The sequence below is a fragment of the Amblyomma americanum genome, chromosome 10 (genome assembly GCF_052857255.1).
Source record: "Amblyomma americanum isolate KBUSLIRL-KWMA chromosome 10, ASM5285725v1, whole genome shotgun sequence".
Classification (NCBI taxonomy): domain Eukaryota; kingdom Metazoa; phylum Arthropoda; class Arachnida; order Ixodida; family Ixodidae; genus Amblyomma; species Amblyomma americanum.
Window position 1 is genome coordinate 4,444,944 of NC_135506.1, and position 226,569 is coordinate 4,671,512.

At 48.3% G+C, this 226,569-nt stretch overlaps 12 protein-coding genes across 23 annotated transcripts; 7 read left to right on the top strand and 5 right to left on the bottom strand.

Moving 5' to 3' along the window:
* The first annotated feature begins 1,350 nt into the window (after positions 1 to 1,350).
* LOC144107996 (uncharacterized) lies at positions 1,351 to 2,707 on the top strand. The gene is made up of 2 exons (XM_077641257.1): positions 1,351 to 1,756; positions 1,883 to 2,707. The coding sequence occupies exons 1-2, from the start codon at positions 1,537 to 1,539 to the stop codon at positions 2,563 to 2,565; spliced, it is 903 nt and encodes a 300-aa protein (XP_077497383.1). The 5' UTR covers positions 1,351 to 1,536; the 3' UTR covers positions 2,566 to 2,707.
* LOC144107997 (transmembrane reductase CYB561D2-like) lies at positions 2,697 to 13,509 on the top strand. The gene is made up of 4 exons (XM_077641258.1): positions 2,697 to 2,853; positions 11,032 to 11,069; positions 11,604 to 11,849; positions 13,210 to 13,509. The coding sequence occupies exons 1-4, from the start codon at positions 2,697 to 2,699 to the stop codon at positions 13,480 to 13,482; spliced, it is 714 nt and encodes a 237-aa protein (XP_077497384.1). The 3' UTR covers positions 13,483 to 13,509.
* A 4,955-nt stretch (positions 13,510 to 18,464) lies between these two features.
* Positions 18,465 to 47,459, bottom strand: LOC144106168 (cytosolic 10-formyltetrahydrofolate dehydrogenase). 2 transcript variants are annotated; one of them, XM_077638908.1, is made up of 10 exons: positions 47,346 to 47,459; positions 38,413 to 38,594; positions 33,160 to 33,320; positions 29,021 to 29,103; positions 27,790 to 27,955; positions 27,152 to 27,349; positions 25,719 to 25,988; positions 25,010 to 25,339; positions 20,882 to 21,255; positions 18,465 to 19,524 (listed from the first exon to the last, which is right to left on the bottom strand). In XM_077638908.1, exons 2-10 carry the CDS (start codon positions 38,537 to 38,539, stop codon positions 18,510 to 18,512), a joined length of 2,724 nt encoding a protein of 907 aa, XP_077495034.1. In that variant the 5' UTR covers positions 38,540 to 38,594; positions 47,346 to 47,459; the 3' UTR covers positions 18,465 to 18,509. The 2 variants fall into 2 exon arrangements, with proteins under 2 accessions (XP_077495034.1, XP_077495035.1); XM_077638909.1 differs by lacking the exon at positions 47,346 to 47,459 and adding an exon at positions 45,721 to 45,741.
* A 9,187-nt stretch (positions 47,460 to 56,646) lies between these two features.
* Positions 56,647 to 66,145, bottom strand: Yod1 (Yod1 deubiquitinase). Of its 2 annotated transcripts, none has more exons than XM_077641202.1 (4): positions 65,744 to 66,145; positions 62,143 to 62,414; positions 59,257 to 59,487; positions 56,647 to 57,470 (listed from the first exon to the last, which is right to left on the bottom strand). In XM_077641202.1, exons 2-4 carry the CDS (start codon positions 62,407 to 62,409, stop codon positions 56,970 to 56,972), a joined length of 999 nt encoding a protein of 332 aa, XP_077497328.1. In that variant the 5' UTR covers positions 62,410 to 62,414; positions 65,744 to 66,145; the 3' UTR covers positions 56,647 to 56,969. The 2 variants fall into 2 exon arrangements, with proteins under 2 accessions (XP_077497328.1, XP_077497329.1); XM_077641203.1 differs by lacking the exon at positions 65,744 to 66,145 and adding an exon at positions 64,577 to 64,777.
* Positions 66,146 to 77,194: 11,049 nt separating this feature from the next.
* On the top strand, positions 77,195 to 85,444 carry LOC144107741 (uncharacterized). The gene is made up of 7 exons (XM_077640894.1): positions 77,195 to 77,345; positions 77,550 to 77,700; positions 78,210 to 78,306; positions 78,932 to 79,316; positions 81,404 to 81,569; positions 82,590 to 83,032; positions 85,254 to 85,444. Exons 2-7 carry the CDS (start codon positions 77,629 to 77,631, stop codon positions 85,411 to 85,413), a joined length of 1,323 nt encoding a protein of 440 aa, XP_077497020.1. The 5' UTR covers positions 77,195 to 77,345; positions 77,550 to 77,628; the 3' UTR covers positions 85,414 to 85,444.
* Positions 85,426 to 115,163, bottom strand: LOC144107740 (SLIT-ROBO Rho GTPase-activating protein 3-like). 3 transcript variants are annotated; one of them, XM_077640892.1, is made up of 16 exons: positions 114,759 to 115,163; positions 106,097 to 106,488; positions 103,353 to 103,661; positions 101,697 to 101,921; positions 100,257 to 100,535; positions 98,576 to 98,803; positions 96,482 to 96,542; positions 96,315 to 96,392; positions 95,646 to 95,780; positions 91,456 to 91,561; positions 90,202 to 90,423; positions 89,117 to 89,178; positions 87,930 to 87,968; positions 87,669 to 87,849; positions 87,046 to 87,099; positions 85,426 to 85,727 (listed from the first exon to the last, which is right to left on the bottom strand). In XM_077640892.1, the coding sequence occupies exons 1-15, from the start codon at positions 114,826 to 114,828 to the stop codon at positions 87,087 to 87,089; spliced, it is 2,400 nt and encodes a 799-aa protein (XP_077497018.1). In that variant the 5' UTR covers positions 114,829 to 115,163; the 3' UTR covers positions 85,426 to 85,727; positions 87,046 to 87,086. The 3 variants fall into 3 exon arrangements, 2 of the variants coding, with proteins under 2 accessions (XP_077497018.1, XP_077497017.1); XR_013309370.1 differs by lacking the exon at positions 87,046 to 87,099 and having other exon boundaries at positions 87,930 to 88,019; positions 88,077 to 89,178; XM_077640891.1 differs by lacking the exon at positions 87,046 to 87,099.
* Positions 115,164 to 115,617: 454 nt separating this feature from the next.
* LOC144108749 (optic atrophy 3 protein homolog) lies at positions 115,618 to 118,820 on the top strand. The gene has a single exon (XM_077641914.1). It carries the CDS (start codon positions 115,755 to 115,757, stop codon positions 116,460 to 116,462), a length of 708 nt encoding a protein of 235 aa, XP_077498040.1. The 5' UTR covers positions 115,618 to 115,754; the 3' UTR covers positions 116,463 to 118,820.
* Positions 118,821 to 120,493: 1,673 nt separating this feature from the next.
* On the top strand, positions 120,494 to 140,448 carry Br140 (bromodomain-containing protein 140). Of its 7 annotated transcripts, none has more exons than XM_077640898.1 (12): positions 120,494 to 121,268; positions 122,902 to 123,870; positions 125,605 to 126,165; positions 127,868 to 128,056; positions 130,832 to 130,919; positions 131,963 to 132,046; positions 133,569 to 133,745; positions 134,956 to 135,210; positions 136,691 to 136,816; positions 137,652 to 137,753; positions 139,122 to 139,347; positions 139,873 to 140,448. In XM_077640898.1, the coding sequence occupies exons 1-12, from the start codon at positions 120,993 to 120,995 to the stop codon at positions 140,066 to 140,068; spliced, it is 3,249 nt and encodes a 1,082-aa protein (XP_077497024.1). In that variant the 5' UTR covers positions 120,494 to 120,992; the 3' UTR covers positions 140,069 to 140,448. The 7 variants fall into 7 exon arrangements, 6 of the variants coding, with proteins under 6 accessions (XP_077497024.1, XP_077497021.1, XP_077497022.1 ...); XR_013309371.1 differs by having other exon boundaries at positions 120,624 to 121,268; positions 134,956 to 135,677; positions 135,715 to 136,816; XM_077640895.1 differs by having other exon boundaries at positions 120,624 to 121,268; positions 133,569 to 133,814.
* A 2,465-nt stretch (positions 140,449 to 142,913) lies between these two features.
* LOC144107608 (aminomethyltransferase, mitochondrial) lies at positions 142,914 to 156,411 on the bottom strand. Of its 2 annotated transcripts, none has more exons than XM_077640708.1 (8): positions 156,227 to 156,411; positions 154,490 to 154,721; positions 153,780 to 153,925; positions 150,303 to 150,384; positions 149,429 to 149,574; positions 145,979 to 146,165; positions 145,091 to 145,213; positions 142,914 to 143,162 (listed from the first exon to the last, which is right to left on the bottom strand). In XM_077640708.1, exons 1-8 carry the CDS (start codon positions 156,320 to 156,322, stop codon positions 142,945 to 142,947), a joined length of 1,230 nt encoding a protein of 409 aa, XP_077496834.1. In that variant the 5' UTR covers positions 156,323 to 156,411; the 3' UTR covers positions 142,914 to 142,944. The 2 variants fall into 2 exon arrangements, with proteins under 2 accessions (XP_077496834.1, XP_077496833.1); XM_077640707.1 differs by having other exon boundaries at positions 154,490 to 154,724; positions 156,227 to 156,408.
* Positions 156,412 to 157,384: 973 nt separating this feature from the next.
* On the bottom strand, positions 157,385 to 163,498 carry eIF3i (eukaryotic translation initiation factor 3 subunit i). Its single transcript, XM_077640710.1, has 8 exons — positions 163,353 to 163,498; positions 162,686 to 162,866; positions 161,536 to 161,601; positions 160,094 to 160,243; positions 159,774 to 160,012; positions 159,570 to 159,659; positions 158,910 to 159,076; positions 157,385 to 157,497 (listed from the first exon to the last, which is right to left on the bottom strand). The coding sequence occupies exons 1-8, from the start codon at positions 163,353 to 163,355 to the stop codon at positions 157,416 to 157,418; spliced, it is 978 nt and encodes a 325-aa protein (XP_077496836.1). The 5' UTR covers positions 163,356 to 163,498; the 3' UTR covers positions 157,385 to 157,415.
* Positions 163,499 to 163,640: 142 nt separating this feature from the next.
* On the top strand, positions 163,641 to 182,010 carry MCPH1 (Microcephalin). Its single transcript, XM_077640709.1, has 9 exons — positions 163,641 to 163,819; positions 163,881 to 164,155; positions 165,192 to 165,285; positions 166,774 to 166,924; positions 173,406 to 173,635; positions 175,342 to 175,599; positions 176,592 to 176,804; positions 177,856 to 177,955; positions 181,465 to 182,010. Exons 1-9 carry the CDS (start codon positions 163,736 to 163,738, stop codon positions 181,536 to 181,538), a joined length of 1,479 nt encoding a protein of 492 aa, XP_077496835.1. The 5' UTR covers positions 163,641 to 163,735; the 3' UTR covers positions 181,539 to 182,010.
* Positions 182,011 to 195,555: 13,545 nt separating this feature from the next.
* On the top strand, positions 195,556 to 221,626 carry LOC144107357 (choline transporter-like protein 1). The gene is made up of 15 exons (XM_077640346.1): positions 195,556 to 195,588; positions 196,115 to 196,229; positions 201,372 to 201,567; positions 205,037 to 205,105; positions 205,180 to 205,267; positions 206,329 to 206,392; positions 207,557 to 207,665; positions 210,097 to 210,181; positions 211,514 to 211,561; positions 213,205 to 213,276; positions 214,597 to 214,835; positions 215,596 to 215,840; positions 218,042 to 218,208; positions 219,404 to 219,592; positions 220,935 to 221,626. The coding sequence occupies exons 1-15, from the start codon at positions 195,556 to 195,558 to the stop codon at positions 220,983 to 220,985; spliced, it is 1,770 nt and encodes a 589-aa protein (XP_077496472.1). The 3' UTR covers positions 220,986 to 221,626.
* Positions 221,627 to 226,569: the final 4,943 nt, after the last annotated feature.

Sequence of the window (226,569 nt, forward strand, 5' to 3'; positions counted from 1 at the left end):
TGCATTCTCGTCTATGATTTCGTAATTACCGTAGGCTTATATTTAATCCTGAAATTTAGATCAAGTGTTGCTGTAGGCTCGGGTTAACACATGGCTAAAGTTGAAGGCGCCCTATTTTATTAACCAAGAGGTGTGCCCGCCGCAATGGAACCGGAGAACACAGTGGACCGGGGACCACTTGTGCGGGTCTCATCTGGCTTCATGACTGACAGAGTCGGGTCGTTTTGATAACGTTCAACGCATCTTCATTAGGAGGTCTTTGAAAACTGTCGACAGCGAAGGAGACGTCCAAAGCCCCAGTCAAATACGGATCACGGGGCTATGGAGGCCCTCCTTGTGATAGTTTCCTCGGACCATCCATTGAAAGTGCACGGAAAGTATAATCGAAACGGGTGGGTTCTTTCGGTCTTAGTGAGGCTTGATTGCTCCTTCCCGGTAAGTCAACGTCCACCACTTGGTATGGGTCTGTTCAGCATTGAGACCGACGGCGATCCGGCACCCACAGGTCTCTTGGGACAGTGGAGCAGGAACCCCACCAGGCGCCTGTTCTGGGCTTCGTTATATCAGTGAAACTCTTGCCATTTATATGCCGTCTGGTTTAGTCCTGCGGCACAAAACACCGTTCAAAAGAGATCCGACTGCACCAGCCCTTTCAGAAAGATCGGTATGGGCCTACACGGGCTACATTCCAACGTCGACATCCGGAGCAAATGGGACAGCAGACGGTATTCTGATTCATAGCAGCCCCCATAACTAGGCAGATGTTTAGAGGAGTCATTCCGCGGCATACGCCACGGACCCGAGTGCACGCCGTCGTGATGCGGTTACCTAAGCCCCCCAAGCTGTCACACGACCGACGACGCTTGGGGACGAAAACGCCTGACGCGTGGCTTTTCTCGCAGCCAGGTGAATGCGTTATCGGCGATGGCGGCCCGATAGAGCGGCCTTGAAAGCTGTCCCTAAGATAGCAGCTACAGACGTGGCGCCACCAGCACCAGCGCTGCAGCACCGGCGGCGGGCGTCGTAGTGCCGGTCAACGTCCGGCCTTCCTTCCCGGCGGCCGTTGCACTCGTTTTCAATGCCAGGTGAACGTCCTCGGCGGCAAACACAAGGAGCCGTTCCGGATTTCTGGGCAATGGGGTCAGCCGCGTTTCTCCGGTGCCAGTGACCCAGTGCGCATCCTGGGCGGTCATCGCTCTCGCCGCCGGACGGGCCCCGGGCCCGCCTGCGTCCCTCCTCGCCCGTTCTCGGGCTTTCGAGGAGGGGGCGAGGAGGAGACCCGGGCCCGTTCTCCGCAGTGTGTCTGTGGGGCAGCAGCGGGAAAGCGTCGCGGCGTCGGCCCGGATGGAGCGGGTCAAGTTGGCGGGAAGGAAAGCGTACCGCGCGCCCTTTCTCCTGCCGGCGGCCCGTTGGCCCCGATGCCGTTAGTCGCGCTCTGTCCGCCGTGCAGGACGACCGCGCGCTGGGACCGCTCCCTGCACCTAACGGTCCTCCGGAGCAGCTCTGGCCAGGTTCAGGCATCTGCTGCAGCGCTCCATGGCGGCCGCCGGCCCCGGGCCCCAAGCCCAGCCGCCGGAGCCGCCCTCGGAGTCGCTGCCCGCCCAGCCGACAGCAGCCGCCCAAGAGGAGGATGACGAAGAGGGAGCGCCGCCGACCCCGGCGACGCCTCCGCCGTCGGAGCCCAAGCCCGCTCCCCCTCACCAGCCGCCCCCGCAGGCGCAGCACCACCCCCACCACCAGCAGCATCATCGCGCAGGTGAGCCCCGGCCGTCGGGGCCGACCGCGAGTGGCAATTGGCCGCTTCCTGAGCTGGGCCGTTTCCTGCTTGCGGGGCCGGCCGGCACCAACGAGCCGCTTCCTGCGGGCCGCTCTTGTCGCGCAGCCGCCGCCATGGAGAGTAACATCACGCTGTGGCAGTTCCTGCTCGAGCTGCTGCTGAGCCAGCGCTACAGCCACATGATCACCTGGACCAACGAGGACGGCGAGTTCAAGCTGGTCAACGCCGAGGAGGTGGCGCGCCTGTGGGGGCTGCGCAAGAACAAGCACAACATGAACTACGACAAGCTGAGCCGGGCGCTCCGCTACTACTACGACAAGAACATCATCAAGAAGGTGCTGGGGCAGAAGTTCGTCTACCGCTTCGTCTCGTTCCCGGAGATCGTCAAGACGGAGAACAAGATCCCCTTCCACGTCAAGATGGAGAGCATGGCGCAGGCGCCGCAGGACCTCAGCGTCAAGGGGCGCGAGCGCAAGCGCTCGCTCTCCGACGAGGACGAACCGGCAGCCGACGACGTCTCCTCGACCAGCAGCGGCGGCGGGAAGCGGGCCCGGCCCGAGTCCGACACCGACTCGTGCCCGTCCCCAGGAGCCGGGGGCCCGCCGTGCCTGTCTCCGTTCCTGGCTGCGCACCGCAAGCTCACTCTGCCCCTCTACCCGCCGTTCGCGACGCGCAACCCGTTCGCGCTGCCGCCGTTCCCGCCGCTCGGGCCGTTCGTGCCGTACGCGCCCTTCGAGCCACAGCTCGTCTTCTCGCCCGCCGCAAAGTCCATCCCAGTGCTGCAGTGACACCCGACCCGAGCGCTGGACGCCGGGCAGTGCCGAACACCGTGTACAGTTATATATGTGTGGCTTCCGCTCTGTAGTGCAGACGCCGCGAAATAATAAAAGCTCTAAAGGGGGCGCGCCCCCTGCCGGAGATGCTCCTCTTCCCGCGGCGCATTTTTGCTCGGCCAAGTGCAGCGACGGCAGCTATGGCGAACAGGGCCAGTGGATCAAGGTCCGCCGCGGCCGGTCTCGCCGCGTCTCTGCTGTTCGCCCCACTCGTCCTGTACGCCGTGGGGCCGGACTCCTCGCGTGAGTACCACGTGCGTGCTAGTTAGCGTCGCCCGAGGCGTCAACGTTCGGGGAGCCCGCGCCGCCGCCGTTTTTGTTTCCCTCGTGTAGATGGCGGGGTGATCGGTTTACGTTCACGGCGACCGCATGCGCTGGTGTTTGCCGTTGCCCGGCGTTCCCGCTCGCGGTGTGCTTGGTGTCGCAACGCATGCATACACGCCATCTGACTGACTGGGCGAGAGGACTTCACTCACTGGCACGGAGCGCGATGTCGCGTGAGCAGCTAAGGATAGCCTGCATTCATACGTTCGGTCTGTGAACGTAGCTTTCTTTATTCCTCTGTGACACGGTGATAGCCTTGCAGCTCGTATTCTTACGTCTGAGACATCCTGTAGTGGTATCCGCTTTCGCAGAGCACCAGCGCAGCTAGCAACTGGATGGAAACCTGAGATACGCAACGCTTGCCACGTGTATCGATGTAACGGGATAGACGGAATATGCCGCCGCGAGCGAGCAGGTGGCGAGGGCTGGCGGAGTCCACGTTTTCGTCGAAAGAGGGCGCATGTATACTGACAACTCGCTAATTGCAGCAGATACATGTTTTTAATTCTAATACAGCAGGGCAGGCCTGACTACTCGAATGCACTCTTTCGTGACTCGTTCAGTGGCCCCGGTGAATTCGTAATCGATCACCAGAGCTTATCGCTGATCGATTTTTGAATTAGGGATATGTATGTTACGATTACTCTAACGTAACTTACTGTTACCGTTACATTCACTGTGCCAGAGGTGTCGGTTGTGCACATTAGGTGTTTCTAGAAAATTTGTGCTGAATTTCATGCTTCTGGCAGCAGAAAAGCGCTGGAAACGAACCGCTGATGGCATTTTCTTCGTGCTGCGTTTTTTGCGGTTTGCGAACTGTAACGGTACTTGCGCCCTCTTTCGAGAAATACGCTACGCGGCGCGGGCAAGGGGGATTGCCTGGAAAGAGGGGTGCGTCCTCGCTCGTGTCAGTGCCCTCCTTGCCACGTTGGCCGTGATCTGGAAGCTTCGGCGCCCGTTGCTCTTGGCCAACCGACCTTGGGTCCGCTGCCGGCGGCGCCGATTGAAGACAGAACAGCGCCGTCAGTGCCCTACCGGTCCGCGCATCTGTCTGCGTTCAAAAAGCACGCTTCCGTTGACGACTAATGCGTTTTTGAAAGCCGCCGTTATGCCGTAAACACGAGGCGGAAGGAAAAACGTTCCCTCAATTAAGAACCGGTACCTTGGCCTTCGGTGTTTATTCCTTGTCCGTTAAGGGATGTGCGCTTTATTTTGTTTTTCTTTTATTTCCTTTCACCACTCTTCAGAAGATTTACTAGCGCGGAGCCTCACCCGGCGACGCCAAGCGGAACGTTTTTTTTTTTCGTTGTTGTGTTAGAATAAAGAAGAACATCAAATGCTCCAAGTATGATGACCAGTACCGCCAGTTGAGTGGCATGTCGAATTACCACGATCGTAAATGATTCAAAAGCTGCCAACTGCTTTAACGTCAGGAAATAGCGTAGTTACCTTATAAGTTATATATTAGCAGTGAGCCGCGGCGGTATTGAGCTATTTATAGCTGCACTTTGCCACATCCCTACGGGACACTTCGTTACTCGTACGAAACAAGGCATGTCACGGAGACGGCATTAAACGCAACGTACATGTTCTAAGGAGAAAAGGATTTAAAAAATATCCTTTCCTTTTTACAATTTCGCAAAGTCGGTAGAGTCCACTGCACTGCTTCGTTCCAGTTTGTCAGACTTGGCAACTCTCTGCATGAAAGCTTGGTGCGCGCAAATAGTACAAACCCCCGGACCATCGACTCGTTAGATTTGGGCTTGGAGGGACGACTCAGCCCGGTGGAATTGTCTTGCCCTGACGTGGCCTGCGTTAAGGAAATCGATGTCCGGAAATATCCACCCGGAAGAACTCCCGGCGCAAAGGCGGAACTTGATGACGGCATTCTTCGTCGTGCTGCCATTTTTTACCGGAAATTTCTCTGGTGTTTTTTTTCTCTTCCGGAAGTCCTTATATCGCCATGTGATAAAATTGTTTCCGATGTAAATAAATTCTTCTGTCGTTAAGGTTTAATGTGATGTCACGCTGCTGTGGCGAAAGCCTACACTGTGGACACGAAACCAGGAAGAAGGCGACAGCTAAAGGTAACGGTATCATGGCGCCCGCGGCACTGCATCATCAACGGTTAATAATAGTTAGTGCACTTTCCCTGCTTGAGCCGCGGAGATGGCAAGAGGCAAGCCGTGGCCGTAAGATTATACCGAGCGTTCCAAGAGAACACTTTTAAAAATTTCTATAAATGAGGTATTTGAAAGAGAAGCGAAAATCTTTTCAGCAACAAACTGTCAGCCTCTGAAACTTCAGTTAACTGAAAATTTAGTTATGAAATAGCACAGTCTTACTAATCAACTTTTAAATTAGCTGAGTATGGTGGATGACGCTAATGGCGAGATCGTAGCCACGGGCAAGACGGTGCCTTATCAGTTTTCGAAACGAAGAAAATATCGTTCTCTACAGTTTGTGGCGCTAGGAAATCCGACGCGCTTTTATAAGTACAAAATCGAAACTGAGCGCATGAGGCAGGTCCACTGCAAACCATAGTGGTGCAAACCGAAAACTATGCGAACGCAACGTCGGCTGGTGACTTGATGCAATGCCACCGACGCCCAATTCGAGCTTCCTGCACCAACGTGCACTTTATTTTGGTTCGTCGCTTGGCGCAAAGAAAAGGATCCAGTGCCAACTGCGTGGCCGTAATTTTTGAGACCGCACTATTTTTAGGAATTTCAAAAAATGTTCGCTGAAAGGCGCCACTAATTTCGACCGCCTGGGGTTCTTGGGTGCGCCGGAATCTCCGTGCAGCGCTGGCGCTTTTGCATTTAGCCACCATCGAAATGTGCCCGGGAATCGAACCTGCGACTTCGTGGTCATTATAGCACTGTGCCGTAGCAACTGAGACACCGCGGCGGGACTTGCTCGGTGTAGCGTCCGGGAACGTACCACAAAAGCGGAAACCTACGTCTGGCGACCAGAGTATGACTTAAGCCTTAGCTTCTTAATGGATAACAATTGCGTGGCACTCGAAAACAGCCGTCGCGTTAGAAAATTATCGTGCAGATTGGTTTAGTTTTTTTCTTTTTGCAATCGCACAGCTAATTCCGCTCCGCCTGTTATAGCTGCTGCAGTTGGGCGAACTTGTCAGGGCCACTTAAAATTATAGGGCGCAAAACTTACTGGCGGCGTCGACGTCTGTGGGGGTCTAGAACCGGCCACAGGAGACGATTCTCTAATCTTGAAAAGCGTTTCGAAACTGACGTAAGTATAGTGAAACTATAATCTTACGTTGCTGCCAAATTTACAAAGCCTTTGGCCTGCCGGAAGGTCGTGCGATGTGCAACTTGTCGCTGATCTGCTACCCCGAGAGGTTATACGGGGGCGCGTAACTGCCTCTACGCATGCGCAGTAAGCAGCCTATATATAGTGACTCGATATATGAGCTGACGCTAGTACGTCTTCGCTATACAGGGCGTTTCACCGAAGACCGTTCTGAAATTTTTTGAAATAGGCTTTTTGAGTCAGAAGAGCGCTTTTTCCGGCATAGCATGTCAGACAAGACGTAATTGCACGAATGCAAACTGGCGCGAAAAGGACAGGTGTGTTCGTCCTCGTGTCTTTGCGCCAGCTTCGCATTTGTGTAGTGATGTCTCGTTACAACCAACTAGCTCAGACTAAAGTATTGCGAGCGACCGTAGTATTGCTATCAGAATAGAGCTAGGACGGGCTAACTAGCAGACTGGTTAACTAATATAGATTAGTTAACTATTACTTCCAGGCTCCTTAATTACTGAGAGGCGTGTAGTCCACCGTAAGTAATATCCATATCAGTTTTCAGACTTTTGGAAACGTGGTTGCCCTCGGCGCTGTGGCCCAACAGATTTTGGCTATTTCGACGAGTTAAGCGCACTGGGAGGTTGCTTTGCCAGCGAGATTCTCGAAAGCGCATGTATTTTGGTGCGATGTGGCCAAAATTTGTTGGGCCACAGCGCCGAGGGTGGACTACGCGTATTTCAGTAATTAAGGATCCTAACAGTAATAGTTAAAAAGTTGCCTACTCAATATTAGTTAACCAACCTGCTAAATGGCACTTCTTAGCTGCACTCTGATGTACCACGATGTACTACGTTCTTTCAACTCAAAAATCGTGTTTAAAAATTGCGAAAGTTTTAGGTGAAACAACCTGTATACTAAAGCTATTCAAGCGAGCTAATGATGAGTCCCCCGTTACAGTATAATGGTCTAGTCGGCGTTTGACAACGCACTACCTCACGCATAGTGATACACGTTTTATTATACGTACAGTCATACCCTATTTTCCGGTAGTGTGTGATGTCAGTGCACGTTCAAAAACCACATGTGGTTGAAATTATTCCGGAGTTCTTCAGTATGCCGCATGCTGTTGTCCTTGTCTTGCATACCTGGATTAAGCTAACGTTTCTGTTCTCTTGGAGTCGGGGAAGGGGAAGAGGTCGACGGCCTATAAACAGGGCGACGGTGTTCCTCCTCCGAATGCAGCCAAGTGCCGCGCAGGTTTTGGAAACCGGCGCCAGATGGCGTAGGTCGCAAACAGCTGAGCTGCTTACACGGGCGAGCGCGAGGACACTGATAGGGAGGGAGGGAGAGGCGGTCTTTCCTCTTTCAGATGCGTACGACAGGAGCCGACACTCTCCAGATAATTTGGCTGAGCGGGCTCCGCGTAACCTACTCACGGGGTCTGAATCATGCAACACATGTCATACTTGAAAAGGTCGGTGCACTGCCATGGAGACACTTGAAACAGTATTGCCATATACGGGCGTATCTTGTCCTTTGGCGCCAGAAACGAGTGAAGCACTGTGGTTGGATCAGGACTTTATATATGTTCTTAGTGGGTGTTCTTGTTTGCAGTTCATATGCAGCAGTATACATCAAATCGCTGTGACCAAGTACAAACAGAGGATCCATTCTTGTTGAACTAAACTCCAGGCCGCTTACATTTGCTCTTTCATTTAGCTACGACGTCTTGATCGCTTTTAGCGTTTTTAAGTTTAAAGTTCTCCTGGAAATGGCGACGCTTTATTTTTATTTTATTTGTACATACTACAGCCCCTGCAGGGGCTATCGCAAGAGTAGACATATACGAAACACCGTAGATACAGAACTATAAGACATGGCAGCATGAATTAAACACCAAAGTTGAAAACATAAGGAACACTTCATATATTTGGTGCATGAGAAACAGTAAGTAAAGAAATAAAGAGAATATCAATTAGTTCTGGCATGAAAGAGTAGTTTATAATTGGCAGCGAGGTGCTGGAAGTGGTAAGGGAATACGTCTACATAGGGCAGGTAGTGACCGGAAATACCAGAGCGAAATTACTCGAAGAATAAGAATGGGGTACGGGGCTCATTTGGATTTGGGGCGCAGACTGGATTTGAAGGGAGGGAAGGCGTAGCATCCATGGGGCGGCAGAACGTTAGGTGGGCAAGAGGGTGGGTAGGTGGGTGGGTGGGTGGGTGGGAGTTTGCGGGGACATGGTAGCCGCAGCTGGCACAGCCTCACAGGACATGGTTAACTGGAGTGGTATGGGAGAGGCCTTTGCCCTGCAGTGGGTGTAGCCAGGCTGACGATGACGACGCATAAATCTGTCTTTTGGGAGGTAACGCACTGATCCGGGCTGCAGTGTATTCCAATGCTCAGTGGCACGCGGAAAGAAACTGTATCTAAACGCATCAGTGCGAGCAAAGTAAGGCGATATATTGTGATAACTTCTTGCTGACGATAATATATGGCACTGAGGACCCCACCAGCGCCAACAGGCGACTGCATCTTTTTTTTTTATGAAACTTTATTCTATCTCTCTCTCTGCACCTATGTGTACCAGCAGTTCATACTGCGTAAAAAGGTAGAAAACTATCTAATACCGTGTCTTTTATAGAAGACCTGCGATTTCTGCAACTCTCACTGCAACTACAACTGTTTTACCACCCTCATGCACCCGGACGTCGATGCCAGCTTATCTACAGAACAAAAGAAAAATATATGGACTTATTCAAACCAATACGACTAATGTCCTTTTGCACTTTCAAATGTGAGAGGCTTGTCTCGATCGGCTTAATTTTTGCAGCATATGGCTTCTCTGCAAAGCATTCGCTGATCGCATGGAGTCTTGTTTTGTAGCGACAGCTACTTTACGGTAGCATTTCGAGCCTTCAGCGTGGCTGGTCACGTGATGCGGAGCAGCTGCCGGCGGCGCGGCGCCGGGACTGATCACGTGGTTGGTCACGTGGTTGGTCACGTGACCAAGTTCCACTCGGCCAGCTGTAGCTATCGCGCCACTCCAGGTTTAACCAGAGCTAAACCACCGCCATTTTTTTTACTTTGGTCGAGTGCACAAAGGAAAAAAATATTAAGGAGAGACAGGTTTTGCCTGCGCTTCGCCGTGCAGCAACCCGTCAGACCTTTCTGGTATTATTATTATTATTATTATTATTATTATTATTATTATTATTATTATTATTATTATTATTATTATTATTATTATTATTATTATTATTATTATTATTATTATTATTGCTACAGCATTAGATTTGCCATCACACCAAAACGCCCCTGATGTCCGAAACAAAATTCGCTGATTGGTCGAGAGAGGCCACAAGACCTTGTGATGTCATCACAGCCTGCCTGCCGCCTTGTGAGCTACATAGTATCTAGACAGCAACCTGCCACTGCATCTAGTAGTACGAATATGGCAGCTGATAAGCACACACTGAAGTTGCAACAGAGGCTGCGACAAATGTGAAATCTAATCTCAAGCGTAGGTATAGTTCTTTTTCGCACTAGAGGGCATGCCTTCGAGGAGCACATATCTTCCTTCTGTCCTTGCTGAGACCCGCTCAGATCTTGAATTTGATAACACATATGCTTGTCGATAGCGAAACCTTCTTCAAGTCTGCTTTTGCAGGGATGTTTGAAAGGCTGGATGCTTCAAGAACACCTCTTATCCGCATCGCATATCAGCTAAGTGAAAGCCCGTGTGCCAGAAATTAGAACAAAATTTTACATGACACCATTAATGCCGAACAGAAAAAACGCACACGGGCGCCTTAGCGTTTTTCCTCCATAAAAACGCAGCCGCCGCGGTCGAGTTCCCGGGTTCGAACCCGAACGCGGCGGCTGCGTTTTTATGGAGGAAAAACGCTAAGGCGCCCGTGTGCTGTGCGATGTCAGTGCACGTTAAAGATCCCCAGGTGGTCGAAATTATTCCGGAGCCCTCCACTACGGACCTATTTGTCCCGCTCTTCTTTCACTCCCTCCTATATCCCTTCCCTTACGGCGCGGTTCAGGTGTCCAACGATATATGAGACAGATACTGCGCCATTTCCTTTCCACCAAAAACCAATTATTATTATTATTAAAAACGCACATGAGCCGCTTTCGCAGCATGCATCAAATATAAGGTCGTCAGAGGACAGAGTCGTTTTTTTTTGTCCGTCGCTTCTTGTTGCACATTCTTTCCCGTTCTTCCATCGGAGACCGCGCGTGAAATGAGCGGAGTGAAATGTTCCTTTGTTCTCCGCCCGCCGCGGTGGCTGAGTGGTTATGGCGCTCGGATGCTGACCCGAAAGACGCGGGTCCGAACCCGGCCGCTTCGGTCGAATTTCGATGGAGGCGAAATTCTAGAGACCCGCGTACTGTGCGATGTCAGTGCACGTCAAAGAACCCCAGGTGTTGGAAATTTCCGGAGCCCTTCACTACGGCGTCTCTCATAGCCTGAGTCGCTTTGGGACGTTAAACTATAAAACAAAAAAAGAACTTTCTTCTGCGAGGGACTTTGGACGGCGGCAATGCACAGCGAGCCATACCAGCACAGACCAGGCCCCCTGAACTGTTGTCAATGTCTGTACATGTAAACGCTCGAAAGCATTCGAGCGGCACCCCAAGTGCCATCTTTGATCTGAACGCACCTTTTGAGCAACAGAATTAATCTCCCATAACGCCGCGCTGCAGACATGTCCTAGGCCGCGTGCTCTGCGCCGCGGTGCATTCCGTGGGCACTGTAAGCACACGCGGTGTCCCGGCTTCAGTGTGCAGTTGTTCACTTGTATTCCTTGCAGGCCTGTTCTCGTGGCACCCGACGCTGCTGGCTGTGGCGGTGAGTGGCATTCGATTTCTTTTTCCTAGCTTATGTATCCCAAGCGGCATTCGCTCTTGGTCGTCACGGAGCAAGGAAAATAGATTTAGCGTAGCGGATACTTATACCGGATTACCGGACGCCTCCTGCGCTCGCGCAGTCACTGCGCGTGCGCAGGAGGCGTCCGGTAATCCAATATAAGTATCCGCTAAAGCGTCGCCATTATGCTAGAACTCGATACTAACTCACAGGACGGATAACCGTTGCGTAACACAAGATTCAGCGACAGCTGTTCGCCATGGCAGTGAATAGACAGTATTGTTTGCTCATCACTGTTTCTGCATGCTCTTCACTGTGTTCCGATCATTCAACGTGGCCCGTTAATGTGACGTCATGCTTGACGTCACTGCATGCTGACCAATAAACGTGGCGCGGTACACTTGCTGCGCTCTCCTTCCCCCTTCCGTTTCCTCCTTTGCACTTTGTGTTACGCCAACGCCGCCGCAGAACTGGAACACATGTCCTCAACAGCTGTCGCTGCGAAAACACTCGCAGTTCGGCCTGGTGACGCAGCCCGCGATTCTGCTCGCGCGCATCGGCCGCATCCGTCTGCACTGGGCGCTGCAGGCGACTTCCACCACTTGCGCCCTGCTGGGCATCTGCGCCGCCTACGCGCACAAGAGCTCCCTTGGGAAGCCGCACTTCGCCACGTGGCACGCCCAGACGGGACTCGCCGCGCTGGTCGCCACGCTGCTGGACGCGTCTGGCGGGGCCACACTCCTGCTGATGCGCACGTACGGGGTGAGTACACTCGACTCTGCTGATGCAGAGGACACGACTGCGTTGATGCAAGGGCAGTGTTTTGCGAGTTTCCATGCAGGCAACTGGGACTTGTGAGCCGAGCGCGATGACAAATCGCCGATTTTTGCGTGCTCACAACCCAACGTTGATCCAAAAACTACACTGTTGGGCCCCCTGGGTATGCCTGTCATACTCCCACTGAGGACCCTAAAACTGTATTAGTGGGCCCATTTGGTATCGACCACTGCTGGTGTTCGAGCCCTAAGGTCTCAGTACACGCTGGCGCTGTTGCATTTCGCGTTTACCGAAAAGCAACTTGAAGATTCCGGAGTTCCCGGGTTCGAACCCGACCGCGGCGACTGCGTTTTTATGGAGGAAAAACGCTAAGGCGCCCGTGTACTGTGCGATGTCAGTGCACGTTAAAGATCCCCAGGTGGTCGAAATTATTCCGGAGCCCTCCACTACGGCACCTCTCTCTTCCTTTCTTCTTTCATTCCCTCCTTTATCCCTTCTCTTACGGCGCGGTTCAGGTTTACGCCGATATGCGAGACAGGTACTGCGTCATTTCCTTTCCCTAAAAACCAATTTTAAGAAATACTGGAGGGCGCTGCTTCTGAACGTCGCCTCGTGGTTTAGCGCACCCACAACCTGTGCTAGTTGTGCGCGGCATGATCGAACAACTCTCAATTATGTTAAGTTGCTGTTGTCACCAACCCGATACAAAGGGGAGGCTGATAATTATATCTGTCCAGTTGAGCCTATATAATATGCAACACAAATGCACTTGAAGGTAGCACGTTGGCCAGCCGCTGCTGCTGCAGATCAGTTGGTATATATCACACCGTACACACGACGTGCGGAGGTCGCGGTTTCGGATCCCACCGACTGCATGCTGTTGCATTGTTTTAACGTTCCGTTCAATTGTCCTCTATCGAAAGAATGATTAGGATAATAATAACTGGTTTTGGGGGAAACGATATGGCGCAGTATCTGTCTCACATATATCGGTGGACATCCCAACTGCGCCGTAAGGGAAGGGATAAAGGAGGGACTGAAAGAAGAAAGGAAGAAAGAGGTGCCGTAGTGGAGAGCTCCGGAATAAGTTCGAACACCTGGGGATCTGCACCGACATCGCACAGCACACGGGCGCCTTTGCATTTCGCCTCCATCGAGACGCGGCCACCGCGGTCGGGTTCGAACCCGGGTGCTCCAGTTCAGTAGACGAGCGCCCTGACCGCTGAGCCACCGCGGCGGGTACATTCCCATATGCTTTCTTAGATTTCAGCGCCGACTTCTTTCCATGTGTGGCGCTGGTGTGACAAATGAACTGAGCGATATCTGTTCCCCTCGGATGGCGCAGCTGGGGAAGCGGTGGCTGAAGCCCGGCCTGCTGCGGAGCGGCCACCGACTGGCAGGCGTGGTGACGCACGCGATCGCCACAGCTGCCCTCGTGCTGGGACTGCGGTCGCACTATGGCCGCGAGGCGTTGGAGAGGGCGCTGCCGGCCGGGGACACCGTCCTGGTCCAGCTGGCCGTGCAGGTGCTGGCGGTGGTGCCCTTCACCGCGGTCGCGCACCAGGTCTTGTGGCCGCGGTACGACGCCGGCAAGAAGAAGAAGAACAGCCGGGAATAAAAGAGTCGGCACTCTGTTGCGCCTTCCTTTTAAGAGCTCTTATTCATCGCGTTTCTCGGGGTCTGCTACTACCTCCCTTCGGCGCGAAATTTCCCAAGTCCAAGGAATTCAAGATGGCGGCCCCCATAGTGAATCGCTGTAGCAGCCCAATTGGTGATTGATTGGTGACGTCACTGATACATGCAATTGACGATTGATCGGTGAGGTCACTGATTTTTTGAAGTCTTATTTAACTAGTTACGTGACTATGTTTAATCGCTTATAACTCAGAAATTGATGAGGTCATCATAAAACGAATTAGATATTTGAAATACTCTATAGGAGCAGAAGTTAAATGTTAGGCTTAAATTTAATTGCTTATAACTAACCGATGACGTCATTATCTAACTAATGGCATATTCGTAACGGGCTCGATGAGTAGAACATGTTAGACACCAATATCGCCTAGTTATGGCTGGGCTTCATATGGCGGCTGTGACGTCAGCACTCGGCAGCTTACAAGGCGGTATGCGCCCGCTCGCCGTGAGGTATGGAAAATAGCCTAATCACGTGGCAATACATCGCATGGACGATAGATTGCGCCACCAAACAGCTAACGCTCGCTACTTCAAGGTCTTCCAGACGGTTTTTTTTTTTGCATAAGGCTCCGCCCCCATAGTGGAGATAACGGTTCCAAAATCCCTCCAATGTAGGGGCCGGAGCCCTACATTGCTCCCATTACTATCCCTAACGAAGCAACCTAAATTCGCCGACGCGCAATTGACATTCCGTTTTTAGAAAGTGATTTAGCCTTATGGAAAGCGAAACTATATAGATCAACAGACAAGAAACGCCGACATCCCACACGAGGGGCCCTAAAAAGAAAGAAAATGAAACTGGAGAGCATGTCAGCCTGTCTTTCACGCATCACAACACAAAGTAGTGTACCAAGCTTTTTGAAAAAGCCTGAAAGATCAAAATGCGTTAGCGGATTGGAGAAACCGACGCTGCGCCGTAATTATACTGTCCAGCGGTTCGTTGTTAACCGATGCTTGAAGAAGAGGCGAAAATGCTGCTTTCCGCAAAATATCTTGGTTCAGTTAAATGAACTTGTGCTTCAAGATGGTGTGGATGTGAGCACCTTGCCCAAATAAACTCTGCGTCGAGGCGAACGCACTTGTCACTTGGTGTGCACATTTGGCGCCATGTGGCAGTGGCGTAAACCCCGGGTAGGTTCCCGACCCCCCCCCTTCGCTTAGGGTGCGAGGGACACAGCATGCGAGCGTCCCCCTGAGATTTGTCGTGGGACTACTCAGTCAGCATCAAATGATATGAGCAGTGCATGCAACACGGGGAAGCACAGGGAGCGAGGAGGCCTCTTCCCTTCCAAAGAATGGCTCAAATTTACGTGGATTTACGCCAGTGACGATGGGTTTGCTTCAAAGTTGCGTGGTGGGGTTCGTGCAGCATCCATAGACGTCCTAACATTCGGAGGCGAGAGCACCACGGTTTCTCTAACCTCGAAGATATTTGGAACGCTGGCAAAGGCATAACGAGCCATACCAGAAAACGGGCACCTTTAACTCTATACATTTTATAAAGGCCGCGCGCTTGTTTCCAACCATATTGCAATGCAGCGGACGAATTATTGCGCAGTCGCTATATTATGACAATAAACCTTATTTTGATTCTGATCTCGCTACTTGTGAAAAGGGCAAATTTCCGACCTTTACCTACATCGCGTGCGTGGGCCTCGTGGGCACATCACGTTCATTTTTGCCATGGAGGTGATGTACTGAAATGCACTAGGTGCAGTCCTTACAAAAATTTTAGACAGCCTATAGACTGTCCATAGGCTTCTGTCCATAACGTCTATAGACTGTCTAAAACAAGTTTTCTGTCTATAAAGTCTATAGACGTCTATGGAATTTGTATTGCCTATGGCTGTTCTCTAGGGTTTTTCCATAGACTCTCTATAGACAAACCCTAGAGAACAGTCTATAGGCAGTCAAATCCCATAGACAGTCTAAAGACAATCTGCAGCCTTAGAAAAATTGTACAGTGTATAGGCTGTCCATAGACTTCTGTCCACAAAGTCTATATACTTTCTATAGACAAAGCCTAGAAAACAGCCTATAGGCAATACAAATCCCATAGACAGTCTATAGACAATCTGTAGATTTATGGCCATAGACTTTTAGTAGACTTTTTTATAGACCCTACGCCCACTGACGGAAACTTTAAGCCCCAACTCGATGGACGCATCCTACGCGTACCGGCTGAGCGCCTACGCGCACGGGCGTACGCTGGATCCTGTCTGCGCATGCGCAAAGCGAGACGCGCGCGCAGGCGCGCGCGTTGCTGGATATCTGTTCATGCCAGATATTTTCGGCCCTGGCGGCGCGCTGGCGCACGCGCCGGAAGTGGCTCGCTGGTTTGTGGCCAATGAGAGGGCACAGTTCCCGCTATATCAGGAATGAGCCTCCGTGGCACGCCGACTGATTTTTGTTTTTGTCAACGAGCTGCGACAGCCCCCTGCGCAAACATGTCGTACCTAATAAGCAATGAAAAATTAATCGCTGCTGTTGAGAGGCGCCGCTCGCTGTGGCTTGCCAGCCACAAACACCACAAAAATAAGCTCGATGATGCTGTTGGTTCAAATAAAGACCTGAGAAAACTGCACTGAAATACGTGCCAGTTTGAATGAAAAGCTACTATTAAGACTGCAGTTCAGTTTATATATTACATAACTTGCCTTGCTACTTTCAAAATCTAAAGATTTCAAGTGGCAGTCTAACTGTTTTGGCCAGTTCCAATCTATGAGGTCTAGCAACAACGTGCTAGTGCGCGCACGAGCGCGAGTCAGCGACAGGCTATGGAGGTGCACACCACTTGCGACGCCCGTCGCGACGCGGCGCTGGGCGCACAGGCGCTCTGCGCGTACGCGTAGGATGTGCCCATCGAGTTGGGGCTGAAGATTCTCGGCCACTGGCCGCGGCGGTCGTCGGCGGTGAAGGCCTCCAAGGCACTGCTCCGCTTTTTGAGGACTTCAGATTCAGATTTATTTCAACAACACTTGGTTGCCGAGGAGGCGAACAAAAAGGCAATCAAAAGTTGCCTGACGAAGCGTCCGCCCCCTTTACACTCTACCACTGAGCAGTGGGCAGGTTTAACCAAAGAAAAACAGATCATAACACCAAAGAGACATTGCATATAACATTATACACGAAAACATCAAAAAAGAAAAAAAAACAAGAAAAAAACAGCACATATTCATTTAAGGTACACAATTAAGAAATGCTGTAAAAAGTATATTCGCGAGTCAACATTGTTGCACAGAATTGCACATAAAATAGAAATATCGGTGTGACTGAACATAACAAAAGGCAAGAAGAGCTTAACTAGGCCGGCCAAAGTAAGGTTTTCTTTTCTAATAAAAACATGGATTTTTCTTTTTTTTTTAATATAGGGCAGATATGTGCAGAAAAAGTAAGCCATTGCTATGTCACAAAAAGAAATGGGTTAACTTTTTGCTAAATGCTTTCGTGGAACGACTGTTGTGAATGGTTTCTATAATACCCGGGTACTTATTTAGAAGATCAGCGATTCGATATTTTAGCGTTTGTGTACCGTAGTTCGTACGCACTAGTTCTTTTCTACAGGTCATATGCCGAAGGTTATGGTCGTGGTCTCTAAAGAAGAAAGTTTGCGAGAACCCAGCCGGGTCCATTTTTATTTGATCATATATTTTCAAAGCTACTCTTTTGTTCATGATATTCGTGATAGTTAATATCTGATGTTTTTCGAAAATTGGGGCTGAAGGGGCTCTATATGGAGAGTTTTCTATTAATCGTATGACTCGTTTTTGTAGTATAAGCAGGTTTTCCATGTTTGCTTTTGTCGTAGTTCCCCATACAAGAATACAATATTGCAAACGAGAAAAAACTAGACTATAATACAACTGCTTTTTTAACCACATTGGTAGTAAGTTCTTTACTTTGAAGATAATTCCGATTGATCTGGAAATATCTTTTCGTATTTTTTCTATGTGCAGAGACCAGCTCAAATTTTCTTGAAAAATAACCCCCAGAAATTTGTGAGAGTTTACTCGTTCTAGGTGTTCCCCACGAAATTGTATAATAGGTTCTCTATTGATGGCTTTATTTCTGGGACGGAAAATAACGTACTTTGTTTTATTAGTGTTCAAGGCTAATTGATTAATGTTAAGCCATTGTGATAGGTTGCTTAGCCAGCTGTCTGTTTGCCTTTCAAGCATTTCTAAGTCTGTTCCAGAAAAAAATACATTAGTATCTGGCCTGCACAATATATGCTGTGACTTTACTGAATGCTGTGACTTTGCATAGTAACTTTAATTTCCTGCAACTGTCTTTTCTCCTTCATCTTTTTCTCCCCTCACCCCTTCCCCCTTCAGGGTAGCAAACCGGCTATTCTTCTGGTTAACCTCCCTGCCTTTCCTCCTCCTCCTCCTCCTCCTTTTATAGACAGTCTATAGACTACGAGTAGAGAAAAAGAAATATTTATGGGAAAGAAATATAGTTTATAAGAAGTCTATATCCTGTCTATAAACCTTTCTGAAAGGGAGTGTACTACGGAACCCGCATACAACTAATATTCGGATACAGTGAATTGTGCACATAGGAATATGAGACTTCGGGCAGTTCAGGAGGCTCGTGCGATGCGAGACCTTATGCTTTCAGCAGCCATATCTAGGCAGTCTGCACCTGTAAGTGCTAGCGTAGTGCGCGACCGATTAAAACTGTTGATACATGTGCAGATTCTCTCGCATGCCGCTACCGCGCTGGCAGCAGACGTGTACCTACCTTCAAGCTGCTCAAAGACACTATTCATGGTGCGCACAGACATTGAGGCCGACGAATTGAGGTTGGCCTGTATCGACGGATTACCGCGCTCGAATGGCAAACTTGCTACTTTCACGTAAAACGGAGCTCTCGTGTAAGCTCTAAAAAGCCAAACAAATGAAGCGCAGTTTTGACAACGGCTGTACTTTTCTTCCCCGCCGTACACGCTCAGTACTCGACGGTGACGCACTTGAGCTGCAGGTAGTCCTTCAGGGCCTCGTGTCCCAAGTCCTTGCCGAAGCCCGACTGCTTGAAGCCTCCGAAGGGCGCCGCCACGTCCGTCTTGTTGTAGCAGTTGATGAAGCAAGTGCCGGCCTGGACCCCGTCGGCCACGCGCAGCGCCTTGGCAATGTCCCGCGTGAAGACGCCCGACGCCAGCCCGTACTCGGTGGCGTTGGCGCGCCGCAGCACGCCTTCCACGTCGCCGTCGGCGAAGCGCGACACGAGCATGATGGGCCCGAACGACTCCTCCTTGGCGGCCGCCATGTGGTCCTCCACGTCCACGATGACCGTGGGTTCTAGGAAGAGTCCAGGCCTCGGAAGCCTTCGGCCCCCGTGGACCAGCTTGGCGCCTTCGGCGACGGCCTTCTCCACGTACTCCAGGAGCTTGTCCAGGTGCTGCTTGTGGTTCTGCGGACCGTGCCAGGTGCTCCGGTCCAGCGGATCTCCGGTCACGATCTTCTTGGCTTCGGCCACGACGCGTTCCACGAAGCGGTCGTACAGGGACTCCTCGACGAACAGACGGCCGGCGGCGATGCAGTTCTCGCCCTTGTTGAAGAAGACGCTGTTCAGACCCTGACGCACGGCCAGGTCCAGGTCGCAGTCGGCGAATATGAAGAGGGGCGACTTGCCCCCGAGCTCTAGCGAGACGCGCTTGAGGTGCGGCGCCGCGCAGTTGGCCATGATGGTGCGGCCCACCTCGGTGGAGCCCGTGAAGGCCACCTTGCGCACCAGCGGGTGCCTGCACATGGCGTTGCCCACCACGGTGCCCGACCCGGTGACCACGTTGAAGACGCCCGCGGGGATGCCCGCTCGCACCGTCAGCTCGGCCAGCTTGAGAGCCGTGAGCGGGCAGACCTGCGCGGGCTTGAGCACCAGCGTGTTGCCGGCGGCCAGGCAAGCGGCGCTCTTCCAGGCCACCATCATGAGCGGGTAGTTCCACGGGGTGATGATGCCGCACACGCTGCGAAAACCCCCGGCACAAACTTTGTCATTGGATGCTTCATACTTGTACAGCGACAGCTGTTAAGGACACGTTTCCTGGCTCTGTGCTGATTGGTCGATCATGTAGTGGCGCACGCATGACGTCACTACAAGGCGTCAGAATGATTTTACTGAACGTAATTGTTGTTATCTTCCCCTTTCGGCTGGCCTAACAAATAGTGAGTGTTTCACCTAAGATTTTACACTGTTTTAAAAATATGCTTTTTGAGTTAGAAGAGGGATTTTTCCGGTATAGCATTGTCAGCTGTGAAGTACATCAGAATACAGTTAAGATGTGCTAATTAGCAGACTGGTTAACTGATATTGATTAGTTAACTTTTTAAGTATTGCTGTTAGGCTCCTTAATTGCTTATAGAGGTGTAGCCCATAGTAATTAACATTCAAATCAGTTTTTAGAAATTCGAAAACGGGGTTACCCTCGGCGCTGTGGGCCAACAAACTGGCTATTTCGATCGACGAATTAGGTACACTGGAGAGGTTGCTTTGCCTGCAAGCTTCTGGAAAGCGCATGCATTTTGGAGCGAGGTAGGCAATTTTTGCTGGGCCACAGCGCCGAGGACAACCGCGTTTTCGAAATTTCGTTTTTTCGCGTTTTCGAATATTATTTACGGGTCTACAGGCTTCTCAAAATCTGAGGGGCCTAACAGTAATAGTTAAAAGTAAACTATTCAGTTTAAGTTAACAACCCTGCTAGTTATAGGATGTATTGGCTGTATTGTGATTTACTTCACCGCTGACAATGCTATGCCGAAAAAAGCGCTCTTTTAAATAGAAAAGCTTATTTTTAAAAATTGTGTAAAATCTTAGGTGAAATACCCTGTAAATCTATATTGTTTTCGTTGTAATTGATTTCATGCTTCCTTTGCCCTGTTTTTTTTTTTTACGTTAGTGCCTATGAATAATCCACCTACGATAACGCCCAATGTGGGCTTTAAGTATCCGTGAGAAACACATAAGTAATTAATTAGAAATAGATTAGTAGGTACCAGCCGAACCTGCCTAGTGCAGCGAAACATGCTTTGCAGCGTAAGGGGCATGTAAAAAAGTCTGCGATTTGTGATTTGTGATTTTGCTGCTTATGATGCAACGAAAACACTCCACCAACTCCTGTTCGGAGTGCGTTTGGTGGGATCCTCACCGTCGGCGACATGGTCGGCAACTTGACGGTGACGCTGTGGTCACATTAAGCCAAGGCCGACGCAACAAGTGAGCCACTATATAGCATCTTGGCTGTAAAGTATCGCGAGCTGCGAGAGCAGTGGCTGTACTTGACGGTAAACGCGCGTCACGAGTAGGAAGAGGGGGGGTTCTCTCACCCGATGGGCTCCCAGCGGGTGAAGGTGAGGTTCTTCCGGGGCCGGGCGTGGCTGACGGGCACCGTGCTGCCCTGCACCTTGTCGCACCAGCCGGCGAAGTAGCGGAACACGTCGACGGACATGCCCACGTGCGTCTTGAGGGCCAGCGTGTAGACGGCGCCCGAGTCGAGCGCCTCGAGGGTGGCCAGCTCCTCGCGCTGCTGCTCCATGAGGTCGGCCAGCCGCAGCAGCAGGCGGCCCCGGTCGCGGGCGCTCATGCGGCCCCACTCGCCCCGCTCGAAGGCCGCCTGCGCCGCCGCCACGGCGCGGTCCACGTCCTCGGGAGAGGCGCTCTCGACGCGGCACAGCACGCTCTCGTCGCTCGGGTTCACCACCTGCGGAGAACGTCACGGAGCGGAGTGAATCCGTGGAAAGATGCCGCCACCGTCTGGAAGACGTTCAAGTAACGAGCGTTAGCTGTTTGGTTCACTAGAATTGATACGAATGAGATTAGAGTGAGGTACACCAATGGAAATACGAATTTGACATCTTCGATCTATAAGTGACGTAACCAATCAATCACCAATTGGATATATCAGTGACGTCACCAATCAATCATCAATTCGATATACTAAATTAGTCACCAATTGGGTTGCTACATCGATTTACTTGGGGGCGCCATCTTGAATTCCTCGGACTTAAAAAATTTCACGCCAAAGGGAGGCGGTGGCAGACCACAAGAAATCGAGAAACGCGATGAGTAAGAAATAACGCTCTTAAAAATTCAACGTATTTCTATAGAGTGTGCTATAGTGCCCATCCAGATGTCTACACAGGCGCGGTCACTCTGCCTGAGGCCCCAGCGGTTTAGACACAACAAAGGTAATGTGAATGAATCTGCGGTAGATGTTAGCAAGAGGCGATTGGAGGGCTGTTGCCTCCAAAGAAGGGCAGTGTCGTAAGAGAACAACTGCAGAATTCAAGATTCTTCAAGCTTGAATGTCAGTATAATTTGTTTTTACATAAAATTGGAGCATTTAGATAATACCTTTAAAGGGAAGGTGAAATGTTTTTTTTTAGAACTTGAGGTTCTTCAAGAAATCGAATCTATATATGACGCCTAAAGGTAAAGCATGCCAAGTAGTTTTGCGCTAACGTTTAAAATATTGACGTAATCACCGATTAAAACCGCAACAATAATCAGGCTTCTCCTCACGGCTTTAGAGAAGTGCGGAGAAACTTGTGGTGACGTCATTGTTGCCGTGAGTTTTCCAACACCGCCAAACAATGCTTCGTGGGCTTAACCTTCAGCGGCGTTGGTGTACTTCCTTGAAACAACCGTTTATTAGCTGGAAACGCAGCGCCGACCTACGTTACGTCATCATTGAGGTCTTTGCCCGTCGCTGCGCACTGCAGGGAAGCCTGAGCACCGATGTGGCTTTATTCTGCGATTACATCACCATACAAATCCTAGCACAAAAGTACTTCGCGTGCTTTACCTCCAAGTTTCACACATTTGACCCCTTTAAACTCGTCGAATTCTATAACCTCCTCACTTGCCCTTTAAGTCTGACCCAACTAGGTGTGTTTTAACTGATTGAATTATTTCTTACTGGCGTTGTTCGTTCGGGGCAAGCACATTTATAAAAGAGGAATGGGCTAGTGCGCTTTTCAGTTATATGAAATATTCGGTGGATGAATGCGGATTAATGTGTTCCGTTTCATGTTGGGAGATACACATGTACGGCAACCGTCTTGGAAGTATATTCGTTCAATATGGTAGCGCATGAGCACAGTCACGTGATTTTTTTTATATTTTGCGGACTTTAAGAGCCTGAACAAATGACCACGTAGGAGGCGTTGCTACAAAAACTAGATTGGGTCTTTCTTAACCACCAGTACAGCTTGTCGGAAAGCACGTCACACTGATGTGCATATTTGAAATTTCGCATCATAAACTCTATAGCTAACTAAATTATTAACCGGAACTAAAAAAGTGCTGTGCGGAGCCCCGCATGACGGGAAACAGTAGGTTGTTGCTTTCCGGTAGCTCCGGAACGCCACTTTTTGAAAAAACCTTGGTTAAAGTTACGTTATATGTCAGAGGATTAGAGGCAAGCAATGGCCCATTTTGTCCAGCCTGCTAAAATGTCGCTGCCAATCATGGGGAAAGATTGCACAACGAGGGCTATTGTTGACTGTGTAACGCAGTGGCAGTGCTAATATGGGTGACACAGTGGACAACTAGAGCCATTATGAGAAATGTAACTGAGTGGCACTGTCAATGCGGGGGAAATAGGGGTCAACCAGGGCCATTGTTGGCAGTGTGAAGCAACGGCACAGCCAATATTGGGTGGACAGAGGTGAAGTACGGCCATTATTCGTACCATCAGATAGTGGCCGTGCCCACCCTCTAAGCAGACAGGAGTAGAAAGGGAGTAAGCGCACACCCTTTTATGCACTCTAGCGCACACCCTTTTAAGTTTAAGGGTGTGCGTTAGGGGGCAGCTTACTCCCTCCTTTACTTCCATATAGGTGTATCCGCGTTCAGAGTGTATGTTGGGGACACATATGACAGGTAGGGTGGCCATCATTGGACTTGTAAGACAGTGGCACTGCCGATATTGTTAGCACAGTGGCAACTCTGGCTCTTTGTAGGACCGACCTTTGCCAATAGGTTTCTAATATCGGACCGATGCCCTGTGCCGCCTGGGTAGCAAGCGCAAACAGAAATGACAGTGACACAGCAGCTACACGCACAAGCATTGAAGTTCGAAATATAAAAGAACTATTATTATCATCATCGCCGTCGTCACCAGCCTAAGCACGTCATCTGCAGACCAGATGCCTCTCCCATATACCTCTAGTTAACCTTGTCACGCGCCAGGTTCGGCCACCATATCCCCACAAACCTCCTAATCTCATCCTCCCATCTAACTATCTGCAGTCCCCTGCTAAGCTTGCCCTGTCTTCGAATTCACTTAATTACCTTCAGGGACCATCGGTCATCTTGCCTTCGCATTACATGCCTGACCATGCCCATTTCTTTCTCTTGATTTCGACTAGGCTGTCATCGACCCGCGTTTGTTCCCTGACTCACTCTTCCCTCTTCCGGTCTCTTAACGTTACACCTATCATTTTTTACGTACCACGATAAGCCTGAACAAAAGCACAGTAAGGACCCGCACCGCTCCTTGCAAAGTGAGCCCAGTGAGGCAGCAGGAAAAAGTGCAAAGACTCAAGTTCTCTGAAAGTACTCCAGAAGATCTGGAGCTGGAAACAGCAGCGCAAACAAACAAGGCTAAACAGAGGGTAAGGACACTGGGCGCGCAGTTGCAGATTAGCGTCGTTTGTGTCCCTACTTTGTCTCGATCCTACGTGCATGCCCCTCTGTTTCCATGTGCAGCTGTTGTGTGAATAGTTTCTTTCGCTTTTTTTTCCACGGTGTTTTCCGCTTATCACCAGCGCGTTGAGCGTTGAACGCCCGTGAGCTTCGTTCCGTTGCCGGGCGATAGCGATAACGATTAGCCCAGTGCTGCAGCTTCCCATTTCACTATAATCACTTGGAGCTTGTGGCCGCGTCACTCCACAATATATATGTATTCCCGGCACACCATAAAAAGCTGGCTTACGAAATATATAAAAAAATATACCACACGTTGGAGCTCTAGGTCTTCTGGTAAAAATTCAGGCACGTGACCACTGTGATTTTTAGAGCCATGAGATGTCTATCCTTAGCGCCTGGTGAGGTCGTCGACTGCGTCCATTGCATCTTCAATAATAAGGATAACCGTGGTTGTAGGCTGCATATTCGTGAATCCTGGCAGCATTATCAACAGTACGTCACTGATTGTTTCTGTGCATTGCAAGTTGTCAACTGACTTACGCTCCTCTCCTACAGGGGTTTACAGCACAGACAAACACAGGAAGAAACGAAGTAGTCACTTCGTTTCTTCCGGTGTTTGTCTGTCTGCGCTGTAATCCCCTGCCAGTATATAGCATGCCATCATTTTCCTTAGTGACTTGCCTGCAGCCCTATCAGCTGCCCGTTTGAAGGCGGCCGCTAATCCCGGTCACAGCACAAATGGCAAGCAAAACGCAAATCAAGAATGCAGTACAACGGTACAGAGTTGTTGGCGGCGCTCTTACCTCCGAGCTGCGTCCCCAGGAGCTGTTGACGAACTTTCCGTCGATGAAGAGCTGGTGCGCCACGCGTATCTCGCGTCCGTTGGCGCGGAGCTCGACGGCGTCGTACGTGACCTCGTTGCCGCCGGAGCCCTGGCCGCGGGAGCGCAGCACGGCGGCCCGGCTGAAGTCCGCGAACCGCGACGCCAGGTAGACGTCCTCGGCGGCCAGCTCCAGTGCGCATGCGTCGCGCGCCTCTTCCACGAGCCGCGTCACGTCCATGGAACCGGCGCCGCACTCGAAGAGGTCCGTATCGTCGTCAACGTCGCGGCGCAGGATGCCCTTCCAGATGCCCTGTGCGTAAAAAGCAGTCAGTGATTGACCGACCGACAGAATTCCACTTGATATCTCTTGAGGGCGACATGAATTGGCTGTCTGCGCTTGTGCCACTCTTCATACCGACAATGAGGCAGACGTTGCAGCATGCCCTTAATTCCTACAGCTGCTGAGCCGTTCACTGACGGTTTGCGCAAAGACGCTCTGACCCACCAGGAGGTGTGCCATTTTAACACAGCTGCTTGTTTGTCCCGCCTGGAACACGCCATCGCAGAAGGCACATCCTCGCAAGCACCGGTTCGGTCTCGTTGGCCATCAGGCGAGATCGACGGCAACTCACACGCAGAGACAGCATGCGCTGCTGTCGCTGTGGCCATAGATGGGTCGGAGTACTCACCCTGATCTTCTCTACCAGGGCCTGCTCCTCGTCGCTGAGCTCGAGCGCCTCTCCGTCGGTGCTCTCCTGGCCGAAGCGGGAGGCGAGGCTGACGCGGCCGGTCTCCTCGGAGGCGAGCTGGCGCACGTTGACCCAGACGCCGTCGCAGCCGCACAGCAGCAGCCCCCCGTCGTGCACCAGGCCCGGACGGGACATGCCCTCCACGGACACCGGCCGGCCACCTTCCACGGGACCCGAGGGCCACAGGCTCGAGCCGTACACGCGGGTGGCCTGCGTTCGCATATCAGTGGGCTCACTGCTACTTTTTGTTTGTTGCAGCCGAAGGAACTTCAGAACGGGAGAGACGGAAAGGCACACAAACACAGACACAGCCATGAAAATTAAAATTGGTTTTTGCGGAAAGGAAATGGCGTGGTATCTGTCTCACATCTTTTCGGACACCTGAACCGCGCCGTAAGGGAAGGGATAAAGGAGGGACTGAGAGAAGACAGGATGAAAGAGGTGCCGTAGTGGAGGGCTCCGGAATGACTTCGGCCGCCTGGGGATCTTTAACGTGCACTGACATCGCACAGCACACTGGCACCTTTGCGTTTCGCCCCCATCGAAACGCGGCCGCCGCGGTTGGTTTCGAACCCGGGTACTCCGCATCAGTAGCCGAGCGCCCTAACTACTGAACCACCGCGGCGGGTAGACACTCGGAGGCATGTCAGACTACTTTCGTCACGCATGAATTGACGCGTGTGTGCATAAATAAGCGGGCCCTAAAGTGAAGTTTTTAACGGAGGTTCCGCTTGTGAAGAAATTTCAAGCCGTAGCGACCAGCAAGCATGCACTTGTTGGCTGGCTGAGTGTCGACAGCAGACGTTCGGTCTTCGCATCACATCGCAACCGTTTCTTTTTCACTCCTAAGCAAGGTACGTTCTCTTAATAGGTTATTCGACCTTCCGATTCGGTCCACTTAGTACTGTTATGTTCGATCTGTCAAGACAGGATGGAATGGTGTTCTGTATATATCTAGAATTCTAAACCCTCACTGGATATTCTTCCATAAAGAAGCCGAAGATTCCTACCACCTCTTCACGGTACTTCGCGGCTGCATGGCTGGTCCTCTTGTAACGCGGGGAGTATGCCGTGGTGTGGGAGTCTACAGATTGAGGAGACCGCCATATCTCTATACATTCCCCGGCCTTATGAGTTGTGTTTAACGTCTCGAAGTGGCATGGCTATGACGGACGCCATAGTGGAGGGATCAGATTAATTTCGACCACCTGGGGTTCTTTAACTTTCACCGACATCGCACAGTACTCGGGCGCCTTGCGCATCACTTCCATCGAAACACAGCCACCGCGTCCGGGTTCGAGCCCACGTCCTCGGGCGTGGTGGGGCTGACTATAGTAGTGGCCTGCAGTAAGGTGAAAATCAAAAGGCCTCACCTGTCCCTCGAGCGTGATCCAGGCTCCGGGCACCTTGTCCATGCCCCGGATGAAGTTGTGCAGCGCTCGGCCGCTCAGCTTGGCGAAGTCGACGCGCCGCAGCTCGCGCTTGTTCAGCATCGGGTCGTAGGTGGCGCCCTCGGCGGGCTGCACGATGCGCGGGGCCTTGCCGGAGGCGATCAGCTCCACAGCCTCGCCCTGCGCACCGGTTATCAGGAGAATCGCGCGTCGTCATCGGACAAAGGCCAGCATTCCTCTGACCTCTAGTGGCCTTTAATTCAAGTTTTTTCGGCTCGTCACTCCGTTCGACTCTCGGTCGCCCTCTGTCACGCCTATCTTCTCGTGGCACCCACGGCGGAAGACAACGATAAACGATTGTGAGAGAAAATTACGATGGCTTAAGACCAAGAGTGAAAGTAGAAATGAAGCACCAACTAGATACATTCGCCCCGTGACAGTGCATTCGCACGAAGCAGGCGCCGCCTTCTTCGACTCTCCTCACTGTATAAGTGAGAACCATGCAGGACCGCTCCTTGTACCCCGTTGAAGTATCTCCGCCGCGACAGTCAGTGGGCGCGGAGACCAGGATCGAACTCCAGACGCGGCACACTAATCCTGAGAGAGTGTTAGGCCCTCACCATGGCCCTGACGCCCTCTGGGAAAAGGAATCGGGCGTACAGAGTGTCCACGGTGTCGTCGGGAAGCACCTCGCACTCTCGCTGAAGCAGCAGGGGCCCCGTGTCCAGGCCGTCGTCGGCCCAAAACACGCTGAAGCCGCCCCGCTGGTCGCCCTCGATCAGGGTCCTGCGTGTGAGCCCCGCTAGATGGCAGCACTACACTTTCCGGAACGCGTGGTGGTGATTTATATATTGCCGAAGATTTGTTTCAAAGTCATAGCAGGTAACTTTCTCGCAAACGAAAAAAAAAGATACAGACGCAGAGCAAGTACAGTATCACGGCAGTATACTTGATAACATTAAGTTAAGGCGCTCTTCGAATAAAGACAACGGTTTAATTCTGCGTCGCATCATCAACGAGGTTGTTCCAGTCGGTAATTACCCTTGGAAAATAAGAGTTTACAATGAAGGAATGAACCCGCAGATTTACTGGTGTGATTGTTGTGGCGCGTTCCATAACGGCGTAATGCAACCGGCAATCTGAGGCCGCTTTCCGAATCGCGGTGGAGCAAGATAACCGTCGCGGTCCAATCAAAATTCAGGATATGAATCCCAATCGCCCACTGAAGCACGCTCCCCGGCTTCACGGAGCAAGAACTTGCTCCGGATCGATCGCCCGATTGGAATACGACATTGCCGTCCTGGTTAGCTAAGTTGGTAGAGCGACTACTCCGGTAAAGCGATGGTCGCGGGTTCGAACCCCGACCAGGACGAATTTTTATTTAACTACGAAGTGTCTAAGAAAGCTGTATAGCTTTCCTTTGTAGCCGTATGGCTGAGCTTGGGTGGATTCCAATGAGTAATATTACTCAGAAGTACTTGTATTTGGGCGTGTTGGTTCATATCTTTTCAGGTGGACACAGGGGCGCAACAAAAACACACGGACATAGAAGTAGACAGGGACGAGCGCTCGTCCCTGTCTACTTCTATGTCCGTGTGTTTTTGTTGCGCCCCTGTGTCCACCTGAAAAGTAATATTACTTCCTTATTACAAATCTACTCCACCTTGGAGATTCCCCTTAACATATGACCAAGAGAAAAGAGGTTTGCATAGACCTAAAGGTAAAATGTGCTTGGTATAATCTATATAATCAAACGGGCTGCATAAGTTTTCAGTGCTGGTGTATACACGTGACACGAGCACCCCCCCCCCCCCCCCCCCCCCCCCGTTGACGTGGCATGTGGCTGCTCACCAGTTGACGGACGAGGCGCCCCTGTGGCGTGGCAGCAGCGATGGGTGGTATACGATGGACTGGTGCTTGGGCCACGTGATCACCTGCATGGCCAAGCCGATATAAATTCCCACAAACTGGCGCAGGGGTCAAAGGGAAGACAGGGCAGCTGTTGCCATTTCCTGTGGGAGATTTTCTTGTTTTTTGCTTTACGCGGCGCGTTTCCTAAGATGTGACCTCTACAAATAACTGAATCATATTTGCTTTCGAAAAGCGAGTTAATGCACTTCAAAGCATTGGGCCTCACGACTGTACCGTGGACTATGCTTTTTCTCCTTTTGAGTGGTGGTCACCGTGTCAGCGTTTTTGTTTGTTTTCGATTGCCTGATTTTCTTACCTTTTCTGCTCCTCTCGTTTTTTATTTTCGTGTACAAATAAGTCACCTATAAAAAAATGGGGGTAGAAGAAAATACGTACTAGCTGAACGACTGCGCTTTGGCGTCCCGTGTCAAGTTTGTTTTCTTTTGTTTTCACCCTGTCTGTCCCTGAACGTAGAAAAATTAAAACCAACTTGTCCCCTCAGAAGCATCTCCTCGGTGCACTGCTCTGTTTTCCCAGGGGAGTCATCCTTATCCCGTGCAAACAGACACGGACACGCGTCAGCAGAGCGTGCCGTTACGTTCATTGAGAGCAGTGCATACTACAGTGCTTTGGGCGAGAGAGAAAGAGGGCGCGCGCGCAGTCTCGACAGAGAGAGAGAGACGTGCACCTCTCAAGGGCGCATTGCACCTTGCGTCCACGCGTGCGACAGGAGCGTGTCCCGTGCACAGGGTGCAAGAGCCAGCCCTATCGAGGCGCCCCGTTTCCGTACGACGAAATCTCGCTTTCGCCACCACTCGAGTGGACACACGCGCCGGCCAAGGGCGTCTTTCTGCGCCTTATCGCAGCCACGGGCCGTGTACGCTCGCCTGAATCATAAACGCACACTCCACAACCGTAAAGCAACTGCGTCGTTCCATTCTGAGATTCCGGGTTCGAGGTTCGAGTGCGAGCGAATTTGCGTGTTCGTTTTATGCGTATTTAACGTCCCAAAGCGACTCAGGCTATGAGGGACGCCGTAGTGAAGGGCTCCGGAAATTTCGACCACCTGGGCATCTTTAACGTGCACTGACATCGCACAGTGCACGGGCCTAGAGAATTTCATCTCCATCGAAATTCGACTGCAGCGGCCGAAAGCGAGCCCGCGTCTTTCGGGTCAGCAGGCGAGCGCCATAAGCACTGTGCCACCGCGGCGGCATGTCCCTGCGTATATACGAGGATATTCGAAATTGGAATGAAAAACAATTGCGAAGTCATCTACGCCGCCGTATGCGCAGTCGTGGATAAGATTCCCGAATGAGGGTTCACGAGAAAAATAATTGGAGAGGCCAATTAAGCTCCGCGTTAGGGGTATGGCGTGATAGAGTAGTGGGTTAGGCTTTCCATTCAGAGCACTTTGACTCTTTTGTACGCATTCTTCATTTTTTCAGTTGTTTCAGTTGATTCATCAATTACACACTCTAAATTTTCTTTATCAGCTTCATCAAGCATTGGTTCTTCATTCTGAGCATTTTGAGAACTTTAAACGCCCATTTTTTTCCTATTTTTATTTTCTTTAGTTAATGAATTAATTGAAATTACTTCATTAACTCGTCATCGCCTATCACACACTGATAAATCAGTAGAACCACAAATTACCATAGGAGCTTTCTTTTTTTTTTACGCAGCCGCCGATTATTTCCGACACGCGGTGCCGAGTACTACGCCGACGGTTTTTCGACCGAACGAGCTGTATACGCTATCGCGTAAAATTATTTCTGCGCTGTGCCACGTGTTGCTATGCTGGTTTCCGTTGCAGAGGATGGAGCATGCGCTTCCCGGATGCTTCCAGGCCTCTCAGTGCATGCCCTGCGTTGAGTGCCGAGAAACAGTCTCTGTGCCACATTAAATGATGTGCTGTCCAGATTTCAACCCCCCCCCCCCCCCCCCCAAAGGTTTGTTTTACTCGCTTCCCTCAAGAAGGCAGGAGTGTCACACACGTCATTTCAAGCTGATGTTTTCAAGCTGATGTCATTTCAAGCTTTCATTTCAAGTTGTCATTTCAAGTTCAAGCTGATGTCATTTCAAGCTGATGTCACACACGTCATTTCAAGCTGATGTTTTCAAGCTGATGTCATTTCAAGCTTTCATTTCAAGCTGTCATTTCAAGTTCAAGCTGATGTCATTTCAAGCTGATGTCACACACGTCATTTCAAGCTGATGTTTTCAAGCTGATGTCATTTCAAGCTTTCATTTCAAGTTGTCATTTCAAGTTCAAGCTGATGTCATTTCAAGCTGATGTCACACACGTCATTTCAAGCTGATGTTTTCAAGCTGATGTCATTTCAAGCTTTCATTTCAAGCTGTCATTTCAAGTTCAAGCTGATGTCATTTCAAGCTGATGTCACACACGTCATTTCAAGCTGATGTTTTCAAGCTGATGTCATTTCAAGCTTTCATTTCAAGTTGTCATTTCAAGTTCAAGCTGATGTCATTTCAAGCTGATGTCACACACTTCATTTCAAGCTGATGTTTTCAAGCTGATGTCATTTCAAGCTTTCATTTCAAGCTGTCATTTCAAGTTCAAGCTGATGTCATTTCAAGCTGATGTCACACACGTCATTTCAAGCTGATGTTTACCCGCGCGCACAGCACTCATACGGAAAGGAGGCTTAGCGCCTTTTTCTAAGATTTATTCGAGACAGTGTGGCCTGGACTCCAGATGGTGGCAGCTGCAGTTGATGGCCATTCTGGGGACTGTGCGCATGCCAACGTAGATCTGCCGATTTAATTGCCGATCTTGATTAACGTGTAAGTGTCGTTACGGTGGAGCAATTGCCGGCAGAAGAATTGCGAGGCTAATCCCTCCAGTACCTAACAACAACCTCGACATCCCCGCCCGTGGCCATCGGCTCTGAAGGTCTTCTCCCATGCACTGATGAGTTTCGTGGGGGTGTCGTGCGTGAGCGATATAGCTAAGTCTCTACCTGCCTATTTCACACTCTTCATTTTAAACCCAGCTTGTTTTTATATACCGCCTCTCCCTTTCCCACGTAGCTTTTGCTTTCTTTTTCTCCTACTTTTTTCCCTTTCTTCAGGGAAGTGGTGCGCCTGAGACCGCAGAAAGGATTTCATTTTCTTCTGCGACCCCAATTCTTTTGCTCCTGTCTGTGAACAACTCTAGCTTGAGCCGAAAGACATACTTTCGTCGGAAATGTTGGGCCGCGTCAATGCAGGAAAGAAAAAACTAATTGCAGCAACTTTCCGCGGTGCTGTATTAACCCTGTATTGCTCAGGTGATAGAAATGCGTGGTACACAAGTTCGGATAATAAACTGTACATCTCCAACCAAAAACTTTAATTTTATCCCAACGTTTCGAATCCGACTCGGCTCCTTCATCAGGGGTGACTGAGGGCAGTACCTAGCGTCTTTAAGCATGGAGGGGAGGAGGGGGTGGGTGGAGGGGGTTCTGAAAGTCCAAAATTTCATTGTTTCTGGCCCCATACATTGTAGCAACTTATGTAAAAATAAGCACAGAAAAATATTTTTTACCAAGCAAACTATGGTGTGGGGCACATAGATAAAGCGAACTCCAAACTTGAGAACTATTCCATCGCTCGCTGATGTCACAGTTCGCCCAATCAAATTCTGGGAACTTTTTTAGGGAGGAATATATCCTTGCGGGTGAGTCGTCGCACTGTATTAATTTAGGCCTTCTGGTGCTCCCTAGTGTGCACTGGCATCGACAAGCGTCCACACAGGTGTTTTTCCTTCCTCTTTTTTGCATTCGGCCTCAGTGCAAGAAAGATTATTTATAATATAATAACGGCTCGATAGACGCGGGCATCGAAATGCGACCGCTGTTAGCGTCCCAAAGCGACTCAGATTATTAGGTACACCGTAGTGAAGGGCTCCGGAAATTTCGACCACCGAAATTTCCGGAGCCCTTCACTACGGCGTCCCTCATAGCCCGAGTCGCTTTGGGACGCTAAAACCCGTAAAGCCAATAATATAATAACAAATAAATAACCGGGGCTGTGCGACGTCCTTTCCCCTTCCCTTGACTCAAACAAACAGTCACCTCCATGGGTATGAACTGGCTGCAGAATGGCAGCACGTTGAGCTCGGCCTGCGCCTCCTCGTAGGCGCACATCACCTCGGGCAGCACGCCGCCGCCGCCCCTGGCGCGCCACCGGGCCAGCTTCAGCACGCGCGGCACGCCGCACGCTGTCGCCGTGGTGGCTGCGGAGAACGAACGGAATGACTGGCAAATTAACGATCGCTGGTAGAAAACACGAGAGAGTCGAGATCAATCAGTCAATCCATAAATCCATAAAGTCGATTGATTAATCAAAAAACAAATACAGATGGACGTGTCAGAGGCTGGGGGCGGGCCTCCCATTAATAACAAGTAATAAAATGGTTAGCGTAATTATAGTGGCCATTTTTCTGTCTGTTCCTAAGCCACAGAGCCGCAGGCATTAATTACTCTTGCAGCTCACGTAGTGATTGCGCCCAGACAGTTTAAAACTCGGAGCGCCTCATTTCGCGTCACATGGTGCACTTGGGATCTCAGTCAGCGCCGCTTTGCAAGGTGGCGCAATTAATGTACGCTTGCACATCTCTGCTCCTTGATATAGGTATACACGAAAAGCTCTGTCGAACCTAAGCCTGCTTGAAAACCATTCCATCTGAGAGAATTAGTGCGTCTGTTCACATCCGGCTAATATTGGCGCTGCCACTACCATGCAAACGCGCTCATTTTCCTCTCTTAGAGAACCCACTTGCATCTTTGTTGCAGTTATGTTGCAACTCAGCCACTTAGTGTGTCTTTCCTCAGCCATCTTTGCCCTTATTCTCCGGCCATGTTCGAAGGAAAGATGTTGCTTCGTCGAGGTGAAAGGTAAGACAAGGGGTCCATGCGATACGAAAAATAAAAATGCTTCTTCGTGTCAGCTGCGGAATCGGCTAGCAAAGCGCAGCCATCAGGGCGGTATACATCATCATCATCAGCCTGACCACGTCCACTGCAAGACACTCTCATGTCTCTCCCATCAACCCTGTCCTTTGCCAGCCGCGCCCACCCTATGCGTGCAAACTTCTTAATGTCATCTGCCCACCTAACCTTCCACCGCCACCTGCTACGCTTGCCTTCCCTTGGAATCCACTCTGTCTGTTACCCTTAAAGGCCAGTGGTTATCTTGTCTTCGCATTATTTGCCCTCCCCCCTCCCCCTCTCCTAAAAAAAGATAGGAAGCTGACGAAATGTTTCGTTAACTCAAAATGCGCTTTGCCAGGCCGGTGAGAGTTTCTGGACGCACGCTTTCGAAACCAGCAGTTGTCTCTCACGCACACACGATCGTATACAACGGTCCGTGACAGAAGCATATTATTCGGAGTAACATGTATTGCGACCCTTGTTACTCTATCTGTCTACCGATGCAAAGGGGTGCAAGCTCTGCGATAAGGTGCTAACAAATACTCCCTCCCGGGACAAAGCGTACAGAGACCACGGTTGCATCACAAGGCACCGCCAACGCTTTGTAACATGCGCCGAAGGCGTGCTACATCCCATCCCCGCGCTACCGTGTGGCAAGTTGCATCAATGTGAAGCTCAGATAACACTGCTACAATCTAATCGAGACTGATAGCGGGGCACACGCTGTTGCTCCCCAAATTTCGACTACGCAACAATAGTGGAATGATGCCAGGGTAACCTGCCGCGCGAAACAGAAGCCGCCAGATTTGCTGGGCTCAAAGGCCAGTGTTTCAGCGCGTCTGTTGCTTCGCTTTTAGTTATCTATAGCTGACATGTGCCCCGCTCCTATTGGTCTTTACTGGTGGTCCGATTTTTGAAGCGAAAAGCTTCACTACGCCAGCTTTTCGAGGCGTCGGCATCCCTGCGGTTTTCACCTTGAAGAGCTTTGAAGGTCAAACCTGGAAAAGCAGTCACGTAGGCCACTGATCACATGGGTTACCAATGGGTATATGGTCCCTAGCCAGGGCGGACCATCACCCAAGGTCAAGGTCAAGGTCAAGAAACCGGTTTAAACAGCGTGACTTTCTCCAGTTTAGCTTTTCGCGTTCTTTCAGGTTTAACCGAAGCTAAACCACCGCTAATTTATTTGTGATCGACCAGGCGTAACGTCTTCATCCTATCGCTTAGCCCTCCGGTTTAGCGTGTCCAGCTTTATCGGGCAAAAATTTTGAAAATTGGAAAATTGTGCGGCACTGCTATGGAGATATTGAAGGTAATGGTCCATTATTCTGATATATAGCAAAGTCGTTCTTTTAAACTGTCTCCTGCGATAGCATCGAACAGTTAAGGCTGCCATAGAAAACCAATGGGGAACACTTTTCACGAAAGCAAAAACGTGAATAGAAAAAAATACAAAACTGCCGCCGGGTGATCTGCGGGTATATTGATTGTTATAGTGAAATCTTACATTATATGAAACAAATGCGTTCATACATGGTTTCCTTTTCAAAAATGCTTTTGCCCAGAATTGCTGGGTATGGATTTCTAAGGTTTCGGCTTTCTGAGTTTTTATATAACCTCAGTCTTACTCCATATATATTTGGCTTTGTAGAAAAGCCTTATTTTTTACCTTGCTGCAGCATTGATTGCTGCCATTTTATAAGCGTCCTGTTCTGGCGTTATTAGTTTTATTTTTAGCTCGTAAGGCAATTCAGTTCAAATTGTATATATATGCAGTGGGATAACACTAAAAAAAAATGAAGAGCAGTTGGAAACAATGGGTCATATGGTCCGCGGCGTCCTGTATTATTCCGCCGACCAATCATAGCAGTAAAGGAAATCAGCTTTTTAATGTTTGACTGTATCAAACAACTTAAAGACATAAAAATTATTGAGCTTATGATTTACTCTCGTGGTTAGCTTCTTGTCTAGGCAGCAAGAAAAACTTTAACAACAAAGAACCTTTTTGTCGCGGAGGAATTCTGTGTGCCAGTCCTAAATGTGCTTCACTGCATGGTTCCGTCATATCCGACCATAGTTATGTTCTTTTACGACACTTCGTGGACGTGGCTCCAACTATGCGTTTGTCAGCAATTGTATATTGTTTAACTCAGTTCATAAAAAGGAAAAGCACGAGGGAGCGCAACACCGGTGAATTCTTCCTCATGAACAGAAAAGGGATGAGAGTTTTGATTTCAAAATTATAAGAATAATAATAAAGAGAGGGATTAAATAATAATGATTAAGTCAAAATGTAATAATTGATACAAAAGAAAACTTTGGAACACTAGTATGTTTTCCGACGCCTATTCGCTGCTTTAATTTCTTCCTCTTCAACTGTCACTAGAAGTGGCACGTGGAATCAGACCCTGCACTCCTGTCGCCTTTATTTGCTGTCTGCTTCTTGTTTCCTCTTGTCACGTGTCGCGTTGTTTCTCGCCTCATCTTCCACTCTGTCACCTCTGTAGGTGAACGGTTTCTTCCGCTCATAAAAACGTGTCGTGAATCGCAGTCTCAAAAGCTAATTGAACGTTTTTCGCCACCGTGAGTCCTTCCTCTCTTGATCACTTTCGCTTCGGGCTGTTACGCGAGTAATAGCTGGAACTGAATAAAAATACAACTTGGTCTGCTGAGAAAAAAAAAGACTGTTTTTTCTACAAGTACGAAATAAAGCGAGTTGCACTGCTTGTTAGTTTAATGGCACGCGCTATCCCCTCGCTCGCCCCCATCCAACATTAGCACCCTCGAAATTGACTGTGTCAACAGATTACGGCGTTCAAATCACAAAGACGCTAATCCAAGCTAAAACGGTGCTTTTGTAACGGAGCAAAGGTAAAAAAAAAAATGAAATACAGGTGGCACTACAGTCAGGTGTTTTCGGGAGCAAACTGTTGCAGTGCCAGGTCAGTTTTTTGTGCACGAATCCCTGAGGCTAGGCTACACGTCCATTCTCTTCCAAACGGTAATAAAATCATTTTTGATCTTTCTCAGCAATGAATACATGCGTACTTTGCTGCCTGATAAGCATCATCATTGCCAGAAAAAGGCTTAGAAACAATTTTTTATCAAGAAGAAAGCTTGAAGTAGTTCTCATGTGTCCCATTGCCTTTGCTTGTCCACAAGGGCGCCCTTGCGGCCGACGCATGTGGCTCAGAAACCATCGGAATATGGGGCAGGAATGCCGACCACGCATGTACCTGTGACAGAATTGTTTTGCGGTGCTCTAAACTCTCCCTTTTAGGTGAGTGACAGGGAGGCATTTACCGCGCTCGGCTTGATTTATTTTCGCTTTCTCTTTTACTTCAACGCTAGTGCGCAGCAACGGAGAATCGAGTGGCTCCGAAAAGCGGTCGCGCCGCCTGTCCCACGACGACCTCGGCGGGCATTTTTTCCCCGCCGTCCTTGGCGGGATTTTCTTCCTTTTTTCGTCGTCTGCTGGCTGGTATATAACTAGGACTGGCACACTGCCGGGACAGGTTACAAAATACTGCCGCTCCCAGCTTGGTTTCTACCCGCGCCCTGTGAGCCGAGAGTTCACAGATTGAACATTATTCTTCACAGATGTGGTGTTAATTTGAAGCTACAAACTGAACAATTCGCACCCATAAGGGCGCAAATCAGCTAGTCCCCAGACGGACACCCATTTCCACTTATTGGGTGCTAAAAAATGGTGCGCAGTAGGAAAGGGTGCACTTCATGATACTTTCCAGGGTGTAATGGTTTCACCCTCATTAAAGGATACTATATAACACCTCTACGAATGTATGTTGGAAGGGTGCTCCACGTTGATTCGGCTATGAAGCAAAAGCCTTGGATTAACGCACGCCCTCTAAACTTTCATGCGATGCACCCTTCCTGAAGGGTGCTGATCTCTGCGCTCTTTCACAGCACCCACTATAGTGATAATGGGTGTTCGTCTGGGGACAAGCTGATCTGCGCCCTTATGAGCGCGAAATTGTTTACTGTGTAGGAAGTATTCGACTCCTACATGCAGTCTGCTTTTGCGTGAAGCGCCTAGAACCGGCTTGCAGCAAATGTGAAAACTAAGTGTGTGGCAGTTGTTATCCGCATGCCATCTAAGTGTGTGGCAGTTGTTATCCGCATGCCATGCGCAGCGCACATGCCGCACGTCATTCGCGCGCCAGTCACGGTCGTTGCAGTCAGCGCATCACGCATAGACAGCTGATGGCAGAGCTCATATAGGCGACACTTTCGTCTGCTTTTTTTTCGTCTCAGCCTCCAGAAACCGGCTGCAGAAGGCGCTCAGATTTTACCCAATGTTTCGCCAACTGGTAGCATTATGCACATATCGGTATGCAAGCTCGCAGGAATCAGTAAATAAAAGCGGAAACTTACCCAATGCGTCCTCACGGCCGTCCTTGTCCGGCACGGTGAAGACTCCGACGATCTCGTGGCCATTCTGCTGCAGCAGCTTAAGCACCTCGCTGGCGAACGCACTCTGGCCGATGATGGCGATGCGCATGGCGATGGACTTCTATGGGCGGCTGTTGTACTCTGTGTTACTGCCTTGAGCTGAGCTGCACCAGTAAGAGCAGGCAGTCAGGACGTCTGCTGCACGCAGGACGCGATTTATACCGTCTGCTGCTAAACGTTGCTCTTTGATGCCAAGTTCTGATAGCTCCTCCACTTACAAAATCCTCACCTTCATTCAATAGATTGCCTACAGGAAGTTCACTTAAAGCCACACAAAAAATGGGCGGCAGAATTGATCTGGAGGGTACATACTGACGGTCGCCCAGCTAAAAATGTTGGCTCTGCCCTCCACGCAAATTCCGAAACAATGCCCCCTCTCCCTTTAAAACAAGGGTTCGTTATTGCAGTGATGTGATCGATGTAACCGACGCAACAGTGTAGTCGGGGTGTCTAAACAGAGTCCGGTAAATGTGAGCAAGCTCTGCGCAATGTTTGTCAAGATTATTGTGCGGGGTTTCGGTTGCCAATGTTTCCGGTGTAGGCAGCCATATGTCAATTTCGCCCCATCGGCTTTTCAACTTGTCCTTTTCGACGATTCCGCATCCGGGAGTTGGGAAGCTTTGGCCGCTGCAGGCACGCGGCGGGAGTAATATGGCTGTCGGATTTCTCTCACGGAGCTGTGCTTAACCCTTTCAGGCACCGCGGTTTGTTTTCATCTAAAACGAATAATCTCCAGCCTAAATTCAGGCCTCAAGAAAGGCAATTTGTTAGCATTCCAGCGCCAAGGACAAGCTCTTAAGCTTTTACAAGGATGTGCCGAGTTCCGTGCTAAGTTGGGTAGAGCGTCGAAGCCTGGATTTGTCAAGTAAACACCCTATAGGGATCGTGGAATCACTTTGTGTTTCCGATATGGTCATTGCGTTTGAAACTGAGCATAAAAAAAACAATCTTATTACTAGCCGAAAAATCTGTCTGCATAAAAATGGCGGACAACGTGCACGCCACCCGAGCCATACCCAGCGATTGTGGACAAAAGCATTTTTGAACGAGAAAAACTTTATGAATTTAATTTTTTCATACATAATAAGATTTCATCATAACAAGCAATATATTGGCTCATCTCCCGTAGACAGGCTTACATTTTTTTTGCTATTAACGTTCTTGCTATTATCAAAAGCGCCCCCATTGGGTTTCTAGGGCAGTCTTAACCGCTTGGTGCGAGCGATGGAAAACATTTAAAAGAAAGATTTTGCGACACATCACAAGAATGGGCCATGATCTTCAATATTTCTCTAACAATAACTCACAATTTTTCAATATTCAAATGTTTTTTTTCATGAATGTTGGACATGTCACTGTTTTGTGAAATGTTATCAAATGCGTTCGCTATATGGCACAAAAAAATAAACACCAACTTAATTGTGACACGAAAGATGCTAAATTCGACGGAACCAATTAAATCACTTCCAGGTGCAGCACACGTTCAGAAAAAAACTGCGAGTTTGCTGTGTACACGATTGTGTACAAAGCGCCTGGAATGGTTGAATGAATACCCTAAACACAAATTACCTCATATGGGAGTAAGAAGGGAGTAAGCTACCATCTAGCGCACCCCCTTTTATTATAGGGTGTGCGATAGAGGACATATCTCACTCCCTTTTCACTCCTTTCGTGGTTAGAGAGTGGAAGTTGGTTTGTATCGATAGCGTACGGAGTTCTAATCGCAAAGAGAGCACTTTCTCCGAACACGCAGCTTTTATAAGCCAGAAGAGACCAAAAACTGAAACGCAGGTGTCGCCACCACCACGACGTCGCAACCCAAAGGAACGCTGAATCGAGGTTTCGCTACGCAGTCGCAGCGCTTCTGGCGTTGCGGCGCCCCTTTCGACGGCGAACGTCTGCGTCCACGCAGCAAAACAATCCGCGGAACAGCGCGGGGGAAGTTTCGCCCTGACTCGCCGTCCCGAGCATCCGCCCGCAGCACTTTTCACGAGAACCCGATTGCGCTGACGTTCTCGATACACCGAAGGCATGCAGTTAGCTGCACGCGCGCTTGCAATTGAAAGCGCTGGCAGCCACGGGCAATGCGCCCGTGAACATAAAACAACGAAGAAAAAAGATGCACCGCAGAGGCATGCACTGAAGCATACCCATGCTGTCAAAGAGGCGGAAAATAAGTAACGCAAATAAGGCGAATGTGACGAATGAAAGAGTAAGGCGGAAAGGGAAACATGGAAAACTAAAAATATAGTAGAAATATGGCATATATAGATGGTAAATGAGGTAAATAGGGCAACAGGTTGCGAGGTCGAAATGACTGTTTAATTAATTAATTAATTCTCAATATTGCAGAACAGTATTCTGGCCGTAGCAGGAGATGCATAACGCAACTTATCGTTGAGCACGAATTGAGCGCACACAAGAGACGAACACAGGAAAGACAATGAAGGCGGAAAGAGCGCAAATTCGATCATCTGGCCGGTTCAATACAGCTTGTATAGGGAAAGGGGAGGGGAGAGGCACGTGTGTACAATGCCTATATAAGTTGTACTGAACCGAATAAACTCGGTTGATAGTTTGGGCTCTCTTCACCTTCATTGTCTTTCCTGTGTTCGTATTTTTAACAGTAGCCATGTAGCAACTCCCCCAGTAAGAAATTCTTCTAAACTCAGTATACATAAGTATATCATACATTCAAGAGACTGAAAATGAAACAACCCACCAGCAGAACTAACAAAGGCAACATGATGGCATATGAATTCAATATAATCCATGATTTTAGTAGAATTCTGGAGAATTTTGTTCCTTGTGAGGCTAGCTCTGCTCTCGGCATGGCTAGCCTGGGGGAAGATGCGCGTGGTAAGGCTGAAGCACGTGCAGCACGTGTTGTCTGTTTTCTTTCACAGCGACGGACGTGTGTGCGTGCTTCCCCGGGAAAAATGGCGTTGCAGTCGCATGTCACAAGCCTTGGGCGCCCGCGTTCGCCTACTGCTTGTCGAGGACAAAAGCTGTGGGCGAAAATTCAGCCTGGGAGGTTTCCGTATTATTTTTCGACGACGCGCCCGCGAGCGTTCATTCCTCGCCTGTTCGTTGGCGGCATTGAGTGTAGTGACGTCACAAAATCCATCTTGACGTAACATAGGCCACGAAAGATGACAGTGGGTGAAAAGAAGCGCAAGAGCCGACAAGAGTGCTTTGGAGAGCCTTTGAGGCTTTTCTTACACTCATTTCCTGCTAGATGTTTCGTTGCTTGATGCATGTGATCAAGGCGCGCTCTTCAGTTACGGACAGAGGCCGCCTACGGACTGAGCCACCGCAGGTGCCGATAGGGCACCACTCTCTAATTACAAAGAGACAGCTTTCGCCGAAAACGGAGCTGATATGGGCAGAGGAAGACCAAGACACGAAGTACAGGTGTCGCCACTACCGGCCGATTTCGCAACTAAACTAACTGCAGGCGTCGACGTCGATTTTTTTTCGCGGATCGTTGAGGCCACACCTCACTGCAATTCACTTCAAAACGGTGATACCGGGGTCCTTTTCGGTAAGCATGGCAGGAGTTTGATTAGGCTGGTGGGAACATCTTTAAATCCAATTTTCTCCGCGATAAACGCGTCTTTTGCTGCAGGAAAAGCGCCGATGGGAAATCAATTTTTACTGAGGAGAGGCTAGAATGAAGCGTCTACAGACCTGCCTGTCCAGAGCACTGGATCCGGTGCAGCGCGTGTGGATACGGCGACTGCGGAGATCGCGCCTCCGTGCCTGTGAGACTTCGTATACTTCCGCGCGATGCATGCGTCGCGGAAATCGAGCAGCTACCGTCACATGTGGCTTCCTTCGTTGCGTGGCGGATACAAGCGAACTCTGTACACACTTGCCCAGCCTTTTCTCTTTCTTCGTATTGCGTGTGTCGCTTCCATCTATCTACACAGACATGTGCCAGGTACGTTAGTGCACCCTGAAAGTTCACGGACCGGTGCACACAGCCCTTCGACCCTTCAGCCTAACAGCATGTGGCAGAGCTCTCGCATTAAAACATTGTCATCCCGCAGTAGCCGGATTGCGCTTCGAAACTTGGCTATCGGGGGCTAGCAAAGCGAGGAAACACAGCGCCGATGAGCCCATTGGAGATCCCGCCATATGGCCTGGAATCAGGTTTTGTCTTGTACCGTACGTATACAACATGTGTATTCTTTCTGGGTAGGGCGTAAGTGTCTACATATAGCGTAGCATTAGGGAAAAAACTGTAATTTAGCTAACTCTAATGCCATTTCGTCGCTCTTCAAGAACGACTGTAAAGTTGGCTTCATTATTTCTGGACAGCGATATGACTCGCAATGTAGACTACACTGCTTTCATATTCGATAAGTTTAACAGCGAACGAGTAAGTTTGAGTAAATTATTTGGCTCATTTTGAATAATTGTACTTTGTATGAAATCATATGCTGTTTGTATTTTGCATTGTCCAAAGGCTGTCACAGTATGTGCGGTGTATTAACATTTCAATTTGTTGTGCTTTTTTTTCCCTTCTTTTTTTCGCAATTTGCAAACAGTGTTGTCGCTGGTTTGCCCGGCTTCGCTCGCAAGCTCATCTGTTTAAGAAATCTAGAATGACTAATTTTGTACAAAATGAGATGAATAAATTAATGTTATCATCATCGTCATCATCATCATCATATCGTCAAGTGACTGAAAAGCATTGCCTTGTGAGTACGTCCACGATTTCTGCCGACGCGTTATGCAAGATCTAGCACGCGGGCGCTCTTTGGGGAAGACGGTGACTCTCGAGAGAGGAAGAGAGTAGATTTGAAGAAACGGCTTTGATGTTCCGTTCGGGGAATTTCTCACTTTTTAGAAAATTTGAGGGGTACGATTTGGCAAATAGGGAATTTTTACGGAGTTTCAGGGAGCTTTAAGTACCGAAGGTGACTCACTTTCCAAAATTGACAGATTTTTCGAGAATTTTCGGTTATGGCATAGAATATCACCGAGAAACACCCCCACAACCCTTACAAAAATTTCTTTAGACAGTCTATAAGCCGTCCATAAACTTCTGTCTATAAAGTCTATAGACTCTCTATAGACAAACCCAAGAGAACAGTCTATAGACAATACAAATCGTATAGACAGTCTATAGACAATCTATAGATATATGGCCATACATTTTAGTGGACTTTTGTCTGTCGACAGTCAATAGACTATGAATAGACAAAAAGATATATCTGTAGGAAGGCAATAGAGTCTATAAGAAGTATATAGACTGTCTTTAGACCATTTTTGTAAGGGAACGGCGACGCTCTTCAAGTGGCAATGGGGTGACTCGGCAGGTGTGCACCGACCACTCGCTGACGCATACGCTGACCGCCAGATGGACATCAATCGTACAATCTGCGCGCTGCCCGTCCCTGAAACGCTTTTCTTGTCGCCACATTCCCGCGGGCTCCTTTCAAGGACTCGCCATCAGTGAGTTGCGTCGAGGTGGATTAAGGTTGCGTCATTTAAAATGAAACGCCCCATTGCGCACGCGAGAGCATAGAACATTTTCACGCGTGTTTGTCTTTGAAGAAGAGGATGAAAGGCCGCAGTGCATTGTGGTATCACCTGCCGACGATTCCATGCATCGCTCGTTTAGCGCAGGCACTGTCTCTGTAGCTCGGAGCAGCGCGCTCTCGTTCCTACGAGGTGGGAAAAAAAACTGCACCTTGAAGGAAGCGGTATTCCGAGTCCCCTAAACAACTGTAGGGCAAACTGAAATGTCCCTGTATCAAAAGATTGCCGTATTGTAACTACAAAAAAAAAGAGAGACCACTCTCACCGAAAACGGAGCTTTTGTAAGCTAGAAAAGAGCAAAAAACAAAATACAGGTGTCGCCATCTCGGGCCGATTCCGAAAGTAAAATGTATGCGTCGGCATCGATTTATGTCCTTCTTTCACTCCCTCCCTTGCCCCTTCCCTTACGGCGCGGTTCAGGTGTCCAACGATATATGAGACAGATACTGCGCCATTTCCTTTCCCCCAAAAAACAATTATTATTATTATTATTATTATGTCGCGAATCCTAGAGGCTACGCTACACCGCCATTCACGTCAGAACGGTGGCAACCCGTCCTTTTCGGTAAGGACGTCACGAGTTTTGAATCGACTGGCGGGAGACCGTGCTGGCTAGCTCTGACCCCAGAACGCAAGTTTTGGCGGTGGAGTGGGCTGACAAAGTCGTCGAGGGCTATGTACTCTCGACCACTTAACGCGACCTCTTGCCAAGCTCTTCCCGGCGAATAAAATGTTTTACAATCAATACATTTAATTTTCGCATCCGGTAATGCGTATTTTGCTGCCGGACTAACATGAACATAACCATAAAGAGCCCCAGAGTAGATTTTTACGAAGAACAATAATTGCACGCATGTAGTTGCCCTCATGTGGCCCCCTTGATGCCTTCAAGGTCCAGCTTCAGCTGAAGTTCATATTCATAAATCATGGACGTCGTCGTAAAGGCTGTTTGATGGACAGTATAGCGCAGTTTTCTTCAGGTAGTCTAAAGACGAACGCCTGCCAAACATGCAAGCTCATGCATCCATAGACTGCAAGCCTCCGCGGTGGCTCAGTGGTTCTGGTGCTCGGCTGCTGACCCGAAAGATACGGGTTCGATCCCGGACGCGGCGTTCGCAGTTTCATAAAGGCGGTCCGCGTACTGCGCGATGTCAGTGCGCGTTAAAAAACCCCAGGTGGTCGAAATTATCCGGAGCCCTCCACTAACGCGTTACTCATAGCCCGAGTCGCTTTGGGACGTTAAGCCCCACAAAACCCACATCATAGAATGCCTACAGGCATGTCTAAAGGAGTTTTCTATAGACAATCTAAATACTTTACAGGCAAGTGTCTCTGGACTGCCTGAAGGAATGTTTTTTTTGGAGGGGGGGGGGGGAGCTTCGGTTTTCCTATTCAGAGACGGGGAAAAAGCACGAACCCAGCTTGTCGATTACGGAGTCGCTCCGCTGAACTGGATGGAAGGCCACTCTTAAAAAAGAAAAATTACATGCAAGAGGCTGATGGGAGCACATCCCGAGCTTGGTCCTCACTATTTTACTAAAAAAAAACAACCAGGAAATAATTGAATTCGAAACTATGCGTTTTATTTTTAAACCTTCTTTATTTTACCCGAAGAAAATACCTGAACGGTCAGCACATTTTTCATCAACTACGGTGATTTAAGAATGCTGTGGAACTTACTTCCAGTTGCTGTATGGCTGCGGTCGCCTTGAATTTCTGTCTACTCCACTTCGGGGGATTCCCCTATGCGATTTTCACGGACTGTTTTGAGACAGGAGAAATTGCCAAGATTAGTCCCACCACCTCTGTACTTATATTTAACCTCGACGCAGAGCGTATAGGTTTAACATGGCAGTGAATTGATCTGAGCTTTCCTTCCTTCTTCTCTTTCGTTCCCCCATTCCACTCCCCCACGTAACCGAGCGGACATTGTGTGCATGGTTATCCTCCTTGCGTTTCCTTCTTTCTTCTGTCTCTCTCACACAGACGTGTTTTGTGGTAAAATATATTCCAATTCCCGCTTTGCGCAGCCATGTTGTCTAAATCGGATAAGGACTTTGCGCGGACGTCCTGAACAGGGCACCATTCACTTGGGGACCACGCAGCAGACTCGGTGGCGTGGCCATCGACCGCGCTGGATAAACTTGATTTGTAGGTCACCTCGTCCAACGTCGCGTTAGCAGGACCGGCTTAGCGGTTTCGTTCCGGACTCGAAATAGAACGAAGAGCAAACGGTCCACTCGAGGGACGCCGCGATACGGGCGAGTGTTCGGCGGTCCGATGTTATTAGGAACGCTTTCACTTATTTCGTACAGGAGCTAATTAACGCAGCCGTTCGTCGATGCACAGGGCGGAAGAAAGGTTCCCAAAGAAAACGAAGCTGAGTTGTTTGCTGCAGTGTGAAAAACCCGAAACTCGTGCATGAATAGCTGCTACTTCGTTCAAAGGCATTTACCTTCACTGCAAAGGCAGGCGTGGATAGTTCCGTGGTACTACGCCCCAATCGCCGCCGTTGAATATTCATAGCTGCTCGCATTTCTTTTTTACGACATCGTTTACGTGCAGACAAGCTCCCGAACACGCGGAGGACGATATCTACCAGAACACTGAGCGCATAGTTCAACGCGTTTTATTTAAAGCATTATTTGCTGCAGCTTACAATGTCTACCATGCATAGCGTGGACTTGAATTTCAGTGTCAGTAAAGGCGCGAGATATGTGAGCACAAATAGAAATATATTCAAAGATGAAGTGATATGCATAGGCGTAGGGATATAGTATAGGAACTGCAGCGGTGGCCTAGTGGTTTGAGCATCAGCCTCGCATGCGGGAGGTGAGGGGTTCGATCTCCAGTGACGCCGGCCACCCAGGGGTAGTACAGTGGGTACAAGCGCTCCCCTGGCCTCGGTCTAGGCTTATCTGCGGTGATGTGCTTCGGAAACGGGCATCTGACCCCACCTTGGATAGACGAAAATACTTTGTGCCATGGCGCTCCTTGGCCAAAGCTGCCGTTGCGACGAAAAAAGCTCATCGAAATGAATATATTGAAATACAAGTTGAAATTTACTAGCAAGGTTTCCACAAGCGTATTGCCCTTGTAGGGAATGATTCCCTGCGAGCTAGCTTAATTTCAGAGAAAAATAGCGGCTTTGAAAGCGAGAGAATAGTATAGAGGCATATACAGGAAAGGAAGCTATTGAAATATATATTGCAGAAATTTATTAGCAAGGTCTCAACAAGGGCACATTTTCTCTGCAGGGGTATGCGCGCGCGATCTTGTCATATAGAGAGGAAAAGGGCGCTCACCTGTGCGCAGGCTGTTGTGAGAATGCCGGCAAGCGCGCACCGTGAAAAGTTCAGCCCGACTGGCGGCCGGGTCAGGCAAAGCGGACCGGACCGGTCCCCGTGCCTCCTTCCCCTCTGCTAGGAATACTTCCGCCTCAGGCGGCACTCCGGAGATGAAAAAGAGCAAGGAAAGGCGCCGCCGATTATGAGGTGTAGCGGTTCAGCCCGCGCTGCTCTTGTACGACTATGCTGACGCGTCCTACTTAACTCCCTCGTGAGGCAAGACCCCGTGCAGGGGGCGGGCCCCAAATGGAGCGACGGCGACGTTTCGGGGAGGCCGGCGTGCGTTTCTTCGCATGCAGTGATGAATGGTCGGATCGGTGTTCAGGCGCCGACTGGTGCAGACTGCGGTCAGACTGGTGCAATGGCGACTGTTCGGTCTGGTGCAGTGTGAACTAGTCAGACTGGTGCAGTGTCAACTAGTCGCAGTCGTTCAGTGGCGACCACTGATGCAGCGTCTACTGTGGCCAGACTGGTGCAATGGCGACTGTTCCGTCTGGTGCAGTGAGAACTAGTCATACTGGTGCAGTGTCTACTGTTCGGACTGGTGCTGGGTTGATGACTGGAGCAGTGTCAACTAATCGCAGTGGCTCAGTGGTGACCACTGACGCAGTGACAACAGGTCGGACTGGAGAGGTGACGACGCGTGCAACCGGTGCTGAAGCCCTCGATGGCCGGAAAAAGAATAAATTCGAGCCGACTAAAACCACTATGTCGGCTGTGCCATTGCACCGAGCTTGGAATACATTTACTTCGCTTTATGCTTGTTTGCTTTCATCAATTTCTCATTCATTCATCCGTTAGCGCGTCCATGGCATTGTCAAGTATTATGGCAGGAATGAAACCGGTATCGTAACGCACAAGGCCCGAACGTGTAAACGGCAGCAGCTCTCACCCAAGGCTCAACTGCAGTATTTTTTGTGGCCTTTAACTTGGAAATGAACATAAATTGTGTCCTACTGCAAAATGTGCGTGCGTGTGCGTTAGTACGTGCGTTTATGTGTGTGCGTGCGCGTATGCGCATATTCTTGCGTGCATGTGCGCGTGCTTGCATGCGTGTGTGGGGTTGTGCATATGTGTGCACGCGCATGTGTGCGTGTGGTGATTCCCTTCGATGCGGCCGCCACCATACCCCGCCGCGGTGGCTGTGGTTAGCGCGCTCGGCTACTGATCCGGAGTACCTGGATGCGAACCCGACCGCGGCGGCCACGTTTCGATGATAATGATAATAATAATTGGTTTTGGGGAAAGTAAATGGCGCAGTATCTGTCTCATATATCGTTGGACACCGGAACCGCGCCGCAAGGGAAGGGATAAAGGAGGGAGTGAAAGAAGAAAGGAAGAAGAGGTGCCGTAGTGGAGGGCTCCGGAATAATTTCGACCACCTGGGGATCTTTAACGTGCACTGACATCGCACAGCACACGGGCGCCTTAGCGTTTTTCCTCCATAAAAACGCAGCCGCCGCGGTCGGGTTCGAACCCGGGAACTCCGGATCAGTAGCCGAGCGCCTTAACCACTGAGCCACCGCGGCGGGTGGTAACCATTTGATGATATGAAAACCAGCAGCCCCCTCGCTGCCGAGGATGGCCGCCGCCTCCTTGGAAATCGAGCCGGAGGCGAACGCTCGGGCTGCAGACCTGGAGTCTGTAAAGATATTGGGTCCTTCAGTGCTAGAGCTATAACAACCTGCTCGGCTACTGTTGCAGAAACCTTCCGCGCGGATGCTGAGTTAATGAGAGTGCCATTGCAGTCAACTGAAACTACGGCATAGTGATCAGAGCGCCCGTACTGGGCGACATCAACGAAACATGCAAGATTCGGGGTGGACGCAGCCATTTTTAACAGGGAACGAGCCCGGGCTACCCGGCGCCCTACATTGTATTGAGGGTGGACGTTACGTGGCATGGGATCTACATGGAACGTATCTCGGACCATGGGTGATAGGGTCGCATTGCGCTCCATGATTTCCTGGTGACCACATCCAACGGGTTCGAGGATGCGTCTCCTGGCTCGCGAAGCTGAGAGTCGTGTTATTTGGGCCACTCGTTGGGCCTCGATCACCTCCGACAGGGTGTTGAGCATGCCTAGTTGCATGAGACGCGCGGTGCTGGTAGTGAGGGGTAAACCCAGCACGCGCTTGATGCTTTTGCGCATGAAGTCGTCGATTTTGGCCTCATCCCGTTTAGACCAGCGCAACGGGGAAGCTACATAGTTAACGTGGCTCATAAGAAACGCGTGGTAGAGTCTGAGGAGATTGCTCTCACTTAACCCCCCCCCCCCCCCCTGCTGTTCGAGACCCGGAGGATAAGCCGAAGCATAATCTCCGTCTTGGAGGTAATGCGGGCTACAGTCTGTGAGTTTCCTCCGCGAGATTCTAGCTAGAGTCCGAGGACCCTGATGGTATCCACTCTGTGGGTTTGTTGTCCGTCCCTCGTATAGAGGGCTATGGGAATTTGATCCAAGGGTGTGGAATACCGAACCCCCCGTCGGGTGGGCCTATACAATAGTAGTTCGGACTTGGTTGGTGACAGACTCAGGCCCGTGTCTAGCAGGAAGTGTAGTGTGACGTCGAGCGCCTCTTGGAGAGCACTCTCAACTGCAGCGTCAGACCCTCCCATGCACCACACGGTAATATAATCCGCGTAGAGGGCGTGACCCGTTCCTCTTACTGTGGCCAGTCTGTCCGAGAGGTCCTTCATGGCGATGTGAAACAGTAGGGGAGAGAGGACCGCCCCTTGCGGGGTGCCTCTCACTCCCAATGTAAATTCCTGGGATTTGACTGCGTATTTTGACAGTGGCCTTGCGATCCCTGAGAAAGGAGCTAACGTTCGCATGGAATCGTGGACCAAGGCCCAGGTCCGAGATGGCGTCTAGCACGAACCGGTGCGAGATGTTGTCAAACGCCTTGGCCAAGTATAGGGCGAGGATGCCCCGAGTATCCTTAGTATCGTCATCGATTATCTATCTCTTTATAGCATGACGTCCTGCGTGGAGAATGCTGGCCGAAAGCCAACCATGTTGTGAGGGAATAGCTCATTGGTTTCTATGTGCCTAGATATACGGTTGTGAATGGCATGTTCGGCCACCTTGCCCACGCAGGACGTAAGCGAGATGGGCCACATGTTTCTGTGCCTGCCCGGCATACGTGGTCTGGGCAATCCTCCTGGGAGGCTTAACATCCGCAGCAATCTCCGGTGCAAGAGGATTGGCTGGCTTCGGGATGTGCACCACTGAGGCTGTCTTCCAGGAGTCGGGGACGAGGCCCGTTTCTCAGATTTTATTGAATTCCTCGGTGAGCAGCGCAACTGAATGTGCGTCCAAGTTGCGGAGGAGCTTATTGGAGATGCCATCCGGGCCCGGAGCAGAGCGACCGTTGAGCGTCTGGAGCACCTCCCAGATTTCGGATTCCGTGAAGGGGGCGTCGAGCTCCCCCACCGCTCCCCCCCCCCCCCCCCGGTAACGAGGATAATTCCCGTCACCGGAGGGGCCCAGCGGGAGATACTTTTCGGCCAACTCTTGCAGGAGGACGTGTTCAGATACGCCCGCCACCTTTTGATTATGAACTATGCGATCAATGGCTAGTCTCTGATTGCTTTTGCTTTGCGAATCGTCGAGTAAGTGTTTGAGCAGGTTCTATTTGCCCCCGCTCTCATCTGCCCATTAACCGAGGAACACACTTCGTTCCATTGCTGTTTGGACAGTTCAATGGAATGAGTTTCTATTGCACGATTGAGCTCCGCAATTTTCTTTCGGAGTCGACGGTGGAGTCTGTGCGTTCGACAGCGGCACAAGATGGGGTTTTTGGCTTCTATGAGGTGCGCCAGGCGCGCGTCCATTCGATCTACTTTTAGGTCGGTTTTGGCCACCTTGGTCACAGCTTGTACGTCCTGCTGTAGTCTTGTGAACAGACTATCGAGATTATCGTAGTCGGTCTGGTCCGCCTTCCGCATTTCCCGGAAGGCATCCCAGCCCGTCACTTTAAATTCCCTGGCAGGGGCTGTGCTAATTGTTAGGGTAATCTCCACAAAGAAGTGGTCGCTACCCGGGTTCTCTTGCAAATTTCGCCATCCTGTTCCGGGGGCGTTCTTGACGAACGCCAGGTCCGGAGTGGTGTCTCGGACTACCGACGTGCCGGTTCGCGTGGGGTATTGAGGATCCGTAATCAACTCCAGTGAGCAGTCAGAAACTGCCTGGAGAAGGAGATTGCCCTTGGTGGATTGGCGGGGGTATCCCCAGGCGTCGTGGGGTGCATTGAAGCCACCCGCTATGACTATGGGGGCCCCCTTGGTCAGGGCCACCGCCTTTGTCATGATCGTGGCGAATGCCTGCCGTTGATCCGACGACAAGCGCATACTAACACTTTTGAATTTTCTTTTTTTCCACAAACGATTGACGAATGGAACGCCCTGCCTCTACAGGTGATATCGGCTGTTGATTTTGACAAGGCACTCTGTGAGCTATTTTAAATATATGTATTACATTGCACAATTTTATTGTTCTGTGTTTTATGATGTAACTGTTTTTGTGTTGAGTGAATGTATTTTTCTGCCCTCCCTGCCTGGACTCAAATGAGGGTCTGCAGTATTGTGGAAATAAAATAAATAAATATGTTTAAAAGGAAGACGCTGCTCTTAAGCTAACTGTTAGGGATAATTTCTACCATAACTATCTCCGCCCTGGTTTTACCAAGTGGTAATTTGTGTACTTGAAAGGAGCACTTCCGTGCGACCAAGGTTGCTAAACCCCGCTTTCCCTCCTCCCGTATCAATACGAACCGGTATCCCGGGAAGGTGGGCGCGTCATCGAGAGTTTCTTGCAACAAAATTTCGTTCGGTTTGACCGCCTGTGCCGAAACGAATTGCTGCAGCGGAGCTTTGCGCCGTTGGAAACTGGCACAGTTCCACTGCCAAACAACCAACTTATTGGGATTGACCGCCATGGGGATTGCCTTGGATTGGCCATTCGACCGTCGTGTTGGCGGGGATGGCGCTTGAAGGTAAAGGTGCCCGACGGGGCTCCTGCGAAATCTGTCTAGCCGTAGCTAACTCGGCCTGTGCACTTTCCAGGGACGCCATTCTTTTAAGGAGGGCAGTCACGCTTTCAGCGAGTTGCTGAATTGCCTGCTGCATGTTTTCTAAGTCTTTGTTATTGGACTCTGTCTCCATAGAGTAGGCGTCCACCTCTGGGAGCGCGGCCCTACGTTTACCTGAGCGCGCCGGTGGTTCCCCTGATGGAGGCACCTGTTGCTTCTCGGCTTGCGAAGGGTAAGACTTACGGAGCGACTCAAAGTCAGCCCTCATCTGCTGCGTTTCTGCTTTAAGTCGAGCGTTCTCTTGCATGAGCTGAACGACTATGGGATCTACTTTATGCCCTGGCAATGCTACCTGCGTTACCTTTGAAGCCGGCGTCGTCTGCTTCGTTTTGGCACGATCGGCCCAGGTTGGCGTTTCCTGGATCCGAACCCGGGAGGTAGAGCGCCCTCTGGATAGGCTGCGTTGCTGACCTCTGGAGAGGCTGCGTTTTTTGTCGACCAGCTGGCGTGACGGAACGCTCCCTCCTGGGGGCTCGATCCCGCCGCGCTGGAGTCACCGGCCCGGTTCTCCTTGGCCAGCTGTTGCTGCTGGTGCTTGTTCTTGGCGCGCTTACAACGCCGTCGGCGTCTGCGTACGAAGTATGGGACTTGAAAGTGCTGCTTACACGTTTTGTCCGCCGCAGAATGCGCACTTCGGCGAACACTGGTGGTCATCAGGTGGTGAGGTTAGTCCGCAGCCCCTGCAATCCTTATTCGGGGGGTTGGGGCAGACGTCCGCACGATGGCCCAAACCGCCACACGCGTAGCACACCTCAGTTTGGCGTTTGTAGAGCGTGCAGCGCAGCATGCTGACGCCACACAAGACAAGCATCATCATGCTGTCGAAGAGGACCACTGTGGTGGTGTTCTCAATTCGTTTGGTTTCCAGAGCCATCGGGTTACGATGTTTGACGATCATGCGATGGAGTTGGGCCTTGCTGATGTCTGCGTCGACCCCTCGTATGACCCCTTCGCAGGTGTTGTCTGGGGCCGCGATGTATGCGGCCACCTTGCGCAGTCCTTCGCTTATGCGGATTTTCTGGATCCCGGCGTAAGCCGAGGCGTTCTTCTTCCCCGGGGTGGAGACGACGAGAACGTTTTGAGTGAAATTAGGGCACTATGTCGCCCTCAGTTTCTGTGGGGGCTAGTGCAGCCGCCATGGCCAAGGCTTGAGCCTGCAGCCTGATTTGGCTTATCTTCCTGACATCCAACCCGCCCCTTGGGCGGACGATAATTCGTATGTGCTCCCTCGGTAGTCTGGGCAGCCTCGATGAGGCTGCGAGACGTTGCAGCACGCCTTGCGAGGTAGCCGTGCGGCAGCCACCCTTCGAGCCCCCGTGGGATTTCTTGCTCGTTGAAACTGGCGTTTCTTGCCGAGCTGTCTTGTTCTTGCCTAACGCTGTCGTCCAGTCTGGGCTGTTGGCTTCTTCTTCGTAGATTTCCTCTCCTGCCACCACTTCTACTTCGGGCATAATGCCCCCTTTCGTCGGGTTAGGCCTAAGCCTACTCGCGCCTAGCGTTGCCGCGGCGTGCTCGACACAAAAAGTCCCACAATTTGCGCACAAGGGCCACTCACCGAAGGAAGTGCTCAGAAGAAACCGTGTCGAATGGCGTGCATTTCAGCGATAGGTGACACAAAAATCAGACCGAAAAAAATTACGAAGGCGGGAGCCGATCTGTCCGCGTCCACACTCGCTCGCTGCCACCCGCGGTTCCTGAGAGACAAAACGATAAGTGCAAACACTGTTGGGCGAGAGGGACCCTCGACCACGTAATGTGAGAATGCGCTAGCTCCCCAGGGGCTAAAGCAAATATAAATTGTAGAGAAACCTGGGAAGCCCTGCCGCGGAGCGAGGTCCCTGCTGCACAGCAACAAGCCATACACATGGCGGAAGAAGCCGCAAGGAGTCAAGACCTCTTTGCCTGCTCCTAATCGCGGAGTTCCTGGCCCCCGTCACCCAGGCCTGCGTGCCGGGAAGTAGGGGGCCTCCTTATGTGGTGGAAAATAGAGTTGGTATCATCATCATCCGGCCACTGCCGGAAGCTCCGCCCCCCGAACTGCCGTGTGCGTCGGCAGCCGGCGGAGGAGCAGAGTGGGTGGAGCCGGCGGGGGAGCGCCGACATTTCAGTGTGCAAAAGTGACGAGAGGAGAGAGAAAAGCGCGATAACACGGCAGCTTCCACAAAACGCATTAACAAAATTCTTGCTGGAGGATATTTGTGAAGTGGCGTCCTTTAAAATCCTATGCACATCGCAACATTATTGAGAGCCCCTTTAAGTGTAGAACGAGATAGCAGAGATAGCGTTATCGGGTCATAGCCGTTTATCGGCAGCCGCGCGCAGGGAGGAGTGCCGGTTCCCGGCGTTGACAGAGCAGCTGGGCAAGGTCTCCGCCGCTGGTACTCTTGGGATTTTCCAGGCACGAACGACGTGGCGGAGCCGCAGTAGACTGTGGCGACACAGACTTTTCCGCCTCACGAGCTCCTTAACGCTTTCGCGTTGAAAAGTGCTGAAGTAGAATGACGAAACGCGGACGCTCGTGCAATAGGACACGCATGGGCAAGTAATTATAACCTCGTCCCTCGAGAAACCGTTGCGCTACAACTCCTTCCGCCGCTACCTGCAGGCTGTCAGTGTACGGAAGCTTTCAACGCCGCAGTGCTTGGACCAGATTGCAGGTCTACCGCGGTCACCAATCCCAAAGAGGTGCAAAAGGCAAGCGGTTATAAGACATCAGGGAGGAAACATTACGACGCTTCCACGGTCGCTCCTTACGTGCTTCTTGATTAGGGGTAGAATGCTTATTTCATCTAGAGGTTAGCGCCGTGCTAATTGCATGATCATGTTCTATTCTGCCTTAAAGGGTCACAGGAAGGGGTGTTTGAGCTTGGCTTTAAAATGTTTGCACTATGTAGAGTACAGGCCACCGAGCGTTCATGCCGCGTAGGAGTCCTCAAAAGCGAGCGGGAAATTCACAATTTTTAAAAATTCCCGCTTTCGCACCTCGCGGCGACGCGCAGTGCCGGGCTTTTGCACGAAAACCTGGCAGACGACGTCACGTCTTGCAAATGACGTCAGCAGCTGGGGGGTAATCATTGGTTCCCAGCGCCAAATTCTTTCTGAAGTCACGCGCTACCGCGGCCGAGGCCACTCCGCGCGCGCCGCAGCCGGCGTAGGTAGGGGAGGGCCCGAGTGGCTGGAGGCGGCGGAGAGCCGCCGTTTTGGCGTGCGAGAGGAGAGGGAAAGGCGCGAAGACGCGGAAGTTCAAATTTTGTCTCTGTATAACTCAGCTTCCACAAAACGCATTAAAATAATTCTTGCTGGGGGATAATTATGGACCGTCGTCTTTTAACATCCCAGACATATCACACATTTATTAAGACCCCCTTTCTGGGCCCCTTTAAGAGTTGGCAGTGCTAAAACAGGGGGCAGTTGGTTCTGCATCGCACTACTACACAACGCTACCGACGATGGCACAGAGTGAAGAAACAGACAAGTACAAACGACGCGCGAATTGCATGGAATTTCGCGCGTTTGTATTTGTCAGTAGTGTTGTGTAATAGCGAGCAGTAAACAGACTTGGAGTTTGCTTGGGTAACGGCTTACAATACTATTTTTAGTTTGACTTGTTAGCGTCGGTTCATGTATATAAAAAATTTGAATAGCTCGCATAGAAGTTTAAATCGATGATGTGTGTTTTGTGTTGCTTCTGAATGACCGTCTGGTGCCTCTGCTGCCGGTTTAAGGACAGTCCAGGTGCCCCAAGTCCTCCGTAAAATGTACATTTATGCAAATAAAGGCCAAAGATGACATGAATGCGTCTTGACTGCGCCAGTGGTTGTACTCCTTCCCCAAATACGACGGAAGCAGCCTTGAAATTCAGGGAATATTTTGATAAAGTCAAAACCGCAATATGCGCCGAACGAGGACATGGTCATTTGCTGCCGTCCCGCTTCCCAAAGCAAACTGCAAGTAGGCGCGACGCTGGTTATTGCCTTCGGTCATAAAACAGCCACTGGTGGTCTGGTCTCACAGGCTGTCGCCCTTGCGGCCCCAGGTGCTGACACCATCGCTACCACGACCCAGTCAAGCCGCCGTATCCGCTCACTTCCCAAGAACGGATACGTGGAACCTAAAAGGGACATGCCCAAACAGGACACGTGCCATCCAAGACAAAAACACACGCGGGGTCGTCAAGAAAACATCGCTTTATTCTCGCAGAAGCGCCCACCGTCGCCGCCGCCGTCGCCACCGCAGACCCGCACCGGGATTTCGCGGCTTCCTCTGCGAGCGCCGTGAAACCGACCATGACGAGCCATGGCTTCAGGTCCCGGAGGAACGCTCGCGGAACTGGGTCCACGCTGGCTGCGGCGACAACGTCTAAACGGTGTGCGGCAGCGAATTTTTTTTTTCCTAAGAATTGTGTGCGTGCGAGCGAATGCGCGTGTGGCATCATCACCGGCGGCGTAATAGTATAGTAATATTAGTAATAATAATAGCGGTCGAGGACCTCCTACTGGGGCACCTCCCCGTATCCGAGGTGCCCCGTCTCGGCGGCGTGTCGGCGCGCTGCTTCCTGGCCCACGAGTCCGATGTCGCAGGCGAGGCAGCGCAGAGTGAAGTTGGCTACGTCGGTGAACTGTCGGCTGGCGCGGGCCTCCTGGGCCAGCTCCAGGGCCAGCGCCAGTAGCGCGTCCTCGCGGGCCGAGAAGAGTGTGCGCACGGGCCGCCCCGGTTCCAGGGGCTCCAGAACCAGGGGGTCATAGTGGATGCCGTCGTAGAGCAGCAGCAGCCGCTGGTCGCAGCCGGCGTCGGCACCGAACCGGTGCAGGCGGCCGCTCTGCGCGTCCACGGCCACCATCTCGACACCGTAGTGGCGGCTCAGCACCGACAGCTCGATGGCGCCGCCCCAGTGCTCCTCGTTCAGGATCCAGGTGCAGTATTCGCGGTTGGGGCGGCCCAGGAACGCCTCGGTGTACGTCTCCCGGTCGGCCGCCACGCAGTCGGCGATCACCTGCGCCCCCACAACAATGTTTCGTTTCTGCTGCCCGCTCAGTTTGGGAAACTTGTCATCACTGGCCTAAACTATGCCCACTGCAGTCCTCTCCCATATTCCTCCAATTACCCGTGCCCTGAGTCATCTGCAGCCACCTTATCTCAGCAAACTACCTAATCTCGTCTGCCCACCTGACTTTGTGCTGCACCTTGCTACGCTTGCCTTCGCTTGGAATTCACTCCGTTACCCTAAGGACCCATCGGTTATCTCACCTTCACATTACATGCTCTGCCCATGCCCATTTGTTCTCGATTTCAGCTAGGATATCATAAACTCGTGTGTGTCCCCTGACCCACTCGGCTATGTTCCCACCTCTTAGCATGTCATAGCTTGCTGTGCCGTCTATTCTAAGAAACAATGAAATAAGTCCAACTTCACACTCTGTTGGTTCGGTAGGTTTGTTTAAGCTGCACAGAATTTCTACCAAGACACATGCCGACCCACAGCTCAGTCAGTTTTCTTGACACTGGAAAGCTGTACCATCCTTGATTAATGCAACAGACTGGGAAATAAACGAGAAAGCAAAAACAGCGATTCTGATCAGTGTCTACTAAAGAACGAAGAGTGGTTGCTCTTCACTTAGATATTGCTCATTAAAATTAACCGAGCTATCTATTACCTTCCAAGAAGCCCAGTCCCACATTTTCTTTCCTTCTATACCACTTAGTTCCACAACCAAAAATTCCCAACTCCCAACTCAAAGTCTCTGGCTACACATGTCCATCCTTGGTACAATGTAAGCCGCTAACCCTCTTACACACATTCTCAGCTGCAATTCAATCAACGAACAGCGGAACCGAATGGCAGTTGAGAGGTGTTACATGGCAGCCCCTACCAAAACTGAGAACTCAAAAGTATTTCAGTTCAAATGAGGTTGCAGGTCTCAGTTTATGAGTCAACTTAATAGAATGGCAGTTGATGACTGGTTTATCAGCAGAATCAGTCAAATGTATTCCTGCCAGATGGAAATCATTAGCAAAACTTAAAACAGTTGAGGGTGCTACATATAAGTTGCCATCTAACCTAAGCAGTAAAAGGCTACTGGTCCCCTGTCCTCTTGTGTTCTCGTGCCTCTCTCGTCCTTGTTCCTTTCGCGCTGTCCTGACATCATCTACTGCTACGAACCAACTAGCACAAACCAAAGTAGTCCTTGGCAGCCAAACAACAGCCACTGGATTATGCCAGTGTGCTGTTGTTGCAGCAAATACATATATTAAACTCAGTGGATCCTGCTCAAACAACCTGAATAAATAAACAGCTTATCTTGGTTCCCTGCCTTCTGATGGAACTATGTAAATTTAGCCAGCCTCTAGTTGTCCAAAAGAAATGTAGCCAAAGTTGTGCTACCCTACACCGAGCATCAGATAGACACTGACCATTCTGCAAGACTTCATTATCCTAACTACTATACTCCATATAACAATACAGAACATATGTGATCTTAACAGGCAATCTTACTTCATTTAACCAACACCCACATACTTTTTAATACACATCAGCAAGCTGGTCGAATAACAAGTGAACTTATGACTTGAAATGATGATGGAGAAAAAGCTGCCGTTCCTTCGACATCCATTGATGTGGCTATGGATGCGCCCAATCGCTTCACAAGGCGACTGTTTAGCAGAAGTACTGTAAAGAGGTGGCTCAGTAAGTGACCGAAGCATGCTCTCTCCCCTGCTGCCGCTGCTTATGCATCCTGCCCCCAAACAAAACAGAAGAAAAGACCAGTTGCACTGTTTACCTGGCGGAGGGCGGCACCGGCGCCCGCATCATATTCACCCCCCGAGAGGGCCAGGTAGACGCTGGTGAAGAGGCACGAGTTGTCCGCCGGCACAGGGCGCTTCACCAGCACACCCGGCAGCGGCTCTTCCTCCTGCTCCTCCCGCTTCTGGTCCAGTCGGTGCTTCTGCGACTTGTCATGCTCCTTGCGCTCCTTGTGGTGCTCCTTCGTCTTCTTGGGAGCCGCAGCTGCCTGCACAGCAGCACAACCACCACCAGGTCCAGCCAATGTTGAGGAAAGCAAGAATGCGCTGTGTTCTTGTACCACGCTTTCCATTCCAAAAAGCAGGCATTTCTTGGAGTTGCTCTTGGGGTTCCCCAAGGACCTATATCCATTGTAGTAGGCTGTTTCAACACTGCAACCAGTCATCATTAATTGACTTTAAGCAGCGTGCATCTGAATGCGTTTTTTTTTTTCATTCTTGTTGGGCAGGCAGGGATAGAAGCCAAGGTATGTGGGGTTCCTCTCAACCTTTTGAAAGCTGTTTCCCAAGGCTAAAAAGATAGAGAACCTTTGTCACACAAGGTAATTATTGCAGCAAAGAAATCCACAAACCCACACTAAACGTCAGCATCCAATTGAGACGTTTACTCAACATGTGCTTTGCATCATAACTTTTACACATATATATGACATGCAAATTGCACAAGTACTCTATAAGCACAACACAAGCACAAATTAGCCAGAACAATCATAATCGAGCACATGCCGTTTCCCAGCTGTAATTCCTGATGGACTCGTGAAACAAGCACTGAATAGAAACATTGCACAAGGACACTGGAGACAAACATCCAATTTTGTTTTAGTAGTAACAATTAAATCTATGGCTATTTGTGGCTATGCTGATGTTCGACTGGCAGCAAAAGATGCATTTATAGGTGAGAAAATTGCATTTAAAAGTTTTCCTGCCACTTGGCTCAAAATTGTGAAGTCAATACCAAAAGGTACACCACCTGGGGGGTGGATGGCGGTGCAGTGTGGCCTCTGGGATCCATGTGCAAAACATGGTCAGCTTCTCTACAGTTTACTTGCGAAAACAGCCGATGGTGGCATTTTTTTTTCTAGCTTACGGAAGCTCCATCTTTAAGAGCAAATAGCCTCTTTGTGATTAGAGCATGGTAATCTGTCAAAAGAGATTAACTGCAATTTGTCCTCAGTATCCCTCAGTGAAACTGATAAAGCATTCCTAACAGTGCCTACTATTAGGATTGCCAGGTATAGAGAGCAGTGCACACACAGAACTGTTGTGAAATAAAAGCAATTTTACCATGAACAGCCAGCATTGTGGCAATGATGAGAGCCATATTTGTTTTCCTATGACGAAGAGTATTCACCTAATGGCACGAACTCAAAGCAGAATCCAGTGCAAACATGCTCATAGCTTTATCATCATCATCATCATCAGCCTGACTACGTCCACTGCAGGGCAAAGGACTCTCCTATGCCTCTCAAATTAGCCCTGTCCTGTGCCAGCTGCGGCCCCCGTATCCCCACAAACTTCTTAATCTCATCCGCCCATGTAACTTTCTGCCGCCTCCTGCTATGCTTGCCTTCTCTTGGAATCCGCTCCGTTACCCTTAAGGACCAGCGGTTATCTTGCCCTCGCATTACATGCCCTGCCCAGGTCAATTTTTTCCTCCTGATCTCAACTAGAATGTCATAAACCCGCATTTGTTCCCTTACTCACTCTGCCCGCTTCCGGCCTCTTACAGTTACACCTACAAGTTTTCTTTCCGTAGCTCGCTGCGCTGTCCTCAATTACAAAGCATTCAGAAGACAGGCAAGCAAACCGAGGTGTAAGCAAGGGCTAAGAGGTGGTGATATAAGATGCGGATCCACAGCAACATGCAGCCTAATTCAGCAAATCATCTACATGACTGCCACTGCACGCAATGCTATGCGTAACAATGAATAGCAGTACAACAACTGCATCATCTTTGCATGCAATAGCTACAGAGAGCAGTTGCAAAATCCTGCCTTGCTCAACAGTTGCCACTTCTTTGGACCCATGTCATAAAAAGTCCCTTAGACCTCTCTTCCCTGACCTGCCAATCCCGTTCCCATAAACTTCCCCCCCATTTTGGTACTAGTATTGCCAGTCTGCTGGAATGCAGACAGGCAAGCCCAGGTGAGGACTTCATGCACTCCCATAAACGATACATCACCGTGCAGTGCCTTTCTTTTCATTCGATTTTCAATGGAGCATGGGCAGCTTGGCCAAAAAGCACCATGGCCAATGCATCGGAGTGATTGTTTTTGCAATAGCCAGAAGGCCACGACTGCACAGAAAGAAAACTCATGGCTGTAGTCATTTTCTGCACAGCTGTGCCCTCCTGGCTGCCGCAAAAACCACAACTCGGTAACGACAAGCTCAGTTCCAGACCGCTCCGAATGAGTTTGGTCTGCAGAAGGTGAGGCTAAAGACATAAGCACTCCAACCTGAAGAAAAGCCGGGGAATCTTGCACCCATCCAAAAACCGGTGTTTACCTAGTTGCACACAGCTCTTAGATCCTACTAGTTGTGAAGCTCCGCTTGAAAAAGCGGCTAGTCCCATGGGCCAGTTTGTGGGAGCCCAGCGCCACCTGGAAGCAGCTAATAAAAGCAGTATCTATTATCTTCTGAAGAAGCAGCTTTTTTTGCTTATTTTCCACCTTAATTTATCTATCAGCCTGTCATACTATGGGTTCTTGGTTATGCACCTGTTTCACTGATTTTGTTTCCAAGTGATGGTGTGCTTATCAACAATATCAGCGTTTGTAATTTGAACACATATTACATAATTTACCACAGGTGTCGCAACAAACCGCAAACCTCCCGAGTTTTGCCCCAATCAGTACAACACATACCGCGGCGCTCTGGTCACGGCGTGCCTCGACGATGAGAGTGTCGCCGGAGCGGAGGGGCAGGGCATCGAGGCGGCGCAGCGGGTCGGCCGTGTCCAGGGGCCGGGGGGGGACATCAGACAGCAGCAGGCGCGTGGAGGCCGGCGGCACACCAGTCAGGCTAAACAGGCAGCCCAGCAGTTCCTCCACTGTGCTGTCCGCGCACAGCGTGTCCAGCCGGAACTGGCCCTGGGCACTTTTTACCCGCAGCACCAGGGGGGAGGACGCCATATCTCCTGCACAACAAGGGTTTGGGCAAGTTTGGGTAGGCATGCTAGGGATGAAAAAGCACTTAAAAAGACAAGGACACAGAATACAAATCTCTTTTTGTAGCGATAGCTACAGTAGCTACGGTAGCATTTCGAGCCTTCAGCGTGGTGCGGAGCAGCTGCCGGCGGCGCAGTGCCATGGCTGATCACGTGGTTGGTCATGTGACCAAGTTAAACTCTGCAAGCTGTCGCTATCGCATCACTCCGGGTTTAACCAGAGGTAAACCACCGCAAATTTTTTCTGTGCCCTTGTATTCTGTGCCTTACGACCAGAAATATACTGGACAACCCTATAGATGTATTAATACCAGACTCCAAGAACATGCCAGCATGTGTGAACAGCCCACCCGCCCCAGCAATCTGGCTTCCCACTGTCATGGTCGTGGAAAATGCAATTTTCGCTTTGCCCACACCACACCATTGTAGCTCGCACAAAGCCTCAAACACAAAGAGAGCTTATCAATGTGTACATGGCCGGAACAGAGAACTGTGTCAAAACTGCATACAGTTTTTTCAGATAGAGAATTTGAATGGCTGGTAACACCTTACTGATGAAATGAGGAAGGGTTCTCCTTTGTTCTATTAGTAGTTTTTTTTTATGTAACCTCACATCTTGCTATCGCACCTATGTTTCTGTATAAAAACAGCCCTTTCCTGTCTAATGAAGTCAGTTCAGATTATGCGCTTTACCTGGTTGTTCGTTTGTGTCTGTCTCCCTTTCCTTGTAACAAATCTGGCACAGTATCCTGCACAATTCTTCTCTATGGTGAGGAGAAGACGACGACAGAACAGCGATTTTCAACAAATAAATTTTTTTTCTGTTGCCATTAAGGAGTGGAATTTACTGCCTGACCACAGTGCCATTGAATGCAATCTATCTAAATTTCAGCAACCGCTACTAGCTTACTTGGAAAACTGGCATGGTTTGCTTTATTGTTGCTTTCTGTCGTTTTTTTTGCAACAGATTTGACACAAGTGTGTGTGTTCCTTTTCAGCTGTTGCCTGCGACACTTTAAGTGTACTTCTGCTATCACCTTTCTGACGTTAACTTGATATTCAGACCCTCCCTTATGTAACACCCCACTAGAAATCCCAAGGGACAATAAATGATGCACAAAAGGCACCTACTAGTAAAACTAATAATTTGTGGCCATGTTCCCCACCTGCCGTGTCCACACAACATGGCCCACAACACGGTGGCTAAAACGCACTTCAATAACATTTCTGGCAAATCTCTCAGATAACTGAAATATTGAGCAGAAAAAAGGCAATGCCAAACAAGGTTCCCTCTTGCACTGGCTGTTTTTAAGTAACATTTCAGTTGAATCTATAAGGTGTGACAAAATCTTGCCTGGTTGGCTAGTAGGTTCACCTCAAAAGAAGAAAGGCAACACAAAACAATGGTAGGTGTTGCCATTCTTCTGTTGAAATGCACTTACTACCCGACCAGACAAGACTTCGTCAAACCGTATATTTCAACTGAAATATTACTTCAAGGCAGCCACGGAAAGAAGAAACCAAAACAATGACAACATGAAAGGACACATTCACTGCTGGACAAAACAGACATGAAGAGAGAGGAGAACGACACGAGTAACTTGCCATAAGCTCTTCAAAGCAGAGATCAATGCAGCGCAATCTACACATTTATTTCTCTGCCTGCATACATGCACGCACGCATGCGCACTGACTCATCTGTGCTCCAATAGATTAAAGACATTGCCTTTTGCTGCCGCCTGCCTTCCGCTTTTGCGGTAATATGCCGTCCATTGAATACTAACTCTGACCAAGTTTTTGACTAACACAAGTTTGATCAGACTGTGTGCCTGTACAATTATTCACTGCTATTTGATCGCACAGAGCGGCTTTCAATCCCATACATACCGGCTGTTGCAAACTGCATACCTTCAAACAATGTCCAGGTGAATGCAACAGCTGAAGACAACCAACCAATTTGATCATACTCACAACATTCCTATAACACAGAACATGGCATATTTTGAAGGATTACACTAAGAAGACCAGCATGATTGCTATTGGTCTGCTGAAATGGCACATACATGAAAGCACCCCTTCTCTACTGCCCCGTCTCCTCGTATGTTATCAAAATTCAAAAGACTGCACCTCACTTTTTACTAGCCACCAGACTCCTGATGTTTCATGTGTTGCTTGTGCTCAAGAATCGCAGAGAAACTTCACTGGCTACACAAGCAGAAAAGATATTCACTGCAAGACGTATTTTACGTGGACTCATTGCAGACTGGCTCACGATTTTGACGTCTTGCCTTCAGCCATTCAAGGCGACGATTTCACGACCGCCAGCCGTTTAACTGAAAACAAATTTTTGCCCCCAATTATTTCCTGCATTGAGCAACACTTCATACAAAATTAGTACCCAGCTGGCTACAGTCTTCTCCAACTTTCTAGTCACTGCAGCACCAGTTTTAGGACAACTCCACCATGCAAAGTTGTGCAATGAAACCCAGTTGCAAGAAAATGATAAGAAGTCGCCCAGTGAAAACAATGCCTCTGCACTTGCTACAGTTGGCAGTCATTAAGAGTGGCGCTGCAGAGGGATGCGGAGCTGTTTGTACTATACCAGACTGCACCGAAAGATAAAATTAATCTTTCACGCATCTGATTCCGATCGCACTTGTTACAACAATGACTGGAGATAAAACGCACGCGTCAGACCAGTACGAGAAACCAGTGCAGTTCAGCTCTTCGCGATGTCGTTATTTCCAGGGTAAAATCCAAACATCAGTTCCGTTTCAGTTAAATTCGATGACATGAGCACGGCGACTCCGTAAAAAAACGTACTTACATCGTTGGGTATTAAATCATGTCGAGTGTACAAAGGCTGACTAGACTGCGGACAGCCGCTACAAGTTGACCAAATTGTCGGAGTGTCGTCGCAAAGAACCCGCAAAGAGCTCAGCCTTAAAGAGACAGCTTTTTGTAACTTTTTATTTAGCGATCCGTACTTTCCCAACCTCACTGTGCTATCTAGACGCTGCTCAGCGAGGCGCCGAATGCGAGGTGATCGAGCTTTTAACCGTCTTTCGGACAGCCTGGCGCCGCTCCGAGGCAGCCCGCATTCAAGTTAGCAGCGAGGCACATTGCGCTTCCTGCATATGGGAAAGAAAGCACTGCTCATCCGCCACTTTCCATAATGCACACATAAACTGCCGAAACCCTCAGCGGTCGCGGGAAATCTGCACAGCGCGGGCATCGCCCCGTCAGTCACGTATTGATGGGCGCAGCAGGGCGAACGCACGGCGCACGAGTTCCCTCACCTTGCAAATTTTGAGGTGAGTCCTTCAGAGAGTCGCAGGATTGAAGAAAACGAGGAAATTTATGCCACTGAGACGTGGCCCGACATAGTCTAATTGCTTCCACATCGCGGCTAGCTGCTCAGCTGTGAAGCCGAGCGCCATGTTTGCCGCAACGTTGCGAGGGCGCTGGTGTCGCTCTTGTTACGAGCGCCGAACAAAAACTTGTGTGACGAGGCCAGTGGACGAGGACAACAAAAGGCAGAAACCTCATTACATCAGCGTGACTCACAAAGTGCAATTCATGCTCATATCGTGTTTCACTGCGATGTTACGAGTTTAAAGTAAGTTGTAACTACCAGGAAACGCAAAATACTGTTGCCAGTGCTGGGGTGACCGCTCGACTGCGATCGCTGTTTCCAAAACGCCGCACTGTCCATACATATCGCGCGGTGGCGCCACCCTCGACGATCGTCGTCTGCTAGCGCGAAGGGTGTAGGGGTACGTAGGTGTGGGCAAACCATTAACGATATTTTGGCGTGCTCACACATAAACTTCATGCCAGTTCTTTCCACACTTGCTCATCCCACTAGTAAATACATTGCCAACAACTTCATTTTTGCGCTCTGTTCTTGTCGTATGTGTTACTTTGTTGTGTCCTGTGTTCTTTGCGCAAGTACATTAATTCTTTGTTAGAAACTTTATTTTGAAGGCTAACATTATCCTGGGGCCCACAACGCCATGCAAAGTCGTACCACAAAGGCGTCTTTTAGAAAGGGGTACGCTAAGACCAGTGTTCCTGGAAATCATTGGGTCGGTCACCGTCAAGCTCCCTGCAACCTACAAGCGCCATAAATAACAGCCACGCAACGCAAGTACGCTAGCACAGCACAGTTGCGTACAGTAACTTGACATGAGCACGTGTCACTCGGCCGAAGCACAAATGTAGTATCTTGTACTACATAGGTGTGCGCGTCGCCCTTCGCACTATAGCCCGTTATCTCGCCGGCGCTGCGAAAGATTCCGTAGCAGTGCAAGTCTGCGATACGGAAGACCTGTACCATTGTTTGTTTGTTTTTCAAGTCGCGGCAGCGGTTGAAGCTAGATCGAGCACCGGGTGTCAGTCAAACTGCATAGTCCGATCTACGAACGTACAGACGTACGCGAAAGCATTATATATGACTTGTCAGTCAGAAAACCCGACGTTGACCGACAGCGCAAGTTTGGTTTTACTTGAAATTAACTAATTAATGCTAATCAATCCGGGCCATTCATTAGTCAAGATAACTGCCTAATTAACCAATGGTCCAAACGCATGATTATCACGTGACATATATTATGCTTAGACAAAAAGCTATAGATAGCGAGTCCCGCTTTGGCCTTGGCTGATCTTGAAGGTCAAAGTATCGGCATGAGGCGTTTTCCGAAGTTCCACCGCGGTGAATAGAGCTACGTTTTAAAATAATTGGCGCGAAAACAGACGGCGCCAGGCAGCGGTGTTGTGTCGTCTTCCACTGCGTAGCTTTGGCGCTGCCACGTCAGCCTACCAATCCGGGATTTTTTACTCACCGATCTTTCGCCCGCAGCCAACGCCGACGACAACGCTTTCTCTGCGACACGGGACCCTTAAAGGGGAAGAAAACAACTGAAGATACTGAGAAAGCACTACGTTTTCATTCGCAAGATACGATTACCGAAGCATACAGTCATCATTCCAGTTATTTTTGATCGGATGGCTGTATTTTTATTGTTTCGTGAGCGGCCGCCGAGTCGCACTCAGCGCGTCCTGGCTAAGAGCTAGCGGACATGACGTCAAGCCTATGCTCAGCAACGCCGTAGGCAAGCTGGCTGGGAGTGCGCAATTAAGGATCCCCCGCCTCGTCCCGTGCTTGCATGAACGTGCGCGATGGCACCTAACAATCAAACACTGCTTCAGGTGCGGCATCATACGTGGAAGTCAGATACAAATGCGGTTTCAGAGGTTCAGGCGGAGGATCTCACCAAAGTGAATATTTCGCAAGTTGGACCATTTGAAGTGGTTTATTGGACAGGGACCACTTGGGAAGTGGGACACTTTTGAAGTGAGACCACTTGTAAAGTGAGGCCATTTCGAACTTAATTATCGCCTTAAAAACCAATGCAAACTGAAATTGGAACCAATTGGGTTCTGAAGCCGGTTCCAATCGTGCCTTTAATCAACGTACATATTGGAAAGGTGGAAAGAGAAAACTGAGTTGTGAGGACTGCAGAGCGACATGATATATGTTCTCCTAACCACAGATATGCAGCAGTTTTATCGAACTGTTACGCTGTGCCCAAGAAGAGTAATAAAATTACTTTGAGTATCCTCCCGCCACCATGGCTCAGTATAGTTAGGGCGCTCGGCTATTGAGCCGGGGAGTACCTGGGTTCGAACCCGATCGCGGCGGCCGCGTTTCGACTGAGGCGAAGCACAAAAGGCGCCTGTGTGCTGTGCGATGTCAGTGCAAATTAAAGATCCAGGTGGTCGAAATTTATAGCAGAGAACTCCACTACGGCACCTCTTCCTTCCTTTCTTCTTTCCCTCCCTCCTTTATCCCTTCCAATGCGGCGCGGTTCGAGTGTCAGCCGATATGTGAGACAGATACTGCGCCATTTCCACCACCACCACCACCACTGGCCATCCCAGTGCGAACGCAAAGTCCATGCGTATTTTCATTTCCGTGGGGTTAATTTGCCGCCGTGTTGTCTGCGAGTGAAACTATTTGTTCACGGAAACCCAAAAACCAAAATAAAAGCGAAAACGAACTTTTCAGAAACCTCTTTAGTGCACCTTCAACTTTGAAAGCAATATTTCGCCGGTCATTGGAAGGTTAGACCATTCCGATCCATATGCACGTAACAGTTTCTTACAACATTCCGTGGTTGCCTCACAATTAAAAGTGACGTCAAAGAAAGATGGACTTGCATACTTTCCGCGAAAGGCGTATTTTCGGGGCGGCATAGAAATAAACCCTGAACGCGGTCGCTTTGAGAACAAGCATTTATCGCGGATCCTGCAACGGATAGCTTATATACGCGCAAAGCAAACAACGGATAGTCTATTTATCACATCCTGACGCTCTGATTAGAGCGTAAGATTATGCACCAAGATAGGGAAAGTGTTATCGAGGGCAGCCGAGAGCGAGATGAAGAGATGGGCCCAGCTAGAAACTTGCTGGAAGAGCGTGGAAACGGTCGGCGCAAATTAAGAGCAGTTGGAGGTCATTGTGCCGCAGTGAGGCTTGTCACGACTCGTCCGGTGATGATAATCATGGTGATCATGATGATGGTGGCGATGATAATGGCTCCTTACTCTTTTCTTACCACGAGAGTCAAACTTCTAATCTTATTTCTGGAAGGATCGCTTGGTTTCTAATAAAGGGTAGGCTTAACGATTTAACCGAAGGCCTTGCTTCGAATGTGAGGCTGTACGCAGACGATTGCGTTGTATATCACTCTGTGTCATGTGCAGAAGATATGAGCGTGTAGCAGTTTGATATGGAAAAAAAAATATATGCTTGGTGCGTTAAATGGAAAATGGACCTGAATATAGAAAAATGCTATCATGTGCAGTTCATGAACACAAGGAAAAAGTTCTCTAGCTCATACTTCTTAAATAATGCCCTAGTACAATGTCTCGACGAAGTCGTATATCTGGGCGTCACATTAACGGCGAAATTGGACTGGACAAATCATATTAAAGCTACATGCGCTAAAGCATGCCGCCTTTTACACTTTTTTCAAAGAAATTTCAAGAGTGCGCCAAAAGCCCGAAGGAAACATTGTACCTCTCAAGTATCAGGCCGGTGTTATAGAATACACGTGCGCAGCTTGGGACCCTTTCAGGGAAACCCTTCAATATAAGCTAGAGCGTGTTCAAAAAAGGGGCTGCGAGATTCGTCACGGGCATCTACGACTTCAGAATTAGAGGTTCTAAAATCAGGGGAAGTCTAGGTTGCAAACTGCTCTCCGCACGCAGGAAAATCTTCCGGTTAAAGCTTCTAAACAACATTAACAACGGTAATACAGGAATAGATAAGAACACATGTATATTTAAAACAACCTCATTACCAGTCTCAGAGACGGGACAATTTCAAAAAAAAAAAAAATCAGGCCATATCAAAGTCGCATAAATGCATTCAAGTTTTAATTCTTTCCGCACTCAATTTCAGATTGGAATTTACTCCCAGATGAGGTACAGTATCTGCACATAATTTTTCACCTGCCATCCAGAACATTATTTTAACCTGTTTTACCTTACATGCAGTGTACTTCATAGTGAAACTGAGTAACAATTTTTTTTTGTTCGGTATGTCTTTTACACATTTAATTGAATGTGTTTCCGTCCTGTTTGTTAAAATGACCGTTTGAATTATTATTTTCTTTTTTTTTGCTTTAGAAGTGATTGTATGCTTTCGCTTCCGCTTTTCTGTTTACAATTTCTGTTTTGCAATCTTTATGTTTGCAATTCGCCCCCTACGATAATGCCCAATGGGCGCTGTAGGTAATTGCAATAAATAAATAAATAAATAAATAAACATCTCGCCAACAACATACGGTTTCATTTCGCTTCAGCATGGCAGATTATTTTCCAACTATTTTTTTCTGAGCCGCCACTTCATTCGACCAACGGTGGGATAAAAAAAGAAAGAAGAAACGTCGTGGCTATTCGACACAGCGAAAAAAAAATTCCACTTTATGTTGGTACAGATATGTGATCACAACGTGCACGACACTTTCATAACTTTGCCAGCAGGGGACACATTTTTGCGAAAAGCGCTCTCTCTGAGTCGTCATTTTGCTCACTGAACGACAGTTCGCACACGGGCCAATCATATATGAGACCGAGGCAGTGTGTTGTGCATGCACTCGAAGGCAACCGTATATAAATTCAGCGCGCCTTTTGACTTCTCCTCTAAGGTGTACAAACATTGTCAGGGTGAGGAATGTAAAATGTCTCCCTTGTGTAAAATGTCTCCCACGTGACTCCCTTTAAGAGGAGTCATTTAAGGCAGTTGATGATACGCGCTCCCGGCATTCACAACGTTTTAAATTTCGAACGACTACACTTACTGAGGCACGCGGCACAAGTGCTGTTGAAAGAAATGCGATGACCGCCGCTAGCCAGAACCGCCGTGTTGTTTGGCTACATTTTCGCTCCCTGCAATTAAGAACTCTGCGGGCGTATAGGGTGGCCGCAGCTGGCGATGGACAGGGTTAATTGGAGAGACACGGGAGATGACTCTGTCCAGTGGACGTGGTCAGGCTGATGATGTTTTTAATCATTGGCCTGCAGTATTTTGAAATAAAGACTAAAAGAAAACAGGACGGGCGGTGAGCTCATATACAACTCATTTCAATGGCATCTCGTAAACGGAATGGAAAGAGGCACGACTGTCGGGCTTAGTGACATAAAAAAATACACCACCAAGCGTTCGGGCCAGCATAAGCGAAAAAAAAAAAAACTTAACGTATCTTTACGTCCAGTCCTGACCTATATGTGTGGGGCTGCAAGGAACAGCTGCGGGTGAGTTAAACCGCGCGGGTGCTTTGAATGTCACCGGCCACCGTCCAAATGGCTTTCGCGTGACAAGCCCATCGAATACATTGTGTGCGTAAACAGTGCAGAAGGTATTCGTAAATACTGAGTGATAGACAGGGATTTCCGATGTCTCCCGTGGAATAACTTTTGCTATTTTTATTAAATAGCGTTAACACCGTAAACGCTAATATATTAATACCGTTTTTAGCACTTTTAAACTTCGAAGAAGCTTTACGTTTGGCAAGCCGAGCTAGAAACTGCCGCGACAGTGTGCAAGCGACATCAAAAGTGAAACTGCTTTGCACTGTCTTGACGTCCATCGCACATTGGTTCTCCCCAATTTGCGCTGAAATGTCAGTCGCCGGAGCACTCTGGCCTGAGGCTGCACGCAACGCCAGTGAAGGTTCCAAAACCTCCCGGAACCATATGTAGTTTTAATATCGCTACAGCAGCGCTTCTTAGGGTGGGTTATCCGGCATCTTCTCGTATATTTTAAAGAATATATCTTGCCTAATGTACTGTATTATCGAACTTTGAAATGGACTTGAATGTGCTAAATCAGCGCATTTCGGAAGAGAAGAGTTAGGGGGTTGCGGAGAGATTTGGAGCTTCAGCGGTCGGCCTTCTAGAATCCGATTGGCCTCCGCCGCCATCTTGGGCCTCGATCGTCACCAGCGTCAGCTGTGTGCTCGGGTCGCAGCCTATTTTTATTATTCCTGCACGCGTGTTTCCTCGCAGTTTTCTTAGTGCAGCCGCGGTGCAGGTGTCCGAAGCCATACGAACGATCAGTGCAAGCAGTTGTCGGTGTCGATGACACGGCGCGGTCAGTTCCATGCGCGCGCTCGCCCACGCACCTGGCGGTTGCAGCCCGAGACGGGATCCAGCACACCGCAAGCGATCGCCGTACCCCGCAGCTATCATCACACGTTCGCGCAGGCCGCGTTCTCATGCGCTGCAGGGCTCTGCGGCTCAGATGTGCGGAAACCTGAGCGCAGCATACGGCGGACGTGGCGCTGGGCGTTGTAGTGCGCATCACGCAAGCCATCACGTGCAGGGGCAGGAATGCGGAGTTCAATTAAGCCGCCCCGATGCTGCGTCTATAGCTGGGCTACGAGGGACGCCTTTGGGGCTCCGGATTATGATTTCGACACGCTCCGGGGCACTTTCTTGCACAGCACGGTTTTACGTTTTTACGAAATTTTACCCGCCGCGGTGGCTCAGTGGTTAGTGCGCTCGGCTACTAATCCGGAGTACCCGGGTTCGAACTCGACCCCGGCGGCCGCGTTTCGATGGAGACAAAACGCTAAGGCCCGTTTCACATGCTGCGACTGGACCGAAAATATCCGGTGTAGTCGGTGAGGCCGCAGTGCGATTTTCGGTCACTGCTTTCACATGCGACACCGACACAACGAATTCGGTCAGAGGAACAGGCAAGGTTCCTTGATGTTTGCATAGACAACCCATTATGAAACGCGACAGAAACATCACACAGAATGTGTTTATGATTTTATGACCAGCGTATTTTTAGATGCAAGGCATTATTCCGTATGTTTTGATTAGAATAAACACTTTTGCTTCCACCGCAGTAACAGTACCCATGTGACAGCACGTCGCACACCGTCTCGGCGCTCCCCAATGGTCAGTCGCAGAGCGAACACACCGACGCTGCGACTGAATTCCAACCGGACGGAACTCGATCGCGAGCTGTCTGCGACTAGACCGATGGCCCTCCCCAGTCGCAGACCGACAGAATTCGCAGTGTCGCAGGCGAAAATCGCATGCATGTGAAACGGGCCTAAGGCGCCCGTGCGCTGTGCGATGTCAGTGCGTGTTAAAGATCCCCAGGTGGTTGAAATTATTCCGGAGCAGTCCACTACGGCACCTCTTTCTTCCTTTATACACTTTTATCATCCCTTCCATTACGGTGCTGTTAAGGTGTCCGCCAAGATGCGAGACAGATACTGCGCCATTTCCTTTCCCCAACAACCAATTAATTAATTCCAAAATTTTCGAAATTCGGTCAACGCGATAAAACCAAACCCGCGACATTGGGATCGCCACCCCAACACCGTGGAGGGCTAGGCGGAACGAATACAGTTTATTAGGAATATCAGACGCGCAGGAGAATAACATCAGGCATGCCACAACGCAAAATGTTTACACATGTAACGCACAGCCGCCATATGAGTGTCCCTTTGCGCGTCCGGCCATCTGAGTCCTGTCAGGTAATTTCTATGTTGTTTGAAAATATGAAGACAAACTCATGGGGTGTTTTAGTAGGGCGTCCCACATGCGCTGGGAGCTATGGGCCCTACGCCGAAGCCAACTGCGCATGCGCCGCGGGTTTCCGCGGTCAGGCGGCACGAGCGCATTTGATGCGAGGCGGAAGTAGAACGCGGGCGCTGATCGCAGACCGCGCTGGCTGAAGCTCTCTAATAGAGACTGGTCTAAATGAGGAGAAAAAACTGAAAATGTGCAAAGCCTGCGTAAAGCGCAGTAATTAAACAGTTTACGCTCAATTAAGCGAATGGCGATGCGGAAAAAAAACAGCGACGGTATGACGTCATAACCGCCTGTCTGAACCACACCTCAAGGAACGACAAAGCCCCTCGAGCTGCAAATGGGTGCGCTGACACACAGTTTTTCATAACTCATCTCGGATTGAAACTGTGTTTGGGAACAAACTGAACCGATAGAATGTCTACAGAGTTGTTGTGTTCGGTAAAAGTTTGAACTGGAATGCGCATGTCAATAACCTCGATTAAAAACTATCATCGTCGTGTGTTTCGCCGTCGAGAAGCAGAACACACTTTGATAAGTCCGTTTTTAACAACTCCACGCTTCGTTCTCGTTTGAAGTGCTGTTGTGATTCCTGGGCTTCTACCTGCCTGCCTGCCTAGATGTTTGAACCAATCGTCCGTTGCCGAAAAATTGCTTCTCGCATGCATTAGGGTGTGCCAGCATCCCACCTTAGCATCCCACCTTAAGAATAATAATAATAATAATAATAATAATAATAATAATAATAATAATAATAATAATAATAATATTAATAATAATAATAATAATAATAATAATAATAATAATAATAATAATAATAATAATAATAATAATAATAATAATAATAATAATAACAATAAGAAGAAGAAGAAGAAGAAGAAGAAGAAGAAGAAGAATAGCATTATTCCGTTTAGTGCGAAATATACGTACAGATGAGAAAAAGGGCACAGCGGAAACACAGGACGAAGTTAGCCAAGAAGATTAGACAAAAATCAGAAGCCAGATAAAGCACAGATTACCATTTTTGAATCCACGCGTGACCTCGGTCTACGAGATGCCGCTATCATGTGGAGCGTCTTACGCTGGACATACAGGAAGATGTATCAACTGGAACATTCAAACTGGCACAGGCAGCGATTTGCCTGTATACACTGTAATATATGTATACGCCTGCCAGTCTTCGACAGGACGAACGCGTTAAGACGACATCCCGAAAAACGCACATCATGCAGCATGCTTGATTGGAAACAAAGGCGCCACGTGTGTCAGCAGCAGTCCGTCCATTGATCATACTAACTAAAAAGACAGACTACGTTCAGAAAAGAAGCAATCTTGCCTCCCTTTGAATACATTTTTCGCCTGTAAACTAATCTTTTAGACAATTCCTTCGTTTCCGGTTTTCACTCTGCCCACAGCCTCAAACCAAACCATCGTTCTTTGTTGAAAATTTTATCCCTTTTATAAATGTTATCATTTTATCGCCATGACTCAGCAAACAGATGCTGGACAATGCACACTCAGGCGTATCTAATATGAATAAGCGTTGTAGCTTATTTCCGCCGTGACTTGTCTCCGCCGTCATACATGTAATGCCCCGTTAAATAATTAAATAACAGGCTTGGTTAGTTTGAATTATGGTGGTTTAACGTCCCAAGGCGACTCAGGCTATGAGGGACGCCGCAGTGAAGGGCTTCAAAAATTTCGGCCACCTGGGGTTCTTTAACGTGCACAGACATTGCACAGTACACGGGCCTCTAGAACTTAACCTCCATCGAAATTCGACCGCCGCGGCCGGGATCTATTCCGCGTCAGCAGCCGAGTGCCATAACCAATGAGCCACCGCGGGTAGACTATGCAACTATATGTCAATACTGCTTGGAACCCCAGACATTGCTTGCCCCTCTGACTGCGCACTTTTTCGTCAGCTTCTTATCAATTATTTCTCTTGTGACGGCTTGGTTTTAGTGGTTATTAAAAAGTTATCTGTCTTTTCGTGAATTGTTTAGCCTTTCTTGTGCATTTCAGTTGTCTAAATTCTGTTTTTCATTTTTCTGTGTGTAGTTATTTTCATGCATTGTCCACTTTTGATTCTTTGTTTAACCCACAATCCTCTTTAAAGCGACGGCGCTTCTGGGTACAATAAATAAATAAATGAATAAATAAATACGTCGATAAATAAAGAAATAGCACAAAAGCCAAGCGCTTTGGCATTTATTCCGAGTGTTATTTGCAACATTCTATTGCTGCTCCAACGACAAGCGCGTATTCGTTTGTTGACCGTCTCTCGCGTCATCGATATCATCAGTAATGGATGATGTTCTGTCTCTTGGCGCTTCTATGCTTGGCCATACCAATGGGAATGTTTGCTCTGCCGTTCAAAATTATCTCCTAGAATCAAAACGTCTACCATCATGAGCTTTCGTCCTGCCCATCCTATTATCAGCTTCTGTATTTCGGTTTTTACAACCACTTATAGTAATCCCTACCCCTTCTTTGCCTAAATTTTAGTTTGTATGACCCCCCTAACCTCCTGCAACCACCTCGGCTACGGAAACTGTGCGATCCAAATTTTGGTAGGTCATCCCATGCTTGCCACATGCAACTGGTCATTTAAATAGTCACCGCCTGGTTATGGCCAATCCCCCTTGTGGGTATGTGCCATTGTGTGAGGTCAACAGCAACAACAATCGCTGGTCTGGTATTCTCAGACAGTCCCAGAATGCAACGCATTTGCATAATGAAATTTATGCAAGCATCAAGCACGGCGACGAGCACTTGCTGCACATTATGAGGTACCTAACCTAGTGTAGTAGCTTTGAAAATTGCGATTATGCAATCACGCAGAAGGGTCTCATATAACCATTGACTGCGCCATGTCCTTGCCTAATATTGCGACTGTTCTTTCTTTAATTATTGCCAGAGGGGAGGCTATGCCTGCCACCTCTGTTGGCTCGGACAGGATGCAGTCAAGGAATACATTAATTGCCCGTGGACTCTCTTCTAACCCGCGCAATATACGCTGGATTGCAGGCTAGTTCCGCCACGCGCCGTCCCGTCGACTTTGCCCGCCTTTTGTTGGAGGAGGTGCTCTTCCGCAAGTCATCGTTGCACCGAGGGCCGTTATCGCTTCACGACCCTGGTCATGATCGCTTGTTTAAACGCGAGACTATATAGGTGCGCACTCAGGCGTCTGAATATCTGCGCGGCAAAAGTCCATTCGGCCACTATGCACAGCCACCGGCCAGCACGTGCTTGCGTGGCAGACAACACGACAGTGCGTAAAAACGCGGGGCGAAGGACGCCAGCAGGCATCAGCGTTTAGTACAGAGCGGGTGCGCGGTTGTACCCGCCGTCGCAATAGTCCGCTTCCGCTTGGACCGGCCACGGCCTCGACGACCAGCCGCCGCGGACAGCCGGCGCGCGCCGGCTTCTAGTGAATCAGCAGCCCAGCGTTGCTTATCGCGGCTGGTGGCTGACGCGCACGTGCACGCTCTTCTAATCGATAAGCCACAAGCGCGCGCACGCAAGCAGCGCACTCAAAAAGACGCGCGGCTCCGAGACGCCGCTCCATTGGCTGCTTCGGACAGCGAGCAGCGTCACGTGACTCAGCCTCCTCCTCGCTCCAGCCCTATAAAAGCGAGCGCTTCGCCATTGCACCGTCCCTACCAACTGTCTCCCTGCCGCCCTGTGGTTCCGTGCTCAAGCTATTTCTTCGTTGTTGCCACCCCAAATCCAACCATTCCGTCCCAAACCATCTCCGGCGGTTGGGACGCTTCTCCCAAGGTAGGAACGGCGCGTGCGGAGGTCGGCGTGAGGTTTGATGCCTCCGATCGGCGATTTCACCCGCCCTGGGTCGAACCTTACGCCGGCCCTCCCGCAAAAAAAAAAATCTGCCGGGGTTGAGAGTTCGGAGTGGGGGTCGTTGATAAGACAGCCATCACTATCGACCGAACGTGGACATGTTTGTGCCTGTTGCTGCTGCTGCAGGGGGACCTGACCTCTCGGGTCCTCCAGCCCAAGATCCGCGTGAGCGGGAGCGGACCGCCTTGGGACGAGAGCTGAGACCATGAGGAATTGCGAGGTTGTGGACCCCATGGTCGGGGACGTCGGCATGGTTCGTTCCATCACATCCAACCCGGTAAGCCCAACGTAAACGTCTGGCTCGACACAAAGGCAGGAGCGGGCACGCAATGGCTGTATGGGGGAAAAAAAAAGATCTGCGCATCGCTTCGTATGGGGAAACACAGCCGGCTGAGCGAGCGCAGGCTCCGAGCTTAGACATGAAAGGGCAGCTGCTCAAGCTGCGGTCTGGGTGTTTCTCGCCGAAAAGAAAAGGGTTCGTTCATACAGCCTCCGAGTGAGTGTCGAGAGATCACGTGCTGCCGCCCTCCAAGCTGCACTTCGCGCGGAGAGACAATCGAACAGCCGCGGAGATAATGACGTACGCACAGTCACACATGCAATGCTGGGGCATTGGCAAGCTGCCACGCTCGCTGCCGCAGCCACTTGAACAGGGAGGCGACCCACTTGGGAAACGGGCGTTGTACAGTCGAAACAGCCCGCGCGTTGCTGCTGGTGTTGCCGGCGTGAAGCGAAAGGCTGTTGCGTGCTCGGCAACTAATGTCTGGAAATGGTGTGTGCTTGCAGGACAATGACCAACCCTTCTTCGTCGTTGACGTGGGTGACATTGTGTACAAGGTGAAGCTCTGGAGGCTGAAAATTCCACGTGTGGAGCCCTTCTATGGTAAGAAAGTTATCCATGCTGTGGCATTTGAGGCTCAATCACTGTCCACATAATTGCCTAATTAACTCGTTGCATGCAGTGTCACATTTTGAGAGTAAACGCTGGCATATCATCAGGCTAGGTTTCATTTTCTTGATCTGGTAACTACAAGTGACATGGCCTCTTGGATATCATACCATGCTGCCAGAGATTCTCCGTTTTGCTTTCTTGGCTCGCTACCTTTTGTATCAGCATATGGCTACCAACTAAACTAGGCTTGCATGGTGTCTGCGCGAAGAACATTATTATGTCTCGTGCATTGCTTAACCACAGCTTGAAAAACGCCCAGCAGAGTACTCTTCGAAGCAGCTTGCTTCCAAGAACTATATTTTAAAATATGCTTCAAACACAATTGTGCCAATTTGTATTGCATGTTCGGAGTAGTTGAGTGGTTTTATACAAAAATGCAGTTCAGAGAGCTCGCAGGAACAGTGAAACAAGTGGCTAATGTGCCTGCTGTATGATGACTTCATGCATAGATTTCCCTCTCAGGATTCTCTTTTCATGCCCTGCCTTTAGGCACTTGCTTGTTGGGAACCTTTGCCAAAGTACGCAATGACCCAAATGAATGAACCATCCCGTGCAGCTGTCAAGTGCAATGGGGAGCCGGCCGTGCTTGAGCTTCTGGCTGGCCTGGGCTTGGGCTTTGACTGTGCCAGCAAGGCAGAGATCGACACCATGCGAGCCATAGGCGTGGCCAGCAGCCGCATCATCTACGCCAATCCGTGCAAGACCCGCTCGTACATCAAGCATGCCGCTGCCGTCGGCGTTGATCTCATGACCTTTGACAACGAGCTGGAGCTGTACAAGGTATGCGAGCTGTACCCGACAGCTCGGCTGGTGTTGCGCCTTCGCGTCGATGACTCGGGCTCAGTCTGCCGTCTGGGGCTCAAGTTTGGCTGCGAACTGTCTGACACACAGCACCTGCTCTCCGTGGCTCGTTCCCTGGGACTCAATGTCGTGGGTGTCAGGTGAGCCGCTTGCATGATCAGTTTGCATAGTCGAGAGCTCGACAGAAATCAGTCTGGTTAGGCATGGTGATCCGATGAAATGAATAAGCAGTCACTGCCCGTAGTTAAAAATGAAGACTTTTTTGTAACCACTACGGATTTCTTGTTCATCATTTTGGTTTTGGGTTCTGAATGATGTGTGCAGTTACTAATGACTGTGGTTGTGTATAACTTGTAAAAGCACCTGGGCAGTGGCATCTGTTTGCTCTTTCAAGCAGAATGTCACTCCACTTACCATCATAATAACCAGATTTCAGGTGTCCTGTGCCTACACAAGATCTGCTGCCGGTCCTAGTTGACTGAAGCATGGCCAGATTGCTGAACATTAACGGGTTTCATGCCATATGATAGCACGTAGCTTGATGGGACTGAATCGGTGGTATCCCGGTAGTATCCCGGGACTGGTATAAGCTAGCAAAAGATTTGTACAGCACCTGAGTGATCACCTTTTAACGGACTATAGACATCAAATTTTTGCTTCCGTGCTTTCTTCTTTCAAGCTGCGAGGTAGACGTTGGTGCACACAGAGCACCCTGTGGCATTCGCCTACGACCGCTAAATAATTTTTAATTGAATTTCTTGTGGACGCAGTTTCGGTTTTATCACCCGAAGGATGGCTGTGTCATGTAGTTTTGGGTCACGTGACGCATGAAAAAAACGGCAATATAAATGCTGATACTTAGCTTTAACTCATGACAGCTCTTAAACCAGCGTGCTTCAATAGTTAAAATTACAACAAACGACTTCATATCGTTTGTTACCTCACATGACCGAAACATCAACTACACATCACAGGCATGGGTCGGTTGGTGAAACCGAAACAGCATGAGAGATGAAATTCAATTATATTATTTAGCGGTTGTAGGCGAGGGCCACATGGTGATCGATGAATTCTAATGTCTAACGCATCATTTGAAAGGAGAAAACGTGCAGTAAAATTAGGTGTCTACAGTCCTTTAAGTACCACATTCCTTTAATAATGTGCGTTCTTGGGAGAGCTGGTGACTGAACATTATGAAGGAAAAGAGCTAAAGGAACTGGCCAGAGAACAGACATACACGAATGCTCGTGTGTGCCTGTTATGCTCTGTCCCATTCCGTTACTGCTGTTTTCCTTGATAACATTTCTGTTGACCTAGGTGTCACAACAGCCTCTGCTCTATCATACAGAATGTCACTCAACTTGCCCAGCTGTCACATGGCCAGAAATGTATGTCCTTGACATAGCAAAATTCCTGAAGCTATGGTAGACAAACAACTGTCTGTAGTCTCTTTAAAAACCTTTGTTCTTGTTTATCTTTCTGGATTTCAAGGAGAACCACTAAAAGTCATTTGACCTTTTGTAGTTTGCAATTTGTAATCACAAACCTGCATTGTTTAGGTGTACAAATGTGAAGAGAAAGACAATAATGTAAATAATAAAGTAAATTCGCAATTCCAAAATTTTGCACTGGTTATTGACATGAGTGACAGGCAGGGTCTGATATGGGTGAAAATGCTGTGCGGCAGTGCTTGTATGATCCTTGTGGGGAAAAGTGATAAGGCATTGGTATGTTTTGGATAGTTGGCTAAAAATGTGCTACACATAACTGTATCTGAATTGCTGCATTTGCTTGAGTACTATTCTTGCCAATATATTTACCTATGCATGCTGCCACAGTAGTTACCTGTGTGTGTCATTTCTTATCAATGCTCTTTGCACTGTATCTGCAGAGATTTTTTTTTTTGTACTAGTAGTTCCGAAGAACAGTGTTTCTCCCAGCTGTTCAGTTGTTTTGAAATTGGTGCTGAGAAAGTAAATGACATGCGCAGTTACCGACGGCAGTGTTTGTGTGTAACTTGTAAAAGCACCTGGGCAGCAGTATTTGGATCCATTTGATGGCATCTGTTTGCTTAGAAGTAATATGAGTGAGGTCGTTACTCCAATTGTCTTATCTTGCTAATTGCATAATACAATTGAAGGTTAAAAAAATAATTATTGCTTGGAGCCTAGTTGCATTTCCCAGACAGCTGTGTGCTTATTCCAACTGCCTGTTTATCTTGGGGCAGCTTCCACGTGGGTAGCAACAGCAGTAATCCACAGTCGTTTGCCCGTGCCATTGAGGGTGCACGCCAAGTTTTTGACCAAGGCCTAGCCATGGGCTTTCCCATGACTCTGCTGGACATCGGTGGTGGCTACCCGGGTGACCGCGGCTTCCAGAAGCTTTTCGATCAGGTACGTTACTTTTCCCTCCTTAGCATATTGATACTACCACTGGTGTGTCGCTCCACTGTGTCCATTCTTTCGGTTCAGAATGGCAGTGTCCTTTGTAATGCAATTTGGTGGGTGCAGTGGTTGCTGTGCCAGAATGAGTGCAACTTGGAGTAGGATATAATTCAAGCCTGGCTTTGACACGCAGCTGTTCCTTAGTTTATCTACATCTGGCAGAACTGTGCTTACTGTGGCATGGTTATTTTACTTCGCACTGTGTCATGAATGCGTACCATGCCGTCTGAAACTTCCTTGCATCCATGCAGCTACCACTATATTATCAGAGTGCAGAAATACTTTTCTTCTGGAACTTCAGTCTGAATCTTCAGCCTTGACATTGACTGAATTTTTTCTCAGAATAGTCAGCGATTTTATCTGCAAGTACTGGTGACCCAACTGATAACCATGTCTGCTGTGTGCTTCAAAGGTAGGCCATGAAAGGCAGGCCGCATATCGGTTACAGGTGATATCAATGTGAATGCTAGCTCTGTGAATCTGCAGCAGGTGAAAGAATTTTTTGAAGCTCATAATTTTCTTCAAATCATTTTGAAGCAAATATTTCGAATACTTCTGGCACACAAAAAAGTGTAATTATTTTCTGCCATTTGTTGCGAGCTTCACTTTGGACAAGTCCTGGAATTCGCGCTGTGCGGAAAACATTCACTGGAAGCACTTTCGAAGCAAAATGTTTTTTTTAACCTGCAGTGTTAACTCGGTGGCCATGGCATTTAGCTGACGAGCTCAAGGTCGCGGGATTCAATCTCAGTGGCAGCTCCGGGAATGCAAAAGACACCCATATACTGTGCAATGCTGGTGCACATTAAAGAACCCCAAGTGGTCTAGATTGTTCTGGGGCCCTTCACCGCAGCAGCATCGAGGTTTGGGATATTCAATCCCATATACCAACCCCGCTTTTGGGTGCTGATGGTGGTGCTCTGCTCACCTCCACACCAACTTTACTCTGTGTCCCCCTGTCGCATGCAGATTGCGCACACCATCAACAGCAGCCTGGCAGAACACTTCCCAGAGGAGTGTGGGGTGCGCATCATCGCAGAGCCCGGCCGCTTCTTCGTGTCATCAGCCTTCACACTGTACACCACTGTGATCGCCAAGCGTGAGGCCGGCGGCCGGCTCATGTACTACCTCAACGATGGAGTGTACGGGTCCTTCAACTGCACAGTCTTCGACCATGCCCAGCCCGTGCCCTTCGCCCTGCACAGTGGCAACGGTCCCCTGCACCTGTGCTCCCTCTGGGGTCCTACCTGCGACTCAATGGACATGGTGCTGGAGGACGCGCTGCTGCCCAAACTGGACCCGGGCGACTGGATCGTCTTCGAGAACATGGGGGCCTACACGATCTGCGCCGCATCCACCTTCAACGGCTTTCAAACACCAGAGGTCAAGTACATGCTCACCTACTCCGCAATGTGAGTATTTTCAAAAAATTTCTTTACATACTGTCAACCCTTATTTCAGGGTTGTTACAGGGAAGGAAAAGGGACCGCATGGTGTACACCACTGCTTATGCCTGAATTTCATTGGGACATTATGCTGCCACAATCCACACTTCCACTGAGAAATTTGTGCTTGCTAGCACACTGCTAATGTTACTGAGGACAGCTGGTCAAGAGTTGAGATTAGGTAAACTGCATAATTTGGCAGAGAGGCATGGTCATCTCGCTTTATGCCGTTAAGTTGTTTGCAATGCTGTGAGGGCTGCCAATCAGAAAGGCTTGCACTGTAAAACGTGTTCCTCTGTGACCCTCATCCCAAGACTTATGGCTCCATACATGGGAAGGAAAGATCACCAGTGTCCAGCTGCTGTGCGCAGGAGACTCCGTGTGGACTGTATCATAATTAACCAGTGAACGAACCTCCCGCTGTACTTTCAACACCCTATCCTGAACTACCTTTTCAATTGCTGCAATGATTGCTTGAAAAATAACGCATCAACACTGCTCTAATATTTGAGGGGAAGTTTTTCTTCCTTGGCCCCGATTTGACGAGAGCTCCACCTTTCATAGTGCTCCAAACAACTTGCGAGATGGAGTATAGGCTACTACAACACTGCTTCATTGGGCACGAAATGCTCCGTCGCTTCATAGCATGGTTTAACGCTTTAAAATCTGCTATACGAAATTGTGCAGTGCACTGCTGTCTTCGAGAGCTTAGCTTATTGTATGAAATTTGTGCGAAAAAAAAACCCACCAGAAGGCATTTCCATTATGCCAAGCTTGTGCCATAAGACAGGGTTACAATTTAGGTAGTTAATGCGCTTGTTACAGGATAGCGCTTTTTCATATAAGTGATAACATGGAACAAGAAAATCATTGCATGAATATATGGAGCTAGAGAAAACAATCGGGAAAAAAAACTGTTTAATAAAAAGAATGTGCCTGTCCGAGGCTAGATCAGGTTGCCTTAGAAACGGGCAATATAGAAGCAAGTATGAACGAGATATTTATTGCATGTGGGAGCAGTGTAGAAAACGTTAAACTTGTTCCGGTAGAATGTAAACCTATACATCCAGATATCAAAGAGGAGATGGCGAGACTACCAGTAGCTTTAGGTTTTAAGCATTGTGAAAGCAAAATGGTAGGTCTATAAATTAGCACGTGGAACACTAAAGTAATGTTCAACAGTCTTATAAGGGAACAGCAGTTTATACAATAGGCAGCAGGGCGTTGGAAGTGGTCAGGGGATGCATCTCCTTAGGGCAGGCAGTGACCGCAAATCTGGGCCACAAGAGTGAAGAACCTTAACAATGGGGTTGAGCGCATTTAGCAGGTGCTCTGGGATCATGGATGGCAGTTTTCCAATATCCCTCAAGAGAAAAGTATATAAGAGCTGTATACAACCGGTACTCACCCATGGGGCAGAAATGTGGAGGCTAACAAAAAAGGTTCAACTTGAGAACAGCGCAGCGAGCTATGGAAAGAAAAATGATAGGTGCAACGTTACGAGGAGGGCAGAGTGGGTCATGGAACAAACACAGGCTAATGACATCCTAGTTGAAATAAAGAGGAAAAAATAGGCTTGGGCAGGGCATGCAATGCGAAGGCTGCTGGCCCTTAAGGGTAACTGAGTGGGTTCCTAGAGAAGGCAAGCATAGCAGGGGCAGGCAGAAAGTTAGGTGGGCGGATGAGATTAGAAAGTTCATGGGGATAGGGTGGCTGCGGCTAGCACAACACAGGGTTAAGAGATATGGGAGAGGCCTTCGCCTTGCAGTGGGCTTAGTCAGGTTGATGCTGATGTGTTACTTTTCCTGTCATTAAGACTGAGTACTGGTGGTTTAACAGCAGAATGGATAAATTGCAGGAACCATCAAAGCTATAAAAATTGATGTAACTTGATATGAAAACAAAAAGATAAGGTTTCAGTTTCAAAAAAAGAGGGCGATACAAAAAATAAGACAGCCAATAAAACAGCATACTGGTAGGCAAGGTGGCACTGCCACCACCGTGATTCAAAGGTTGTGCAATAATCTATCTAATCGTAGATTGGGGGGGGGGGGACATTGCATATAAAACTTGCTGTATATATATAAAAAAAAAGACCGGTGCTCTTCTGTTAGCAGCGCCAATGTGGGCTGCTTTGGTTACACATCAGTTGAGGTTTGGTTTTTGAGCACCGCTGTTTCCCTTGCAGTGCCTACCTGCGAGAGCTGCCCTTTTGGGACAACCTGGCGCGCCATCTAGGCGGAGCCCTCCAGCAGCCTCAGCAGCCTCAGCCGGACACGTGCGGAACCGCAGGGCAGGGCGCGGGGGCGGCAGAAGTGCCGCCCCCGCTGGCTGAAGCGCGCGGCTGAATCTAGGCCCAATAAAAAGGAGGCATTTTTATTCTCGCAAGGCACTGCTAGTGGCCGCCGCGGAGGGGCCCTTCTTGAGCGTGCACTGGTTGGACAGGGCAAATCGCTCCGCGGCTGTCATGTCGTCGGGCAGGTCTTGCACCAAGTCCGGCGCGTGGCTGCGCTCTATGTTGTCGATGGACACGTGCACCCGGGCCAGGGCATTGTCCAGGTCTCGTGCCAGCTCCTGATTGGATGTCTCCCGGCTGATGTCGTACGCATCCAGGTTGGGCGCCGCTCCCATGGCAGTGGCTGCCACCACAGGGTCCTCATCTCTGTGCCACACGAAAAGAAGAGGAACATAACATATTTCACACATGTGCCTGAACCAACATGAAAGGGAACACAGCATTATTCACCCAATGATTACAAGTATGAGTGACTTGGCAAATTCTTTAGTGTGCTAGCACTAAGGCTTCCAATCTCTAAAGCCCTGTTGTCTGTCTGTCTGAAGCCAGCTAGACCTGCAGAAATGAAGTAAATATGGCTGCAACTGTGCCACGCCTAGGTTTCGAACCCGCGGCGTGCACGAGAGCACTATGCCACTGCCGCAATCTATCACCCCTCATGACGTGCCATCTTACTTCCGTGTAATGGATCCAGAATGCACCCTTATCGCTGTGCTCTCTCAAGGTGCTGATCCCAAGATTTGATAGTGGCCTACCACTAAGGCGCCCCAATCTTTACTTGAAGCCTCACCCAAAAGCGATATGAAAAAGTAACATGCTAGCGCACATACATTTTTTTTTATTTTTTTTTTTTCTCCAAGCACTTCTGTAGACACAACCACAGGACATTTTCAACTTTTGTGCAGAAATAGCAAAACTCATTCTTGTATGAAAACAGACTGTTGCCATTCATGCTGGAGCCATGTGTACGCATTCCACTGTTCACTTGACACCTGTCTGAAAAGAAAATGCGCATCACCCTCGGCTCTCGTTCTGTCAAGTTCAACTTCACTATATTCCATCTCCAGTCTTGCAGTGCTACGAAGGCTGCAGCAATATGAGCCAATTGGAACCATGTTTCTCTGCTCCCCTCAACCCCATGACTGGTGGCTCCATCCCTAGAATGGAATGGGCAGGAGACTCTGCAGATGCCACATTTATGAATGCCTGCGCACCACTTCGCAGCTAGCCCTGGTAGTGCTATGTCCAATCGGACTTTCTCTGCTAATTCAACGAGTGAATGAAACCGCTGTATTTTCAGAACACCATCCTGAACTGAAGTGCCTTTAATTACTGCAATAATTGTTTGAAAAGTAGTCTCAACAGTGCCCATATACCATTCTAGGGACTATTTCTTGTCTTCCTTGGCCCTTACTGGATGTGAGGGCTTCACCTTTCACAGTGCTGCAAACAACTTGCGAGATGAAGTATAGGCTGGAGGAGGAGGATTTGCATGCACCGCAAGCCTCAAAGAGAGTGCACTTTGAAACTATATGCGAGTGCCTCACTTTATGCCTACAAGCATGCTCCAGCACCTGTGTACCCTGCGACTGAAAGGAGTAGCCAGACCACCTGACTGAGGGACTACAACCAGTTATCCCAGAGCCTCTGCTATGGCCAGAGCAATTACGGGGGGACTACTGACCAAGGAAGCCCCTAGCTGTCCAGCACGTGGGGGATGCTCCCTCAGCCAGTCGCCCTGTGCAGAAAGAACGGCGCTTCTATGAGGTGCACTCCAATCCTAAGCTGCAGGGCCACTACGGCGATATGCATATTCTGCTACAATCCAATGGTAGTCTGCACTGGCAAAGAGCCTAACATCCATGTGCCGGCACCCTGCACAACTTATTGTTATTGCAAAGCCAGATGCACAAAGCATCTTTCTAAGCTTTGCTCGCATTTGAAAGGGAAGCTAGCGAGCTTCTACAATGGAAAATCTCTCCCTTGGGAGGAAAGGGAGATCATTCCACTTAAATCCACCCAAGTTGCCGGAAGGTTCCCTGCAGCAAAATTCTCAAAAGCTTGCAACCAAGAGTTGGCATAACTTGAGTGCACAAGGATTTTTTACATGAAATTAAATGGCACATTTGAGAACAGTAGACAAAAATGCATGTTCCCTAAAAGATTTCAGTGTCTAACCATCTCCCCATTTCCTTTGCTTTGGCTACCACAATAAGCTGGAAGCTATTGCCAGTGTGCCATCTAGTATAAGCAGACAGTTTGACAAAGCTTGGGCACCTACATGACGAGGCCAGGCAGCAGACGTACCTGATACTGAGCAGGATGTACTTGTCCGGCACCAAGCCATCCCTGCCGTCAAAGTGCCCCTTCCACCAGTCGGCTGATACCTGGCTGTAGAGCATCAGCCTGTCACCTCGCCGGAAGGACAGCTCCCGCTCTGACCGGGCCACAAAATCGTACTGGGCCGTTGCTTCCAGCACATCCGACCCTGCACAGTTTGCAAGAGGACCGTGAATTCAGTCAAATCTCGAATCTCGACTTTACAGGCAGATGTAATGTTATACTCACTTCCAAACAGGGAGATGTCAGGCTCGCTCGACAGGGCATCTGTATTGAAGAGACGAACTTTCAGAGTGAACCCTCACCTTTCAAGGCAAGCTGGCAGTTGCACATGGCAATGCCTGGTCAGTACACCTATTTTTTTGGGGGGGGGGCCAAATGTAATTAAGCTGTTCAGTCATATTTAATTTCTTGTGCAGATTTCAAATTAAACATTTACAAACCTTTGCACAGACAATAGACAAAAACCATCAGAAAGGTCTTAATAACATTTGGCTATATAATATATTGTCACACAGTGTCGCGGCAGTCAGAAAGACGGTGAAAACAGCTTCTAAAAAACTGTTTATTGGGCAGACCTGTGCCCACTGAATGACTCGGCAGTGGTGCAGCAACAAGCATGCTCGCAGAGTGCCTTTCATTCTCAGCAGTGCTCAATTTAAAGCTGACAACTTTCAAGACGAGGTTCCATGGCGCACAACGAGGTGCTCGTTGTGCGCTACTGAACCTCATGTCGATTACCCAATAGCCCGAACCCTAATCCTCCTAATAAGAATTTCGAGATATGGCGAGCAAAGTAACCACAATAGTCTGGACGAAACGTAGAGTCGGCTTGCCTGGATGCGATCAACTGAGATAAATCTGGTCACGTCTTGCATCACAAACCAAGCGGTAAAGCCATGTGCCAGCAGCTTTGAAGAATGAACAAACAATCAATAAAAAGCTTTGTGCCATATAAAATACAAGGAATGTAATGTTACAATTACTCTTCAGCTTAAGCCGATATCTATTATTTTGCAGCACGTTTAACCTCGCTGTTGGTAGGGCTGGTTAACCAGCACTCTAAGTTGAGAAATCTGCTCCCAACTGATGGAAACAACAGAGCTGAGGTATAAATTGGAATTATAAATTGAAATTACACCTAATATCTGGACAAACAAATAGATGGAAAATGTTGTAAAGAGGAAGAATATGGGCTGCAGATTTCAAAAATGCTGTTTCCAAAAAGTTGACTTTGCCCGCGATTTTCAGGCCCCTGAGTGGCCCCTTAAAGTTTGTGTCAGCAATGGAGCACAACTACAAGCAGGCCATGCAGCACATTAGCTGGACACAAGTGAAACAGCATTCACTACTCTGTCTCGCCATCTGCCGCAATTACAACTGCCCCCATCAAATGGGCTCCCCTGGAAACTTGCCTTCGTCGGAACTCTGGGCAGCCCCTGCAGGTTCGGCAACTGGTTCCACGGGCAGCTCATCCCTGCACAGACTCCCATCACGTTAGCCCGAGCAAGAGCAGGCAATAGTGACCACATCAGGGTGAAAGCAGCACGAACAAAACAAGCGACGGGACAGCACCCGTCCGCTATGCACAACCAACAAGCCAAAACCAAAATTCTCATCTATGAGATCTTGCCCACTTTGCACACCCAAGGGCACAAGCCATCTATGAGTGGCATTGTAGTTTCAAATTCACTGACAGCCATTATGGTGTGTGGAAAACAAAAAAAAATAATTACAGCAAACCCCGAGAAGTGCAGAAAACCGTTGTCAGCTACACCTTTTTCAGCAATTAGTGCAATTAGGCAGAAAGTGTAAGCAAACGACTGAAAAATGCAACCTTCAATGTGTCACAAAGTGTGTCCACACAAGACAGTGGAAGCCAACAACGTATACTCGTCTCACAAGTCATTCGCAGTACTGTAAAAAGTACCTCTCTCTCGTCTAATAAGCGCCAAGGAAGATAACAAATAGTCCCTCAAATATTTGAGCAGTGTTGTGACTATTTTTAAATCAATCACTGCAGTGAAAAGATGGTTCAGGATTTCACTTTGAATGTACAAAAAGTATGGTGGAGCTGCCATAAAAAAAAAAAAAACACGTAAACCAATAACTTTGAATGTACAGTGAGCATTTCATTCACTGATTAAATTAACAAAGAAAGTTCATGCACACATAGCACAGCGGAGGCCTGTTGCACAGTGGTGCACCGCCATGCATAAACACGGCGTCCGCCGAGTTGGCCAATTCTGCGCACAGCAGCTGGACACTTTCCTTCCCAGTGATGGAGCCACCAGTCCTGGGGTGAGCGGAGCGGGGGAATATGTTTTCCAGTGCATGCCATTTTCATTGGTTCAGATCGCTGCAGCATTAATAGCACTGCAAACGACTTGTGAGATGGGAGTATAACAGTCAATTTTGAGGACTGCAGTACACAGTTGGCTCTGCTGTATCCAAAAATGAAAGGCCACTGGCCCACCCATCTGATGACTGTCACACTCACGTGTCTTCAGGGGCCTCAGCGCTGATGTACTTCTCATAGACGAGCCCCCCGTCGTCAGGAAAGATGTGCTCCTGGTGTACAATGAGGCCCTTGACGAGTTCGTTGACCAGGTTCTGGTACTGGACCTGGTCCTTGTCCTCGGGGATGGGCACCAGGGTCGGCCCAAAGCAGATGGCCAGGTTGTAGGGGTCCATCATGTTCTCATCACTGAACTCTGACAAGCTGCGACAAAAGGATTTCCAAGGGTGAGCTCTCTCCAAGGGCAGCACTCTCCAGGGGGTCAGCTTAATTAAACTTGTTAGGAGCATGTGGCAGTGAAGCATTCTGCCACAAGACGGCACTAGTGTACATTGTAGTAGCGAAAATAAACGCAGGAAGGTGCTAGGTACATAATGGTGTGGGGAAGGGCAGAACGGCAAACGGATGAAGGTTGTCAACATGGGAGCCACGAATGTTAAAGTTGCGTGTTGCATTACTGCCAAAGCATGACAAAGTGAAGTGAGCAAACTCTCTTTTTGAAGCCTTCAAGGCCCCATCAAGTGAATCTTGATGCGGCGTTATGAAACAAGCATCTTCCAGAGTACAAGCCTCACGCATTGAAGGTTGACCCATGGAGGAGTGGAGAGCTAAAATCTTTATCAGTGGCACAGCATAGATAAGCTTATTTCCATAATACAAACCTACCCACAGCAAAGTATTCATGTTCACATCCAGCAGTCTCTGCAGCAACACAAACAGCCATTTCTGCTCCGGGAGACAAATCTGTAAGACCTTGCACTGGTTTACTTTGAAAGTGGAATTAGGGAACAAGATGTGTGACCACAGCTTGCCAATTTTACCTGCTAGAATAGATAATACAGTGTCACTTGTAAGTACAGTTCTCACCTCTAGTAAATACTGTCACAATTAATGATTACATGCTCAGGTTTTAAGTTCTGAGCTGATAGTGAGCCAATAACACTATGACAGACACACAGATGCCAAATCATGAAAAGCGTACAACACATGACTGGCAATGTAAGAGAAATATCAACAAGGACACAAAATACTAGCACCTGTGCTGCCTGTCCCTATGGAAGTGTGTCTATATTAGCAAGTGTTACGTCTCCGACAAACTGGAAACAATTCAAGTGCTGTTTTACAAAGCCACATGTAAAAAGCGGTAATAGGAACAGACCACTTGTATTATCATTTCTTTGAAGTAGAACTTCAATAGTCACCCAGCATCTCTGGTGTGTGAAAAATGCAACTTACTGGTTAAGAAAGGCAAACAGGTATCGAAGCACCACAAACACAGGTCGCGGGAAGCTCTGGACAACGTCACGTACTTTGGCTACAAACTCCTCCTTTGACTCGAGCTCTGCAACAGACCAAGCACATGACGCAGAGAAGCATGAAGTTCAGTGGCCGCTAGCAAGCACTCTTATAATGGGAAGCATGCACAACCTACACCTCGCCTTCAGCAACACCCACACATTGAATAATCTCCTTACTGAAGTGAGAGCTTCACCAACAGGCTTGGTTTAAGTGTCAATGAGCAAATATAATTTGAGGTAGCTCAATCTCCACATGCAATCTTTCAGAAAAGGAATATTTCAGCAAGAGCACCTAATTTCAGCCTGTGACATATTGACGCCCACAACTTTCCCTCATAAAGAATGGGCCTTTTATTAGCCAAATGACGAAAGCATGATGAAGAGGAGAAATGAATGAAACACATCCAAAGCACCCGTGTTTTAGGACAAGGTCAAAAGAGAATGCTGGACACAAAGACAGCAATGCGAAAGATGTTGGCCACTGTGAGCTTATGGAGAAGGCGGGGATAGACGAACTTTTTTATTCTTTTGGCACAGAGCAATGAAATTTGGCAGCCTTTTTGAGAAGTGCACTAAATGATTAAATACAAAATTCCACTGATATATCTTCAGTAGCTTTGAGATTATAAATATTTATGTGCTTCACTGCTGTACCAAAGTTACAGAAAGCTGATGTAACAACACAACATGGTACGAGCCTGCAGTGACATTCTCCAAATAATTTTATCATTGCCATCACGTGCCATTGCCATCATGTGCCTTGAAACATCTCTAAAAAAATCGTGCTGTCATAAAGTACAGGAAAGCTTTGATATACAGATACAAAAGCTTAGACAGGCAGGCTTTCCTTCCCTGGTGATTAGTTCTGTCACGGAAGCATTACTGAAAAAAGTAAAAAAAGAAAGAGAAAGAAAGAGCGAAGACGGTGAAGTATCTGAAAAGAAAATCAAACCGGTGGTGATTCCATACTCCCACAAAGTGGCTCATAATCTTAAGCGTGTTGCTGCAAAATACAAAGTACCAGTGGTCTTCTCTGCACCCAGAAAACTTGCATCGCTGTGTCGAAAGATTGGAAATGACGATGCCAAATCAACAGAATGTGAAATTAAGCATGTAAACCCGTTTCTGAAATGCCCTGTGGGGGTGGTTTATAGCATCCCGCTGACCTGTGGAAAGGTGTACATCGGCCAGACAGGCCAATGTATTAATGCACGTTTAACCGAGCACAAACGATCACTAAGAGTTGGTACCGGGTCACATTTGCCGCATCGCTGCAAGGACTGCGGCAAAGAAGAGAAGAAGAATTGTCAACCAAAGCTCCAGGAAACTCAAATCCTTTGCAGAAGTAAAGATAAGACTGCCCGAGAACTGCTAGAAGCCCATCGGATTAAAAAAGGCGGGAGTTCCTGCATCAGCACCCCATCGCTAGTCATACATAAGAATGACAGTATATTTTTAGATAAGTTTAGAAAGATTTGAGTCACTTTTGTTCCCTACAATGCAGTATCCATACCATCGCCAGTATCTTTTACCCTTTGCTTGTAAGCCGCCGCGGTGGCTGAGTGGTTACGGCGCTCGGCTGCCGGCCCGAAAGACGCGGGTTCGATCCCGGCCGCGGCGGTCGAATTTCGATGGAGGCGAAATTCTAGAGGCCCGTGTACTGTGCGATGTCAGTGCACGTTAAAGAACCCCAGGTGGTCGAAATTTCCGGAGCCCTTCACTACGGCGTCTCTCATAGCCTGAGTCGCTTTGGGACGTTAAACCCACATAAACCAAACCAAACCCTTTGCTTGTGTTTTTTTCCATCACCCCTACCTCTTGGCTATAAATAAGCCGTGCGTGTATCCAATAAACAGTTGCAAGTAGCGCCTGTGTCGTGTCCGTCTTTGCCTATGTGCCGTGTCTTTTGTACGCTTCATCCACTCAAGCTATGAACCAACTTGCCAACACGTATTTTGTACTTAGGAAGCAACACTACAAACAACTTTTTGGCACAGCCATGGGTGCTTCCGTCTCCGTCGTGTGCGCAAACATTGTTCTTGAACGCATTGAAGCAGAGGCACTTGGTTCATTTCATCCAGCCCCTAAACTGTTTCTCCGGTACGTCGATGACTGGTTTTGTGTGATTCGCCGACAGGATGCAAGCCATTTCCTTGAGCACCTGAACTCCTTTCAGCCGACAATTCAATTCACCAAAGAAGAACAACGGAATGGAGCCATTCCCTTCCTGGATGTGCTTGTGCAAAGAACAAGCACTGGGCTTGCAACGAGCGTGTACCGCAAGCCCACTCACACTGGTCGGTACCTCAGTTTTCATTCGGCACACCCTGTCGCACATAAACGCTCTGTTGCATCTGCACTTTTCGGCCGCGCTTTCCGCCTTTGTTCAAGCCCGAGGACACTCAGATCCGAACTAAAAATTGTGAGGAAGGATCTTGCCAACAACGGGTACCCAAAAAATATGATAATCACTGCAGAACGCCGCTGTTCAGGTCGAAACGCGGAAACAACGGCCACCAAGAAAAGCAAGCGAGCAAACATCCCCTACGCTCCAGGAATGAGCGAGGCCTTAGCCAGGGTCTTCAAGGACTACAATGTCCATATCACCCACCTGCCACCAAGTAAGCTGAAGCAAAAACTTGTCAGAGTTAAAGACCGGGTTGAAAGAAACAGATTCCCCGGAGTGGTGTACAAGATCCCCTGCAAGGACTGCAAAGCTGCATACATCGGCGAATCAGGCAATTTTATCAGGCGCTTAAAACAACATCAAAATGACGTCGCCAAAGGCCGCACGAAAGAAAATGCCTTGGCTGAACACTATCAAGTTGCATCCCATGCCATCGATTGGAACAACGCCTCAGTCATCGCGACGGAGAAGTATTTATCGTCCCGTTTACTTCTAGAATCACTTCACATCCAAACGACACCACATGTATTAAACCGAACGAGGGGTAATCTTCCTGAGATCTATGCATGCTCATTACGTCACCTGCACCGTACATAAGTAACCACCTTCGCCCATCCGCTGCCATTGTGAACAAGGGACCCGTACGGGCCCCAAAACGTCTTTGTTTTTCCTTTTTTCTTTTTTTGGCGAGTGCTCCTCTTTTTCTGCTATTATGCATAGTTACGCCAAATGCGAATTAGGTGAGCTAGTACTTCAGCTGTCACTTCAGTTCCAGTGTTCAGATCCACTGTTCAACAAAGGCAGCTGTCCGGATAGCGATAATGGGTCAATGCCTGTGTCTGTGGAATTGGTCATTCTCAACATTACAATCATAGCTCCCTGAAAGTCCTCATATCACTCCTGGTGCAGTGGTGCACTGGTGCGATGTGTCACTGCCCTGCTATGGGAGGTGCAGTCATCAGTGGGACTTGGGTTGAGCTGAGACCCAGGTTGCTCTTACCGAGCAACCTCTCGTGATTAATTGAACTGCCAAGGTGGGCGGGGTGCTAGGTGTGTACGTAGGTACACACACATATACACCTGGGCAGGCTGCCCACAACCCAGTGAGTAGGTGGCAGGTTGCCCCAACGCCCTGCCAACAGGTGAGCAGTGTGCCACAAAGCAGACTTCAGACAGACAGACTGAAACACAACAGCTAAATGCGGAGAATGCCCCCTATAAGTGGCAGTAGAAAAGATGGAAAATTGGAGGGGACACTTAAGCTTCACCTTAAGCGTATGATGCGATAGCGGATTGGGTTAATTCCCTTATACGCAGAAGGTCATTTCCTACTTTCATTCATAGATCCCTGGGATTCCTCATACCCCTCCTGGCGCAGTGGTTAAGATGATGCGCCACTGCCTTCAGGCGCTCCCAGCAGTGGGCCTGGTGCTCTCCAGGTTGCTCTTCTCGAGTGACCAATCACTAATTTAACTGCCACCTGCCACGCTGGGCAGTTTTCTCACTATCCAGTGGCCAGGTTGTAATGACGCTGCAAGGTCACGTGACCTAGGTGGCACACCTGGCTCCTAGGTTGCTCTCTGAGGACCATCTGCCAGATCTATGCTCGTGATTTTTTGCTCACAATGCCGAAGCCAACAACGCCGACACCAGATTTTCTGGACAACGGGGCCTTTAACGCTGTCGTGTTAAAATAAGATCAATACAACTTGGCATCTCACGGCTAATCTCCATGAGCTGGTCAAAATAGAAGATGGGGAACAGGGGCTCGCGGAGCTCCCGCAGGTACAGCTTGAGCACCCCGGCCACTGAGTTGATGTCGCTTGCGTCCGAGACATCCGCCAGGGGGTCCTCCCCTGTGCCACCACACAAACACAGGGACCAAACAGGGGTTTTACCATTCACATGCACTGCTGCCAACACTGCATATCCTAGTACATCGACAATGCTCCCGTCACATTTCTGTAGTACATAAAGCACAACTTTACCTTGCCTTGTCCATCTTAGCACAATGTTGCGCTAAGAGGGACATAGCAGGGTTTTACCTAACGTCACTGATATGCTGCTGTTGGAGTAATTAACCCCCATGGTTCGGGTGAATGATGCATAAAGTTTGTAGTACACAGGCCCATGTTCGAACAGCATGTGAAAAACAGTACCTGACCCCTTATCATGCAGTTCGCAGACAGCGCAGTTATGCTTCCGGCACCTGTCCATTTCACTATTTCAGTAACGGCCTAAACCTACTCATGCAGCACAGTTGTTCCTGCTGCAATGAAATCCTCCCCAGTGGTCTATACGGGAACCTCACTTTAAGCATTCACGGCACAAAAAAATGCATGCACGCAGGCTTGAGACACATATTACCGACAGCAAGGAAAGCACCATACCCCGTTCAAAGCAGTCTCGGAAGTGGTTGATCTCAACCTGAGATCCAGACACCCGGAACACACCCTGGTGGTGCAGCCCTGCAAAAGGTGCATGTGCAAGTGAGTGAGTAAATGGCAGCCCTCCTCCACCACTGTGCCATGCACAATACCAGGTTAGTGCCACCCACCGTACAGGTTGATCACCCGCACACAGCTCCGGATCACCAGCGGAACCTCCTGGTTTGTCGCCTGCGCATTCCGAAGGCTCTTTATCAACCAATTTTAATCCTTTAATCGTCAAATGAATTCCCCAAAAAATGCACCAAAATCGCCAAACTGTTTTGGCATATTTTGGTTAACAATGACCTTTGTTAGACTAAAAAGAAGCGTTAAAGGCACAAGAGACAACTATCATCCTCTAGTGTTGAAAACTGCAACAACACTATTGCTGACCGTAACTGTCTTTGGTGGTGGGTGCAGTGCAACATCAAGCCTGACGAGTGTGACTCATCATAGGCAATACTGCTACACTCTCCTATGACGAGTACAGCTCGGGGTTGGTGGTTAAAGGCTTAGATCACACAGCCCTGACTGCCTCACAGGCATGTCTGTTGTGCAATTACTAAGTCATTAACAACACTATCGAATAATTCTTAGCAAAAACTGATTCTCTGCCTTTTTTTGGGTATGTTTACATTTTTTCAGCAGCCAATGGTGCATTTACGGCTGAGAAACCTGAATTTTAAACGTCTAGCTACACCGTTGAATGATATCTATGCTATAATGCTGCTGAGTTTTCTCTTTCCCTCATGCACACTAAGCACTGGCACTAAACAGTTTACTCCTGTGTTGTTTATCCTTAAACCACCTGCATCTCATGCTGGTAGGTGCCCTTTGTCTTTTTGCCAGCTGGCAATTGCTTCAATACACTTTCATTGTACTATTTCTTCAGTACAAGGCACACTTATTATACTGCACTATCCCCAAGTCACAACGCTTGCAAAAGTCTTTCACACCATCCTCGAGAACACTACGTGATCCGGAATGAATGACAGTGTGCATAAGCAGAAGACAGCAATAAGCCTAATTCATTCCATTTCTTAATAGCTGACAAGTGCTCATCAGTTATGGCCCAGCTGGGCATTGTTCCTTCCTGACAGGGGACATGAATCACTTGTAGACAGTTAAAGCCAAAGTGCCTCTCTTCATCGTCAGCTAGCATCAGACATCTCCATGGAGAAACTTGCTCACTTTCAACTTCTCTGTTCCTGAACTACACAGACCTTTCCACAACTATACGCGTGTCGTAGAAGGCTCCTCACAGATAAACCAGTGAATTGTTCGAGCTCAAATTTCGAACAGAAATATAATTTGGTCGGCAGAATTCTTTTATACCACATTTCTTTGGAGTACTTGCCTGAATCAATAAGAAAAAGAGCCACCGTGGTGGCTCAGTGGTTACGGCACTCGGCTACAGACCCGAAAGACGCGGGTTTGATCCTGGCCGCAATGGTCGAATTTCGATGAAGGTGAAATTTTAGACGCCAGTGTACTGTGCGATGTCAGTGCACGTTAAGAACCCCAGGTGGTCGAAATTTCCGGAGCCCTTCACTACAGCGTCCCTCATAGCCTCAGTTGCTTGGGGATGTTAAACCCCCATAAACAGGCCGCACTATCAGCGATTGCACCGGCATCATCTCGTTGGTCGACCGTGGAAATTAGGCAAAGGACGAGGGTCTTATTCGGGAGGTTTGAAGACTCTTCAGCAACTGCTTTATCAATGATCACAAAAAGCTTAGTCTGGCCAAAACTGCACTAAGTTTGAAGACTTTCGTGGTATAGGATCGTCAAGCCTCCCACAAAACACTCCCCCACTTCCTTTGTCGAATCTTCACGGTGGACAAAGGAGATGGCGCCACCAGTGGAATCGATGAGGAAGTGGCCTGATTCGTTTCGTCTTCGCCGCAGACAATGCGAATATCCGGCTTTTTCTTATTGATTCAGGCAAGTACCCCAAACAACAAATGTGGTATAGAACAATTCTGCTGACCAAATGCCGTTTCTGTGCAGAATTTGAGCTGGAACAATTCACCAGTTTAGCAATGAGGTGCATTCTATGGCGCGCATTTAATTGTGGAACATGCTGTACATGTACAGGGTCGTTTGTCCACTCATAGGTAACACCAAGTGGCGGTGAAGGTTACAAGGATGAAGGAGTCAACTGTACCACACACGCACCACTGGCCTGTTATAAACTTCCCCGCAACAGTACACAAACCCACCTCCAGGTATTCCTCGAGGCTTCCTTCGAACAGCCGTGGCTGCCCACCATGCCTGGCAGCCAAGGCAGCCTGGCGACCGATGCGTTTCTTGCGTGCCACGGGTCGTGAGTGCGGGTGGGCCTGCGTCTTCACCTCGTCTCCCTCCCGTTGCAGAGCCGCTCGGAGCAGTTCTGCCTTGGCCTCCAGACGTGCCGCCACACTGCAGCCCAGGCTGTATGCCCGAAACTTCTGCACGGCCAAAACAACCAAGAGAGAGGGACACAGAATGCTCACCACCACGCCTGTGGAACTCAACATTCAGCAACAGCTGGCTGCAGTGGTGAATGCACCATTTGCCATGCAATGCAGTGGTTCTCGCTGCTGCTCAGAGGTGCCTAAGGTGCAAGCACTGTACTCCGCAAGCAGCCCGCAGCAGTGTGGAACCTACTGCTCTGTCATCACACCAGGGCTGCAAGAACACAACAACTAGTCCCTCGAATATCTAAAAAGTATAGAACTATTTTTGAACAATTAATACAGTGATTGACTGGGCAGTTCGGGCTGGTGCTCTTCAACTACAGCGAGCTTTTCAGTAAGTGGCTAAATCAACACAGAAAGGCCGCATGGATCAGCTCTGCAGAGGCCTGCTGCAAAGTGGTTTGCCACCATTCACAAACATGGTGTCATGCCTCCTGTGCGCCGTCCATCGAAAGCGCACTGCTTACCCAAACAAGCAAAGCAGTTCATATTGAAAGGCCTCAAATCACTTTTAATCAAATCATTTCCAATTGAAAAAAAAAAAAGAAAAAGCTTGGGAGATACCAAGCACCGCTTGCTGAGAAGATAGAGCAGCTGACTACTGGTACTCCTTGCTCCCCAGAGATGGAGCTACCAGTCGGAAAATACGGACACGGAGAAGCACGTTTATAAAGCACGCACCATCCTGATTGGCACAGGTCGCTGTAGTATCTACAGTGGTGCAAACTACTTCTCAGCTGAAGTATAATTCTTACCGCTGTGCAGAGGTCGCAACAAATCCATAGCGTGACAAAATGCCGCCATTCCCCTTTGCAATTTGTTTCTCCTCCGTTGTCCGTGTTACGCCAATGACGACTAAGAAGCAGGAACGTGCCATTAACAACAGTCACTGTAAAAGCAGTTTACCTACAGCTATAGCGCAACTGAGATCTGGGGTACTTAATCTCAGGTTCATGCTTTGTAGGAACAGCAAAGAACAAGAAAGGAGGAGCCGCAACAGAACTGTGAGCATTCCTCACCCTGACTAACAAATGAACGCACTGCCAACAGCTCAGTAACATGTTCTGAAAACTATGTTAAAGCATGTCTACTGTCACCTAGGCAAATTTGTGTCTGATAATTTGGCCGGATATTCTGGTTCTGTCATGGTCGGATGTATGAAAGTCGCCGCGGTATTTGATCACTGCCGAATATTCGAAAATTTTCAAATAATCGAAAAATTTTGAATATTCCAAAATTCTCGAATATCAATTCCTTGAATATGAACATGAACTGAGTGACAAACGCATTCGTATTGTGTTCAAAATTCCGAATATTCGCACACACCCCTCCTTTTTCTTAATTTGGTAAGACAAGCTCCTGTCAAGCGCTCAGTTGAGCTGTGTTGGTCAAGCTCAAAACGACGAACGAATATAGTTTGGCAGCAGTAGCAGAAGGCCCTGACCTCGAGGTAGAAGTCCTCTGTCTCCTGCTTGTCGGCCCGCAGCTTGAGGGCCAGCGTCTCTGGCTGGGGCGGAGGCCGTGCAGCAGGGCTCTCCTCAAACATGGGTCGGCAGTCCACCTCACGGGCCGCCATCATGTCCAGCAGCGAGCTCTCTGCTGTCTCCAGCGTCTTCCATACCTCGTCGTTCTCGGTGCAGAGCGAAGTGAGCCGCTTGTTGAGCTGGCTCAGCCGCTGCTCCAGCTCCTCCTCCATCGGGTGCTCCACGCTCACCTGCTGAGGCTGCGAGGGTGATCAAAGAGAGGTCAAGCATAGCCTGAACGTGTATCTCATCTCTCTTGCGTGCATGTCAGCAGCACATCGAGGAAGAGGCAGAGAACACCAGCCAAAGAGACAGAGTGGACAGACAACAACGGTTAACTGAAGTGAGCTATGTGTAGCTGGTGTCTAAAGGTCTGTTCGATTTGGCTGCACCAGTTTCAGAAAGTTCCATGCCGATTCCGTGAGCATGCAGCAGTTCAGGCAGTTTAAGTGCAGCCTGTCACTGGCTGCTTCAAAAATGAATGGTCGAGTGCATGCCTAGTCATCTGCTTGTGCTCGCATCACCATAAAATTGCAGCTAGCTGTATGCCGCCCCCGTCAGCGGCTGCTAACATCACAAACCGCATGAAAAACTTTCAAAAAGCAAACTGCGATGAAGTGCTGCCGTGAACCAGCCCCAGGAAATCGCTGTTTCCTTGAAAAACGTCGCTGCATGTATTACCCCAACAATTTATGAATATGCACTGAAAAGCTGCCCGCAGAGCTAGATTGGCCGCTCAGGTTTACAAAAGGGTTTCAGGGTCAAGTTTACAACCCTGATGCCACGGACAGCTACCTACCTCTTCCTTCCAAGAAAAAACTGCCACCATTTTCTTAGGACTGCAGTCATGTCTTCTCAGACCTACACTTGGGCGCCACCATCTTGCTGCACTCCATCTGCAGTTCCACTTAGGCGAGTGCAAGCTAGAACTCATGCTGCTCTAGGCGGCCATCTTTTGCAAGACGAATACAGAAGTGCTGCACACTTTGAACTGGTGCAGCAAGTGCAGCCAAATCGAACAGTTCTTAAGCAAAAGCCCATGTGTACATAACAATTGACATTGCCTGCCATCGCATGCAAAGATAGTGTCCTATGCGCCAGCACACTGATGTGATGTGAAGGTAGAGACACACTCCCGTTCTTTCCATCATTTCTATCTGGCACCAGCGACAACCGAGCTGGTATGCAGGCGCCACTAAACAGAGCACTGAGTGGTTGAAAGCTTAAGCACCCTGCGGCACTTTGACTTGCACTCATTTTCTGCCCGCTCCACCAGGTAAAGGCCACAGACAGTACCTGCGCCTAAAGGTGAAAACTTTCTCCAATGTCACCGCAACAGCCTGCGGAGGAGACACCCATACCTCTGCATCGGCCCGGTGTGGCTGGAAAGTGAACCGGCGGGGCACCATGAAGGCATTGTGGTGCCCCTCAAGGAAGCGCTGCTTGTCAGCGCGAGAGTCCAGATCGGAGACGCGCTGTGCCAGTGCCTGGCAACCCTGCTGCAGTGACCGTTGCAGGCACTCCTCGGCATTGCAGCTTGTGCGTAGCGCCCGTGATAGGCACATGTGGAAGCCGAAGTCCATGCACTGCACACAAGCGTTAACACACACACACACACATTCATTCATTCCTTCATTTTAGTGCGAAAGCACTTCTAGCCGCACTCCCTGGGTTTTAGTGTTGCGTGTCTGTGTAAAGCCTCTGAGTAGCATGTGGAACTGGTTCGCTGGGTCAGTGGACACCTCAATCACACTGTGAGTAGGCGGTGGCACCCACCTACCAACTGAGGCAGTTTTGCGCCTCTCTGTTTCTCAAATTACATTAAAACTGCAATTTGGGTGAGTTGGTAATGATTCATTGTGAAAAAATAGTGCGGGAAGACAGCATGTGCTGCGTCTTTGTTTTTGTGTGTCCCATCTTCCTATGCTGTTTTTTCTTCACAACGAACTTTTCTCAAAACTTTTCTCGCACAACACTACTGTCATGCGTTGCTTCTCGTAGTTAGCCAAACACACTTTCACCTCCTTGGCATCTTTCTCATTCAAGATGCATGCCACTGGCATATCAAACGATAAGAGCATTTGATCAGCGTTTCCGATTAGCCCTAGGGCGTAGCCGAGCTCCACCCTCTTCTTCATAACAAATCGATGAAATGTAATCAGCTTTTCCTCGAAGTCGCTCGGCAGTTTTTGACAACCAGACCTGCGGCATTGGTGGATGAAGCCAAAGCGCTTCATAAAGTTCTGCAACCAGCCCCAGCTTGCTTTGAACTGGCCCTGTGGAATGCCGTGCTCTGACTTGTAGCAATTCAGGGGTCACTCAATTTTTAGAACAGCCAGAGGCTTGCAATCGGCCCACATAGCAACACGTGCTAGCATGTTCCTGTTCATATTGCTCCTATCTGTGCATAATTCTTTTCCTGGAAAATTTTTGTCATATGACAGATTATGGTTGTGTCATACTTCTTTGCCACGTACTAGCCGTTGTGCACTGAAATCACAGCTTCTCAAATTTCCTTGGAGGGAAAAGGGGTGCCACTGTCAGTGCGAGCTTCTTGGAGCACTTCATCTATTGCGATTATGCCAGGAAAATTTGGCTAGGCTACTGTTGGGCCGAGAACGTAGATTCTGCCTTGGAATCGGCAGCTGTGCCACAATGGTCTCCCCTGTGCGAATATTGAATTACTTTATCCTTCACTTGTACAAAAAATTTATTGTGAGTGAAATTTTGTATTAGGCTGGTATGGAAACTCTCACAGCATTTCTTGGAAGTTTGCCTCAAGTATAGTCATGATGTTACAACTGGTTCCACGTTTTCTGCCCAACAATAGCCCAGCCAAATAAGAAACCATGTTTTCCCAGCATTCCTGCACCCCTCCATGGTGGATGAACTACGGCAGTGCCACTTTTACCTCCGGCTAATTCTGAGAAGCTCTATGAATGAAACTACACATCTATGCTTTTATTGCCTGAGGCAATCCAGTAGAATGAAACGAGCTGTGCCTGAAGTCCACTCACGTCGACCAGGTCGGAGAGGTCCTCGGCAAAGTACTTGTGGACGGCTGCGTTGGCGGCGCTCAGGGCAAGCAGGTACTCGTTGCGGGCCTTGAGGCACTGCAGGCGCGTCTCCCGGTGCTTGGCGGCCCGCTTGGCCAGCTCCTTGGCCAGCACCCGGAAGCGCTTGCTGCGCTCCAGCTTCTCGCGCGCCACTGCCGCCTCCAGCCGCCGCTTCTGGCCGGCCACCAGCTCTAATTTGGCGTGTGCCTGCTCCTCCGAGGCGCAGTACACGTGGTACGTTTTCATAGCGGCCTGCAGCTCGTGCAAGACCTGCTCAAAGCAAAAGAAAAAATGGGGACACCATGCTTTATTACTGCCATGAATTTGTGATATGTGCCCACATTCTTAGCTTGAAGCCGCTGGCACACAGACTTCTCACTTAAGAAGGGGAAGAGAGCTTTCGAAAAAAAATTTCTATCAAGGAAGTCACATTTATGAAATCTTCGGGGAACATGTTTTTTGCGTGCTGATTCCACTATGCCATTTAGTTTTATATAAAACAAGTCCTCACAAACATGTATTATGTCAAACTTTTTGCCTGCAGCTTTCAAGAAATTTTGCTGCAGGGAACTTGCTAGAACACATGCCATTGGTTTCTTATGATATCAAGCTGTGCAATAAGGGTAAAATTATTATCCTGCCTACCATAGAAGTCGCGTTACAGGGGTTTGAAGCAGAAGCAGCCACTTCACCAGAAATGATACAAATGGCACAAATAACATCGGTAACACCAATACCCTTTCAGAACAGCTGCTGAGTCTAGCAAAGTGGGCCCGAATAAGAAACAAAGCAAGGCACTGCCACCAGTGTACTGGGCTGGTTCTTTGGGTCTTCTTCACCCACTAAACTAAAGTCGGCAGAGTCGCTGCTGCCTACATAGTCAACAAAATCAACCGCGGATGCAGCTGAATCACGAGATCTGCCACGCTTCAGCACGCATGCTATGCTGGCAGAGGTGGCCATTCTTGACTTTAATGTTCCACTGTGTTCACAACGTTTTCACTATTTTCGTTAGTAGGCTAACGCTGGTCAGTAGGTGCTGCATGGAAAGAGTTAAAGGAGTAGAGACAAAATTTTAGTTGCGTTTTTCTCTCTTCAGAATGATGCATAGCACATTAGAAAACATAGTCACATGGACTGTGCCAACAAGGAGTAAATAATTTATACAGTCGATGACCGATTTGGATCCCTGAGTTTTCGGACATGCTTGATTATTCAGTTTTTCACGGAAAAGCGACATGGTCTACAGAGCCATTGTATAAGTGCAACTGAAATTTCGGACGCACCGCAACTGACTGCTCAATTTTTTCAGACCTCATTCAAACTCGCCATCAATACCCAAGCCGCCATATAATGTGTATAGTAAAACCATGTTAATTCTGACTGCAAGAGGGATCGAAAACTTGATCGAACAAAACGAAATTGAAGCTTAAAAGGAGCCCCTTAAATTGTAGGGCTGAAATTCTCCGCAAGTCAGCACAACGCGACCGCGAGGTTTTGAATTTGTACTGTTCTTGGATGTCGTTTACCCCACAAACTTGAACAGTAGTCGCAGTTCAGGGAACTTATCTATGCTGCGTCTTTTGTCCTGAATACGGGAAGAAGTAGCAGCGGAGCACGCTGGAGGTTTACGGCTTTATAGAGACAGTGGGTGGAGAAAAAATGGTGGTGCATTTCAAAGCAAGGTCAGTGTACCCATAGCAAAATGCACTGCAACCCTGACATTTCTATCGGTAAACCATTGACAACTGGCATTCAATGACAGGCAAGATGCATATGCAAGACACAGCAGAGTGCATACCGCCGGTTACAATGAGAATTCTGGCTCAGTGGCTAGGCCTAATTACGACGTCCAACACCGACGAAGCGCTTGCGTCACCCTTTTGTTGGCTCTTGTAGTTTCACCATCTTCACCTTCTTGCACTGGGCCCTTTAGATAACACCTTCGAATGAGTCCCATCCCCGTGCAAGCAGCAGTTTTTCCAAGAAAGGCTACATATAAGTCATCTTGATGTATAAAGCGCCTCTGGTCACTTGCCAAGGCTGTAAAAACATGCTGAAGATTCTTTGTCAGAAAGCGCGCCGAAAATAAATTCTTGCCGCAGCTGCCGTGTGCATACGATCCTTGAGCTCTCGTCAGCATGCCTTTTTCCCACGGTCTGCCCTTTTTTGTTGGCTTCATCGACCAGAGCGCTCTTGAGGCTTTCGCCCCAGTCCCGGATAATTTTTTCGCACAATTTGAACTGTTTCCCTGCAGCCAAATTTCCATTTGCAACGTCACAAAATTTCAATTTTTTGCTATAGTTTTGCCTCGCGGGCAGTGTCATGAGCAATAACAACACACGACGCACACAAAGCCAATCGGATGTGACGCCAAAACTGAAAGCGGCGGAAAGTGGCGTGCAAAACATGCGCCACTGCCGCATCAAGCCCGATTGTGATGAGGTTATGTGGTGCAACCCATTAGACACCATTTTAAAGATAACGACTTTCATCCTCTTTTACACATCAAGTTTCTTTTCAAACATAGTTACTGGGCATGGCGAAGATGGCGTGTGGTGGCATATCATTTTTCACCATATACACTGTTATAGACGCACCAACGAAAAATTGAGAAAAGAAACACAACTTATACACTGGGAAAAATGCTAGATAATAAGAGTTGCAACCATATATGTTTGCCAGCCAGCCTAATAGGCCATCACCTTGAGCAGTTCCTCGTGCTGTTGTATGCCGATACCACGGCACTTGCGGTAGATGCGCTGAACATCCTCGAGCAGGTGTGCCAGCTGTGCCACCATGGTGGCGCCGTACACCTCTGCCAGGGCAGCATGGTCACGGCTTTGGCGGCGTGCGTTGGCTACCAGCTGCTCCCAGCAGCCGTGTGATGAGAACAGTGGCCACAGTTCACGCCGGGGCCGCTCAGCACGGTGGCGTGTGGCGATGGCGCGTGCCATTTTGTCCAGTGTGCGCGAGTACTCCAGCTCCACCTCAGCCCTTCGACGGAAATAGTCCTGCATCTCGGACACCAGTGCCAGCTGCGTCTCCAGCCGCACGTCCAGGCATTTGAGCTGCTCCCCGAGCTGCTGCCGGATGTCTGCACAGAAACACAAAGGCACATCAGTGTGCTCCAAGGGCTAAAACCACCTGTTGCCAGTGCCTACCAAAGTCTCATACAAGTGGATGACTGAAACGAACTCTTAGAAGTGTGTGGCAGCAAAGGCGTATGCTACAACCACGGAGCAAACTCTACATCCGTTGATCCAACAGACCTAGCTGTGGGCACTGCCTCTGGAGGGCACTAGTGTACCTTGCAGTTACGAGAATAAACACAGGAGGGTACTGGGTGGGGGAGAGCATTAGAGTTACAGCATCGGGAAGGTCAGACAGAACAAAACGGCAGGGGAAAAAGGTTGTTGACAGGGGTGCCGTAAGTGTTGTGGAGTTTAGTGTTGTGTCACTGCCAAAGCTTGGCAGAACTATAAAAACTCGAAACCTCAGAGTCTTATTTCAAAAGTGGAGAGATACTGTAGCCGTTTCCTATGATTTCCTGATCTGTTAAAAGAGGAAAGCTGTTTCCAGAGCCAAGAATCTTGAAATTGACCAGCCAAATTCACTCTCTGTGACAAAGTGGGCAAACTCTTACACACCCAGACTGGGTTGTTCGCAAATGACAACACCACTGCGGCCTTGTTCTCTTTCCTGCGTTTTTAATGCCATTTGTGCTTCACAATCTGCTATTCAAATACCACTGCTTCAATGGTTCTCGCGTTTTACGCCAAGCTTATGCAGTGCCACAATCACTACTATCAATTTTGTGAAAATAAAAAAATATTTGTACAAATCTGAACTCAATGCTGAAATGCACTTTTTTGGAGTCAAAGGAGGTTTTTGGTTATTACTTAGGCCAGTTTGCATTGTCTTGAAAAACACTGCCTTTTGTACAATTTACTGAAACAGTTTTGTAATGTTCTGGCAACACTGACAACGTTGGCATTTCCGTCTTTGCCAATGGAGTATAATGCTTATGTGCTTTAAACCAGACCAAAACAATTTTAATTACTGTACAGATCATTATTTTACTGCTTGCATTTGAAGTTTAGAAGGATAATGTCTACGCATGTTTGTGTACCGTAAACGCATCGTGCACGAAGAAACACTACCAACATTGGGCAATGCTCGAAGGCCCTCAAAATCTCGACAGTTCCTTACTGCTCCGTTGACTCGATTATCGACTACTGACTCGATGGCGGTCGTAACCGGCCATATAGCAGCGCTCAATTGCCTTTGAGTCGATAGACTATCGGTTCGAGGGCCTTCTAAATGCCCGTGTGACAGGGGTATAATACGAGAGGCTGTTCCAAATGATCAGCAGTGACAAAAACTCACACGATGGTTGTCACTGTCATAACACAAGATTCAGCGACAGCGGTTTGTGGCGTTGACTATTGTTTATTATTATGCCTTCTCAGGCAGAGTGCAAGTGAGATCACTCGTGATGCCAGTATGTTTGGACCACTTACGCAACGCGTTCCAGGACATCATGCGTGACGTAACTGTATGCTGACCAATCAGCGCAGTGCGGTGTTTCGACAACGCCGCAGAACCGGGAAATATGCCCTTAAAGGAGTATAAACACCTAACTTTTTGGTGCGTGTTTTTTTCTTTGTAATGATGCGTAAGGCATTATTATACATGGATTACTACTTGGTATTCTCCTAAAACCACAAAATAATTTATAATCGCATTTCTTTCTCGCACTGTTTAGGTTTCGGTTTCAACAGCGGAATGAGGACTGTGACGTCAACGTGTGCTTACAGGTAATGTGAGGCATGAAAAAACTGCAATATAATCGCTGCTTCCAGATTCGTTGTCATTCCGGCTCTTGAAGGAGGCTGGCTTCAGCGCTGCAGTAAATTATAATGATGAAGCAGTGATTATATGGCTGTTTCTCCATGCCTCATGTCACACAAAAGTACTCTGACGTCACAGCCATCATTTGGCTGCTGAACCCGAAACAGCAACAGCATGACAGAAAAACTTCAATTATAATTTATTAAACGGTTGTAGGCGAATATCACACGGTGATTCATGCGTAGTGTTTCAGCACCATTGCAAACAAAAAACATGCCACCAAAATTAGATGTCGATACTCCTGTCGCTGTAAAAAAAAAAAAAAAACGTCGTGGACGGCTCCCATCCTAGTGGAGAGGGCATTCTCTTAAGGAAGAAGGTGAATGCACGAGTTTTCCGCTCCCCTCGTTACGGCAATCGCGGGCAAAAGGAGGAGGAGGCGGCGTCGAGCTCGGTGTCCGTCGACCTTCCTTCCTTCGCCCTCCCCCGCCTCCGCTGGGCACGCGCGCCGCACCCGAACATCGCGGCTCATATCTGGACGATATGGCAGCGCGGCGCGCTCTCCGGACACACAGCGCACGACGCCGCGTGCCCGCCGCTCACATCCGCTCCGGGCGAACGCACCCCGACGCCGCCGAGAGCGCCCACGGGGAGGGAGAGGGGTCGCGGCCCCATATAACGGGCACACCCCGCCGTCGTGGGGCTTGCCGCCGACGCGCCGCAAGCCCGCAAGGAAACTCGCGACGGGGCAGCCGCAGAGGCAACCCGCAGGGGAGGCTGGGGGGAAGGCAGCCCGCCGCAAACTTTCGCACGCATCGCTGCGCCCGCCATCATTGTCCGGCGCCGCCGCCGCCCCGTCAGCTGACGGGCATTTCGACAGCTCCGCGCGTCAAACAGATCCGCGTCAAACCGCGTTCGCTCCAAAGCGCCGCCTTTTTTTTTTTTCTTTCGTCTGTTTGTTTCTTTCCGAGTAGTAGTAGTAGCAACAGCAGGAAACGCGCCGCTCCGCTCGGTCGAGTTGGACAGGCAGCGAACCTGCTGCCATTCGCACTAGTTGCGAAAGTCCCAATTATCCACGCGCTTCGGAGAAAACGGCGCGCCGACTGATCCAAAATTTGTTGCGCACAAACTGTCGCGCCGCCTCGAGGTGGCCAGTTTAACTATCAATACGATCTCACGAGGGAAGGGGGCGAGAACAGTTCATTCCACGCCTTACGGGCATTGCAGGCGCCTGCTAAATTATCGGCTTTCGAAGAGTGGTGGCGAAAGTGCTACTATTTAAGAACGCCGCTTTCGGCAGCTCCTCACCTACCACTCAACGCGTCAAGGTACACTGCGCAGAAGGCGCCGCGCTTTTCGAAGTCTGCCTTCGGTTATTGTAACCTTTTGCACTAACGTCAACAACGAGCGCGCTTTTCGCGCCCGAGAATAAAGCACCTCAGTCAGTCGGCTGGATAACATAGGCCGCAGCTGAAGCTAATAATAGACGGGGCGCTTTATTTTGCATGCGCGGCATGCAAATAAATACGGCGTGCTTTCCAAGCTCTTTGACGTAAACCGTTGTGAAATGTATGGCCAAAGCTGTTTACTCGCACTCAATGTACGACAAAAAGAACGCCATTTTTCACCGGGCAGGACTGCGGCCATAAAATATGGTTGCGTACAACAGCAGTAAAATTTGTGGAAAGCCCAAGGAAACTGCTATTAATATCTTCAAAGTAAAGAGGCGTTCAGCCCATGGTGAGGGCAACAGTTGATATCTCCGTGGCAGCAGATGAATTAGCATGAAGCTGTAAGAAACTGCAAATGTTATAACTGTCACTACTATTTATGCGGTATATTTTGAAACAATACCCCTTGACTGGAACAGCCATAACTCCAGGTGGCATTTTGTAATTAACCTTTCCCACTGCAAGCACAGGACTGGTGTTTGTGACACAGCCATTTCAAAGGAGTACAGACACCAAAATTTTCGTTGCGTGTTTTCTACTCTACAATGATGTGTACGACATTAGTATACATGGGTCACCATGTAATACTTGCCTATGACTGTTAAATAATGTAAAATCTAATTTCTTTCATGGCATTTCGGTTTTACTTTCAACATCCGAACACTAGCTGTAATGTAAAGCTCAGTACAGGTGACTTGAGGCATTAAAAATCTGCTAAATAATCACTGCTTCGCCATTTTAATTAGCTGGGACACTGAAGCCAGTCTGTCCCAACAGCCAGAATGACAAAGAATGAAGCAGCAGTGAACATATCGAAGTGTTTTACTAAAATTCGATGTTACAGCCATCAAACAAAAACAGCATGAAAGAAGAAATACAATTAAAGTTACTTAGCAGTTATGGCAAATGCCACATGGTGTTCAAAGTATACATATCTCTTATGCATGGTTACGAAGAAGAAAACAACCAAAATTTGGTGTCTATAAGCCTTCGAACACAAAAAGGCAAAAAGAAAAGACGAGGATCCAGTTACAAGCATTCTTCCAATATCGAAACTCTCACTGAAATACACACAATCCAACAAATGTAATTTTTTTTTTTCAAGTTTAGACGGGTTTTTTGCTAGTAATAATAATAGTTACTAGAATTTGAATGAGAAAACTCCCACAGGGACACCAACACGGAGAAGGAAACACTAGAAGCAACTAACCTGTTCTTTTATTACCAGATACATACTTAGTGTACTGCATGTAGGACAGTGATTTTTTTTGCATATTAACTCTAAAAATTTATTGTGAAAAAGCTTGCACCCGCTAGCATAGCTTCTAGAGGGTCCAAACCTTTCACGTGTAAGGGAACTGTGTTGTGTGCCTTCAGTTTTGTGCGTCGTATGCATTCGTAAAGATCCGCCAGTATTCTCTGGACGCCGTTTTTTAAATTTGACCCTTTCGACTACGTTGTGGTTCCGCAAGAAAGACAAATAATTTTTGTGCATTGTCATAAGAAAGCCACCGAGCATGATGAGAAATGTAAAGTCAATGTCAAAAGTTTGACGCTTTACAGCATGTAATAAGGGAGTAACTACTCACTGGCATCCACCCAAGCATAGCAATACTACTGCAAAGGAAAGCTATACAGCCTCCTCAAAAAGTTATTAGTTAACAAAAAATTCACCCTGGTCCGGGGTTCGAACTAGGGATCACCACTTCACCGGGGCAGTAGCTCTACCAACTGTACTAACCGGGACAGGGCGAGAGCGAATTGATCAATCAGTCAAAGCGAGTTGATCAATCAGTCAAAGTGCGAAGAGTGTTGGTCAAATGTTTAGGGGAAACAACCTGTTACAGCACGTAACAGATAGCGAATATGCATGGTATCCTACATTGTAGAAGTGCTCAAAAGTCGGTGCTGAGAAAAATATTTGCATCAATAAAAGGATGACTGTGAATTGTGAAGTGAAATAAACATTTTAATCTAAAAATGTTAACATTTTTTTTCAAATTTAAATGTTTCAGCATCTATCGATTAATGAATGACAAAAATTTAAGACCTCCCAACAAAACACTGCAGCCAAGAGACTGAGTAAACCTCCAACTGGTGCTAGGGAATGTTGACTGAGCATGTTTTAATTTCAAAATACTTTTCAGAATAATTAACAAATACTGAATACACGAGGCAATACAGACAAGGTGCAACACAAGGGCACAGTAAGGGCTTGGTCAGTGCCACATCACACGGATAATATTGTGAAACTGAGGACACCGGAACACACCAATGAAATGCTTTCAAACAAGGATTTGGTATCTGTAACCCAGCAAAAATAGATATGAGATGTTTTCTTTTGCTGCTGCTTCCAGAGTTACAGTGCATGTTCTTTCTTGGGACATATCTTTCAGTGGGCCCATGACGTCAGACATGCTTAAACACAGTTTGTGTATGCCCAGAATAACCTTGGCATTGGGTCGTGGCCTTGAGTGCGGTTAAGTGAAACAGCAACCTAATTAAACGGGTTGGTGCAGCCTGTCACAAGCAATTTCAAGAGATGACACACTATGACATACCAAGTGAAAAATGCACACCCTGTCATCATTCCTCCTTTGCTCCTAGCAAAATTGTTCATGCTTTTCTGGCGTCTGAGATAGTTCACTATCTGATGCAGAGGGTGGTATACGCTTTCATGCATTCCTTGTCTAATGCCAAGCAATCATTTAATTTTATTTACTCTTCCTTCCATGGCCTTCTTCCGTGCTCTGCTAGAAATATGTTGTACGAATGATACGATGCAAAAAAAAAGGAACTAGGTTTTTAATGGTTTGCCCTAGAAGTTAACAAAAAGTGATTCAACTGGGTTAGCTTAGATGTACAAGTGACAGCCCACTAAATGGTCTCACATGCAAAAGTGCAGACGCTCTTTAAACGTTTCCCTGCCTTCTTGTCAGTTCAAACAAAAGAACTTAACATCACACACTCCACAGGAAAAAAGGTGAATATTTCAGAGGTTGAGATACTAAATTTTTCTGAATGTATTTCTGCATTAGAATTATGCATAAGACATAAGTAAACATGGATCCCCGTGTGCAATTCACCTATGCTCAGTAAATAGTATGTAATTTTAATTTTTTCTCTCATACAACTTCCGTTTCAGTAGCCAAACAAAGGTTGCGCCGTCACAAGTGAGTATGCAATCACATAAAGCGAAGTGCACCTTTATATCACACCCCTGCTTCCATCAAGCCACCTGCACAACCCTCAACCACATACTATGTGGTTTACTTTTTAAGTTTTGTTACAATAGAAGCAGGATCACAGTAGTATGGATAAAATCACAGCACAGAATGAACACAGCATTCCTGAAATGGCATTCCTATGTTATGCTTGGTAAACATCAATTCCCTATAGCAGCTGCAACTAGCCACAAATACTCATTTGTAATGCTCGCTAGGACACCTTAAAGTGACAGCTTTAAAGAAAATGTTTCATATATCCTCATAACCATGCTAGTGTGAATTAAAATTCAAACATATAGCAAGCTCACAGTTTGCAATGCACAGGATGCGCCTTGAATGCTGAGCTCAGGAAAAAAAAAATGTCAAAGCTCCCACACAGATTTTACCAAAAAGCTTGCGCTCTCACACAATTAGAGTGGAAGTATTCATGCCCACATTAAGTTTTCCTTTTGCCATTTGTAGCAATAAGGTGTGGTTCAAAGAGCACAAAACTATGAACTTATATAAGCCAAGCTTGTTGAAGTATTCATAATCTATATCATTCACTTCTTTGTTTCATTAAGGGTTTAAAAATTTGCCCTTATAAAACAGCAAAAACAAATACGACGGTGCCAGAGATAACAGAAACAAACCTTGAACCTGATAATGGGGACATTGAACTGCAACAGCAGGAGACCCGACGGAATGAGAAATTGGCTATCCTGTACTGGCACACGTCGTACAGCGTACAATGAGTACAGGTACTCTCCATGGAAAGAACTCCAAATAACACGAGTTTGGGACAGGCCTTGTTCGTCGGCATGTCAACACATAGACCGACAGGTTTCGCATGAACAGCTGTCATCGCAACAACAGCTGTAGCCTGGAGGCCTTTCCAGTCATTGTTATATGTGACTGATTTCCGCCTAGGCACCCAGGCGACACCAACTGTACTACACTGAATTCCTGAGATAAGCATGCTGTCTGCTCTAACAGGTTGAAACATGGTTGCGGTGACCTATTCCACCTGGTGACATAAAATAAGTGATTCTCTTGAATACTGACTTCAAGCTCAAGCATCATCATCTGCATCTGGAAAAAACAATATACACTACTTTGTAGACACAGCTCCGTGTTTTACGTAAAACATGGCTGGGTTTGTTATACATCACATGAAAACTAATATATGGCAAGAACTAAAAATTATTCCGTTCCCGCTGTATTTTTCTCGCAGCGAACAAATGCCAGCAGCGTTTTATTTTTCAGTGCTTATGTTTCGAGCTGATTTTTGAAAGTGTCAAGTACATCCCAGTAGCATCCTTTACCAGTCTTTCACAGCATCATCCGCACTTCGACAGAGCAACGACGGTTTTTGCTTTTGTTTGCGAACAGAGTGGCACCCTCGCACAACGCGAGATGCTACGACGCATCCCCAGCTCGCGTCGCGTGTTGAGAGATTTTTGACCCACGCGAAGTAAAGCCAACACATCAGAAAATGACGCCGTCTACAAATAGCGCGCGCGCGGGCGCGCGACAAAGCGGCGGGCCGCGGTGACTAAAAGGCGTTGCTGCTTGATTTGTCAAGATGTGCGCCTTGCACACTTTTATTTCTTTCAATCGCGCACAAGATGATCACGCTGCCGTTGCTCGGAAAAAACAACAAAAGCTTTTCTTCAGTGCCGATCGCATGGGCGCGTACTCGACTTATTGCGAGTGCAGTGCGTTCCGCAACGTCTCAGCATCGACGCTGGTCGCTGCCAGGCGTGGGGTGTCGAGGGGGGGGGGGGGGGGGGGGGTATCGCGGACAAAGAGGTGTTCACGCCACGGGTCGGGACCCGCGCTGGTGACGCACCCACCTTTGACCTGCTGTTCGAAGAGGCCAAGCAGCTCGCGTTTGCCGGCCGACTTCTTGTAGTCGGCCGTCATGACGGGGTCAGGATCGCGGGCGTGTCGGGCAGGAAATGGGCCGCAGGAGCCGCCGTCGCATCCGCCGCAGGAAATGGGAAGCCCTCAGCTACGCTTGGCGTCCTTCGTCGACTGCGTGAGCACGGGAACGCGCGGTCGTGACCACGACGACATGCTTCCCTCACTCGACTGTGCACCGGACTCGCGCTGTAGCCGCCGCAACTCGTTGACTTGCTCGGGATGATCTGCTCACGACGCGGGCGACCGCGGGAACATCAAGAGCGGCAGCGGCGTCACTTTCTCGGGGCCTGACAACTTTGCAGGCGGCAGCCATTGTCCGTGCGAGCAGTCGCGGCGCCACCGGAAATTTCGTCACGCGAACACTTTCACGTGACCCGGACAGTCGCATGATTCTACGTCCGGATACCTGGATTTGAAAGAGCGCGGACCGTGCGGGTAAATCACCGGACACAAAGCACACACAAAAATGCGAGAGGCTGCAGTCATAGAGTTTCTTACTATTTAGAAACTATGGATTACAATGGACACATCACCGTAATACATCTATTCCTTCTTGCCCCATTACCATGACGTACGTCGCTTAACTTTTTTTTCAGTGACAAACGAACTCGTACAACTGTATCTCCAGAGGTCACAGACCGCGAGACAGCACTTCGTCTTGCGTTTCCGATTCTTGTCCGTCATTTCTCCCGCATGGTGTGACAGGTTTCTCAACCGATCTTCATTACGATCTCGTGTTAGCAACGTTTATCATCATCATCATTGACATCCCTGATGCGACCAATCCGATCCAATCCAAATCTTGTGACCTCGTCCCGCCTGCGGAGGTGAGACGAGGCAAGCAGCGGCGTGTTCGTAGATAGAACCACCGCAAGAAGGGAGTCACGCCGATTTGTTCGTGTTTGTGGCATGACTGGTGGTTCACCATGGTCGTGGCCGCGTTCCCGATCGCCAAGCTGGCCGCTCTGGCCTTTCGGCAGCTGAGCAAGCCGCTGGCCAACCGGATCAAGCAGCGGGCCAAGACCAGTCACTTCTTCCGCACATACGTGTGCATGCCGCCGGCGCAGATCTACCATTGGGTCGAGGTGAACGTCAAGATGCGCATCCTTAACCTAGGCAAGCCCACCGAAGTACCCAAGCTCAACGAGGCCATGGCTATTGAGCTAGGCGCCGAACTGCTGGGCGAGATGATCATCTTCGGGTCGGCCGCCGCCACGCTGATCGCCGAGTACCTTCGCCAGGCGCGCAACGAGCGTCAGCGCGAGAACGCCAAGGAGGAGAAGCAGCTCTGCCTCGAATGCGAAGTAAAGGACCTGCGGCTGCGCGTCGAACAGCAGGAGGCACAGATAAAGCACCTGACCAGGCTAGCCGGAACCCACCTCGTCCCGCCTCCACCTCCGCGGCCCCCGCCACCACCGGCACCTCCGGCGTCGGAAGCCGCGACGGGGAGCGACGTCAAAGCCCCCGAATCGAAGGACCACGACCATAAGAACCTTGAACCGAAGAACGTCGCAGTGGATCGCACCGATCATAAGGCGACTGCGGCGGCGGGCAGCGTAGAATCCAAAACGCATGTTGTAGGTCGCGCCTTGGACGATGCCACGGCGAGCCTGCTAGGGAAGACTCTCTCGTAGCTGTCGTCAGGCGTGACGGACGCTTCCGTATCATCTTGTGCCTCCTCGTATCCCGCAGCGCGAACCGCTGGAGTATCGCACGAAACAGTGTCGAGCAACCTGCCTCAGTTGCCCCCTTGAGTGACGTCGCGCGTGTGTATACAGAGGGTCGGACCTACGTTGTCCACGCTTAGTTACGCACCCACGGTTATGCGATCTCTTTCTTCCGTGCTTTCTTGTGGCGACGACGGCTTTCGGTGCAGTCCGCGAAGGCGCCAAAGCATGCGCTATCGAGCCTGGACAAGTCTTTCATTTGTAGGTAAACGCTGGGACAGATGTGTAACTGATAAGTTCCTGTGAACATGATTTTTTTCTCCGATACAATTATGCGACGTTAGAATGATGCTAGACATACGGTACAGATGGTGTAAGCTCGGCTTCCTTTGCACGTTTCACCTGCAGAATGTTATGGTAGTGTACTGCAGTGAAGAAGTGTCACACATAATAGTGTAAAGACGAATGGTCTTGTGCTGATTTGGGAAATCTAAATAAACGTTTTCATTTGCTGACAAAGTATGAGGCGTGAACTAGCGCTGTGTGTGGTACCATGATGCATTTCATCAGGTGTTTGTTAATTGCTGTCTGGTCAGTTCTGTAAGTCCATTGAATTTGCCCGCTTCAGTCTCTCTTTGATGGTCCAATAACCCTTTGCATTAGCCGAGAGAGATGTAAGAACACCTCCTTTCTGACCTACTGCTTCCAATATGCAGCACAAGGTGCACACAACAGTCCGGTGCCCAAGGAGCCCTTATTGCAAAGGTTCATAGACTGCGGTTAAAGAGAAGAAATATCATGCATCATGTTGGACAACTTGGTTGGCTGCTATTAGCGATCTTGGATTCAGAGGGAATGAGCATTTCAGACAGATAAGGACAAAAGTAGCCACCTTTCATCTTAAAGCAGAAATTTGGGCTGGTTGGAAATCATTCACAATCATATTTGCTAGCGCTTGTTTCGACACAAGGACAGAGTAACACATATGCACAGGACAGGCGCTAGTCTACAACGGCCGTTTATTGAACAGAGACATGGCTTATGAATCTTCTCAGGGTGTAGAAAATTGCACACCACCGGTAGTAGTACCACACTTCAGGAACAATATATCTTTTTCGGAGAGGCAGACAGAAGGAGTGCTAACACAATTTGTTCCTGCGATATCAATACATAATGCTTCAAAAATTTCCCGCTCTGATTGCGAATTTATCTTGGATAGAAGATAGGAGTGCGAGGTATAGGGTCAGGGTCTCCAGGATATCATTCAGTGATCAGCGAGATTCCCCCCAGCTGACAAGCGGTGCTCCCTAAGCCAATCATTTAGGCATCAACCAGACTGCCCAATGTATGACTTGCCACAAGTGAGCAGGATTCTATACACGACACCGACTGGACGAACTGCGTTTGGTGGTTCGTAGTGCAACTTGGCTGCCTTGCCACGCCGTTCATGAGTGGGCACAGGCGCACAAGCTTTTTTGGGGCAGTCAATACAAGATCGACGTCACACTTCTTTAGACGATGCGACACATTGTGCACATACGGCATGGCCACAAGTCGAGTTCGTCACGTGGATCTTCGCGGTTTTGTCGCTGCCCAGTTCTCACTTCTTTCAGTAGCTTTTCTGCCACAGATGTTATGGTTTCCTCTGGAAACCCGGCACCCTCTAGACGCAGTTTTTGCAAAGCCACGCTTTTGGTGATGCAATGCTGGCATGACTGGAACTTTTCATCTGCTTGTCCCGGCTACATGTGAAACTGGACGTGCTAGTTGCGTCTTTGCAGCAATGTTAGTAGTGTATAGAAGTTGGCCTTAATTCTTTTTCACAGTTTTGCTACAGTTCACCACCAGCAGACATCTCATCTGCAGTCAACATTTCATGTCTAAACACATTAGTCCAGTGTGTTTCACCACACTGCTGTAATTTGCTCCCATCGCCACAAAACTCAAAAAGCCCCTTGGTGAAGGGATCAGAATCAACCATTATTGCTCGTAAACAAGACAGGAAAAATGAAGCATCATGCAGAGAGTCAGCAACTAGAAAGGTCTCATCCTATCAATACAAGTGATACACAAAAATCCTAAACTAAATTTAGCAAGAGCTGATCATAATCCCAAAAGAGATTATGTATGTACATATGAATAGAGAATGGAACAAAATGAGTGAAGCGTGGTAGAAGTGTAGATTAACAAACATACAAAATTTCAAATGTGATAGAGATCAGTGTTGCAAAATTTTACATGACGGAAAGGAACAGTGCAGACACAGGACGATGAACGTGGACGACAGAGGTGCTGTCCTGTGTCTGTGCTGTTCCTTTCTGTCATGTCTAACCAACTAGCCCGTAGCGTACCTTTGTGAAAATTGAGAGATTTCAACCGATTCAATAGGACAAGCCTTTACTTTAGTTGGCTCCGAGTTCAATTCTAGTACTAATGTGAAATTAGGACTGAAAATTTGCTGTTATTAATTTTAGGCTTAGGTAGTGACAGACTGTTCAGTGTTTCAAAATGAATGCAGGCAACATGAGGAAATTTGCTATTGTTTAATAGAGGTGTGTGAGGCTTATTATTATTGTCTTTATGTATGAGAATAGCAAGAGTTTAGCAGTTTAGTCTTTGAATGCAAAGTATATTATGGATGTGCACTTGAGAACTCATCCTCTGTAATGATTCGCAGTGCCTGGTTCTGATTGTGCTGAAGTGGAGAAGAGTGCTTTGAAGAACAGGTTTTGCCCCAAGATGAAAAACTGCAAATGGGATGACTGTGAATGAATGATAATAAAGGACTAAGGGTTATCCCTAAAATGAGCTGTTTACCCACTTGTGCAATGTGCCAGCAGCATAAATACAATGTGATCACATTTTTTGGTTTGCAGACTTCTACTGCAGACAGTAAACTGGTACTGCACGTACTGTAGACAGTAAGTGGATCGCAGGTGAGTGCAGGGTTCTTGTAGCACCCCATTACAAATGTGCGCAAACGTGTGCAAAGATGTTTTAGCCATCACTAGGCACTTTTTAAGGACTTTACAGCTCATTTCCAGAGGCTTTCCGTTTTGTATGACGACAAATAAATTTGCGAAAGTGGGAAATTTTACAGTGATAAAGCATAGGGAGCATTTCCTTGAGCAAAAGGTATAGCTGTCACCGTAGTACGTTGTAAGCAAAGACCTCCCGATTCATTTGTTGGCCATGCCACGTGGACACCACCTAGAAGAGGGAGAAAGCTCCTGCTTTCCTTCTCGGGAGCCTACATCACAGCTATATGAGATGGTATTGCAGCCTGCAAGTGCCGCCGTGAAAGAAGGTCGTGCGAAGTTCCACCTCGTTTGCATGACGTCACTCCGGCGTGCGGAGGCACTGCAACTTTGTTGGTTTGGCCCAGTATGGGCATTGTAATAGGATTTATTGTGGTCTGGGGGCGCAGCACACCTTTCGATGTCACCTCTTTGCGCGCACGGAGAGGTGAGGATTGTGACAGTAGAACGACTGCATAGCGCAGTGCTCTGCTGTCCGCTTAATGGTTTATGAGTGTCACGCGTCAAAGTAGCACTAAGGTGGCTTAGCAGCACTGCAGCGGGCAGTGGAGGTCTCCCCGGTTGATTTCGACCACCTGGTGATCTTTTAATGCGCCCCGAAATTTCAGTACCTCGCCCTATTTTACTTTTTTCTTCCTGTTTCACCTCCATAAAAATGCTTCCACGGCCTCTTGCTCTAGCTCTGTCTGTTCATTAAAGTGTCTCTATTCGGTGCTCGTCAAAAGAACAAAGCAGGTTGAATTGGTACAACATGAACTGGTGGGTGAGTTGGTCAGACATGGTTCTTGTAAACCAGCGCTGTGTTTTGTCCCTTTCTGTTTGGCTTCGAGCCGTTGCTGCCGTTGCGCTGGTTTACAAGAAGCAAGGTTGAATTGGGTTGAATGGATCTTCAGCACTGATGTCGACTTTGAAAAATGCGCCTGAACTTACGAGCCGAGCCGAGAGGGTGCGATAGCCACCGTAATCTGCGCTAGTATGGCTACTACTTCAGCAAAAAGATTTGTAGCGAGGAAAGTTGGTGATTACTGAAAAACTTAATCGCCAATAGCTGATGATGATAAGAGCGACTGTCAACTCTGAACTCTTCCCTAGTGGACGTTGCGGGAAGCTTGGAAAGCGGCGAGCGGTGTCAGTCGATCAACAGGGTCAACAGAGATTGTGTATTGGTTTTTTTCTTCTCCCGTTTCGCTGGCGTTGACGGTGTTTCCGACTGCCCGGAAGAACGACTCGCCCCGTAGCAGCCGCAGATCGAGGAGCTCGACGAAGCCCTGTGCGCGGCGTGTACCGAGAAGCGGCGGGAATGCGCCGCCGCGATCGGCGCAGGAGCGCGGTGGCGGCGGGCGGCTGTGCCTGCTGCCGCAACTTGGCGATCGCCTCCCTGTGACTTCGTACCCCTCCTCGAGGTTGGTGCCGGCGGACAAGCGGCCTTCGGGTCGCTTGTGGACCCGAGGCGCGCGCCATGTTGGCCAATAGTTTCGACGTGCGCGCTTTCTGTCAGAACCTGCGCGCGACCAAGCCTCCGTACGAGTGCCCACTGCCCAACTGCGGCCGCATCTACAAGACCTACTCGGGCATCCAGTTCCACCTGTACAACTTCGAGCACGACGGAGGCAGCGCGCCCAGCAAGAAGGGAAAGCGCGGCCGATGGCACCATCGGCAGAACCGGCGCTCGCCAACACCGCCGCCGGGCCTCATACCGGCGGCTCGCGAGGCTCTCACGTATGCAGAAGCGCAGGTGAGTAAGCGCAAACGGCGGCTCGACGGGCGCGCATCGGCTCTTTCCTCTGCCTTGTATGCCGGTGTCGGTTTACGTTTGCGATACCTCTAGGCGTGCCTCCGTCCGAGAGCTGTGGACGATGTGTGTTCGATTGCGCCTGACTTGCACGATGCAAAGCGGTTGACAGCAGCTGTTCGCTGCAGTCCAAAGCACTCGGCGCTCTAATTGTCGATGCCACGTTTCGACGGAGCCGTTAAATGACTGCCAAATGCGCTGGTACATTCACAAGGCACTGCAGGCGTTGTCTGGGCACGGAAATGAGCTCTTAATAGTGCTGACGTAGTGCTGCTATCCACGAGAACAGCTGGTGGCTGTGTGCTGATCCGCTTGATGGCTTCGAGAGGGCTTGCTAGCCTTACACGTTTCCTTGCATTCGTTTTGTAATCGCTTGGAGAGCTCCTAGAGACTTTTCTCTTCGCTAGAAGCAGTCCTGTCCTGTCTCTGCTCTATGTATGGCCGGGTTGGACCAGTTGCGTGGCTTTGCAACCATCGTGACAGTGTGTTCCCACTTGTTCTGCATGCAACTACGCAGATGTGTTTGTGGTGGGGCTTACTAAGTATGCAGCTCCACGGATGTGTTTGCTCGGGGAATGCAGGCAAGGAATATGCCCTGGAAAAACAATACTCGCATAGCATTTTCTCTGGATGTTCCATCTACTTGAGATATGTGTTGTTGGCCAAGATCGTGTAGCGTGGTGTATGAGTCATGGATGCTGATAGCCTTCCCACCGACTCTAACTCAATCAACCAGAACATACAGCACTACTGAGAGCTTTTACAACCAGTAGAAATATATTGGAAAAAAGATTCAACAACAACAAAATGGGCAGCTTGTGCAGCTGTCTGTCGCCCATGTGGTTAACCTGTGTGTATAATGTGGTAAAAGAACTTTACTGGCACTTGCTTGTATTGATCATTGACCTTATTCTTGTTTTTTCTTTTTCATCCTGATAGTAGGGTACTGAATGCTGTGTAGTCTTTTGTTCAGCGTCATTTCTTCAGTTCTTTGCTTGCTGCTTCCATGTTCTTTTTTGTCATCCCTTGTGCTGTGAAACATATGTGCATGATTCATTAACATAGCTAAGTGATTTGCATGTATCCTGAACAAATAGAAACCACACAGTGTTGAAAGAATGCATTTTTTTTGCTGCTATGTCCATTCCTGCTTGGGCCAAGCAGTGGCCTCCAGTATTCTGAAATAAATAAATAAATAAAATCATCATCAGACTGACTATGCCCACTGCAGGGAAAAGACCTCTCCCATGTATGTCTCTCCAATTAGCTCTGCCCTTTGCAAGCTGCGGCCACTGTATCCCCAAAATGGAGAGCCACTAATTCCAGTTGGAAAAGCCCTTTTCATGAAATGATGTTTTCTAGCTGGAAATGGAAGTTTTATAGCCGGAAGCAAAAGATGTTCCAGCTGTAGTTAGCTGGAAATGGCATTTTCCTGTTGGAAGCAGAAGGCAAAGCAACTGGGATTGAATAGAAATCTTTTCTCCATCTAGGTATATAGTCCCTGGTTTGCTTCTCTGTACTGTCATCACTCTCATAACTTCAGCTAACAACCTGGATTTATTGCGGGGCCTTGCAGAAGATCGTGGAAGTGGACCTCGATGGCTGCCTGCACCGCATCAACATCTGCGAGCCACTGGACTTGGTGGCGGCCGAACCGGAGGCTGGTGCAGCCAGCGAACCGGAGCCTGCTGCTGGAGCAGTTGGCAGCGGTGGAAGCAAGCCCGCCAAGCTGCCTGAGGCATCCTTCCGGCTGGTGGCGGACTATGACCCCCCGGATGCTCCGCCACGGCCAGCCTCCTACTACCGCTTCATGGAGAAATCAGCTGAGGAGCTGGATGAGGCAGTGGAGTATGACATGGATGAGGAAGACTGTGCCTGGCTTCAGCTGATGAACAACCGGCGGCGTGCCGAGGGCCTCGGAGAGGTCAGCTGCGACACTTTCGAGCTGCTCATGGACCGGCTTGAGAAGGAGTCCTACTTTCAGAGCCAGAGTAGTGGTCGCGATCTTGGACCGCCCATTGATGAAGATGCTGTGTGTGCCATCTGCAGCGACGGCGAGTGCCAAAACTCCAACGCCATCCTCTTCTGCGACATGTGCAATCTGGCGGTGCACCAGGAGTGCTATGGTGTGCCCTACATTCCCGAAGGCCAGTGGCTGTGCCGTCGGTGCCTGCAGTCGCCATCACGTGCTGTGGACTGCGTTCTCTGCCCCAACAAGGGTGGGGCCTTCAAACAGACAGATGATGGCCGCTGGGCGCACGTGGTGTGTGCGCTGTGGGTGCCCGAGGTGTGCTTTGCTAATACCGTCTTCCTTGAGCCCATTGACAGCCTGAGCAACATCCCGGCCGCACGCTGGAAGCTCACCTGCTACATCTGCAAGCAGCGTGGTGTCGGTGCCTGCATTCAGTGCCACCGTGCGAACTGCTACACTGCCTTTCACGTGACCTGCGCTCAGCAGGCAGGCCTCTACATGCGCCTCGAGGAAGCTGCGGGGCTGCACGTGCGCAAGGCGGCCTACTGCGATGTGCACGCCCCTGCTGCGCCCGTGAGTAGCTCCCCCCCGCCGTCACCAGCTGCCGCTGCCACCCCCCCCGCCTCACCTGCCAGCCAGCCCCCATTACCCGGTAACCCTGCCCTCATGCCTGCTTTCGCTTCTCCCACCCTGCTTGCTTGCTGCTGCACCCCCGTAGATATTGCTCACCTGTGCTCTCAGCCCCAAACTTAAATCCATGGCGATGAAGTGTGAAAAAGACTGGCACGAAAAATGTCCCCTCTGCTTCCTTTCTCCTCCTCGCCCTTCTTCGTGTTACACCTACAGTGACTATGCCATACAGCATGGAAACATACCCTTAACAGCTCTTGCTGCAAAAAGACTAAACACTAAAATGGGACCTATATTCTGGAAGTGTCCACCAAGTGGACATGTCTGTAAAGGCTTGGCGTAATCTTAGTGAATTTGCTTGCTCCAAAAAGGCTAAATTGCTGTTGGCGTCTCGGAGTGTATTAGTTAAATATAGTAGCTTGCATCGCCTCTAAATCAATCACAAATGTCTATTTCTTCTTTAGAATGCTTTAACATAAATTTTTGGTGCGTATAAAACCTTTTTTGCAATATTCACTTTTGCATGGCAATCATTAATGCTATGATAAGTGCAACTTAAGCTGCGATGACATGTCAGGAAATATGAGTCGTCGCAGGGTTGCTATCGCTTCCACATTCAGGGCTTTAACCAGCCGGCGTGGATTAAAATGGACATGTCCTTTTCGTGCAAGGCAAGACAAGCACTACACTTTCAAGTGAATTTTTCAGAAAAATTCCAACGCATAAATGCATACAGTGTTTGTGGCATAGAAGCTAATCGCATTTCTCCAAAAACGCCATTTGATTAACTTCTATGCCACAGGCAGAGTGTGTATTTAAGAATTGGCTTTCTCAATAAAATTATTTGGAAGTACAGCACCCGTCCCGGCTTGTATATTCGTGCTTCTTTCTTGTTCAACTTTTTTGCCCCGCGATTGCTCAATTTCACAAATTCAAACCAACTGGTCCCAACAACCGTGCTCTTCCAAATTCGACGTTGGTGCTGGTAAAACTGGCAGTAAGTGCATGCTGCATGCTTGAGGATGATTCACACAGTGTAGAAGAAACAAGGAAAGGGGAGCACACACACACAACATTGAACTTGCGACTAACTTTACTCTGAGTAAGGCTAAAAATGGAAGTAGCTGCATGTTCAGTTTGTTTGTACAGCACTAAACACAGCACCGGCTAGCCCAGCAAGCAACCTAGAATGTGGCACGTGCTTATCCATAAAATTAAACTGCAAAGCTTTGATATAGTACGCTAAAAAAAAATATCTTCAGTCAGGTCTTGGACATGTTAATCGGAAGCAAGCACAACTGCATATGAACCTTGTCTTCCAAAAGTCCGGCAGCTTATATTTATTTAAGGCTGTTGACCAGCATACTTGCGGACATCATTTTGTAGATCTTGCTTTTTGCACTTTGTAGTACTATTTTCAGTAGTATGGTACATGGAGTTTAAAGTCCCAAAACCCCGTGAGCTACGAGAGAACATGTGCAAAGCCCTGGATTAATTTCGACCATCTCAGATTCAAAAGAACAAGCTTTTTTGCCACAGTGACAGAAGTTAACTTTCAGGAAGTTGTCTGCAAAATAATCATTTTAATTTTGGGGCATTTGGAGGACATAAGTGAGCAATAATCGTTGGCTCATCACCCTGTTCTATACCGAAACGTGCACGGTGCCAACACCACAGGGTTCTGAGAACGGGGGCAAGGTGGACGTGGTGCGCAAGGCCCAAGCCAAGGCGCAGTCACGGGAGAAGATGCGCAAGGCACGCAAGATCCTCGCCGAGAAACGGTCAGCTGTGCCCGTGGTGTCCATCCCGACGCTGCCAAGCGACCGGCTGGCCAAGATTGCCACGCTCACAAACCTGGCACGGAAGCAGGCATTCCTCGAGCGACTGCTGGGCTACTGGACACTCAAGCGGCAGTCACGCAATGGCGTGCCCCTCCTGCGGCGTCTGCAGATGGCGCACCCTGGTGGCCGCCGAGGGGAACTGCGGGATGCCGAGGCCGGTGGAATGCGCGAGCAGCTCAAGTTCTGGCAGCGGCTGCGCCAAGACCTGGAGCGCGCACGCCTGCTCGTCGAGCTGATGCGCAAGCGCGAGAAGCTCAAGCGTGAGCAGCTGCGCCTCCATCAGCTGGCCACCGAGTTGCAGCTGTGCCCGCGTGATGTGCTGCTGCGGCGCTTGCTTGCTCAGCTCCGCGAACTCGACCCCACGGGCATCTTCGCGCAGCCTGTGAACCTCAGTGAGGTGAGTGATTTTCTCAGGGAATATATCATCTCTCACCAGTTTAGCCTGTATGTTTTATTTCATCTTAAGTGCAAAGCAAGTTACCTAATAGTGCCCAACAGGTTCTCTCTATGACCAAACAGTGTGCTGTAGGGTCCTAAGTGCCCAGCAGTTCTTTTCATGCCCAAATTGCTTGGTATAAGATCTTGAGGTCCATCAAGTTCTCTTCATGACTTAATAGTGTGCTTTAGGGTCTTAAATGCCCAGCAGGTTCTTTCCGTGACCAAATTGCTCGATTTAACCCACCACGCTAGCTCAGCCCCTGTGCTATGAGATGTCAGTGCACTTTAAAGATCCCCAGGTTGTCGAACTTATTCTGGAGACCTCCGCTAGGGCACCTCTTCCTTCCTTTCTTCTTTCACTCCCTCCTTTATTCCTTCCCTTACAGCACCCTTCCAAGGGCGTCCATGGAGATACAAGAGAGAGTTACTGCGTCATTTCCTTTCCTCAAAACCAGCTCTTCATTTTTAGGATCTGGATATCCAGCAAGTTCTCTTCACAACCTAATAGTGTGCTGCAGGATATTAAAGTCATCCAACTACTGTGACACCTCTCTACAAGTTCAAGTTCTTAGCCACCCCTACTCTGCTGACTGATGTAGAGTAGGAAATCTGAGCGAGCCTTCACACTGGACACACCTTGGTGATGTGTTTCACCACATCACCAGGGTGTGTCTTCTGCGGTGATGTGGTTCACCACATCACCGCAGAGGTGGCCTAGTGGTTTGGTCGTCCGTCTCAGCTGCGGGAGGTGGCAGGTTCGAAACCCACCGACGGATACCCATCGGATGGGTACAGGCACGCCCCGACCTGGCGACCGGTTTGTTCTTGGGGTGCAGTCCTGGGGGAGGCTCCGTAGATCCCGCAATGTCCTTCTGGGACGTAATCTGTTTCGAACAACCAGCAGACTGAAAAGGTGGTTCAGTATGTGTTTCTATGCTGTCTTCGTGTTTGTTTTTGTGCCGCTTATATGTTATATGTTTACCCCTGCCAGGGGAGATTCTCCGGCCGTCAATGGCGGCCGAAGGGAAGGGTCCCATGTGAATTCATGGATTCCGGGATAGGGTACCGCAGGGTGCAGTCCTGACCTGTTTTCTTTATGTTACTTTTTCTGGTGCATTGGTGTGTATGAGTTGAGAGGTGAGAGGAGGAGCATCATTTTTAATCACAGGCATCTTTGGTGCAATGAAGCTAGGTTAAAAATTTTTGCAGCGTGGTGACAAGTGATGGAATACGGATCACTCATGAACTTTTCCTAACCTCAGGAAGCATCATTTCATGGTCCCTTTTAATACCGAGCAGGTGCCAGTAGAGGGGACTAGTTTGAGGAGGACAGTGCTTAAAGTGTTGTACAGTAAGCATTAAAGATGTTATAGCAAAAGTTCGGCTTCTTTTTGCACACACCTCGTATTTGCAAAATTCACAAAGTAATTTTTTTAACAGTGCAGAGCTTTGAGTGAGTTTGGGATTGTTGAGCATGATGTTCTAGTGCAACAGAAGGAAAGGGTTAATTCCTAGTGTCCATATTCCTTGCTCGTCCCTTGTCTTGTCTTTTTGCTGGAGCGTCACACTCCAAGTACATTTTCAGTAGAGTTTAACATGTCAGACAGCTTCTGCCTTCTTTCATTGTTTTGCCCGAGATGGACTTAAGCCTTTGTTTCCAGGTTCCAGACTACTTGAACTACATTTCGAAGCCCATGGACTTTTCGACGATGGAGCAAAAGCTGAAGCGGCACGAGTACTGTGGCTTGGACGAGTTCGAGGCTGACTTCCACCTGGTGGTTGACAACTGCACCACGTACAACTCGCGCGACACAATGTACTACCGGGCAGCAGTTAAGATGCGCGAACAGGTGAGGACCACAGCCCAAATAGCCCAGGCAGGCAAGGAGTGCCGACTGCGCCCACTTTCAGAGTCTTCCTTAATTAAGGAATTTTAGAAAACACCATATTTGTTTCTATAAGATATTTTTAATCGCATCCTGAAAATAAAAAAAAGCGCAGGAAACAGCTAAGAAGTGACTTAATAAAATTTTTATGATCTTGAGTAGCAAAGAACTGACTGAAATCTCCATGAAAATGCCAGTTTTCTCAAAAGTATTTTTTGACCTGACTGCCTTGCTTGCAGAAAGCATAGCACAACAATGGTGTTCCTTGATAAACTCTTTTTATGCTGTGACATTCCTATATTTTTGAATTACTTTATAATTTTTATTCCATCACTAATTTTCATAACCATAATGAGTGCATTATGCAAGCGTGCGTATAACATTCTGTGTAGAAAAAATAGGCTGCTAAAAGTATTTGGAGAATGTCACAGTATCAACCCTTCCTTTGGGAAAAACTTAAAGAGTGACTGTACACTCCTACCATGTACTGAAAGGCGAGTGTGAACGACGTCCAAAAAATCGAGCAGTCAGTTGCAGTGCATCCGAAATTTCAGCGGCTCTTAATACAATGGCTCTATGGGCCATGTCGCGGTGCTGCGAAAAAAATCCATGTAATCAAGCATGTGCAAAAAATTGGGTTCGAATTTTCGATCGTCGACTGCATTTGCTCTTTACGAACTGCACGCAACGCCTGACAGAGATGACATGAGACAGAGGAACAGGATAAGTACTTCCTCTGTCTTGCGTCATCTCTGTTGGGCACTGCACGTATTCCTAAGAAGAAATTGGGATATAACACTGGTTACAAGCCACAGTGTTTGCACCTTTTTTTTTTTTTTTTAACTTTCGTGGGAACTGCTGAGTGAGCCTTAATGTTTAGTTGCGCAGCCATTATAATATGGAGCACGCTTCAGTGATCAAACTCCTCTGTCATGCCTTACTAAGAAAAAATTATCAGGAATTCAGTGCACTAATGCCACTGATGCGTTCGCATATCACCCAGGAAACCTTCATATTTTCTATACGGAGCACATGAAAGAAGTTCATGCATATTTTGGGCACTCTTGCACACTTATGCATAGGCCACTAGCTGTACCCGTTCATATTCCATATTCAGCAGATATACTTGCCAGCTGCACTGCCTCTAAAGAGTTTTTTGGAGAGTGTGGGATGACTTTCAAATTCATCCTACTATTGTTCCATGAGTTGGAATTAGTACTGCCACCTGACATTACCCGTGGTACAGCAGTGGAACGGGGAGTCCACCTCTTTGGACTCATCTACTATCTGCCACCTGACATTGTACTCATAAAACAGTGGTGGGTTGCACGCAGGCATTTCGTGTGTGATGTAAAAATAAAGTGTGGTGATGCTAGCTTCAGCTTATATAGACAGAAATGTAGCAAGCCTTCAAGTCAGAATTAACTTGGTACTGGTTCCTTGTGGGCCTGTGATGCTTGTGCCGTAGATAATCAAATCTTCTGCCATTTGATGGACAATATTGGTGGCTGTTTCTGATGTTATCAAGCTTTTAGCAGCCCTGGCCCTTTAGTCCGGCTCAACATTTGGTCATTGGTGGCTGTTTTAGGTTAAAGCGAGGGTTCTCAATCCTTTTATCCTCATAGCAACAACCACAGCTCAAGGATATGACATCAAATTCTTCTAGGTGCCAGGTCATGTCGAGAAAGCAGATGTGTGCACTGCTAAAGCTCGCAGAAAGCAACTCAAGAAAGTGAATATGCCCTTGAAAGATTGCACGAAGTTATAGTGCAATTTAAACTGAAGAAAAAAATGGCAGTCTACATGGAACAGTGATGTAAATAACAGACTACACTTGGTAAAGCATGCGTTAGAAGAATGGAAATCATGTGCACACCAGGAATGTTTCAAGGAAGTGGTTTTATGCTGCCTTCGCATAGGACACATGCACATCTTACGCGCAACTTCATCCTGACAAAACAAGACTCTGCAGAGGTGTGGCGACCACATACCACATTTTGTTTGTTTTATGTTTTAGCTCGAGTGACTAAGACCAAAGCATTTCCCACAATTTTATGATGAACATATCCTGTTATACTCTCGGTTACTCCTGGAAGAAAAAGCATTGGTTGAAATTTCCAGCGTTCTTGTGCTTAAAGGAAGCAAAGCTTCTAAACAAATTGTAAGATGTTAAACCATTTTAGTTTCTTCCCACAATGCAAACATACTAATCTTGTGTTTAGCGCGTGATGGCCTTATTTGCCTAAGTGCCATTGGACCTAATACACTCTTTTTAGCCTTAGGGAGCCTCTGTGGCTTAGTAGGGTATTGGCGTTATGTTATCGTTATATTTAGGCAACAAATCTCACTTGATGTCTGTGCAGCATACTCGTGGAAATGGCTGGTGTTAGTGATACCTGCCTTCGTTTTGGACTCGTCAGTTAATAAAAGCTGTGCTGCTTTCAGTTAAAGGAGCCTGTTTGCCATTAAAATGTGGAAATCCATCGTTCTTCTAGGCTAACATCAATTTGTCTTCAGTGTCACTTTGTTCAATGTTTACTGCAGTCACAGTATGTGAAATGAAATGTGCCCTGACATGTGGTGTTGCATCCCTTATGCTGTAGCAAAATGGTGGTTTGAGCTAGTTGGTACATATTCACAATTTCTTGTCTTCCCTTGTCCTTGTCTTCCTTCTCTGTTCTTGTTCCTAGTCGCAGCGCTGGTGAAATTGTGAATCCCTTATGCTTTGCCTGCCTGCAGGGAAACTCCGTGATCAGCCAGGCCAGAGCCAAGGCGGAACGCATCGGCTACGATCCGATCACTGGCATGCACCTTCTTGATCGAGCATGTATGTGATTTCTGCCTGGGCTGTTTTGGGACAGGATTTGTCAGTATCTGTCTCAGGGTAATGTCTGGCTACAGAAACCAAGCTCATGGAACTTGTGGCAAGAAATTTCGAAGTTAAGAAAATTTCTACCAGCAAAACTTAAAGGATTGAAGACTTCTGTCAATTTATAGAACAGTCAGGCTGCTAGTATCCCTGAATGATGCTTGTAATTTTGTAAGTATTGTGTGTAGAATGCTTCTTGCCTATGCCAAAATGCCTTAGTTGTACATATTATTCAGATGAATACATCTGCCAGGGCTAGTTTCCACAATGCCCATTGAACATAATGCAACCAGGTGGAATTGGCATTGCGTTGCTGTCTGGCTGATGCAAGTGACAGCCAGTGCTACTTGAAAGTTCTCCCACTTGAAGGTTCTCCCACTTGAACGCTGTTGTGCAAAGGTAGAATTGTATGGTAAACTAAACTTTATGAGAAGAAAATGTGTAACCTAAGAACTAGAAAATAATGCCTGCGTTAGCGGAGTTAGGCTTCAGCCAGACTTATTTACAAAAGTGTGGTGGTAGTATCGGGTCACTGTTATTTCAGGAAGAAAGCTCATTGAGAAATCAAACTGTTTTGCATATGTGTAGATAATACAAACAAAAAAAGGTGTCTGAGACTCACTTTCATATCATGCAATTCACACAGCTTTGGAGAGCTATGGTTCCTTTGACTGTCTGTTTCACATGTTTTCCCCGGTAAAAGTAACATGCTTTGCCCAGCAGTCATTTCCTGCTCTGCAGAACTCATGTGTCCGCAACTGCTGTGTCAAGGAGGTGTGTGTGGCACACTGCTGAGTTGTGGAGGGATGATGCTTTGTTGTCATGGCGAGCAGCCAACCATAAAGGGAACAATGAGCATTTCAAGGGGGAGGGAAATGTGATCTGGTAGCTGAGAAGTGGGGGGGGGGCAGGCAAGAAGGTTGACACTGGAACAGTGGGCCTGGTGTTTAGCATTTGCCACTGCGACGCCGGTTGTAACACAAACTGTTTTCCCGTTGCAGTGACGGCACCGAGAGTAGTTGTGAAGGGCAGGCGTGGAAGGCCACCCAAGCGTCCTGCACCCTGCCAGCCCCCTCGACCAGCAGGTAAGCTAGCTTGAGTTTTCTGTCTCTTTTCCTTGGACATAGACCTGGGGCCGCCATCTGCCCTGTCGAGGGTGACGGGCAGTAGAACTCCTTACCCAGTCTATATCTGTTGTATTTTATATTGTTGCTGCTGGTTGGTGAATTGTCACTGGCACTAGCTGTGGTTTGAGTGCCTTCATTGACAGCCGTTAGGAGCATGTTTGTTAGCTGCATGCGCCTACGCATTGGCATGGAAGAGAGTCTTCCATGTGAGAAGGGGTGCAGAGGTTCATCAGGTGTGCATTGCTGTGACCTCCTCTGCTTGGGGGAAGGAGCAGGGATTGACAGAGATGGTAGATGTGCAGTCATGGGAAAAAGTTAGCGAGATGCGGGTCTGAGCAAAAACCAACGAGCTCTGGATCCATTGCGCACGGAAGGAAGTGGATGACGATGGTGTAGTGGTCTAATATACTACAGTCGCCAACCAATCTTTTGGACTCGTAGGGACCCAGAAAATGGTCTGAATAATTGAACAGTCTGAAAAATTCGTGAACTTCAGAAAGATAATTTTTCTGCAAAAGAAAACTGCTTTAAATTCATCAAATCTTCGCACCTGCTGATGTAGTTGCCACGGCACGGCACTCCGCACTCGGTCGGAGCGGGAAGATCCTTCCTTCGCTGCCACTTGTTGTCGAATTGGCTTCTCCTATTGTAAGTGGTGGAGATGACCCTCACAAGGTGGGCTAAGGCTATGTCAATGCTTTGCAGAACTTCTTTAGATGCTCAAAATCTATTTACGATTACATTTTTGGTTCCCTTGTATTCTCGCAATTTAAAGTGTCAGGCATTAATGGCTCGTTACCCGGAGACTGCATCCTTTGCACAACATGACATCATCACCACATCACCCATTAAACCTTTTACACATGTCCATGATCTCTTCGCAGCATGGCAGTCCCCTTAATAGGTAAAGTTTTTTAAAAATTAGCGCAGTTTAGCATGGCTAAGTGCGGAATATCACTCAGTAGCACTAGTTACGGTGGGCACTTGAGGTCCCTACATGGTAAAGGCATTTGACCTAAAAGCCTTTACCCGGGCGCCATTTACCATGAAAGCCTCCATTCAAGTGTACCTTTCACCCAAGTCAAGGCCTGCTATGTGTATACATACGATGCCCGAAATCAGTAATGTACCCGAAATCGGTAATTGTGCCTGGTAGTGCTGCCGCACTAAAAATTTATTCCTGTGTGGTCTGGCTGAGCAGCTCAGTGAGAAGCACCGAAGGACGAGGGGACATGCATGCTCCATCCTCTGGAAGAATGCCAGCTGATCGACTAGCGACGCAAACACAGAAATATTTTTTTTTTTTCTGTGAATCCACATTCTATAAGGCAGAATATGCTGGTGCTTCGTAAAATTCTGCAGTTCCATAGTTTGGTTGCATGAAATGCAGTGGTGACAAATGATCTGAGCAATGATTTCTTGTTCTATGAACAGTATGTTCCCAGCAGTAGGCTCACAGAAACTTGCTTTTACACTGAAGCCCCTGCAGAAGCAGCACCTGCGGGATCCCTGCCACCAGCATCGCCGCCACACGCAACAGCAGCGCCAAATGTGCGGGAAGGAGGCTTCCGAAGCCGGGGCACAAGCAGCGGTCACCGGCGTGGTCGCCGGCCACTCGGATCTGGGCTGGCACGTCGGGGCCGGCCCCCTAGCCACGGTACGCAGGCGTTCAGAGCGCTGGCATGCTCACCCGGAATGCGCCTGGGGGGACACTTTTCCGCAGAAGGCAAGTGTTTGTGTGTGCATGTGCGGTGTGTCGTCTCTGGCCCTAGCTCAGTACATCACCGACCAGTGTTCATGGGAGGAAGGAAGCGATTGGCAAAAAAAATGCTGAAATCATTATGTGTTTAGCTAGTGCAACTGTTGAATGCTTTTGCAATTTGTAGGCCTGTGCAAATATTCAATTATTTCGAATATTCGATATTCAGTTCCAACCGAATGTTTGGTATTTGAAGTCTCGAAGTATTCGTCCCAAGCCAATAATGTTTCTGGAACTGTTGCTTCGTGCTCCTGGATCGCAACGCTGCACATGCGCAACCAAAGCCCATACTTCCCACCACGTGCCTTGACGTCACAGTGCGGAGGTCACGTGGGTGGCAGGGAGGGCTCTGTGCCAGATGGCTCCATTCTCATTGATGTCGCGGCGTAGGGTCGCGTGATGAGCAGTGCCCCAGCGCTGGTTATCACGTGATCCACTGCACTGCTAGGTTGACGCTGACATGCAATGGGAATGATCTGATAACGTCTGTGCTGTAAAAATGTACACTGTCCAAAAGATGCATAAAAGAAAGCCATTGATGCTTCGGTGGCCTCACAGGTACTACCTTGTTCACAACAAAGTGAAGGCAGAAGCTGGTGCTTTATATGGGGACTGTTTTTCTTAAGGAACCCGTGTGTACATCTTTGGGGGAATGCCTCATGTCGAGTCTATCATATAAGGTGTTGGTCAAATGTGCAAGGACTCAATGAGCAGCTTTCCTGACATTGACCCAGACAAGCCATGTCTCGGTCGATGCATGGCTACTGAGGGAAGTGTACTTAGGAAGACAGAAGCAGCACTTCCCGTTTGACTTTTTTGGTCTTGTTTACCTTGTATCTAAAGTAGTGCGATTTTTATTTCAAAATACCAGAATAAACAAGAGTGAAACAAAGCATCACTGTCAATGCTTGTTTCTTGTCTTTTACTTTTGTCTTTGCTACACTGTAGAAGACGGTTATCACTCCATGATGATGATGATGAGGGAAAGAGTATAGCAAAACGTAGCGCCGTCTATTGAAGTGTACAATAATCACATGAATACAGTAGTTATGGTGGTTCAGTTTTGCATCTCACCATTCAGATGATGTAAACGCTGACCTCCTTGCAGCCGTCCAGTCTACCATTCCATCTGGTGTGAACCGGCGCACGAGCGTGCTCTTCCGAAAAAAACGATGCTCGGTTGGGCGGGGCCCGGCAGGCCGTGGAGCACGTCTCGGTCGCACCTTGTCCTCCAGCACGTCTGATGGCCAGGCTTCGAGCCAAGACTCTGCTCCCACCACCAATGCTGCCACCGCTGTTCCTGCTGCCACCACCACCACCACCACTACTACTACTACTACTGCTGCTGTCACTCAGAGCCCAGGTGAGCTGTTCCACACAGCTTCGCAAACAAGAAAAAAAGCAGTGAAGCATTGATGCTAATGTGCCGGGTGTAGATATTTGTGTACAGGTTCCTCCAGTATGAAAGGGAACAACCAGCTTGTGCAAAAATACAAACTTTTTGGTTATTTACTACAAAAGTTTAAAATCACTTTGGATATTACACTCTAAACACGAATTAGCCTATATGGGACTAAAAAAGGAGTAAGCTGTTCTGTAGCACACACTGTTTTAGGGACAGGGCATGCTGCCCAAGTACCAGGGTATAGTATAAAGCATAGTAACTTGCGGTAAGGCAGGCAGTAGAGGCGATCAAAACCTCGGTTAAAATCTTTGTAACTACTAGAACTTCGCGTGTTTTGAAGAGGGAATTTGTTTCCGTTCCCAGCTGTAAGTATTAACGCGATAGTTTTAAAGGCCCTGTTAACTAGAAAATCCGGTGTCGGCATTGTGAGCGGAAAATCACGGGCATATATGGCTCTGGCAGGTGGCCCTCAGATAAACAACCTAGGAGGCAGGTGGGCCACCTAAGTCATGTGACCTTGCTGCATCATCACAACCTGCCCGATGGACAGTGAGCAAACTTCCTCCCACCGTGGCAGGTGGCAGTTAAATTAATGATTGGTCGTTCAGGAACAGCAACCTGGGCTCCACAAGGCCCACCACTGGGAGCACCTGCCATCGCAGGGTACTGGCGCATCGCTTAACCGCTGCACCACTGCGCCAGGAGGGGTATGAGGACTCCCAGGTATCTATAGACGTAAAGTAGAGAATGACCTTCTGCATATATGGGAATTAACCCACTACGCCAATGCATCATACCCTTAGGTTGAGCTTAAGTGTTGTCCCTTCCAGTTTTTTTCTTTTTTCAGTGATGGAAATCTACCCCACGGCTCGGGTAGAATACCGTGCCCCAAAAAGGGAGTGCGCTAGAAGACAGCTTACTCACTTTTTACTCCGATATAGGGTAATTTGTTTTAGAGTGCAGAATCAAACCGCTGTATAATGACCACGGATATTATGAATGTTTGGCTATACTGAACTGTTCCGAAATATTTCTAACAACACATACAATTCTTACTTCATATATCGAACACAGTTTGCTGCAAAATGGATGTATCGAACTGCCAGCTGCCAAGCAGTGTCCTATGCCAGGCTCTCCCTCACTACACGAGTGACTAATGGTGGTACGGCAAGCGTCCGCGCCATGGTTTTCATGTTTTATCTTGCACTTTCCATTAGTCACATGGAAGGTATAGCGTAGTAAACTGCTCTTTCAACTTTTTTCATTATTAAAGAAAAATCCCATATCTTTCTGTGAAAACCGCATTCTGCTTCTCTGCTTACATTTCAGACAGTTGAATTTTTACTTCTTCTGTTACTTTTGGATCAGTCTGCTAGTTCAAAGTGAGCGCTCTCATTCTGTATTATGATGTTTGTTTATGGTGCGCGAACACTGGCAGCAGCATGCCACGCGTCTCGGCGTGCAGGACCCCGGAAGCGCGGACGGTCGGCGAGCCAGGGCAGCTCCCCGGGTCCGCTCGGCTGTTTCCCACCACAGACGGACAGCTTCAAGGTGTACCGGTCCTGTGAGTAGCTGCAATCTATGTCCCTGTCAAACATGAGATAATCCAGTGGGCAGGTACAGTTAAAATTCTCAGTTTTTCTAAGGAGCAAGCAAAGATTTCACAGAAAAATTCCCATCCTTGCAGATGATTAATTATGCAATTTCTCTTGTGACCTCATATCTCCACATTGTGAATCAACACTGATTTCAGGGTCTCAGTAAGTATTATTTTTATATACTCCTGTCATTATAAATCATTATGTAAACAAATCACCGCATTTTAGGCATTTGAAAGTGCTCATGCTTGCACGTCAAGCGAAAGGAAATGTGCACTGACCAGAGCCACACCAGAGCTTCCGTAAAACGCAGAGACATGTATCTTTAAATCAGTTTTGTGTTCATGCATGCCTAGCTTGAAATGGTTCTGCAGAAGGTTGTACACATTTCATAGACTTTATATGGTGTCCACATTTGTGGATATTGTGCCTCGTGCAGTAAAACCTTGCTAATATAAAAAAATACAAAGAAGTGCTATTATCAGGAAAAATTTTTGATCCAAACCACTCAATTTTCAAAAATGTGTGTATAGTGATTATTATTGGAGGGGGTGGGAGTGGTTGGGGGGATGATGAAGAGAGCGGTGCACAGCACTGTAACCGTCTCCATTGGAGGGATCACCACAGCGGTGCTCTGCGTAGGAATGGGATTAAAAGGACAGAGGAGGGGGGGGTAAATGAACACATTTACAGTGTTCATGTAACTTGTATAAATGTGGATGCTGGCGATATCAAATTGCTTCACTTCTCGCTGTTGTGGCTGAGCTGTGTGTTATTGCTTGCGTGTGTTTGTGCGCACAGATGAGCAAGGCAGTGACTCGGATCGGGAGTCGTCGAGCGAGTCTTCCGAGTCGGCATCGAGCAGTTCTTCGGACGAAGCCACCGAACCTGACGAGGCACCTGGTCAGTGTTGCTACGCTCTTGAAGAATTTTCAGACAGACACGCGAAATGCCTGGTGCAGCCACTGCAAACATTTCTGCCCCTGCACATACTCTATTGAGATTCTTGTGTTTGTTGTCTACCACTTCCCTTTCTTACAAGCTCACCTGGGTGATATGGATCACCTGTGCAGCCAATAATAATCTACGTCATCTAGATCAGCTTTGCACCCATGACACGAAATTGAGTCCTCGAAAATATGGCGTGCAAGCTGTACAGCGCATTTCTGGATTAAAAATGTTATTCTATGCCTAAGCTGCATCCGGGCTTTGAGTCATGTCATTGTGGAGGGCTCTGGATCATGGGATCATGTTTGACCATTCTTCACTGTGAACTGGGATATCAGGCTTTTTTGCATTTCATCGCCATTGAGGTGTAGCAACAATAGCCGATAATTTTGAGCCCACGCACTTGCACGGTACTCACCTATGGGACAGAAATATGTAGGCTAATGAAAAGCATTCAAAATTGAGGACAATGCAGCAAGCTGTGGAGAAGAAAATGACAGGTGTAATGTTAAGAGGCAGGAAGGGAGCAGAGTGGGTCAGGGAGCAAGGATTAATGACATGCTAGTCAAAATCAAGAGGAAGAAATGGGCTTGGGCAGGGCAGGGTGTGTAATGCGAAGGCAAGATAATCTATGGTCTTTAAGGGTAACGGGCTGGATTCCAAGAGAAGGCAAGAGTAGCAGGGGGGGCAGAAAGTGAGATGGGTGAATTTAAGTTTGCAGGGATAAGGTGGCTATAGCTGGCACAGGACAGGGTTAATTGGAGAGATATGGGAGAGGCCTTTGTCCTGCCGTGGGCGCAGTGAGGCTGATGATAATGACTTGCTCGGTGATAAGAATGCCATACCCACTGAGGCATCACAGCAAGTCTCTGGCTGACAGGCACCCACTATGCCAAGCTACCAGCAGCTGTGCATGCCTTTGCCTGGTCATAGCTGCAGCTGGTATTGCAATTTGTCCACATTTGTTGCAAAATTGCAAGCAGGTGCACAGCTGTGATTTGAAGAGCAACACTTGCATGTTCCTAACTGGGAGTGCCGCTCCTCTAATATGAGCATAGGGCATTGTCATTTTTCTCAGCTCGGGACTCATCTGGCTCTGGCACAGATAGCACTCGCTGCCTTGGGAATCTTGCACGATTTCTTGGGAGCGTAGCATTTCAATCAGCTCGTTCCTCATTGAAGTAAAATGGCACTAAAAGAAGCCAAGACTCAAAAGGGAGGAATGGACGCAATGGGTCAGCTCGCGAGATAGTACATGCTAATATAAAAGACCTGAGCACACACGGGCACTGGATGCGAAAAGTGGTGCGAACGGTACTGCAGGGCCTGCGCGGCCGGAGATTCCGCTGGAGCCCCTGGACCTGGTGTGGGCCAAGTGCCGTGGCTACCCGTGGTACCCCGCGCTCATCATCAACCCCGAGATGCCGCGCGGCGGCTTCACGCAGAACGGCGTGCCCATCCCCGTGCCCCCCGAAGAGGTGCTGGGCCTGCGCGCCAACCACCCGGAGCCCGTCTATCTCGTGCTGTTCTTCGACACCAAGCGGACATGGTGAGGCTTTCCTCCCAAACTCTGCTGTGAAACTGGGGGTGACCCTGGTCAGCATGGTTGCCAGAGCAGCAGGGGTAGGAGGATATTGACCTCCGAGAGTTTGGAAAAATTTGTCTTCAAATATTTTCAGAAAGCCATATACCAGGTGATCCAAAAGTGACAGTAGTGGTAAAAATCACGACACGGTTTTCACTAATGTGCGTAGAAAGGCATGGCGTGTTTTTTTTCATGGTAAAAAATATTATTGCCAGAACAGTTAAACTCGCCACCAGCTGGTGGCTTTGGGACTGCTACAGTGCTATATGGCAGTTGCATATGAAACATTCTGTTAATAAAATTTTCCATTAAAAAAAATCCTGTCTTTCCGCATATTTCAATGAAAACTGCATGTGCTATGGCCTACACATTTCAGGTTATATTGAATTTGAACTTTTCTTATTTTTAGATCACCTGGTAGGTTCCCTTTTCAGTTCCATACCTGTAGTTGGGCTCATGATTTTCCTGAACTGCTGCACGCATGCGCAGGCAGTGGCTGCCGAGAAACAAGCTCGAGCCGCTGGGTGTCGACACAGCCAGAGACAAGGCGAAGCTGGTGGAGTCCAAAAAGCCTGCCGAGCGCAAGGCCGTCAAGAAGGCCTTCGAGAATGCCATTTTGCACCGCTGCCGCGTCACGGGACAGTCGACAGGCCTGTCAGGCGATTCGAGCGGCGACGACCAATAAACCATGCACTTTTCTTCCTCCTGCACTGCGTGCCGGAGGCTTCCTCTTGGGCCTCGTTCTCGTATTTTGTCCAAGCCCAATGAACATGCATGCCCCGACCGCTGCAGCCACAAGACACACACGAGCGGGGGCAGCTTTACAGAAGAAATAGGCAGTTTGTGAGATGAGATTGTACTCTGCAACCTTTATTTATTAAGCCTGCGATAGCTTAAGGCTAAAATTGTGATCTAATAGTTGTCTGGATTACGATAGCCTGTCTCGTGCGGTCGGTACTCTGTCTCTGCATGTCCCTAACACAGCCGGTGAATACCTGCCTCGGAATGCACAGAGGCTTGAAAAAAAAAGTTTTTATCAGTCGGTCATAGAAAGCATTACTATTACACCACGGCATTAAAGGTGTCCCTTCTATTTCACTTCCTCTCGTGAGTTCGTGCAAGTGTTGAGCTGTCTGGCTCACTCTACGAATTAAACATTCATTCTCTTCTCGGCACAAGTCACCACAGGCACACAACTAATGTTTCTTCCACTGTGGTCACCAAGAGGGGCAAGCCGTGAAATGCCACGTTACTCGCATGCATTATGAGGAGTTTGGTAACATTTACCTTGGCTCCAATGTTAAACTGGTCTTGGGACATCACGAATAAACTACTTTTCTGTATACTGTGCAAAAAATAAGTGGTTTAAGGAGGGCAGCGCGATGTGGTGCTCCAAAATTTGCAGAAATTAACTGCCCAAATTTTGGAGTTTTGAATTTGTAATGAATTTGTTGTTTCCACATTTTTTGAGGCATTATCAAACTGCTCCTCAAGGTCAGTTTGTTACGAGTGGTGTAAACGCAAGCATTGGCTGGCTGGCTGAGAAATTTCCGGGGCTAATTACCAGAGGTTGCAAGGTTGATTGAAGTCAGATCTGAAACGGTGTCCATTTTGCAGGTTTCTGAAGTGGTGTTAAGAGTCATTGGCACATCCGAACACACCCTCCCAATTTCTTCATGTTCAGATGAAATGCTGTTTTCATGTTGGTACCTGTTTTGTTACGAGAAAATTTCACTTACATGAACTTTCTGGCAATGAATTAGCTTGTAAAAAAACTTTGCATCTAGCAGTGAGTGACGTTTTTGCATCTTAAACATTTGATATTACATATCACATGCTGGCCATGCATTTTTCGAATGTCTCTTTGCAATGTTCATGTACTAGTAGTGTTGTTCTCAAGTCTGTAAGAAAATGTTTAGCAGTATTAAAGAATTTTTAGAAAGACTGAAGAGTCGAGTCTGAGCGTGAGGTCTTTCAGAATAAGACCTCGTTGTTGGACCTAGCAATGGCTATGCCTATTTTTTGTTGCATGGTCAAGTTTACTTTATTCGAGCGTTACCTGTTTTTAAAGAAAATGTGGAATTTTGCTCCTGACTAAGTCTAAGCACACAACTCAAGCTGCACACACATCGCTGTACCGCAATGAGCACGAAGGGAGTCTGTTTCGTTTTGGGCAAAACCATTCTTCATGTGTGAGTAACTAATTTTCTGTAACAGAGAAACCAACCAGCTAGCTGAGCTCATGCATTTCTTGAAACAAAGTGCGCGAAACAGCACACAGGGCAAAAGAAACAGACGACATGGTGCCAGGTCAGTTTCTTCCATCCTATGTGCTGTTTCGTGTGCTTTGTTTAAAAAAAGTCATGAATCAACTTGCCCACCAGTCGATGCTTCTGAACTTGTGCATTTTTCTCAGCCTTATTGCAAAAATCTATTGCCTTAGAGCTTTTTAATCCAGCTAGGTTAAAGGATCAAGGTCACCTAGTTTACTTGCATGTTCTTGCTTTGAAATGATAGGCAAGCCATCGGCAAACATGAATCGCCACGTGTAATATATCTACAGCTGGTAAAGAATTAATTTTTTTTCTAATGTGTCAGTTTCAGCACCCAAAAAGTAGCTGTGATGTACTAGAAGATTTGAGGTCACATGAAGTGTACAGAAGCTGCAGTACAATCGCTGCTTTGTCACTTTAAAGCATTTCAACTCTTACGTAAGCCTGACCCTGGAGCTAGGATGACAACTAATAGACGAGCAGTATACTGCAGTTTTTGTATGCCTCACATGACCTCAATCTGTTTTGTACATCACAACCATTGTTTGGGTGTTGCAACTGAAACATGAGAAGAAAAAAATAAAAATTATTTACCGGCTTTCGGAAATCCTGCATGGTAATCCATGTGTACTAATGTCTTACTCTTTCTAGACAACTTCTGTTGGCCTAGCTCTGTTAGGCCAGGATATATGTATCGAAACCGCGACGGCTTCTGGATCGGAAGAGTTAATATATGAAACCAGTGCATTCACTAGATGCGCCTTTATTCATGATGAAACCCTGAGCCATCATGGCGGAGTGGTAGCATCTCTGCCTTGAATGGCTGGTTCGATTCCCTGGTTCGATTCCCAGCCTCGACACAGGTTTTTTTTTTATTCAGTAAGTGTGCGGGGGTTTCAGTGGCTCCCATAGATGGCGCCACTGAATACGTTGGTTGGCGGTTAAGCGTGTAAGGGAAAGGGTGGCGCGGTGTGACGTCATGCCAGATGGTGCGGCGTCCGCCAGCTGCAGCCATTGCTAGGCAACGACCCTGTGCCTCTTCCTCAGGAGTGCCACAGCGAAATCGCAAGTTCGTGGCCAATGTAGCTTTCGCTACAGAAAAGCAAAAATGGAGGGGACACTTAAGCCACCCTATTTTTCGCTCATAACGCCGATGCCGGATTTTGGGTGATGGGGGCCTTTATCGCGATCACCTTAAAAAATGCTATTCCTTTAAGCCTGTGAAGTGTCTTCTTTCTTCAGCCAAATGGTACCTTATTCGAGTAGCCGTTAAATTTCACAACTTTATTTATCCCGTGTAGTAATGGCTGGGCACAAATGGCATGCGTGTCACAGTGGCTTCGATGCGGCGACCACGCACCTCAAGTTGCACGTTGGTGCCGGCAGCACTGTGCTCACGTGGCACGTATGCCATGGCGATGTTTGAGCCCAAGCTCGGTGAGGGAATACCACTAGTCACCTGGCCCAGTTTCTGCGAGCCTGTTGAGTCGTAAACCACAGCACCACCTGCATGTGGGCAACAATCGCACAGTAAGCGTTTGTTTGGCAGCGACAGCTCGCTATAGTTGAGGCTGCTTCCCAGTTCAGCGGTGTCAGCATAACAACATGAAGAAATAAGAAGCACACTGGAGTGGCATTGCTTGCCACACTATGGATTTGTAGCTTCCTCTGTGTGCAGCAGCGTTCACTTGTGCTTGCGTCGTTCTCACCTCTGCACATAGAGGGCGCCACTCAATGGCACAGCAATGAAATGAAAATGGCCCTTACAGGAAGGGTCCTGCACAGAGGAGGAGCACAACATTCTGATTAAAAACACATTAAATATGCTAAACATTAATAAACTCTGGCTCCTGCTACCCTAGCCATAATAGAAAAGCTGACTAATCATCAGCTCAGACATGCTGCAAAGGACACCAATTCGAGAGAACGCTGTACAGTACACCGAGGAAGAAGCAGGTATCCAAGATTCTCCTCCAATACCAGAACTAACAATGAACCTGCCAGTCTAATCGAGGCATGAGTAGAGTTCAAATTGGCATCAGGTAAGAGAACAGGATGTTGCAGCACATGATTCAACTGTTCTGCAAGCGACTGTTAGACACATGTAAGTGCTTCTTTAACTAGCTACAACAACGAGGGGGTTTCAGTAGGCAAAAACTATTGCCTTCCAAAGAAGAGTGGCCATCCCAATCTAAACTACGAGCGTAGCAAAAGCTCCTACGCAGCAGAGATGCAGTGACTGCTGACTATCGCCAGTCTAAGATCACAACGAATAATTTCCCACGATTGCTGAGCACTCGCCCTGGACACCAGCAACGGCATGGTGTCCTGGGAACTTTTGCAAGAGAGGGTACAGCTGACTGCAATATGGAAAGCAGAGGCAGCACCAGGAAATTCATAGTGGGGTGGTGCGAGAAAGAAAATGTGTGTGTGTGTGTGGGGGGGGGGGGGGGGGGGGGGGTGCAAATTAAATCTTACAAAATAAATGAAATAACAAATAAACAAAATGGAACGGCAGGATCACACACTTGTTTAGCAGCAAAGGGGCCTTTATGTGCAACATTATCAGGAAACGTCTCTCTTCAGGGCCTGAGAAGCTCAGCAATTTTCACTGTGACCTGGTGAATTTTCGAGGTGGCAACCACCACCCCTGACCTGGTGCAGCCAAAGATGAAAGGGAACGCTTTGCTCACACTCTAGACCAGGTTTACAGGTTTTTCCCTTCAGCACAGACCCTGGAAAAGGGCCACGTGGTCATTCCTCTAACAGCAGACTATCTACTGTACACATTCCTTGCAACAAACGGCTACCCTCTAGAATTGCATCCTGTCCAGCACAACATGAATTGCCACCAAATCCAGGGATTCAATTAAAGTTCGTCACACTGAGTTTAATGGGACACCGAGGAAAAACTAAAGTTGGCCTGTATCGATACATAACCATGTTCTTATGACAAAGACGCTATTTTCACTGAAAACTGAGCTTGTATAAGTTATGAAAAGGCCAAAGAACGACATGCAGGCGTCGTCACCACCGGCCGTTTTCACTAGCAAACTGTTGTGCTAGCAAACGTTTTCACTAGCAAACATTTTTCTAGGCTACACCACTATTCACTTCCTAACAGTGATCACCAAGCTGTTTTCGATGTTGACGCCATGAGTTTGAGCTGAGTGGCAGCAAAATTTTCAAACACAATTTTCTCGACAATAATAAATGCGTATTCTGCTTTCAGATAAACATCAACATAACCAAGACGGCCACAGAATGATTTTTACTAAGAACAAAAATTAGATGGAGTCGTCCTTGGTGTGACTGGTGCCGTGCTCTAAGTGTAACACAACAACACAAACACAGTGACATTGGTCAAAGAACTGAGGCCAAGGAAACGTGTTGCACAGACCGAGTACAGGCTCAGCCTAGAGCTAGGCACTTACAGCGCGCGGGTGGTCCTGCGGTTGTGGCCATAAGGCCCACACGCCGTCTACTGGGCTTCTGCTTCAACTGGTCCAGGATTACAGGCGCCCCAGGAAAGTCTGCCAGCTGCCGCCTGCGCTTGCCTGCACAAGCCGTCGTGTTTGGCCTAGTGAATTTATGGTAATGGTGTGCCTACCGCATCAAATGCATATAACTAGCCAGTTCACTAGTACAACAGCTCGACATGTTTCCCACACACATGCAAGCATGGCACCTACACTATATTTCACAAACTGTTTGCAGTGCTGTGAAGACTGCAGTGAAGGCTGTGGTGCCATAAATGACTACGATGAGGCAGGCCAGGCAGAAATGTGTTTATGCAAGGTCAGCAAATGAATTACGTTAAGGATTTCCATATTTAAAGACCAGTGTTGCATAGTAGCCACCCAGCATGGGAATGGCAGATAAAAATTAATTGATGCAACATCTCTTGCACTGTTCTTCTGCATATAACGATTAAACAAGTTGCAATGGTGGCCACAAACAAATCACACTGATGGCTACAATTATTCTGTGTCTGGTACGTCTTTGTCTCTAGATTTCCTCCAGGACCTCTCACAGGATCACTTCCTGTAACTGATAATTCCTTTAAGCAGGCTGCAAAATCTTTATTTACTACCCTTTTTCCTTGCAGCAATCTTAAAAAAAAAATTGGTTCTTAAAATTCTATGCAATTCAATGAATATAACCTTTCTGCTAAATTTTACTCCTGAAATTCCCTAAGAAAGAGATAATTCCCAAAAATAAGCATGAGTGCACCACAGTCACAGCAGGGGACTGCCGGCTTACAAGGTTTTTCTGCCATGCACAAAGCAGAGTGCAGCACCAACATGTCCCTTAATGCTCACCAATGGTAAAGGCGAGGCCTGCCTCAACGGGGGTGGTCTCCTCGTCGATGTCCTGACCATAGAGGCAGAGGCCCGCCTCAATGCGGAGGGAATCGCGAGCGCCAAGCCCCGCCAGCTGCAGCCGTCCACTCGATCTCGACAGCAGCTCTTCGGCCAGTGAGGTGACGTCGGTGCTTGGCACCGACAACTGCAGCACAAGACATCACCTGTCGTGAACTCATAGCCAGGGATGCCATTAAAAGAACCTGTCCAAGCTGTCAAATATGAACCTGTTCAAGCTGTCAAATATGAACCTGTTCAACCTGTCGCAATGAACCTGTTCAAACTGTCACAATTGAACCTGTTCTACTGTCACAATCAACTTTAGAAAACTACAAGTACAGAAACAATCTATTCAGATCAGTTCTACCACGGCATAAGTTTTTGCCTAGTTTGTGCCTAAGCCCATCTACACAGAGCTTAAAGGGACACTGAGGAGAAATTGAAGTTGGCTCGTATCGATAGAATACCAGCTCCTGATCACAAAAACGCCGCTCTTACTGAAAACAAAGCTCTTGTAAGGTAGAAAATAGCAAGAACCAAAATACAGGTATCGCCACCACAGGCCAATCTCGCAAGTACAAGCGTGGTGATGCCATAGGACAAGAGACGCCACCTTGGAGGAATTTTCCATCCTACTTGGTGGCGCGAATCTCTGAGGCTGACAAAGGTAGGTTGCGCATATCAATATTTAAGTAAGTTTTGTTTTAAAAGCAATAGCACACTTTTATCATACAAGGAAGGCAGGCAAAAGACAACCTGAATGTTGGAAGCAAAGAAAACGGATGCTTGGCGGCGCCACAGGCGGCCAGGAGAGTTTCGACTTTTTATGGCGCTTCGCATCTATGAGCTTTGCGTGCCCCGTGGTTTTGTTGTTGACGCGCTTCGATTTACAAGCGCCGAACAACAGAGGAACTCCAAGTGCCGCTTCAAGTGCTAGTTAACTTTTGAAGGAGCCTGTTAAGGCTTGTCAGATGATCGCCACGGTCGATGAAAAGCTATGATGGCACGATGGTCGGTGATCGTACAAGACAGCACTTGTGTATTCGCACGCTTGCCCGGCGAAACATTCCCGGATGTGCCAGTCAACTTCAAACTACTTAACGGAAATCGTTTACTAGGGACGGGAGAGAAGGTACAAGGCAGTTCAGAAAAATTGCTGATGGCCTAGCTCTGTTAGGCCAGGATATACCTAGCGAAAGCGCGGAGATTTCTGCATCAGAAGAGCGCATTCACTAGATGCGCCTTTACTGACAGCTGTAACTTGAGCCGTCGTGGCGGAACGGTAGCGTTTCCGCCTCAAACGCCGAAGGCCCTGGTTCGATTCCGAATCTAGGCACCGGACTTCTTTTATTCAGTGAGTGGGCACCGGACTTCTTTTCTTTTATTCAGTGAGTCGGCGGGGGGTTTCAGTGGCTCCCATGGATGCCGCCGCTGAATACGTTGGTTAGCGGTTAAGTGCAGGCTCTGTTAAGGCGCGTTTGTGCTGCGGCGAGGCGCGCGTGCTGCACGGCGGTCACATCGGTCAAAGCGAGACCCTCTATACTCAAACTGCGCTTGACCGTCGACGCGTTCGGCAGCTTCGGTGCACTCTTACCGCACTGGCGGGAAGATTGGAGCATGTACCTATTTCGCGTCGAGTGCGCCAGCCGCCGCCGGCCCGGCCAGACTGATTTGGCTCCGCGGCGAGGTGCGCGTTATATTCAATAGCTGCGGCAGTTGGGCGGAACTGTTCTTTTCGAGCTCGGCTATTTTAATCCATTCACAGTACATATCTGAAGGTACATGCAAGTTGGCGAGAGAGCCAGATCCAGTGGACCCGTTGGATCTAGCGGAAGCCGTTGAAGCGTCGTGCGCCGGCTTTGGTTTCAAGCCGCCGACTTTAAACGCGACCGCCCTCCAGCACCCATTTGTTTTTTGTGGCAAAAAAATATATAAATAACTTGGCCCTTGTAACCGTGGGAGACCTCGACGCCGCCTGCTGCGCCGTGCAACCGCGCCGTTCAAGGAATCACAATCCATTCGCCCCAAAGCCCCGGCCAGCCTCCGATGGGCGCAAGGCGCCGACCTTGTCCTGGCCCCTTGCGACTCCCCCGCACTGGGGTTATGATATTTAGTTTGCAACGGCTGCTCTCTGAGGAAGGGGGAAACCACCCGCCGGCGCCTAACCTAACCGTGCTCCCTCAAAAGCATCGCACGCTCTGTGGGGCTGAGGTCGCTGAAATGCAGGCCAGAGTTTTTGCGAGAACTACGTCGTCGGGTTCGGGAACGGGATCCATCGTAACGCTGGCAAGGCGCCGGTGCAAATGTAAACGAAGTAACAGTGGCGACACCCGATAGATGCCTTTAACGTGCGGCGGCGGTAGCTTTCATTTCGGCAGTTGCTAGACCGCACCGCTAGCAGCCAGAAATCACGGAGTCTCCGTTTATGCCACGTTTCACGTCACTCCGTTCTGTGTCGTCATAAGAGTTCTCCATGTTGTCATAAGAGTTCTCGAGTTTGAATCGGAGAGGCGGGAAAAAATTTTTCAACTTCGAATCCAAATTTCTTTGAAATAATTGCATCTTTCGCTCCCGGACAAGCGTCAACAAAGCCATGAAATGCGGAACTATCAGATATTGCTAACAAAAAAAATTTGATAGGGTGCTCCTCAGTGTCCCTTTAAAGGCATCAAGAAGTACGTAAAAAGGAAGAGCCTTGATTTACCACAAGCCTATCAGTTTTCAGTTACTGTATGAAAATAACCAACAGGTGCACTAGCTACACAGGTACAAAAGCATCACAGTGTATGCTCAACTATGCCATCTGGGCTTATGTGAAGAAGAGAAAGAGGCTGTTCTAACGCAATGCGGCTACCACAGCAAGAGCTGCTATATGCGACACCCCTCGAGATGTGGGTGTCAACCGTCCACGAGTGAGGAAAAGCTGGGAGTGGAAGGCACAGCGCAAGCACGCTTGGCTCTCCTAGCAGGGAATGGGTGAGAGAAAACACAATGGAAGCTGTGAGGGCAATAAGGCTGTGTTTCTGGCAGAGGTGTTTGCAAACGCCACATGAAGCCACAGAAAGCTACACAGCATGCACATGCAGCACAGCTCTCACCAAGTTCAATACTCGACACGACATAGCGCAAATGTTGCATACTTTTATACCTGAAAGCATAAAAACAAAAGATTTATCAGACGTGCAACACAGCCTCAGAATACAGTTTTTAAAAGAATTTTTAAAGAAATTTTTTATATTGCAGAGCTTAGGCATGAAGCCCTGTGGCACAGCCATAGTGCGTGGTGTGCGTTACGATTTAAAGGCCAGAACATAGCACAAAAGCCAAATGAATGCACAAAATGGCAAATTAAAATCAAGAACGAGCTTAGATAAAAACAGCAGCCGTGGCTGCCACCATCTGGTGTACCTCAAAGCCATCCTCGCCCGTATATCCGCAGCGAGTGATCCGGCAGCCCGAAATGCCGCCCAGGGTCACTGTGGCCCCTCGCATGAAGTGCAGGGATGCTAGAGTGCAGTCGACAAGCGGCTGCAGCAGTTCAGCTGCTGCAGGCCCTGCAGGATGGATGATGTGTGCAGTGTACAGTCAGATGCCACGACATTCATTCATTCAACAGTCAACCCTCTTATGAAGGTCCTTACAGAGAGGGTGATGAAGAAATTCGAAGCTCAAGAAAACATTTTCAAACACTGAATACAGAATCTATATATACAGCCATGGTACAGTCATAGAAGTAAGCATCCAGAATGTTTGAATTCACATATATATCACTCTGTTCCACAATGTACACTGGCAGTGTATTCCACAATCATAAAAACATGTTTGCAAGTGTGACCACATGAGTCTATGTGCCCTCTGTCATGGTATCTCAGCTAACTTTTGCGTGCATGTCAAGGATACCAATTTTTTCAGTTAAAACAGAATTGTGAAAATTGAATTTGGTGTACTTTTATCTCTTTTTATTTCAGTTTAAACCGAACAGTCCAACCCCTACTGACAACATATCATCATCAGTATCGCCATCACAATACTTTTGTTCTGCATTAGTTGTGCTTCAGATCTACAATATCTGTTTCATGTCCTCCTGGAAATCAAAAGAAATGTGCGCAGGTGCATGTATAGTGCGCCAAAACTTCCTTTCCTTGTTGATGCCAACAAGGCGTCTGCGAAGCACAGAGCATTCTTTGAGACGTGCCTCTTTCTGCTATCATGCATTCATTCCTGATAACCAGGAACGAAGAGAAGATCACTCTGGATTTGAGCAAAGGGGGGTTAGGCGCACCCTGGATGGCCAGCAGAGACCAGGAGTCCATGAGCTCCAGGGTGGCCTGGCCTCCTGAAGACTGGAAAGCTGCCAGCTTGGTCTGCATGGTACAATCAGCATCCCTACTGTGAAGTGCAATCTTAATTTTTTTTTCGGCTGAGGACAACCGTCACGCAAGGTGTCAAGTTGCAGCCCCAGTATAAAAAGAAGACACAAAAACAAGACCAGATGAGGACAACGCATGTGAAACAATTGCATGCACTTGCCTTTGATCCTCTTGGCTTGGCGTTACGTATGCGTTAAATTCTCGCACCAAAAGCTAAAAAGCTTGAATACAGTTTTTTCTCATTACTGTTGAAGAACTGCAGACATATTTTTCTAGCTTGACAGAGTTGTTGGCGAGATAATAGTTTTTGCCCCTTTATATGGATTCTGTAATAATCAATGCTCATAACTACTAATATGGACAGATTAGTAATCAAAATAAACTTCATGACTGTGCTGAGCCACGAAGCTTCAGCACTGTTTGCACGAGTTCCTTCCTCAAGCTCCCAGGTGACCTAGTATCTTGCACAGAAAAAAACGCAAGCAATGACCAGTGCCACTGAGACAAGTGGCCCAGCTATCGTGGCCGTAGCACTGCTGACAGGGCAGAGATGAGGGATTCATTTCTGCAGGCTGCTCCGAATAACAGTAGCACTTATCATTTCCTTCAGCTCGTACTGACATCACTGGGACCCTGTTCAGCCATACAGCAGGTAAGCGCAGCAATACTACATGCACAAGTATGTTGAATGCCAATGCTTTCAATGTTCACATTTTTGCAAGGTTGTTACGAGATGGTGTACAGGGTGTAAAACAGGATGCAAAATAAGGTGTAAACAGGGTGCTGATGGTGTAAGTGTGCAAACAGGGTACAGGGGGTAAATCAGGTGTAAAAGATGCTTTGTGATCACTGCACCTCACGGAATGCATCTTCAGTACAGCTAAGTGCACCTTAAGATGTTAGCAGCAATATGCTACAAAGTTGGCTTTTTCTAACTAAGTACAGTCTCCGTCAAAAGTTTATTACAACAACCTTAACTCTTCAGCTCAACTCAAAAGTTTATGAATTTCTTTGCATCCAAGATATATTGCTTGAGATTTAATGTTGCATTGTGTAATTTGCACAGTCATAATTAGGCTGCATGTATCTGCCCCAAAATGGATAGGAAGACAGCAATGAAATCAAATTTTTTCACTAATATTGCCTTCCATAAACTTCTTATTGCAGAAGTACATGTAGCAGCACCCTTTTTCATTTAGCAAGCTGCTTGTCTGAAGCTGCGGCTAAGTGGTTAGCAAGTCATAAATGACGGAATTTTCTAGATCACATTATAGATATCAAAGATTTTACACTGGCTTTTACACAGGTTTTAAAGGCATATAATTAATAGATTTGAAAAAAAATGAAAGATTTAAGAGACAGTGAAGCTGATTTATGCAATGCTTTTAGCTGTTTTAATATCCGAGCAATTTCGAAGTGCAGGCACAACATTCAATGGTATGCAATTTACTAAATTCTTCTCGGCTCACTAGAAACCACATATACAGCAACTTAAATCTCCCATGGAATAATAATGTTCATGGCAAACGATTGATACAATCTGCAGCAACTAAGACATAAGAATAATTTGCCACCAGAGATAAATCAGTTTTAATTCACCGAAGGGATACTTAATGAACTTCGCTTGACCAATGCGGCTCTTTTTCCACTTTTGTATTTCTTGTCCTGTATTGGTTTGATTTAATTTTACTGACTTGTCTGTACTATATGATGCGCATACTTTTTTCCTGTGTTGTATTTTGGCCCTCTTTGTATTAACGTATTTTCATTTCACACAAGTGGGGCGTCATTGCCTAGATATATCTCGTTTTTGGACCCAACACCAGCTTCCGGCCATGGGTCCGAACAAAATTTAGTCATATAAAGCCAAAACAATGAAATACCAGTAGACTTGAACCTATAGCCATTACTTTTGACATGTTCCATCTAGAGAATGCCACAATCAGTCGACTGCAAGGCAGTCATAAGTGGATAAGCTCCTGCCAATTTTATTTCCACATTGTTTTTGCAACATAGAAACGAAATTAAACTTTTCTGCAGCAGGATAAGCAAGCGGTTTTTTGTTGCCATATACAGCTTCTCAATATGATGAATGAGCTGCAGTTTATAAGGGCCCCTGATGAAAGACAGCTGCACTACTTTCACCACTGCACATTACATTAAAAAATGCATGCGCGTGGTAATGAATGTGTGGCCCATACAACATTACATATCTGTTTTCGAGTGAATTGCAACAGGACCTCCAAATACCTTTCTTTTACAACATATTTAACCCTTTGTAGGGCAGCGGGACATATGTGCCTTACGTGCTTCAAGTGCCGGCAAATGGGGCACCTATATATATATACCATATTTTTGCACGCTGAATACTGCCAAACTATCACACAAACAATTCAGTGCATTTTTATCTTTCACAGTTAGGCCTCCTTGAAGCTCTGTGCATTTTTACAAGCGAGGGCTTGCAGTTCAATGAGACCCATCTTGGTGAGCAAAAAAAAATCGAAAAATTCTTGCGCTTTTGAGCCTTTTCTACCGGTCATCATGCCTCATAATCCTTGAAGCAATTTTCAGTTCTAATGCAAGTCACTGTATGCGTCCAAAAGACTGTGACATGGATATGTGCCTCATTTTGGGTATTAATACAAAGTCATTGGTACTACTGTGTACCCTTTTTTCTGCAAAACTAGTGGTCGAAACGGCTTGAAAGTCATATGTCACTCAATCCCTAGAGACACTCCTAGGAATTCAATCCCTAAAGACAGCAATCATACCATTTGTATGTTAGACATGCACAGAGGTAGTGCCTTATAAAAAATTCATTAAAAGAAGATTAAGCAAGTTGCTTTTAGACAGGGCTATAGATACAAGTGTGTGACTAAGCAGCACAGTGGAAGAGAGTCAGTTGGAGTGATGCAATGAATAGGGATGTTGGGGAGAAATTGAAGTTGGGCTCTATTCATCAGTTATCACATCATAATGACAAAAACACTACTTTCTCTGAACACGAAGCTTTTATGAGAGGAAGGGTCAAGAAATGAATGAAAAGCAGGCATTGTCATTACGTACCAACTGATTTCACAAGCAAACTGCGGTGTGTCAAAACAGTTTTTTGTGCCTGGATCCCCAAGACTAGGCCGCACCACCATTATAACGTCAAAACAGTGACCATGAAGTCCTTTTCAATCTTGACAACACAAGTTTGAATCGTGAGGCAGGAAAGTTTTTAAGTTGAATTTTCTCAGCGATAAACAGGCCTCCCGCAGCACCAGCATCAACAAAGTCAATAAGAGTCATCAAATCTACCGAAAACAAAAATTGGGCAGAGTTGTCCCTTTAAAGGTTGGTGCTACCATCTTACCATCTCCCACACCAAGGGCAAGAGCATGTACCTTGACATGGGCCAGGTCCTTGTCTCTGCAGCCAGCATTGGAAACAACGTAAAGGAAATCCCGTGTCTTGTTCACTATGAGGTCATCAATGATGCCACCTTTCTCATTGGTGTACACTGTCAGCGTGCCCGAATCGTCTGCCAAGCCTGTAAAGTCAATGAAGTTGCCAGTCACAAAAATTTTCCTTTATCTATCAGCAATTCCGTGAGATGTACTCACCCTGGCTAATCTGCTCATTTATTCAAGCTGACATTTGATATTCTGCACAAAGGTGGCACATATAGTAATGATTCGCTTGTCGAATACAGTGTATCCAATCACAAAACTTGCAAGTTTGCTCAAAAATAAAAATATGCTGCTGTCTGAAACGGAAGGAACCTTGGTTATAGGGCCGTTTCAAACCATGTATTATGTTCACAATGTGAAATGATAATAACAAAAGGCCAATTACAAGGCAAAACAAAAATTCCCAGCTGTGCCTTTTGACATAGCCTATTGTTTTGCATAATGGTTTTGCCTTCGATGGCCTTAACTGCACTGTAAACGACATTTCCCTACCCCTTATGTTGGTGATGTCCTCCTTTTCTTTATCTTCAATGACCAACTACCGCCATGCCATTTGGCAGAAGGAAAAGTTATAGCATCACCATTGCTGTAAAAGAAATCTGCGCCACTTAAAAAAAACAACATAGAAAAGAAAAGGTGGGCACCTTCAATGTCGGAGACCACGAGGGACTCGACGAAACGCACCCTGTCTGGGCCGTGCACCTTGCTCTGGAGCATGTGTGAGACGTCGAAGAGGCTGGCATGGCGCCGTGTGTGCAGGTGTGAAGCACCGAGACCTAGGCTGCTGTACTGCACGGGCATGGCATAGCCCGCAAACGGAACCATCTTGCCTCCATGCTTCACGTGGAAGTCGTACAATGCTGTCCGTTGGAGGGACTGCTGTGCGTTGTACAATAAGTGTGGTCACTACAAGATCTATTATACCTACAGATTGAAGTGCTACATCCTCCTCAGCCCTGGTGCTGTCTCTAATTTTGTACAATATATGATTGTTTAGGCCCACATCATCACCGAAATATCTTTAGCTGCATTTCAAACTTCTGGCTGTGTGCTGGGAGAAGCAAACCATGGCACTTCTTATGCACGGGGGAAATGTAGAGTAGAGTCTTTTCTCCAATGCGTGCTTTTATGTGTTGCTTACATTGTTAAAAGTAAGTGCTTAAGTCGCTTTTATGCCTGTTGGAATACACAAAAATCCACTTGATTTTTTCTTGACCCCCACCATGAAATGTGCTTGCATTGACCTTTTTGAGGGCTCCCGAGAAGGTAAGAAACACTACGACTTCAAGCACAGACCTAGCACACGTCTAAAAAAAAGCAGTTTTTTAGAGCACCAAACTTCCTTTTATGGCTGCCTCGCTCATGATTCTACCATCCAAAATGTTGTATGTGCCAAATCTCTATTAATCAGGGGTGGCTTATATTAGTGCACAGTAGTTACATCTCACACTCTTAATTGCTCACAAGTTTTTTTTTTTTTTAGTATATGCATGCACATAACCTCAGAACAGAAAATGGAAGAACAGAAAAAAAAAACTATATCCAAAACAACAAACAATAGGCCACGACCTACATTTAGCTTTGGGCCACTATTTCATGCAGCTATAGGTCACGTCAGATATGAAAATTGAAAACTGGTTTTTGGGGAAAGAAAATGGCGCAGTAACTCTCGCATCTCGGTGGACACCCGAACTGCGCCCTGAGGGAAGGGATAAAGGAGGGAGTGAAAAAAGAAATGAAAGAAGAGATTCCGCGGTGGAGGTCTCCGCAAATTTTCGACATCCTGGGTGCCGTAGTGGACGGCTCAGGAATTGCGTTTCGCCTCCATCGAAACGCGGCTGCAGCGGCCAGGTTTGAAACCGGGAACTCCGGCTCAGTAGCCGAACGGGCTAACCATGCAATGAGCCACCGCGGCAGGTCATACCAGATAATTCTGCGCATTTCCCCCTAAGATGAGGGCACATGCAGCACACACGCGCTGTCACCAGCGCGCTTCGGAATAGCAACGTTCAGCTTTCGGACGAATGTTCGCGTGGCAGTGCATTCAGGGCGCGCTCTTCGAAACGCAGTCTGGCGCGCCTCTGCCCTCTGCCCAAGCGTCCGCAACCACGCTCCCTCGTTCAAGACCTTGCCACCTAGCCATGTAACGCGCAGACGCAGCGGAATGTTCTCACGCTCCTGCTGCCTCAAACATTGTCTCAACTCGCTAGTTTGGCGCCATCCGGGGAGTTTACGCGCTGGTTAACCGCGCGCACTGGTTTCGCGGCGCTCGTGCCGAGAGCCAAGGTCGAGGCTGCGTTCGCGAGCACCCCGCGGGTCATCGGTCGAGTTCTGCTGTACCGCAACACCGTAGGTATGTACGCCAGAGATGTGTTGCTTACCTGGTCACTGCTGGCACGACGTAGCTGCAGCGGCGCAAGCTGGAACAGCGAGCGCGGGCCGCGACGCAGGATGACTCGGCAGCCGGGGACTCGCATGTTAACAGCAGCACGCGTCTGAAGACGACCACCGTGCTTGTCTGTGCGGCCTCCTAAGCGTCTTATCGACGGAGCGTCGCGCGACAACAGGCCGAGGCGATGGTGATAACGGCCGCGAGATGATGCGCCGAGTTGAAGGCGGGACCAGCGCAACGCATCGAGGCCGTTCGCCGAGTGACAGTCAGATTGCTTGGAAGCCGTTTTAACTTCCGTATTAAACTCGCAACTGCTGCCTGTGTGCTCCTGAACCACCTTTATGAATTCTGTCGCCTTGACCGCCGCCGTAAAAAGAGCAAAAAATATCGCACAGATAATGGGCATATGACCAGCGAAAACGAATAGTGTACTTTATTCGGTTCTGTTTCAAAAGAGCTGCAGCGTCGCCCCGAGCCAATGGAAACTTGTTGCAGCAAACCGAAAAGCACGGTCTAGGTGCAACTTCTGTAATTCTTTCCTACAGCTAACAGTACAGCAGACATCATTTCAGGTATAGCAAAGAACCAGACTGCACCTATTTAACTCAAAAAGCTTGTTGCATGCCTTAAGTTATCACTCGCACAAAGGGAACAGCAGGCCAATTATTTGTGTCAAGTGACAATTACAGATCCTCTTCATTTCCGAGGTGTTGGTTCCCAAGTCATAGCATTCCATAAATGGTTCTATTTTCTCCAAGCAGACAAAATCTGAAAAGTTGCAAATTACAGACAGAGGTGCTTAGATTTGTCCAAGGTTAACAGTAATGAGAGCTCCTTGGAGCCAAAGAATCTTAGAACACATTGAAACTTGGGCCTTTATTAAGGTGCACTTCAGAAGCTACCATGGCAGTGGGTAGCAAAAGATGAAAGCATAGTCCCCAAATTTAAGCATGTTGTCTATACCAGTGAGACAGAATACTATCTCTGAATGTTTTCACAAATCACTTCATACATTGATCGCTCACTTAAAAATTGATTGTGACCTATGCCCTGTAAGCAGTAACATTGCAACTTGCTGGTGTGTGGGACCTATTTTATGAGTTGAAAAGTGTTACCTAGAGGGCACATCAAGACAAACAGCATGGTATTTGGACACACACTTTTTATTTTATTTTACCTTACACCTCCACCTGGAAATCAAAGTAAGACGGATCGAAGTAGTGCACTCGGACGTAACCATCTTCACCACCACTGCTGTAGCTGTAACGGAAAACACAACCCCATCATATCGTTGCGTTGCAACCCACAAAGGTGATCACTACACCATCTCACTGTATTAAAGAGACAAAAGAGTTTAGCTATTTTTTGATGTTTACATATACCAGTAAAATTTCTTAACTCTTTCCATACTATGCCCATTGACCATTGTTAGCTTGCCAACGATAGATGTGAATGCCAATTTCAAACGCTTCCGCTCCGTTCTTGAACATGCTATATGATCTACCTTGAAGCTAGAAAACTGTACTTTAATTTCTCTTCAGGTTGTCTTCTATTCTGCGTGGTGGCAATTCTTGAACTGATGTGTGAAAACAGCAGAGCGTTAAAGTTAAGAATGTTCGCCTGTTCCAGCGTGGCATGCACTCTGAAATGTGGTAAATTTCATGATTCAGCTGCCTTTACGATTAATTTTGTTGAGAATCTAGGGAGTAGTGACTGAGGATGCTGCCTCATCATCCAACTTTAATTCAGAGGGTGAAGATGACCCGAGGAACTGCCCCAAAACATCAGTGGCAGCGGCTCGCTCAGTTCCGTATTTGGGCCTGTTTTGCTGGACTCAAGTCGCCATTTTGAAAAAGGTATTGACATCCACATGCTGTGTGAAAGGTTCGCCCAACTGTAGAAGAATGGCAGATTGGGCGAGTTGGAAATGCTGCATAATATTAAAACAGCGCTAAGCAACAAGGATGAAGAACGAAGGGAACAGATCGGCGCCTTTGTGTGTGTTCCCTTCGTTCTTCGTCCTTGTTGCTCAGCGCTGTTTTAATATGTTCGCCCAACTGTTTTTCCTAATCGCGTCCCTAGCTATAGGACAGATTATTTTCTAGACGCAAAACTGTACTATCTAGAACTTTGTTTTTAGAGGTATTTGCTATTGGATAGGTGGATATTTTGTATATAAGAATAAAGTTTATTCTATATCTTTTTCTTTTTAATACAAGCATATCTTTGCAAGTTTTATTCAAATTTCAAGACATGAAACACTTTAACAAAGCTCACATTACTGAAGTGTATTTAATTAGCTTCATCTTGATGTACTGCATTAAATTGTAAACCTCATACTTCTATGACAGAAAAAATTTCAACGAAGACCCACAAAACATGGCCATTTTCCCACAGTAGCAAGAAAGCTGACATCCGTTGAATGCTGTTCGCCTCTGTGCAAAATAGCGCAAGTGGAGCATGTAATTTTCCAATGACATTTCAAGTTCAGCTCTCAACTTGCACCACAAACTTGACGCTTTCCTACATGCAAACTTGGTTATGCTTTCATATCGTGATACACGGCATCAATGTGGATCCAAGCAATGTACCCTGCTTTCTGCCACTTGTAACCTTTGCAATCCACACCAGACCACAATCGCTACCCACGTCTTCAAAGAAAGCAACGTTACCTCTTGCCATCAGGGTGGAATGCAACACTGTTGATAGGACCGAAGTGGTCCTTGACCTTGCCAAACTCTTCCTCAAAGATGAGGTGGAAGAAACGGGCATCAAACTTGCCAGCCTTCACCGACGATGTTGTCACATCCATGGCCTCCTGACCACCACCCAGCACCACCTGTGAGCATGTGGGAAGGAAACAGAAAGCCTGAAAAATAGCTGCGTAAAACTTTACACCACATTTTCACTACGTCCGTGCCAGTGGCCAACTGCCCCGTCCAGACTGTGTCAGCACCTCACAATGAATGCAAGAAACTGCTGTAACTCGTGCCAGATCAGGCCACAGACAGCTGGACTGGCAGGGAAGGCCTATGGATTGTTTTCCTTCCCTTTGTTCGTTCATCTGTCTCATTGCCTTACTGTGCACTGATTGGTGTACCACCTCTACAGTTATGGCTGAGTACAGTCTGATTCTATATCCACTACTCGCTCATTACCACAACACCCCTCTATGACGTTGGGAGAGATAGGTTTCAGCATATTGTGGTGCACAATATGCTAGCACGAGCAAAAGGCAACGGGTGAAGATGTGTATCCCGCATGCATCAGAGCGGTTATTGCTCTACTCCAATGAAGGTTGGGATGTGTGGCACAGCGGTGAGAGGACTCACATGCTCCCTGATGGGGGAGATGGCAGCAGAGTTGACTGGTCGCTCAGTCTTGTATGTCTTGAGGTGCTCCAGGGTGTCTGCATCAAACAGCTGCACACAGCAGAGACATGCACAATCTCACACCACTGCCTTGAAAAGGGTAAAACAACAAACGCGTTCAAAAGTCCCGTACTGCTGCCCAGTAGTAGAAAGAGTGCCCCTTGCCTTGGAGGTGGTGTCCTTGGATGCAGTAATGAAGAAGCTCTGGTCCTTGGAGTACTGCAGATCGTTGATGGTCAGGTTATGGCCCTTGATCTGGTTGAGCTGCATGCCCGACTTGACATCCCACGTGGCCAGGGTGCCGTCCTCGTGCGCCGACAGGATGCCATCATCGTAGTGCCACCAAAGGGCGCTTGTAACTTTGCTCTGGTTCACAGGGATCACCATTGCCGAGTCCTGCCCCTCTTCAAATACACATACACACCAGACAAGCTCAGCCTCAGCACAACAGGCCAAGAAGAGCAAGTGAAAACTTTATCTCTCACCCATCTGTCGCCGGTCAGCCGTGTCGACAATGTGTATCTCGCAAAAGCGCCCCATGGCCTTGTCTGTGCTGTACATGAACATGCGGCCGCTGAACGAGTACATGCACGTCCTCACCGCAGTCGCCGTGTTGATTGTGTTTATGTTCACCCCTGCAGAGAATGAAAAACAAGAGGCCACGTCAGCACTGCCACTGCTTCGAGACAAAAGTGAATGCTGTTTGCTTCCTAGTCAATAATAGCAAGAAAAAAACTAATCTTCGGTGGATCGTTAGCATTTTCTGTTGCTGCTGATTCTACTGTAGCTCCACTTCAAGGGTATGATGTGATAGTGTTAATGGGTTGTTGCCCATTTAAGCAGAATAGGTCATCCTCTACTTTACACTCATACCACTCCAAGCGCAGTGGTTAAGCGCTGTGCCCGGGCAGGTGGCTGTTTCAAACACAGCCACTGGTGAGGATTGAGAGATCCAGGTTGCTCTTCCCGAGCACACTCTCGTGACCAATCATTAATTTACTGCCACCTGCCATAGTGGGCAGTGTGCTCACAATTCGGTGGGCAGATTGTGATGACATCACAGGGTTTGCGCCGTGTCAAAGCATTCGCCATTTCTAGAAGCCTGCACAGACCTTTCTAATGCGAAACCATTAATAATAATAATCCAGCTATGTCTGCACACAATGCAACTAAGTACTTCGCATTAACATACGAAAACTACCAAGTTATGCAGAGAATGACCACACACAGCAGACCACGTTCAACAAACCCCAGCACCAACACAGTCTTGTCTCACACCGGCGCAATAATCACATTGCACTTACCTTTAGCTGGCAGGAGACAATACCCAATGTTTACATACCACAAGAAGAAGATAGCTGCTCAGGGAAGTTGTAAGAAAAAAAAAGCGCTTTGGTTTGAACATACTGCTTCACCCAACAAATCATAAGATGACAGCCTTAAACCTGACTTTACTGAATTAAAAACAACGCAAGAACAGACACTGCAGCACCACCTTCCAGCCATTCCTCAAGAGCTGCAAAAGCCAAGCAAAAATTTTTAAAAAAAGGAAAAACAAACAAAGAAAGCTACAAGGTCAGCGCAAGCAGGATGTTCTAAAAATTATTTATACACTGTTTTTCATCACCGGGAGGAAAACAAACTGTCTGCTGTTGCAGCCTGGTGCAAAGAAACAATGTTTTTGGTCATTATGACTTGACTGTGGTTAAAAACTTTGATGAAGCCTGTACATACTACACTCTAAATTGCTGTGCTAGAGCTCTAGCCTTGGCACTCTTGTTGACAGGGAAAAGGCATAGACAGGCAGAAAAAAGCATCACACCGAGGGTAAAATATGTTAAATTTTGGACTGCTGGTGGCTCTTCACAAAGCATTCCAAAAAAACTAAAAGGCAGGGCAGATTAACAGTGGGACTGGGGACGTTTACCTCGTTCCAAGTCCCAGACACGGCAGGTATTGTCACCAGCACCGGAGATGACCCTTGTCGAGTCCCCTGGTGGAAGCAGCTGAGGAAACACTCCGCAGAGACAAGCACAACCGTGTGACCCATGTAGCCATGGCTTCAGGTTGTTAAAAAAAATACTGAGTGACATGCACAACCACAATGTGCCAGCCTTGAACTAAACTCGTTCAATTTCATCAAACTTTATCTAAACAATGGCTATCCCAAAAAGAAAGGAATTAAAATAGCTCCGCTACCTAAGTGTGCCCATGCTGGTGCTCAATATGGTTATGAGAATTCATGAGAATTCGTACCCACAGAGGAACCTCTATAGGCAAGGATTGTGCGAGGTTTGTTGCTGCACACATTGAGGTGAAATGGCCACAGTCTGACAACTTGCTCCTGACATTTTAGATTACTGCCTTGTGCCTCTATGGCTAAGAAACACTTTTGGCTCACTGCTGTAATTGCTGACAGGAGTGAAATGGCCACAGCTGCGTAGCGGCGTTTCAAGATATTACATCGTCAGATATATATAATGTGATATGTATGTTCACATGTTTCCTTTGGCTAGGTTTCTTTGCAGAATACTACAGCCTTTATTTGGCTGCTCAGTTCGCGGAATTGTTTTCATGTGCCTTTACAGAGGCGAGCAGACTCGTCCATGGCGCTGGAGGGGTGTGCTGCCGGACAAATAACGTGAAGTATTACCACAGCTGCTTTGTTGCAGACACTGCGCCTGTGCTTTTATCATTCGTGTACCTATGCAGCAGCACTTAGGCCCAATAATTATCTGTGAAAATCAATGCCCGTTTAGAGTTTCGCATCTATTGCTCCGCCGACCACAGCTCGAGCGCTTTAGACAAGTCTGCTCACACCTGTGCAGTCCACTAAGCAGTGCGTTGCAGGCAGTAAAAAACGCATTTAAACAGCAATTACCGGTTTTTACGTAACGTGCTCAAACTGTCTCGCGGGTCTACGTAGCTCTCCTTTCGTGCAATATTTGCCTTTACAACCGATCAGCTGCGGCAAAGATGTCGTTTTAATTGCAAGCCAGTGCACCGATTTCGCGCTCTGTGCAACTTTTAGGCCGAGTTGGTAGCCGGGCTGGCTTGTGGCACTCGCATAAGGATACAGTTGACGTCGATGCACCAGACGGCACCGGCGTGTCCGATGAAGTTGCCCAAGCGTTCGCCATTTAGAGAGTAGTACACGTTCGGCGAGTGGTCCTTGGCGCACGAGAAGAGCAGGTCGCCCTCGCGGTTGTACTTGATCTGCGTGATGGCCCTCTCGTGGCCGTGCAGCATAAGGGGCCTCTGCAACCGAAAACAACGCGAGGCGTCATCACCGAAGCGCTGTGCGCCGACAACCGACCGCAGCTCCCCTCATCAAGAATATGACCTAAATGAAAGAAGACCGTTCTTCGGTCATCTTTAAAACGCACTCTTGTTCGTGGCTCATCAAGGAAACAGAAGAACCGCCCTACGGTAGCACTGTAGCCACGGCCGCCTGCTTTTCGACACAAGACCAGTGACATGCGAATCACGATACGAAGACACACAAATATGCGACGTAAAACTAGGGCAGCAGTGCGCGCTGTTCCGCTGGTTGAATTTCATCCGCATGAACTAGTCACTAGGCACAGCCCTTTTTTGACAGGCCCTGCGAGCGCGAAGTGCGCCTTAGAAGTCGGACAGACTAAGTACACAAAGCTAGTTCGCGCAATTGCGTGTACAGCCCCAAGGGCTCTGAGCTCGAGTTTCGAAAGCATTAAAAACGCAGAAACAGACTAAAGAACTTGCCATATTGGTGAAATCACGACGAACACCACGTTATGCGGCGACGACAAAACTCGTTGGCTGCAGATTGAATTGGATCAGAGAGCCGCAGGCCGCAGTGGATTGAACCAAGGCGTCACGGCCACCTAATAGAGATGAGTGGTCACAGCTTGCAACTGCTAGCTTAAGTAAAGTTTGGTATCTTATAGAAATAAAATTTTAACCTTAATGATTGAATAGCTTTATTTCTATAGTGCGAATAAAAGCCGATGAGGCTAGACGAGGCCGACTGGTGCGTGCCCTTACGGGCATACCTAGAACGAACAGGAGCGCGAACTGGCGCGGGTCTTTCGCTTGTGGCTTGTCAGTGCAAGTTGGCGATCGAATAGACCGAGTGCACAGCGCAAATGGCTAGCGACGAAAGCCCTCCGTCGAAGAAGGTCCGCTTTGCAGCTGCACCCAGCACTCCCACTACACCGAGAACTGGCCTGGTAAGAAAAAAAAAAACGGGGCATAATTTCGTGAGATTCACGACGCGAACGTTTTGCCCAGGGTGTACCGGAGTCCGTGTATCGGGCGTTCTTGGCCCAGCCAGCGCACAATCCCGATGGGCCACTTCGCGAAGTGTGCGCCTTCGTGGAGGTGCGCGTGAACACAGAGGACGTTTCGTACGTCTTCGAGAGTTTCCTGACGCGGCTGGGAGCCAAAGTGCGCCGCTGCCTGGGCCCAACCGTCACGCATGTGGTGTTCCGCGAAGGCCGTGTGTCCACACGCAACCGGGCCCGCCAGCTGGGCATCCCCGTCGTGGGACCGCTCTGGATTGAAGAGTAAGTTGCTACCCCCATTCGCTTGCACAGCGGGTGAACTCGTCGATCTACCGATCCGAAAGGGAAGACCGCAAACTCTTCATGATTCTACGCGAAGCCTCCGGAAGACTCGGCCACGGCTTCGTTGCCGGGTCCTACCGGACTGGTTTCTCTCGGCAGATAGTGAAACTTGACTCATAAAAGCCCGGGGCTTGGCGGCACGCATGGAGGAGATTAATTCCTAGTTTATGAGGATAAAATATGATCCTAGACGTGCATCAGCGCATGTTTGTCGTGCACTGGTAGTACTGCATCGATGCTAGTGATAGCGCTTGCTCGGTGGTGTTTCAGTCGCTACAAAAAGCGGCGGATGAAAGTGGTGTGCAGCTGACGGGCTTCAACTGCTTAAGCCCCTTTTAAGCCGTCATGTTTATTTACGAAGCCCTAGAACTCTTTAAGGCTTACTCGTAGCTTGCAAGAAGGCAAATGGCTGTGGCGAGATGTTTTGTTTCGATAACTTTTTTTTGGCCTGCATGTAATGAAATGTTATACATTGGATAGGTTTGGTAGCTTTTTAGTGGAGCACATTCCAGACTAGTTGCAAAAGGCAGGGAGCTTGTGTTCGCATTATCTTGGAATGATTGCATTTTTTTTTAGAAAAGCAATGAAGGCCAGTTATCTCTCTGTTTAAAAGTTATGCCTTGATGCTCTTGTTTCATTTGCTTCTGCCTTGCCTCTGTTTAATTTCTCTCCGCCCAAGGCTCTTTTTGTGAACATGCACCTTATGGGTAGAAAGTGCAAGCAGAAATTTAATTTTCAAATTCATGTTTGGGGCATGTTGAGATGACCAAACATGAACTTACTGCAAATGTCATCATAGTATCTGACACTGCCACACATGTGAAATTGATGGAAGTCTGATTACCCTGTGGGCTCCTTATCATGATGTGGTATGTATTTGAACTTTTGGAATAGATCTGTTCTTTTCCAACGTGTGAACATGCGAGCTGGGATCTAGGCAGTGCTTTGCATAATGCTGACAATGTGGTTCACACAGATGCCGTGCCCACTGGAGGATGGCATCTCCCGAACGGTTCCCAGCGAATGTGTCTGCAGCCTACGACTGTCCCATCCTCAGTCGCAAGATAAGGGTGAGCAGTCCGTCTTGATGACATGGACCTTTGCTGCCTTTCTAGAGGAGCCTTGAACAACCATCTTGTCGACCACAGGTCGTGGGTGCTGTAGAGCACTTTGTTGGCAATTTGGTCTTGGATTTCATCAAATGCAGAGCAGGAGCACAGAATATAAACGTACAGTATGCGTCGCCTTTGTGTAAAGTGCTCGAGCAGTGCGCACCACATAATAAAAAGAAATTAAAAAGCAGCCCATGACTTCTGGGCATAGTGCTCGAGACTCTCTTGCTTGAAGGTCTACATGGCTCTATTTTCACACAAGTGTTGCATCTAAAAGTTAGAAGTTGCTACGAGGTGTTGCTATTTACGCAGGAAAGTGCACCGCTCACTCTACACAAGGGTCACACTAACTGTGCAGTGTTTAGTTTATGCTCTTTGCATCGCAGGTTGTGCATCACAGGATACATATGGGGGTAGACCATCCTATTGCAAGCTGCGGTATTAGTTCAAAAAGGAGCTGTAGAAAAGAAAGGATGCCTTACTTCTGTGCTTTGTTTGCAATTTCTGCGTGCTTTGTAGTACAATGCAACTGGAGTACGCATGGCAGTGCAGTCATTGTGCTGCACGCTATAACTTGTCGCAGTACGAAGTTGGAAGGGTGGGGTTCAGGGACCCTTCAATGGAGTAGACACCAGATTTTTGGATGCATATTTTTTTCTTCCAAGTGATATGCTGGACAGTGGTGTACATGAGTCATGACAAGGAATTGATTTACGCCAGCTTTATAATTTATAACTGAAATTTTGTTTCTTGTGTCAGTTCTATTTCAAAAGCTGAACAGCAGCTGCGACATGCAAGACGCATTCAGGTCACATGGGCGAAGCAGCATCAGAGAAAAAAAATTCGGTTGTAAATTATTTACTGCTTGTTGACTCAATCCACGTGGCTGTCTGTTTTCTATTGTGCGATGCATCACTCTATATAGAGAAAGCACAGCTCAAATTTGGTCTCTATTCCTTTAAGCAGTGCTAACCAAGTTAAGCAAGCTAGACTCGTTCATGTTTTGATAACTAGTGACAAATTTTATTTGAGTGACTGCACCATTTCTGCCTTATCAGGCAGGAGCTTATGTTACTTTTGCACTTGCTATTTTCTGATGGGCTGTTACATGTGGTGTAATATCTACCGATTTCCGACTGCATGCTTTCTGCATTAACATTGTTACATGTCTGGGACATCTCATCCCAGGTGCTCATAAGAGTGCCATCAAATACTGCGTTTGTAAATGCTTTGAAGCATTTTGCATGGTGTGCTCGCGAGAAATAATCTGCTTATGTATTCCTGAATTTGTCATGATTTTTGCTACATTTTTGCAAATTATAACCACTTCCACTAGTGCATACAACTTGGTGAGAAATTCCTACTTGTGTTCATCTGGAGTGCCTTGCATACTAATCAAATGATAGCAACGGTTATCATCCAACCTTTCTGTGCTTCCTTTTGCAGAAGCCTCGTTCATTGCGAACCAAGCCAGACTCGCCATCCCCAATCAAGCGTCCGAAGAGGCCAAGACTCTTGGACTTGAAACATGAAGCATTGCTGGAGAGCCCATTGTTGTCACCTGGCACCAAGTGTCTACAGGAGATTGTCACAAGAGGTACCAACAGCAACACCCAATTCCTCTTGTGGCTGATAGATTTTGGCTAAAAACTGCACCAAACTAAAGTGAATTTATGTCCATTTCTTGGAAAAGGTGCCAAACGAGTCAGGGTTTGTACGTGTCATGGACAAGCCAGCTAATGGTGTAGTTTTTGCCACTGTTGTGTGGCCCAGCTTTCTGGCAGTCGATTGGTGCAACTCTCATTCATGGGCAGGCCAGCTACAGAAACGTGATGAAAATTGCTTATGTACTCTATTTACGGCAGCATAGTACAAGAGTTTGGCTCGGGGGCTTTTAGAAAAATTGATTGCAGTTTTGATGTAGCTTATAATAATTTTGAGGGCTGGTTTGATGGAGATGATGGCTAGCGAGATGGCTGCAATTTTGGTGTAACTGATAATAATTTTGAAGGTTGGTTTGAAGGAGATGATGGCTAGCGAGATGGCTGCCTCCTCGGCGATATTAAGGGAGGCAGTCATGACGAAGGCAGAGAAAATAGGGCAGCCGGTATGGTCCGTAACCACGAGCCCAAAGGCATTTTAGTGGTGATACTCAGCAGCATCCACATATGTCACCTCCTCGTTATTGCTGCAGCATTTTAGTAGTCTCCACCTCTTTCTGCCCCTCCACCCCTTTCCTTTTCCCCTTGCCTTTCCACCGCTTCCGACGGTACAGATAAGAGGTAGAGATGGATCTGCACTCAACGAGAGTGGTGCATGTTCGACGTCACTGCAGTATGGCGAGCCCAATGCCCGTGTGTTCTAAGTGCTTATGGTAATAGCAACGACACCCAACTACGAAGCACGTACAGTTGATTGTAGTTACTTGTTTCTCAAACATGCAGCGCATACATGCTGCATGTGCTTTGAAGCCCCGGCACGTCAAGCCACTGTTGAATACTTGTCCGTCGTATAGCCCAGCAACGGAGCGACGGTTACACATACCCGCATGTCATGCCGTTGATAGCACTTGAATGTCTTACCTGTAGGTTAAGACGTCAACGCAGACTCTGTACCTTTCGGCGCAGTTCCTCAAGAGTTGACAAAACGGTCTGATGCTCGATGAAATTATATCCTGTGGCACCACCGTAACCCGGTCAGTTACCGACACCCGAGCAGACTGAACAAAAGAGGATGAATGGAAAAATGTCACCTTCTAAGCTGAATTTAGGGATCCAGCACTGAAGTGCTTATTTTGAAAGCACTGCAATATGGCACTGGAGCTAAACATATGTAAGAGCATTAATGTCCAACACTTTGCAAAGCAGCTACAGCATTTGTGTTCATTTGATTGCCATACTAGCAGTAAGACACAATATCGAAGAAAAAAAAAACAGGTTATTAGGCATACCTATTAAAATGCTGTTTTAGATTGTAACCTTTCAAACTCCTAATTACAGCACTACAGGTAATATTGTTGGCGTAATGTAAAAAACTAGCAGCTGCACCGAGTGGCTGATTTTTGCCTGATGCATGTCAGCAGTTGTGATTTGGGAGTGCTAGTCTATATGGTCCGAAATTTGGTCAGTGTGTAGGCTGGGTTTTATAAGTCCAAATTCTTCCCATTAGCAAAATGTTAGCTGGAGATCTTGCTCTTTTTCGTTGTACACTTAGGGAGTAACATTGTTTCTGAGGGGGCTAACAAATCTGCAAAAATTTCCCGCCTTGGTGGCTTGGCGGCTCACCGACATCACCACATTAAACAGAAAGGACGACAAAACAAAGCCCTGCAGGACGCCCAATTCAACCAGACGAGGCGCGGAGAGAGCCCCCGAAGCACTAACACATATTGGGCTCAAAAAGCCCAGGACATAACGCAACTAACACCCGCTCACCTGTGGCTACTGAGCCCATAGTCGTGAAATCAAATCCTGACTGCAGCGACCTCATTTCGACTGAAGCGGAACGAAAAAGCATTTCCTCAGTGTGCAATGTCAGTGTATGTTAGAAGAACCTTGGATGATTGAATTTAATCCGGATCCCTCTGCTACGTATCTTTTACAGCCCCTGTGCGGTTTCAGGATGCTACACCTCGCATGTATATTTACATCACTCCTCTTTCACTAAAGATATTAAAAAATGAACAGGAACGAAACAAACAAAACAATATCACTATCTCTTGAAGGTATTGTTAGTCTTCTGCAACCAAAAGTATCGCAAGTAGATAGGTACATAATGAAGATTCATGCTTCAGTTAATTTACCTTTTGAGCTGTGGAGCAGCGTCAGGTATCATTCACAGAATTGTGCGCAGGTGTCTTAGTGAAGTCTATATTAGTGAAACGGAAAGGACATCCTCATGTTCTAAAGAGAGAGTAGCCGTTTGGTAGAGTGCGCAGGAATGAGCCAGGAGCACTACATGCCATGCCACAGTACATGACAGAAGTAAAGGGCAGCATAAAACGCAGACATCCCATTTCACCCATAGCAAACAATGAAGCTTGCTATACCAGTACTGTGCAGTTAGGAGTCTTGCACAGCATTTAACCACGTAACATAAAGTTCATGCATAACAGAAAACAGGCAGGGATAGACAGAAATTGATCACATCCCCAGAACAGTTTCTTTTTTTACGATATTTATCCTGGGGTCTATTGTGATTCACATCGTAAACAAAACAGCACGCCTGAAATCCACAGGAAAGAAAACTGATTTCCAAGGCTGAACCCTATTATCACTTGATTCCGTAAAGCCTGCATAGGACGACACATGCAATCAGGTAGAGTTTCTGTAGAGATGCGCAAGCAAAGGGCCAGCGAACAGCAGCAACAAGTCGGTGGGAGCAGCCCTGTCGCTGCTTCACAAGAGACGACAGGCAGCGCAGCTGGCGATCGGCTCATGGCGTATGGGGCGATGTGATTGGTTGCGCTGCACTGGTGAGCATGGCGCCTGGCTTCAACAGGTGGCACGCTGAAGGAAGCTTTGTTGTGAAGCTCCTGGCACAACACCATGCTGGCGATGTTGCAAACTGGGATATGCTAATGTATATGCTTTTACTCTGGCCTTCTGTCACCTGTAGCTAAATTCTTTAACCTTGCTTTTAAACCATTGACTGTAGGATTCACTTCTTGAAAGCAATTTTTAGGACTGAAACTGGTTACCATATTTACACGATTGTAAGTCGACCCTTTTTTTTGAAATTTAAAATTCCGAAGTAGAGGGGGGGGGTCGACTTACAATCGAAACGAAACCTTAAACTGCCAATAAAAGCAAGAAAAAAAATTTATCGGGGACGCTACCGTGATGTTATAAGTTTTTGTTTGCTCTACGGCTCCAAGCGTAGCATTCAGGTATTCTGCGGGCTTTTTGGCCAGGATTTTTCATTTTTTATTTTTACTTCGCACACCGTTACCCACCGCGATGGTTCAGTGCTACTGAACAGGATACCCGGGTTAGAACACGACCGCGGCGGCAGCGTTTCGATGGAAGCGAAATGCAAAGGTGCCCGTGTGCTGTGCGATGTCAGTACAACAGGTTAAAGATCCCCAGGTGGTCGAAATTTTTTGGGAGCCCTTCACTACGGCACCTCGTTCTTCCTTTCTTCTTTCAATCCCTCTTTTATCTCTTCCCTTACAACTGGGTTTCCGCCGATATTTGAGACAAATACTGCTCCACTTCCTTTCCCCCAAAACCAATTTCATTTCATTTTACTGGCGGGAAGGGCCCCTGTTCCAATCGCAGAGTCTGCGCCAGCGCCCGGGAGTGTCGCTAGCTGATGGAAGAGCCGCTATTTCAGTTGGTTGCGCAATAAGTAACAGCAGCGCTTCTGGGGAGTGCCGATGTTTGCTGGAAGAGCCGACGCCCCGACACCGATCACTCTTTTGGTGACTTCCAATCGCAGAGTTGGAGCACTTCTGGAGCAACGTTTTCTGCTCTTTTCGGAGCAACTGTATTCCAAACGCAGATCTGAGGCACGGATTGAGTCTTCCAATCGTAGACAGGGAGCGGTTGCCGAGCCGAGATTGCTCCGTGGAGCAGTCGGGACTGCTCCGCCGAAATCGGCGGATCCGAACGGAAGTTTGCGTGACGTTCTTATTCAGCGGCGATAGCGGCGCCCTACATGCTCTGGCCAGAGCAAGTGTACTCCAATCGCAATTTCAGGTCGCGCGCTCTGCGCCGGATTCAGGCGCTCTGTCACAGAACGTGCAGACCACTCCGGGCCTGCGATTGGAATTCACCATTTGTTTGGTGGTGCTTGGAGTTGGTGCTTTTGACTCGACTGCCGGCCGCGTGCTTCGCCATGAGCTCTCCAGGTTTGAAAAGCTTTCGGGGCTAGTTCACTGCAGCGTTCAAGAGGGAGGCCATCATTTACACCGAAGAAACCAACAACTGCGCGGCGGGCCGCAAGTTCGACCTTTCTGAACGTTTGGTGTGGGAGTGGCGGAAGCAGCGAGACAAAATTTTCGATTGCGACTCCAAGCGAAGAGGTTTCCGCGGGCCGAAGTCGGGACGCTTTCTGGAGCTGGAGGTCAAGCTTGCAGCGTATGTCACCGAAATATGTGATCGGTCCCTTCCAGTGACATACGAAATGATCACGCAACAAGCCCGGGTCTTTGCTGCGGAAGCTGGAATACTCTGAACAGACTTCAAAGCCAGCAAGGCTTGGGCTTCGAAATTTGAAGAGGGCTGGCTTCTCTCTTCGTCGGCGTACTAGTGTATGCCAGAAGCTGCCTGCTGCTTACGAGGAGAAAGTTCTCGCCTTCCATAGGCACTACCTCAAGCTCCGCGACTCGCGCGATACCTGCTCGGCCAAATCGGCAATGCGGACGAGACTCACGTCTACTTCGACATGACGAGCAACACAACAGTGAGCGTGAGGGGAGCTCGCGAGGTTAAGCTTCTCACGACAGGAAACGAGAAACTTCGGTTCACTCTTATGCTATCAGGCTTGGCAGATGGCACAAAGCTCCGACCGTACATCGAAAAGAAAAACTATGCCAAAGGAAATGTTCCCGAAAGGTGTGATTGTGCGAGTGAACGAAAAGGGCTTTATGACGGACGACTTAGTTATTGATTGGTACCGTCGGGTGTGGCTTTTGAGGCCAGGGGCATCCCTCAAAAATCGCAATCCGAACCTCCTCGTGCTGGACTCATTTCGTGGCCACCTTACCGCGAAAGTGAAGGCAGAGCTCCGAAAAGAAGATACAGATATGCTGGTGATTCCCGGCGGTCTGACGGGGCAACTGCAGCCGCTAGACGTTGGCTTTAACAAGCCATTCAAGGACTTGCTCCGGCGTGAATATGACGAGTGGCTGGCGGCAGAAGGGCGGGAACTTACGCCAACGGGGCGCGTGAAGAGAGCCTCCCTGGCGGCAGAAGGGCGGGTGGGTGGGTGATTTTTGCTTTGGCGGCCGTTCCACGCGATGTCGTGGTGCGGTCATTTAGGAAGTGCGGGCTTTCCATGGAGGACGATGTGCTGTGGGATCGCAGCGGCGACGATGACGACAGCAGTACCACTGAAGATGACTCAAGTGAGGATGAATAGCCCACCTATGCAATAAATTTCGTTTTTGAAGCGCTCCACCAGTGTTTTTTTTTTTTTTCGGACATGCGATTTGGGGGGCTGACTTACATTCGCGTCAACTTTTTTTTTTTCCGGACATGCGATTTGGGGGGGTCGACTTACAGTCGTGTAAATACAGTACTTTAGATGCTGCAGGAGTGTCTTAAGGGGGGTGAGGATCTTAAGAACTTTTTAGTTTGTGAACACAGCTTGATGAAACTTGGCCTGCAGGTGTATCATAGAATGCTAATTTCAAATATCTCACATGGAAAGAAATATATGGCAAAATAACATCCCATATTAGGCCATTTTTTACGGGCCTTTATGATAATTGCTCAGTTAGAAAGCTTTCTTTAGAATATGTACACATTTTCAAAGGTCCACCGTACATCCTAAAGTTTTCCTTTTTTTTTAAACATGATAGATTAGCAATTAAGTGAACTGTTGGCTAATTACTGCCACGTTTTTTCTTTCCAACTTTGTTATTTATTTCTGATTAACAAAATGCCTCTATATGCATTTGTTAGCTTTAGGGTGTGTTGGACCTTTGCAAATGTCTGCATATTCTTAGAGAAGCTTTTTTTTTTAACTGAGAAATTTCCATAAAGGCCTGTAAGAAATGACCTAATCAGGATAGGTTATTTTGCCGTATATTTCCTTCCAGGTGAGGTATTTGAAATCTAAATGCATATTCAAAATCATCATTCTATGATATACCGGCATGCTAAGTTTCAACAAGATGACTCGAAAAATAAATTTTAAAACCTTCGAACCCCCTTAAGGCAGGCTAAATCATATGTGCTTATAAGATGGGGGCTACACCAGTTACGACAGAGTAAAGGAATGTGAAAACGTCATTCATCAGCGTGCGGGGCACTTTGATGGAGTGCCCCCAAGCATTTCTTTGGCCTAACATGTTGCAACTTGCTGCTTTTCAAACAAGAAATCCTTGCAATCATTTCTGTGGTGCATTGCAGTGAAGGAGCAAGAGTCTCGTATGCTGCTGAACGACATTGCCTGCACACCACTGAAAGAGGTGCCTGGCGCACCAGTGAATGACTTGTATGGTACACCGCTGAGTGATGTACCACGCGAACCACTGAGGGAGGTAACCACCCCACCGAGAAAGTGCTCTCCTTCAGTACCGCCTTCCAGCCCACACCACCGCACCAGTCGGCGCAGCCTGGAGGACTTTGAGGCAAAAGTGGTGAGTGGCCCTCATTTCTGATGGCTTCATTTGGAAGTTGTCCAGTAGTTATGAGAGTTTGTTACAGCACTGTTGGGATGGACCCTTACTACCTAGTTTTTTGCAACATGAAAGAAGGATGTGAAGGTTGGGAACAGCTTTACATGCTACTTGTGTCAGTCAGGAGTGTAAAATATTTGTGAAACACTTGAAATATTTTGCATGAAGTAACGTTTAGTGTTGCTTGGTTTAATGATGCTTAGTTTAATTTTATACGACGCCATTGGTCTTGCCCAGTTGAAGCTCTTCCATCCATGCTTCTGTGGCCCAGATGCTGGGAAGTGTAGAAACATGAAATTCATTGTCTGCACTTTGCTATAACTTTATTTTACCCATTGGACAGGCTTTTGATTTTGCCGAGAAATTCGCTCTAGTTTAGTCATTTTCAGCTTCCAGATGTATGAAGCACCTCTTTCACTCATTTCCTGCTTTCAGTAAAAGCCTTAAGAAATGGCAGCTCAAGCCCTTTTTATTGAGCCAAAGAAAGGCCTTTTGTAGTTTGCACTAGCTGCATTTTTAATGCTAGTGTTTCTGACTTGGACTCTGACGACAAAACAAAGTTAGCCTGGATTTATGACTTGCTTCTTCCTAATGATGGCAGCAGCTGGTCAGGCAGCTGGTGGAGCTGTTATAAGCTGCAGATATGAAAAAAAAAATTGGCAGACAGTCATATGAACTGATGTAGTAGCAGAGGACTTTTGCCTTCCACTTTACATTGGTTGCCTTCCCATTGCATCTTTGAATTTTATTTCAGTGTCACTTTTTTGTTTCACTGCTGCACGTGCTTCTGGAGGGTGAGCACAGGTGGTGAGTGGCGGTGAGTATGTGGTGGGTGGAGGTGGGGTAGGGAAGCGGGTTGATAAGAATGGGCTGCCTCAAGTTCACTCACCAAAGGACCGGTTGCTATCATTTGCTTGCCTTGCTATTGACTCTCCATCCTTTGTTGCTGTTGCCTTGACAGGGTGGTGACAGGTGAAGGGTGTGTGGGTGGCATGGGCTGAAGGGTGGCGCATTTGGAGGGTTACTTCGCTCATTCGCCGTCACACGCCCTACTATTGCCATCGTAGTAAAAGGAAAGACGGATATCACTACCTCTGGTCATTTCCATAAGTATTCTGTGGCGGTGTTGCTGAGAATTTTTATTGAAAAGGATGAAAGATGAAAGACTGCACACCTGAATATTGAGGAAACTTTTGTATCGCTGCCGCTGGCACTTTTACTACTCGTGAATAATGAAAACAAAGGTCAAGCTCAAGGTCGTCACGAGCTTGAATTCAGGTGGTGGGAAAAATTATTTCAACTTAACTACAAATTTGCCGGCAAGGAAAGCGTCTTTTACTACCAAACAAACATCAACACATTCGTCAAAGGCCCAGCTGTCGGTTATTTTTGAGAACGAAAACCTCACAATTCTGGACAAAGGGATAGAACAAAGCCCTGCAGTGAAATATATATTGGGTAAACCAGGCTATGCTTAAACAGATGCTTGAGAAAGCACCACACAAAGCTGGAATGATTTGCAACCTTAATCTTGTTGGGTCTATCTAGGGGCTAAGGTGCCAGCTCTTTTGTGCACAACGCAGTGAATTCCAGTGTCGCTAATGGTACTCCATATATTGTTCAAATGAGCGAGTGAAGACATTTTGCTGTAAACTCATTTTTTCCAGAGTCGAGCCCGTGCGCGTGCCCTTGGCCAGGCCTCGTGGCTTGAGGGTCCGAACCTGGTCGTGACAGGACTGGAACCAGCCAACCGCGATGCTGTCATTGCTGTGGTCACGGCTCTGGGTGGCTTCACAGTCGGAATGGAGGTCACTGAGCACACCACGCACGTTGTCTGCGGTACGGTGGATGAAAAGCCACGAAGAACCCTCAGTGTGCTGTTTGCCTTGGCCAGGGGCAACTGCTGGCTTCTGCCCGACCAGTGGGTGAGTACCGTTGCTGGCAAGGTTTGCCTGCAGAACCTCACTATGTCATCATCAGCCTAACTGCGTCCACTGCAGGACAAAGGCCTCAGATTAACACTCTGTGACATTTTTTTGGAAATGAGGAGAAAGCTGCAGGGATGGAGCACCTGTAACGGTGTCGCTCCACCAAATGCAGTAAAACCTCATTGAAAAAGCATCTGCATGTGCATTGTTTGGCAGTGAAGTCAGATGTTGGAGAGTCAAGCAATTAGTCCAGTATTGCATTTTGAGACTACCTGGTTTTTTCTGTAGTTTTTACATGCGCTAGTTGTACACATGAAGGGCCTCGTGTTTGGTGAGTGCTGTCTTTCCCACTGCCGCACACTGCAGGAGTAAGCTGCATGAACTTGACAAGGCGGGCTATTTTTTAACCAAATACTGAGTGCAAGATGTACTAACACAAATTCAGAGATCTGGACGGTACTAATGTCAACCGGTGCAGTCAGTGCTGGTACTCAGTGGTTTCTCACTGTTCCATGCACCATTTCAGTTTCTTGCACTTGTTTTGTGTAGATGACTTTACCTCTCAGTTTACAATGCTGTTGTGCTGCACCTGTAAGTTTTCTGTCCCATACCAGGCATGTAGAACTAATAAAAACAGTAAAAAGTATAAACACTGGAATGATGCTGTTTTCATATAGACATTGGATTTTTTAAAAGTAATTGAGGTTATTATTGAAAGACCAACAGGTAGCGCTGCTGTTGATGTAGCAGTCCCAAAGTGCCACCTTTTGGTGGCACTTGTAACTACGTATTCTGGCAATAAAAGGTTTCATTATTAAGAGAAATACCATGTCTTTCTGTGCAATTCTGCAAAAAACATTGTATCGCCATCTGTACTTTTCAATTGATTTGAATGTTTACGTTCGTTACTTTTGGATCACCTAGTGTTTTCACGCTTAATAAACATTGCTGAAATCTCACTGACTGCGCTGGTGTTGCATCTGCCACAGGCGTACCGGTCCCTCGAGAGCGGCTGCTGGCTGGATGAGGAGCCCTTTGCATTCAGCCGGCCCCGGTGTGTGGTGAAGCGGAAGCGGAAAAGGACCACGTGTGTGGTTGCACCCTCTCAGCTGCTCGCAGGCATGGGCCCCTTCTATGTTGGACCAGTGACAGCACCCCCACCCCAACGCATCCGCGAGCTGCTGCAGCTATTGGGTGCAGAGGTAATGACTTGCAGAGGGAAGGGCATGGCCTCCGCAGGCTTTGACATTTTATTGATTATTGATTTCTTCATTTTATAATTGACTTAATGCTGGACTACATGTAAAGGAGTACACTTACTTGCAATGATGTGTTGGTAGTTGTCTATGACCGGTAAATAACTTTAGAATTGAATTTCTTCTCCAATGATATTTCAGTTCGGTACCATTTGCAAAAAATTAGTTTAGGGGGTACAGATGCACCATTTTTGCATGTTGATGTTTTTCCCTTGAACAGGCACAGCAATCATGAAAATGGATTGAGAGCACAGTGTGATCATGAGCCAGTTTTTTATTGTCTCAGATATCTGGCACAAGATCACTAGCTCATATCTTCATCACGCGCTGGAAAGCAGCCTTTCAGGCTTTTTCCTTTTGCTTAGACCGTGGGTCACTGTTTCAGTTTCAGTGTGAATGCAAATGTGGAACTGTTTGTGAGACCCAAGTTGCTCTTCCTGTGTAACCTCTCGCAAATAATCATTAATTGAACTGCCACCTGCCACGGTGGGCAGTTTGCTCACAATCTGGTGGGTAGGTTGTGATGACGCCTCGAGGTCACGTGACCTAGGTGGCACACCTGCCACCTAGGGGGCCCACTAGGGCAGGTTGCTCACGACCAGGTGGGCACACAGAGGAACCGTACACACAGTGGCTGAGTGGAAGCTCTACTGCTAACGCACTAAAAAAGAACAATTCCGTTCTGTACTGTTTGCCATGGAAGTTATGTGCTATATGTGGTACTTGTTTGGCTAAGGCCTAACGAGTGCCACGAGTGCCTTATAGCTTTGCCTTAGTGCAACCATCGAGGGTAAAGCTTCCCAAGTGGAATATTTGCATTGAAGGCTACCTGTGTTCGTGATGAAAATGTGACTGTAGTGAAGAAATTTTGGTGAGCCTTCTATTTTTTCAGTGTGGTGCATGGTGTAAGTGCACCGTGCTGAACCTTGTTATTATAGGCCAGGTTGACACTGCACCACTGGCCAACAGAATGAAATGCATGTCACCATCCTTGCAGGTGTCCTCGTCGTACCTTCGCTGCAACGTGGTGTTGGGGGATCCCCAGCGGCGCCACTGGCTGTCCCAGGTCACGCACGTCTCCGAGAATTGGCTACTCGGTATGTCTCCTGTAATGTGCGAGATTAGAAGGGTCAGTGCAAACGGAAATGGCGACCACAGTCTGTCAGTAGCCAGTAGCAGCCTGCCCACTGGGCTACGAACGAACTTAGCTTGGTAGATTCCCATTAAGACGAAATATTGGATATGACGAACAGTGTGAGACCTTTTGGTTGGTTCCCAATAGGATTCAGTGTAAAAAGAACCCCTGTTTCGCACATGATTTGGTTAAGACGAACTTTCGCAGCAACTGAACACCGGCAGTCCTGTGCAGTGGCACTCACAGGGCTCCTGCATGGCACTGTTAAGCACAGGAAAAATGCGTAGCGCTTCCACACGAAAAAGCGCGCCCTGACACGATAGCTTCCGCTTAGCTCCGTTCCATCATGCGGAGAATCTTTCTTGCAAATGCGGAAAAGGCAAGCCACATTCAGTCCTGCCTGTGCAAGGTGCAGAAATGTCAAATCTCTGCATTAGCTGCCATGGTGGCTCAATAGTTATGGTGCTCTGCTGCTGACCCAAAAGATGCGGTTTCGATCCAAGCTGCAGCGGTCTCATTTCGTTGGAGGCGAAATGCTAGAGGCCTGTGTACTGTGCAATTGCCGCGGCTGGCAACATTCTTTTCCTTCCCCTTTTTTTTAAATTCATTTTTGAATAAACTACTACGACTACTACTACTACGACTACTACTGTGCAATGTCAGTGCACTTTAAAGAAACCCAGGTGGTCGAAATTGGTGTCCCTCATAGCCTAAGTTGGTTTAGGACGTTAAAACCCTGTACACCATACTCCATAAAATTTCGCCATTGTGCACGCGTCACGTGCCACACATTGCCACTGGCGGATTAAAGGCACGTAGGCATGGAGCAGACCCTCTCGCTGACTTCATTCTTAAACAGTTGGGAATGATTGCAACGAGGAAGCTGCTCCAAAATTCTCTACCTTATAACGTTGCCCCAAAATGCTCTTCCGTAAGCTGTATAACAAATTTTCAAGCGTTAAACTCAAATATAACCAATGTTTGGCTGCTAATGCTTTCAAACCATCTACCGAGGATCGCCAAAGTTTTTTTCCTTTGGTCCTGAATTCATTTTTTGCATAACCTGCAGTAACGTCTCTTTTAATAGAAAATACTGAGATCAAATTTAGGTTGGCCTTTATCAGTAGATTACCGCATCCTAATGAGAAAGTACTTGCACTAAAAACGGCTTTTTTGAGCTAGAAAAGGTAAAAAACTGACTGCCAGTAATCACACCTGTGTTATGCGAGATTTGGTGGCAGATGTTTGTGGTAATGAATTCACGATTTGTTGCAATCATTAGCTCGCACAACTGCACACTGAGGGTGCCATTCCACCTCGTTTATCACTCACCCGATGTTCAGAGATAGCAAAGGTAACGTGAATGAACTTGCGGTAGATCTTGGCAAAAAGATATTGGAAGATGTTTCAAAAGCAGGGTGGTGACTTATGGAGAGAAGTTCAGGATTAAAAATTTAAGTAACATCAATACGATTTATATGTGAAGAAAAATGGGGAATTTATAGGTAATATCGTTATATTCGACATATTACGTAGTTAGAGAAGTATAAATAAAATATCAACCTACCGGTGCTCTTAACATCTATCCATTCGTCCACTTCCTTTGCGTTACGCCAGCGACATGGGGTTTTTCGCACATTTTGAGTTGATAGTCTCTTCATATTCCTTAGTCCTCTCTCTCTGCTACAACAAACTGTTTTTTCAAACTAACGAGTGGAACCATTTTCGAAACAGTAAAAACAGCAGACCAAAACTCTGTCCGTGGCAGGGGCCATGCTTTGCCTGATGCAGCAATGATGTCGCAAGCACTAATAAAAAAAACACTCACACTAGCGTCGAATGGCTGAAGTGGAGACTGAAAACAATGAGTTTTTCCATAAGATGCCCGAGACAACCTATTACAAGCCTCAAAGTTTTGTGAGTGAAGCGGGGAGTGAATATTAATGAGCGGGGAATGTTTGTAATGCCAAAAATTCAGTGTTGCCTGTTGTAGAAATTGTCTGAACTGAGACTATTCATCAGGATATTAATCAGGCATAACTGCTAATTTTCATGGAATTGTCCCTCCTCCTTGAAACATAGTGAGCCTCCTTTAAGTGGACGGTTTTATTGATTATGGTTTTACTGTTGTAGATATCACGCAGAAACTTTAATCTGAATACTTTTCCTCGCTGGGGTAAGTTTCCACCCCAGTGGTTCTCGAAGTTCGGAGCTCTAAACATGGAAATTGCATTTCCTAGTTACAAATCTCATGGCACACTTCTGTACTCGCACAAATTTGTCTTTTAAAATGTTCGTAAACTGATCCCAAGCCATGCATTCATATTCAAGAATTGGCCTAACATTCATGACGTGCAATGTTCCTTTTAGGGATGAAGAAGTATGCTTGAATTTCTTTGAAAGAGGCAGAGATGGGCTTCGGCAGTTATAGTGTCAACATGTGCAGTCCAACGCATTGTTACTGTAAACATGAGATAGAGATACTTGACGCTGTGCTTTGTCTGGAGGAAAGACTGATTCAAAATATAGTTGCACAGACCTTGTTTTTTTTTTTGTTTATAAAGTGCATGTGATAACATTTTGCTGTTTGAGTCATTTTCTATTTTTTACGCCATACGCTTACCTTATCTAGATCGGACTGCAGTTTCAAAAAATTCTAGGGGCATGTTTAGTAATTTCAAAGCTGTGACTCCCGGTAACAGCTCTCACTGTAAAAAATGAAATGTGGCTATCACCACTACTGGCCGTCTTAGCAGGCAAACGGTATGCCAAGACCGTTTCTTTTGTGTGGATCCCTGAGGGAGAGTTTTCCGCCATTCATTTCTGAAATGGTGATAGTTTTTGCTCTTGATATCAGAAATTTCTACCAATTTTGTCCTTCTGGAAATCAGTATTTTGACCATAATATTAAAGTTTAATCACCGTGCAGGCTTATTTTCATCAGTAGAGCTTCATCAGTATCATTCCTGACCAGACAAACTTTCGTCGAGCCCTGGACTATACTAAAGTTGTTCTAATAACCATGCAGTTACTAAACTTGTGTTTGTAGTGAAATTCATTAGAGTCGATTCACAAGTAGTACAAGTGCCCCTGTGCACCTCTTATAACACATCTTGTAAAGTGTTTTCTCAAAAAAAGCCTGCACTGAAACTCCTTCTTAATGTCCTGTTCACAGGAGAGCTGCATACTGGAATGTGTTTGAGCTTTAGAAAACATGGCTTCGTAACGCAGCAAAAGTGTTTGTGAATTTCATTTCTATTAAAATAATTGTGACATAACTGCCCTTGTAAGAATACCTCATATCGTTTGCCACTGCAGGAGGCATTCGTTTCACTTTCTTAGTTCACATGCATACACTAGTTTCATTCAGCAAGAAATTCAGCATTAAAGCTTGCTTGCGATTTTATGATCTTGCTTTCTTTTGCTTGTAATGAGTTTTTATATAAAAGACCGTTTTGTTTTCTTTTGCAGACTGTGTTTCCAAGCATCACGTTCTGCCGTTTGACAACTATCGGCTACAGAAGCCAGCTGACGGCAGCAACTGACCAGCATCTAGTCACGCGAGCAATTTTTATCTTGGACGAAATTCTCGAATGTAATGGATTTTAGTTCTTAGCTTTATATTTTCAGATTATGCTCTTAACAAATTTGACAAGACTCAGTGGGTCTTTAAGCTTGCTGATGTCGCCACCTTTATATATTAGCCACAATCATGCAACTTCACCTCAGTGTTTTCTGGGAAGTCTCATCAATTCTGTGCTTTTGCAGTTTTGGTCACTATGTATAATTCTAGACTTCTCTCAGGCCTCATTCCCTGGCTAGCCCCGCGCAAGATTTCACTGGTTTTGCTGTGGGGATAACAAGTGCAGTATGTTGAAAATGTCTTGTGATCTTGTGCATTAAACACGCAAAGATGCTTCCCCAGGCACATGCTTCCACATCATCTTCCTGCATGCAAGCAATGTATAATGGAACTGGAAAGCATCAAAGATGAAACACCCTTGATGAATTGTGTGTAAAAAAAAAAAAAAAAAAACCTTTGGTGAATGATGTTTCACAAGGCATTTTTGGAGCGTTTTTTTTTTTTTTTTGAGGATCGTAGCAGCCGTTTGTTTAATGAGGCTCGCATGTATAGTTTTGCTTTGAAGAAATGCCTGAAACCTTTGTGGCAAAAGCACTCTAATGTTGCCATATGTGAATATTTTGCATGAAAGTGAACGAGAAAAATGTCACTGCTAAATTTGTTGTAGTTGCTTAGTGGCTATGGCGTACAGCTGCTGATTCCAAGGTTGCAGGATCAAATCCCAGCCATGACAGCTGGATTTCAGTGGGGCCTTGATGCAAATATGCCCAAGGCAGTCAATAGGAGCAAAGAAATTAATGGCACAATATTTAACCCTTGCCGTTTGGGTTATGTTAAGTTAGGTCTGTATGATGATTCCCTGCCTTTCCTCTTCTTCCTCCTCCTAGGTCTGGAGAAAGGAAAGGCATGGTAACTGTCTCGTGCTGGGTGGGTAACTGAGCATATACCCGTGTGCTGTGCGATGTCAGTGCACATTAAAGAACCCCCCACCCACCTGGTCGAAATTTCCGGAGCTCTTCACTACGGCGTCTCTCATAGCCTGAGTCGCTTTGGGACGTTAAACCCCCAGAAAACTTTCCGAAACCTGAGCATACCGTGATGGAAAGATGAAGGGGGGGTAATAAAGCATAGGCACAGTAAGGGACAGAAGTCTGTAGGACACAGGAGCAGCAGCTGAAGGTAATAGCTGTGCTGCTAGCTGGTAGCTCAAGACCGTGCATTTCAGGGAGGTGTTCATTTAACTACTTGGCAGCTGTGTGCCTAGATTACTTTTGCGTGTCCTGGAGCCTTTTTGTTACCAATAGTACGTGCTAAGCGCTGTCTGCTGGACGTCCAACCACATGTATGTCATGTACACAAAAGACCGCATCATATTTCACCTCCTTGCACTGCAGCTCGACGTGTATGCACCTTTGATTGCAACGCAGAGACTCGGCACAAGCTCTTGGAGCATTGTTCTTTTTCGTACTTGGCACCAATAGTAGCAGGCGACTGTATTTACTTTTATCAGTTTTTTCCTCTTTCTTTTTTATTATGCAATCAGATTGCGTGTTTATGTAACCTGGCACCGCCTTGATGTACACGTCACGCCTAAGTCACAATTTGAACAAAATGGCGAATTGTTGAGAATATAGGGCCCCATGTGTTTGTACCACATGCTAAAGGGAAGCCCGTCGCTAATATTTGAGAATAGTTTTTTTAGTTTAAGGGAAGCTTTTTGCGGTATAATAATACCAGTGTTGGCAAACGTCAAAAACGGTTGAATCTTGTTAACTAGTCAAGTGATTAAACAACGTGACATTCTCTTCCCCACCCGCGCTGGCGCAGCGAAGTAGCAAGGAGCTGGGAGCACCGTAGCATGGATGGGGTTGAGCTTAGATACTTTTAGCACAGTGCGTACCGCTACCGCTTACCGTGTACCGCGCCCTGCCACTGCGCAGGCGCTGGTTGGTCCCGACGTGGAAGGCTTGCGGTCTTCTGACGGAAACACGGCGCACTCAGTACAATCTGCACATGCGCAGTGGCAGCTCGAAGTAAGTGGTAGCGGTATGCGCTACGCTGATGGTGCACATACATGCGTCACTGAGTGTCGCGATTTGATTGATCTCTCTTTGTGCCCTCCCGCAAGCGCACGGTTTTTGAATGGTGCGAGAAATGGCCCAAAGCGGCGAGGGTAATAGCAATTTCGATATTTTAAAAACACAAATGGCTATTGCCAATGGCCAGCTACAACTTTTTAATTGCAAGCGGGTGCCTACCAGTAATGGTTAAAAGGTTAACTTAGGATTTAGTTTATCACTTTACAAGTTTACATGATTCGCCTGTTTTTTGACGTCCGCTAACACTGGTATTAATATGCCGCAGAAAGGTTCTGTGTATCTCATCAACCCGATTTTTAGAAATTGGTGGGCTTCCGTGAAACACCTCACCTGGTATTGATATAGTTTGCAATGTGTAATTTGCATCTGGTTACATCTGAGAATATGGTCACTACACAGTTAACAAGTGCTTGCCGCATGCCATGGTGGGCAGGTTGTGATGACATCACAAGGTCACGTGACCTAGGTGGCAGGCGGGCCAGCTGCTTCCTCTCACAGTGCCGCCACCGATACCAGATTTTCTGCAGAACTGGTGCCTTGATCTGATTTGCATGCATAGAGCGACTGTAATAAACATTGTGTCATGTACCTACTGTGCTTCATCCATGCCGTTCACTCAGAATACACTTGGTGTACCACTTTAATCACATAGCAATGTCATGAATAGCAAAGCGCAACCGCAGTAAACAATGCATGACAATGGTCACACAGTGGTAGCGCAGCTAATTGGCATTTTGCCTAACTACGCGATACGACCGCCTTTTTTTTTTCACGGTGAATTTGCTCGCCTTAAAATCGTCACCGCTCGTAGTTCGGAAAATTGCACCCTCACACGGTAACTGCTGTCCCTCGCCACATTTTTGGCTGCCATGGCAGCGGCTATTATGGCGGACCACATGTTGATTTGATCGCTTTAGGCCATGCGATTCAAATCAGTTCTATGATTGCCACTATTGCTATCAAAGTGAAACCATTAAGGTTGTGGGGCTTAGAAGTACAAACAAAATTGAACCCTTGTAGCATCGACTGGGTAATTTTGTCTTATCTTGCTAGCATTCCTGTTAGCGGAGGCATAGGGGGTTTAGCACTTGAGCACTCCAAAGGCCTCATTCAGAGGCTTGAAGCCTGGCTCAGGCCCACTACATTATCACCCTACTGAGCCCTGGCCCAGCCCGCCAAGCTTCATGTGAAGACCGGCCCGTTCCTGCAGCAGCTCAAGAGGTAAACTGCTCATGCGTGCCAGTATAGCTTGGTGTCAGGTCCGGCCTGAGGCCATTCACACGCCAGCTCAAGGTAAATTAATCACTGAGCTAATAAGCTCCTATAACATCAGTAGTGACCAGCAAAGGCATTCAAATTGCAATAACTGTTGAAAAAATTTGCTGAAGATCTAAGCTTCAAATGAAATGGGTTGTATGCATGCGTAATAAACTATTTTGTGTTACCTCTAGATTATGGAGTGAAAGCTCTACTGTTTGTACAACTGCCAAGGTAAAGTTTTCACCTTGAGCCGGTAGAGTGGAGGTGTGGCAAGTGACATCGTACCACGTGATGACTAGCTGTGGAGAGGCGCCGAGCGCCGGACCGACTCCGGCGCCAAATCGTGTTTAAAAGAGCTTTCGCTCGTATCACTAGGTTTTTTAATCAGTCATATCATTTACAATCCCGCAAACACCAAACATTAAAACGTCCTTGCAGCCTTAGCAATATTAGGTTTTTTATCACGATTTCGAGGGTTCAAATCGTGGCCACGTGAGACGGAAAGCTAAAGCGCCTCTTTATTGAATAATGTGTTAAAAGGTACTCTGAAATGGTATTTACTGAGATTACAAGAAGCGCACGTGCGAGTGGTCAGTATTTCATCTCTCAGCACTGCATCCCCAAAGCTTCATTAACACCAATAATAATAATTTGTTTTGGGGGAAAGGAAATGGCACAGTATCTGTCTCATATATCGTTGAACACAGGGAATGAGTGAAGGAAAAAAGGTGCCGTATAGCGGAGAGCTCCGGAATAACTTCTACCACCTGTGGATCTTTAATGTGCTCTGACATCGCACAGCACACAGGCGCCTTAGCGTTTTGCTTCCGTAAAAACGCAGCCGCCGCAGTCGGGTTCGAACCCGGGGATTCCAGATCAGTAGCCGAGCGCCCTAACCACTGAGCCAGCGCGGCGGGTCCAAAAGTATCAGCGATTCAAAAAATGATTTTCATCCCCAGGTGGTCGAAATTATTCCGGAGCCCTCCACTACGGCACTTCTTTCACTCTCTCCTTTATCCCTTCCCTTACAGCGCGGTTCAGGTGTCCAACGATATATGAGACAGATACTGCGTCATTTCCTTCCCCCCCAAAAACAATTATCTCCCCTCAGCTAATTCACGCCGAAGCGCATGAGAAAAAAATTAGGCAGTGGCTTAGCTCTGGTTAAGCCTCTGGATATATATACAAGCGAAAAGCCAGTCGTACCACGTGGTCGTTGTAACGGCGAGTCTTGGGATTTTCATCTTCTGACTCTTGCTTCCTCTTCCTCACTCACTTGGCTGCTGCTGGCTGAAGATGCGGCCAAGACACGCTTTTCGGCTTTTTTCCGGCGTCGTTTAGCAAGGTGTATTTCCCGTTGTTCAGGCGTTTCGGCTGCGCGTCTAGCTTTGGCTTTATCATTTTTTCGCTGTTGTGCAGCCAACTCCCAAGTGAGTACTTCTGGATCGGACGGATTTAGTTTCTCAGCTTTTCTGCGTAGTCTAGCAGCAGCCGCACTCTCCTTCCCTCCCATGTCGAGTGCGCACGACTATTCTCTGGCAAGCGGTTATATAGCCGGCCTCCGCGATAAACACGCGCTTGCGGCGAACGTCAAACGATGACGCATAGCGCGCGGCAGCGGTGAAAGGTCAGGCGACGGAATCGACGACGGCCACCTGCGTCGTGCGTGACGTCACTCGTGCTCCGACATACGCCGGCTCGCGCGAAGCGCGGTGTTGACTAGCGTAGTGAAGCTTTTCGCTTCAAAAATTGCTGATGGTTTAGCTCCAGTTAAACGTAGTGTGTACGCGATAGCTGACCCGAAGAATTCAGGGTCCCTTTAAAAACCCGCCGCGGAGGCTCATTGGTTAGGGCGCTCGGCTACTGATCCGGAGTACCCGGGTTCGAACCCGACCGCGGCGGCTGCGTTTCGATGTAGGCGAAACGCTCAGGCGCCCGTGTGCTGTGCGATGTCAGTGCACGTTAAAGGTCCAACTAGCCCGGCTTATTCCTTTGCTGGATCCCCAGGTGGTCGAAATTATTCTGGAGCCCTCTATACTACGGCACCTCTTTCTTCCTTTCTTCTCTCAGTCCCTCCTTTATCCCTTCCCTTACGGCGCGGTTCAGGCGTCCGTCGAGATGTGAGACAACTGGATGCTGCTCCACTTCCTTTCCCCAAAAACTAGTTTTCAATTTCTCTTTAAAATGACAGGATGGCCTAAACCAACATGCTCTTCCCCAATAGCGTTTCTCGCAGCATATATAGTAGAGGCGTGTTTTTGGGAAGTAAAGGCACCCAGTCAAAGTTTAACTTGGAACAGATGGCTGCCCGTCTAGCAATCGCACGAAGGGCCTTTTCCGGCTGTTCTTGTGAGGCTTCAAATGTCCAGTCGCGGGCGGTAGTACAAAGCCGAGCAGATGCCGAGCAAAACTCTACAATTCGACGACGTATGCTCGCTGACAGCAGACAGAGCCCTAGCCAGCGATGCTATGCATATTTATGTGCGAGCACACGCGTTCGAACGAGCCGCGTGCTGGGCGTTACAGCGGTCCACTGAGAATTAACGCGCTGCAGTAGTGTAACTCTCTGCCGGATTTTTCGCTTTAGAACCTGCAAGAGCTGTCTTTCATCACTGCTGTCTTCCGTTATACTGAGCCCACCCATTGCTTTTGTATGGATGAAGTCTAGAATTTGGCATGTGCCCGGAGGAGGCACCTTCTGGGCCCTGACGCACACGCGCGCAGAGACCACGGAATTATAGGGGGCGCGGATCTTGAACTGCCGTCTCGAAGGCGGCGACTGTCGCCGAATCTTTTCACTAAGCCGTAGTTATACTTGGACATTGCACTGTGCGCGACAATTAGCTGAGCTTTCTCTCACTGCGAGCGAACGATGACTCCCTGGAAAGATTAATTAGCACCGGGGTTCTTTCATTTCCGATCGCTGTTCCGGGCAGCAGATCAAAACAAAACATATTTGCAATTTTTCAAACAGGCATTAACTTTTTTTCTCAGCCACACCGTGGCCCTGTTTGATCCGTGTCGCTGCGTGCACCCTCGTGAAACTGGTTTATGTAACAATTCTCAGTTGGTTCCAGAGGGGACTAGCGGCTGGAATTGTTCCATTAACCAGCTGAACTGGAAAAGGTTTTCACCAGGGATAGAACGCCCCAAGTGTACTCTACACTGCAATATTCTGAATCATAAACCGGAGACAGGCCCATTACGTACGGGCCCGGCGAAAAAAGCGCATTTTGCGGTCCGGGCTTTCGGGCGGGCCAGAGTCAACGCAGTGCCCTACATAAAGGTAGCACAACCTCCTCTTGGGGTTTTAATATTCTCATACAGCCCAGCTTTTCGAAAAAAGCGAAGTCACTAAGTCACTTGGGCGCTAGAATTCCTGCCAATTCGTTCCGGGGTATACACCATACTTCCCCAATTTTGGAAAGTACTTGCAACATCGCCATTAGCCATTTGATTTCCAGAATTGTGCCCACCCGCAGAAAATTTCGTGGGATCTAATTCCTTTGTGAGTGGAAGGAAATGAAAGATGCAACTGAAATAAAAGTTGATGTTTACTTTGAGGGCTGCATCGTCACTTCTCAATGCAACCTTCCCAAAGCGGGGTTGCACTTCCGCCGCCGGCACAGACGGCCCCTTCTTGAATTTCCCGCTTTTCGCTATTGGCTGAAGCTTGGCCGCGCCCCTCGTGCAAGCCATGGCGCCGCTTCAATGGCGCGCATTTTGGAGAACGAAACGCGGCGGCGAAACGAAAAATGCACCCGCGCGTGCTGTGCGATGTCAGTATACACGTTAAAGATTCCTCAGTTGGTCGAAAGCATTACACGGCATTAATGTGAAAGCATTACACGGCTCATCGACTCGAGTAATCGCCTCGAAAACCTAGCGCCGCTCAGGAGGTGGCGGCGTTACAAAATTCACGACTGGTCGGAACGGTGGGAGACCATCAAAAGGCGAGGAAGATACGAAATGTTGGCCAGAAATGATCAGTACTATAGTCGGATACAACTTGAGAATGCAGTAAAGCTCCGTCCACACACAGGACCGCCGCACAGAATTCCTGCAAGACCAAAAAGTAGTCCGTTCTTAAAACTTTCCTTGTTACCTAAACAAGTATAGCTAATCACGAGGAAAAAATAAAAGGTCTAGAATTTTTATACCTGGCTTGTTCAATAAAGTCACTTTAAAAAGCTGGTTTTGTTTACTGTTGTGATTGGCTAGCGGAGTAATGCAGGACTCCGCGGACTGAGACCCAGTGTTAACTATTGTTGTTTTTTTTTAGTTGTATATCCTGCTACAGCAGTCACAACTGCAACAACTATTTCAAAGGAGTAGAATGGAACTCCCAAGCCCTCCACTGCAGCACCTCTTTCTTTCTTCTTTCGCTCCCACGTTCCCCCTTTCCCTCAAGGCGCGGTTGAGGTGTCCACCGAGAAGTGAGTTGATGTGCGCCGTTTCCTTTCCTTGAAACCAATTTTAAAAGACCTGTGTAACACGCTTCCCTCAATCGGCTGCTACTGGAGGAAGCAGACGTAATGAGACGGAGTGCGAGTATGAAATACGACAGAGAATATTTACTACATTCGAATCAGTGAAAAAGCGCGGATTTTGTGCTACGTAGATGACGATGAGAGGGCAGTGCCGCGGGACGGCGCGCTCGTGATTCTCGGACATAGACGCGCTTCTCGGCGCTTTCTGTATTTTATTCTGTAATTTTTCTTGCTTGTATATATTTAAGCCCGCCGGTTTCGCACTTTATACTTTGTAACCTGCTGTTGATTGTCTGCTTCTTCACAATATAATTCGTGCAGACTGATGTTATGTGCAGCTTCTGTTCTCTGTTGAGTTGTGTATTGAAATTTATTCTCATGGGAGGTCCCACCTGTGCTCTTGGACTCCCGGACCTCTCGCTGTATATTCTTGTAAGTTCTTTTGGAATCGCAAATAAACTTTGAACTTCAACATACAATCGGCAAGAGACGGTTTTGCTAGCACTAAATGTCGCCAGAAAGGGCTCGCGAACTTCCGTTCGCAATTGTGGGTTTTCTGCTGCGTGTAGCGCTGTATTTGGCTCAGGCGTTCATGACAACACAGTGTGGTAGTTGAGCGATTTTACGTACTCTCCTCAGAAGATATTTCAGAGCCGCTTTAAGTTTTTGGCCAAGACGCCGGAAACCATAGAAAATATCCAGGTAAAGCTTGTTGAAGGAGTCATTCCGGCTGTCACTGCTCAGTTCAGAAGCAGTCTTAACACGGGCCGTTTCGTTTACTGTAAACAACTTAATTTTTGCGGAGACGCAGTTTTCGCGTTTTTGCCGATTCACATAGGCCCTGCAAAAGATTGCTCCCGCGAATAATTTGTAAAAAAAGTAAGCTCAAAGGTGGATACTTCACCTTTGCGCTTATTTTTTTTTCCAAATTATTCTCGGGAGCAATTTTTTGCAGGGCCTATGTGAATTGACAAAAACGCGATCTAAGCAGAGAGGATGCTGTTGCATGGCGACAGCTGCAGACGGGTACTTTCCCGAATCTAAACCTTCTTAGTAAAATGTTCCCTACGCAGTATGAGGCTAGGTGCCCATGGTGCGGAGGGAAACCAGATTTATACCACATATCATGGGCCTGTCAAAAGACTGAGCCTCCAACTATATCCATAGAATTAAAAACCCGAGTGCGGAGCAGTGGGAGAGTTTGCATTCCAGCGTAAGCTTGAAAGGCCAAAGGTGCCTAGTAGAGCGAGTTCGCGCGATGGCCATACTCAGTGCAGCCTTGGACTAGGGCACCAACCTGTGAAGGAAGACGGAAGACGCTGTCTGAAGCAGCGAAGATCTCTTTTCTAGAGCTCAATAAATGTTTTTCCGATCCGATCCGAAGCGCAAAGAGGCGCAAGACATCTGCTTCGCAAAAATTCAGTAATCGTGCAATATTCCATATCTACATACTGCGACTTTACCAGAATTCGCTAAATACGGAGCTCGCGATAGCTAAGTCGTTTGCAGTATCTATAGAGTTCACTCCTTCCTCAATAAACCAAGTACGCGTGCACGGAGGTCGAGCCGCCCTCCAAAATTCGCACGCGTGCAAAACGTGGGTCGTCGACCCTGGATTGATTCCGGAGCCAACGGGCCTCAAAGAAACCGCGTGTGCCGCGGTCTTCTCGGCGTGCGGTGGCGCGCCCGTGGTTCTAAAATGCGGCGGAAAAGCGTAGCGGAAGCAGCAGTCGCGGTAACCACGGGAAACGCCGCGCCGGCCCCGCGGAACACAAGCTGTCGTCGATACGTGGTGAGTATTCCCGAAGAATTGGGCAACTTCGTTTGCATTTTCACTGTGTTCTGTGACTGCGAAGCCGGCTTGAACCAGAAGAGGCAAGTTGGGAAGAGGGGCTTCCTGATTGTACTCATCGAGAACATCAGGTTCAGAATTCTGGCATCTTCCGTGATCGTATCTATGAACTATTGCGCACGCTGGCGTCGTCTATGCATTCGTGGCTGTGCCAACTATTGGCGGTCACAAACTTTCAGCACCGTTCAGAAGTTGTCTATATGAACTGAAAGCTTACGAGATTAATGTACAACGAACATTCAAGTATTCAGGAAAGTAAGCGCATCACAGTTTAAAACGTGCCAAACATTCCCACTTTGTATGATTAGAGGGCAAAGAAGCTAGACTTTCACTGAGCTTGCAGAGAAAGACGCGCTGTCGTTGATCGCAAATGTGACAACAACAAGCGCAGCACTTTCGTATCGAGCGGTTACTCCGGCCACGGGGGTAAAGCTGAGCCAGCAAACCGGACAGCAACAGTAAAGTCGCCCTCTTACAGCACATTATTGTGGCCAGCACAGGTTTTCTCGCGAAGTCAAGGTTTGGTAAAGGTTTCAACTGGAATCCCGAAAGCTGCGGCAGAGAAAATATTTATGTGAAAGTCTTGCGCGTATTTTCTAGTTTTTAAACATATTTCGAGATGTTTAAGACAGTGATTGTAGCCCTTCGATTTAATATCGGACGATTGTGAACGACGTTCACGAGCACTGCGAGCACCGTGGTACCGTGTTCATGAGTAAACGCTTTTGAAGTTCCGGTTTCAAACTTCTGTTTTCGAGCGTGCTTTCGGACTGCTTAAGGGGATTAAGATATGGGATTAAGACGCTTAAAGAAAGCAGCTGCATACGACGAATAGCCCCTCGCACTCTCATGTGAGTAAACGTGCCAAAGATACATCTGCACATTTCATGATAGGTTTTACCTGTCAAGAAATGTGCAGAGTACACATTGATGCTACTTATAACGGTTAATGGGTGTTAATAGCACTTAAATACCTTTCGAAGTACGCAGCATTAATGTATGCGGTAAGTAAAGGTGACACTGTTTTGTACATTTCTGCTTCCACCTTTAGCTGCTACTATGTGTATACCGGCAAGCTGCTGTTGCAGTCGTTCGTGATGATGCTGTGAGCGTTGCTGCGGACGAATAGTCCCGTTATGAGCTCGTCCCGCGCAAAAAAAAAAAAAAGACACGGCAACGTTGTCCTCGGCGAAAGAGAATAGATAAAATAAAAAGCGCGGTGATCGGGGCAGTTCCCGAGCTTGGTGTCAAGGAAACCTTCGACATTTACTATAATGAAACGCTAACCATCGAAAATGAATCGGGCAGAGCCGCTTCTGTGAGCATACTCTTTTTAAGAGACGGCGTGCCTAATGGTGCAACATGGGTCTCTTGACAGCTAGATAGCATCAACACCTCAGACATTCCTGGAGCAGGAAATTCTGTCGAACAGTAGAGCTTGGCCTCACATGTGAAAATGCACTGCCGTGTCTCGCTGCAAAATTTTTATCTGATCAGGTCTGGTTTGGCGCTCTGTTCCCACTCCTCATTATGCTTTGAACCTGAATCAACTTTCCCGCCGCTTCTGCTCTTTGCGAAGAAGGTTACTGCAAACGCCCTTGCAGCATTTCGGCCATGGCCTGCATGAACAGTCGTCTGTTGCTGCCATTCTGCGCCACTATGGCCTTTTGCCTCCATCGCAGCGGCAGCGTCTCGATGCTGTGCGCCGACATCACGCACCTAAAGGGTGCTTTGTGCGGTTCACCTCCATCGAAAAATCGCCGCCGCGATGGAGGCGAAACGCAAAAAGCGGCCGTGAGCTGCGCGATGTCGGCGCACGGCAAACAATCCCACGTGGTCTAAACGAATCAGGAACCCTTCACTACGGCGTCCCTTGTAGCCAGCGTGTCGCTTCAGTACGTTAAGCTCCACTATTCACAGTTCAGCGCTGGATCTGGAAGAGATGCCAAATTGTGCAATATAACGCCATTTGAAGGTGATCACTTCAGGGTTAACCTACTCCGATTAAACGGCTCTAACAGAATTTATTCTCGCACGAAGGCTCCTACGAAAACATGAGCCGATGGATTCTTGCATTCTGCGCCGTCATATGTGTTGCGGAGAAAGTGACCCTGACGCCAAGGAAAATTTGTCGGTTAGTTTCAGCAGGAACGAACGTGACAACCTTAAAATCGCACTGCACTGTATATACAGTTAGCAATGTTTTCGAGTAAAAAAAAAACATTAGAGGCAATGCGACAGCATTCGTCTTTCACTCACCAATCTATTCCAATTCTGATTCTGTTCCAATCGCGACTACGTAACTACGTAAAATGTGTCACATTGACAGGTCGCGGTGAGTCCTCATACCACTACCGGCGCAGCGGTTAAGCGATGCGCCGCTGCACCTGCAGGGGGCTGCTGTTTCAAACACAGTCACCGGTGAGGCTTGCGCGATCCAGGTTTCCCGAGCAATGCGAGATAGAATAGCGCCCGCAAGCCTCATTTTTGCACAGATAGTTCTTCGGAAAGCTGTTTTATTTTGCACGTAGGCCTGGTGTTGTCAGAGTCATTTTCTTCTTAGTCATTCTCATTTTAGCTGAGTCATTCTTCGTCCGGTGCCTCTCTCCTCTACAGGTGGAGAGGGGGCAGAAGGAGACGCTTGAAAGGCGGCAGGAAGACAGAGAGGGAACTCCCCCTGAACACTACCTGCCACTGTTGGCATGGGCCGACACCGGACATTTTCGCCTTTCACGACTTTCGTAATGTTATCGCATTAAAAGAAAACACGTCTGGATTGCATGTAGCTTGAAGCGCTATGCCAGCTTCACAGCTCTTTACTGCAACCGTACTCCTGCTTGCATGCAGGTGCTCCAAGCAGCTTGCAATGCTAGCTCAGCCTCCTGGGGTGGTTTACTCTTACTGAGGCACATGCCCTTTTCGTGTAGGTGCTGCCGCCTGGCGCCACTTCCACGTGCAGATGGCCTGTTGTTGTTGCTGCTGCGACCGCAACAACCAGGTCCATTCGGCGGACGTAAGTTTCACCGAGCCTTACTTGGTTGCGATCATAATGAGCGTGTTCTTAAATCAACCTGATCCTCTGACGTCATTTAAGAAACGTCGGATCCAAATGTTAACTTTCGCAGTGAGAAGTAGCAGATATGCAGGAATATGTCTGTATCCTAAGATGAACTCCTTTTTTAGAGTTGTTTTATTGGCTTTTATTCTGAACAGTGCCTCGCAGGGGGAACACATATATACAACTCACTCAGAAAATGAGACGTATTGGAGATCACTTTGGCTGGCAAGCGTTAAGAACCGTCACATCCTTCACCATTTCCGAGGGTGGCAAACACCATTGTTCAGAGCAGAATCGGTCTTTGTGCACTGCAGAACCACAGCTAGCAGAAAAACGGAGCACAAGTGTATGAAAATTTTCGCTACGAAGTTGGGGATAAAACACTCGCAATAGCTTTCACGAGGAGGGAGTTGGCGTTGATCGGCCAACCGATCCACACCGTCAAAGTATGCATTAGAGGAATGACAGTTCGCCTCAGATACAACGAACAACTGTGCCCGCACCCCTTCGCTTATAGCGAACAAGGAGGCGCCGTATAAAATCGCGCTTTCAGCGTAGCACGGAGACCAAATAAGAGCGTCCCTCAGCCCCTGCGACACCGCCCGGAAAGAACACGTCGACCCAAAGTGTCGGCAGGCAGGACGTACAGTAAAGCTTCCAGTGGCTATAGTCTAAAGGCCAATCATTGTCTGCGTGTGCGCCGGTTGGGCGAAGCATCCGAAAGGAAGGGGCGCCAGACAGTGGCAGCAGCATCGACAGTGGATGGTCGTGGAATAACGGCAGCGATTTGAAGTCTACATGCTTTGCTGGCCACGCTGTATGCGTCGCCTGCCCACTCGCTTCACGTTTCGTGCTGCTGCCCCGGCCGTGAAGGCAAGGCCATAGCAGAGTGTGCAGCTGATGCATTTGTGTGTGTGTGTGCGCGGGGGGGGGGGGGGGGGGGGGGGGCAACGATAGACGACGTTGTCGAAAACACACACGCATGGTCAGAGGCATGTAGATTTGCGGCAACGCGTCGGGAGTGCATAGCTGCAGGGTGGATGTGGCCAAGGGTGATCGTGAGGACGACAACGTCGCAAAGCCATGCATCTCTAACGAAAATAAGAGCACTTCTACACAGGGACCTGGTCAATGTGGCCGACCTGTCACCAGCTGTAGTATATATATACTGTGGAAGCTTTAACCGCGATTAGTTTCTTTCCGCCCTTAAAGCAGTGAACATGTCCGCCTTGGAGAGCCTGGAAAGTGCCGTGGTAAGACCTGCTTTGAAGAAATAGACCCGGGTGACATAGTTTTTAAGGAATAAATACCACTTTTGGTTGACCTAGTATTTGTGGCTGTAATACAGGGAGTCCGCGCTCTATGAACATCGGATACAACGAACGCAATCCACGTGTCCGTCAGGTTCGTTATAAGTGGGTTCGACTGTATACCAGCAATGTGCCACTACTGCGTCCAAAGCTCGCACTGTATGATAACCGCTCGGAGGCGCACTGGTCCAGCGCAGTCGTAGGCAACTTAAGCTGAAATTAAGTGCAGTGACGCCACGACAACACGAACCGATAGTCTGCGGATGAGGCGCTTGTCTGCGCCCGAGGTTCCGTTCGTTATTGATTCACCCTATCGTCTGCACGGTGTCACTGTCGCGGTAGTTGGTCGTCTACGCTTCCCCTGACTTTACTGTAGTGGTATTGCGTCATCTGGATTCTTTGATATTCCCGAAGTGGTCTTTCCTTTCTTTTCTTTTTTCGTTCTGTAATTTTTTCCGTCCCGCTGCAGGGTTTGGAGCGGCAGCGATCGTGCACAGACACCGGCTGGCTGCTGGTGTTCGCTGCCTTCTGCGCCGGACTGGTACGGCCTTCTATACACGTCACACTGCTCTTCAGAACTGAAAGTGAGGCAGGAGGAAGCTGCGCATCGTACACCGCACTATACAGCTTATTCAGCGACTTCTGCCTCCCGTTTACCTGTGCATGACTACATCCGGTTGCAGTAGGTGAGGTGCGCTTCCGGAGTCAACGCAAAGGGTCATGGGAAAATTGTCTGCTACCGCTATACTTCCGGTCACGAATTTCTCGCTCCGCTCGCTTGCTTCATGGCAGTCGCCGCGTTGAGGTCGCTTATTCAACTAATTCATTTGTGCTGAAACAAACCTGATATTGTACTGCATCATCGCAATACCACCGCGACTTCGACTGCACTATATTTATTTTTTATTTATTTTTTTATTTATTCATACTGTTAACCCTCTGCATGAGGGTCATTACAGGGAGGGAAACATATATAGACACAAGTGCAATTATCTTCGCTAAAAAAAAAAAGAAACACTCAAATGCACAGAATTACAGATTTGCACAGCAATCTTCCAGGAACGCGTTCACACCTATCACAAATTTTTCTACATCTGTTTGGTCCACAACGTCACTTGGTAGTTGATTCCAAATTTCTACAGCATCGGGAAAAAAGGAGTAGCGATAGACATCAGTACGTGTAATAATAGGTTGTAATACCTTACTGTGATTTTTCCGAGGGCAACGCTTCAGGGGAGGTGTAACATAGTGATGTTTATTAACTTTGACTTTATCATTCATTATCAGAAAAAAAAGTTTCAATTTCTGCTTTGTTCTTCTTACTTCTAGTGATTCTAACTGACACTCTTTTAGCATTGCTGTGACTGAATCAGTGCGGCGGTATTTAGAGCATATAAAACGTGCTGACATCCTTTGCAATCTTTCCAGTTGCCGTTTTAAACCCTTTTGATGAGGACTCCACACTGCACTTGCGTACTCTATGATTGGCCGCACGAACGTCTTGTACGCAATCAATTTAATTTCTCTAGTCGCATTCGGCAACTTCCTCCTCAGGAAACAGATCTTCTGGTAGGCTTTTAAATAGACATTTTCAATATGGGTGCGCCAGTCAAGATTATTTGTTAATGTCACTCCCAAGTACTTGAGACACTTTACTTGATCTAAGGAATTTTCACCGATATTGTATCGAAACATCATAACATTCTGCTTCCTTGTTACTTGCATGTAATTAGATTTTTTGTAGTTTATTTCCATACCCCATTTCAGGCACCACGAGTTTAACGACTGAAGACACCTATTTATGTTCATCTGATCTGCCGGGGAAGCCACAGGAGAGTAAATCAAACAATCATCGGCAAAAAGTTCATTTGAATCGCGGCGTGTTCATACGGAATGAGCCTCAGTAAAATCGTCTTCTCCGTGTCCTTTTATTCCCGCTAGTCGCAGCTCAGGTGCTTCAGGTTCCGATGGCAAATGCCGCGGCTAGCAACATCTTTTCCTTCCATTGTTATTTTATTAACAAATATAGCCACTAACAAAACGGAAATAACAATGAGAAGAGGCTTTCTATGAGCGCGCCGTGCGATATGCGTTCAGAGGCCCGGTGCGCGTAAAGTGGCGTGTACTACAGGTCATGTTGACCCTATTTATTCAACGATCATCTGCACAGACGCGTGACGAACTCACTTCCGAGCAGCTGCTTATTCCGTTGCGAGCGGCAAGCAGGCAGTGACACACACCCTTCGTCCTTACACTGATCCCCCTGCTGCAGCTGCCCTCCCGACAATTCAGGACCTCTCCCCCAGCCCCTCAGGATGTTATTCCTATGCAATACTGGCTATAGGCGCAATTCATACGGGTCGGAGTCTAGAACAGCTACAGGACGACCAAATTACGTCCCCACACTGTCACACGTACTGAGGCGGATTCCTGGCCACGCTGGAATCCCAGGCAATTAGGCGGTGCATCGCCTCGCCCGCGAACTTCAACACCGGGCGCCTGGGATGTCCATTACAAACAAAAAATAAATTTTCGCTAGGACAGCATTGCATGAACTATTCGTACAGGAGGTGGATCCCCCCGACAGTCGTGTACTATATATGGACCTCCTTCTGTACTGATTCAATTGTATTCACGACTATTGTGCGCGTTACTGAATAAGCATGAACTTTAACTTCATTTTCCGGGCAAATATCTCACCGCCACGCAACTACGCATTATTCGACGCATACACCTAAATACAGTGCTTACCCCTTCCTGTTCTTTTCTCTACCGTATCCGACACTCCCCCGTATATGCCCCAATGGTCCCGAACCCTGTGCTAATAATGTACAACATTCACTTTTCTCCTGCCTCGTTGCCATTCAGTTCCCTCATCTTTCATACGCTCCTCCATCCACATGGCGGGCATGGCTAGCCTCGGACCAGCTGACGGAGCAGTTGGCTTTGCTCACTCTGACCCAGGACAGTTTTCTCTCTCAAGGGTCGTTTGCAGGCCTACTGGCAGCATTTACACGCTATGGGTAAAGTACGGTTTGGTTCATGGGGGTTTAACGTCCCAATGCGACTCAGTCTTTGAGAGACGTCGCAGTTTCGACCACCTGCAGGGTTCTTTAACGTGCACTGACATCGTACAGTACACGGGCCTCTAGAATTTCGCCTCCATCGAAATGCGACCGCCGCGGCCGGGATCGAGCCGGCGTCTTTCGGGCCGGCAGCCGAGCGCCATAACCACTGAGCCACCGCTGCGGCCTGAGCAAAGTACAATTGTAGTGTACTTAATTGTACAGAATTTATCACATCGCGGAGCACCAAAATAAAAATAAAAAATTCAAATGGCTGATGCGTTGAACACGTTCGAACGAGCCTGAAACCGGCTCCAGCGCATGTGGCTCAGTGGTTAGAGTCGCGGTTGCTCAGTGTAACGTTAGGGCGCTCGGCTACTGATCCGGAGGTCCCGGGTTCGAACCCGACCGCGGCGGCTGCGTTTCGATGGAGGCGAAATGCTAAGGCGCCCGTGTGCTGTGCGATATCAGTGCACGTTAAAGATCCCCAGCTCAGTGTAACGTTAGGGCGCTCAGCTACTGATCCGGAGGTCCCGGGTTCGAACACGACCGCGGCGGCTGCGTTTCGATGGAGGCGAAATGCTAAGGCGCCCGTGTGCTGTGCGATATCAGTGCACGTTAAAGATCCCCAGGTGGTCGAAATTATTCCGGAGCCCTCCACTACGGCACCTCTTCCTTCCTTTCTTCTTTCACTCCTTCGTTTATCCCTTCCCTTACGGCGCGGTTCAGGTGTCCAACGATTTATGAGACAGATACTGCGCCATATCTTCACACCAAAAACCAAATTATTATTATTATTATTATTATTATTATTATTATTATTATTATTATTATTATTATTATTATTATTATTATTATTATTATTATTATTATTATTATTATTATTATTATTATTATTATGTCTCAACAGCCAGCCTACTCCGGCACATTAACCATGGTCTTTTCGGGGTAGTGTATTTCTGCGTTCGCGTCCTGCTGGTACGCAGCACGCACTTGTCTTGCGACGATGCAGTGCAATCAGTGACGTCACAGCACGAATTAGTGAATGAACAATACCGGCCCGTACGGCGTCTGCGGCGAAACAGGCCAGCAGTGGAAGGAAGGTGAAGCCCGAAGCAGACGAGTTTCTCGCAAATTCTTTGCATTTCTTCGGAAGCACACTTCACCCATTCGCTCTTTTCACAGTATGCAGAGCTCTGTAGGAAGTGCGCGAAATTTCGTCTGCTACGCACAAAACTGGTTGAAAACGCTCGTCGGCGCCACAGGCGCGATCCATGTCACGAGCCACTGCCACTGCGCAGTGCCAGGTGCGTGTGTGTGTGTGTGTGTGGGGGGGGGGGGGGGTGACACTCGATGGTATCCATAAAAGATGTGCAACCTGGCAGGTGCCGTTTAAATTAATGATTGACCGCGCGAGCACAAATCCCACCGGTGGCAGCATCTCATGACCCCATGCAGACGGTCGGCGCATCAGAATGCAAACTGATGTGGCAGCTGGTGGGCGACTGCCTTCACCAAGTTAGCGCGCAGATCAGAAGGGGTGCGGTGGCGGCGCGGCATGCAGCGGCTACGTAGAGCCGTGCAGAGGTAGAATTGCCAGCTGCGTGGCATCGGGTTACACCACGCCGCAACTCGCGGCGACTGCATTCGCAAAGTGAGCAGGCGGGCGTACGCCTTCTCACACATAAGTAGTCGTGTCTCTGCCGACTTTTTTACAGTTCTTCTTTCTGGTTTATGTCCTTCAGGGGCTATTTCCTAAAAATCGGGGCACACTTTCGAAACTCAATAGCTTTGATTTCCCGTCGAATGTTTCAAGGAGGGTCATGTTAGTTTGTAATTGAGTCTTGTGTTCTGAATTATTTTTATCAGTCACTGAATTGTGTTCGCTGTTTACTGAATAACCCTGCAACCTCCAGAGAAACTCGCTTCAAATGTCATGGTCTAAAAAAAGATGCATATATTGATAGTCTTCTGTGAAGAGATTTCGGTTAAGAGCACCATGTTTTATTTATTCCATGTCCTCAAAGGCGTGAAACCCGCACTGCACTGTGTCTTCTACGCTACTTGCACCTTTAAAACTATGCAAGTATAGTTATTTTTCTCGTGGTATATGCTCATCAATGTTGTGTGTTGTCTGCCACATTACGGAGCGAGTTGCATCCAAGCCTACTGGGCGAGCTTTTTCTTCCCCGATGTCCTCCGCACTTGCGCATACAGTCTGCGCCAAAGATGCTCTAGTCCCGAGTTTGCTCGTGAATTTTGTTTTGCAACGCTCGAGCTCTAGGAACCTCTCGAGGGCGAGGGAACTTTCATCTCAGCCTGTACGAAGTTTAAAGGAGAGGCTTCAGAGTTGCCACAAGAGCCTCACTACACTGTTATATGCTTCTCATCACGAAAACCCTTTTCTCAGAAGGTGTGGAGCCCTCCAGGAGCGCGCAAAAACGTGCCGTCTGCATGGAGGGAAAAAAAAAAGAACTCCGTGGTATCTTGCACATAAAAGTGGTTGACCTCGCGTGGGCGCTGTAGGCTTGATCCTCTTCCAATGGGCGAAAACTGGACATGCGCAATGCGGGATTCGTGACTGCAGCTTTCGCCGACTGCCGGTCGTGTCTGGCGCCAACGCTAAGTGCGCATGCGCGGCACAGGTTTGTTTTCAACCAGTGGAGAGGAGAGGAGCGCATGGGCAGAGTGGTCGTGTGGCGCAGGGCGTGCTTCTCTGCTGGGCGGTGCGCAAGGGCGGCGACCCCCTGCGGCTGCTGAACGGCATCGACAGCCAGGGGAACGTGTGCGGCCGCGAGCGCCAGCGGCCGCTGCAGCCCGGATGGCCGGACGCCGGCCGAAACACCTCGGGGCTCACGTGAGAGACAGTCGTCATCATCACCCACTCGCGCTTTCACACAACTCTGGCGCGATGGCAGTAGTCTCGATTTTTCTCTACCACTCAAGTTACGCAAGAGAGGAAATATTAGCCGTACATTTGCCCTTGCGGTATAGAGATTTACCACATCGGAGGCGCACTATAGCGGAGACGTATGCCGGTTTTACGTACAGTAGCTGCGCATGCGCAGCGGCAAGGGGGCAGCCGGGCATAGACCACTGCGCGGCAACAGGCGTACGTATATAGAATCGGCATACGTCTCCGCTGATAGATCTCTGGTGTGGTAAATCTCCCTAATGCGAATTTCAGCGACAGCCGTTCTGGTGCGAAATGACGATGCCACTTTTAGTAACTCTGGACACGTGACGTCTGTTGTATACGATGTCTCGCGTATATGACATACACTCGCAATACCGCTGCAGGTGAACACGTCGTGTATTCGGACCAGTCAGTGATCGATATTCTGTCCAACCCTCGTGGCGCGTGGTCATGACGTCACGCGTGACGTCAATCCGTTCAATCGGCGCAATTGACGCATTACACGATGGTGTGTTACGCCTCCGGCATCGACACAGCATAAACCGAATCAATAGCTGTAAAAGTCCCGCACTTAGCGCTTTTTCTCCGGAAGGCACAAGTGAAAGCGCGACTGCCAATTCTTTGGCGGATGTTTATCTGGTCTGCGTGGTGGTTATGGCCCACGTAGCGAAAAAAAAAGGAGGGGGAGGGGGGGGGGGGGGAGAAACGAGCTTGAGCGGTGATCAGAAACGACCACGAGAGCACCTTATCGCGCTGAAGAAGCATCAAATGGCTGTTGCCAAGAGTGTACATATACTTTTTTATCTTCACAACTGCCCACGAACAGCACGAACTGCAGCGTGTCACTCTCTAAACAGTCCGCCTGTGAACGCTCGGGGTCGTGTCCGCATATTGTTACTCGCGTGCTCCTATTTAAGTGACCTGCGGAAAGTGCGGCGCGCATCGGCGGTGTAAATTCCCCTCATTCGAGCGCGCGTCACGCGGTATTATTTACGCGCCATTTTTCATCGAATGCAGACGCCATGCAGTGCGCGTGCCAGCTTCCTGGTTGGATCGCGAAGAAGACGGGCGCGTGGCGCAAAATATCGGCCAGCGCAAACAACTTTGAAAAGAGAAACGTTTGGCGAGGAAGTTGATCGTGTCGCGCATAAGCTATTTATACACGGGGAGAAATGGTCGAGCAGATTGATTACGCGCAGCCAGCCACGCCGTTTGTGACGTCATTTGTTTGCTTGCTTGCTGGTCCCCCTTTCCCGCTGGCCCTCTTCGTTTACGCAGACAGGTGGAGGTGAGCCCGAAAGTGGCCGTGGCTAGTTTGCGTCGCGTAAGTTATAGCAATGAGAGAGAGAGAGAGAAAAAAAAAAACACTTCTACAGGTGCCCGAAAAAAGTTTTCGGAAGACGGAGAAAATGACGGCGCCTTATTTCTGGGCAGTCGAAGTATGCAGCCACGAACCGAAAGGTGTGCTTTGTAATTCCCTGCGTGACCTGCACAGCGCGCTGACCCTCAGCGCCTGCGTACGCTTGTAGTCAGCGAGGAAACTAATGCTTTCCTGATTTCGGTATGCTAAAGGTGTCTGTTATAACTGAGCTGACAAAATCAGCTGCCTTTTCTGGTCCCCAGCTCGTTTATTCACTGAGGCAGAATGGACGAATCATTAATTCATTCATTACCGGCTTCGGTGCCCGAAGATGCCAGACCGAATTCCGGCCGCGGCGGCTGCACCTCGACGGCGCAAAAGATTCCCGCCTACTGTGAGACGTTGTCAAAGAACCTCAGGCGGTGTCACTCCACTGCGCGGCGTCTCTCGTAGCCCATGTGCTCGTCTAGGACGGCAATACCGTCTTTATTTCAGAAATTCCCGGCCTATATGGGAGATTCTAAGTCGATTGGTCCAGTGGCGGGAAACAGTTTGAAAATAGCCGACTGGTGGCACGCAGATATATAGCTGCCAGACAGGGCTACAGTAACTTAAGCCATTCACGAAAATCCAGCCAGCCAGCAAAGGCGCTGTTGCAGCTTGCACATATAGTCGTATACACCGCGAGTCTCCCCGAGCATCGCATTCACACTGTCAGCAACCAGTTTTGCGCAGCCTGGCGGAGAGGCCCCTCCTCGAGCGATACAAGGGCCTTCCGCCCTGATAACCACGCTCCGCGGCTGATGGACGCACGCTGTGCGCAGCGCATGCGAGGCGACCTCCACCCCGACCGTGGCCCTTATCAGCCGATCGGCGATCGCCATCTCGCCGGCGGCAGTGTCCCGTAATCCGGTCTCTTCGCGGCCACACTCACATCATCTCGCTTCCCTCCCCCCTTTTGGCCCCTTTGAATGGCTTCCCGAGTTGAAAGGAAAGCCTACAAGTACTGTACAGATGGTTACGCAATCGCGGAAGCTCTTCTCGGCATGATTTCGTTCCGACGATATGGGCACAATCCGTCTCGTGGCCTATACTATATAGCTGTCCACTGAGATATGTGAGACAGATACTGCGCCATTTCCTTTCCCCGAAAAACAATTTTCATTTTTTTTACAAATCGCGAGCGAGCGAAGTTTGATCTCAGCTGTCGAGTGAGTGGGGAGTGCAGTATCTTGTTACAAAACGGTCGTTGTGAAGCGAAGCACAACGTCTCGTCTGTACCACGAAGCAGCCACATATTGCTGCCTTAGCAGTATAGGTCTTCATAAGGCATGTTGTTGGGGCGAGTTGGTGACTGAACATTACGAAGGAATACAGTGCAAAAGGAACGGGACAGAAGATAATAGACATAGCGGTAATTTTTTTTTCTTCATATATCATAAAATATTTTCTTCATATATCGTAAAATAGACACAGTGGTAATTTTTTTTTCATACATCGTAAGATTAACTATAACAATCAATATATCCGCAGATATGCATTCGTCTCCTTTTTTTTTTGCTATTAACGGTTTTGCAATCGTCAAAAGCGTTCCACGGTGGTTTGCTACGACAGTCTTAACTGCTCTATATCGCAAGAATGGATCATCACTTTCAATATTTATATAATAGTAGCTTATAATATTCCAATATTCGAAATATTAAAAAAAGATATCATGGACGGACAGTCTGGGAAAAAAAGTCAGATACGCTGTAGTCAGCAAAGCACAGCATTTTAAACTTTATAAACATGTATAGTCAGGTGACTGTAGACTGGAAATTACGGTTGCAGGAGCTGCGGCGTCATGTTTACTGTGAAAGGCCGCTTCAAATACGAGGAGTTCATTTTCACCTTCTTTTTTGCGTAGTAAGATCTGGAACATCGTAACTTAGAACTATCCGAACAATGCTGAGCTGAGCGCCGACTGTTGTCACGAGGCCGCCTCTCTTCTATGCACGGTACGCATTCGCCCGCCATGCAGCTGAATACGTTTGCTGCACCGCATCGCAGGCTCCTGGTGCTGGAGGACGCACTGGGCCACAAGCGCCACTGCGCCTCGGAATGCCCGCCCGGATACAGGTCAGCCGCCGATATCCTGGCACAGCTAGCGCGGGCGGGAAAATCGGTCCTTGCTTGTGCGCGATGCTGCGCAGGCAAACGGTGTTCCGCAGGTGCGTGATGGACTCGGGACCCGCGGGCCTCGTGCACCGAACCCTCAACCTCAGCGGCCTGGTCCTCGAGGTGAGGACACGCGTGTCTCTCTGTTCTTCCATTGTGCGCGAAGCATTGGATGGCTCCTCGACACGAAAACCCGGAGTCGTCCAATAAGGGGAGACGTTGCAAAACTCGCGATTGGTAGAAACGGTGTATACGTCACAAAAGGCGAGCAAAAAAGAAATGTTAACCAGTAATGGTCAGTACTAGTCACCAACTACAAAGGAATTAAACAGAAAATAGAAATGTAATTGCAATGCTTCACAAGTAAGTTCCCTGGTGCTCCCGGTAACTTTATTTATATTTCTGGGACAAACTGGCACATGGTTTCCTTGGCCTTAATTCTTGTTTCATTTCCATATTTTCTGCTCTAGAATGTTGCTAAGCTTTCTAAGCTATAGTGTGCTTTTTTTCTTCTCTCCTTCGCATAATTATTGCTGAAAAGTGTCCTTTCTACACTGACCCCTCGAGTTGCCTTGAGAAGCTTCTGTTACCCATTTTCTATCATCCCACAACCTTGTGTAGCCTTGTTTGTGGAAATAAATCAGATAAAATCAAAGGCCGATCCGAAGCGGCAGATCATCCGCCTCGCACTTGGGAGGTACTGGGTTCGATTCCCAGTGTCGCCGGGTACCGGTCTTCTGAGAACAAGCTTTCTCTCGGACTGACGACGCTCGGCTGTTCTGGGGTGAATTGCTCGGAAAATGGAGCCTCTGACCAATCTCACCTCCTCCTTCGCTTTTTTGAAAACGGGAACATCACGAGGGAAAGAAAAACGGCGGGTGTAGAAAGAAGCGCGGATCAGAGTTTCCAGTTGAAATTAAGGCCAACGAGGGTGTCGTAGAAGGGATAACTAATGGATATTTAGAGCAAAAGGGTTGATTGCGAAAGGCAGAGAAACGGTTTCGTGCAGGCAAAGAGTACACAGGCGCGAGCAAAAAATGTATTTGCTCACCGAATGCAGAGTGGTAACACTGAAAAACACCGTTGTTTTTCGGACCACTGGACTGATGATGGCAGTAACTGTGACATTTAAGATGACTATTCTGTGTATGAAGCTAACGTGTTCCGTTGCCATGGCTGTGCAGGAGCTGGTCCACGACCTGGCCACTTGCAGACGGGAGCTGGGCTACATGGGACTCGTGGCGCTTGGTCTGTACACTTGACACTCGCGCTGTGCACACTGATGTGCACAGGGCTGGTCGGTTTGGCCTATAGTGTGCGGCAACCTCGTGTTAACAACTTCGCACATAAAGGGCGCTTACACGAGCTTGACAGAATTGGGTGTCTCCTCTGCCGGGTAGAAAACCCGTTACCGGGTTCGAGTAACCGTCATATGGTCGGATCCCGGAGTCGAGCGGTCATGTTCATGTTGTCATTATGACTGCAGGGGTTGTTGGTTCCGGCAGCGCAAAAGTGGGGACTGATAGAAGTGGAAACAGATGCAGCGCTGACTCGCAACTGATCATTATTGGGAAAGTGAGAACATATACAACAAGCAGAATGGCCACTTCATGCAGTTGAAGTCAAATGTCAAACGACGCGCGCCAACAACAAAAAAGATTAAATACGAAACCGCAGTGTGAAATAAATGCAATACCAACAAGCCGTACAGAAGGCGATTGTAGCCGAGGTCGGTTGCCACCACCCGACTAGCGAAGTGGATGCGAACGCAATCAAGGAGTCAGGATATGCGCAGGGGAAATCGGAACCTGTCTTGTACTAGAGCGTCGTCTTTAGTTCGAGACACGATGCAGCAGCGCGGCATATCTTTGACGCCGCCGCCTTTACACAGCCGCGCTGTCCTGCTCAGCGCTGCGGTTCGCGCCGTGCCTGATTCGCTGAGACCAAGTGCATGTAAACGCGGTGTCGTCGATTTGGGGCGACCTTGCTCAGCTGTGCCCCCCTTCCTGGGCGGTTCAGTAAAATGAGGCTGCACACGTGTATGCACGTCATAGTGGTTGCGTCCCTCCCCCTTTCCTCCCCTCTGTGCGCCTGTGTGTCCAGCGCCGTTACTATAAGATAACCTTGGCTTCCCGGAATGAGCACAGAAAAAACGGCATTGAGATTGAATTCCTGGAGCCGCCTCAATCGGCACTCGCACTGCGAGGCCAGGAGGCGAGAGCTGCGGCTACGTGTGGCCCACATACACTTCTGGGAAGCACATGTCTGGTCTTTCAGCTGTTGGCTGACTCCTATAGAAATCTTGTACAGATAGGACCCCTTCAGGAGACCCATATGACCCCTACGGGAGACTTATAGGAATCCTATAGAAGCCGTGAAAGCAGCTGGCGACCGCTTGCTCTCCTGGCTCAGGGCTGAGCGTGGCGGCGCTGGTTCTGCTGCGCTACTGCGTCGCCCTGCTGGTGTGGTCCCTGCTGCTGGCCGTGTCCCTGGGCTGCGTCGGAGGGACCTGCCACCTCTGGTACGCGCGGCTGCATTACTGGCGCCTAATTATCACCGACGGTCACGTATTTTGCGTGGTCTGCCTGGCTGGCACTGAACCACCCTTTGAAAAATCGGATTTGGGCTTTCATGCTCATGCTTCATTTTTTTTTGTCGTAATTTGTTTCGTCTGCGTCCTCCACCAACTGCATATCACTCGAAATTACCCCCGATATCATACTTCAGGCGAATCTTTATTTGTTAAGCCCTATACTTCTAAACAGATGTGCACTTGTGCACATTAGGAACTCAGACGAAATCCACACATCCTGTACGAACCGAAAACACGGCTGCCAATTTCATTTTGAAACACAGATGGAACTCGGAAGAAAATTCACGAATAAGTCAGAAAACTCGTTATTATAATGTGAAAGAGAATCAACATCTCACCGGGCACACATGACGGGGCACGGGGAAAGCCCAGTGAGTTCACGAATATAATAAATTCAGAAATATGTTCAGAATAAGCTCACAAAAACGTTAGAGATCACTGCGGCTACGCGCATTGAATTAATGCGAATGCACTGACGCCTGCTCGACACTCGTCGCCTCTCTCTGCCCCTCTTCGAGTCCATTGAAGTTTGCTTCTGATTAATTAACTAATTAATATATGCCAATCAAACTTTTGGTAAATTAATCATTATCACTCATTAAAAACATTTCAATGCATTTCAAATTTTATTTTTCATTCTTAGCCTATTTTCCCACTGTTCTGCTCTTTTCCCGTCCACTCAGTATATCGACGTCCGTGCTCTTTCGACTTTTTTACATTATTGGCTCTAATTAATTAACTAATCATCCTATTGACATCAAATTTTTCGCGTATCATCCTCACATCCTCTATCGATCACAGCCATTCGTTTGGTGCTACGTCTTCTGCGAACGTCACAATCTCCGCGGACACGCTTTGGTGACACGACCCCGGCGTTATAGCCTAGAAATGATTTCGCATTGATAATCGGTTCATAAACGAGTACGTATTACTGGGACTTTTTAAAAGCGTCTTCCTGTAGGTTTTCTATATTTACATTTTCCCGGTGAAAGCGTACCAGTTCAGTGCAAAATATAGGTCCGTATGAGACCGCTCATTGGTCCGCAAATAACTGCCCTGTATAGCGAACTGCAAGACGCCAACCGCGCCCTGCCCTCCGTCACGCAACGGGCGTTGCCGATGGGGCGTCATCGGCTCCGCTCGGCGGCGGAGAGAGCGCTCCCTGGACAACCCGTGCTCGAGTTTTCGCTTCTTCAGCTTTGCTTCAAGTTGGCGCGTGTGTGTTCTCGGGGAAACCGCTGGAAACAGTGCTTTAGGGACGCATTATGAGCGTCAAATGAAACGCGAAACTGGAACACTAGGGAGGCAGAATACTAGACCGGTTGATGTTCGCATCGAACGCGTGAAGACCGCGCTTTGGAAGTGTTAATAGGCCACGCCTGCACATCCTCTTCAGCCGATAATATGTTCGATTGTTTGTGCTCGCGTGTCGATTGTTTTGTTCGCGTTGAATTTGGCGATGGTGGCACATATGGAGAAGCTCGAGCTTTACGAGACAAAAAGAAAGAAAGGGAAGGTGACACTGAGTGATATCCAGTTTAAATTAAGAAAAAAAAACGGTCATGAGCAGGGCATGTGATATGCATGCAAGACAACCGATCGTCCCTTAGTGTAATGGAATGGATTCTAAGAGAAGGCAAGCGGAACAGGAGGCGGCAGAGAGTCAGATGGCCGGACGAGACTAGGAAGTTTGCAGGGATAAGCTAGACGGCTGCATTTGGCACAGGACAGGCGTAATTGGAGGGATGTGAAAGAGGCCTTTGTCCTGCAGTGGGCGCAGTCAGGCTGATGGTGGGGATGAGTGATAACTCCGTCCAACTTTTGCTCTCGACGAAAATCGATTCTGTGCCTCTTTCCAGCTATTTCGATATTTGTCCAGCAACAAATGACGCATTAATCGCCGAGAAAATAGGACTTAGGAATTTTCCCTCCACTCAAAATTGCGACGTCAAGACCGAGAGTGGCTCCGTGATCCCCGTATCGTAATTAAAGGTGCTGCAGCCTCGCCTCGGGGATCCGCGCGCTTAGAACTGTCTCGATCGACGCACCGCAGTTTGCTCGCTATAGAATGGCTGGCGATGCCACAGTATCCCTTTAAGGCGGAAGTGTCAAAAGCACATCCAACAGCAGGATACAACATAAAAAAAACTGCACTTGCGACCAATGGGCCACGGTGCGCGGCGTCTTATATTACTCCGCTGACCAATCAACATGAAGCGAAATCAGCTTTTTGACGTTTGGCTACATCAAACAAGGGAGAGGCATCGAGATTCTTCGACTTATAATTTCTACGTCTCGTGATTGGCTTTTTTGTTTACGTGACAGGTGGCGGGGTTCTTTCTGTTCCCTCTCGTGGCAGGTTCTCGTGGAACGCCAGGCGGCGCACTGCGCAGCCCACCGTCGGCGCCTGGCTGGCGGCCGCCATCGCCGGAACCACGGCACTGGTGGGTGACGGGGAACGTGGGCAGAGAGCGTAAATATGTCAATAATTTTCATTTCTGCTCGCAGCTACGTGGATTACCAACATATTTGCAGAGATAACCTTTTCCAACACTGCAATTTGTTATTTTTACCTTAATTTATTTCACGCGCCTGAATATATTTACTCCCTGTCGTCATTAGATATACAGAAATCACCAAAATTAGCCCTACGTTCATAGTCATAAAACAGAAGCTATATAGACACGTGGATTTCACAGTGAACGCTATAAGTTGCCCATGCGTGTAATTGCGATCTGGGAGCATAGTACAAAATTGTTCAATAGTACAAAAATTCTGTATAGGCATTTCAGTCAGCTAACAAGGGAATTATCTGAGGCATATAATATTCACAAAAACCCCGACATGTGCGTCAGCACACCATCTGTTGTAATCAATGATTGCGAAATTCGGTATCTTAAATCAACACAGTGATTCGTTTTGTCATTTTGGGGGCAGGCGCATGCGCTGCTGGCTGGCTTGTGTGAGTTATTTAACCTTGTGTGTTTTTTCCAATAAACTTCAGTTGATAGTAGCGCTTGTCCTTCGTTTTCTTTCTTTCTCTTGGTGTCCCCTGTCGCAGCGCTTTTGAAAGTGTTAAAATGATGTACCAACTAGCTCAATTATCCGTGTTACTCCAAACAATACTAGAAAACTGTCGTTCGAAAAAATAGCCGTGAAGCTAATGTGCCGCTGGCGAACACACGGGGCAGCGTCAGACATGTTTTATACAATCTGCGAGCTTACTGTGGGTGCGTACACCACTCGACACGACTTACACGTTCGGTATGCAAGGTAACGAAAAACCAGATGAGCCTGTTGAGCGATGGTTGTGCTCAGCCAGGCAGCATAAAGGTTTAAACTAGACCCAACAGAAAACAATTTACGCCCTCAGTGCAAGGCAGCGAAAAAATGAAAGATTTAAAAAACAACAACAACGTCAACGACTGCAAGCTTTCCTCCGCCGAACGAACTATAGGAGAAGGCGGTGTAGAATTGTTTTTCCCGAGGCACCCTCATATCGACGGAGGCGCTGTTATAGTACTCTCATAACGGCGCTCCACGAATGACACTCGTTTCTGCACAGCTGTCTGCCGGCTTTCTTTTTTTTTTCGTTCTCTCTTTCATTTTTCTTTCTTCCTTCACTAAGCGCTCCCTCGCACTCTGTTCACTGCGCGGCGAATCGCAATACAAACAACTTGATTGACAGGCCGTGTTTGCCGACTCAATGAGGTCCCTTGTGCTCTGCTGTCTCGTTATTTCTCTCTCTGACCGCGTGTGCTGATGTCGCGGCGCAGGTCCTGCTTATGCTGACGGTGCTTGTGCTGCGCAAGCGGATCCAGCTGGCAAGTCACAACAGCCGACTTCTTTCACATCTCGTTCCCGGCGGTGCAATTTTCGCACGTCACACGAGCGTGTACCACACGTCGAACGGATAGAGAAATTCTAAAAGGAAAAAAAAAAACGAAGTCACTCACTACACAATACAGCAGATTTGGTCTACATTTGGAGACAAACTTTGCCAGGATCGTAATTTTTTTATGAGTACATATAATTTTGTTATATTAGTGTTCATTAATAGCAGTGCGAAAAACACGAAGACCACAGCGTATACAAAACAAAGCACAGGCGCAGTTTTTTTTAATGTGTTGGGCTTTTAAGAGCGTCAGCTCTTACTCATCACGTTTCGAGATATCGTGGGGTCTGCTACCACCCTGAGATAACAGCGCCATCTGTAGCAGCAACTAGAAGACAGCAAATCTCGAATTGAGACCTGTAGCGCCATCTACTATAGCATTGTAGAAATAACCACCTGTCGCGTGTCAATGATGACGTCACGGTTCAATATGGTGGATAGAGGTGGACCTATGTGAGTATGAAGTTAGGGGACGAAATGGCGGCATAGTTTCCATTGCTCGAATCCAAGATGGCGGCCATTAAAATTGGTTGTTTTGATGATGATGAATTTTCATGGCGCAAGGGCATCTGTGGCCAAAGAGCGACATAGCACAAGGTTTTTCTTTTTCTCAAGGTGTGGTCAAAGACCCATGTTCCAAGCATTTCACTCTAAAGAAGCCGAGCACCAGGCAGGGGAAAGCTTGTACCCATTGTATCACCGGTGGGTACCCGGCGGCACTGGGGATCGAACCTCGCACCTCCCGCATGCGAGGCGGATGCTCAGACCACTAGGCCACCGCTGCGTTCGTCCGCCAGTTTTAACGGGATAGCGTTGAGGCTCCCGTTCTGCACAGAATCCGGCGTCGACATCGACGTTGTGAGCGAAAAATCGCCCGGGGCAGGGTGGCACACTATCCCGAGTGTGGCCACCCTGGGGCACAAGGTTCTTCTCGGCCTCGCACAACCTGTCCACGGGAGATTGTGTGCAAACTGCCCACCGTGGCAAGTGGTCGCGAGAGGCTGCTCGGGAAGAGCAACCCGAGTCTCGCAAGCTCCACCGATGGCAGCACCTGTACTCGTCGCAGAGCTCATCGTTTGACCGCTGCACTACCGCGCCAGCTGTGGTACGATGACTCTCGGGGATCTATGAATGCTGAATAAGGAGTGACCAATTCCGCATGTAAGGGCATTGACTCATTAACGCCATCGCGTCACACCCAAGGCGTAGCTTCTCCTCCAATTTTTCTCGTAGCCGCCTTGTTCATGTCTTAGAAGCAGCCTATTTTTAGCGTCAGCAACCAGACTAGAATTCCTTGTTGGTCTAATGGTGCATGAAGCTGTGCTTCTGCAGCGGACGCGGCGCTGAGCCACCTTAGTGATCTGACCCGGAGGGCTTTCAGCCAGCGGGCATTTGCCCCCTGTGCAGGCTGCTACCAGCCGCGTCGTCCACCCGACTTGCGCACTTGGACAACATAAACGGGCCTCGACCATTGCTATAGTTTGGTGCGGCATGCATGGTGCAGCAGTGCAAACAGAGAGCTAACAATGGAACATGAGCCAACTACGAACAGGGCCATGATTTTTGTTGCAGGTGACAGTGCTGTTCTCGGAGGCCGGAAAGGCTCTGACTGCCATGCCGGGACTGCTGCTACAGCCAGCCTGGGTGAGTCATATGTTCTTGCCGCTTATTCCACGCTCTCGCAAGCGCTACCAATAATGAACATGCATTCAGCAGCCGGTCACCCCCTCATCCCGACGACTGCTTTGGCTCAGTGAGCCCTCGCGCTTACACTGCTATATATGGGACACATGCACATACTGCGTACATAATTTTACAGTAAGCTCTCGCGTACAGGATTGGGCAGTTTTATAATAAACCGCGCATCTCCTGCCAAAAACTTTAATTTTAACCCAGCGTTTCGAAACCGACTCGGCTCCTTCATCAGGGGTGACCGCCTCCCCACAGTGCGACAACGTGACTAACAGCCTTAACCCTCCCACCTTCCTCCCGCCACCCCCGCCTTTCGCATCACAGCTTTCGTTTCTTAGACCCCCTCCTCCCCTCCATACTTAAGGACGCTAGCTACTGCCTTCAGTCACCGCTGACGAAGGAGCCGAGTCGGCTTCGAAACGTTGGTTTAAAATTGAAGTTTTTGGTTGGAGATGTGCAGTTTATTATGTCTTCAAACCCAACCAGACAGCAAATCTGTCAAAATGTTTAGTTTTCAGGATTCGGCAGACCTTTCTTACGCGGGCAGTTATTTGCTTTAGGCTCTTGTGTGCGTGCGTGGACATGCTTTTACGCGGCATCCTTGCACGCAAGCCTCCTTTCTAACATGGCCTTACCTTATCCCTTCTTCCTGCCTTTCTTTCAAGTGCAGAAATTAGGGTGAGTTGGTTGTTCATGATAAGAAGGGTGTATAGCCATAGCGCGTCTACAAGAGCACAAAAGAAAGTAGAGAGTATACAGCCGTATCTGGAACCGGGCTGCACACTGTCGCGTATGCAGCGAAAGAAAATGCCAGCCGATTTACACAGACTGTGGCCAAGGACAAATTCCAGCTAACGGAGGAGATAACAGAGGTCTACCATATTGCGAAGCTCCATGATGCATGTGTCAGTGACCCGCCAGTGTCTTTAACAAAGAATGAAATTGGGCACCTATCAAACAGATTGTGATCTTGCTTTCATACCACTTCTTGTTCTCTCCGTCTTGATTTGGTTTTTCGTCATGCAGTGATTATTGCGTAAATTGATGACCTTCTGATTGAACTCATGAGCTGATAGTCAGGGTTGTGTGTCTGCTCTTTGTGTTTGGCTGTCCTTTATGCGCTCTATCCTCCCTTCCCTTCCATTTCACGGCACGCTTCAGTTTTCTCTCGATTACAGAAGAAAATATTTCTACTCAAGAACGCGGTCCTCACTGTTGACGCGCCAGGTGGTGATGTCCACATGTCTCCTTCGGTCCACCCCGCTGGCGCAGACCTTGTCTTTCTGCGCGGCCACGGCAGCGGCCGGGGCGGTGGCCATGCTGATCCTGCTCACAGCGGGCGACCCCGTGGCTGCCAAAGGCGAGGAGGAGGTGCTGCTGCTGAGGCAGGATTCGCTGTTGCGCCTCGGGCCGTGGTACCTGGCCCTAGCCCTCTTCTGGATCCTGCAGCTCGCCGTCAGCTGCCAGGCCGTCGTGGTGGCCGGAGCCGCGGCACACTGGTACTTCGACAGGTACTAGCGCGCCCAGTTTGACTTGCAACGCGCTGTGAACCAAACCAGGTTTCCTATAAGGCTATGCGACCGCAGTGGTGGCCTGGTGGTCAGCCTCGCATGCGGGAGGTACGGGGCTCGATCCTCAGCGCCGAAGGGCACCCAGCGGTCATACAATGGGAACAAGCTATCTCCTTGTCCGGAGCTCGATCGGCTCCTTCGGGATGAAATTCATGGGTCTTTGACCCCACCCTGTTTAGATAAATACGTTGTGCCATAGCGCTCTTTGGTCGAAGCTACCCTAAGTGTGCCATAAATCCATCATCTTCATCATCAGTAAATTAGTGCGCCTTCATAAACTTGCATGGACATTCAGTCCACTTTGTTGTTTGCATCCAGGGCTAATTACATTGGTTTCCAGGGCCACAGGGCTCGCACTGCTTCGAGAACTGACCTATCACACTTTCTGGGTTGCAGCTCATATTGAACGCCATAGTATGCCCACCACCTCCGCTGGCGTCCGCTTCAAGTGTATGGTTGCTTATTTTCTTGGGCCTGTATATATGGCTGTGGAAACGTGGTCTTGAGGCTCCTTGGGTCCGCCATCGTTGCAGGGTGGAGACATTTGTCCGGATAGGGCGCAAATTGTTCAGATATGAATAGAAAGTTCCTATATTTTCACCTAAAATAGGACTTCGAAACTTGTTTTTTTTTTCAGGAGAGTAAATGACGCAGTAATTGTCTCACAGCCTGTGCGCATTAAAGGCGGCTTTCCCTGCAGGGGCCGCTGTCCCCGCTGGGGAGCGCCGTGTGCCAGCGTGTGGCGGCTGGTGCGCTACCACCTGGGCTCCGTGGTGCTTGGCTCGCTGCTCGAGGCCCTGGCCCGGATGCTGAGGCTAGCCTGCAGGCTCGCCGGCCGCCGCTGCCGCCGCCAAGGCAAGGCCGCCTGCTGCCTCTGCGCCTGCGCCTGCCTCGGATGCTGCGCCGCGCTCAGGTTCCTCAACAGGAACGCCTTGATACTGCTCGGTGAGAAAGGGGCCACTTCCTGAGCACTGCTGTTGCAGAGAGAGAGAGAGAGAGAGTGAGCGTGAGCGTGAGTGTGTGTGTGTGTGAGAGAGAGAGAGAGAGAGAGAGAGTGTGTGTGTGTGTGTGTGTGTGTGTGTGTGTGTGTGTGTGTGTGTGTGTGTGTGTGTGTGTGTGTGTGTGTGTGTGTGTGTGTGTGTGTGTGTGTGTGTGTGTGTGTGTGTGTGTGTGTGTGTGTGTGTGTGTGTGTGTGTGTGTGTGTGTGTGTGTGTGTGTGTGTGTGTGTGTGTGTGTGTGTGTGTGTTTCTGATTTTGTGGATGACATGTAAGTTGGAAAACGAGAGCGTGCAGGCGGCTCGATCCAAACCGCTCAATGCCGCCACCCGAGAAGCCGTGCTGTAGCGTTTCAGAGAAACTGATGCGTTGATTTACACCACCTGAGGTTCTTAACCGTGCATTGGTGTCGCAAGTATAATTGGCGTCTCAAACTCCTATAGGAAACGCAGCCGCCTCGGCCGGGATCAAACCCGCCACCTCTAGCTCAGTAGTAGAGCGCCCTATAACCAGCGACCCACCGCGGCGGATTAGAGAAAGAGGCGTGCTGGAGGAACGCCACCTCATCCGCTCCGGGGATCGAGGCGCCCTCATTTCCGGGGACGGATGCGTGGCCAGGGAGGAACCGGACGGAAGGCACGTGTCGGGGCGACGCCGTCTGTGCGGTCGCCGGGTAAAAGGCGCTGCAGCGCTACTGAGACAGGACGAAAGCAGTATAGACAGGCTTCGTCCAGATTTCATAAGCCGTCCAAAAAATCACCTAAAGATGTGCACGCGAAAACATCCTCCGGTAGGATATTCCACTGTTGAATGGTTTGAGGAAAGAATGAAAATTTGAGTGTGTCACTGCGAAGTCTGTATTTTACAGCGATAGCTGTTAGGCGGCGGCGGTGGTGGTGGTAAAAACATTTATTAATTATAGAGAGAGGTGTTGGGGTCCGTGACCTGAAGGGTCACGCCCTTACAACCACTAGGTGGGGATGCCTAGTCAGGCACCCCATTGGCGGTTGCCGCAGCCCGGGCACGCTGCGTTAAGGCCCTTTGGGCCTGGAGGGTGCAGCAGCCGGACAGGGTCGCCTCCCAGTCCTCTCGGGTGGGGTTTGGGATGGGTTCTGCTGGCAGGCCCACACCATGTGGTAGGTGTCCGACACCTCCCCACAGTAAGAGCACCGCCCGTCGAATTGAGGATTGAAATGCTTTAGAGTTGCCGGGCACAGCATCGTGTTAGTGAGCAGGCGCAGGAGTACCCGCTCGTTGGCCTTCCCCAGCCCTTTGCAAGGAGTGGGAAGAGTTTGATGGGTGGATTTGTAGTAATCTCATATTTCCTTAAAAGTGTAAACCGGATTGAAATCGGAGTCCTGGTCATCGTCGGGTCCCGAGGGAAACGCCCGGAGAGAGAGCGCGCGGGCGGCGGCGTCGGCTGCTTCGTTTCCGTGGAGGCCTTGGTGACCTGGAGCCCAAATAATAGATCGGTGCGCAGGATCGGAGTCTCGGCTACAATTTTGATAGATGCGATAAGCCAGGGGAGTAGCCCACCCTTGCTCGACCTTTCGACAAGCCCCTCGCGAGTCGGTGATTATGTATTTGGAGGAGGAGTCGGAGGCTGCCAGGGCGATGGCGACCTCTTCTGCGTGAATTGCTGACTGGGCCTTGAAAGTAAGGCGCCCGTCGCTGGCTTTATCGTCGCCGTCGACGTAACCGGTGGGTGCGTTAATGTCACGTAACGTTATGTCACGGTCAATCTGCTAGGTCGCATACGCCTACGGGTGGCTCTGTTTGGAACAGCCGCCTGCCAGTGCAGGGGTGCATCACGTGACCACTGCACCAGTCCGCTAGGAATATAACCCCAAAACTAAACGCCTAAACAGCTATCGCTGAACATAGCTTTACACATTCGTTACCGTCCTGTGAGTTTTTTGCTCTCGAACTCAGTGTTCGAAAACGTTACGTAGTGCATATATTATTAATGCATCGTATAACAGCAGAGATAGAAATTTAAGTTCCAAATATTTGGCGTGATTTCCGATCGTTGCTTTAACTGTTCCACAGTTCTGTTGTGTAATCTGGGTGACGGTACTTGTAAATGGGATCGTGTCCCGGTGTGGCATCCGCAGAAGCCTGAACTCTCCGTCTCTTGTCGTGGGCTGCAGCTGCCCGTGGCTGCGGCCTGTGCCGGGCGGCGCGCGAGGCCTGGCAGCTGCTGTCCCGCAACGCGCTCCGCGTGGCCACCGTCAACTGCGTGGGCGACTTCGTGCTGCTGCTCGCCAAGGGCGCCGTGGTCGCCGGCACCGTGCTCGTCGGACACCGACTCATACAGGTGCAGCGTCCCTTGCAACACACGCGCTGGCCGCTTGGCTGCGGACGAAGCTACAGCACACGGGGGCGTCACTCGGGGTCCGTTAATTAGTCTGACTGCCTCTGCTGGTGACGCAACGCTTTGCAGAACTTGCAGTCAGCGTGGACACTTTGGCTCCTCAGAAGACACTGACATGATTAAAGGCCCTCCATCAGGCATAAATTACCAGGGAAGAAAGTAGCCCAACGGGCACTGAAACTCCACTGGACGTCCACAGGACATCCCACGTGACCCCAGGACATCCAAGGGAGCTTCAGTGCCCATTGGGAACTGATCCCCCCACTTCTTCCAAGCTCCGAACCGCGCCGCACTGCACTGCACGCCTGACGATGCAGTCCTGGTCCGAGGAGACCGGCTCAGTGGAGTGTTCCGCTTAACGTGCAAGGTGACGCAGTCTACATCGTCTGCCGGAAGAGGGAAAATTTACAGGGACATAATTACATCAAGTGTTGGCACTGTGGTAGCATTTGAAGCTGCGCCGATGCCTTTACATCGATAATATGCCTAATTTAATTAATTATTTTAATTAACGTAGTTTCCGTAACTGACGTTATTAATTTCCGTATTTAGCTTAACTGATTAGCTCTGTTTACGTCGATGCTGTCTGATGACTTCATCTGTGACGTCACACCCCTTCGACCAGTGAACGAATTTCATGACGAACGCCGCAGGACACCACTTTTTTTTTTCCTGATGGTGCTTCTGATGTCTCATTAAAACGGAATAGGTCTCCAGCCGCCTATCAATCTGTTCTCACTCATTCACTTATATATATAATGAATAGCACTCGTCATGCATGCAGCCGTGCTGCTCCAGTTGGTCCGTTTTGCAGTGGTGTCTGCGTCGGGGGCCTTCTCTGATGAAAAAAAAAAAACGCCATCTTCGTCGTCTGTCGCAATCGAGCAGTCCCACTGTGCTACTATAGAATGCCCCGACTAGATGCACAGGAGGCGCTGTGGAAAGTGCCTCCCTACGGTAACATGTGACTCGCAGGGCGGTTGTGGGCGCAGTTTTTGGGCGAGCTAGGGTTCGAGTGCGGTCCATCTGTAGTTCCCACTTTTCTGTCGGTGGAGAGTGCGGAAAATGCGAGGCTGTACGAAACTGCATGCTCACAAAGCGTGGTCTTTATGCACGGACCCGTACCACATGCGCGCAGGACAAGTCCGGCCAGCTGTCGTGGGGCGAGTGGGCTCCCCTGTGCACGGCGGGGCTGGGCGCCCTGCTGGTGGCCCACTGCTTCCTCTCGGTGTACGAGATGACGCTGGACACCATCTTCATCTGCTTCTGCCGCCAGTGCGAGGACGCCCAGAGGGGAGGAGCCCCGGCGATGCCTCCCGCACTCGCGGTGAGCCTGGCTCCAGGTGTCCTTCCCCGATATGTGCATATTGCACTGCACATTTACATCCACTCACTTGGACCCAGGGCCGAACTCACCTACATCCTTAGTGAAACGTCCCATGATTCCGCATATCCTCCATATGGCTCATGGGAAGACTATATGGAACATACAGAATCTATTTAGACTAAGAAACACATATAGAGAAATGAAATTCATACGGACTCCGTATAACGCCGTGCACATAACGTGGAAGTCATATGGAAATCATACGGAAATGGTATGAAAACCTTACGGAAAACATGTGCAAATGATATAGATTCCCATATATTTTTCTATATTGTATGGGCTTCGTATTCCTATAATCTCATATATGTTGCTCATATGCAACGTTTCAGCAGGCTTGGAGAGCACGTTCGCCTAGCTAGGCGGATATGTTGTCCATGCTATTCACGGGAGCTTGTAAAAACGGGAAGCTGAAGGAGAGGAGCAAATAGATTGAGAAGAATGTGGTAGCCTCGACAGATTCCCATTGCGAATGCATGCAGCAGCTGCAGCCACCGTTTCTTGCTTGTACCTACAAAACTTTCTGCTTCAGCCTGCCTGCCGCCTCCATCCAAAAAGCTTTGATCCCGATTTAGAGCTGACAGATCGGCACGTAGTACACGCATGATTAATCGCTACAGGTGCGATTAAGCGCTACAGCTTAATAACTCAAGTTCCGCTGACATGCCAGCTCAGAGTAAGAAAAGCCTTTAATCAAAAAGGAAGAGAGAGAAACAAGGAATATTAACAAAGCTGGGGACGTCTGTCCTGATGTACTGTCGTGAGCAAAGGTAAGGACCCCCCCCAGTTCCCACCCGTGTTCCGACCGACACTTAAGCTCCGCCTTAAGGGTGTGACGCAACAGCGTTAATGGGTCCATTAATTCACTTGGAGTCCTCTTTGCGTATCACTGCGCACACACTGTCGTTCTCTACTTTGTCGTAGACTACAAACCGACAATGTTTGTCGCAACCACAAACGAATTCCAAGAACGTTTATCTTGACTACACCAAATGTTTGCTGTAACGACAGAAGCATTTCGCTCGGCGGCATAAATGTTTGTCGTAACAGATATTTTTGTTAACAAATTTGCCTGCTATACCAGGGAAAATTCTGTACTATTTTTCGACAGGGACAGCTTAATTACGCAGTGCTGGAGGTGTCGAGCGGATTGGAGGAAATCAGGCGGTCTTGCGCTGTGCTTCTCTGGTCTGCCAAATGATGGCGCCACTGGTAGTCACCTGCATAGTGTTGCCCCGACACACGTGCGGCTGACTGCAACCTTGTGTTCTCGTTTTCACCGCAGGCCTTCGTGGAGAAGAGCGGTGAAGTGGCCCCGCCTACGTCTCGACAATGAACACCTGTCGGACGTTTCGCTCCGGCGACGGTAAAATTAAATGCCATTTAACTTAGCTCAAGCTGCGGAGCATCACTTGAAGGAGAGGAGACGACCCAAGAGAAGCGCATGGGACTACGCTGAACTCAATGTTGTGTTGACACTGCTATCGTAACTGTACTTCATTTACTGTGTTGACTGCAGCTGTATTCAGCAGAGCTGTATATCGCTATTCTCCAGCAGGCCTCTCTCGAGTCTTGCGTCCCGAAGTAGTGCGAGGACAGCTGTGATGCGGCGGCAGTGTTCCAGATATCTACAAGTTTTGTTTAGGGTTATTATAACTCCATTTCTGCATATATAGGTTAAAGTCGATAAATATAATAACCCCTTGCCAACAGGTTTAATGCGGCCTTTGCGTACCGTCTCGTGATAGGAGTGTATTTCGTGTACTCGCTCAACTTCGACACTCACCCATGTCAAAGCACGGAGCGCCCGTCAACGTCCCACTGGTGCTGAGATTTCCGGTACGCGCCATGAACCTGGCCCTACCTCACAAACGCTCAACAGCACTGCTCAACGGCCCCGGAAGAGACGTGTTCCTACGAAGAAAACGTGGCATTTCTTTTGCGCTATTGTGCAGTTTACACTGGCAGCTAATAAAATCTTCGCATTTAAAAGTAAGCTGTCATCTTTCTTTGTCAGCATCCGCATTCATGCGTGAAGAGAACAGCAGCCGTCCTGGGTGTTTTTCCTGTCGCCTTTGTTGTCCGACTTTCGTGCGAGACAGCGTTGCCGCACGGCCAACGGGAGTGCAGGGGAAAAACCTCACTCGCCTGACGTAGCTCACGGGCAGAAAGACAAGGAAAACCGGTGAACGAGGGTGGCGAATGCAGGTGCATGCACACTGCGTCTAGCTTCGTCGCTTTTATACGCTCCAAGTACCACCCTAATGACGACGCTCAGCTCGTTCAAGCGCAGACTTCGCGCAGAGCAGACGACGCGTACAGCCTATGCGTAAACAACCAGGCCGCAGTGTAATGCCTTTGTGTGCCTCCGTCTTAACTCGACTTGAGATATAGGAGGAAAGGCGCCGCTCCTTCACCTACAAAATAACACTCAGATCTTAATATTAAAATTAAATTGGTTTTGAGGAAAGGAAAGGGCGCAGTAACTGTCTCCCTTCGGATGGACACCTCGACTACGCCATCAGGGAAGGAAGGAGAGAGTGAAAAAGGAAAGAGGTGACGCGTAGTGGCGGCCTCCGGAATAATTCCGATCACCCGGGGATATTTAAATAAACGAACACTGGGTGCGAGAAAAATGTGTTTGGACTTCGAAGTACCGTTTTACTCGAAGTCTCTCCGAAGTTGCTGCTGTCAACCTCCCTGTAGTGTAAACACTAAAATTAATAATAATTGGTTTTTTGGGGGAAAGGAAATGGCGCAGTATCTGTCTCATATATAACATTTGCTTTCCTGCACGTTGACTCCCGTATGCATGCAGCGACGCTAATTTATTAGCATTAATATTGTTATTAATGCGGTTACTATAACTACCACTATACAGTGTTAGCAAATAGAGAAATCTTAAGTTATTCGCTAAATAAAAACCGGATACGCTGAATAAATAATTTATGCAATATTCAAAAGAAGTTTTGCTAGTACAGAGGTGCTTTTCAGCACGGTGGCATCAGGGGTGGCGGGTGTTACAAAATAAGCGAGACGTATCACTCAGTAAACTGTAGCTAAATAGTTGTTAGCCTTATAGTTAGCCTTTAACCACTGCACTTAGGATTCCCATTTTGATTAAAGATTTGTACCCAGCCGCGAGTTGGGGATGTATCAGTCAATGCGCCTTTCGTCGGCGCGATGAAGCAAGGAATTCTGGCTCTGCGCAAACATGGACTCCGTACGCGACCGAAGAGCACCCGCAGCCACTCCCACGAGCCCACGTCACTATAAGCGGCGAACTTGTCACGTGTCCTATTTCGTGACATCTTCGCGTCGCGCGGTTTTCGTTTGAGGCGTCTTGGGAGCCAGAGCACCTCGTGCCGGAAAGCCGCACTTTAGAAAGTCTATAGGAACTGGCATGTCCGTCCCTTTCGGCCGGCCGCTGATCTCCAGTTACACTGAGGCGCCTTGCTGTAATAGTTTGAAATGTCGATATTATACGTTCTATACACATAGCTAGCTTACTACACAACACGTTTCTCTTTTTTTTTCTGACATCCACCACCGCTGACGCTACTGTACCGTAAGAACGATCATTTCAACTAAAAAAATTGTGTTTTAGGCATTACTGAAAACCTTATTCTCTGAAGCACCAGAGCCGCCGCGGTGACTGAGTGGTTATGGCGCTCGGCTGCTGGCCCGAAAGACGCGGGTTCGATCCCGGCCGCGGCGGTCGAATTTCGATGGGGGCGAAATTATAGAGGCTCGCGTGCTGTGCGATGTCAGTCCACGTTAAAGAACCTCAGGTGGTCGAACTTTCCGGAGCCCTTCACTATGGCGTCTCTCATAGCCTGAGTCGCTTTGGGACGTTAAACCCCCATAAACCATAAACCAATCTCTGAAGCACCCAGTACATTACAATCACCATCTAATCAGTCCTTATAAAGATGGGCTATAGACAGTGTATAGACTTCTTATAGACTTAACTGCCTTCATATAGATATTTCTTTTTCTCTATTCACAGACTATAGACAAAAGTCTACTAAAAGTGTATGGCCATAAATCTATCGATTGTCTATAGACTGTCTCTGGGGTTTTTCTACAGTCTGTGGACTTTATAGACAGAAGTCTATGGACAGTCTATGCACTGTCTAAAGAAACTTTTGTAAGGGCTAGCTACTCGGTGCGAACTGGCGTCAACGCAGTACGTGCGTTACATCACCGGGGGAGCTCCACCGTTCTTGACCGGATCACCCCGGACCATTGACTCCCGCTGGAAGCCAATGCCGCGCGCTTCGCTGCCTCGCATTGTCAAAACTTTTTTTTCTCCCTCTCCCGCCGGCGCTCCTCCGCCATTCCGCACCCGTACGAATCAGTGACGCAACCGATAGACGCCGAACGATACCAGTCAATGCTGCGCGCTCCTTCAAGGACTGCCCGAAAGACCTCGGCTCGCCGAGCAAGCGTTCGTGAATTTTCGAGGCCACAGCCAGCTGTGTACTGGCACGCTGCCCGCGTAATGGCACAACCCACACGCGCATGAAAAAAATAAAGGACGTATATTATAAAACGCTGCGCGCGTACGCGAACAGCGCACGCAGTCGCGAACGTAGGCCGGCTCCCACGAGAGATGTCGCAGGAAAACGCTCGGCATGCATTGTCCGAAAAAATGGGGCTGCTTGTTGCTGTCTTTCTTCGGCAGTTTTATTCTTTAGTGCGCGCATTGTTCACTTCCCGCTGCGTCCTTCAAAGACGTTCTCGGCGGTCTGCTTTCCTCAGCATTGTGGTCTTTGCGGAAGATATATTCAAGGCACCCCGAATCTCCGACTCACAACAGAGAGAGGCGCCTGTATGCTGTTCTGCGGACAAATGAAATCCGAACAGTATGATTCAAGCGGGAAACTGCAAAACGAAGAGGCTTCGTTTATGGTTTATGGCGGTTTAACGTCCCAAAGCGACTCAGGCTATGAGAGACGCCGTAGTGAAGGGCTCCGGAAAGTTCGACCACCTGGGGTACTTCAACGTGCACTGACATCGCACAGTACACGGGCATCTAGAATCTCGCCTCCATCGAAATTCAAGCGCCGCGGCCGGGATCGAACCCGCGTCTTTCGGGTCAGCAGCCGAGCACCATAACCACTCAGCCACCGCGGCGGGCTAAAGAGGCTTCGGTTCGTTTCTTCGCGAATGGGGAAAACATATGTAAAAAAAAAAACGTGGACGCTTAAGTCACCATAAGAGTGGAATGCCATAGCATTAGATTTCAAATTTGAAGCAGCTATCGGCTGCAACTTACGGTTGTGCTTGAGTCAGTTTCTTCGGACAGCTTACTGCAGTACTAGGTATCCGCTATGCTGTGACCGTGACGACATTCTACTATTATCATATTTTATTTCTAATTTAGCTTCTCTGTCTAGGTCTAAAAGCTAGCTAGGTTGTTCGCAATACGGCGGGCAGGTTGCGATGACGTCACGAGGTCACGTGACCTCTCTCCACCAATCAGCCAGTTTTTGTTCAGACATAGGTGCGGTTTTGATGTGAATTTAAAGCTCTAGTGCTATCGCATTAATAAGTATCAGTGTGCTTTCCTTTTTCCTTCCCGAAGCAGTGCAGTGCAGCGGACGAGGGATGCCTTAAGCGACTCCAAATTTATTTCGACGACGTGTGTCTCTTGCATATGTTTTTGCATACCGACTCCTCGGAAGTATACAGTTTTCCGAAACCGCGGCCTTGTTCTCAGAAGCACGGCATCGTACGTGCAACCGCTGAAGCCACCATGGCGGCCGGAAACAGCGTCATTCCGCATGCGTCATTCCGCATGATAATTAATCTTGCTGCTATGCTCAGCTGTAATGGCGCGTAATTATCTTATCGCGCCATTCACATTTGAGATAGCAAGCACAACAGCCAACTGCTCGTTGGACGACCCTACAGTGCTACAGAAATAAAATAGCTCGAGCGAAAACGGCACAGTATTTACAGTAAGCGGCAAAGCAGCGCATAATACGAAGTAAAAAATAAATGTTCTGCGTTCATCACAGAACCGACGTAATTCTAGCGTAACCAGTTGACTACAATGGTTCTTCACATTAAACAGGATGAAAGATGCGAGAGAGTGAGAAATCGCAGCATGGTTACCACTGTGCAACACGAAATTCAGCAGTGGCTGTTTCCGGCGGTGAATATGACACTCTTGGTTAATTATTATGAATAAGGTAATTGTGCGGGATAACTGGTGTCCCATGAAGAATTGCAGCGCGACATTATTAGTAATAATTAGTTTTCCTCTTCTCTGTGATGTGTGATCAACGTGCATGCGTTCAGACCACTCAACGGGTCGCGCGCTGTAGTGACGTCATGTGTGACGTCTATGCATTGTGACCAATCCGAAATTTCGACCGCCTGGGGTTCTTCAACGTGCACTGGCATCGCACATTACACGGGCCTCTAGAATTTCGCCTCCATCGAAATTCGACCGCCGCGGCCGGGATCGAACCCGCGTCTTTCGGGCCAGTATTCAAGCTCCATATATAATCACTGAACCACCCCGGCGGTGAAATCGGGAATGAAGTATCCAGCTAGTTGAGCTTTCCGTATCTTAGTTTTTTTTTTCGCCATCTCTAATGTGCAAACGCCAGCCCTTAACCCCAAGTGCAACGGCCACATGTGAAAACAACAAGCAGTTCCACAAATGTAATTTCGCCGATACCCGATATCTCGCGGTAAATGACCCTCTTATCAAATATGCCGCCCTTATCAACTACGCCGTCAAAGGCAGGGCAAGGGCGAGTAACATGGGAGGGGGCGCGAAGCTTTATTGCAATTACTTTGGCATTGTTAGGAATAGAAGGCTACCACCAGACTCCCCCCCCCCCCCCCCCCCCCCCCCCAAACCTGTCTTCTGTTTTGCTTAGCGGTCACATTCTTGGCCAGGG

Coding starts and splice junctions, on each gene's coding strand:
- LOC144107997 (XM_077641258.1), top strand. CDS start 2,697: ATGCTCCTCTTCCCGCGGCGCATTTTTGCTCGGCCAAGTGCAGCGACG. Junction 11,070..11,603: donor CGACGCTGCTGGCTGTGGCG/GTGAGTGGCATT, acceptor AAACACTCGCAG/TTCGGCCTGGTGACGCAGCC. Junction 11,850..13,209: donor TGCTGATGCGCACGTACGGG/GTGAGTACACTC, acceptor CGGATGGCGCAG/CTGGGGAAGCGGTGGCTGAA.
- LOC144107741 (XM_077640894.1), top strand. CDS start 77,629: ATGAGGAATTGCGAGGTTGTGGACCCCATGGTCGGGGACGTCGGCATG. Junction 79,317..81,403: donor CTCAATGTCGTGGGTGTCAG/GTGAGCCGCTTG, acceptor ATCTTGGGGCAG/CTTCCACGTGGGTAGCAACA. Junction 83,033..85,253: donor ATGCTCACCTACTCCGCAAT/GTGAGTATTTTC, acceptor TTTCCCTTGCAG/TGCCTACCTGCGAGAGCTGC.
- LOC144107357 (XM_077640346.1), top strand. CDS start 195,556: ATGTCCGCCTTGGAGAGCCTGGAAAGTGCCGTG. Junction 205,106..205,179: donor GAATGCCCGCCCGGATACAG/GTCAGCCGCCGA, acceptor GATGCTGCGCAG/GCAAACGGTGTTCCGCAGGT. Junction 206,393..207,556: donor CATGGGACTCGTGGCGCTTG/GTCTGTACACTT, acceptor CTCCTGGCTCAG/GGCTGAGCGTGGCGGCGCTG.
- LOC144108749 (XM_077641914.1), top strand. CDS start 115,755: ATGGTCGTGGCCGCGTTCCCGATCGCCAAGCTGGCCGCTCTGGCCTTT.
- Yod1 (XM_077641202.1), bottom strand. CDS start 62,409: ATGGCGTCCTCCCCCCTGGTGCTGCGGGTAAAAAGTGCCCAGGGCCAG. Junction 59,488..62,142: donor GCCGTGACCAGAGCGCCGCG/GTATGTGTTGTA, acceptor GCTGCTGTGCAG/GCAGCTGCGGCTCCCAAGAA. Junction 57,471..59,256: donor CCGGTGCCGCCCTCCGCCAG/GTAAACAGTGCA, acceptor GTGGGGGCGCAG/GTGATCGCCGACTGCGTGGC.
- LOC144107740 (XM_077640891.1), bottom strand. CDS start 114,828: ATGACGGCCGACTACAAGAAGTCGGCCGGCAAACGCGAGCTGCTTGGC. Junction 91,562..95,645: donor CCAGCTCATGGAGATTAGCC/GTGAGATGCCAA, acceptor GGTCTGTTGCAG/AGCTCGAGTCAAAGGAGGAG. Junction 89,179..90,201: donor GCTGAGGCCCCTGAAGACAC/GTGAGTGTGACA, acceptor GAGTCTGTGCAG/GGATGAGCTGCCCGTGGAAC.
- LOC144107996 (XM_077641257.1), top strand. CDS start 1,537: ATGGCGGCCGCCGGCCCCGGGCCCCAAGCCCAGCCGCCGGAGCCGCCC. Junction 1,757..1,882: donor CCAGCAGCATCATCGCGCAG/GTGAGCCCCGGC, acceptor CTTGTCGCGCAG/CCGCCGCCATGGAGAGTAAC.
- MCPH1 (XM_077640709.1), top strand. CDS start 163,736: ATGGCTAGCGACGAAAGCCCTCCGTCGAAGAAGGTCCGCTTTGCAGCT. Junction 163,820..163,880: donor CTACACCGAGAACTGGCCTG/GTAAGAAAAAAA, acceptor CGTTTTGCCCAG/GGTGTACCGGAGTCCGTGTA. Junction 165,286..166,773: donor TCCTCAGTCGCAAGATAAGG/GTGAGCAGTCCG, acceptor TTCCTTTTGCAG/AAGCCTCGTTCATTGCGAAC.
- LOC144107608 (XM_077640707.1), bottom strand. CDS start 156,322: ATGCGAGTCCCCGGCTGCCGAGTCATCCTGCGTCGCGGCCCGCGCTCG. Junction 153,926..154,489: donor CGTGGTCTCCGACATTGAAG/GTGCCCACCTTT, acceptor TTGACTTTACAG/GCTTGGCAGACGATTCGGGC. Junction 145,214..145,978: donor AGGCCTCGCCTTTACCATTG/GTGAGCATTAAG, acceptor CGGCTTGTGCAG/GCAAGCGCAGGCGGCAGCTG.
- Br140 (XM_077640895.1), top strand. CDS start 120,993: ATGTTGGCCAATAGTTTCGACGTGCGCGCTTTCTGTCAGAACCTGCGC. Junction 121,269..122,901: donor TCACGTATGCAGAAGCGCAG/GTGAGTAAGCGC, acceptor GGGGCCTTGCAG/AAGATCGTGGAAGTGGACCT. Junction 128,057..130,831: donor CAGTTAAGATGCGCGAACAG/GTGAGGACCACA, acceptor GCCTGCCTGCAG/GGAAACTCCGTGATCAGCCA.
- eIF3i (XM_077640710.1), bottom strand. Junction 161,602..162,685: donor CTGGTGCATCGACGTCAACT/GTATCCTTATGC, acceptor TGCTTCCACCAG/GGGACTCGACAAGGGTCATC. Junction 159,660..159,773: donor CCAAGGACACCACCTCCAAG/GCAAGGGGCACT, acceptor TGCTGTGTGCAG/CTGTTTGATGCAGACACCCT.
- LOC144106168 (XM_077638908.1), bottom strand. CDS start 38,539: ATGCGCATCGCCATCATCGGCCAGAGTGCGTTCGCCAGCGAGGTGCTT. Junction 29,104..33,159: donor GCCAGTTCATACCCATGGAG/GTGACTGTTTGT, acceptor TTGGCCATGCAG/GTGATCACGTGGCCCAAGCA. Junction 21,256..25,009: donor CCTGGGGACGCAGCTCGGAG/GTAAGAGCGCCG, acceptor CGTTCTCCGCAG/GTGGTGAACCCGAGCGACGA.